This window comes from Bufo gargarizans, chromosome 5 (assembly GCF_014858855.1).
Source record: "Bufo gargarizans isolate SCDJY-AF-19 chromosome 5, ASM1485885v1, whole genome shotgun sequence".
Classification (NCBI taxonomy): Eukaryota; Metazoa; Chordata; class Amphibia; order Anura; family Bufonidae; genus Bufo; species Bufo gargarizans.
In genome coordinates this window covers 226,573,869-226,862,226 of record NC_058084.1, presented here as the reverse complement: position 1 = coordinate 226,862,226, position 288,358 = coordinate 226,573,869, and the positions used below count along the sequence as shown (strand labels likewise).

Genomic DNA, 288,358 nt, shown 5'->3' with positions numbered 1-288,358 from the left:
CAATTTCTGCTAACTTGTAGCAATTTTTTTAAATAAATTCTATGTACTCGCCATGCCCCTCATTGAATACCAGCATGGGTATATGTAAAAAGATACCCCAAAACACATTGCCCTACTTCTTCTGAGTACGGCGATACCACATGTGTGACACTTTTTTACAGCCTAAGTGGGCAAAGGGGCCCACATTCCAAAGAGCACCTTTCGGATTTCACAGGGCATTTTTTACACATTTTGATTTCAAACAACTTCTCACACATTAGGGCCCCTAAAATGCCAGGGCAGTATAACTACCCCACAAGTCACCCCATTTAGGAAAGAAGACCCCAAGGTATTTTGTGATGGGCATAGTGAGCTCATGGAAGTTTTTATTTTTTGTCACAAGTCAGTGGAATATGAGACTTTGTAAGGAAAAATAAAAAAATAAAAATCATATTCCGCTAACTTGTGACAAAAAATAAAAAGTTCTATGTACTCAATATGCCCATCAGCGAATACTTTAGGGTGTCTACTTTCCAAAATGGGGTTATTTGTGGGGGATTTCTACTGTCTGGGCATTGTAGAACCTCAGGAAACATGACAAGTGCTCAGAAAGTCAGAGCTGCTTCAAAAAGCAGAAATTCTCATTTTTGTACCATAGTTTGTAAACGCTATAACTTTTACCCAAACATTTTTTTTTTATCAAAGGCATGTAGAACAATAAATTTAGAGAAAATTTTATATATAGATGTCTTTTTTAGAAAAATGTTACAACTGAAAGTGAAAAATTTCCTTTTTTTGCAAAAATTTTGTTACATTTCAATTAATAACAAATAAGTAAAAATGTCAGCAGCAATGAAATACCGCCAAATGAAAGCTCTATTAGTGAGAAGAAAAAGAGGCAAAATTCATTTGGGTGGTAAGTTGCATGACCGAGCAATAAACGGTGTAAGTAGTGTAGTGCAGAATTGTAAAAAGTGGTCTGGTCATTAAGGGTGTTTAAGCTATGGGGGCTGAGGTGGTTAAAGGCCTTGTAAAACTCGGATGTTAAGCCATCAGGGCCTTACGACTTCTTCAAAGCTAACCCTTCCACCACCAGGATTACTTCCTCCTTCCTGCTCCCTTCCACCAAAACATCAAAAGAGAGGTGAGCTCCCGACTAAGGGGCGATGTCAGCCAGGAAAGCCGACATCTTGTCCCAATCCAGATCCCTCTTTCCCAAGAGGCACGAGTAGAAGGATCTGATGACTTCCAGGATCCCTGATCTGGACCTGTTCAGAGATTCGGTACTATCGACCAGTCCTGTCACCAACTTACTATTCACTGACATCCTGCAGTTTCTGTAAGGGTCGGGCGAGCGATACTTCCCGAAGTCCCTCTGAAAAAAGATGTGTGCCTATCGGACTGGCACCCCTTGAGCAAAGATTTCACCCTGGAGATATCCTCGCGGCTACCTCCAGTCAAGACCAGATGCTCGAGTTTCCTCCTCAGACCCTGATACAGGCGGTACCTGTCCAGGGACCTGAGGCTCGAGAGCTGGTGGGAGAACTTTCCCGCCCTATCTTTGAATATCTCCCACCACTCTGACTTAGTATCACAGAGATACAGCAAAGCTACCTGACTCTGAAGGAAGTCCTCAAAGGATTGTCTCACCTCCGCTTCCTCCAGGACTTCCGAATTCAGCTTCCAGTAACTTCTTCCCATTTGGGGGGACTCTGAAATATTCAAAGAAAGCATAATCAGACAGTGATATGAGAACTCTATCTCTACGACCCTTAAGGGCGAGAAAATAACCTCCTCCTTTAAATAAAACCTGTCTATTCTAGACCTAGTCTAAATTTCTCTATAATAAGTGAAACCCCCGTGGCCTGGGGTATGCCTGATGTGGACATCCACCAGGGTAGCCCCGCTAGCTACACTATTCAAAGAGATGCTATCATAAGCCAGCCGGTCTCTGGCGCCTCCCCTATCTTGGGACCTCGCGATCAGGTTGAAATACCCCCCAAAGACCACTTGCCGACTCGTAAAAAGAAAAGGCTTGATCCTTATAAAGAGACTTTTCTTGTCCCGTTTGGTCTGGGGCACATAGATGTTAATTAGGCGCAGTTCTTGTCCCTTCATGAGGACATTCAGGATCAAACACCTCCCCATTTCTAACTCGATCACTCGTCGGCATTCTATTGGTGCGGTAAAAAGGACCGCCACTCCGCTATACTGCTCAGCCGCAAGAGACCAGTAGGAGGGCCCTGATCTCCACTCCCTCTTGTCTTTGTGAATCGCTGGCAGCCTGGTCTCTTGCAAAAACAAAATGTCAGCCCCAATTCGGCTGAAAAAATCGAAGGCCGCAAAATGAGCCGATTCCGATTTAATGCAGAGCGGGTGCCGCCATACAGAGTGATTGAGTTAGACGGCCTTTTTCCCAACCCTCCCTCTCCAGGGGCTGTCTTCTAAGGCGGAACAACCCCTCTTGAGGGAGACAGTGGTGTCCATCTCATTTGTCACCACCGCCTTCCCCGTCGCCCCATCCCTGGCTTCCTCGGTCTCAGGGCCCGGTTTTGCCACCCCTCCTGAGGACCTTACATCCTCACCAGAGGGGGGCGCGGGGCCTTCTGAAGGCCCTTCCTCCTTCGCCTCCGGTCCCCCACCTTCAACCTCCTCCCCAGAAGAGGAGGCAGGTCTCATCCAAGGTGAGAAACCGGTTGGAGAGCTCCAGAGGGCAGCCGGTTAGGCCTTCCCTGCCTACTTTGGTCGAGCCAGGTCTTTCTTATTACAGTGTTTCCGTCTAATTTTTTGGGGACTCTGTCCCACTATCCTCTGCAGCGCTTTCATAGTCTCCTCGGTATGCTCCAGTATTTCGTTTTCCTCATTCAGCTCCCTGTCCCCTAGGGTCTCCGATGCAGGAGGGGCAGCTGCTTGGGAAGGGGCAGGCATCACCCCAGGATGGGGTTTCTCCAGCTCCCTCTCCGCCTGGCGCCTTTTCCTCTGGCTCTGCCGGGACGGACCATCTTTGCTCTTCACCGACCCCTGAACTCTGCTGTCTTTGCCAGTACCCGCCTCAGCCGAAGGGACCTTCCAGCCCGCTCCTGCGTGAGCTCGGGCCGCATTGACCTCAGAGAGAGGACAGCGACTAAAAGGGTGACTGAGCTCACCGCACAGGTTGCACCTAATCTCCCCACCAGATGCTGCTAGATGACCAATCCCCCCACACAGCGCACACTTCTGCACTTGGCAGCTGGCGCTTCCATTACGGAGGTCATTACAGCATACATTACAGTATCCATATTCATATCTTTGTTATCGCTGCCGGCGTCCCTCAATACTTGGGCGCTGGTCACAATTACCTCCCCCTCTCCAGCGCTTGACTCAGCGCCGGAGGAGGCAGATGCCTCAGCAATAAGCCCGGTCTTTATATATTCAGGCTACTGCACTGGGGGATATGAACCCTGCTTTTAGTCTCTTAGCCTTTTTGGCCCTCTTAACATTCTTAATCTTTTTTACTTTAATGGGGGACTGGTCCGCTGTAGAACCACTGCTCCCAGCCACACCAGTCCCCGCTTCTCCTGCTGCCGCCACTCCCACCGCCACTGTGCGCTGCCGCCTGGGTGCGTCTCCGGACACACACCCAGCTCAGCCCCCAGACAAGGGAGCATCGCCGGGAGCATCCACAGGCACGCCACCAGCTGCGCTCGCTACACCGCCTCCCTTCTCCATGTCCAGGACCTTTAGGCTCCGCCCATGTGTGGGAGGAGCAGCATCCCCGCTGTACCGCCTTAGCTCCACGCCACAAGCGCTCACTGAGACGGAGGACGGGGACACTTCTTCCATAGGAGCAGACCCCAGCGCCAAGCCACTCCCCCCTCCCACAGGGGAGCAGCCAACAGCGCCAGGGGCTCCCAACTGGCCAGCTCCGCAGCTAGCCCCACCTGCTCTATTGCCGGCAAGACCGGCGTCCTGCGCCATCTTTCTTGTACCTGACCCCGCCATGACAGCGGGACCCAGGGGACCAACCTGTGGCTCACCCTGCACAGACTTTTCAGCCCGCACAGAAGGAGCCACAGGAACATACACATAGCGTATTTCAATTTTGTGTCTTTGTTCTTTTTGGTTTTTTTGTTCCCTTCTCTGTATTTCAATAATTCATCGTCAAAGGCAAAATCCTTGAACTCTATGTGGGATTCTAGCAGCCGGATCTGTTCCATCAGACACCCACCGCTCCCGCTCTCTTCCTCGCTGATTTCGGTTGCATAGGAGGCGCTGTCGTCAGATGGAGGTAATCCAACATGTTCAGCTGGGATCCCACTTCTGCACTCCAGGCTCTGCAACGGATCCCGGAATTCAGGGGGTGCAGGGGCAGGCTCAGGCTGGGCTTTCACCCTGGACCCAGTTACTTCATCGGGTTTTGGGTTATCCACCTCACTATCACTGCCTTTACCACACTGCTCCCCTTTCCTCTCCATTTCCATAAAGCGGTCCTCATTTGCCAGCTTTTCTCTGAAAGGGCCGCTTTCATTCAGCAGCTTCTCCTTTTCCACCTCGGCAGCTTTAATCACTACCTTTAGGTCCCTGATCCTCTCCGCTATAGGGAGTCTCTTTCTGCTAGAAGTATTATTTGCTTTAATCCTTTCAAGCTTTAGCTCATTTCGCAGAGCTTTGAGGTGTCGCCCCAGCTCCTTATATTTCTGTAGGTGGGCTGCTACTTGGGAGCTGTAGGTGGTGGTGGACTTTCCCTCCCACCGGCACCCCCAACCTACCTGGGACGACACCTCTATAGCCTCCGCAGGGACTTCACTCTTCCTTCTTGGGTCTTCATGGGGGACCTGGCTGTTATCACCAGGTTTTTTGACCCAGGTTGCCTGGACCCCCTGCTCCTCCCCGACCCTGACCGGAGAGCAGGGGTCCTTGTCTTGGAAACCATGGTCCAAGACCCCACCAACTCTCTAGGGAGAGGCAGAGCCTGCACTGGGAGTAGCTGTTAAAACCTCCCTGGAAGACAGGTGGCTCTACAGGGGAAAAGTTGCTGAATCACCCTGGAGCACAAGCTGGGATGTAGGAGCTCCACCCAGACTGGTATGATGGAGCACTGCAGCTGCTAGCACCAGACTAAAATCTCTGCCTCTGTGTCTCCTACACACTGCTACTCTCTTTATTATAAAAGTACAAAACTTTACAAAATAAAACAATTTCAAATAAAACAATACTCATAAAACAATGTTATTACTGGCCCAGCCACAAACATCCACACTCACACTCACATTCATGCCCCAACAACATATCAAGCTTAACAACTAACCTTATAACCATAAAACTTACCTGGCCGCCCGGCTGTAAAACCCAAACAAAAATAGGACTAATCGTCATAAACAGAAAAGTATATAATGAACAGAAAATAACAAACATAAACATAAGTAAATAAATAAAGTAACTAAATAAATAAAGGCGACCTTTGCCAAAAAAAAACAACAAGGCGACTTAGCCAAATATATACATAATTATTAATCATATATATATATATATATATATATATATTTAAAACATATATATATATATATATATATATAAAAATATAAATATATATATATATATATATATATATATATATATATATATAGCAAAAAAAGGCGGCTCTCCACTGGTTTTCTGGAAACAGGTGCTCTTGCTCAATTATGACTCACCCTTGTCACTTTTAAATAGTTAAAATTATGGTATTAATGAGCAGGCACTCTAATTATGGGTACATGGAGGACAATTTATTATTTAAAAAAAAATATATAAAAAAATCTATAGACATAAAGTTCATACACACAATGTTCATATACAAATCACAATGTTCATAAAAATGATTAAATATCCATAGAAATAGTATTAGCAGCAATAGCAATGGTTAATATCAATAATGGCAGTAACAGTTTAAGGATATCAGCAATATTACAATGAATATACAAATAAAAATTAAAATAGAAAGCAGGAACAACTTGGATTAGTGGCAATTAGTTCCATGTATTAGTCCCCATAGAATATATATTGCACTGTTTGGAGTTCTTTGGATATCTCAGCAAAATAGCAACAATGTTTGTAGCAATTGTAGCAGCTTTGTTATTTACTTGTGGCAGTGTTTGTAGCAATTTTACTAACAGTTGATTGCTAGATATCCACACGCTCAGATGCAGTCTCACTTGTTTTAAGTATAGAGATAGGGAATGTTCCGTCTGTGCACATTCAGTGCTTATGTTTACTCACAGTTCAGCTGTTCTCTGGTGCGGCGTCCCGCTCCTGCTGTGAAAACAGCCTGACCTTAGTATTGCAGATCCTCCGGTCACAGCTTATTCAAAGAGGTCAGCGTGCCACGTGTTATGGCAGCGTCCCTGTTGAGTGTCAGTTTCAGCTGTCGGGGTTCCGTTTAGGTCAGTTATCGTGAGTTCAATGTGTTCAATTCCTCTTGGAGCGCTCCAGTAGTGTAGTTTTAGATCTTCATATGCTTGTTCACCCAAACATGTTTCGGAGCGCAGACTTGCTCCTTCCTCAGTGGTCAAGCATATTCACATCCTATTTCCCTTTTATCCTGTGTCGGTCTGTTGGAAAAGCCGGAGTCTAGTCCGGAATAGTGTATAATCCATTATAAGAGCATCTAAATCATTTCCTATTCCTTGATGTTTTAAAGTGCTATTGTATGGATATTATTCTATACTTTTAAAAAATACCTACAGATTATTATTCCTAGGTATAATACACTACGTGCAGAATTATTAGGCAAATGAGTATTTTGACCACATCATCCTCTTTATGCATGTTGTCTTACTCCAAGCTGTATAGGCTCGAAAGCCTACTACCAATTAAGCATATTAGGTGATGTGCATCTCTGTAATGAGAAGGGGTGTGGTCTAATGACATCAACACCCTATATCAGGTGAGCATAATTATTAGGCAACTTCCTTTCCTTTGGCAAAATGGGTTAAAAGAAGGACTTGACAGGCTCAGAAAAGTCAAAAATAGTGAGATATCTTGCAGAGGGATGCAGCACTCTTAAAATTGCAAAGCTTCTGAAGCGTGATCATTGAACAATCAAGCGTTTCATTCAAAATAGTCAACAGGGTCGCAAGAAGCGTGTGGAAAAACCAAGGCGCAAAATAACTGCCCATGAACTGAGAAAAGTCAAGCGTGCAGCTGCCAAGATGCCACTTGCCACCAGTTTGGCCATATTTCAGAGCTGCAACATCACTGGAGTGCCCAAAAGCACAAGGTGTGCAATACTCAGAGACATGGCCAAGGTAAGAAAGGCTGAAAAACGACCACCACTGAACAAGACACACAAGCTGAAACGTCAAGACTGGGCCAAGAAATATCTCAAGACTGATTTTTCTAAGGTTTTATGGACTGATGAAATGAGAGTGAGTCTTGATGGGCCAGATGGCTGGATTGGTAAAGGGCAGAGAGCTCCAGTCCGACTCAGACACCAGCAAGGTGGAGGTGGAGTACTGGTTTGGGCTGGTATCATCAAAGATGAGCTTGTGGGGCCTTTTTGGGTTGAGGATGGAGTCAAGCTCAACTCCCAGTCCTACTGCCAGTTTCTGGAAGACACCTTCTTCAAGCAGTGGTACAGGAAGAAGTCTGCAAGGTAAGAAAAACATGATTTTCATGCAGGACAATGCTCCATCACACGCGTCCAAGTACTCCACAGCGTGGCTGGCAAGAAAGGGTATAAAAGAAGAAAATCTAATGACATGGCCTCCTTGTTCACCTGATCTGAACCCCATTGAGAACCTGTGGTCCATCATCAAATGTGAGATTTACAAGGAGAGAAAACAGTACACCTCTCTGAACAGTGTCTGGGAGGCTGTGGTTGCTGCTGCACGCAATGTTGATGGTGAACAGATCAAAACACTGACAGAATCCATGGATGGCAGGCTTTTGAGTGTCCTTGCAAAGAAAGGTGGCTATATTGGTCACTGATTTGTTTTTGTTTTGTTTTTGAATGTCAGAAATGTATATTTGTGAATGTTGAGATGTTATATTGGTTTCACTGGTAAAAATAAATAATTGAAATGGGTATATATTTGTTTTTTGTTAAGTTGCCTAATAATTATGTACAGTAATAGTCACCTGAACACACAGATATCCCCCTAAAATAGCTAAAACTAAAAACAAACTAAAAACTACTTCCAAAAATATTCAGCTTTGATATCAATGAGTTTTTGGGGTTCATTGAGAACATGGTTGTTGTTCAATAATAAAATTAATCCTCAAAAATACAACTTGCCTATTAATTCTGCACTCCCTGTATATGAATAAAAATAATTAAAAACACACAATGAATTGAAATAAAATATCAAATATTGGAGGAATATATCATTTGTTAAAAAGATAATAAAACAGTTATAATTATATAATCCAAGTTTACACATGTTGAAATAAATTTTCAAAAATTCTGTTTTCATGAAATATCAGACGATGTGTGAATATATAGAGACCTCCAAAAATACGTTATTTTTTGGATATATAGAGACCTCCAAAAATACGTAATTTTGAATTTTGTAGTTTTTTGGGGGGCCCCTAGTCAAGGGAAGACAGGGGTGCTGATAATGAAGAATGGGACACATTATTATTAACACAATCACTATCCTTAACTAAACTAATAGTGAAAAGAAGGGGTCAACTATTGGAACATATAAGTGAGAGAATAAACCAAATGAAAACAAAGATAGACAAATTCCCTAAAAATGATGAATATAATAAATGGCAACAAAGATTATGCAGCAGCCTTGATAAAATAGAACAGGAAATTATTAATAAAAAATTGAAGAAATATAAATTCAATACAAGGACTGAATCCGCCAGGGAAGAACAAGAAAACCTGGAAAATAGAGATAACACTCAAAGAAGAGAAGAAAAAGAAAAAACACAAGAAAATACCCAAAAAACACAACAGACTAGATATAACATACCAGTCACAAACAAATATGAAGCCCTTTCTAATGAACATTTTTTAGATGGGACTCCCCCACATCACAGAACAAGAACACAACACAGATCACAAAGATCACAAGAACATCAATATTCACCTCCTATGAGGAGGCATTACTCACCTCCACCATTGAAACATCAATACAACTTACGACACAGACACCAACATTACAGGAATTACCAATCGAACAGAGTACAACATTCACAGGACACACAGTGGGTGACACCAACAAGAGACAATGGGGAGACACATTACCACAAAGAAAAAACACAAAACAAAAACAGAAGAAAACACGGAGAGGACGAAAGAAATTACCATCACAGGATATAAAAGGACACAGAAAAAAGACCGGCACTCGGATGTCGATGAAGATTGCTTTATTCAAGCATCAAAGGTCAAGCAGAGAACAAAAGCAACACGTGTTTCGGCTCTATGAGCCTTTGTCAAGCATAGTACATGTATATGAACTCAAGTTTTAAATAGTGCGCCGCACCTGACGCACACAACGTGGTGAGGTCATGTTACCATGACTACCATTGTCAACAAAAACACTATTATGCAGGAATTCTTATCATTCCTGCATTTAGATCAAATTAGCAATATTCGTTATAACATCATTCCCTCATTGTGAAGGATTACCTCATAAAGACATTTTTTATATATAACAGTACCTTCTTTATATGAGCATTGTATACTAATGAAAAAAAAATTTTGGGAAAATTTTTTTTTTTGGGGCAATCCAATGAAACAAAAGGAAAAAAAGGAAAAAAAAGGAAAAAAAGGAAAAAAAGGAGGATGTCAGCGTGGGACAGCTGCAGAAACTAAAAAATATACAAAATATACATGGAAATTCATCATCAATAAAATTGCATACATTAATGATGGCTGGCTGTAATCTTTATTTTCTTCTATTTCTTCTTCTCTCACTTTTTCTGAGACTGTAAAAGGAAAAATTATATAAATCTTTTCATATATATATATATATATATATATATATATGTGCATATACTCACACATATATATACAAATATGTACACATGTGTATTGTTTCAAAGAGAAAAAAAAAAATTATATTATAATTTCAGAGGAAAAAATATTATTCAAAGGAATGCATTTAAATCATACTCTCGGTTGAGACCTTTGGGTTCAACAGTCTGCAAGGTGTGTATCCAAAAGCTCTCACGCTTTTTGAGCATGAGAACTCTATTGCCCCCTCTGCGTACTGGCAACACTTGCTCAATGATTTGAAATCTCAATTGAGATACATTATGGGAACACCTGTCAAAGTGAAGGGGAACTGGTAATAGTAAGTTTTTTTTACCTATAGTGGATTTGTGATTGCTAAACCTATCCTTCATTCTGACAGATGTTTCACCAATGTATATCAAGCCACAAGGGCACTTTAATAAATATACAACGAAATTACTATCGCAAGTGAAAAAACCTTTTATGGGAAATTGCTTCCCAGTATGTGGGTGAGAAAAAGTTTCACCTCTAATAACAGCGGAGCAATGAACACAATGCAAACAAGGAAAAGTTCCCTTTTTAGGAGCGCTCAAAAAAAGTTGGCGTGACATTGTGGTTCCTCCTATGTCTGCTTTTACAATAGTATCACGGATGTTTTTCGTTCTTTTATAGCAGATCATAGGGACCTCACCAAATTCAACAATATCGGGATAGGCCGTACGCATAATCCCCCAATGCTTGTTAATCACATGACGAAATTTGTTAATAAAAGGGTGGTATTTCACAATGAAAGGTAAACGTTTGCCGGCCCTGCTGGATTTTAGAATTTTTGGGCTGCTACACTTCTGTAATTCAAACTCCAAAAGCGGCCTAGGGTAGCCTCTTAAAGAAAATTTCTCAGCCATCTCATTTAATCTAGTCTGTCTCACTGATTCGTCTGATACAATTCTCTTTACCCGCTGAAATTGTGAATATGGCAAAGATTTCTTGACAAAAGGTGAATGGTTGCTGGAAAAATGTAGCAAACTATTTTTATCAGTCTTCTTTATATATAAATCGGTGTGTATCCGATTGTCATGACCTTTAATCACCAATGTATCAAGAAAATTAATCTGTAACAGATCACTTTGAATGGTAAAGGACAGTTCTGGCCATATATTGTTCATTTCTTGGGCAAAATTTTGAAGGGACTCGATGCCGCCCCACCATATGCAAAAAATATCGTCTATAAAACGACGCCAAAATATGCAATGTTGTTTGTATAATGAGTTGGTATATATAAAATGCTCTTCAAACCAGATCATATAGCTATTTGCATATGGCGGTGCGGCATGCGAGCCCATCGCGGTACCCCGCCTCTGCTGGAAGAAGGTGTCCTGGAATAGAAAGTAGTTTTCTCGTAATACCAATTCCAGTAATTGTAGAAAAAATTCTCGTTCATGTACAGTATATTGAGATGATTCCAGGATACTCTCAACCGCAGTTAGTCCTTTAGTATGTTCTATGGATGTATACAAACTGCATACATCCATAGTGACCAGATAATCACCTGTCTCAAGATGTAATTCCTTAATGCTGGACAAAAAGTGATTAGTGTCCAGCAGAAAAGAACGAGAGTTTTTTATCAGGGGGGTTAGAACCTTCTCAATAAGCATGGCTGGTGCAGATAGTATAGATTCATTAGAGGCCACTATAGGTCGACCAGGGGGTGCCGTCATATTCTTGTGGATCTTTGGTAAAGTGTACAGGATAGGGGTGACTGGATATTGATTAATCAAAAACTGACACAGCTTCTCATCAAGATCACATATATCTTTATATTTCTGTATGATTAGCATTAATTTACGTTTGATATCGAAGACAGGATCACTATTTAAAGGATAATATGTGTCCCTATCAGAGAGCTGTGACAGTATTTCCGAAATATAGTAATCCTTATCAAGCAAGACAAGAGAACCCCCTTTATCAGCAGGCTTTTATATAATTTTTCCTTTTACAGTCTCAGAAAAAGTGAGAGAAGAAGAAATAGAAGAAAATAAAGATTACAGCCAGCCATCATTAATGTATGCAATTTTATTGATGATGAATTTCCATGTATATTTTGTATATTTTTTAGTTTCTGCAGCTGTCCCACGCTGACATCCTCCTTTTTTTCCTTTTTTTCCTTTTTTTTCCTTTTTTTCCTTTTGTTTCATTGGATTGCCCCAAAAAAAAAATTTTGCCCCCAAATTTTTTTTTCATTAGTATACAATGCTCATATAAAGAAGGTACTGTTATATATAAAAAATGTCTTTATGAGGTAATCCTTCACAATGAGGGAATGATGTTATAACGAATATTGCTAATTTGATCTAAATGCAGGAATGATAAGAATTCCTGCATAATAGTGTTTTTGTTGACAATGGTAGTCATGGTAACATGACCTCACCACGTTGTGTGCGTCAGGTGCGGCGCACTATTTAAAACTTGAGTTCATATACATGTACTATGCTTGACAAAGGCTCATAGAGCCGAAACACGTGTCGCTTTTGTTCTCTGCTTGACCTTTGATGCTTGAATAAAGCAATCTTCATCGACATCCGAGTGCCGGTCTTTTTTCTGTGAATTAAGTGGGCTGTTTTTCCCTGACTCGAGCACCGGGACCGCTGTGGAACAGAGGAGTGCCGTCCGTACTTCACTATATAGGATATAAAAGGAGATGCAATTATTATATTATTATGATATAAAATTGTCTGACGCACAAATTAGGGTGTTAAATAAAGGGTTAAAATTTGCACCCACACCAAAAATGAATAAATTTGAGGCTTACATTGGGGTAGAAAAATTTATAAGGAAAATTTGTTTGAAAAAGTATTTTCTGAAAAATCCGGTTTTAGAACAGGCGGAGAAAAATCATAAATACACACATACAGAACTAAAAGAAACATCAAAAAAAAATTCCTAGACAAGAGATAAGCCAGGAAATTGCAGCTTTTAGACAATGTGTTGGTTCAGATATAAGGAAATTAAAAAATGGAAATATTAAAAATAACATAACAAACCAAGAAATACAGGCAATTAAACAGCTCCAAAAACAAGAAAATGTGATAATAAGACCAGCAGATAAAGGAGGAGCTATAGTAATAATGGATGCAGAAAAATACAATAATGAATGTTTGAAACAACTGACAGACTCAAACACCTATGTTAAATTAAAAGGGGATCCAGGAGAACAATTTTTTCAAGAACTCCTACAATATTGTAAAAAGGGTCTAGACAGCAATATTTTATTACAGCAGGAATACGATTTTATTACGAAAACACAACGGAGACTGCCAGTATTTTATTGTCTCCCTAAGCTCCATAAGACCCACAAAATCCCCCTGGCCGCCCTATAATTTCAGGGATCGGATCTTTAACCTCCAACCTGTCGCAATATATAGATAGAATGTTGCAGCCAGCTGTTAAAAAAAAGCGCCTCGTATATAAAAGACACTACCCAGATCATTGAAATCCTGGAAAAATTGGAGTGTAATCCAGATTGGATTATGGGGACGCTAGATGTGAACTCCCTATATACAATAATAAATCATGAACAGGGAGTAACAGCAATGAAAAATCAGTTAGAGAAAAATAGTGGACTGCATACTGAACAGATTTTTTTAGAGGATGGGGTAAATTTTATCCTGTCACATAATTATTTTTATTTTATTTTGGATCCGATTTTTATCTTCAAACAAGGGGGACTGCCATGGGCACCAGATTTGCCCCCAGTTATGCAAATCTGTTTATGACAGATTGGGAGGACACTAACATCGGTCCAAGACTGGGGACAGATCTGGTGCTCTGGCAGCGTTTTATAGATGATGTTATTTTTATCTGGAAAAGTGGAAGAGAGGAACTTTTATATTTTTTAGAGGATATTAATGTAAACACGTTTAATTTAAAGTTTACCAGTAATGTGAACGAAATGGAGACTGAATATTTGGACATATTAATTAGGAAGGGAGAGGGAAAATATATATGTAGTACCTTCCAAAAGCCAATTTCGAGAAATAGCTATATACTATTCAGCAGCTGTCATCTTCCGAGATGGCTGCTGAATATTCCAACAGGACAATTTGGTAGGCTCAAACGGAATTGTACAAATGTGGAACAGTTTGAAAAGGAAGCTGAGAATATGAAAATCTGCTTCCTAGACAAAAAGTACCCACTAAATATAGTTGAAAAATTACTATGCAAAATAAGAGAAAAAGACAAAAAGTCCTTCTTTGAAAGGGGGGCGATAAAGAGAAAGATAAAAATAATACAAGTGAGAGCCTGAAAGATGGGACACCAAGAATTATCTTACCTTTCAACCCAGAGTATAAAAAAGTCGAACGTTTTATTAGACGTTATTGGCACCATATCCGGGAGGATAAGACTATAGGTGCTCTAATATCACAAAATCCACAGTTTGTGTATACAAAAGCACAAAATCTGGGAAGCAAAATAGCGCCAATAACTAAACAAACCCCAATAAAAAAGAAAGGAATCTCACAATATTGGGACCACCTAAAAGGGTTTTTCAGATGCGGTAAATGCTCAAACTGTAAACAAACAACTTTCCCAAGAAAAACAATGGAAGTACAATCTATAAAAAATAATTTTAAAATTGAAATTAGTGACCTACTTACATGCAACTCAGACAATGTATTATATCTAATTCAGTGCCCGTGTGGCAAACAATACATAGGCCGAACAAAAAGACCTCTGAAAATTAGGATAGCTGAACATATCGGAAACATAAAGAAAGGGTATGAAAAACATGTCCTGTCGAGACATTTTAAACAGTACCATAACCAGAACCCCTCAGGTCTAGTGTTTGCTGCATTTGAAAAAATAAATAAACACTGGAGGGGGGGTGATCACATTTCTAGGAGGTCTCGACAGGAATCAAGAAGAATCTTCGAGTTCGACTCCATTCAACCAAATGGTTTGAATGCGGAACTCGAGATCTTTGGCTTCCTATAAAATGGGACGCCCCTGGTTGACGGACGACAGTGGTCTCTGTTATTTATCAGCACCCCTGTCTTCCCTTGACTAGGGGCCCCCAAAAAAACTACAAAACTCAAAATTACGTATTTTTGGAGGTCTCCATATATCCAAAAAATAACGTATTTTTGGAGGTCCCTATATATTCACACATCGTCTGATATTTCATGAAAACTGAATTTTTGAAAATGTATTTCAACATGTGTAAGCTTATATTATATAATTATAACTGTTTTATTATCTTTTTAACAAATGATATATTCCTCCAATATTTGATATTTTATTTCAATTCATTGTGTGTTTTTAATTATTTTTATTCATATATTATACCTAGGAATAATAATCTGTAGGTATTTTTTTAAAAGTATAGAATAATATCCATACAATAGCACTTTAAAACATCAAGGAATAGGAAATGATTTAGATGCTCTTATAATGGATTATACACTATTCCGGACTAGACTCCGGCTTTTCCAACAGACCGACACAGGATAAAAGGGAAATAGGATGTGAATATGCTTGACCACTGAGGAAGGAGCAAGTCTGCGCTCCGAAACATGTTTGGGTGAACAAGCATATGAAGATCTAAAACTACACTACTGGAGCGCTCCAAGAGGAATTGAACACATTGAACGATAACTGACATTGTTGCTATTTTGCTGAGATATCCAAAGAACTCCAAACAGTGCAATATATATTCTATGGGGACTAATACATGGAACTAATTGCCACTAATCCAAGTTGTTCCTGCTTTCTATTTTAATTTTTATTTGTATATTCATTGTAATATTGCTGATATCCTTAAACTGTTACTGCCATTATTGATATTAACCATTGCTATTGCTGCTAATACTATTTCTATGGATATTTAATCATTTTTATGAACATTGTGATTTTTATATGAACATTGTGATTGCTTTATGTCTATATATTTTTATATATTTTTTTTAAAATAATAAATTGTCCTCCATGTACCCATAATTAGAGTGCCTGCTCATTAATACCATAATATATATATATATATATATATACACACATTATTATATATTTTTTTCATTTTTCTCCCGTCACCTGTTTATAGAAAAATCACCAACCTAACCTATTCTATCCCTACTCACACTATCCTTTTACCCATCACCCGACACCCAGGCCGGACCTTCGCCTCATGTCTCTATCATGTCCGCATAGTCCAAGGCCAGCCCTTCCTTCACCACCCACATCTAGCCCCTCACCCCATGTCCTCCCATGTCCGCATAGTCCAGGGCTAGATGCAGGTCTCCCCACTCAAGACACAAAAGGACACATAAAATTATCCCCCCCTTCCTCACCCACCCAACCTAACTAATCCCAACTTTCCCTCCTCTAGCAAAACGTAACTCACATAACTACATAACAATCTCCCGAAGGCCCAAGTTCGGTCTTTGCAAGCCTTTTTCAAAACCTCAACTCAACCTCAACTACAAAACAAAAATCTAGTGTGGAAGCGCCAGCCCACCACCAGGAAACAGTACGACTAGACTTTACGGTACATCAAAAGCAAAGCCTCTCCAGAGGAGAGAGGCCCTACTGGTACCCAGTCTCTCATACTCAAGAGAACGCACCTTCACCAGGCCACCCAAGATGTTCCTACAAACCTCGTCCACCGGGAGGACTTTTTGCTGCGTAGAAACTAAACACTGTGCGTTCCACGTGTAGAACCTAACCACTATGCTAACTAAAAAACTTGTGCACGGGTCCCTCCTTCCCAGGTCTCTGAACACTCTGGATAGGAGAGGCTGGCTAGGCCCACTCCGCATAGGAGAGGCTGGCTAACCTGGGCCAGCCAATGGAAGCTCCCACCCATTCATACACCTCTGTATTAAAAGGACAATGAAGCAGAAAATGCTCCATACTTTCCAGTATGGAGCCGCACTCCTCCCGGGGACAACCCATTTCCTCAGAGTTCCTGTACTTCAGGTTGTCCCTTACATACAGCCTCCTGTGAAAGCAGCTCCAAGCCAAGTCCCAAAACTTCAAGGGGATCCTTGCAGAATTTAGCAACTGTAACCCCTTGTCTAGATCCCGGCTTGGGCAATCCTTGAGGGCCAGGGGCTTCTGAAAGTGGGACAACAAGACTCTCTCATCAAGGGATCTCCTTGACAGAGTCCTGATTTCCCTCACCTCCAAACCCCACCGGCGGATCACCTTCAGAATCGGATTGACATAAGCCGGAAGATATCCGTGAGGCGTACGCAAGTCCTTCACTCGCCCTCCTGTCCCCCATTCCTGGAAGAAAGGCCAAAACCACCCCCTGTAGGAGACTATCCACGGAAGAGCCCTCTCCATCCAGAGGTTTGCCAAATTGATCTTAACAAAGGTGTTCACAAGAAACACCACAGGGTTGACCATAGATAATCCCCCTAGTCTCCTCGTGCGATAAGTCACCTCTCTCTTGATCAGGTTCAGCCTATTCCCCCATAAAAGCTTGAAGAACAGGCTATAAACCCAAGTCCAGAGAGGCTCTGGCAACATACACATGCTACCCAAATAGATAAGCAAAGGGAGAAGGTAAGTCTTGATCAGATTCATCCTTTCCCTGAGGGTCAAAGACCAACACTTCCACTGGCCGACCTTCTGAGCGGTGATCTTGAGCCTGTCGTCCCAATTTTGGGCGGGATAATGTCACGGCCACGGTTATGGCCGTGACTCCTTGGGAGCCGCATACAGTTGCCCGCGGTTTGGGTTGTTGTTTCAACCGCAGCTTGAGGCATGATGTTGTTTGCCTCAGGTGCGGTTGCCGCGGACAACAGCTATGTGTGCGGTTACCTTGGAGTTGTGTGCGTGTTTATATGCACTGTTGTTTGTCTGTGTGCACTCTGTGTTGTGGTGTGCACTGACACCTTTCCGTCACTGTGGTTGCCCGTGGCAACGTTTGGTTGTGTGTACATGTGGTGGCAGTGTTCCGGCCTTCGGGCTGACTCCCAGGACACGGTTGCCACCCATGTCGTTGCCAGCGGCAACAGCCACAGTGTGTTCTAGTGTTAAGTTGGTGTTTCCCTTCCCTGGTGCTGGAAGGGTTAACTCCCTTCCCAGTGTGTGTGTGTGTCACTGGGTGTGTCTGACCATTGGGTGTGGCCTCTTAGGCCTATAAAGCCTCTGTCTTTGGCTTGGCTCAGTAGGTTGCTTCAGCCAGGCATAGCTGGAGCAGCCTCCTGTGTATTTCCATCTACCAGTGGGAGCCTCCCTTCTGGTCATAAAACTTTGTTACACGGTGTTATCTAGGTGTGTGTGGGGTTTTGTATTATTGCAGCTTATGGTCCTGGGTTCCTGTGTGAGGTCTGGTGTGTGCTGTGTTCCTTGGTGTCTTGAACAAACAGCACCTGCACATGGGTTCCTGCTTGTGTTGTCTGTGGCAGGTGAGTGTTGTGTGGATTGTTTTTGCCTGTCACTGCCATAGCTGTTTCTGTTTCCCTTTGTAGCTTGGCCACATTAGACTCCTGCTTCTCCGTGTTCAGGAGGAACGGGCTGTCTACCCAGCTCCTAGCTCAGGGAACGACGGAGGGTCAGTAGGGATCCGAGGTTCCTGAGTATAGGCCCTCCTACCTTTAAGGACGGCCCATACAGCTAGGAGTCAGGGTCAGATTAGGGAAGCGCTAGGAGGTGACCTGCTCCCTATTCTGTGGTTCTGGCCAAGTGACAACCCTTCCATCTCCTGGTACCGCACGGCTGAGGGTTTTCCCCATCCTCAGCCATGACAGATAATCCCCGTGGCCGAAATGGATGCCTACAACTTTTGCTGACGACTGGGGCCCCGGAAGGGTGTCCGGGAGATCGAAAACTGGATCACCCCCTCCCAGCCAGAGACTCTCGCACTTATCCCGATTGATCGTGGACCCAGATGCCTCTGAGTAGCTGTCCACCTCAGACATCACGTACTCCGCCTCCCCTCTCGAGGACACGAAAACGGTGACATCGTCGGCGTACGCCACTGCCCTTAGAGTGGATTCCGGCGCTGCCGGATCCATCCTGACTCCCGCCAACGGACCACGATCGATCCTCTTTAGAAAGGGATCGATCGCGAACACGTATAAAAGCGGACTCAAAGGACAACCCTGACGAACGCCAGACCCAACCTCGAAAGAGCAGCCAGACCAACCGTTCACAAGCGGGAAACTCTCCGCCCCCGCTTACAAGATCTTTAACCAATCAACAAACCCCCCCGGCAGGCCGTACTTCAGAAGGACCGACCAGAGGTACTCGTGGTTCACCCGATCATACGCCTTTGCCTGATCTAAGGACAGCATGTACCCCTTTTAGAGAGCTGCTCTACTCCGCTCCACTGCCTCTCGGACACCGAGCACAGCACTAAAAGTACTGCAGCCTGGAACCGAGCAATGCTGGGTTGCCTAAAGGAGCTGGGGCGCAAATTTCACCAACCGATTGAACAGTATCTTGGCCAGAATCTTTCTGTCCATATTGAGAAGTGCTATGGGACGCCAGTTCTCAATACGGCTCGGATCTTTACCCTTTGACAGAAGGATCAGGGCTGACCTCCTCATTGACTTCGGCAGAGTGCCCGAGGATAGACACTCATTGAATACCTCAGTCAAGAGGGGACATAAAGAGTCCTTAAAGGCCTTATAAAACTTGGATGTTAAGCCATCCGGGCCTGGTGACTTCTTCAGAGCTAACCCTTCCACCGCTAGGATTACTTCCTCCTTTCTGATCTCTTCCACCAAAACGTCAAAAGAGAGGTGAGCTCTCGACTAAGGGGCGACGTCAGCCAGGAAAGCCGACATCTTGTCCCGATCCAGATCCTTCTTTCCCAAGAGACACGAGTAGAAGGATCTGATGACTTCCAGGATCCCTGATCTGGACCTGTTCAGAGATCCCGTACTATCGACCAGTCCTGTCACCAACTTACTACTCACTGACATCTTGCAGTTTCTGTAAGGGTCGGGCGAGCAATACTTCCCGAAGTCCCTCTCGAAAACCAAAGATGTGTGCCTATCGTACTGGCACCCCTTCAGCAAAGATTTCACCCTGGAGATATCCTCGGCTACCTCCAGTCGAAACCAGACGCTCGAGTTTCCTCCTCAGACTCTGATACAGGCGGTACCTGTCCATGGACCTGAGGCTCGAGAGCTGGCGGAAAAACTTTGCCGCCCTATCTTTGACTATCTCCCACCACTCTGACTTAGTATCACAGAGATCCAGCAAAGTTACCTGACTCTGAAGGAAGTCCTCAAAGGATTGTCTCACCTCCGCTTCCTCCAGGACTCCCGAATTCAGCTTCCAGTAACCTCTTCCCATTTGGGGGGACTCTGAAATATTCGAAGAAAACATAATCAGACAGTGATTGGAGAATTCTACCTCTACGACCCTTAAGGGCGAGAAAATAGCCTCCTCCTTTAAATAAAACCTGTCTATTCTAGACCTAGTCTGACTTCTGGCCTGGGGTAAGCCTGATGTGGACATCCACCAGGCGAGCCTCGCTAGCTACACTATTCAAAGAGATGCTATCGTAAGCCAGCCGGTCTCTGGCGCCTCCCCTATCCTGGGACCTCGTGACCGTGTTGAAATCCCCTCCAAAGACCATTTGCCGACTCGTAAAAAGAAAAGGCTTGATCCTCATAAAGAGACTTTTCCTGTCCCGTTTGGTCTGGGGCCCATAGATGTTAATTAGGCACAGTTCTTGTCCCTTCATGAGGACATCCAGGATCAAACACCTCCCCATTTCCAACTCGATCACTTGTCGGCTTTCTACCGGTGCGGTAAAAATGACCGCCACTCCGCTATACGGCTCGGCCGCAAGAGACCAGTAGTAGGGCCCTGATCTCCACTCCCTCCTGGCTTTGTGGATCGCTGCCAAATCTGACAGCCTGGTCTCTTGCAAAAACAAAATGTCAGCCCCAATCTGGCTGAGAAAATCAAAGGCCGCGAAACGAGCCGCATCCGACTTAATGCTGGCGACATTAATGGTCGCCAGTGTCAGCAGAGCCGGTGCCGCCATACAGAGTGATCGAGTTAGACGGCCTTCTTCCCAACCCTCCCTCTCCCGGGGCTGTCTTCTAAGGCGGCACGACCCCTCTTGAGGGAGACGGTGGTGTCCATCTCATTTGTCACCACCGCCTCCCCCTGCGCACCACCCCTGGCTTCCTCGGTCTCAGGGCCCGGTTTGCCACCCCTCCTGAGGACCTTACACCCCCACCAGAGGGGGGCGCGGGGCCTCCTGAAGGCCCTCCCTCTTTCACCCCCGGTCTCCCACCTTTAACCTCCCCCTCAGAAGAAGAGGAGGCAGAGGTCTCATCCAAGAGTCTCCTCGGCACGCTCCAGTCTTTAGTTTTCCTCATTCAGCTCCCTGTCCCCTAGGGTCTCCGATGCAGGAGGGGTAGCTGCTTGGGAAGGGGCAGGCATCACCCCAGGACGGGGTTCCTCCCACTCCCTCTCCGCCTGGCGCCTCTCCCTCTGCCGGGACGGACCATCTTTGTTCTTCACCGACCCCTGAACTCTGCTGTCTCCGCCGAGGGGGTGCTGTCTCTGGCGGAGACAGCACCCCCTCAGCCGCTCCTGCGTGAGCTCAGGCCGCATTGACCTCAGAGAGAGGACAACGACTGAAAGGGTGACCGAGTTAACCGCACAGGTTGCATCTAATCTCCCCACAAGATGCGGCTAGATGACCAGTCCCCCCACACAGCGCGCACTTCTGCACTTCTGCACAAGTGTGAGGGGCTGCCGCACTTGTGACAGAGCTTAGGCTGCCCCCTGTAGAAAACCAAAATCCTGTCACGGCCGATAAAGGCAGATGATGGAATGTGGGAAACCGTACTCCCCAGACGCTTGAGCTTGATGTTAAACGTCCAGGCGCCCGACCAAATGCCAAACTCATCCAGGTTCTTGGATGGAACCCCCTGGATCTCTCCATACCTGCCCAGCCAGGTCATTATGTCAACACAAGAGAGCGACTCGTTACGGGTCAAAACGGTCACTCTCTTGACCTCACTCTGACGGGTTATTGCTTTTGCAAGGAAACCGCGCCAGTCCGGTGTGTTCTTTGCCAGCTCATACCCGGACCAGAAGAGCTCCAGCCCCTCCAGACGGACAAAGCTAACGTCAAACTCCTTGGAGCCGTATGGATGGATCAAGGCAAAGATGTCGGTCGCCTTGAAACCCATCCCAAGCAGGAGCTCCGCCACCCTCTTTCTTGTAGGGCAAGCTTCATCGCTACTCCACTTGAGACAGACCACATTCTGTCTGACCCCAGGGCCGGTTGTAGGTGACGACCAGGCGGTCTCGCCCCCATTCTGCTCTCGGAAAGCCCTCACGCCATGTCTGTTGATCCATAATGACAGATCAACCTTCTTTCCCTCTACAGTGATGGAGCTCTCCCCCTTTTTGAGGGCCTCCAGATGTCGCCGCTGCAAGTCACCATCGCCGGACCGTGAGAGCGAGGAAGCCAACGAGGACAGCCCCTCCCCCCCCCACAGCCGCAGCCACACTGGCATAACTTCTGCCAGGCGCCACGGACGCGGGAGGGGCAGCCGAGCCTGCCCCCCCTCCCCCACCATGCCTAACGCAGATACTGCACCCCGTCCCCCCGGAGGGGCCACACGGGGGCCCGCAGCTGCTTTCTCAGCGGCCGATGCCCCCCCCCCCCCCCGCATTCACCCCACCACCAGAGACCGGGCTCGCAGCCCTAACACACTCCGCCACACTCGTTTGGCCACCGACCCCAGAAGCCCAAGAGGCCACGGAGGCACTGGCCGGTTTAACAGGCGCACCAGTAGCTACTCCAGCCACCGGTGTCCCACCGACCCCCACCTCCCTAGCCCCCCCAGCCCCAGAGACCAGAGACACATCACACGTTTGTCCGCTAGGAGCAACCCCTTTTCCAGGAGCCGTCTCCCGCGAACAAACCGCTGGGCCAGCAGACACTTCCATTACGGAATTTATTACAGCATTCATATCTTTGTTATCGCTGCCGGCCTCTCTCAATACTTGAGCGCTGGTCACAATTACCTCCCCCTCTCCATCGCTTGACTCAGCGCTGGAGGAGGAGGAGGCAGAGACCCCAGCAATAAGCCGGGTCTTTATATATTCTGCTACTGCACTGGTGGACACGAACCCCGCTTTTTATCTCTTAGCCTTTTTGGCCATCTTAACATTCTTTATCTTTTTTACTTTAATGGGGGACTGGTGTGCCGTAGAACCACTGCTCCCAGCCACACCAGTCCTCGCTTTTCCAGCTTTTCCTGCTGCCGCCACTCCCGCCGCCACTTGGGCGCATCCCCGAACACACACCCAGCTCCGCCCCCAGACAAGGGAGCATCGCCAGGAGCATCCCCAGGCACGCTCCCAGCCGCGCTCACTACACCGCCTCCTGTCTGCATGTCCAGGACCTTTAGGCTCCGCCCATGTGTGGGAGGAGCAGAGTCCCCGCCGTACCGCCTCAGCTCTGCGCCACAAGCGCCCACCGAGGCAGCGGACGGGGACACTTTTTCCATGGGAGCAGACCCCAGCGCAAAGCCTGTTTGGCTCCCCTGTTTTGGCCAGCCCCCTACAGTCAGAGGGACAACTGTTCTCTCTGTCTGAGTGTAAGGGGCTGTCTGATACAGTGGAGTTTTAGGCTTCCCTGTTTTGGCCAGCTCCCAACGCCAGCCCTCCTGTTCCTCATGCATCTGCACAGGACAATCTGGGTCCCCTACTGGATCCCTCCACTCATAAGAGGCTCTTAGGTTTACGGCCAATTTGAGAGCCCTGGTGAGCAGGCAGAGATCCGGTGGGCTAAATCGAAATGATTATGTGGACCTTGTAGAGGTCGTTTCCGACACTCTGGAAGGTTATGCTGAACATCATAGTTTAGTGCTGCCTTGATTCGCCGCTGGGAGGGGGCGGAGTCGGCGACTCAACGTAGCCCTAACTACCATTATGGGGTAAGCATAATCAATTTGATGGACTCAATGTGATTATTACAAGGGACATACTGCTGTTTAAGGGGTATTCCCACCTTAGACAATGGGGGCATATCGCTAGGAGATGCCCCTTTTTTCTGATAGGTGTGAGTCCATCCAATGGCACCCACACCTATATCGAGAACAGAGCGGGTAGCGCTGTGGCTGGAGGACACCAGATTTCAAGGGGTTTGTCCACCACCGAGTGCTAATCCCCGCCTCTCCCATAGAAATGAAGGGAGGGTGGCTGCACATGCGCAGTGCGCCCTCCTCCACTTTCGGTGCTCCATTGTCAATATAGGTGCTGGTCCCAGCGGTGAGACCATCACCTATAAGACAATGGGGGCATATCCTAGCGATATGCCCCCATTGTCTAAGATGAGAAAACCCCTTTAAGGCCTTTTGCACACGACTGTATATACGGTCTGTGAGCGGGCCATATTTCCCGTAGTGGCATTGATCGTGCCCACGGGAGTACACAGCATCATAGTTTACAATGATGCTGTGCAAGTCAAGCTGACCGTGGGACTATTGTCTAGCACTAATAGATCATATGAGTGCGGGATAATAGCCCAGTGTACGGCACAACAAGGTCAGCATCATGATATGATGTACTCCCGTACGCACGATCAATGTGGCTCGCTAACAAACACTATACATCTTTTAGTGCATATAGTCGTGTACAAGAGTCCAAATGGGGCCTGTGATCAGAGCTGAAACCAGACCGACTTGGAATTGCAACAAGACGGCCCCCAAGAGACTAGCAACGGAACATTTAAATGCTTCAAAGCTAAACGTTTCGTACGTGACAAACGGATCCGCATTACAGACGTGACATTACGGATCCGTCTGAATGGCTTCCATTCGTCTCCGTTTAGTCATTTCATTGACGGATCCGTTTCAAATGGATTCGTGAAACACCAGTGTGAAAGTAGCCTTATCTGGCTACCACAGTCTGGCTTTGCATGCAAGGATTTTCTGTTACACTTTTATTTTTTAAATTGAGATATAAAGAATAACTATGAAGAAATAAATTATATTGCAGACAACTTGACATGCAATTTGTGTCACTTTGTGTAAAAAAAAAAATAATAAAATAACAGCACTAGCTGTGTCCCAATCTATAACATCACTAAAATTCTATAGTGGATGTGATGTAATGGCCATATGAGATGAAGGATTTCAGAGTAGAAAAAAGAAACCTCAGTTTCTCTTGGTGAGCAGATTGTAGTGCCTTTTTGGCGTTCTAGATTTTTTGGGACTGTATATAAATATTAAAAGAGGGTAAAAACTACAGTGCCAGGAATATAAAACTGTATTTCAAACACTATAGTTTCCACTGCACCATTTTTATCAGTTACCTGATTGCTGGGTAAGGCTCTGCCAACATCAGGTCCCTCCTGCGCTCACATTTGGGCCTCCCATCGGAAAGCATTAACTCAATGCTTTTCTGTAAGGTTTTTAACCCCTTAGGGATCGGGCTTATTTTCACCTTAAAGGGGTATTATCATCCTTTTGATCAGCTTTAATTAGAATCTTTTGCCCCCACTGAAAACATTTTCATATACATTTCATTAAAAATAACAAACCTTTCTATTTAAAATTTCATTTTTTTATCAATGTTGTTTATTGGCGCTGTCCATGGATACGGCCACATCTCGCCTGACGCATCCATGGGCCGCGCCTGTGCACTTCATCGTCTGCGATCCTGCGGCCGGCCTGTTCATTTGGACGGGAGAATGCATGTCTTTATCCCTTCCAGGCGGCCGCGCATGCGCAGAATATCCATCGCGTCTGAGATAGATCCGCGCATGCGGGCGAGGCACCAGAGTGTGCGGACGGACGGACATCGGAGGACCTGAAGAGACTATTTCCTAATGGGTAAGTGTCATTTCTACTCGCCCCACTAAATCCACCAACGATTACTGATGATGGAGGCACTTGAGGGGGCAGATGGAGGCAATTGAGGGGGCAGATGGAGTCACTTTTTGGGAAGATGGAGGCTATATGGGGCAGATGGAGGCTACATGGGGCAGATGGAGTCACTTTTTGGGCAGATAGAGGCTACATGGGGGCAAATGGAGGCTACATGGGGCAGATGGAGTCACTTTTGGGGCAGATGGAGGCTATATGGGGCAGGTGGAGGCTATATGGGGCAGATGGATTCTATATGGGGCAGATGGAGGCTACATGGGGCAGATGGAGTCACTTTTGGGGCAGATGGAGTCACTTTTGGGGCAGATGGAGGCTATATGGGGCAAATGGAGGCTACATGGGGGCAGATGGAGTCACTTTTGGGGCAGATGGAGGCTATATGGGGGCAGATGGAGGCTACATGGGGCAGATGGAGTCACTTTGGGGGCAGATGGAGGCTATATGGGGGCAGATGGAGGCTACATGGGGCAGAAGTAGTCACTTTTGGGGCAGATGGAGGCTTCATGGGGGCAGATGGAGGCTACATGGGGCAGATGGAGTCACTTTTGGGGCAGATGGAGGCTATATGGGGGCAGATGGAGGCTTTATGGGGGCAGATGGAGGCTACATGGGGCAGATGGAGTCACTTTTGGGGCAGATGGAGGCTATATGGGGGCAGATGGAGGCTATATGAGGCAGATGGAGGCTATATGGGGCAAATGGAGTCATTTTTGGGGCAGATGGAGGCAAATGGAGGCTATATGGGGCAGATGGAGGCTATATGGAGCAGATGGAGGCTACATGGGGGCAGATGGAGTGACTTTTGGGGCAGTTGGAGGCTATATGGAGGCAGATGGAGGCTACATGGGGACAGATGGAGTCACTTTTGGGGCATATGGAGGCTATATGGGGCAAATGGAGGCTACATGGGGGCAGATGGAGTCACTTTTGGGGCAGATGGAGGCTATATGGGGCAGATGGAGGCTACATGGGGCAGATGAAGTCACTTTTGGGGCAGATGGAGGCAGATGGAGGCTATATGGGTGCAGATGGAGGCTACATGGGGCAGAAGGAGTCACTTTTGGGGCAGATGGAGGCTATATGGGGCAGATGGAGGCTATATTGGGCAGATGGAGGCTATATGGGGCAGATGGAGGCAAATTGAGGCTATATGGGGCAGACGGAGGCTACATGGGGGCATATGGAGTCACTTTTGGGGCAGATGGAGGCTATATGGGGGCAGATGGAGGCTACATGGGGACAGATGGACTCACTTTTGCGGCAGGTGGAGGCAGATGGAGGCTATATGGGGTAGATGGAGGCTACATGGGGCAGATCGAGTCACTTTTGGAGCAGATGGAGGCTATATGGGGCAGATGGAGGCTACATGGGGCAGATGGAGTCACTTTTGGGGCAGATGGACGCAGATGGAGGCTATATGGGGCAGATGGAGGCTACATGGGGGCAGATGGAATCACTTTTGGGGCAGATGGAGGCTATATGGGGGCAGATGGAGTCACTTTTGGGGTAGATGGAGGCTACATGGGGCAGATGGAGGCTACATGGGGGCAGATGGAGGCCACTTGGGGGCAGATGGAGGCACTTGGGGCAGATGGAGACACTTGGGGGCTGGTGAAAGAGAAACAGATGTAGCAGAGCTGAATATGCGGCTGTTCTGACACAGTGCTGGTTGAAGAGAAAAACAGATGTAGTAGAGCTATATATGTGGCAGGTCAGCATCAATGCTGGTGAAAGAGAAACAGATGTAGCAGAGCTGAATATGCGGGTGTGCTGACACAGTGCTTGGACGATCACCTATAAGACAATGGGGGCATATCCTAGCGATATGCCCCCATTGTCTAAGATGAGAAAACCCCTTTAAGGCCTTTTGCACACGACTGTATATACGGTCTGTGAGAGGGCCATATTTCCCGTAGTGGCATTGATCGTGCCCACGGGAGTACACAGCATCATAGTTTACAATGATGCTGTGCAAGTCAAGCTGACCGTGGGACTATTGTCTAGCACTAATAGATCATATGAGTGCGGGATAATAGCCCAGTGTACGGCACAACAAGGTCAGCATCATGATATGATGTACTCCCGTACGCACGATCAATGTGGCTCGCTAACAAACACTATACATCTTTTAGTGCATATAGTCGTGTACAAGAGTCCAAATGGGGCCTGTGATCAGAGCTGAAACCAGACCGACTTGGAATTGCAACAAGACGGCCCCCAAGAGACTAGCAACGGAACATTTAAATGCTTCAAAGCTAAACGTTTTGTACGTGACAAACGGATCCGCATTACAGACGTGACATTTCGGATCTGTCTGAATGGCTTCCATTTGTCTCTGTTTAGTCATTTCATTGACGGATCCGTTTCAAATGGATTCGTGAAACGCCAGTGTGAAAGTAGCCTTATCTGGCTACCACAGTCTGGTTTGCATGCCAGGATTTTCTGTTACACTTTTATCTTTTAAATTGAGATATAAAGAATAAATATGAAGTGCCTTTTTGGCGTTCTAGATTTTTTGGGACTGTATATAAATATTAAAAGAGGGTAAAAACTACAGTCCTAGGAATATAAAACTGTATTTCTAACACTATAGTTTCCACTGCACCATTTTTGTCAGTTACCCGATTGCTGGGTAAGGCTCTGCCAACATCAGGTCCCTCCTGCGCTCACATTTTGGCCTCCCATCGGAAAGCATTAACTCAATGCTTTTCTGTAAGGTTTTTAACCCCTTAGGGATCGGGCTTATTTTCACCTTAAAGGGGTATTATCATCTTATTGATCAGCTTTAATTAGAATCTTTTGCCCCCACTGAAAACTTTTTCATATACATTTCATTAAAAATAACGAACCTTTCTATTTAAAATTTCATTTTTTTATCAATGTTGTTTATTGGCGCTGCCCATGGATACAGCCACATCTCGCCTGCCGCATCCATGGGATGCGCCTGCGCACTTCATTGTCTGCGATCCTGCGGCCGGCCTGTTCACTTGGACGGGAGTGCGCACGTCTGGTATCCCTTTCGGGCGGCCGCGCATGCGCAGAATATCCATCGCGCCTGGGATAGAGCCGCGCATGCGTGGCCGTCCGAACCGTTCGGGCGAGGCAGCAGAGTGTGCGGATGGACATCGGAGGACCTGAAGAGACTATTTCCTAATGGGTAAGTGTCATTTCTACTCGCCCCACTAAATCCACCAGCGATTACTGAAGATGGAGGCACTTGAGGGGGCAGATGGAGGCACTTGAGGGGCAGATGGAGGCAGATGGAGGCTATATGGGGGCAGATGGAGGCTACATGGGGGCAGATGGAGTCACTTTTGGGGCAGATGGAGGCTATATGGGGGCAGATGGAGGCTACATGGGGCAGATGGAGTCACTTTTGGGGCAGATGGAGGCTATATGGGGGCAGATGGAGGCTACATGTGGGCAGATGGAGGCACTTTTGGGGCAGATGGGGCAGATGGAGGCTATATGGGGCAGATGGAGGCTAGATGGGAAAGATGGAGTCACTTTTGGGGCAGATGGAGGCTACATGGGGCAGATGGAGGCTACATGGGGCCAGATGGAGGCCGCTTGGGGGCAGATGGAGGCACTTGGGGGCTGGTGAAAGAGAAACAGATGTAGTAGAGCTTAATATGCGGCTGTTCTGATACAGTGCTGGTTGAATAGAAAAACAGATGTATCAGAGCTGTATATGTGGCAGGTCAGCATCAATGCTGGTAAAAGAGAAACAGGTGTAGCAGAGCTGAATATGCGGGTGTTCTGACACAGTGCTGGTTGAAGAGAGAAACAGATGTAGTAGAGCTGAATATGCAGCTGTTCTGATACAGTGCTGGTTGAAGAGAGAAACAGATGTAGGAGAGCTGTATATGCGGCTATTCTGACACAGTGTTGGTTGAATAGAAAAACAGATGTAGCAGAGCTGTCTATGTGGCAGGTCAGCATCAATGCAGGTGAAAGAGAAACAGATGTAGCAGGGCTGAATATGCGGGTGTTCTGACACAGTGCTGCTTGAAGAGAGAAACAGATGTAGTAGAGCTGAATATGTGGCTGTTCTGATACAGTGCTGGTTGAAGAGAGAAACAGATGTAGGAGAGCTGTATATGCGGCTATTCTGACACAGTGCTGGTTGAAGAGATAAATAGACAAATGTAGTAGAGCTATATATGAAGCTTTTCAGACACAGTGCTAGTGGGGGAGTAGAATAAAGATGTAGCAAGGCTGTATAGGAAGCCATTCAGCCAAAGTGATGTTAGGGGACTGGAGGAGACACATGTAGCTGAGCTGTATATGCATCTATAAAGATACATAGTGTGAGGTTTATACACAACTGGAGCACAGCTGTAATGGAAACAAATCTGCATCAGTGCTGGTGGGTGGGGGTTGGTCAAGCTTTTGGGCTAATGTATAATATGGAATTATAGTTTTTGATGCACAGAATGGGTTTGTAAAAGATTAGACAGAGATTTTGTATGTAAAACTGCAGAACAGCCACGTGTTATTGTACACTGAGTTCACTTCACATGGCTCTCTGAGTGACCATTCCCCTCACACACACTGCAGGCAGCCAGACTGATGAGTCATACTTTTCACATGAACTAGCACGCAGGACTCAGTTCTCAGTGTGATGTCATAAGGAGGCATGGCCGGCCTTCACTGTAGCTGCTAAGCCCGTCCAGCCTTAGCTGCAGAAAAACCAGGAAGTGAACAGCTAGCTGGCAGCAATTGAGACTGAAGTAGCAAGATGAGAAAACCCCTTTAAGGACCAGGCCATTTTTTGCAAATCTGACCAGTGTCACTTTATGTGGTGATAACTTTCAAACACTTTGACTTATCCAGGCCATTCTGAGATTGTTTTTTCGTCACATATTGAACTTCATGACATTGGTAAAATGGAGTAAAAAAAATCTTTTTTATTTATAAAAAATACCAAATTTACCAAATTTTTTAAAAAATCTGCAAATTTTTTATTTTCAATTTCTCTACTTCTATAATACATAGTGTAACGGATCTCCTGGCACCCCGACTGGGTACCTCCGTTGATGGATGCTCCTACTGCTTCCCGAGGACTCCAAGCACTCCACTCGACACTGTAACCACCACAGGAACCAGGAATAGGAACAGCTCTTACAAGAGCTAGTAGTTATAGCCAGGGGAGTATAGCAAATCCTCAGCGTATAGCAATCCCTAGTGTCGATCAGTTACCCAAGCACCATCCTCAACATGATGAGTAACAGGAACTCTTTATTCAACACACAAGCATTGACTTATATACACATTTTCCAACAAGGGTTACCACTCCCGTGGACCCGGTTGGGAACTGAGGACATAACATAGCAGCCAATCCTTTACAGTTTTACAGTTTAAACACAAAAACTATACATTCAACAAACACAATGGCATCGTCTGTGACACAATTAACAAACACAATGGCAATGCCTGTGACGCACTCAATAACAGAATAGGCATTGTCTTTGATGGAATCAACAAAATACAATTACCAAAACACAATGGGCTCTGCCTGTGATACAATTACCAACATAATGAGATAACTTATTTATTAATGATCTTGTAGAAGGCTTGCATAGTAAAGTATCAATTTTCGCAGATGACACTAAACTGTGTAAAGTAATTAACACTGAAGAGGACAGTATGCTACTACAGAGGGATCTGGATAGATTGCAGGCTTGGGCAGATAAGTGGCAGATGAGGTTTAACACTGACAAATGCAAAGTTATGCACATGGGAAGGAATAATGCAAGTCACCCGTACATACTAAATGGTAAAACACTTGGTAACACTGACATGGAAAAGGATCTAGGAATTTTAATAAACAGCAAACTAAGCTGCAAAAACCTGTGTCAGGCAGCTGCTGCCAAGGCCAATAAGATAATGGGTTGCATCAAAAGGGGTATAGATGCCCATGATGAGAACATAGTCCTACCACTTTACAAATCATTAGTCAGACCACACATGGAGTATTGTGTATAGTTCTGGGCTCCAGTGAACAAGGCAGACATAGCAGAGCTGGAGAGGGTCCAGAGAAGGGCAACTAAAGTAATAACTGGAATGGGGCAACTACAGTACCCTGAAAGATTATCAAAATTAGGGTTATTCACTTTAGAAAAAAGACGACTGAGGGGAGATCTAATTACTATGTATAAATATATCAGGGGTCAGTACAGAAATCTATCCCATCATCTGTTTATCCCCAGGACTGTGACTGTGACGCGGGGACATCCTCTGCGGCTAGAGGAAAGAAGGTTTGTACACAAACATAGAAGAGGATTCTTTACGGTAGGAGCAGTGAGACTATGGAACTCTCTGCCTGAGGAGGTGGTGATGGTGAGTACAATAAAGGAATTCAAGAAGGGCCTGGATGTATTTCTGGAGTGTAATAATATTATAGGATATAGCTACTAGAGAGGGATCGTTGATCCAGGGAGTTATTCTGATTGCCTGATTGGAGTCGGGAAGGAATTTTTTATTCCTCTAAAGTGAGGAAAATTGGCTTCTACCGCACAGGTTTTTTTTTGCCTTCCTCTGGATCAACTTGCAGGATGATAGGCCAAACTGGATGGACAAATGTCTTTTTTCGGCCTTATGTACTATGTTACTATGTTAACTTAATCACTCACAGGTAGAAAACACACATTTTTCCCCAACACACAGAAATCACCTAAAAACACCACATATCCCCATAATATTCATCCCCACATATCCCCATTATACATCCATGGATAGCTCTGATCTGGGTGAACAACATATTCAAAAATCACCCAGATGTGAGCAGGGGTTCCCGAATTCCATGGAAGTCACATTTGGCCGACCGCAAGCATGGCTTTCCTGCCCAAAACAGTTCCACAGATTTAGGCTGTGCAGCTGGACTGTCTTCTCCTTCAAAGTTTGTATATGGGCCATAATCCTGAGGCAAGGGGCTGGCAAACAGGCCCCTCCAACATCCAGTGGCAAGATTATTTTTGCCACACATAGTAATACCTCCAAAAATAGTTATTACTTTACATTCCCCATATGTCTACTTCATGTTTGGATCATTTTGGGAATGATATTTATTTTTGGGGGGATGTTACAAGGTTAAATTCACAGCCTGATGAACGTTAAAAAATAAACAAAACAACTTTTTATTGTAGTTCGTTTAAAAGGGGGCAAAAGACTATATGTCACAACTGTGACCATCAGGCACCAGTTTCACAGCGGTACAAAGGACGGTCATAAATAAATCCTCTGTACAGGTGAGAGACTGGGCTAAAACATTACTTGCTAGCTGGTAGTAGCTAATATGCAAGTCCAAATTTGGAGCACGGATTCACTGTAAATAGACGCTAGTGTACTAGTAGTACTAAGAGATGTGTTTGATTACTGGTGCGGTTGCGCCACTTGGGTCATCGGTCGCATGCCGTTACGCACACTTGATCGCACTGTCTCTACATAGAAGGGTGCCAAAGGACTGTTCACATTACCATGTAGTGCAGTGATCCGATCAGTTTTTTGTGTGCCGCTGCGGCCAGTATATCCGTTACAACCCTGCACCTGAAGCCAGTGGATCTAGGCTACACACAATCACTCATAGCCAGTATATTTTGGCTCCATTCATGCGTCACATACACACTCTCAGGCTTCAGGTTCTTTATTGCATCAGGTGCACCCTGCCTAGAGAGCCGTGCTCCAACAGATAGCAGCAGCTCTACGCGTTTCAACGCGACATGTAACTGTCACGTATCTTCAGGAGCTAGTATGCCTTTTCAGGACGAGATTGCCACACTGTAGCGTGTTATGGCTACGGCGTTGTAATGGCCGCGGCAGGGTGCACCTGATGCAATAAAGATCCTGAAGCCTGAGAGTGTGTATGTGACGCATGAATGGAGCCAAAATATACTGGCTATGAGTGATTGTGTGTAGCCTAGATCCACTGGCTTCAGGTGCAGGGTTGTAACGGATATACTGGCCGCAGCGGCACACAAAAAACTGATCGGATCACTGCACTACATGGTAATGTGAACAGTCCTTTGGGACCCTTCTATGTAGAGACAGTGCGATCAAGTGTGCGTAACGGCATGCGACCGATGACCCAAGTGGCGCAACCGCACCAGTAATCGAACACATCTCTTAGTACTACTAGTACACTAGCGTCTATTTACAGTGAATCCGTGCTCCAAATTTGGACTTGCATATTAGCTACTACCAGCTAGCAAGTAATGTTTAAGCCCAGTCTCTCACCTGTACAGAGGATTTATTTATGACCGTCCTTTGTACCGCTGTGAAACTGGTGCCTGATGGTCACAGTTGTGACATATAGTCTTTTGCCCCCTTTTAAACGAACTACAATAAAAAGTTGTTTTGTTTATTTTTTAACGTTCATCAGGCTGTGAATTTATTAGTAATAAGGAACGTCTACCTACTTATCTTCTAAGTGTGAAATAGATGTTACAAGGTTACATGTTTTCTGAAATTTTCAAAAACCCACTTTTTAAGGACCAGTTTAGGTCTGAAGTTACTTTGTGAGGCTTACATAATAGAAACCACCCAAAAATGACCCCATTCTAGAAACTACACCCCTCAAGGTATTCAAAACTGATTTTACAAACATTGTTAACTCTTTAGGTGTTCCACAAGAATTAATGGAAAATAGAGATACAATTTCAAAATTTCACTTTTTTTGGCAGATTTTCCATTTTAATATTTTTTTTCCAGTTACAAAGCAAAGGTTAACAGCCAAACAAAACTTAATATTTATGGCCCTAATTCTGTAGTTTACAAAAACACCCCATTTGTGGTCGTAAACTGTTGTAAGGGCACACGGCAGGGCACAGAAGGAAAGGAATGCCATACGGTTTTTGGAGGGAAGATTTTGATGGACTGTTTTTTTAACACCATGTCCCATTTGAAGCCACCCTGATGCACCCCTAGAGTAGAAACTCCAAAAAAGTGACCCAATTTTAGAAACTACACCCCTCAAGGTATTCCAAACTGATTTTAAAAACTTTTTTTTAACCCTTTAGGTGTTCCACAAGAATTAATGGAAAATAGAGATACAATTTCATAAAATAAAATCATGTTTTAGTGTTTCCATAGTCTGAGAGCCATAGTTTTTTCAGTTTTTGGGTGATTATCTTGGGTAGGGTATGATTTTTGCGGGATGAGAGGATGGTTTGATTGGCACTATTTTGGGGTGCGTATGACTTTTTGATCACTTGCTATTACACTTTTTATAATGTAATACAAATGTAAATTAGAATATGGCCAGTTTTCTAAGTAGAACTATCTTTAGGTAGCTATGATTAAGGAGGCGTTGGACATATTCTCTGATAGGGAGATCCCAGGCATGTCTTCCTTGGCAAATTGTAAGGCGGCATTCAATGACCTTTATACAGGGTTCAAAGATAATATAAAATCTTGGTGAGAGAATAGATCCCTGGAGAGCTATCTACAACATAATATAGTTCCCAGGGGCCTTCGTATCCCAATAGTCCCTGCAGATAGAATCTCTCTGGCCTCTCCAGGGCTGTTAGAAAAATGGGAAGTGGAACTGACTAAGAGTTCACTCAATTTGATGAGAATCCTCTTAGAGGAAGAAAAGGCCCTTTTTGAAAAAAACTCTGAAAAATTGTGCATTTTGAAAGAGGGAGCCCTTAGGTTTGAAAAAGATCCATATTTTAAAAGATGAGAGGCCTCACTGCAAACGTCAGTGGAGCGATTCCAAGGCCTTCTAAAAGAACAAAAACACTGGCAATTTGTGAAAGATCTAAGTGACTTCAGAGAAAAGAGGGCCTACCAAACGGGCAAAAAGGGCAGTAACCCCTCAACATCTGCGATCTCTTCGTCAGATATTGACTTCAAAGACTGCGAAGGAACATATAACCCAGGAAGGAACCAGATTAAAAAGGGACAGGGATCTTTTAAAAAACAGGGCAATAGAAGGAGAAGATGGGGAAATCAACAAGGTGGGAACTATCAGGGCGTACCCCAAACGACTCCACATTCCACCAACGTCTGTCAAACCCCAGGGATGGCATCCCAGCAAGCTATACCCCCCTCCTCATCGGCACCATTACCTACTGCCTCATCTTCCTCTTTTTTAGGCCAGGGTCAACCCCCTTACCAACTGAGAGGTAGGAACAAATAAGTGATGCTCTACAAATAATTAATTTATGTCACTAACTGAGGCAGAGATCTCAGTTCTGCGGAAGGGCCTATCCTTTGTCCACACGACAAATTTTAAGGCGTTTACCTGCAGAAAACTAAGATGGAGAAAATTATTTGAGAGCTCCAATAGGCAGCTATACGAGAAACTAGGAATACAGGCTAGTGACCGAGCCAACATGGAACTGCTCATGGAATTATGGGAAGAGGGCTCGAGGGGACCTGGAGAGGGTCACTTTACTAAGCTCAGCCCAAAAAGCACCAAGTCACCACCATCACTCTCAAATTACCAACTTATCTACATATTCCAACAACTTGTGACAAATGAATTAGAAAATCTCAATGTCCCCCACTGTGGACATGGAAATTTATCACAATTAGAAGCGGAGGCACTGAATACCTTGGAGTTGGATAGATCCATGATCATTAAGCAGTCCGACAAAAGTGGTAACTTGGTGATCATGACTCTTATTCTGGGATGTGTTTGGACCTCCTGAAAGATGTAGGGGGCTACCGGGTCCTGTCTGGAGACCCGACTGATGCGTTTAGGGAAAAGCTCAGGATAATTCTTCAATTCGGCCTGGGCAATAAGACCATTGGCAGGGCCGAATATGAATTTACCCAAAGCTCCACAAATAGCTACTTTCTATAGCCTCCCAAAGGTTCGTAAGGGGACAAATCCCTCTTAGGGGCCTCCCGATAGTCTCCGGTATCAATTCCCTCACCCAAAACAGTGGGGAATATATAGATCAAGTGATGAGAGAATTTATTCTCTCACTGGCATCGTACACAAGAGATACAATGGACTTTTTAAACAAAGTAGAGTCCCTAATTGTCGAACCATCTGTATTGCTTGCAAGCATGGACGTTGAGTCTTTATACAGCAGCATTCCCCACGAAAAGGAATTAATAGCAATCCAGTATTATCTCAGTACGAGAGGGACACATTTTAGAAATCACAACCAATTTATTCTCTGCTTGTTGGAATATGTCTTGAAGCACAAATATTTCTTGTTCAGGGGGCGATTTTATCACCAGCTCAAGGGGGGGGGGGGGGCGGCGATGGGGTGCGCATGTGCACCCACGTACGCCAACCTCTTCCTGGGCTGGTGGGAGGATAATACTGTCTTCCCTGGCCACACAACATGGTGGCAGGATAAAATCGCCTTCTGGACAGGATACATCGATTATGTTTTTGTGCTGTGGAATGGAACACGAGATGAGTTCACGAGATTTGTTAATGCCCTTAACATCAATGAGATCGGCCTTAGATTTACTTCTGAGATCCAGACTGAATGTATTAGTTCCTTGGATGTAAAAGTCTACAAGCAGGGGGAAAGGTTAACAAGTAATGTGTTTAGGAAATCCACAGCAACAAATGCTATCTTACAATGGGAGAGCCACCACCTGCCCCCACTAAAGAGGGGCATCCCGAGAAGACAGTATCTGCGCTTGCACAGAAATTGTTCATCTCTGGAGGATTTCCATCTAGAATCTAAAAATTTATGCTATCGACTATGAGATAGGGGTTACCCTAAGGCAACTCTTAGGAATGCTTTTCAGCCCGCTTTGGGCACAAATAAAGAGGCCTTGCTTACCCTAAAAAACAAGATAAAAAATGGAAAAGCACAAACCCGACTTATCTCTATCTATGACACTGCAAATAAAGAGGTAAAAGAAATATTAGAAAAGTACGGGCCAATCCTTAAAATGGATCCTGAAGTGAGTAATAACATCATGCCCTATCCAAGTATTACATATCGTAAAGGCAGAAGCTTGAGAGATAGGCTCGTGTGTAGCCACTATGTACCTTTGGAGCCGTTAGGAACTTGGCTGGACCATAGACCCATGGGTGTGTTTAGATGTGGAGCATGCAAGGCATGCACTTCCATTTCCACATGCAAGACAGTTACATGCTCGGCACTATAAGAGATTTCATCAATTGTAGGACAAAATGGGTAATTTATATCTGCCAATGCCCTAAAGATTATATAGGGAAGACATTTAGGGAACTCAGAAAAAGAATCTGTGAACACCTGAATGATGTAGTGAAAAAGAATGTCACGCCAGTCGCCGATCATGTGAATGAATTCCATGGAGGAAGTGCTTAAGCTCTAAAATTTTCTGCTTTGGAATGTGTACCCATGTCCCTTAGAAAGGGAGACTGGAATAAAAAAAATCCTCCAAAGTGAAGCAGAATGGATTATTAGATGCAAGTCCCAAGCACCCCTAGGCTTGAATGAGAGACTATCTGTGACGAGACCAATCTCGCCACATTCCATTGGGGAAGCCTGGTTGAGCGCCTGCTCCCTGTAGACTATGGCCCCATGTTGACATGCGTGATTTCCCCCTGCAAAGACTATGTGAAAGAATTTGGCTCCATGGCAATTAAACTGTATTCGTGTAGTCTGAGTGCCATTCACCTAATAATTGAATCCACTCAGATCTGAGCTATCTGGGGATATGTTACATGTCTATGTTTACTGTAATGGTTGTGACATTGTATATTTGAATAGGGATGTCTGTCCTGTTGTCCCCATGCGTGTATTGGCTATTTCCCTTTATCCTGAGAGATAATTGAATTACTCCTCGGTTGTCTCCAGGGCAGAGAGGAGGAAACCAAGGATGCATTGTGGGGACGTATTGTGTCTGTGTATCCTGAATTGCTGCATATTTGTCCTGTGTCACAGTCCTCCATCTGGTCCCCCTAGGGGAGTGTCTACCAGATGGAGACCTGCATAAATACGGGTGGGTAGCCCTCAGTAAAAAGAGATTCTGTCCACTGTTTTACCCACAAAACAGAGCTTGGTCTCTTTCTTGGGGGGATTCACTGTATGCTGTTAGAGACTGATTGCTAGGAGTATAAGCCTCTTGAGTGCGTTTCCTATTTGTCTGCTAGCAGCTATTCGTGAGGTTCTGTTCGGAGTTAGGAGCATTCCCTTGTATGCCGTTCGGGAATTTGGTGTTCTGTAAGTAGCTGTGCCTGTAGCTCTGGAAGGGGAAGATCGCCTAAACGGTTTTACCCCCTTTGATGCCCGGGGTGTCGTTACACTATCCTTCTCATGCTTTATTGAATAGTGTACATTTTTGTCTGTACACCAACCCCACAGCTAGAAAAGAGAAACTGGTCTGACTGTGGGATTGGATTACATTCTAGATGGATGTTATGGATCTTGATAGCATAAATAGACAAGAATAGGAATAGGTTAAAATTTTCCTGACAAAAAAAAGATCACCCTGTAAAGAGAAATAAGCGCCTAAAGCTTTTGTTTCATTTATTATTGACAGTTCAAAAAATGGTCATGAATGCGGGAAGCACTCAAATGAATACAAGGTGACGCTACCAGGGTCATGATTGTTATCTGTTATGAATCTGGATTTGTATCTGAAGATTCCAGAGTCCCTCGTGTCCTAATCATTGGAAGGACAAATAGAATTATAGCATCAGTAGTCACTGGGGGACCCCTCCCCCTGTGTAGGAGGTGTATCAGGGGTTAAACTGTTCGCCGCATAGCCTTTAAGGAGCGCCAGCGTCTCCACTTACTCCTAGCAATCGATAGAGGCCGGCGTCCTGGCGATTTGCAGAACCGGAAGTGACGTCTGCGTTCCACCAGACCGGAAGTAAGGTCGCTGGGAGCTTAACCGTAAGTGTACCTGAATGTCCTTGGATGTTGAAGCAAAGAGTATGACCTTGATTAAGGTTCTCTATGTATATATCTTTACTTGCAAGTAGTACTTGTTTTTTATTATATATGTTGGATTACAGGTAGCAGCCCCTATTATCAGAATAGCTAGCGTGATACCCAGCCCGCATCTGATAAGATCTGTTGTACCATTATTGATTATGATGTCTACAATATTCATTTTAGACGACAAATGGAATAATGTATATACGGTGATCGTATCATCTACCTAGACACTGCAATAAGTGTTATTGTATATATCACTGGATAGACACTGTAACAAATGTTACTATATTATCTGTATTACTGGAACTGAGACCCCCTGAGGAGCCCTTAAGTGGGTGAAACGCGTTGGAGTATTGCATTGTACAACAATCATCTCTGTTGTGGCAGCATTTGTTAATTGTTTACACTACACTATTACAGGGAAAGGAGAGAAGGTACGCGGACAGGGAACCCCACATTCAGGGTCGACCCCTGGGCAAAGGTTAGAAGTATGTACTAGGGAAAGAATTCCCATACTAACCATTGACCTTCTAATTCACATTGTATACTATGCAAGACTGTATTGTCTGTATGTCAGAAGTGTGGCGGATGCTATTGTACAATAAGAGTAGCTGACTGGAGGCCTGCACTCTCTGTATGACATCAAGCCACCAATAAGGGGCATTTATTTTAAATATAAATAATAAAAAGTATATTTTAAAAGGGTCTCAAAATTGACTTTAGAGAGAATAATATTTTCAAGATATAAGGTGACAGAAAAATTGAATTTTTTACACAGTTTTTATTTTTTTATTTTTTTACGTTATTCACCTGAGGGGTTAGGTCATGTAATATTATTATAGAGCATGTTATTATGGATGCAACAATACCAAATATGTATACTTTTTTTTAATTTCTGTATGTAAGTTTTACACATTGATTTCATTTTTGAAACAAAAAAAAATCATGTTTTAGTGTTTCCATAGTCTGAGAGCCATAGTTTTTTCAGTTTTTGGGCGATTATCTTAGGTAGTGTATGATTTTTGCAGGATGAGATGATGATTTGATTGGCACTATTTTGGGGTGCATATGACTTTTTGATCGCTTGCTATTACACTTTTTGTTATGTAAGGTTACAAAAATGTATTTCGTTTTTTTTATACGGTGTTTACCTGCCGGGTTAGGTCATGTAAATATTTTTATAAAGTTATTATGGACGCGACGTACCTAATATGTATACTTTTTTTTACTTATGTAAGTTTTACACAATAATATCATTTTTGAAACAAAAAAAAATGTTTTAGTGTCTCAATAGTCTGAGAGCCATAGTTTTTTCAGTCTTTGGGCGATTATCTTAGGTAGGGTCTAATTTTTTGCAGGTCGAGGTACTATTTTGGTGGGCATACGCCTTTTTGATCACGATACCAAATATGTCAACTTTTTTTTGTTATTTTATTTTTTTACTTTATTTGGGGGAAATTAAGTTGTTGTTTTTTTTACGTGAAACAAAATTTTTGGGCGGGAAATTTTTTTTTTTCACTTTATTTTTTGTCCCACTTTGGGACTTCAACTTTTAGGGGTCTGTTCCCCTTTACAATGCATTCCAATACTTCTGTATTGGAATGCATTGGCTGTATGAGTAATACAGTGTGTATTACTCATGCAGCTTCCAGCCTGTGAGATCCAGGAGGCTGGATCTCACAGGCTCATCACCGGAAGGCATCGCCCTGCCATCTATGCCATCAGGTCGCCCCTACAGCCGCACGGGGACCCGATGACACCGCCGCAACCTACAGTAAAAGCCGCAAACCGCAGGGACCCCCTCCGCGCATTGACCCAAGGGAGCCTGCTCAATAATTTGAGCAGGCACCTTGTTCCGATCACCGCCCACCGCGCAACGGTGATCGAAAATACACAGGACGTACAGGTACGTCCTGTGTCCTTAAGTACCAGGACATCAGGGCGTACCTGTAAGCCCTGTATCCCAAACAGGTTAAAGAGCCTGGTTGTCGTCATGCAAAGCTTAAGGATGTACAGTGTTATTTCACGTATTCCATTAAGGACCCTGAAGCAACTACCAGACAGCCACTAGAGGATGAGATGACCTTGCAAGATAGTATTAAACATTGCAGTATTTGTGGGACATGGGCACTGCACCCAAACCCATTAAACAAGATGAAGTGGTCTTGGTGCCTATAGTGTCCCTTTAACTACCTCCCGACCCCCTAACGCACGGATGCGTCCGGGAGGCGGTCAATTAATTCCTCCTGGACACATCCGTGCGTCATCTCGCGAGACGCGAGATTTCGGTCTGAGCCGGCCGGCCCGCGCATGCGCATCGCGGGCCGGCAAAAGTTCAAGCACAATTTCGTCACCAGCCTGCCAGCCAATGATCGTGGCTGGCAGGCTGGCGATTTTTTAAATCTCAAATCAGAAGCCATGTAAAAATATTATGTGTTAAATGGCTTCCCTGCTCCTCTGCTGGTCCTTTTGGTCGGTTGGTGTCAGCAGAGGAGCAGGCATCACAGTGAGTAGCACCAAACACCACACATAGCCCCAGATCACCCCCTGCACCCCTATTAACCCCTTGATCACCCTTTCTTGCCCCTGTCAATCACTAGTGAAAGGGAAAAAAGTGATCAGTGTAAACTGTCACTTTTTTTTTTCACTGGCATTGACTGTTAGGTTTTAGGGATAGTTTAGGCCCCTTGGTTAGGTAGTTTAGCGATCGTTTAGTGCCCAGCCCACCGCACAGCAGTCACTTATTCGCTGATTAGCGTATCGCTAATCAGCATTTGTACTTTTATAGTATCTGTAAGTGATCAAAACTGATCACAGTCAGATCTATAATAGTATTAGTGTCACCTTAGTTCGCCCTCCACCCAAAACGCAGTGTTTGCCCGATCAGGCCTGATCGGTCGCCCACACATGCGTTCACCCGCGCCCGCCCCGCCGCAGTGACGAAAAATTTAATTTTTTTGATCACTGCACAATCACTTTAAAAGCACTGCAGCGATAAAAAAATCAGTTTCGATATTTTTTTATCAACTGCAGCGGCCTCCGGTACTTCGCTAGCCTCCTATTTGTAAGACAGGCTTGCTTTTTTTCTTGGGTAGTCTCAGGGAATACCCCTAAATTTAGTAGCCCAAATGTCAAACTGGGGGTATTCTTCTGAAGAGGCCTACAGAATATGAACCTGTAGAAAGCAGTGGCAGTCTGACTTAAAGTTCGGACGAGGAGGTTGAGGTCCCTGATAGCACCAGGCGTACCCGGCCCCGTGTCGCTAGACCACAGGTTGCGCAGGATCCGCTTCAAGGGCAGCAGAGTGGGGCTGGCGCTGGCGGATTACGTGGTGAGGCATACACCAGCAGCGCAGCCCATCCTGGACCTAGTACCAGCACTGCCGAACAACATGGTGAAGTGGCGAGCACCAGAAGGGCAGTTGAAGCTGGTACGGTGGCACGTGCAGTAGTTACCCCGTCGCAGCCACCGCACAGACAGGCCCATAGAGCCCCTAGAATCCCTGAGGTGCTGGCAAACCCTAATTGGCAGTCCCCAACTTCAGCTGCACCTGTAGTTCCCCCTTTCACCCCCCAGTCTGGAGTTCGGGTTGAGACAGTTCAGATCGGTTTGGCCCTGGGATTTTTTGAGCTGTTCTTGACTGCGGAGCTCTTGGACTTAGTTGTGGCAGAAACAAATCGGTATGCCACTCAATTTATATCCTCCAATCTGGGAAGCTTTTATGCCCAGCCTTTCTGGTGGAAACCAGTCCAAGTTTCCGAAATTAAAATTTTTCTGGGCCTTCTCCTCAACATGGGTCTAACGAAAAAGCATGAATTGCGGTCATATTAGTCCACGAACCCAATTCATCACATGCCCATGTTCTCTGCTGCTATGTCCAGGACACGATTTGAGACCATCCTGCGTTTCCTGCACTTTAGCGACAACACCACCTCCCGTCCCAGAGGCCACCCAGCTTTTGACTGGCTCCACAAATTTCGGCCCCTCATAGACCACTTCAACCAGAAATTTGCAGATTTGTATACCCCTGAGCAAAACATGTGCGTAGACGAGTCCCTAATACATTTTACCAGGCGCCTTGGCTTCAAACAATACATCCCAAGCAAGCGAGCCCGGTATGGGGTCAAATTGTATAAGCTCTGTGAAAGGGCCACAGGCTATACCCACAAATTTCGGATCTATGAGGGAAAAGATCAGACCCTGGAGCCGGTCGGTTGCCCTGACTACCCGGGGAGCAGTGGGAAGACAGTCTGGGACTTAGTGTCACCCTTATCTGGCAAGGGGTACCATCTTTATGTGGACAATTTTTACACAAGTGTGGCCCTCTTCAGGCATTTGTTTCTAGAACAGATTGGCTGCTGTGGCACCGCGCGAACTAGTCGCGCGGGCTTCCCCCAACGGCTAGTTACCACCCGTCTTGCAAGTGGGGAGAGGGCTGCATTGTGTAACTGCTCGTGGTGAAATGGAGAGACAAGCGTGACGTTTACATGCTCTCCTCCATTCACGCAGACACGACAATCCAAATTGAGCGAGCAACCAGTGTCATTGAAAAGCCCCTCTCAGTCCACGACTATAACCTTCACATGGGAGGGGTGGACTTCAATGAACAGATGTTGGCTCCGTATTTAGTTTCCCGACGCACCAGACGCTGGTATAAGAAGGTGTCTGTATATTTAATTAAATTGGCTCTGTATAATAGTTTTGTTCTCTACAGTAAGGTTGGGAGAACAGGATCCTTCCTCAAATTTCAGGAAGAGATCATCGAGAACCTCCTGTATCCAGGAGATTCCGTGGCCCCATCCACCAGTGTAGTTAGCCGTCTACACGATCGACATTTCCCCAATGTCGTTGTTGGTAACTCAACCCAACTGTCACCCCGAAAAAGATGTTGTGTCTGTAGCAGGAGTGGAATAAGGCGTGACACCCGCTATTTCTGTCCTGACTGCCCTGACCACCCTGCCCTATGCTTAGGGGAGTGTTTCCGGAAGTACCACATACAGGTACACTTAGCATAGGGATCACATCTTTGGGCGATTTGCGCTTTGCACATTGTCCCATGGGGAAAGAGAGGTTTGTCCTATAAAGGTAAAAAAAAACACCAGTAAGCAAAAAAGTTAACGTTCAGTTCCAAAAGTTAAATAAAGTTTATATGTTCTGTTCAAAGGTTATTATAAAGTTAATAAAATTTATTGCGTTGCGGCCTGGTTTTTTCATTTTTTTTTTTTTTACCTTCCAGGTGGACCAACCGATCGACTAGCTGCAGCACTGATGTGCATTCTGACAGAAGCATTACGCTGCTGTCAGATTACACAAAAGTCGGTGTATGCGGCGCTGCAAGACGAGATTTCTCCTCTGCAGCAATAGATACGTTTGCCGAGGCATATGAGCTGAGGAGGCGGCGGTGTTCATATGCTTTGGCAAACACTTTGTATATAAAAAATCCCGGCAATGATTTATTCATCCACATCGATTGATGTGAATGGAGAAATCGGGTTTGCCAGGGCATACGAGCTAAGTGGGTATGGATGTTGGGCAGAGCTCCTATGTCCTGGCAGACTCCTTTCCCCTCCTTTTTTTTTGGGCAGAGATTTTTTCATCCACATTGATCGAATGAAGAATGCGAATGAAGAAAGCCCAGAGGCTGAACGGAAAAAAAAAAATCTCATTACCTGTATGCTCAATATAAGGAGAATAGCAGAAACTCCTAATGCTGGCCATACATGTAATGATTGCGGAGACCCTCAAATGCCAGGGCAGTACAAACACCCCACAAATGACCCCATTTTGGAAAGAAGACACCTCAAGGTATTCGCTGAGGGGCATATTGAGTCCATGAAATATTGAACTTTGTCCCAAGTTAGCGGAAAGTGAGACTTTGTGAGAAAAAACAAAAAAGAAAAACAATTTCCGCTAACTTATGCCCAAAAAAAAAAATTCTATGAACTCGCCAGGCCCCTCATTGAATACCTTGGGGTGTCTTCTTTCAAAAATGGGGTCACATGTGGGGTATTTTTAGGCTTTTTAGGGGCCCTAAAGCGTGAGAAGAAGTCTGGGATCCAAATGTCTAAAAATGCCCTCCTAAAAGGAATTTGGGCACCTTGCACATCTAGGCTGCAAAAAAGGGTCACACATGTGGTATCGCCGTACTCAGGAGAAGTTGGGGAATGTGTTTTGGGGTGTCATTTTACATATACCCATGCTGGGTGAGAGAAATATCTTGGTCAAATGCCAACTTTGTATAAAAAAAATGGAAAAAGTTGTCTTTTGCCGAGATATTTCGCTCACCCAGCATGGGTATATGCAAAATGACACCGCAAAACACATTCCCCAACTTCTCCTGAGTACGGCGATACCACATGTGTGACACTTTTTTGCAGCCTAAGTATCACGATCGGTGTAACTGTCACATACGTGACACGGAGGGAGGAAAAGAGGGAGGCCCTGCCCTAGTGAGAGGGAAGGTGGTGACCCCTGACTCACCTTGCGTCTGGCACCTGGCTGCCCTGTCGTCCCTAGACGGGTTCCTCACCCGTACGCCGATCACGTGCCTAAAACCCTGGCTTTCCCTAGGATGAGCCCTAGATAGTGAACAGGGCGGTGGGAACACTAGTCCGCACCACTAGCTCTAGAGGAAAACACCAAGGGGAGGACAGACAATACAAACTAAACATATAATCCCAGGTGGGCAACAACAGGAGACAACAAAAGCCCAACAGGGATCCGGAGGGTAGCACTCTGGAACAACAACCAGATTCTCAGCTCCAGTGGGTCAGCATAGATGTCCAGGCAGGAAGCTCTATAACTGGCAACAAGAGAATTGTGAGAGGAGAATATAAGGAGTTTGGGAGTGGCAGACAAGAAACAGCTGAGGAGGAGAAGCTACGGATCCCTGAGTGAGACAAAAAGGATAGCAAGGCAAACACAGAAAACAAACACTAAGAAACACCGTGATCTTTAGACATAGAGCGCGCAGCCACCCGCTGCGACTTCCTGACCCCGGGTATAACGGAGTCAGACGTGGCTCTTGACACCCTCGTGACAGTACCCCCCCTTTCACGAGGGGCCTCCGGACACTCAGGACCAGGTCTCTCCGGATGAGAGACATGGAAAGCCTGAATCAACCTGTTGGCGTTTACCTCTGACGCTGGAACCCACATTCTTTCCTCGGGACCGTAACCCCTCCAATGCACCAGATACTGAAGAGAGCGGCGGACCCGACGAGAATCAACAATTCTGGATATTTGAAACTCCAGATTACCATCCACAACAACAGGAGGAGGTGGCAGCGGTGATGGTTCTAGAGGTGGAACATACTTCTTGAGCAACGACTTATGGAAGACGTTATGGATCTTAAAAGTCTGAGGTAGCTCCAGGCGAAAAGCCACAGGGTTAATGACGGCTACAATTTTATAAGGACCAATGAACCTAGGACCCAGTTTCCAAGAGGGAACCTTCAACTTAATATTCCTAGTAGACAACCACACATAGTCATTCACTCCTAGGTCCGGACCTGGCGACCGTTTCTTATCGGCCATGCATTTGTATTTACCACTCATATTTTTCAAGTTAGCTTGCACCTTCTGCCATACCGATGAAAGAGATGAAGAAAACCGTTCCTCTTCGGGAACCCCAGAAGACCCCCCCTCTTTGAAAGTACAAAATTGGGGATGAAAACCGTATGCACCAAGAAATGGTGACTTGCCAGTGGATTCCTGACGGCGATTATTTATGGCAAACTCGGCTAACGGTAAATATGATGACCACACCTCTTGGTTTTCAGACGCAAAACACCTTAAATATGTTTCTAGGTTTTGGTTGGTACGCTCAGTCTGTCCATTCGACTGAGGATGGAAAGCTGAGGAAAAGGATAAGTGTACCCCTAAACGGGTACAAAAAGCTTTCCAAAACTTAGAAATAAACTGGGTTCCCCGATCCGAAACCACATCGGAAGGGACCCCGTGAAGCTTCACGATTTCACTGATAAACACCTGAGCAAGAGTCTTAGCATTAGGTAGTGCGGGTAACGCAATGAAGTGTACCATTTTGCTAAACCTGTCTACTACTACCAAGATAACTGTTTTACCCGCAGACAAAGGTAAGTCAGTGATGAAATCCATTGATAGATGTGTCCATGGTCTATTGGGGATGAAAAGTGGCAATAAAGACCCTGCTGGACGTGTATGAGAGACTTTCGCGCGTGCACAAGTAGAACAAGTAGACACGAAATCTATTACATCCTGACGCAACCTTGGCCACCAAAAACGACGAGACAATAGCTCCAAGGTTGCTTTACTACCTGGGTGCCCAGCAAGTGCCGAATTATGATGTTCCTTCAATAACTCAAGACGCAGGTTTAACGGTACAAACAATTTCTCTGAGGGGCAAGAGGCCGGGGCGTCCCCCTGGGCCTCTAACACCTTCCCCTCTAGAACAGAGTGTACAGCCGAGACAACCACTCCTCTTTGTAAAATAGGTACCGGATCACTAACATTACCCCCTCCAGGGAAACTACGAGACAATGCGTCTGCCTTGGTATTTTTTGCCCCAGGACGATAGGTGATTACAAAGTTAAATCTGGTAAAGAATAGCGACCACCTAGCTTGTCTAGGGGTGAGACGCTTAGCCGATTCTAGGTACAGAAGGTTTTTGTGATCCGTAATTACCGTGACGGGGTGGATTGCTCCCTCTAAGAAGTGACGCCACTCTTCAAACGCCAGTTTAATCGCCAACAGTTCCCTATTTCCAATATCATAGTTCTTTTCTGCTGCAGATAATTTTTTGGAAAAGAAAGCGCAAGGACGCCATTTGCCAGGAGACGGACCCTGAGACAATACAGCCCCCACTCCCACCTCCGACGCATCAACTTCAACAATAAAAGGCTGGGAGACATCAGGTTGAATTAGAACAGGTGCCGAGGTAAATCTCTCTTTTAGAGAGGAAAATGCAATTTTAGCGGCGTCAGACCATTTAGAAAAATCAGTCCCCTTCCTAGTCATGTCAGTAAGGGGTTTAACGATCACTGAATAATTTTTAATAAACTTTCTGTAGAAATTTGCGAAACCCAAAAAACGTTGTAGAGCTTTAAGGTTCTCAGGAAGATCCCAATCTAAAATTGCCTGGACCTTCCCAGGATCCATACGGAAACCTGAAGCAGATAATAGATATCCCAGGAATTGTATTTCCTGAACGGCGAAGACACATTTTTCAATTTTCGCATATAATTTATTCGTCCGTAGGACCTGCAGTACTTGCCTGACATGTACTTCATGTGTTTTCAGATCAGCCGAATAAATTAAGATATCATCTAGGTATATGACTACAAACCTGCCGATGAGATGACTAAAAATATCATTAACGAAATGTTGGAAGACAGCAGGGGCATTGGTCAGACCGAAAGGCATGACTACATTTTCGTAATGCCCCTCAGGGGTGTTAAAAGCTGTCTTCCACTCATCCCCTTCCTTGATACGAATCAGATTGTAGGCCCCCCTAAGATCAAGTTTGGAGAACCACCTAGCACCCGCAATCTGATTAAAAAGGTCAGGAATGAGAGGAAGAGGGTATGGGTCTCGGACGGTTATCCGGTTTAGCTCACGGAAATCTAGGCAAGGACGCAGGCCCCCATCTTTCTTTTTAACAAAGAAAAACCCTGCAGCCACGGGTGAAGAAGAGGGTCTGATGTGTCCCTTGGCCAGACTCTCGGAGATATAATCTTTCATGGCTTGTCTCTCGGGACCCGAAAGATTATACAACCTGGACTTGGGTAATTTTGCACCGGGAATCAGGTTAACCGGGCAATCATAAGGACGATGAGGTGGTAGCTTCTGACAACCCTTTTCAGAAAAAACGTCCTCAAAGTCCGAAATAAATGTAGGTAGGGAAGCTATGGAGGCGATTAAGCAATTGTTATTTAAGCAATTCTCTCTGCAATGCTCACTCCACTCCAATATCTCCCTGGCCTGCCAATCCACCACTGGATTGTGCGCTACCAACCAGGGAAGACCCAATACCACAGGAGAGGGAAGGCCCTCCAGAACATAACATGAAAGACGCTCCTTATGGTGGTCCCCTACCCGAAGATGTAAGTTATGGACAACGTGAGTGAGGTTTCTCTGAGACAGAGGAGCAGAGTCAATAGCGAATATGGGAATGGGTCTCTGCAGCGTACAGAGAGACAAACCCATAGTGCGGGCAAAATGGGCATCTATCAAATTTACCCCTGCACCACTGTCTAGAAAAAAAGAAATAGACTCCGTCTTAACACCAAAAACAATAACCGCTGGCAACACAAATTGAGATGTTCGTATGGAGGAAACGTATACCCCCCGGCTGACATCCTCCGCACAGCCTGGGGTTAGTAGTTTTCCGACGGTCTTTTGTTTTTGGGAAAGGAGGGACAGACATTAATGAAATGACCCTTCCCCCCACAGAAAAAACAAGCCCCCCACCTACGGCGAACCTCAGGAGGACGGACCTGACGAGAAGTTCCTCCTAGCTGCATAGGCTCATCTAAGTCAGTACAGACTAACTGCTGCTTGGGAGAGGTTACCGATTGCTCAGGAATTTTCGATCTCTCCCTAAGACGTCTATCTATCCTGATAGAGAGGGACATAACAGCATCAAGGGAGAGGGGGGTCTCATACAGCGCCAGCGCATCCTTAACCCTTTCAGATAACCCAGAGCAGAACTGACTCCTGAGAGCCGGGTCGTTCCACTGAGTATCCGTAGCCCACCTGCGGAACTCTGAGCAATATTCCTCTGCTGGCCGATCTCCCTGTAGGAGTCTCCGTAACTTCGACTCAGCCAGGGCGACACGGTCAGGGTCATCATATATGAGACCCAAAGCCCAAAAAAATCCCTCCACTGACCGGAGAGCCTGGGAACCAGGGGGTAACGAGAACGCCCAGGATTGCGGGTCCCCCTGAAGCAGGGAAATAACAATCCCCACCCGCTGTTCTTCATTACCTGAGGAGTAAGGGCGCAGCTTAAAATATAATTTGCAGGCCTCACGGAACAACACAAATTTGTCCCTTCCCCCAGAGAATCTGTCAGGAAGAACAACCTTGGGTTCTGTAACAACCTGGTTACCCATAGCAACCGCTGGGCTTACGGTCTGCTGCATTTGCTGCTGCTGTTGGAGGACAGACGCCTTCAATCCTGCCACCTCCAAAGACAGGCCTTGAAGCTGTTTTGCCAAAGCAGCAATAGGATCCATATTGGATTCTAAGTAGAGAAAAAAAAAAAAAAAATATATATATATATTTTTTTTTTTTTTCCAAAAAAAATAAGGGCCAGTTATAATATCACGATCGGCGTAACTGTCACATACGTGACACGGAGGGAGGAAAAGAGGGAGGCCCTGCCCTAGTGAGAGGGAAGGTGGTGACCCCTGACTCACCTTGCGTCTGGCACCTGGCTGCCCTGTCGTCCCTAGACGGGTTCCTCACCCGTACGCCGATCACGTGCCTAAAACCCTGGCTTTCCCTAGGATGAGCCCTAGATAGTGAACAGGGCGGTGGGAACACTAGTCCGCACCACTAGCTCTAGAGGAAAACACCAAGGGGAGGACAGACAATACAAACTAAACATATAATCCCAGGTGGGCAACAACAGGAGACAACAAAAGCCCAACAGGGATCCGGAGGGTAGCACTCTGGAACAACAACCAGATTCTCAGCTCCAGTGGGTCAGCATAGATGTCCAGGCAGGAAGCTCTATAACTGGCAACAAGAGAATTGTGAGAGGAGAATATAAGGAGTTTGGGAGTGGCAGACAAGAAACAGCTGAGGAGGAGAAGCTACGGATCCCTGAGTGAGACAAAAAGGATAGCAAGGCAAACACAGAAAACAAACACTAAGAAACACCGTGATCTTTAGACATAGAGCGCGCAGCCACCCGCTGCGACTTCCTGACCCCGGGTATAACGGAGTCAGACGTGGCTCTTGACACCCTCGTGACACTAAGTGGGCAGATGGGCCCACATTCCAAAGAGCACCTTTCGGATTTCACAGGGCATTTTTTACAGATTTTGATTTCAAACTACTTCTCACGCATATGGGCCCCTAAAATGCCAGGGCAGTATAACTACCCCACAAGTGACCCAATTTTGGAAAGAAGACACCCCAAGGTATTCCGTGAGGGGCATGGCGAGTTCCTAGAATTTTTTATTTTTTGTCACAAGTTAGCGGAAAATGATGATTTTTTATTTTTTTTTATTGCAAAGTCTCGTATTCCACTAACTCGTGACAAAAAAAAAAATTCTAGGAACTCACCATGCCGGGTAGTTATACTGCCCTGGCATCTTAGGGGTCCAAATGCGTGCAAAGTAGTTTGAAATCAAAATCTGTCAAAAATGACCGGTGAAATCCGAAAGGTGCTCTTTGGAATGTGGGCCCCTTTGCCCACCTAGGCTGCATAAAAGTGTCACACATGTGGTATCGCCGTACTCAGGAGAAGTTGGGGAATATGTTTTGGGGTGTCATTTTACATATACCCATGCTGGGTGAAAGAAATATCTCGGCAAAAGACAACTTTTCCCATTTTTCTATACAAAGTTGAGAGAAAGATATTTCTCTCACCCAGCATGGGTATATGTAAAATGACACCCCAAAACACATTCCCCAAGTTCTCCTGAGTACGGCGATACCACATGTGTGACACTTTTTTGCAGCCTAGGTGGGCAAAGGGGCCCACATTCCAAAGAGCACCTTTCGGATTTCACAGGCCATTTTTTACAGATTTTGATTTCAAACTACTTCGCACGCATTTGGGCCCCTGGGCAGTATAACTACCCCACAAGTGACCCCATTTTGGAAAGAAGACACCCCAAGGTATTCCATGATGGGCATAGTGAGTTCATGGAAGTTTTTATTTTTTGTCACAAGTTAGTGGAATATGAGACTTTGTAAGGAAAAAAAAAAATAATCATTTTCCGCTAACTTGTGACAAAAAATAAAAAGTTCTATGAACTCACTATGCCCATCAGCGAATACCTTAGGGTGTCTACTTTCCAAAATGGGGTCATTTGTGGGAGTTTTCTACTGTCTGGGCATTGTAGAACCTCAGGAAACATGACAGTTGCTCAGAAAGTCAGGGCTGCTTCAAAAAGCGGAAATTCACATTTTTGTACCATAGTTTGTAAATGCTATAACTTTTACCCAAACCATTTTTTTTTTTACCCAAACATTTTTTATTTTTTTTATCAAAGACATGTAGAACAAGAAATTTAGCGAAAAACTTATATATGGATGTCGTTTTTTTTGGAAAAATTTTACAACTGAAAGTGAAAAATGTCATTTTTTTGCAAAAATTTTGTTAAGTTTTGATTAATAACAAAAAAGTTAAAATGTCAGCAGCAATGAAATACCACCAAATGAAAGCTCTATTTGTGAGAAGAAAAGGAGGTAAAATTCATTAGGGTGGTAAGTTGCATGACCGAGCAATAAACGGTGAAAGTAGTGTAGTGCAGAAGTGTAAAAGTGTTTCAGCTAGGGGGGCTGAAGTGGTTAAAGAGCAACTTGTTACTCTGCTTATTGCTATCTTTTGAAAATCATCACAGTTATAAGCAAAACTAGTGCATTGGCGCAGTGACAAGAGGACTTATGTGCACCATAAATTATCACAGTTTGATACAAAGCCATATTTCCTAACAGTCCTGGATTGTTTGATAGAGTCCCAGTTTGGGGGTTGCTCTGAGTGCACTTGAGTAGAGCGCTTCCGTTGGCTCCTGGCAGATTAACGCTCCAGGAGCTGAAGAGGACCTTGAGAAAGAAGATGCATACAAAGGACATTTTAAGTCAAGTAAAAACTACCTTCACCTGCCATTCATGGCCACTGGAATACAAGTGAATCAGTGACCAACAGTGACAATATTCTAAATACATAAATAAAATATCATACAAATATTAAGTGATTTAGGGTTTAGTCATAATCTCAGATTTGGGTCTAATGCAACAGAGGGTTCCCTTTTATTAACCTGTTTAATTCCTGAAGCTGTGTTAAGGAGATACGGTCACAGTATAAGCAGTGTTTAGGAGAAACGGTCACAGTGTAAGGCTACTTTCACACTAGCGTTCGGCTGTCCGCTTGTGAGCTCCGTTTGAAGGGGCTCACAAGCGGACCCGAACGCTTCCGTCCAGCCCTAATGCATTCTGAGTGGATGCGGATCCGCTCAGAATGCATCAGTCTGGCGGCGTTCAGCCTCCGCTCAGCAGGCGGACACCTGAACGCTGCTTGCAGCGTTCGGGTGTCCGCTTGGCCGTGCGGAGGCGTGCGGATCCGTCCAGACTTACAATGTAAGTCAATGGGGACGGATCCGTTTGAAGATGACACAATATGGCTCAATCTTCAAACGGATCTGTCCCCCATTGACTTTCAATGTAAAAGTCTGGACGGATCCGTTCAGGCTAATTTCACACTTAGACATTTTTTGACAATATAATGCAGACGGATCCGTTCTGAACGGAGCCACCGTCTGCATTATATGAGCGGATCCATTCAGAACGGATCTGCTCTGAACGCTAGTGTGAAAGTAGCCTAAGCAGTGTGTAGGAGACACAGAGGCGGAGATTCCTGAGCTCAGTCTGGTGCTAGCAGCTGCAGTGATCAGACGTGCCTGGGTGGAGCTCCTGCATCCCAGCTTGTGCTCCAGGGTGATTCGCCAACTTTTCCCTTGTAGAGCCACCTGTCTTCCAGGGAGTTTTTCCAGCTACTCCCAGTCCAGACCCTGCCTCTCCCTAGGGAGCTGGTGGGGTCTTGGACCATGGTGTCTAAGACGAGGACCCCTGCTCTCCGGTCAGGGTCGGGGGGAAGCAGGGGGTCCAGGCAACCGTCCCTGAGCGGAAGTGGGGTTAAAAAACCTGGTGACAACAGCCAGGTCCCCCATGAAGACCCAAGAAGAAAAGGTGAAGTCCCTGCGGAGGCTATGGAGGTGTCGTCCCAGGTAGGTTGGGGGTCCCGGTGGGAGGGAGAGTCCACCGCTACCTACAGCTCCCGGGTAGCAGCCCACCTACAGAAATGTAAGGAGCTGGAGCAACACCTCAAAGCTCTGAGAAATGAGCTAAAGCTTGAAAGGATTAAAGCAAATAATACCTCTAGCAGAAAGAGACACCCTATAGCGGAGAGGATCAGGGACCTAAAGGTGCTGATTGAAACTGCCGAGGTGGAAAAGGAGAAGCTGCTGAATGAAAGCGGCCCTTTCAGAGAAAAGCTGGCAAATGAGGACCGCTTTGTGGAAATGGAGAGGAAAGGGGAGCAGTGTGGTGACGACATTGATAGTGAGGCGGATAACCCAAAACCCGGTGAGGTAACTGGGTCCAGGGTGAAAGCCCAGCCTGAGCCTGCCCCTGCACCCCCTGAATTCCGAGAGCCGTCGCAGAGCCCGAAGTGCAGAAGTGGGATCCCAGCTGAACAAGTTGATTTACCTCCATCTGACGACAGCGCCTCCTATGTAAGCGACTTCAGCGAGTAAGAGAGCGGAAGCGGTGGGGGTCTGATGGAACAGATCCGACTGCTAGAATCCCCCATAGAATTCAAGGATTTTGCCTTTGGCAACGAATTATTGAACGACAGAGAAGGGAAGAAAAAAAAAAAAACAAGCAAAAAGAACAAAGACCAAAAATTTGAAATATATTATGTATATGTTCCTGTGGCTCCCTCTGTGCGGGCTGAAAAGTCCATACAGGGTGAGCCACAGGTTGGTCCCCTGGGTCCCGCTGGCGGGGTCAGGTGCAGGAAAGATGGTGCAGGACGCCGGACTTGCCTGCAATAGAGGAGGCGGGGCTAGCTGTGGTGCTTGCCAGCTGGGAGCCCCTGGCGCTGTGGACTGCTCCCCTGTGGGAGGGGGGAGTGGATTGGCGCTGGGGTCCGCTCCCATGGAAAAAGTGTCCCCGTCCGCTGCCTCGGTGGGCCCTTGTGGCGTGGAGCTGAGGCGGTACGGCGGGGATGCTGCTCCTCCCACACATGGGCAGAGCTGGATGTGTGTCCAGGGACGCGCCCAAGCGGCAGCGCACAGTGGTGGTGGGAGTGGTGGCAGCAGGAAAAGCAGGAAAAGCGAGGACTGGTGTGGCTGGGAGCAGTGGTTCTACAGCACACCAGTCCCCCGTTAAAGTAAAAAATATAAAGAATTTTAAAAGGGCCAAAAAGGCTAAGAGATTAAAAGCGGGGTTCGTGTCCACCAGTGCAGTAGCAGAATATATAAAGACCAGGCTTATTGCTGGGGCCTCTGCCTCCTCCGGCGCTGAGTCAAGCGCTGGAGAGGGGGAGGTAATTGTGACCAGCGCCCAAGTATTGAGAGAGGCCGGCAGCGATAACAAAGATATGAATGCTGTAATGAATTCCGTAATGGAAGTGTCTGCTGGCCCAGCGGTTTGTTCGCGGGAGGCGGCTCCTGGAAAAGGGGTTGCTCCTAGTGGACAAACGTGTGATGTGTCTCTGGGGCTGGGGGGGCTATGGAGGTGGGGGTCGGTGGCCAAGGCCTCCGTGGCCTCTCGGGCTTCTGGGGTCGGTGGCCAAGCGAGTGTGGCGTAGTGTGTTAGGGCTGCGGGCCCGGTCTCTGGTGGTGGGGTGGATGCGGGGGGGGGGGCGATCGGCCGCTGAGAAATCGGCTGCAGGCCCCCGTTTGGCCCCTCCGGGGGGACGGGGTGCAGTATCTGCATTAGGCACGGTGGGGGAGGGGGGGCCGGCTCGGCTGCCCCTCCCGTGTCCGTGGCGCCTGGCAGAAGTTATGCCGGTGTGGCTGCGGCCGTGGGGGGGAGGGGCTGTCCTCGTTGGCTTCCTCGCTCTCACGGTCCGGCGATGGTGACTTGCAGCGGCGACATCTGGAGGCCCTCAAAAACAGGGAGAGCTCCATCACTGTAGAGGGAAAGAAGCTTGATATGTCATTCTGGTCCAACAGACATGGCGTGAGGGCTTTCCGAGAGCAGAATGGGGGCGAGACCGCCTGGTCGTCACCTACAACTGGCCCTGGGGTCAGACGGAATGTGGTCTGTCTCAAGTGGAGTAGCGATGAAGCTTGCCCTACAAGAAAGAGGGTGGCGGAGCTCCTGCTTGGGATGGGTTTCAAGGCGACTGACATCTTTGCCTTGATCCATCCGTACGGCTCCAAGGAGTTTGACGTCAGCTTTGTCCGTCCGGAGGGGCTGGAGCTCTTCTGGTCTGGGTATGAGCTGGCGGAGAACACGCCGGACTGGCGCGGTTTCCTTGCGTAATCAATAACCCGTCAGAGTGAGGTCAAGAGAGTGACTGTTTTGACCCGTAACGAGTCGCTCTCTTGTGTTGACATCATGACCTGGCTGGGCAGGTATGGAGAGATCCAGGGGGTTCCATCCAAGAACCTGGATGAGTTTGGCATTTGGTCGGGCGCCTGGACGTTTAACATCAAACACTGTAACAAGAAAAGACCTGACTCGACTAAAGTAGCCAGGGAAGGCCGGCTCCCCTCTGGAGCTCTCCAACCGGTTTCTCACCTTGGATGAGAGCTCTGCCTCCTCTTCTTCTGAGGGGGTGGTTAAAGGTGGGAGACCGGGGGCGAACGAGGGAGGGCCTTTAGGAGGCCCCGCACCCCCCTCTGGTGAGGGTGTAAGGTCCTCAGGAGGGGTGGCAAAACCGGGCCCTGAGACCGAGGAAGCCAGGGGTGGTGCGCAGGGGGAGGCGGTGGTGACAAATGAGATGGACACCACCGTCTCCCTCAAGAGGGGTCGTGCCGCCTTAGAAGACAGCCCCGGGAGAGGGAGGGTCGGGAAGAAGGTCGTTTAACTCGATCACTCTGTATGGCGGCACCCGCTCTGCTGACACTGGCGACCATTAATGTCACCAGCATTAAGTCGGATGCGGCTCGTTTTGCGGCCTTTGATTTTCTCAGCCGGATTGGGGCTGACATTATGTTTTTGCAAGAGACCAGGCTGTCAGATTTGGCAGCAATCCACAAAGCCATGAGGGAGTGGAGATCAGGGCCCTCCTACTGGTCTCTTGCGGCCGAGCCGTATAGCGGAGTGGCGGTCCTTTTTACCGCACCGGTAGAAAGCCGACGAGTGATCGAGTTGGAAATGGGGAGGTGTTTGATCCTGGATGTCCTCATGAAGGGACAAGAACTGCGCCTAATTAACATCTATGGGCCCCAGACCAAACGGGACAGGAAAAGTCTCTTTATGAGGATCAAGCCTTTTCTTTTTACGAGTTGGCAAGTGGTCTTTGGAGGGGATTTCAACACGGTCACGAGGTCCAGGGATAGGGGAGGCCAGTAATCCTGGCGGTGCAAGGGTTAGCTCTGAAGAAGTCGCCAGGCCCGGATAGCTTAACATCCGAGTTTTATAAGGCCTTTAAGGACTCTTTATGTCCCCTCTTGACTGAGGTATTCAATGAGTGTCTATCCTCGGGCACTCTTCCGAAGTCAATGAGGAGGTCAGCCCTGATCCTTCTGTCAAAGGGTAAAGATCCGAGCCGTATTGAGAACTGGCATCCCATAGCGCTTCTCAATATGGACAGAAAGATTCTGGCCAAGATACTGTTCAATCGGTTGGTGAAATTTGCACCCCAGCTCCTTTCGGCGGCCCAGCATTGCTCGGTTCCAGGCCGCAGTACTTTTAGTGCTGTGCTCGGTGTCCGAGAGGCAGTGAAGCGGAGTAGAGCGGGTCACTGGAAGGGGTACATGCTGTCCTTAGATCAGGCAAAGACGTTTGATCGGGTAAACCACGAGTACCTCTGGTCGGTCCTTCTGAAGTACGGCCTGCCGGGGAGGTTTGTTGATTGGTTAAAGATCTTGCATGCGGGGGCAGAGAGTTTCCTGCTTGTGAACGGTTGGTCTGGCTGCTCTTTCGAGGTTGGATCTGGCGTTCGTCAGGGTTGTCCTTTGAGACCGCTTTTATATGTGTTCGCAATTGATCCCTTTCTTAAGAGGATCGATCGTGGTCCGTTGGCGGGAGTCGGGATGGATCCGGCAGCGCTGGAAGCCACTCTGAGGGCAGTGGCGTACGCCGACGATGTCACTGTTTTCATGTTCTCGAGAGGGGAGGTGGAGTACGTGATGTCTGAGGTGGACCTCTACTCGGAGGCATCCGGGTCCACGATCAATCGGGATAAGTGTGAGAGTCTCTGGCTGAGAGGGGGTGATCTAGTTTTCGATCTCCCGGACACCCTTCCAGGGCCCCAGTCGTCAGCAAAGGTTTTAGGCATCAATTTCGGCCACAGAGATTATCCAACCCAAAATTTGGTCGACAGGCTCAAGATCGCTGCTCAGAAGGTCGGCCAATGGAAGGGTTGGTCTTTGACCCTCAGGGAAAGGGTGAATCTGATCAAAACTTACCTTCTCCTTTTGCTTATCTATTTGGGCGCAGAGTGTGTATCTTGCCAGAGCCTCTCTGGACTCGGGTTTATAGCCTGTTCTTCCAGCTTTCATGAGGGAATAGGCTGAACCTGATTAAAAGAGACTTGACTTTTCGCAGGAGGAGACTAGGGGGGTTATCTATGGTCAACCCCGTGGTGTTTCTCGTGAACACCTTTGTTAAGATCAATTTGGCAAACCTCTGGATGGAGAGGGCTCCTCCGTGGATAGTCTCCTGCAGGGGGTAGTTTTGGCCTTTCTTCCAGGAATGGGAGACAGGAGGGCGAGTGAAGGACTTGCGTACGCCTCACGGATATCTTCCGGCTTATGTCACCCCGATTCTGAAGGTGATCCGCTGATGGGGTTTGGAGGTGAGGGAAATCAGGACTCTGTCAATGAGATCCCTTGACGAGAGGGTCTTGTTGTCCAACTTTCAGAAGCCCCTGGCCCTCAAGGATTGCCCAAGCTGGGATCTAGACAATGGGTTACAGTTGCTAAATTCTGCAAGGATCCCCTTGAAGTTTTGGGACTTGGCTTGGCGCTGCTTTCACAGGAGGATGTATGTAAGGGACAACCTGAAGTACAGGAACTCTGAGGAAAGGGGTTGTCCCCGGGAGGAGTGCGGCTCCATATTGGAAAGTATGGAGCACTTCCTTCTTCATTGTCCTTTTAATACAGAGGTGTATAAACGGGTGGGAGCTTCCATTGGCTGGCCCAGGCTAGCCAGCCTCTCCTATGCGGAGTGGGCCTACGGAGTGTTCAGAGACCTGGGAAGGAGGGACCCGTGCACAAGTTTTTTAGTTAGCATAGTGGTTAGGTTCTACACATGGAATGCACGGTGTTTAGTTTCTACGCAGCAGAAAGTCCTCCCGGTGGACGAGGTTTGTAGGAATATCTTGGGTGGCCTGGTGAAGGTGCGTTCTCTTGAGTATGAGAGACTGAGTACCAGTAGGGCCTCTCTCCTCTGGAGAGGCTTTGCTTTTGATGTACGGTAAGTCTAGTCGTACTGTTCCTGGTGGTGGGCTGACGCTTCCAAACTAGATTTTTGTTTTGTAGTAAGTTGAGTTTTTTTTTAAAAGGCTTGCAAAGACCGAACTTGGGCCTTCGGGAGATTGTACAGTTATGTAGTTATGTGAGTTATCTTTGCCAGAGGAGGGAAAGTTGGGATTAGTTAGGTTGGGTGGGTGAGGAAGGGGGGGATATTTTTATGTGTCCTTTTGTCTTTTGAGTGGGGAGGCTGCATCTAGCCCTGGACTATATGGACATGGGAGGACATGGGGTGAGGGGCTAGATGTGGGTGGTGAAGGAAGGGCTGGCCTTGGACTATGCGGACATGATAGAGACATGAGGCGAAGGTCAGAAACAGCAGGTCTATTGACTGGACGATAGTACTTAATATATGCCTATATCCCCTTAATTTGGCGCAATATAGCCCCTGCCCCCAAATTATATTTAGGGAACAAATTATTCTGATCCCAGTGGTTAACTTCCTTCAGAGATCATTTTAATTATCTCGATTTTATACTAAAGAACAAAAAAGCCAGTTATTCTAATATTTACAAAAAAGATGTGAAGGTAAATCCTTCATTCAGCCCGTTGGGGGCCAGAGATTGGAGGCGGTATATCCACCGCGCCTCCTCTTGCTGTAATTTACGATCCACACTGCCCTGCCTAGGAGAGCTCCGTACCTTCTGTATCCCCCATACCTTCAAGCCTTGTGTCTTCCCACTATGACATTCCTGTAAATGTCTAGATAGTGGCGTCTCTTCACTGGTGTTTAATATGCTAAGATGTTTAGAGAGCCTCCTCCTCAATTCTTGAACAGTCTTACCAATATACAATTTTTCACACTCACACTGTATACAGTAAACTACTCCAGTGCTTTTGCAATTTATAAATTCCCGGACTTTAAAGGTTCGCCCGTTTTGTGGGTTCAGGAACTCTCTTCTGGGGATCATGTATTTACAAAAACTGCACGATCCACATGGATAGGATCCTACAGTCTTAAGCTATGTTCCCTTACTCTTAGATTTCCTCTGGAAGTGGCTTCGGACCAGCAATTCTTTTAAATTGGGGCCTCGTCTGTACGTTATGCTTGGCTTCTCAGGGAGTAGCTCCCTCAGATCCTTGTCCATTCTCAGGATATGCCAATGTTTTTGGAGAACCTCGCGGACCTTTTTGTTTTGCACATCAAAAGTGCCTATGCATCTCACAACCCTATCTCCTACTGTTTGCTTTTTATACAGCAATTCCTCTCTGTTGGTATTTACGGCTCTGTTGTACACTCGGTGCAGGACCTTCTTGGGATAGCCCCTCATGCGAAATCTACAGTAAAGGTCGTTGCTCTCTTTTTGAAAGGCCTCCTCGTTCGAGCAATTTCGCCGGGCCCTCAGATATTGGCCTACGGGAATGCCTCTTTTTAACGGCAGAGGATGATGGCTTTGCCAGTGTAGAAAGCTGTTTGACGCCGTAGGCTTCCTGTAGACTTCCGTTTTGATACCTCCTTCCCCATCCAGGATGATTTTAAGATCCAGGAAGCTGATACTCTCCATTTGGATATCCATGGTAAATAGTAAACCTAACTGGTTATCATTAAGTTTATCTATAAATTCAGTGAATTCTGTGACCGTACCCTCCCAAAAAATTTAAATATCAACTATATAACGACCCCAATATGAAATTAAATCCGTGTACTGTGTATTCTCTTCAGTGAAGACGTGTTGATCTTCCCACCACCCTAGGAACAGATTGGCGAAACTGGGTGCGCAAACCGTCCCCATCGCCGTACCATGTGTCTGCAAATAATAAGTGCTATCAAACATAAAATAATTGTGTGTGAGGAGAAAACGCAGAAGGTGAATAACAAAATCATTGTGATTATAGAAATGTGTCCCTTTTGTGTACAGAGAGTGCTTAACCGCACCTATCCCCTTTTCATGCTCTATGCTCGTGTATAGAGCCTCGATGTCGAGGCTCGCTATAAGTGTGGTGGGGCCTATTTGGATGTCTTTCAATTTTCTTACCAGGTCCAATGTATCCTTGATGTAGGACGGGAGGATTTCGACGAAAGGGCTAATGAACAGATCGACGTATGTGCTGATTCCTTCGCACATACTTTCATTCCCGGACACGATTGGTCTGCCCGGTATTGGGTCCCGTTTTTTGTGTACCTTCGGTAATGCGTAGAAGGTAGTGGTCGTGGGATTCGCATTAAATAAGATCTTAAATTCATCTTTGGATATTAGGTTTTCTCCATTTGCTGTTTTTAAGAGGGCCTCTAATTCTAATTTATATTTTATTGTGGGGTTGGAGTCTAATTTCTTGTACGTTTTTTGATCTTTCAATAGTCTCATAACCATATCTACATAGTCATTTTGTTTTAATATGACTATGTTCCCCCCTTTGTCCGAGGGCTTGATGACTATTCCATCTTTTTTAGTCAAGTCCTCCAGTACCCCCTGTTCGTCTGACGTTAGATTGTTGTTAACATCACTCTTTTTAGTCCTAATTCTCTCTAGGTCCCTAGTCATTAGGTCCACAAATGTCTCCACATTAGCACATCCTGAGAAAGGAGGGGTGTATCTCGATTTAGGACTCAAATCCGTTAGGGGGGCAGTGAGGGTGAAGACTTCACCTCTGCCCTCTCTATGTAGATCTTCTAAAACAGATAATGCCTCCCGTTCTTTCCTGCCTGGGTATTGTCTCTCCTTTTCCTTGAATTCTTTATGCAACGCTAGTTTCCTAGCAAATAAATTGACGTCTTTTATCCAAGTAAAGCAGTTAAATCCTGGAGTCGGGGTGAAGGAGAGTCCCTTACTGAGTAGAGATTCATATTGGGGTCCTAGATCTTCTCCAGACAAATTAATAATCTGCAATTTATTACTGTTCTCTATGTTCTCTGCTGGTTGTAGCCCCACTTGTCTCTGTCTCTTAATTGTATCCCTGGCTCTAAAAAAGACGGTGGCATAGCGTTGCTCCCTGATGCTGGCATTTGTGACCTGGTTCCCTGTGCCCCATGTAGTGAGGAAGAAGAGGATAAAGATGGCAAGGAGGAGGTCATCAATTGTGTATTTCCATCTTGTATATTGGGCGTCTGATTCATCAGAGGTGTATTGTGCCATTTCTGATTCGGATTGGATCCCGCAATGTCACCTGGATTCTGTGGGTGTTTTTTGGTTTGATTTCCTCCTCTATAGTACCTATTTCTCTTTTTTGTACCTGCTTGAAGATATCTCGTATTGCCCTCTGGCTCTGAGATGTCAGATTCTGAGATGTCGGTGTAATCTCTCTGTTCCGTCCTCCTAGGGTAGAAGGGCCTATTACTGTTCGTACTATTATAAATGTGTCCAGTCTCAAAGTCCCTTCTGTCTCTTAAGTACTTTTTGTGCTTCCTCTCTTTTATTTCAGTTTGTAGATTCTCTATGTTTTTTTGAAGTCTATTTTCAAGTATGAAAAACTCTTGCTGAGTCCGAAAGGTTTGTATATCTCCTATTTCTTTTTCTAATTGTGAAGCCAGTTTCGTTAAAAGCTTTTTTTCATAATCGCATATATAGGCCTGCATCCGTAGGGAGTTTTCTGTGAGCAGGTCCTCCCACCCTTTCACGAAGTCAGTGTCCCCCTGATGTGCATTGGGGGTAATGCGTATTCGCATACCTCTATATACGATTTTTTGTTGTAGGTATGTCTCCAGGTTGGTAATCTCCCATAGAAATCTGATGTATCTCTTATAGGTCTGATTGATCTCTTTAAACGCCTGGGAGATATCTCGGCAGTTTAATGGGAGACTGTCACTGGAGAACACTATATTGGCCTCAGATAGAAAGGTTTGACTGTTCAATTGGTTGGAGAGGAACCCTGCCATATCATTACATGTGTATCTCGGTCAGGCTTGTTGTGAGTGGATATAATGATACAGTATATGTCCAGAGGCTCAACGGCGGGGCAGTGTGACCGCAAGAACTGGCATGGATTGCGGATCCTATGTTGGATTGGGCGAATAAGCCCCTCTATATACCTTTATTAACAAACAAATCCCACAGGAGGTTGCCACGCTAGTACATCGGGCAAAAAAAGAAAAATCAAGTGGTCTCTAGGACCTTAGCGTGTTGTTGCAGCCTCCCGGCAGTGGTTAAAACTAATCTTTATTATTTTTCAACTAAAAAAGCATGTAAGTCTCGGGATCAAACAATTAAAACTATCAGGAATAGGTCATACACGAGATGACAATCTATATTGTTGAACTGTGATTCACTTCTGAACTAATGTGACCCTTAAGGGTTAAAGCCGCACACTCAGTGCCCACTTGCATCAATTTAAAATCACTGTGTGACCTTCCTGCCTAAAAACTGAAAGCCTGCTTCCCTACATGTTTCGCCGAGCGATTCGGCGTCTTCATGGGAAACTCGCAGGTTCAGATGTTGGGGGCGGGGTCTGGGCATTTAAACCCTCGGTTTCGGCTTACTATCGCTATCAGCCAATCCTTGTAGCTGTCTCATATGGGGAGCATATCCGCGTCATCTGTACCCTCCCACTTTGAGGTCGGGCCTCCCCGTAGTCATGGCTAATGCGTCTGTGATCTCACCTATGATGCGCAGCGCATGCGCCTTGCCGGCACTGATGTCAGTCTACGATCGCATCTTTTCGCGCATGCGCAATGCTTCATGTTGTCCCGGTCCTGTCTCCAGGTTATCGCGCATGCTCCGGGTGATGACTCCTCGCATCCTGGCATTATACTATGCTATGTCCGGACTTGCACTCTAGAGGGGGTCCATGCCCACCTCACTCCCGCATTCCAGGTCCACTCTGCAACATTCTGCACCCTGGGTGAGGGCACAATGGTTCTTTTATATCTCTAAACCTATTGTCCACTCTATCAAGGTTCTATTGTATTTATTAGGGTAAAGATTATATATGTTGTAGATTTCATTGCTTTACCGATCTACATTTGCTGTTTTGAACTTGGTATGAGAAGTTTACAATGGTGCACCATGTCTGGCGACTATATACATATGGGCTTGGGGCATGTCCCACTCTCGTTGGGTATCTACACTAGGGGTAGGTACTCATGACCCCCACTGTATCCTACATATGTCCAGTAACAGTGTTATTCACATGCCCCTATGCACCACTTTGGCATAGTTGTCCTAGATCTAACTTTTGTAATAGATGTATATTTAGTTATTTATTTATGCTCATTTTCTCTTACAGATGGACTCTTATCCTGCCAGGGAGCCAGCTACCCGGGCAATTTTTATCCGACAGACGGGAGACTACCCGCGAGATTGCATAGGCACTTTTGATGTGCAAAACAAAAAGGTCTGCGAGGTTCTCCAAAAACATTGGCATATCCTGAGAATGGACAAGGATCTGAGGGAGGTACTCCCTGAGAAGCCAAGCATAACGTACAGACGAGGCCCCAATTTAAAAGAATTGCTGGTCCGAAGCCACTTCCAGAGGAAATCTAAGAGTAAGGGAACATGGCTTAAGACTGTAGGATCCTATCCATGTGGATCGTGCAGTTTTTGTAAATACATGATCCCCAGAAGAGAGTTCCTGAACCCACAAAACGGGCGAACCTTTAAAATCCGGGAATTTATAAATTGCAAAAGCACTGGAGTAGTTTACTGTATACAGTGTGAGTGTGAAAAATTGTATATTGGTAAGACTGTTCAAGAATTGAGGAGGAGGCTCTCTAAACATCATAGCATATTAAACACCAGTGAAGAGACGCCACTATCTAGACATTTACAGGAATGTCATAGTGGGAAGACACAAGGCTTGAAGGTATGGGGGATACAGAAGGTACGGAGCTCTCCTAGGCAGGGCAGTGTGGATCGTAAATTACAGCAAGAGGAGGCGCGGTGGATATACCGCCTCCAATCTCTGGCCCCCAACGGGCTGAATGAAGGATTTACCTTCACATCTTTTTTGTAAATATTAGAATAACTGGCTTTTTTGTTCTTTAGTATAAAATCGAGATAATTAAAATGATCTCTGAAGGAAGTTAACCACTGGGATCAGAATAATTTGTTCCCTAAATATAATTTGGGGGCAGGGGCTATATTGCGCCAAATTAAGGGGATATAGGCATATATTAAGTACTATCGTCCAGTCAATAGACCTGCTGTTTCTTACCTGGGGAGGTGTCATCTGTCTCGCGGGTAGTCTCCCGTCTGTCGGATAAAAATTGCCCGGGTAGCTAGCTCCCTGGCAGGATAAGAGTCCATCTGTAAGAGAAAATGAGCATAAATAAATAACTAAATATACATCTATTACAAAAGTTAGATCTAGGACAACTATGCCAAAGTGGTGCACAGGGGCATGTGAATAACACTGTTACTGGACATATGTAGGATACAGTGGGGGTTATGAGTACCTACCCCTAGTGTAGATACCCAACGAGAGTGGGACATGCCCCAAGCCCATATGTATATAGTCGCCAGACATGGTGCACCATTGTAAACTTCTCATACCAAGTTCAAAATAGCAAATGTAGATCGGTAAAGCAATGAAATCTACAACATATATAATCTTTACCCTAATAAATACAATAGAACCTTGATAGAGTGGACAATAGGTTTAGAGATATAAAAGAACCATTGTGCCCTCACCCAGGGTGCAGAATGTTGCAGAGTGGACCTGGAATGTGGGAGTGAGGTGGGCATGGACCCCCTCTAGAGTGCAAGTCCGGACATAGCATAGTATAATGCCAGGATGCGAGGAGTCATCACCCGGAGCATGCGCGATAACCTGGAGACAGGACCGGGACAACATGAAGCATTGCGCATGCGCGAAAAGATGCGATCGTAGACTGACATCAGTGCCGGCAAGGCGCATGCGCTGCGCATCATAGGTGAGATCAAAGACGCATTAGCCATGACTACGGGGAGGCCCGGCCACAAAGTGGGAGGGTACAGATGACGCGGATATGCTCCCCATATGAGACAGCTACAAGGATTGGCTTATAGCGATAGTAAGCCGAAACCGAGGGTTTAAATGCCCAGACCCCGCCCCCAACATCTGAACCTGCGAGTTTCCCCTGAAGACGCCGAATCGATCGGCGAAACATGTAGGGAAGCAGGCTTTCAGTTTTTAGGCAGGAAGGTCACACAGTGATTTTAAATTGATGCAAGTGGGCACTGAGTGTGCGGCTTTAACCCTTAAGGGTCACATTAGTTCAGAAGTGAATCACAGTTCAACAATATAGATTGTCATCTCGTGTATGACCTATTCCTGATAGTTTTAATTGTTTGATCCCGAGACTTACATGCTTTTTTAGTTGAAAAATAATAAAGATTAGTTTTAACCACTGCCGGGAGGCTGCAACAACACGCTAAGGTCCTAGAGACCATTTGATTTTTCTTTTTTTGCCCGATGTACTAGCGTGGCAACCTCCTGTGGGATCTGTTTGTTTGTTAATAAAGGTATGAGGCGAAGGTCAGCCCTGGGTGTCGGGTTATGGGTAAAAGGATAGTGTGAGTAGGGATAGAATAGGTTAGGTTGGTGATTTTTTTATTTATTTTTTGGCAAAGGTCGACTATTTATTTAGTTTATTGATTTATTTATGTTTGTTATTTTCTGTTCATTATATACTTTTCTGTTTATGACGATTAGTCCTATTTTTGTTTGGGTTTTACAGCCGGGGCGGCCAGGTAAGTTTTTATGGTTATAAGGTTAGTTGTTAAGCTTGATATGTTGTTGGGACGTAAATGTGAGTGTGGATGTGGCTGGGCCAGTAATAACATTGTTTTATGAGTATTGTTTTATTTGAAATTGTTTTATTTTGTAAAGTTTTGTACTTTTATAATAAAAAGAGTAGCAGTGTTTAGGAGATATGGTCACAGTGTAAGCAGTGTTTAGGAGATACGGTCATTTAATTCTCCATTGTCACAGTATTTATGGTTACCTCATCAGTATTACAGTCACTCACATTGGTTGAATTGGCACATGGATACACATGTGAGCAGTAACGCCACATCAAGGCTTCAACCCTCGTTACTGACCAGTCACACACACCATGCTTTTCATTTATACGCATTTGGTATTCCAGATGTTTTGGACTAAACCTCTCATTATGCTTTGCCAGCATGATGGGAGATGTAATTCACAGCATCTGGATATCCTAAGGTGACCTACCTCTGAACTAACGGTGATCACAGTACTCAATGCTGAAGTAGCTGTGCAAACAGGAGCAGCTTGTCATGTGTCAGATGCCCCTGCAATGCTCCAGCTAGGGCGCGGGCCTCAAACATGGGCTTCTTCATTCCACTTCAGGTAAAAAAAAACAAAAAAAACAGGTTAGAGTAAATGGCAGAACAGGCGCAGTGCATGCAGACTGACGGTCCACATATATACAGCAGACAGACACACAGATTGTGGTAGACACAGAGACTGAGTTTACAGAATTCAGTGAGCAACGGATTTAGTGGCAGATGTGTCCCTCTGGCTGGGGGGCAGCTTCTCATCCTTCTCTGAGTGACTAGATGGCTGCAGTTTCATAGCAAAAAGCAAGCCATGGCATAGGAGATCTAGGAAAAAAATATTTTTTTGTGAAACTAGGGTTATACACATCTTACACACAGGGCACACGTACTGCACAGCTCCCCCAAATATAATACACTGCCCCCCCACATGTAACGTACAGCCCCGCCATTTCATACAGCGACCCCAATATACTTACAGACCCCCCAATTTACTGCAAAGACCACCACAATATATAGCACAGACCCCCCCCCAATATACTGCGTAGACCCCCAAAATATACTGTGCAGACACCCCCCAATATACTGTGTAGACCCCCACAAAATATACTGTGCAGACAGTACCCCATATACTATGCAGACACCCCCAATATACCGCGTAGACTTCACAATATATCATGCGCAGAAACCCCCTTAATATACTGCACAGACAGCCCCCCAATATACTGCACAGACAGCCCCCAATATACTTCGCAGACACCCCCCATATACTGTACAGACAGCCCCCCAATATATTGCGCAGACAGACCCCCATATACTGCTCAGACAGTACCCCATATACTATGCAGACACCCCCCAATATACTGCGTACACTCCCCAAAATATACTGCACAGACAGCTCCCCAATATACTGCACAGACAGCTCCCCAATATACTGCACAGACAGCCCCCAATATACTGCACAGACAGCCCCAATATACTGCACAGACAGCCCCCAATATACTGCACAGACAGCCCCCCAATATACTGCGCAGACAACCCCCAATATAATGCGCAGACAGCCCCCCAATATACTTCACAGACAGCCCCCCAATATACTGTGCAGACAACCCCCAATATATTGCGCAGACAGCCCCCCAATATATTGCGCAGACAGCCCCCATATAATGAACAGACCCCCCAATATAATGTGCGCAGGCAGCTCCTTATATACTGCGCAGAAACCCCCCAATATATTGTGCAGACAGCCCCCCAATATATTGCACAGACAGCCGCCCAATATACAGCGCAGATAGCCGCCCATATAATGAACAGACCCCCCCAATATACTGTGCTCAGGCAGCTCCCCATATACTGCACAGACACCCCCCATATACTGCACAGATAGCCCCCCCCCCCAATATATTGCGCAGACAGCCCCCCATATACTGCGCAGATCCCACATGTCTGAGAGTGTTGGGAGCAGGGAGAGACTGACCTGATAGAACGGGATACTCCAGAGGGAGATTGAATAGAACATTTTCGGTATGAGAGATCTCCCTGTCCGCCGCGCGTGGGCACTGGCCCATCATTTTTGCCTTCCCGTTAACGCTGCTGAGGCTCCTGGCGCATGCACGGTGGGCCATAAATCTAACCTACCGCCCCCTTCGGCGCGTTCACATGCATTGGCCGTGAAATTTTGCTACTTTAGTTGGTTCTGCGCAGGCGACAACACACCTTCTTTTCAGCCACTGAGGTGGCTAGGTCAGCGACACACCTCCTTCGAAGCCTTCCTATGCTGCTACATCACTACCAGAAGTGAGGAGGGCAGCAGATTTTCACAGAACACCGGTGTTCTGCCGAAAGTCTATAGCGGAAGTCACGTGGTGCGCTGCGCAAGCGCACTTCCACAAATCATCGGAATCGTCTTAAAGTGACAGTCATCTCCAGTAAAATACAGCATCTACATTAATTTGTACGCTCGCCACGCATCAGGCTCGGCATTTAGTAAAGTTTACTCTATGCCACCATTAATAGTAAAGAAGGAAATGGATGGTAAAGAAAGAGAATCTCTTCCTTTACGATCCATTTCCTTCTTTACTATAAATGGCGGCATAGAGTCAGTTTTACTAAATGCCGAGCGCAGCAAGGCCGAGCCCGATGCGTGGCGAGCGTACAAATTAATGAGCGCTGGGGGGTATAGAGACTGTCACTTTAAGAAGTGCGAACTACTGCAGTGGAGGCTGCAGGAATGATTAGCGGAAGTGCGTTTGTGCTATAGACTTTCAGCAAACTATAGACTTTCGGCAGAACACCGGTGTTCTGTGAAAATGTGCTGCCCATAAAAATCTGCTGCCCGCGTCACTTCCTGTCTCGACGTCCGGCTTCTGAGGTAGGTGTGTTCCAAATCCTGCAATGTTATAGGCTGTAAAGAAGGCTTGGCTCGGGCAGCAGATTTTAACAGCTGCTTTAGGTGAACGTGCGGGCAGCAGATTTTCACAGCGCTGGGCTGTGAACGCGCAGAGGCAGCAGATAATCACCGCAGGCGCTGGCCATGTTATCTTTGATAGAAGCCTTATGGGGGACAGTGGGCACACTTGCAGGGGGCATCGGACACATTTGCAGGAGGCATCTGATCCAGGGGGCATCGGACACACTAGCAGGAGGCATCGGATCCATCATATGTTCACAGCGCTGGCTGTGAACGTGCAGGGGCATCAGATAATCACCGCAGGCGCTGGGCATGTTATCTTTGATAGAACCTTTATGGGGGACAGTGGGCACACTGGCAGGGGGCATCGGACACACTTGCAGGAGGCATCAGATCCAGGGGGAATCGGCACATTTGCAGGAGGCATCCGATCCATCATATGTTCACAGCGCTGGGCTGTAAACGCGCAGGGGCAGCAGATTTTCACCGCAGGCGCTGAGCATGTTATCTTTGATAGAACCTTTATGGGGGACAGTGGGCACCCTGGCAGGGGGCATCGGACACACTTGCAGGAGGCATCGGATCCAGGGGCATCAGACACAGTAGCAGGAGGCATTGGATCCATCATATGTTCACAGCGCTTGGCTGTGAATGCGCAGGGGCAGCAGATTTTCACCGCAGGAGTGGTGACCAGCTTATGTTCTCAGGGTCACTACGCCCAGCATCACTCGATTGACACAATCGCTATTAATTTGGACATAGTGGGATCGCAAAGCGGTGGGTTCACATTCACAGGCTACTGCCTGTGCCTGCTTGGCTGACCGCAACCAGGAAGATTGCTTAAATAAAAATAGGAGTCATCTTATTCCACAACTGTATTTTATTAATAGATATTGTAATGATTACTGTTTTCAACAGAACACGTACAATACATCACAATGTCATAAGTATTAACTAAATATACACCCTTTCACCATCTGTTGTTGTGCTATGGGGGGGAGGGGTGTAAAAAATTTCTGTTCCATTTATTCTTTTGCCGTAAAATAGTGTTTGCAATCAGGTGATTTATATAATGTTAATACGTCAAGATATTAACAGTTCTGTGGTATTCAGATGCCACCAAATAATGACAGCTTGGCTGGCACAATTTGATATGTCCATATTTGTGGAAGAATTAGATTAGTAGATTAGATTAAATTAGATAAATAAAAAAAATTGGTACGATACGTTTTTTTTTTTTTTACAGTTTTTAACTATAACCCATATAGAACAAAAAAAGAAAAAAAAGGTTTCTCTGCAACTATTCAACACACTGGAAGAGTCCTGTTTTCCAACTGTTCCAAAAAGCAGCTTCTCAAAGTCAATGGACTGTGTTAACAATTGTACAACAGGTGTCAAACACTTCTCGGTTGCATCCAACAACAGTCAGTGTGGCATTATCCTACAAGTGGATGTTTAAATTATGCTTCATTCACCCCGTTCACGGACCATGTTTGGACATCCAAGGATACTTTGTCCCCCAATGCAACGCACACTCAAATGTGTGTCTTTTGGACTTACCTTGAAATCCTTTTTCTTAATGGGTCATTGACCACTTTCTGGACCCTGTTCTGACAGGTTTAGGATACTAGGTTCCTGAATGCATTGCGTGAGGTATCCTTTGGCTGAGATTGTATTTGAACAATACATCATAAACAAAAAGGATTTTAACTTAATGAACAAAAAAAAAACACTTTATGTGTTTGTTTGTTGGACTTACCTCTAAATTATTTTTGTTTATCATGTATTTTGCGAATAAAATCTCAATAAAAAGATCTCTCGCACTTCTGCTCGCGTCCTAATTGGGTTTAGACTTCATGGTTTCTCTTTTGTTGTCTGTGTTTCTACTTCTCCTGCTTCATTCATTTCCAGAGTTAATAAAAGGGCTGCAGCAGAGGTAATTTTCCAAATTGGAGGAGGTAATCAAATTTTTCATAGGTTCTCCTATTTGTTAATACGCCCATCCACAAGTTGCTTTGTCTCTCAATGCATCCTATGGAAACATATATTTAGTTTACCGGTAAATGGCTTTCTAGGAGTTCAGAATGACAGCACCCATGGAGGATGTCCTTATTGGCTTCTGCAGGGACAGGAAGAGAGACAGTTTAAAAGGCCCCTCCCCACCCCCTCTCTCCAGTGTTCTTTATAACTTACTACACCGGATAGGCTGCGACATCTTTATTTTGAGAACAATGTTAATTCACACTGTATACAGTAGCAGTATAAGTCATACAAACCAAATAGTGTACCAGAAGTAACAAAAAATGGGGGGGGGGGGGGGGGTAGTATTGGGTGCTGTCATTCTGGACTCCTGGAAAGCCATTTACCGGTAAACTAAATATATGGTTCCAGGACGTCCTCCATGACAGCACCCATGGAAAACTAACAACTTAGAACGTAATCTTAGGGGGGGACCACTGCCTGTAGGACCTTACGGCCAAAAGCTAAGTCCTGATTGGCCATTGAATCCAGTCTGTAATGTCTGACAAAGGTAGTGGAGGAAGACCAGGTTGCTGCCTTGCAGATTTGATCGATGGAAGTTCCTGCTTTCTCTGCCCAGGTTGTAGCCATGGCTCTGGTAGAATGAGCCCCAAAGCTATGGGGCAAGACAAATTCTGCAGTCTAACATTCCCTGATGGTCTCCTTGATCCAGCGGGCTAAAGAGGTCTTAGAGGCTTTGCATCCCTTGTTTCTACCACCGAATTGGATGAAGAGGTTTGGTGATTTTCTCCAAGGTTTCGTCCACTTGATGTAGACGAGGACTGCTCTTCTCACATCCAGACAGTGGAACCGTTTCTCCTGTATGTTTTTGGGAGCGGTACAAAATGAAGGGAGTATGATCTCCTGTTCTCTGTGAAACACTGAGACAACCTTGGGAAAAAAGGAATGATCCAACTTAAGAACTATCCTATCATCTAGGACCTTTAAAAAGGGTTCCCTAACTGACAGGGCCTGAATCTCGCCTATCCTACGGGCAGTAGTGATAGCTAATAGAAACACCGTCTTGAAGGATAGAAGTTTGTCGGATATATCCTCAATGGGTTCGAAGGGAGAATCACATAAGCTGTTCAGTACTACATTTAAGTCCCACGTGGGAACCGTTTGTCTTAAGGTGGGTTGCATTCTGGAAACTGCCCTGATAAACCTCTTGACCCACCTGTGTTCTGCTAATGGAAAGTCTAAGCAGCTACTCAAGGCCGAGATCTGCACCTTAAGAGTGCTAGGTTTTAAACCCATATCAAACCCTCTCTGGAGGAAATCTAGTATGTGGCCTATGGACGGATTTCTAGTCCCTGGATGATTTTAGGCTAGCCAAGATGAGAATCTCTTCCATATTTTAAGATATATGGCCAAAGTTACTGGTTTACGGCCTTGTTGCAGAGTTGATATTACCTGATCGGAGATACCTTTCTTCCTCAGGGTTTGCCTCTCAGGATCCAGGCAGTCAGTCTCAGCTTGTTGAGATTGGGATGTTGTTGAGATTGGGATGTTCCAGAGGCCCTTGCGTTAACAGGTCTTTCCTGTATGGAATCTGACTGACGGATCTCTGACTGACATTTCTTTCAGGATAGGGTACCAGGCTCTTTTGTGCCAGTTTGGCGCAATTAGGATCAGAGTGGTAGAGCTGGTCCTCATCTTCTTTAAGACTGCCGGGATTAGGGGCAAAGGAGGAAAGGCATATGCCAGTTTCATGTTCCAACTCTGGGCTAGGGCGTCTACTGCCACCGGGCTTCCACTGGGGTTTAGAGAGTAGAAACAGTCCAGCTGTGAATTTTCCCTGGACGCGAAGAGATCTCTGGTTGGCCCCATACTTGGCAGATCTGTTTGAAAACCTGTTTGTTCAGACTCCATTCTCCCGCGTCGATCCTGTGATGGCTTAGGAAGTTGGCTCTCGAGTTCTGAGACCCTTTTAAATGGGTCGCTGAAATGGACAGAACTTCCCTCTCTGCCCATGTAAAAATCTGATCTGCTAGATCCTGAAGAAGCGGGCATCTGGTTCCGCCCTGTCTCTTCAGATAACATACTGTCGCTATATTGTCCGATAATATCCTGACGTGTTGACCTTGGAGAAGATGCTTGGCTGCTCTCAGAGTCTTCAGCACGGCTTTCAGTTCCCGGTAATTTGTGGACCTTATTCTGTCCTGAAGCACCCAGGAAACTTGGACAGGGATTCCAAAACTGTCTGGCAATTTTATCTTGGAGTTCAGAGAGCGGTGGTCTCTGTCCCAGGCTGTCAATACTGCCTCCTGGAGTGGAATTGGGCCCAAGGTATAATTGAAATACAGGAAGTCATCAGTTTCAGGATCTGCATGGCTTCTCCGATTGAGTGGGTTCTCTTCCTTCTGAACGACTCCATCTTTCCTCTCCGGCAGAAAGGAGTGTTGTGTCCTCGTGTCCAGGAGAGTGCCCAGGAATTCCTCGTGTCTGGTACCATGTCTGATTTTTGATAGTTCACAATCCACCCCAGATCTTTGAATAGGGCTAAAGTCTGATGGATGTCCCCCTCCAGCTTTTGTACAGAATCTGCTATCAGCAGAAAATCGTCCAAGTAGGGCACGATTGTAATCGAACTCTGGTGAAGGTAGGCCATCATTTCTGATACTATCTTTGTGAAGAGACGGGGGGCAGATGAAATCCCAAACGGCAGGCACTGAAATTAGTAGTGAAGAATCTCCTCCTTGTACTTGACCGCAAACCTTAGATACTGTTGAAGTTGAAGATGTGGTAGTACGCACCCTTGAGGTCCAATGTGCAAAGGTGAGCACCTGGTGGGATCAGAGGAGGAGTGGATCTTATTGATTCCATCTTGAACCTGTAGTAGGTCACCCACCTGTTTAGAAATTTTAAATTGATGATAATCCTTACTCACCCGTCTGGCTTCTTCACAAAGAATAGTCTTGAATAGTGTCCTGTGAAATGCTGGGGAGGAGGGACCTGGGTGATGGCTCCCAGAACCAGAAGCTTTTGTATATCTGACAGCAGCTTTTGCTGAAGGAGAGGTGATTCGAAGTAAGTCACCTGGAAGATTTGTGGAGGAGGCGTTCTGAAATCTATCCTGAAGCCGTCCCTGATGGAGTCCAGGTTCCACCGATTGTGAGTAACTCTCTTCCATCTTTCCCAAAAGTGATGAAGTCTCCCTCCTACTGGTCTGGCGCCATGGTTTCCCTGTGTTGGTATTAGGGTTGAAGAGGAAACCCCTTCCCCTGCCCCTCTATAAGACTTGGCCTGACTCTGGCCAGAGGGTCTACGAAAGGGCTGCGGCTTTTTAGGTTTCTCCTCGGGAAACCCTTTTTTGTTATCCGCTGCGTTCTTGAGAATAGAGTCCAAGACTGGGCCGAACATGAAGGAACCAGAGAATGGTATGGAGCAGAGTCTGTTTTTAGATGCTACATCACTGGACCAGAACTTGAGCCAGAGGGCACGTCTAGCAGCGTTAATCTGAGACTGGGATTTGGCTGCAAATCTAATAGATTCCGCTGAGGTGTCCGCCAGGAAACTTGAGGCCATCTTTAGCATAGGGAGTGACTCTAGGATCTCTTCCCTGGATGTCTTAGCCCTGAGGTAACTCTCCAGTTGATGTATCCACAAGACTAAAGCTCTGGAAGCTGAAGTGGCTGCAATGTTAAAGGGACACTGACAGGCAAATTCAGCATATTGTGTTATATATCTGACATTACAGGTCTTATACAGTCTATTAAAAGCATGTAAGTATCCCCCCTGTCCACCTTCTAAATACCGAAATATAAAGTTTTATAACTTGCCTGTCTCCTCACCAATCTGCCCAAGGGGCGGCGTTTCATCTGAAAATGCGCTCAGCCAGCTGCTCCCAACTGCCGTTCTGTAGCCCCGCCCAGCTCATCAATATTCACTTCGCTGGGCGGGGCTACAACTCTCCGCACTATCATTAACCCCTTTGGAGATGTGAGTGAGCAGCGCTCTGAAGCGCTGCTTTGAACAGTGCCTGGGGCATGCGCATGAGGCAGAGGCTGCAGCTGCCTCTGGGAACGCAGGCAGGGTGTGCACAGCAGGCGCGATCTAACCACGGCGGGGCGCAGGCGCAGAGGATTAGACGGACGCTGCCAAGAGGATTCTATCAATCATATGCAGGATCATGACTGGGGAGAGTTGTAGCCCCGCCCAGCGAAGTGAATATTGATGAGCTGGGCGGGGCTACAGAACGGCAGTTGGGAGCAGCTGGCTGAGCGCATTTTCAGATGAAACGCCGCCCCTTGGGCAGATTGGTGAGGAGACAGGCAAGTTATAAAACTTTATATTTCGGTATTTAGAAGGTGGACAGGGGGGATACTTACATGCTTTTAATAGACTGTATAAGACCTGTAATGTCAGATATATAACACAATATGCTGAATTTGCCTGTCAGTGTCCCTTTAAGGTTAATTGTAGGTGCCCCTGGCTCCCAGGATTTTTTCAGCAGACCATCCAATTTTCTATCCATGGGATCCCTCAGCTGCGAAGAATCCTCAAACGGTATTGAGGTCTTTTTCACTACCTTGGCCACCTGGACATCTACTTTTGGGACCTCGTCTCAGAGATTAGTGTCCTTTGGATCAAAGCGCAGTCGATTTTTAAAATCTCTTGGAATCAAGAGCTTCTTTTCTCCATCTGCCCATTCTTCTGTAATGAGGTCTTTTAGATTTTTATTTACTGGGAAGACCTTCCTTTTCCTGACTAATGGCAGTGAGTAGGGGATCTAGATCCTCGGATGAAAATAAATATCTTCTTTGTTCATCCTGAGGAAAGGCCACTGAGTCATCGTCTATTTCGTCTGAAGCACATAACCCCTCTTCCTCTGATGGTTCTGGCTCAAGGTTGCCGCCTGCACCTCATCTCTTACGATAGCCCTCAAATCTGAAAGTAGGGATGACCGTTCGTCCTTAAGAATTTTGGAAAGGCATTCTGGGTATAACAGTTTTTTATATGACTCCAGAAGCCTTGTTTGGCAGGTCGCACACTTCTTTTTTAGGGTCTCCATGTGATTTGTGCCCTGACTCCTTAGTAGCCTAAGGGAAAAAGGGAATAGAAACTAATTTAGAATCAAAAGATTCACCCCAAAAAAATAACACCCCTGTCAAAGCACATAAAGCAGCTACTTACAGGGGCCTGGACGGGGGAGTCTGAACAAGTCTCCTGCTTGTTGGACGCCTGGACCTCCATGATGCAACCTCACCAGGTTGACATCAGACATTTAAATAGGGTTTCATCTACTTACCGGTCCGCCTGGCTCCGCCTCCTCCTGCTCTTCATGGGGAAGACTCATTCCAAGGAAGAGTCAACCCCCTAGACATGCGAGACCTCCTGATTCGGAAGGCCTCCAGCATGCCGATGAGCGCCGCCATTAGACTTCCGGTGACGCGTGTTGGCTTCCGGTCACGTGAGAATAATCCAGCGCAGGAGCCGCTGCCAAGCCCAGAGCTCCGGAAGGCAGAAGCGACTACAGCGACCCCGATCCCTGCGGCCACTCAGAAAGGGAATCTGGGACCGAACCAGGGGACCACTTCCCAGAGGGGTGCTGGTTAAGGGGCTACAGGAGTCTAAAGAGGAGAGGTAAGGACCCCCCCAACCAGACTCGTCCCATTCCCTACCTAACTTGCTAGGAGGGAGCTGTCTCACTCCCCCTATCCCAGTAGGGACAGGAAGAACACTGGAGAGAGGGGGTGGGGAGGGGCCTTTTAAACTGTCTCTCTTCCTGTCCCTGCAGAAGCCAATAAGGACATCCTCCATGGGTACTGTCATTGAGGACGTCCTGGAAAAATTGGATTTTTTGTACTCACCGTAAAATCCTTTTCTCGTAGTAGGCATTGGGGGACACAGCAGCATATATGCCCAGCTGACACTAGAAACAAAAAAAAGTGTTGGCTCCACCCAGGTGGGCTATACCCCTCTGCCAAAGCTGAGAGAGATCAGTCGGTACAAAAGCAGTAGGAACGTCACACCTGAACCAAAAAATAAAAACTGAAAGCCAACAAGTCTTCAACTGGGTAAACCCAACAACCAACTTAGGCAAACGCTGGGTCCTCAAACAAGAAGAAACTGAAGGGTGGGATCTGTGTCCCCCCAATGCCTAGTATGAGAAAAAGGATTTTACGGTGAGTACAAAAAATCAAATTTTCTCGTGCATGGCATTGGGGGACACAGCACCATGGGACGTCCAAAAGCAGTCCTCGAGGGAGGGAATAAAAAGCACCATGCCACCAATCTAAAGCATAGCTGCTTGTAGAACCTTGCACCCCAGACTGGCATCAACAAAAGCCAAGGAATGAATATGGTAGAACTTAGAAAAAGTGTGAACCGACGCCCAGGTGGCAACCCGGCAGACTTGGGAAGCTGATGCCTGATGACACTGCCCAGGAAGCCCCAACCGCCCTAGTCGAATGTGCGGTCAACCTGGAAGTCTGAACGACAGAAGGGTTCCATGAGGCGAAGATACAGGCGAAGAGCCCGAACCACATCCAGGCAATGGAGGGATTTCTCTCTAGAGTCAGAAGGATTAGAGCAGAAGGAAGGAAGGACAATTTCCTCTTTAATATTGTCATGGAACCATGAACCAGACGTACAACAAGAGATAAGTGGAAAATAAGAAGGTTTTATTGAAGAGCAAGCCGTAGCAAAGTCCGAACGGATGGCTAAACCGAAGCAGGGTCTTGCGGAGACAGAGGTCAGGAACCAGAAGGGTAGTCAGACGAAGCCAGGAACAGGAACCAACGGGGTAGTCAGACGAAGCCGGAATCAGGAACCAACGGGGTAGTCAGACGAAGCCGGAATCAGGAACCAACGGGGTAGTCAGACGAGGCCAGGATCAGGAACCAGAAGCAGCAGCAGTCTTGGAAGCATGTGAACACAGGAGGACCAAGCAAGGAACTGAAGCCACAGACCTCCTATATATATGAGCTAGGCATCCAGCTCCTCCCAGTGGGAAGGAGGAGCCGCAGGGTGGGAGGCTACAAGAAAACCCAGAAACCAAGATGGCCGCCAGCACATGTCAAACGAAGGGAACAGCAAGGAGGTAAGACCATGACAAATATGAAACAAGGAGACCACCTTTGGGAGAAAGGAGGGAACAGGGCACAAAACCTGATGGAACACAAGGAAAGGCGAACGCCAAGAAAGTGCCGCAAGTTCGGAAACCCGGCAGATGGAGGTATCGGCCACGAGGAAAGCCAACTTAAACGAGACAACGACAGAGGGATCTCTGCCAAGGGCGATGACTGAAGGGCGTCAAGGACGAGATTAAGGTCCCATGGCTCCACAAGAAAGAAAGGCAGGGGCTCGGCAAGCAACAACCTGGAGAAAAGTCCTAACCAAGGCCAAAGGACGCTGGAAGAGGACATAGAGGGCCAAAATCTGCCCCCCTGAGAGAAGCCAGGCGAAGACCCTTCTCAAAAATGGCCTGAAGGAAGGCCAGAAATATGCGGTCAACCTGGAAGTCTGAACGACGGAAGAGTTCCATGAGGCGAAGATACAGGCGAAGAGCCCGAACCACATCCAGGCAATGGAGGGATTTCTCTCTAGAGTCAGAAGGATTAGAGCAGAAGGAAGGAAGGACAATTTCCTCTTTAATATGAAACAAGGAGACCACCTTTGGGAGAAAGGAGGGAACAGGGCACAAAACCTGATGGAACACAAGGAAAGGCGAACGCCCAAAAAGTGCCGCAAGTTCGGAAACCCGGCAGATGGAGGTGACGGCCACGAGGAAAGCCACCTTAAACGAGACAACGACAGAGGGATCTCTGCCAAGGGCGATGACTGAAGGGCGTCAAGGACGAGATTAAGGTCCCATGGCTCCACAAGAAAGAAAGGCAGGGGCTCGGCAAGCAACAACCTGGAGAAAAGTCCTAACCAAGGCCACAGGACGCTGGAAGAGGACATAGAGGGCCAAAATCTGCCCCCCTGAGAGAAGCCAGGCGAAGATCCTTCTCAAAAATGGCCTGAAGAAAGGCCAGAAATATGCTCTCCAGGTCCGATAGTAAATGCCGGCCGACTGGGGCTTTCGAGCGTGAAGCATCGTCTGGATGACCGAGTCCGAGAGACCGCGGGACTTCAGGACCACGGTCACAGCCACGCCGTCAAACGAAGCTGAGGTAAATTCGGGTGGAACAGAGAGCCCTGGGAAAGGAGACCGTGGTTGCAGAGGATGTCGCCACGGAACGTCGGCGAGCAGAAACACCAGATTTGCGTACCATGCCCTGCGGGGCCAATCCAGAGCCACCAGGATCGCCGGAACATGGGCTCCCTTGAGACACTTGGGGAAGGAGAGGAATGGGGGGGGGGAAAGATACAGAAGGTCTAACTGAGACCAAGGCAAAACTAGGGTGAGAGCCTGAGGGTCCCTGGACCACGCAACATAGCACGGGAGCTTTAGAGACCTTATCCCTAAGAACCTCCGGTAGCTCCCGGGCAGATTTCAAGTTATCAGAAAAAAACGGGAAGCAGTTAAGAACAAAAGGGATAAAAAACCCATAGGAAAAGCCAAACCAGAGCTGAGCAGCAGCCCGTTTATTGGGATACCTGTCTAACCAGGGGCCCATCTCTGCCACGCTCACCGGGGTCCTTAACTCCCCCTTGTTCAAACTGCCAACAAGACCCGGGGCGGCGGACGGCCACCGGTCCATGGGAAGGTGATCCCCCTGAACCAGCGGCCGCCGCTGGAAAGGGAGAGGGCCTCTACGCCACCATTAACCTCAACCACACATCCGTCGCCTTCACCCCCCACCCCATCTCCGGATGTAACGCCAACCGACGACGAAACTCCTCATCGTACCGCCACCAGGCGCTGCCCCCGTGCGATTTATAGGCACTATAAATAATATCCTGATAGACGAACAGCTCAGAACAATGCTCAGGATGACGCTGTCCCATAACACAACCCAAAACAGAAAAGGCCTGCAACCAATTGTTCATGGTCTTGGCCACCCGGGGTCTACGCTCAGAAGGTCTATCCGAGAAACGCCGTTCCTTGTCAACCGTGTGTTGGTCAACCGATATGAGGGACCAAACATCCACATACTGTGTGGGGTATGGTGGTCCTGGAACGGGCAGAAAAAAGTCCAATCTTGAGAGGCCCAAGAGACAGCTAGGGAGTAAAGGCTGGTTATGAGCAATACTTACGGTTGGGGAAGCATCCGACTGGAGGAATCCTAGGCACCTATGGATAGAAACAGATACCAATAAGGGATAAATGGTTATAGCAACCTGGATGGTCAATGAAAATCGTTAATAATAAATTTAACTAGGATTTGATCCTTGATATAATCCTATACTGGCAAATAGCACTTAATGTGTGTATACTAACCGGCTCGGGTATACACAGAACCTGATCCATAGACGATATAGGAAATAAAAAGGTACATCCCCTCCAGGATTGAGAAATGACATGAATAGGATATAAGATATTAGATCCGTCTAGATCGCCACTAGGGAGGCAATATTTGTTCAAATTGGAATAACTGCAGATGGGGGATTTTCTAGTGCATATATGGAATTGGAATTATTCGGAAAAAACTGTAGTCAGGATGACCATAGTAGAGATATAAAATGTACCAATAGTAGATAAAAAGTTCAATAAAAAGGATCTGCTCTGATTAGATACACATAGATGTTATTGGACGGTGCTATAGATATAAATTGGAGATAGACATATATGTATATATATATATATATATATATATATATATATATATATGTAAATGAAACAAATGGCGGCACCGGAAAAAAACACATGGGCCATCCACATGGTTGAATAAACACCACTACTTTTACTTGGAGTGCTGTCCGTCTTTCATCATATATATTTATTTTCAACATTGGTAATAGAAATAGGGCTATGTTTAATGAACTGGTCCAGAACTAGAGACAATGCCGATCCCATGAATAAATACACAATTCCATTAAGCAATGGAACATCCCCACATATAGCATTTTTAAGATGGTAAAATGAATAGAAATCCTTTCCTGGTGGAATATTTACTTTGGATAGGGAGATGCTCTCCAGCCATGTGTGACAAGGAAGTGCCCCTATAGATTTAAAATAAAAAAAGAAGTCAGTAAAGGAGAAAAATCCAAACAAAATATCATAGAATTATAAAGAATAGGAAAGAATACTGGCACTGAATCTATATTTAGGGTCTGATCAACATCAAAAAGTAAGAGCACACACACACACATAATGGTACCCTAAGTATAGTATCATACAGTAGCTGGTGGGTGGCCAGCACTAGAATATAATTATTATTATTATTTATTATTTAAGCGCCATTCATTCCATAGCGCTGTACATAGATAAGCGGTGCACATACATAACAGACAATTGTACTAATCATAAACAAGATGAGTTACAAACTGGTACAGAAGGAAAGAGGGCCCTGCCCGTGAGTACTGACAAACACATACAAGGCCGTCCATAACCTGTCCCCTCCCTACATCTCTGAGCTACTTTCCCGATACATCCCCACACGCACTCTCCGATCCTCACAAGACCTCCTTCTCTCCTCTCCTCTTATCGCCTCTTCCCACAATCGACTCCAAGATTTCTCCCGTGCATCCCCCATACTCTGGAACTCGCTACCCCAACATATCAGACTCTCACCTACAGTGGAATCCTACAAAAGAAACCTGAAAACCCACCTCTTCAGACAAGCCTACAACCAATGACCCTGCTGCCTCTATACCGCCATGACCAACTCAACCCGCACCTACTGTGTCCTTCTCCCATACCATGTAGATTGTAAGCCCTCACGGGCAGGGCCCTCTTTCCTTCTGTACCAGTTTGTAACTCATCTTGTTTATGATTAGTACAATTGTCTGTTATGTATGTGCACCGCTTATCTATGTACAGCGCTATGGAATGAATGGCGCTTAAATAATAAATAATAATAATAAATAATAAATAATAATACTGGTTAGCCCACACCTTTTCCCTAACCACCTCATCCAGGTGGGCCCCAAGGAAGCTAACCCCACAATAGCACGAATCCTTGTGCACCCAAGCCAGAACAGACGCCTACTTAACACTGGGAGGAGGGGGATCCTGAACCTGGGCAGGTGGTTGTAAACGGTCCAACAACATCTGCAATAACTCGGCCGTGTTCGCATCCCCTGCCCTCTTCAATAAATCGGCCGTGTTCACATCCCCCGCTCCCGCCCCCAACACACCCACAGAATGGTACTCACCGGACGAAGAAACAGGAACCACCGGAGGAACAGGCATCGGAACCTCAGGCTGAACAGCCGCCGCAGGAGCCAGACAACAGTCCCCGGGATGAGTGACGCCGCGACCGTCCACTGCAAAGCAAACGTGCTGCTCGACCAGACTCCCCCGACGCAGCCAGCGACCCCTCAGAGGAGGACGGCGAGCGCCATCTGGAGGATCTGGAGCGCCTGCTCCACGCTGAGCCACCAGACCTGCGGCGGGAGTGACGCCTGCGGGAACCGCGCCGACCGCGTCTCCTGCTCTCCGGAGAGGAGGACGACGAGCTGGACCGAACCCTGCGCCAGCGTGACCTCTGGGGGAGGGGAGGGGGGGCGGCAGGGAGAAAGAATTAACAGCAGGGGCAGAAAGAGGGTCCACCCGCACCCCATCATCAGTGTGAGCAGGGGGAGGGACCACCTCCACAACTGCCGCAGATGGCAGAGCCCCATCCGCCTGCAGCTGCCCATGGGGGACAGAAGGGGCCAAGGGCTGAGAAGCTGGAGGGGTGAGAGGGAGACTATGGGAGGAGGAGCTGCTGGCCTGAGCACCCATCGCTAAACCGCCGCTCCACGCCACAGTCACACAAGCGGCAGCAGGACGGGACACGAGGTGAGAGGGAACAGGAAGGGGCGGAGCCACCGCAGACTCGGCAGCACAGGGGACCTGCCGGCTAGCCTGAGAAGCAGCAGCGCCGGCAGCAGCAGTCAAGGTAAGGGGAACTGGAGTGGGGGCTGCGCCTGAACCTAGCAGGGGGGCGGATGAGCCGAGCAGACCGCCTGCCCCCACCACAGTACCAGGATCCGCAGACATTACCTCCCCAGGGTCACACGCCAAGCCAGGGGAGGAGCAAGGCTGAGGAGAACCGAGGCTGCTCAAAAATGAGTGCAGCCATCCCTCACCCCCCTCCGCCATTCTCGCCCTCAAAGCCTCCATCAGGGAGACATCAGAGGCGGACATCTTCATGCAGACAGAGCGCTCCCACCTACAAATCGCTTCCGCTCAAAGAGGAGAGGCGGGACAGTGGCATATAAACCCTCCTAGACGCCCGCCTCCTCTCCCAACCGGATCAGTAAATTAACCCCTAACTGCCCACACAAAACGGGTGCCAGTGGGAGAACAAGACCAAAGGGGGGATAAGAAAAAGGAGGGGGGGACCACTGAAGGGTTCTATTACAGTCCAAAGCCTATTTTTTATATAAGCTTATATTTCATCATGATCTATACATTAATACACGAACACATGAACACGTAGCGGTCAAAGTTCTTGAAAAGCTGCCACTAAGAGGTTTTGCTCACATGTCACATATAGCCTTGGACTCTAATAAACAATAAGATAACTTAAAGGTGTAGCCGGCTAAGACGCCTGTTACTGGTTAACTTAAACATCATGTCATGTTCTACTATATATGTCTCAGGAGATCAATAATAAAACTCTGAGTGATTTTGAACCACACAGAAGTGTCTTGTCATTCTCACTCTCTCTGACGTCAGATTTAGGAAACAAAACAAGCTGAATACTGAAGTCTTGTACCAGGGGTACACATAAGGGGGAACATAAAGAATATTTCCTAACAACTAACAACTTGGGGGCTTGTCCGGGATTGGGAAGGTCATCCTCCAGGTTTTGGTAAGAAGAGACACCAATTTTTTGTCCTCTGGCCATTCCGGGGGCACTGGCCACATCTCAATTCAAGTAAATACATAAGGGACCCTTAGATAGACTTCGATGTACTGTGTCAGGGATACAGTAAGCATAACTCAGGGAGTTTTTGCTTTAGGACTCAGAGAAGTCCAGTAATAAGAAAAGTGCACTTTAGAGGGTTCAGGGAGCCCCGTAAAAGATCTGTTCCGGGAACAGAAAGGACTCAGGGAGTCCAGTAACAAGAAAAGTGCACTTCAGAGGGCTCAGGGAGCCCCGTAAAAGATCTGTTCAGGGAACAGAAGGTTTTTCAGCTTAATTTGATTCTTAAAAATATAATTGTAGAAGTTTTGCATGATAAGTTGTTTGATAATTGTAGAAGTTTTGCATGATAAGTTGTTTTGTCTAACACAGTTATATAAGGGGAAGTGACAGGCTGGGTCGTAAGTGTACAGCTGTCGTCCCAAGACTAACATTCTGTTTTGTTTTTTGCTATTACTGTTTTGAATTCTTTTTGTAAGAAAATAAGTTTTGATAATGGGTAGTCAAACATCTAAGACAGAGTACCCTAAACCAGAACCAGGAGAAACATGTAAACAATATGTTGCCCGAGTCAGTCCTACAAAATATTACCTTGTTAACTCATGGGTAGATAATTTGGCAGGGTGGACGGAGGCAATGGAAGCGGTAGACCCCTTTCGCAGGGAAGGAGACAATAGCATATATCACATGGACATGGTCAAGGGTCTATGCTTAGGCGACACTGTCGCCTGGCCATATTTTGAACCTGATCCTTCATGGGATATGGATTATATGCAGAAAGGAGGAGAACAATTGCTAGAAATAGATCCCCACTGGTATGACCCCAACATGTGCAAGACACTAAGTTTAAAAAGATCAAAAGACGATAGAAAATTACATGAGATACAGACTAAGAAGGAAAATGATAAAAAAGCATCAGATATATCCCCCACCATCGTATGTACATAAAATGAACTGTTCAGCGCCCCTATCACCCCCCCACACACACACACCGCTCCCTGCCTACCTGTCCGTACAGCAATATAAAAATGATGAAGAAGAGGATTTAATAGCAGCTAGTCACATAATAGCAGGTAAACAACCCACACCCCCATTTGTATCGAGATATAATTTAAGGAAGAAAGAAAAGGAGGAAAAAGATAGTGAGACCAGGGAACCTGAGACATCCATGCCTTTTTTGACGGTTGGTAATCAACTAATGAAAAAGGCTTTGGACATAGATGACCTTAATAAAATTATTAAACACTGCCCCAAGCCTACTGTGGCTCCGTCTGGCACAGTGGCTTATTTAAAAAAAGCCTGTAAGGGGAGGAATTTCACCCAAGAAGACCTTAGACTCATAATTGATTGAATAGTGGGTTCCCACAGTTCATGGGATTGGAAAAAGGTAATAACAGTATCAGAAATAGACCCTATATTTGAAAGGACTATATTTGTAACACTGAGCACGAACAACAGTTAATATGGAAAGAGATAGAAGAACACATGATAGAGGTATTTAAACAAAAGTCTTCACTCCCAGTAGCCATAGCATGTAACAAAAAACCCTCAGAAAGCGTTACTGATTTCTGGAGGAGATTTATGGATTGCTGGAAATTGGAGACATGGCTACCGGTTCTCCAGAATGACAGTCTAATTATTTCGACATTTATTAACAATCTGATAGACTAATGCTTACAGTAAAACAGAACGTCTCCACGTGGACTTCAGACAGCATCAGTTAATGGATAAGTATTGTATGTATCTAGTGTGAGCTATAGAGATCCACTTCCCCCACCTTCACACAAACACATTCCTGAGATAAGGGAAGTGGGCAGGACATCAGGCAGAGTAAGTGATGTGTAATACATTATACAAGACGAAGAATTGTTCGGTCATTTTCTTTCCCAAGCAGTGTAATGTGGGAATCCAGCTTTTAACAAAATGTCTGTATGATTATAACATTATATATTGTCTTCTTATAAGAGTTGATTAATCACAGAGTGAAAACCAGAAGACATTGGAAAACGCAGCAACAAACAGTGACATACTCCATTAGCAATTCTGGGTGTGGTGTGGATATCTGTTTCCAGGAAAGCTGTGTTTGTCTGTGCTGCAAGTTTTGGAATGAAACAAAGAAATTGTTTGACTGTGTTGGAAGATACATGATTCAGTGGAATGTGAATGGGTGTGGCTTTGAGTTGTAGTGGAGTTAAAAATATAAGAGCAGAGCTGTGTGTGCAATTCAGTTTTTATGTGTGAGGGCAAGGTTATGAGTGGTTTGTGAAATGAGTACATTAAAAATATGTATGGAATACGGTATTTGTTTTCATATAATATGCGCATTGAGAATTTTATTTTATTTTTTATTTTTCTTGGAAGTTTTTGGTTTTTATTGGTGCCAACAGCATTGATCAAGCTGTACATTTTTTTTATTGAAGTCAATGAAAAGTTTTTATGGGCCCTTTGTGTTTCAATGTTTGCAGTTACGTGTTACATGTTAAATGTTGTGCTTAACATCTGAGCTCTGTTCTTATGGGCAGCTGGCACACTACTGACAGACAGAAAGATGACCGCAGCGTCCGACTAAAAGGGGTGACTAAAGAGTGGGAGGAAAGAGAATCTGAGCCTTCTATGTGAATTAATGGGGTTTTGATAAAACTTTTCAAAACTGACTCACTACCACTCAAGACCATGGACAGGGAATATATCACAGATCATGTATTTAGCATTATACTAGATTGCCCAGTCAGCCTGCTAGGGAGAGATTTGTTAATTAAGCTTGACTTGCAGGTATTAGCAAAAAATCAGGGCATAAGAGTACACTCAGGTCTCATTCCAATCTCTACACCGGGGCTACTGATTCTTGCAAACATACGGGGCCACCCAGAACTTAACAACATTAATCCTGCATTCATAGATTGCACACTTTACACAGCTACTGTGAAACCAGGTGTTATCTCAGTATATCAGAAACAATACCCGTTGTCAAAAGAGAAACTTGATGGACTTAGGCCAATGATAAAATAATTCCTACAAAAGGGAATCCTGGAAGAGGTGATTTCACCCTACAACACGCCTGTGAATCCAGTGACAAAGGCAGATGGTACCGCCCGCTTTGTACAGGATTTAAGGGCCATCAACAACATCATTGTGCCTATAGCCCCTGTTGTACCTGGTGTCACTTAATTATTATCTGCCATTCCAGCAGACGCTGTTTGGTTCAGTGTGATAGATCTGAAAAATGCATTCTTTTCTTTCCCAGTTGATAAGATAACCAGACTACTTTTTGCTTTTTCCTTTGACTGACGTCAACTGACCTGGTGTAGACCCCAGGGATATGCTGATTCACCTGTAGTGTACAGCATGGTCCTCCAAGCCATGTTAAAACCATGGTACCCCCCCAAGGTTCTGTGCTGTTGCAATATGTCGATGATTTGTTACTGTGTAGCATGTCAGCGGAGGCCAGCATTCAGGATGGTTTATCACTGTTATAATGATTGTCAGGATGTGGTCACAAAGTGACACTTGAGAAAATGCAATGGTGTAAAATGCAGGTTGAATACTTGGGCTTTGACCTCACAAAAGGTGTAAGGAGAATCAGCGCAGAAAGAGTCCAGTCTAATGCGGGTTTGGTCGCCCCGCACACCAAGAAAGAAATGTTATCTTTCCTTGGTATGATAAACTGCTGTAGACAATGGATTCCTGATTGCTCCTATTATGACAATGTTTTGAGGCAAGCCACTCTGGACGAAAATCCAGATTTGATTAAATGGTCTTCTGAAATGTACAATGCATTTGATTATTTGAAATGTTTAGTCATGTCGAGTCCAGGGCTGGGCCTCCCTGACTATAATATGCCCTTCCACATGTTTGCACGCCAAAATTGTAAAACCATGGCGGGTGTACTGACACAAGAAAACGGAGGCAAGTTGCGTCCTTGTGTATTTTTCTTAAAGGTAATGCCCACCCCTGTTCAAGGGATGCCGGCATGTCTGTGTTCTTTTGCAGCCTGTGCTATGATGGTAGAGTTGGCAACTCCTTTCACAATGTGACATTACACCATTTTGCACACTACTCATGATGTTGTAGGCCTACTCAAGGACATCCACACTCAACACAGCAGGCAGCTGAGCTCATTGCACTCACTAGAGCATGTATTCTACATACTGATAGACCTGTAACCATCTATACTGAGAGTAGGTGCACACATGGGATAGTGTGGGACCGTGGTATGATTTGGCAGAGGAGAGGATTCACGGCAGCAGATGGTAAGGATCATGTCTCACAGGGCAATGCGCTGGCAGATAGGGTGGCGAAATGAGTGGCCAAATGCAACCCCACAGGTTTGTGTAACCATTGGGAGAGGCCATGTCTGGCAACTCCAACCCCTGAGATGTTGCAAATACTTGCTGATCTTCAGTGGTATGCCAGTGAACAGGAACAGCAAGACTGGTGTTATCCAGTATTGCAGAAAAATCCTAAGATAGAATTAGAATTAGTCTGCAAAGAGGGGGAGTTATGCATTCCCCCAACACAGTGCTTGCATCTTAATAGCACATTTCCACGGAGTAGGACATAACAGCATTGAAATCCTAATGGGTAGGCCCTTTCCAACTCCTTGGGCAAGTCACCCCCTAGTGGTACAGGAAGGCGACATAGACCAGATTTGGGAAGACTATGTCACCAAATTGATACAGGTACTTAACAACACTGAGGAAAGAAGTTGCTTGTAAGTCTCCCTCTTTTCCACAGGAACCCACCCACCCATACAGGGTGGGGGATGAGGTGGTGGTCGAAACACTGAAGAAAGGAAGAGCTCAAGGTGATTTCGCATATGGCCCACCTACTACCGTGGTTGCAGTAACCAGAACAGCTGTGCTGACTGAACAATCTCCAATTTGGATCCACGCCACCCAAGTGAAGCTTGTGAGAGAAAGAGAGGAGGCAGGAAATGGAGGCAGACAGCCCTGGCCTTGAAGAAGGACGAGAGGTACTAACGGGGGCAGACAGCCCTGATCTCCAATGAGGCCCAGAGGTACTAACGGAGGCAGACAGCCTTGACCTCGAAGAAGATACAGAAGGGGTACTAACGAAGGCAGACAGCCTTGACCCCCAACGAGATGACACAGTCGGGAAATTCCTCGAGATGGCTGAAATGTAGTGCCTTGATAATTGCAGTCCCCACCCCAGTAGATGTATGAACGGGGTTCCAACGTTCCCAAGCGAATGACACAGATTTACAGGATCATGATGTTAAATATGGATATGTAAATCCTTATCATGCTCGTTATGACTGTCCTAAATATAAGACTCTACAAAGTAATATGATAGAAATAATCACAGGTTTTGTTACAGCGGCAGAAATATGTTATAATGTGATGAGACACTATTGCCTCCCTGCATACAAGCAAAAATGCAGAACAAGAGTAACCAAATATTTGTGATAGAGATCTAGGTAACTGTAAAAAGATAGTATCAGAAAAGAATATGCAATATAATATCACAAAAATAGTACCATCCCTAGACAAACATGTACCTCTACCAACAGGATGGGTATTGGCCTGTGGAAATACTAGTCACACATACATACCGGCCAATATTACAGAGGGACCCTGTACAATAGCTAGGCTGACATTAGCAATGATACCACTAGTCCCAGCAATGCAGACACGACACACGAGAGACACTACCCTACAGTTACCAGAAAATTGTGACTACAATGTGAATCTCCTCTCTAGAGCAGAATACATGAGTTAAGGGGTATCTTTGATAGGGGTACCAGGGTTGGCCATATATAACCACAGGACAATATCAAAACTTGCCTGTTTTATGGTAAAACAGATAGATGTCACTAGTGCAGTTCTGAAAGATATGCTGCTGGATATACAATCATATGAAAAATCTATCTTGCAGAATAGGGCAACTATTGACTATTCATTGCTCCAACATGGTGTAGGATGCTCAGCGTTCACAGGGATGTGTTGTTTTAATTTATCTGACCATTCCAGATCAATCCAATCCCATATTCAATCGTTACATGACATAGCCAATAATATTAAGACGGATGTTGATTCATCCTCCTGGTGGGACTGGTTATTGAGCTGGATGCCGGATTTGAGTTGGTTAAGAAAATTATTTGTTAGTATTATAATCATAATTGCCTCCTTGATCATGATATGTTGCTGTATCCAATGTATACCGTCATTAATTAATACATTTACGAGATTTAGGCGAGTCCCAGATACACCACAAGTTGCATATATTCAGATACCTCACGAAAACCCTGGGTCTCCAGAGGATTACCAGCAATATTTACAGAAATATTTTGAAAGGAAAAACAAGAAAAGAACAAAATGAAAAACCCACATTATATATGTAAATGGGTTTTAAAGAGAGGATTGAAGGGTTCTATTACAGTCCAAAGCCTATTTTTTATACAAGCTTATATTTCATCATGATCTATACATTAATACATTACGCACACAGGAACACGTAGCGGTCAAAGTTCTTGAAAAGCTGCCACATGTCAGAGGTTTTGCTCACATGTCACATATAGCCTTGGACTCTAATAAACGATAAGATAACTTAAAGGTGTAGCTGACTAAGACGCCTGTTACTGGTTAACTTAAACATCATGTCATGTTCTACTATATATGTCTCAGGAGATCAATAATAAAACTCTGAGTGATTTTGAACCACACAGAAGTGTCTTGTCATTCTCACTCTCTCTGACGTCAGATTTAGGAAACAAAACAAGCTGAATACTGAAGTCTTGTACCAGGGGTACACATAAGGGGGAACATAAAGAATATTTCCTAACAACCACCAGTCCCTGCCCACCCTCCCTAAGCCGTCGGGTGGCCACCAATACACACACACCACACCGTTACGCAAACAAGAACCCTTTAACACTCAGTGTACAATACAATCCTTTGTTTAGGAGGATAAACAAACTTTAGCGCTAAAGGACGAGTGTTCTCGTCCTCTAGTCGTTCCTCCCCCCGCGTGTGCGATCCCCCAATCTGCGGCAGAGATCCAGCTGTTACTGACAGCCGGATCCCTGCTGCATCGGCGATGATGCCAGTGGATTAACCCCTCATATGCCGCGGTCAGCGCTGACCGCGGCATATGGAAGATTTGCCCTCACTCACCTCATACATCAGGTCCCCATGCTGCTATGGCGGGGACTCTGTGGTTGCCATGGCAGCCCCAAACTATTCCAAGGCTTAAGGCCTGGCATGTACGGAGCCTTAAGCACTAACAGTTCAATACAGATATCGTGCTGCATTGAAACAGGGATCGGAACCAGTAATGTTGAAGTACCAGAGTGGGACAAATAATAAAGTGGAAAAAAAAAGCCCAGCTCAGCGCTGTGAACATATGATGGATCCGATGCCTTCTGCTACTGTGTCCGATGCCCCCTGGATCTGATGCCTCCTGCAAATGTGTCTGATGCCCCCTGCCAGTGTGCCCACTGTCCCCCATAAAGGTTCTATCAAAGATAACATGCCCAGCGCCTGCTGTGATGTGAAAATCTGCTGCCCCTGCGCGTTGACAGCCAGCGCTGTGTACATATGATGGATCTGATGCCTCCTGCTACTGTGTCCAATGCCCCCTAGATCTGATGCCTCCTGAAAGTGTGTCCGATGCCCCCTGCCAGTGTGCCCACTGTTCCCCATAAAGGTTCTATCAAAGATAACATGCCCAGCGCCTGCGGTGATTATCTGCTGCCCCTGCGCGTTCACAGCCAGCGCTGTGAACATATGATGGATCCGATGCCTCCTGCTACTGTGTCCGATGCCCCCTGGATCTGATGCCTCCTGCAAATGTGTCCGATGCCCCCTGCCAGTGTGCCCACTGTCCCCCATAAAGGTTCTATCAAAGATAACATGCCCAGCGCCTGCTGTGATGTGAAAATCTGCTGCCCCTGCACGTTGACAGCCAGCGCTGTGTACATATGATGGATCCGATGCCTCCTGCTACTGTGTCCAATGCCCCCTAGATCTGATGCCTCCTGCAAGTGTGTCCGATGCCCCCTGCCAGTGTGCCCACTGTCCCCCATCAAGGTTCTATCAAAGATAACATGCCCAGCGCCTGCTGTGAAAATCTGCTGCCCCGGCGCGTTCACAGCCCAGCGCTGTGAACATATGATGGATCCGATGTCTCCTGCAAATGTGTCCGATGCCCCCTGGATCCGATGCCTCCTGCAAATGTGTCCGATGCCCCCTGCCAGTGTGCCCACTGTCCCCCATAAAGGTTCTATCAAAGATAACATGCCCAGCGCCTGCTGTGAAAATCTGCTGCCCCTGTGCATTCACAGCCCAGCGTTGTGAACATATGATGGATCCAATGCCTCCTGTTACTGTGTCCGATGCCCCTGGATCCGATGCCTCCTGCAAGTGTGTCCGATGCCCCCTGCCAGTGTGCTCACTGTCCCCCATAAAGGTTCTATCAAAGAAAACATGCCCAGCGCCTGCTGTGAAAATTTGCTGCCCCTGCGCGTTCACTGCCAGCGCTGTGAACATATGATGGATCCCATGCCTCCTGCTACTGTGTCCGATGCCTCCCCTGGATCTGATGCCTCCTGCAAATGTGTCTGATGCCCCCTGCCAGTGTGCCCACTGTCCCCCATAAAGGTTCTATCAAAGATAACATGCCCAGCGCCTGCTGTGAAAATCTGCTGCCCCTGCGCGTTCACAGCCCAGCGCTGTGAACATATGATGGATCCGATGCCTCCTGCAAATGTGCCCGATGCCTCCTGCAAATGTGTCCGATGCCCCCTGCTAGTGTGCCCACTGTCCCCCATAAAGGTTCTATCAAAGATAACATGCCCAGCGTCTGCTGTGAAAATCTGCTGCCCCTGCGCGTTGACAGCCAGCGCTGTGAACATATGATGGATCCGATGCCTCCTGCTACTGTGTCCGATGCCCCCTGGATCTGATGCCTCCTGCAAGTGTGTCCGATGCCCCCTGCCAGTGTGCCCACTGTCCCCCATCAAGGTTCTATCAAAGATAACATGCCCAGCGCCTGCTGTGAAAATCTGCTGCCCCTGCGCGTTCACAGCCCAGCGCTGTGAACATATGATGGATCCGATGCCTCCTGCAAATGTGCCCGATGCCCCCTGGATCCGATACCTCCTGCAAATGTGTCCGATGCACCCTGCCAGTGTGCCCACTGTCCCCCATAAAGGTTCTATCAAAGATTACATGCCCAGCGCCTGCTGTGAAAATCTGCTGCCCAGCGCGTGAACATATGATGGATCCGATGCCTCCTGCAAATGTGTCCGATGCCCACTGGATCCGATGCCTCCTGCAAATGTGTCCGATGCCCCCTGCCAGTGTGCCCACTGTCCCCCATAAAGGTTCTATCAAAGATAACATGCCCAGCGCCTGGTGTGAAAATCTGCTGCCCCTGTGCGTTCACAGCCCAGCGTTGTGAACATATGATGGATCCAATGCCTCCTGTTACTGTGTCCGATGCCCCTGGATCCGATGCCTCCTGCAAGTGTGTCCGATGCCCCCTGCCAGTGTGCTCACTGTCCCCCATAAAGGTTCTATCAAAGAAAACATGCCCAGCATGTTAAGATAACATTCTGAGTTTACACATTTTATAGCCTTAGCTGAATGACAGCAGTCTTTCTGATGGTTTACAGCTTCAGTCTTGAGCTATTGACCATCCATTCCCATCACTGATACAAGTGTCTCTAGTCCTGCAGAAAACACATTTACTTAATCAGTTATCGTGAGAGGCGAGGTTAACCATGGGCAGCGGAACACAACACAATGGAAAGTATAAGTATTGCCGCTCCTTAACTGTGCGTTGCTAGCCTGCTTCTTCATGGTCACTTAACGTATTCGTTTTGCGGTAACGTGATGCACTGCATGCATTGGCCTTTATTCTTACAGTAGAGAAGTACCGTATTTTTCGCAAAAGTGGGGGGTGCAGATCTCAGCTACCGCTCATAGAGGTTAGGAGCCGGCTATGAGATTCTGCAGCCAGCTCCCGCCTCCTGTATATGAATAAATTAGAGATTTACCTTCATTGGCGGCGGCAGCAGCACAGGGGGAGGGAGACAATGCTTCCTTCTCCCCCTGAGCTGCTGAGGGAACACGGAGAGCAGCGCGATCTGTGTTCCCCATACGTTATCGGCAAAATAGATGCCGTTATAACAGTCAAAATCCTGAATATTGGCCGATATGGGTAAAACCGATAATCGGTCGATTCCTACTAAAGACTAGACAAAAAAGCCTTGTATGCAGCACTTTTTTGGTCTGGTAAAAAGACGGATCCATCATAGTAAGCAGGGTCTGTTCAGCTTCTTCCCTGTCAGTTAGCCCTGGTTCACATAAAATTTTCGCCATATATTTAACGTACACACAAAAACTGTATATACATTAACAGATGCCTCACACAGACTCCATACTGTGGCATCTGTCACCATTTTTTTTGTAAAAAAATTCAATAAGTTAGCCTACATGTTTTTTGTTGGACTTTGCAGGATGGAAAAAACTATACTACACTTTCCCATCCTGCAGAGTCCTGATCATATGACAAAAACCCTTACATGCCCGATCTAGCGCTTCCATTATTTTCGTTGTTCTGCTCCATTAGATGATCAGAACAATAGAAATAAATAGTGGTGATGTGAACGGGGCCTAAGAGCTGGGGATTTATGCAGGGGACTAGAGCTGAGCGAATTTCATATTTTGAAATTTGTTTGGTGGTAAAAGCAGAATTGCCTTATGGATTCTGTTACCACGGACCATAACGCAATTGTTTTAGAGGCATTCCGTTATTCATTCTGTAAGAATAGAAGTCTATGGGCTGCATAACGGATCCGTCCTGTCTCAGTTATGCAGGAGAGGACTCCCCTGCATAACGGAACGGATCCGTTATGCAGCCCATAGACTTCTATTATGATGGAATGAATAACGGAATGTCTCTAGAGACATTCAGTCATAGAATTGCGTTATGGTCCGTGGTAACAGAATCCATAAGGCAATTCTGCTTTTACCACCAAACGAAGCGCAAATTAATTTCATAACATGAAATTCGCTCATCCCTACACGGATCATTATTGGTCTAAATAACATCAAGCTATTATAGCAAAGTTATAAAGTCCAGTCCAATATGGCAGATCTTCCCTGTACTTTACCACTCGGCTATAATAGCCCGCCTGCATTTACTACATACATGTGTGAGATGTATGTAGTACAGCGTGTGATGTATGTAGTACAGCGTGTGATGTGTATGTGATGATCACACACTGCACTACATACATCACACACATCATTACATTACACACTGCTGTCACCTTGTTCTGTGTCCTTCATGTCCGGGCCCAGTCTTTAGCTCCACAGCCGCCAGGGTCATTGTGCAGCGCGCCCGGCACTCAGGCCCGTCGCTACCCAACAGGCAAAACAAGCAATTGCTTGGGGCCCCAAGCTGGTTGGGGCCCCGAGCTGGCCCGGGGCCAAGCAGAGCTGAGTAACTCTGAAGATCCGATGGTATAGTCTAACCCCCAGGCGTTCCCATGGTGACGGGGACGCTTGCCTGCGGATTAGACTATACCATCGGATCAGAGTTTTACAAGCTCAGTGAGATCGTAAAAACTCAAATCCGATGGTATATTCTAACCCCCAGGCGTTCCTATGGTGACGGGGACGCTTGCCTGGGGGTTAGAATATACAGGGCCACGCCGCTCACAGCAGTATATTTATAAACTAATCAGTAACTACTTTAACTTTAATCATTGCTGAGCTCTTTACTTGGATTATTTGGATATCTTACTTTGTCTTAGCTCCGGTAATAGCAGGCAGTGCGGGGGGCGGCGCTCACTCACTGACCGACGTCACGCGCCTGCTCCTCCCACTAGGCGGCGCAGGCACGTGACGTCAGTGAGTGAGCGCCGCCTGCACTGCCTGCTGTTACCGGAGCTAAGACAAAGTAAGATATCCAAATAATCCAAGTAAAGAGCTCAGCAATGAGCAATGATTAAAGTTAAAGTAGTTACTGATTAGTGTATAAATATACTGCTTTGAGCGTCGGGGAGGGGGATCTGTGGATGGCACTGTAGGGGGATCTGTGGATGGCAGTGCCATCCACAGATCCCCCTACAGTGCCATCCACAGATCCCCCCTCCCCTAAACAGTGCCATCCACAGATCCCCCCACAGTGCCATCCACAGATCCCCCCTCCCCTAAACAGTGCCATCCACAGATCCCCCCACAGTGCCATCCACAGATTCCCCCTCCCCTAAACAGTGCCATCCACAGATCTCCCCCCTAAACAGTGCCATCCACAGATCCCCCCTAAACAGTGCCTTCCACAGATCCCCCCTCCCCTAAAAACAGTGCCATCCACAGATCCCCCCACAGTGCCATCCACAGACCCCCCCTCCCCTAAACAGTGCCATCCACAGATCCCCCCACAGTGCCATCCACAGATCCCCCCTAAACAGTGCCATCCACAGATCCCCCCTCCCCTGAACAGTACCATCCACAGATCCCCCCTAAACAGTGCCATCCACAGATCCCCCCTAAGCAGTGCCATCCACAGATCCCCCCTAAGCAGTGCCATCCACAGATCCCCCCTAAACAGTGCCATCCACAGATCCCCCCTCCCCTAAACAGTGCCATCATGGCACTGTTTAGGGGAGGGGGGATCTGTGGAAGGCACTGTTTAGGGGGGGATCTGTGGATGGCATTGTTTAGGGGGGATCTGTGGATGGCACTGTTTAGGGGGGATCTGTGGATGGCACTGTTTAGGGGGGGATCTGTGGATGGCACTGTTTAGGGGGGATCTGTGGATGGCACTGTTTAGGGGAGGGGGGATCTGTGGATGGCACTGTTTAGGGGGGATCTGTGGATGGCACTGTTTAGGGGGGATCTGTGGATGGCACTGTTTAGGGGAGGGGGGATCTGTGGATGGCACTGTTTAGGGGGGAGATCTGTGGATGGCACTGTTTAGGGGAGGGGGATCTGCGGATGGCACTGTTCAAATTTCATGCACATTAAATGCAACAGCAGTATTTGCACTGTAAACCTCCTTTTTTATTTATATAAAGTGTGGGTGAACTTAAACTGTATGGCTATACTGTGGTTCCTGTAGGCTTTGCGTGCGTAAGGTGTGGAGGGGGGGGCCTCCATGTCTATTTTGCTTGGGGCCCCCAAATTCCTTCAAACGGCCCTGCCGGCACTTCATATTCAAACATCCCCCGGGAGCCAGCCCCTCCTCCTTCCAGCGTCCGCCGGCTTCCCCTGATGCAGGACCTGTATCGCTCCTGCGCCTGCCCATACTAACCAATAGCAAAGCTTTTTGCTGTCTTGAGCTTTGCTATTGGTTACTGCAGGCAGTATCGATGCGCTGTCTGTGCCGTTCATAGCGCCCCATGCTGATGAAAAGCAGGGAAAAGTCTAAGGTGTATTGGTACGTCAGACTTTTTCCAGGTAGTAAAATGGCCTGAATAAGCGACGCTTGTACAGGTGTTATTGCGACCTCTGGTTATTGTAAACTAAATCTAAAAGTCCCTATGTGCTATTTTTTTTAAAATAAATTTAAATTTTTTTTAATCAATAAAAATACACCTTTTTTTAAATAAATAATTTAATTACATAAAATATATCTAACATGTAATAACATTTGGTAACCCTCTGCGCAGACAGGCTCTTCATCCGTCTCTCCCGTCACGGTGACATCTGCTTCGGAGCATGGCTGTTGCCTGTTAAAAATAAAACAAGTGGTTTTGAGTAAAAGATCAGGTCACCAGAGTCCATTACCAGAAACTGCATTCTGCCCTGTCTCAGACTGAAGACCATCATTGTGGATCAGGGACAAGAAGATAAGGAGTGGTCAGAATAGTGCATTTACACCATCAGATTATGTCACCAATTTCTGTCCAATTAGACCAATAATTCCTGTGTAACATAAGATGTGCGATAACAGCCATTTGAACAATAATTGGTTATAAAATCCGCCAGATAATCTGTTAGTGTCAATGTACCCTCAGGGCTGAATTAAAAGGAGGGATTATTGGGCAACAAGTGTTTATATGAATGCTGGTCACCGCTAATCGGGCCGTGTCAGAGGCCCTTCAATCAATTGACGAACCGTTGCTGGCTGTGCATGTACTGTAGGCACTGACCGTGCGCTGTAACATCTGGACCCTGCAGACTTCTCTATAGTGTCGGCAGTGGGTTGTACCGTGTAACCAGGACGGCACGCTGCCAACAGTATACAGAAGTATGCAGGGGCAGGATCGCTCAGTAGACGGTGATCGTTTGCATCCACCTGTGTAAAAGGCCAATGCAAACGAGCACTGATCAAAGGGCAGAATCGTTGGTCAGTATTTAAAGGGGTTCTGCACTTTGTTTAAACTGATGATCTATCCTCTGGAGGTCCAATATGGGGGGGGGGGGGGGGGGGGGGGGTCCGTCCTAGAAGTCTTACAGTGGTCTGATATGGGTCTCATGAGGTCTGGTTTGTGGGGGGCTAATAAGAGTGTGGTCTGAGGTCTGGCGGTCTAATGGGGTCTAGTCTGAAATCTGATATGGGGGTCTGTAGATCTAATGGGGGCCCAGAGGTGTAATGAGGTTGATATGGAGGTCTAATGGGGGTTGTCTGATATAAGGGGGTCTTGAGATTGGGGCTGAGAGGTCTGGTCTGAGGTCTAATACATGGAGGGCTTTCTGACATGCAGGCCTAAAGGGGGTCTCATCTGAGGTCTGATATATGGGGGGGGGGGGTCTGATCTTAAAGTTAAGGGGGTATTTTTTGTACTTGCGCACTCTGTGTGGTACCAGTATTTTCAGGATGATGGAAAAGTAGGAAACTAAGATGTCTGTTTGACAAACTCTGCAGAGAGAAGTCACCATGGTGGTCTAGGGTTGGGCAATATCAAAAATTCACACGATAACGACATTAAAGGGGTTTTCCCATCACAGACAATGGGAGCATATCGCTAGGATATGCCCCCATTGTCTGATAGGTGCGGGTCCCACCTCTGGAGAACGAAGAGGGGAGCGCTGTGGATTTCCAGGGGTCTGTCCACCACCAAGCGCTGCTCAGCGCAGATGTGAATGAAACGCATGAACGGCCAATGCTCCATTTCATAGCTCTCAGCTATTCTCAATGAATGGAAGGCGCCGTTCTCGATATAGGTGCAGGTCCCAGCGGTGGAACCCGCACCTATTAGATAATGTGGGCATAGCCTAGCGATATGCACCCATTATCTGAGATGGGAAAACCCCTTAAAGAAATTCATTGCAATACCCATTTAGAATTAAAAAAAAAAATACATTTGGGGCCACAAGGTGTTCCACTGTATGGGGGCGGCCACAAGGAGCCATTCTACTGTATGGGACACCCACAAGACTCTCCCCCCCCTTCCTGTCCAGCGAGTGGGAAGGGGTGGCACCATTTCATTCCCCCCCCCCACACTTCACATGTTCGCCCCCCCACCACACACACTTCGCATGTTCGCCCCCCCACACACTTCACATGTTCGCCCCCCCCACAGAGAGCATGTTTACCCCCCCCACACACTTCACGTTCGCCCCCCCCACACACAGAGAGCATGTTCGCCCCCCCCACCCCCCACAGAGAGCATGTTCGCCCCCCCCGCAGAGAGCATGTTCGCCCCCCCACAGAGAGCATGTTCGCCCCCCCACAGAGAGCATGTTCGCCCCCCCCCACAGAGAGCATGTTCGCCCCCCCCCCACAGAGAGCATGTTCGCCCCCCCCCACAGAGAGCATGTTCGCCCCCCCCACAGAGAGCATGTTCGCCCCCCCCACAGAGAGCATGTTCGCCCCCCCCCCACAGAGAGCATGTTCGCCCCCCCCCGCAGAGAGCATGTTCGCCCCCCCCCAGAGAGCATGTTCGCCCCCCCCACCCCCCCACAGAGAGCATGTTCGCCCCCCCCCACCCCCCACAGAGAGCATGTTCGCCCCCCCCCACCCCCCACAGAGAGCATGTTCGCCCCCCACCCCCCACAGAGAGCATGTTCGCCCCCCCCGCAGAGAGCATGTTCGCCCCCCCCCGCAGAGAGCATGTTCGCCCCCACCCCCGCAGAGAGCATGTTCGCCCCCCCCCACCCCCCACAGAGAGCATGTTCGCCCCCCCCCACAGAGAGCATGTTCGCCCCCCCCACAGAGAGCATGTTCGCCCCCCCCACAGAGAGCATGTTCGCCAGCCCCCCACAGAGAGCATGTTCGCCAGCCCCCCACAGAGAGCATGTTCGCCAGCCCCCCGCAGAGAGCATGTTCGCCCCCCCCCCCCACCCCCCACAGAGAGCATGTTCGCCCCCCCCACAGAGAGCATGTTCGCCCCCCCCGCAGAGAGCATGTTCGCCCCCCCGCAGAGAGCATGTTCGCCCCCCCCACCCCCCGCAGAGAGCATGTTCGCCCCCCACCCCCCGCAGAGAGCATGTTCGCCCCCCCCCACAGAGAGCATGTTCGCCAGCCCCCCACAGAGAGCATGTTCGCCCCCCCCCAGAGAGCATGTTCGCCCCCCCCCCCAGAGAGCATGTTCGCCCCCCCCGCAGAGAGCATGTTCGCCCCCCCCAGAGAGCATGTTCGCCCCCCCCCCAGAGAGCATGTTCGCCCCCCCCCCAGAGAGCATGTTTCGCCCCCCCCCCCCCGAGAGCATGTTCGCCCCCCCCCCAGAGAGCATGTTCCCACCCCCAGAGAGCATGTTCGCCCCCCCCCCCACAGAGAGCATGTTCGCCCCCCCCCACCCCCCACAGAGAGCATGTTCGCCCCCCCCACAGAGAGCATGTTCGCCCCCCCCGCAGAGAGCATGTTCGCCCCCCCGCAGAGAGCATGTTCGCCCCCCCCACAGAGAGCATGTTCGCCAGCCCCCCACAGAGAGCATGTTCGCCCCCCCCCCAGAGAGCATGTTCGCCCCCCCCCCCCAGAGAGCATGTTCGCCCCCCCCCCCAGAGAGCATGTTCGCGCCCCCCCCCCCAGAGAGCATGTTCGCCCCCCCCCCCAGAGAGCATGTTCGCCCCCCCCCCAGAGAGCATGTTCGCCCCCCCCCCAGAGAGCATGTTCGCCCCCCCAGAGAGCATGTTCGCCCCCCCCCCCAGAGAGCATGTTCGCCCCCCCCCCAGAGAGCATGTTCGCCCCCCCCCCCAGAGAGCATGTTCGCCCCCCCCCAGAGAGCAGTTCGCCCCCCCCAGAGGAGCATGTTCGCCAGCCCCACAGAGAGCATTTTCGCCCCCCCCCCCAGAGAGCATGTTGGCCCCCCCCCCCAGAGAGCATGTTCGCCCCCCCCCCCCAGAGAGCATGTTCGCCCCCCCCCCCCCAGAGAGCATGTTTCGCCCCCCCCCAGAGGAGCATGTTCGCCCCCCCCCAGAGAGCATGTTCGCCCCCCCCCCCCAGAGAGCATGTTCGCCCCCCCCCCCCAGAGAGCATGTTCGCCCCCCCCCCCCAGAGAGCATGTTCGCCCCCCCCCCAGAGAGCATGTTCGCCAGCCCCCCACAGAGAGCATGTTCGCCCCCCCCCCCAGAGAGCATGTTCGCCCCCCCCCCCCAGAGAGCATGTTCGCCCCCCCCCCCCCCAGAGAGCATGTTCGCCCCCCCCCCCAGAGAGCATGTTCGCCCCCCCCCCCAGAGAGCATGTTCGCCCCCCCCCAGAGAGCATGTTCCCCCCCCAGAGAGCATGTTCGCCCCCCCCCAGAGAGCATGTTCGCCCCCCCCCCCCAGAGAGCATGTTCGCCCCCCCCCAGAGAGCATGTTCGCCAGCCCCCACAGAGAGCATGTTCGCCCCCCCCCCAGAGAGCATGTTCGCCCCCCCCCCCCCAGAGAGCATGTTCGCCCCCCCCCCCCCAGAGAGCATGTTCGCCCCCCCAGAGAGCATGTTCGCCCCCCCCCCCAGAGAGCATGTTCGCCCCCCCCCCCAGAGAGCATGTTCGCCCCCCCCCCCAGAGAGCATGTTCGCCCCCCCCAGAGAGCATGTTCGCCCCCCCCCCCAGAGAGCATGTTCGCCCCCCCCCAGAGAGCATGTTCGCCCCCCCCCAGAGAGCATGTTGGCCCCCCCCCCCAGAGAGCATGTTCGCCCCCCCCCCAGAGAGCATGTTCGCCCCCCCCCCAGAGAGCATGTTCGCCCCCCCCCCCCAGAGAGCATGTTCGCCCCCCCCCCCCCAGAGAGCATGTTCGCCCCCCCCCAGAGAGCATGTTCGCCCCCCCCCCAGAGAGCATGTTCGCCCCCCCCCAGAGAGCATGTTCGCCCCCCCCCCCCCCCAGAGAGCATGTTCGCCCCCCCCCCCCCCAGAGAGCATGTTCGCCCCCCCCCCCCCCCCCCCAGAGAGCATGTTCGCCCCCCCCCCCAGAGAGCGGTTCGCCCCCCCCAGAGAGCATGTTCGCCCCCCCCCCCCCCCCCCAGAGAGCATGTTCGCCCCCCCCCCCCCCGAGAGCATGTTCGCCCCCCCCCCCCCCGAGAGCATGTTCGCCCCCCCCCCCCCCCCCCGAGAGCATGTTCGCCCCCCGAGAGCATGTTCGCCCCCCCCCCCCCCCGAGAGCATGTTCGCCCCCCCCCCCCACACACACGTATCCGCAAAGTTCTTCCCTCCTCCCGCCGCCAGCACTATGTCTCGTGACTCCTTGACGTCACAAGGTCCCTCCGAGTCATGGGATTTAGCCTTTACCGAGTATGAAGTGACGAGGGTAGGGAAATAGAACACCGATCTACGTGACCTTGCAATGTCACGTGATATATTGTGAAGTCAGCAGGTTCATGGAGGTTGCAAGGAAAAGCGTATCTACTGTGCTGTTTTCAGTCCTGACCAGCCTTTTTTTTTTTTTTTATAGAAAGGACTCTACGAAAGGATGTGCACACTTTAAATTGCAACAGTACTTTGAATACAAATGAGGATTACCTGACACTATAGTACTGTGCAATAATTATAACGTAGGCGAACCTACTTCATAAGGAATTTGCAGCATGGAGTCTCAGCGTCCACCCCTAGGTGCGCCTGCAAATGGTTCAGTCTTCGTTTCCGTGATGAGTAACTAAGGAGTCGCACGTTGTTGTCAGCTGACTGGTATCTGGTGGGCGCTTTCTGTTGGTGAGTTGCTGGACTGTGAACAAGTGAGGACGTCAAGTACAGTTTGTTAATCTGCTTACCGAGTATGTTACACGGCAAACAGAATTGTTTGGACTTTTGTTTAGGCAAGATGTCTAGCAAATTCCTGTAACCATTTTCTAATTTTGTATTAATTTCTGGCAATAGCGAAAGTTCTCCTTTATCTACTGGATAAGGGATAGCTGCTAGATCACTGAGGATCTGCTGGGACCCCAACTGATCACAAGAACAACTCTACTCTGGCAGACACCCAATATTCCAGTGGATAGAGTGTAACACGTGATTACCAAAATAATGCTTTAAAACTTGCAGTTTTCATGCATTTTCTCTCTAAGAAAGCTAATAATGAGCTTTCCTGACCACTAATAATATAATAATACAAAAATCACAGCAAGAAGGTGTTTTCTTTTTCCGTGAGTTAATTTATTAGGAAAAAGACGGCAATATATGCAAACGTTTTCGGCCTTATTGGGCCTTCATCAGGCACTAGAAAAATTAATTTTTACAACAGTCAGTCTATGCATACATGATTTACAGTTTACATGTTACATTTGTGATACATTAATTGCAGCAAAACTAGCCGTCTTATTTCTATACAAAATAATAAAAACAGTGCATATCGGTAAATAAATCATGACATTTATGTCTGTTGATTCGAAATTAAGGAAAATATCCACATACATTAATGGGAATTTCATCAAAATATCTGGAGACAGCTAGATCTTTGAAATGATTGTATTCTCTGATGACACGTTATTTAAACTATTTTCATGTGGCATTAAATCTCTAAAAGTTAAGACCAGAAGGGGTAAAGCATCGCTAAAGCTAATGCGTTTTTTCTTACCTATGCCGCCAAAAGGTGAAGGGTTTAGGAAAGATGGATGCTCCGGCCGCCACACAGTACATCTGTAGCTGTGTCTCTGGTGTCGCGGTGCCGCTTTTGGTCTGTTCGCGGCACAGGAAGGACAGCCGTCTCTGAAACAGGTAGTGCGGCCGGCGTGCGTTCCAGGAGAGCGGAAGCGGGCGGTGGAACGCAAGATGCGTTCCATCTGACAGGAAGTGCGTTCCAAAGACCGGAAGTGACGCCGGAGGAGCGTACTGGATAGGAGCTGGTGTGGGAAAAAACTAATAACTATAAGAGAAGTATTACATTTGTGAAAAAGGATACCTCCTGCGGCAGGATCCTAATGGATCTACTAGGATACCTGTAGGGATGGTGAAAATATAAAAAATAAGTGTTAGAGGAGAAATGACAGATGGATAGACTGTGATCATATGTAATACTGACAGTGTGATAATTATATGGAAATGCCTGCTTCACATAGACATTAACTACTTTGCATAAACATAGAATGATTCTTAGTAGTAACCGTCGGGTAATTGATCTCGGCTGGAGACATCATGGAATCACATAAATGCATAGAGTTCATATTCCCTGTTTAATCCTTTGGGAGACAGGGTTTGTAGAGTATGGATCCAGAATGCCTCCCTGTATTTTAGCATCCTGGATCTGTCTCCTCCTCTTCTCGGGGGTAATACCTGTTCAATTATTTGAAATTTCAATTGTGAGATGTTATGGTGGGCGGGTGTTCTGTAAACTGCAGAATTAGGGTAGTGGATATTATTTTCCTTTAATTCAATAACTTGAGGGGTGTAGTTTCTAAAATGAGGTCATTTATGGGTGGTTTCTACTAGGGTTGCACCGGGTATCAAACTATTGATAACCAATCAATACTTTTAGACCCGGATTGATACGATACCGGGATTTTCTATCTACTGATACTAGGCTGTGCTACTGCGCACCTGAGGGGTTAATTGCTCTGGTTTGACTGATCGCTGAGCCCTGTCATTGAGGCTGGGTATGTGATATGGCCGGCACTCGTAGCCTATATTTGTATTTATTATTATTTTTTTATATATATTCTTTATTTTCAAAAAAGTATATATATCAATACAAAGTCATTTGCAAATACAATTCTTGCCAATCGTGCAAAAGACAGTACAGTACATATATCTGACAGAAAATATTCATATTCAAAGGTCGAAGTGGTAAAGTAAAAGCAAGGATACACCATTATCCCTTTGGTCTTATATCGACTGTAGCTTAATCAGCATCCTCTGACCCAAATGACTGACTTCACCATTAGTACTCGTGGCCAACAGGACCACAATAACAAAACAAAAACCAGATATGGGGGAAAGTGAGAGAGAGGGGAAAGGGGTCGGAGGGGAAGGAGTGGGCGGGGAAGAGGGGGGGGGGGGAGGTAAAGTATTCTAACTCTCCTAGGGTTTCCAAAGAGATAGTCTCAAGCCATGAGCATTAAATTGGTTAGGACATCTCGATTAACATATATTGTGCAAGTAGTCTTGATATCCTATTCTCCCAAACTCCCTATCCATCAGCTTTCACCAGATCCCAAAGTTTCCATGTCTTGAGGAACCTATCATGACTCCTGTTTATCCAGCTAGTCATCTCCTCGAAATTGTAGATTTGATCTACCTTAGCTTTCCATTCTTGAATTGTGGGAGGTTTTGTGTCCAGCCAATGTAGCGGTATGAGGGATTTAGCTATTGCTAATAAATGAGTTATTAGGTTTTTCTTTGAAGGGGTGTAAAGTGAGGAAGATTTCGAGAGAACTATCATCTCAACAGTTATCTCAAAATCAGGTAGCGCTATTTTTTTAATTGCCTTATTTACATCTTCCCAGTATTTTCTAATCTGGGGGCATGACCACCAAATATGAGATAAGGATCCCACCCCTCCTTCACATCTCCAGCACCGCCGGGACTCAGAAAGACCTCTCTCGAACAAGAACTCAGGCGTTCTATACCACCTTACAAGTAGTTTAAAATGATTCTCTTGCATACGTAAGCATTGTGTAAATCCGTGTGACGTTGCTAATATTTGTTTGGTTTCTTGCTCTGAAAGCTCCATATCTAGTTCTTTCTCCCATGCCAATAAGTATGGCGGTTTTTCAATCACACCCCGACCTATATTTGTATTTAGGCGTAAATTATCTCCATTGGTGGCCCAATGGCCTCAGGGTCCCCTCCCCCTCCACGTTCCTCCTATTCATGGGTGGCAGCTTCAGATCGGAGCCCCAGCAGTGTAATCATGGGGCTCGGATCAGTTACTATGGCAGCCAGGATCCTACTGAAGCCTTGGATGCCATGGTAAGCTCCCTGCTGCTGTGTGCACAAAGCACTGAGCATCAGGGACAGTGTAAAGTCCTATTCACCCTGATATTGCTCTGTCAGGGTGAATAGGACAATGGATTAAAAGACCCCAGGTTCTAGCCCCTTAAGGGGGCTAATAGTGATAAGTTATAAAATAAATAACTGCTAGCCTGAAAAGGGATTTTTCAGAGCATCCCCTACTAGTGGTCAGTTTAAACCACATGGGTGCTATCCGTGTTCTGCTATTCACATGCCCATTGGACTTTATTTATGAAAACTGTCCTAGGCTGAAAAAAACTGTCTCGGGGCTCATGAATTGAATGTGTGCGGACTGCAAACAGCGCGTCCACAATCCACAAAATACGGAGTGGAAGCCAACGGAAGCACTACGGATTGCTTCTGTGGGATTTCGCCCCCTGTGTCTCCGCACCTTAAAAAAAAAAAAAATAGAACGTCCTATTTAAAAAAAAAATTGTGGTGTGGACTGAATGTTGCGGATCGCGTAAGCATTCAAGTTAACAGATCGGCAAGCAGCAGGCACACAGCCGGTGACCGTGCATTGCAGACCGCTATTTGTGGTCTGGGGCACAGGTAAGGGCCACACACGCTCATGTGCATGAGCCGTTATGCCTCATTCACACGTCAGTGTTTCAGTCAGTGTTTTCCATCGGTGATTGACAGCCAAAACTAAGATCAGAGCCTCCACAGATATAATGTATAAGGCAGAATGCACACGGCCGTGAGCGGTCCGTGGTATGCCGGCCTGGATTGCTGCTGACAGCAGGAGCGCACAGCGTAATTGGTTGCTATGACACCGTGCGCTTCATGCCGCCGCTGCAATACAGTAATACACTCGTATGATCTATACATTACTGTAGTGCAGCGGTGGCATGAAGCGCACGGCATCATAGCAACCAATGACGCCGTGCGCTCCTGCTGTCAGCAGGAATCCAGGCCGGCATACCACGGACCGCTCACGGCCGCGGAACACGGCCGTGTGCATTCGGCATAAGGAAAGATCTGCACCTGTTCTGTGTTTAGAGCCACATCTGGTTTTGGCTCACAATCACTGATGGAAATCACTTATCAAAACTCTGAAATGTGATTGAGGCATAAGGCTTCATGCACACGGCCGTTTTTAAGGTCCGCATCCGAGCCAGCGTTTTGGCGGCTCGGATGCGGACCCATTCACTTTAATGGGGTCACAAAAGATGCTGTCCGCATCTGTTGCTCCGTTCCGTGGCCCCGCAAAAAAAATATAACCTGTCCTATTCTTGTCCGCCCTTTGCGGACAAGAATAGGCATTTATATTAACCACCTCCTGACCACCTAACGCAGGGATGCGTCCTGCGGGCCGCCGGGTTATTCCTCGTTAGAGCGTCATCTCTAGAGAGACGCGTTCACAGGGTCGCAAGGTAAACTAGTTGATCTACAGCCTGCCAGCGGCGATCATTTGCTGGCAGGCTGTAGATGCGATTTTATTTATTTAATTTTCTCCTAAATAGGTATATTAGACGCTGTTTTGTTAACAGCATCTAATATACCTGCTACCTGGTCCTCTGGTGGTCCTTTTTGCTTGGATCGACCACCAGAGGACACAGGCAGCTCTGTAAGTAGCACCAATCACTACACTACACCCCCCTGTCACTTATTAATTCCTGATCACCCCCTATAGACTCCCTGATCACCCCGTCATTGATCACCCCTCTGTAAGGCTCTATTCAGACGTCTGTATGTGTTTTGCGGATCCGCAAAACACGGACACCTAAAGGTGCTCATTGGAATTTGGGCCCCTTTGTGCATCTTGGCTGCAAAAAAGTGTCACACGTGGTATCGCCGTACTCAGGAGAAGTAGGGCAATGTGTTTTGGGGTGTATTTTTACATATACCCATGCTGGGTGAGAGAAAAATATCTCTGTAAGGCTAGGTCTACATGACGACATTTTGTTGCATTCGAGATGGATTTTTCTGCGACTGTCGCGTCGCAGCATGTCGCATGTTGCAGTGCAACACCATAGACTGCCATTATAAAAATTCTTGCGCGACATTAGTGCAACAAAATGTTGTGCCCTATCTATCACGCAACAAATGTCGTTGTGTAGACCTAGCCTTAATTGACAACTTTGTATAAAAAAAATGTAAAATTGTCATTTACAGAGATATTTCTCACACACAGTATGGGTATATGTAAAAATACACCCCAAAACACTTTGCCCTACTTCTCCTGAGTACAGCGATACCACACGTGTGACACTTTTTTGCAGCCAAGATGCACAAAGGGGCCCAAATTCCAATGAGTACCTTTTAGGAGGGCATTTTTAGACATTTGGATTCCAGACTTCTTCTCTCTCTTTAGGGCCCCTAAAATGCAAGGGCAGTATAAATACCCCACATGTGACCCCATTTTGGAAAGAAGACACCCCAAGGTATTCCGTGAGGTTCATGCAAAATTTTATTTTATGTCACAAGTTAGTGGAATATGAGACTTTGTAAGGGAAAAAATAAATAAATCATTTTCCGCTAACTTGTGCCCCAACAAAAAAAAAAAACTTGGGCTCACTTGTGGGGTATTTATACTGCATTTTAGGGACCCTAAAGCGTGAGAAGTAGTTTGGAATCCAAATGCGGAAAAATGCCCTGTGAAATCCTAAAGATACTCATTGGAATTTGGGTCCCTTTGCGCACCTAGGCTGCAAAAAAGTGTCACACATGTGGTATCGCCGTACTCAGAAGAAGTAGGGCAATGTGTTTTGGGGTGTATTTTTACATATACCCATACTGTGTGTGAGAAATATCTCAGTAAATTGACGTTTTAAAAATTTTATATGCAAAGTTGTCAATTTACAGAGATATTTCTCTCACCCAGATATTGTAATAGACGTTCCTTGCATGTTATAACATAAACGGAATTCTGTATTGCAGTTAATAAGCTGTTTTATTTTGTGTGATTTTTATTTTATTTTTTTTCCCCATTAGCTGTTGAAATAACACTCTTGCTGGTCTCCATATATCTACAGCAAATGTACCTATTGCTGCCACATCTGTAGTTACCATTATAGGATAACCAAGTCTGCTGTGGTTTTGTGTGTTCAGACTCCAGAGAATAGGCTCGGGCTGATTTTCTGCCCCAATGTGGGTGCTCTGCATGCCACTCACCTAACACCAGAGGACACTATACCATCCCATCCCTGATCTCCATTAAGTACAGAAAAATGACCTGTGTGAAGTTGGCATCCCATGTTCTTAAATTTCAAAATAAATACACCTTTCGTTTGTGCCGCAAAAATGAACGTTTGTGCCGGTTCGGTTCCTGAGATATTGCGCGTTAGATTTTTAAGAAGCCCCGCCCACTTTCCACCTCATGTTCTTAAATGTCAAAAAGAAATACACCATTTGTTTGTGCTGCAAAAATGTGAACATTTGCGCCGCTTTGGTTTCCGAGATATTGCGCGCTTGATTTGCTAAAACCCCGCCCATTTTCCACCCCATGTTTTTAACCCTGACCCTAGACCCCCACAGGTGGGGGCACAAGCATATATTTTTTTTTTTTTCTGCGTACGCTGACTGTGGCCGGGACCTCGGCCACTGTTAGCGCATCGCACACACCACCGCTGATCAACTTCGGACGGTTGATCAGCGAGTTAGAATTTTTTTATTTTTTTATTTTTACATTTTTGGGCCTTATTTATTTATTTTTGTCTGTTAGGTTTAGGGTAAGTTCGCAAACACCTGTACCCCACGCACACCAAATAAAGTTTATCACGCACATACCCACTCCCCCGGCCCGCCGGATGTTCTCGGCTGAGGAGCCCCAGGGAGGACGAGGATGACCCCACTTTCCTTTTGTCATCTGCGTCCTCATCATCTAGCAATGATGATGAGACCCCAAGGCGGTGGAGACGCCGCCAGGCGGAGCAAAAGGACCGCCATGCTAGGGACCCTGTGGCCCACACTAGTACGAGAAGCTCTGGGACTCGTACTAGTTTTCCAGCCCACCATTTAAGTCTACCGGAGCCCCCTACCGGTGAACTTGTCTGGTATACCCCACAGCGTTTTGAGCTCGTGATTCCTGGTTTTGTAGGCCAACCAGGAATCCAGATTTCCACAGTGGGCTTCCCTGAATACAACTACTTTAGTCTTTTTTTTCAGTGACCACTTTGTGAATCTTATGTGGGAGCAGACGAACCTGTACGCCCCACAGTTCGTTGCTTAACACCCGGGCTCCTTTTTGGCTAGGCCTGGTGGCTGGACTCCGGTCTGTGCAGCCAAGATGAGGACGTTTTGGAAATCTGGATTCCCGGTTGCCCTACAAAATCAGGAATCACGGGCTCAAAACGCTGTTGGGTATACCAGACAAGTTCACCGGTAGGGGGCTCCGGTGGACTTAACTGGTGGGCCGGAAAACTAGTACGAGCCCCAGAGCTTCTCGTACTAGTGTGGGCCACAGGGTCCCTAGCATGGAGGTCCCCTTGCTCCGCCTGGCAGCGTCTTCGCCGCCTTGGGGTCTCATCATCATTGCTAGATGATGAGGAGGACTCGGATGACAAAAGGAAAGTGGGGTCATCCTCGTCCTCACTGGGGCTCTCAGATTCGGAGGCAAGCTGGGCTTATGCCTCATCAGCCGAGAACATCCGGTGGGCCATAGAGGAGTGTGTGTGTGCGTGATAAACTTTATTTGGTGTGCGTATGTGTGTGGGAATGGGTGTTCGCAAGCTTACCCTAAACCTAACAGACAAAAAAATTAAAATTAAAGAAAGCCACAAAAATGTGAATTAAAAAATAAAAAAAATAAATTCAAACTCGCTGATCAACCGTCCGAAGTTGATCAGCGGTGGGGTGTGCGATACGCTAACAGTGGCTGGACGCAGTCAGCATACGCAGAAAAAAATAATATGCTTGTGCCCCAAAAAAAGTGGTGGGGGGGAGGGGGGCAAGCTGCAGCACACCTGGGGGGTCTAGGGTCTGGGTTAAAAACATGGGGTGGAAAGTGGGCGGGGTTTCATCAAATCAAACGCGCAATATCTCAGAAATGAAAGCGGCACAAACATTCATTTTTGCGGCACAAACGCATGGTGTATTTCTTTTTGAAATTTAAGAACATGGGGTGCCAACTTCACACAGGTAGGAAAATGACCTCTAATAATTTTGCAGTCCTCAAAATATTCTTCACTATAATTTGTGACAAAGGTGATTGATTTATCCTGTTTACCAGCTGCTTCTAAAGTCTTTCTAGATTTATTTATTTTTCTTTTTACTTTTTTTTTGCTTTTTGATTGATATGAGGTGTCAGCTGGGTATTGGAAAATACAAGATTCTGTCTGTCAAGAGACAGTACTGTTTCAGTAGCCCTCTTTTGTCATTAATATTATAATGTTTGGTCTGTAGTCTAATTTTTATTTGTTGTGCCGCCCTCGTAAATCCAGAATCGTCCGAGCAATTGCGTCTCGCCCTAATCATCTCCCCCCTAGGCACATTTTTTACCACATGGGGAGGATGACAAGACGTTGCCAAAAGAGTGGCATTCCCCGCAGTGTCCTTCCTAAAGGTTGCAGTGGAAACAACCTGTAGGTCAGAATCACCCCGGAGGCAAAGATCTAAAAAGGAAATAGACTGTGTATTATATGACAGACTAAACTTGAGAGTCCACTCCCTGATTAAGGAAATCTCCAAAAAGTGGTATGTCCGCCACATCGCCCCTCCACACCAGCAACATATCGTCGATATAACGGCCATAGCACTTAATGGAGGTAAAAAAATAAAATAAAATATCTGCAAACAAAAAATGTTTTCTCCCACCACGCCATAAATATCTGAAGATTTTTTTTTTTCATTAAACATACAAAAATTGTGTTTTAAAAGAAAATCCAGGGCCATGCAGAGAAAATCCTGTAGCTGCAATGTGTAGTTGCTGTATGAAATCAGAAACCAGCGCAGAGATTCAACAGCCAAATGGTGAGGAATGTTGGAGTACAGGGAGACAACATCTGCCGTTAACCAGACATAACTCTTCTGCAATACAGAACGTGGACTGCAATACAGAACGTGTGTCCTTTAAAAAAAACTGGTATGTGGGGTACTAAGGGCTGAAGGTGGGAATTCACCCACTCCGACAGCCGTTCACTGTTAGCAGAATGGGAAGGGATGTAAACATCGGGAATTTCTGCAGCTGAGTCTGAATACTCCGCCTCCGTAGAACTGAAGGAAACCCAGGATAGTCTGTTCCTTCTGTTGCGGCCCATCCTTTTTAATATGCATTGGGGAGTGTTCGCCCGTGCCTCGGACCACGTATATACTTAATTTGATTTGTAGTCCATTAGGTCCCTATTACATTTGTTCTGTTTAAACTGGATCAGACTTTCTTCCAGTTTGAGATTGATCTTAAGTTTGTTGTCTAGATCTTCAAACAGTGGTTTGCTGACATGACAGAGGAGATTATCTTGTATTTTTATTTCGCTGCTTATTTCTTTCAAAGTGGACTCCTCATATTTTACAATAAGTTTTAAGGAGCAAGTTAACAAAGTCTCTTTCCACTGTGTCAGAAACAGATCTGAGTATATCAAGGTGGTTTTCTTTTTCAGTCTCGATCCTCTTGGTATCATTGTTTTATCCAAATATTTCTTGAGAGACGTAAAATCCCACCATGTGCGCATTTCTTTGGTAAGTAGTTTTTCCAGTGCTGTCATTTGGATTGTCAAATCCAAGGTTTCTTGTGTCGACGGGTCGGGAACATTGAAAATACCATTGATTTCTTATTTTTTATTTTATTTTATGCGATTCTCACATTCTTCCATGGACCTTAGAGCCGTATGAGCCATGTTCACCGACTCAGTATGTCACAGAAATCCGCTTAAATGTGAACAGGGAGTGCACGCTGTCCGTAGAAACAATGGATAGAAGAGAAACAACTGCAGCGCTCACCTGTGTACGTATTGGGAGGCACGGATAAAAGCCCGGACCAGGCTTGAAAATTTGAAAAAAGGAGGATGGATCCAGCTTCCCATAAGAAAAACTTTCTTTATTCTTGTTGCGGTAAAATGACATACATGGACACCACAGTCTACGCGTTTCCTTATTCATGACAGAGCAAAGTGTAAATTAACTTTGTCCGAAACGCGTAGCCTGTGGTGTCAATGTATGCAATTTTACCGCAACAAGAATAAAGAAAACGTTTTTTTATGGGAAGCTGGATCCATCCTTCTTTTTTTCACATTTTCAAGCCGGGTCCGGGCTTTTCAGTGCCTCCCAATACAGTTGAGCACTGCAGTTGTTTCTCTTCTCTAGAGAGAGAGTGTGTGTGTGTGTATATGTATATGTGTATATATATATATATAGTCCGCAGCACTCCTTAAAGTAAAAAATGTGCAGTTTATTCACACATGTCAAAAAATAGACAACGTTTCGGTTCTCTCACAGAACCTTTCTCAAGTCAGGACCTGACTTGAGAAAGGTTCTGTGAGAGAACCGAAACGTTGTCTATTTTTTGACATGTGTGAATAAACTGCACATTTTTTACTTTAAGGAGTGCTTGTCATGGAACCATGAACCAGACGTACAACAAGAGATAAGTGGAAAATAAGAAGGTTTTATTGAAGAGCAAGCCGTAAGCAAAGTCCGAACGGATGGCTAAACCGAAGCAGGGTCTTGTGGAGACAGAGGTCAGGAACCAGAAGGGTAGTCAGACGAAGCCAGGAACAGGAACCAACGGGGTAGTCAGACGAAGCCGGAATCAGGAACCAACGGGGTAGTCAGACGAGGCCAGGATCAGGAACCAGAAGCAGCAGCAGTCTTGGAAGCATGTGAACACAGGAGGACCAAGCAAGGAACTGAAGCCACAGACCTCCTATATATATATGAGCTGGGCATCCAGCTCCTCCCAGTGGGAAGGAGGAGCCGCAGGGTGGGAGGCTACAAGAAAACCCAGAAACCAAGATGGCCGCCAGCACATGTCAAACGAAGGGAACAGCAAGGAGGTAAGACCATGACAGTACCTCCCCCTCAAGGGCCCCTCCTCCGCGGAGTAAGGAACGGTTTCTGAGGGAAGCGTGCGTGGAAGGCTCGGAGCAAGACAGGAGCATGGACATCTGCGGAGGGAACCCAGGAACGCTCCTCTGGACCATAACCACGCCAATGGACCAAAAACTGCACCCGGCCGCGGACCAGGCGTGAGTCCAGGATATTGCTCACCTCATACTCCTCACGATTGCCCACTTGGACCGGACGAGGCCGAGGAATCGAGGAAGTGAAACGATTACACACCAGTGGCTTCAACAGGGAGACATGAAACACGTTGGAGATCCGCATGCCAGGAGGAAGCGCAAGGGCATAGGCTACCGGGTTTACCCTGCGAAGCACTCGGAAGGGACCAACAAAGCGAGGCGCCAGCTTGGGAGTGGGCACTCGAAGGTTGAGGTTGCGGGTGGACAACCATACGCGGTCTCCGACCTGGTAGGAAGGAGCGGGCGCTCGTCTGCGATCAGCCTGGAGTTTCTGGCGCTGCGCAGAGACCTCAAGGGACCTCTGGATCTGTACCCAAGAAGCACGTAGGACGGAAAGGTGATCCTCCACAGCCGGAATATCCTGGGGAGAGAATACCTCCGGTAACACGGCAGGTTGGAACCCATAATTGGCCATGAAGGGAGACGTCCCAGAGGAAGAGTTCACCGCCGTGTTCCTGGCAAACTCAGCCCAAGGCAGGAGGTCAACCCAATTGTCTTGGTGATCGGAGACATAGCAACGAAGGAATTGCTCCAAGGCCTGATTGGATCGTTCTGCGGCCCCATTGGACTGAGGGTGGTAGGCCGAGGAGAAAGAGAGATGAATCCCCAACTGGGAGCAAAAGGCGCGCCAGAACCTGGACACAAACTGACTCCCCCGATCCAACACAATCTCCTTGGGCAAACCGTGCAACCGGAAGACCTCCCTGGCAAAAATCGAGGCCAACTCTTGTGCAGAGGGTAACTTCTTGAGAGGAACACAGTGGCACATTTTGGAAAACCGATCCACAATCATGAGAATGACCGTATGGCCTTGGGATGCAGGGAGGTCCACAATGAAATCCATCCCCAGGTGTGACCATGGACGCTCCCCGGTGGCTATGGGTTGCAAAAGGCCCAACGGAAGGTGCCGAGGGGACTTACTCTGGGCACAAACGGAGCATGCCGCTACATATGCGGCGATGTCGGAACGTAGAGAAGGCCACCAGAACAGACGTGAAACCGCCCAGGACAGCTGATTCTTTCCAGGGTGCCCCGCGGCCTTGGAGTTATGGTAGGTTCGCAACAACCGAGTGCGCAACTCCTCAGGCACAAAACATCTGCCGTTGGGTCTCCCAGAGGGAGCACCAGATTGAGCCGCCAAAATCTGCTCACCCAGAGGAGAAGTCAGGCTGGTGCGAATAGCGGCCAGGATCTGATTCGGGGGTATGACCGTAGTCTGAATCGACTCCTCCCCGGACAGCTCGGAGTACTGCCGTGATAAGGCATCCGCTCTGATGTTCTTGGAGCCGGGTAGGTAGGAGACCACGTAATTAAAACGTGACAAGAACAGAGCCCATCTGGCCTGACGTGGTGTCAATCTCTTGGCCTCATAGAGGTAGGTCAGATTCTTGTGGTCCGTCAGGATGAGAACCGGAACCACCGAGCCCTCGAGCAAGTGCCTCCATTCTTTAAGGGCCTGCACGATGGCCAATAACTCCCTGTCACCAATCTGATAGTTGCACTCCGCGGAAGACAGTTTCCGGGAGTAAAACCCACAAGGAAGCAGAGGACCCTCTGGTGTTCTACGCTGAGACAGGAGGGCGCCTACTCCCGTCTCAGACGCGTCCACCTCGAGGACAAAAGGCAACCCAGGGTTGGGATGCGACAGAATCGGAGCCGACACAAAGGCGGACTTTAGAGCCTCAAAAGCTCGGATGGCCTCGAGCGGCCAGACCTGAGGATTACTGCCCTTCCTGGTCAGATCCGTGAGAGGCTTGGCTAGCATGGAAAAGTCCCTGATGAACTTCCGATAATAATTGGCGAAGCCCAAAAAGCGCTGCAGGGCACGAAGCCCACTGGGCTGGGGCCACTGTAAGACAGCCGAAACCTTCTCAGGATCCATGGAGAACCCCTCAGCGGAAATGATGTAACCTAAGAAGGTTACCTGGGATCGGTGAAATTCGCATTTCTCAAGCTTACCGAACAGCTTGTTCTCTCGTAAGCGTTGCAACACTCGTCTGACATCCAGAATGTGGGCCTCCATGGATGCAGAATATACCAAGATGTCATCCAAATAGACCACCACACACTGCTGCAACAGGTCACGGAAAACATCGTTGATGAATTCCTGGAAGACTGCGGGCGCATTGCACAACCCAAAGGGCATAACCAAGGATTCATAATGACCGGTCCTGGTGTTAAACGCGGTCTTCCACTCATCGCCCGCCTTGATCCTTACCAGGTTATATGCCGCCCTCAGGTCGAGTTTGGTAAAGACCGTGGCCCCTTTGAGGCGATCGAACAGCTCGGAAATCAAGGGTATCGGGTAAGCGTTCTTGATCGTGATGCGATTGAGACCCCTGTAATCGATGCAAGGCCTCAACTCGCCGCCCTTCTTTTTCACAAAGAAAAATCCAGCCCCTGCCGGGGACGAGGATTTGCGAATGTGTCCGCGTGAAAGCGCCTCCCTCACGTACTCCTCCATGGCCTCATTCTCCGCTACCGACAGTGGATAGACTTTGCCACGAGGAGGAACGGCACCGGATTGTAACTCTATGGCACAATCGTATGGGCGGTGCGGAGGTAGGGCAACCGCGCGCACCTTATCGAATACATCCCGGTACTCTTCGTATTCAGGAGGCAACAGAGAGTCCGAGGAAGTACACAGCAACTTGACAGGCCCATGGATGCAACTAGCCCCACACTGCGGTGACCACGAGAGGATCTCGACCGATCTCCAATCGAAAGTCGGATTATGCTTCTGGAGCCAGGGGTACCCCAAGACCACCGAGTAGTGTGGAGACGAAATAACCTGGAGACAGACCGACTCTCTGTGAACGGCACCAATGGCTATCCCCACTGGAAGGGTCTCATGAGTCACGTGTGGCGGCAGAAGGGGTCTGCCGTCTATCGCCTCAAGAGCCAGTGGGGAACCTCGAGGCTGCAGAGGAATGGAATTGGCGGCAACGAACACTCTATCAATGAACAAACCACCAGCACCAGAGTCCACCAACGCCTGGGTCGTCACCGAGCCCCCGACCCAGGAGAGGACAACCGTGATCAGTGGTTTGTCAACACGGGAAACCGGGGACGAGGAGACTCCACCCAAGATCTGCCCCCGACAGGACCTCAGGTGCGAGCGTTCTCCCGGACGGTTCGGACATGCCAACCGAAAATGCCCACCGAGACCACAGTACATGCATCGGCCCTCGCGTCTCCGGAGTACCCTCTCCCCCTCAGACAGGCGAGCAAACCCCCGCTGCATGGGTTCACCCCCAGACAAGTCATCCCCAGGAGGCGTGGGAGGAGAGGGAGGCACGGGTGGGACAGCAAACGTAGGCGCCAATCTGTTAGGAGACCTCCGCAGGCTCTCCTTAAAGGAAGGTCTCTCCCTGAGTCTGGTGTCAATCAAAATCAGGAAAGAAATAAGAGACTCGAGCTCCACTGGTAGGTCCTTAGCTGCAACCTCATCCTTCAAGACATCCGAGAGACCATGAGAGAAAGCAGCGACCAGAGCCTCATTATTCCAGCCCACCTCTGCTGCCAGGGTACGAAACTCAATGGCGTATTCAGCTACGGATCGTGAACCCTGTCTGATGGACATAAGGAGCTTCGCAGCAGAGGCAGCACGAGCCGGCACATCGAATACCTTCCGAAGAGAAGCAACAAAACCGGAAAACTCGGCAACCACCGGATTGTTGTTCTCCCATAAAGGGCTGGCCCAGGCCAAGGCCTTGTCCGAGAGCAGCGAGATCAAGAAGCCCACCCTTGATCTCTCAGTAGGAAAGGCATGTGGCAGCAACTCGAAGTAAATGCCCACCTGGTTAAGGAAACCTTGGCACTGAGTTGGCTCTCCCCCAAAGCGCTGTGGAAGGGGGGCAGAACCGGTCATACCCTGAAACACCACAGGCGCAGCAACAGGTGTCAGGGTAGACTCTGGCGCAACAACCGGAGCGGCAGTAGGAGCGGGCCCAGGAGCGACAACCGACCCATCGGCAACGGAAGCTAAATGAGCCGTGCGTTCAAGCAGGGTTTGCAACGCCACAGCGAACCGACCCAACAGGTGATCCTGCTGATCAAGTCTGGCAACCAGCGTAGGTAGCGAGGGTGGCCCTGTACCGTCAGAATTCATGGCTTGGTCCTAATGTCATGGAACCATGAACCAGACGTACAACAAGAGATAAGTGGAAAATAAGAAGGTTTTATTGAAGAGCAAGCCGTAAGCAAAGTCCGAACGGATGGCTAAACCGAAGCAGGGTCTTGTGGAGACAGAGGTCAGGAACCAGAAGGGTAGTCAGACGAAGCCAGGAACAGGAACCAACGGGGTAGTCAGACGAAGCCGGAATCAGGAACCAACGGGGTAGTCAGACGAAGCCGGAATCAGGAACCAACGGAGTAGTCAGACGAAGCCGGAATCAGGAACCAACGGGGTAGTCAGACGAAGCCGGAATCAGGAACCAACGGGGTAGTCAGACGAAGCCGGAATCAGGAACCAACGGGGTAGTCAGACGAGGCCAGGATCAGGAACCAGAAGCAGCAGCAGTCTTGGAAGCATGTGAACACAGGAGGACCAAGCAAGGAACTGAAGCCACAGACCTCCTATATATATGAGCTGGGCATCCAGCTCCTCCCAGTGGGAAGGAGGAGCCGCAGGGTGGGAGGCTACAAGAAAACCCAGAAACCAAGATGGCCGCCAGCACATGTCAAACGAAGGGAACAGCAAGGAGGTAAGACCATGACAGTGCTGCGGACTTTCTTTATTATTTATCCGTCCTGGATCGAGGGACCACCGCGGGCACCATATAATCAGCTGTGCACGTGAGGAGTGCTGCCTAACCTTTTTTATGGATATATATACACACACACACACACCAGACCAAAAGTTTGGACACAAAGAGTTTTCTTTATTTTCATGACTATAAAAATTTTAGATTCACATTGAAGGCATCAAAACTATGAATTAACACATGTGCAATTATATACATAACAAAAAAGTGTGAAACAACTGAAAATATGTAATATTCTAGGTTCTTCAAAGTAGCCACCTTTTGCTTTGATTACTGCTTTGCACACTCTTGCCATTCTCTTGATGATCTTCAAGAGGTAGTCACCTGAAATGGTCTTCCAACAGTCTTGAAGGAGTTCCCAGAGATGCTTGGCACTTGTTGGCCCTTTTGCCTTCACTCTGCGGTCCAGCTCATTCTAAACCATCTCGATTGGGTTCAGGTCCGGTGACAGCACCCCATCACTCTCCTTCATAGTCAAATAGCCCTTACACAGCCTGGAGGTGTGTTTGGGATCATTGTCCTGTTGAAAAATAAATTATGGTCCAACTAAACGCAAACCAGATGGAATAGCATGCCGCTGAAAGATGCTGTGGTAGCCATGCTGGTTCAGTATGCCTTCAATTTTTAATCAATCCCCACCATCACACCTCCACCTCCATGCTTCACGGTGGGAACCAGGCATGTAGATTCCATCCGTTCACCTTTTCTGCGTCGCACAAAGACACGGTGCTTGCAACCAAAGATCTCAAATTTGGACTCGTCAGACCAAAGCACATATTTCCACTGGTCTAATGTCCATTCCTTGTGTTCTTTAGCCCAAACAAGTCTCTTCTGCTTGTTGCCTGTCCTTAGCAGTGGTTTCCTAGCAGATATTCTACCATGAAGGCCTGATTCACACAGTCTCCTCTTAACAGTTGTTCTAGAGATGTGTCTGCTGCTAGAACTCTGTGTGGCATTGACCTGATGTCTAATCTGAGCTGCTGTTAACCTGCAATTTCTGAGGCTGGTGACTCAGATGAACTTATCCTCCCACAGCAGAGGTGACTCTTGTTCTTCCTTTCCTGGGACGGTCCGCATGTGAGCCAGTTTCTTTGTAGTGCTTGATGGTTTTTGTGACTGCACTTGGGGACACTTTCAAAGTTTTCCCAATTTTTCGGACTGACTGACCTTCATTTCTTAAATTAATGATGGCCACACGTTTTTCTTTACTTAGCTGCTTTTTTCTTGCCATAATACAAATTCTAACAGTCTATTCAGTAGGACTATCAGCCGTGTATCCACCTGACTTCTCCACAACGCAACTGATGGTCCCAACCCCATTTATAAGGCAAGAAATCCCACTTATTAAACCTGACAGGGCACACCTGTGAAGTGAAAACCATTTCAGGTGACTACCTCTTGAAGCTCATCAAGAGTGTGCAAAGCAGTAATCAAAGCAAAAGGTGGCTACTTTGAAGAACCTAGAATATGACATATTTTCTGTTGTTTCATTCTTTTTTATGATGCCTTCAGTGTGAATCTACAATTTTCAGTCATGCAAATAAAGAAAACTCTTTGAATGAGAAGGGGTGTCCAAACCTTCGGTCTGTACTGTGTGTGTGTGTGTGTGTGTGTGTGTGTGTAATAAATATATATATATATATATATATATATATATATATATATATATATATATAATCTATATCTCTCTATTTCCCCAGTCGTCTCCATGACACCACATCCTGAGATTGACTCCCTCCTGATTGGACAGGAAAAACACAGAGAGGTTAAAACCCCCACCTTACATCACCAGTGTTTTTTCCTGTCCCATCAGGATAGGAAGCAGGAGAGGTGCACGGAGCTCGTTTGGGCTCACCTGGAGTTATTTTTCATCTGCAGGCCGAGGTCGGATCTGCAGTGCAGCTCTCCCTCCTCTGTTCGGTTAGGCCTGGGCTCGGGCGCATACGTAGTGCCCCTGCGAAGATTCCCTCTGCGGCGGTCCCGGAGGGCTTGATGCAGAGGGAAGGAGGAACACGGCGGATCGGCACTGAGATGTGTCCCGGCCGGCAGGCAAATGACGTCAGACGCCAGAGGCGGAGCTAAGCGCGCTGACATCATCCACATGCGCCACAGGTCCTGAAGCAAGGAGGACGCTATAAAAATGCACAGGACCTGTGTAATGGCGCCCTGCATAGCGTGGCTCTCATACTTGGAGCATCTGTGGAGCGGTCGGGAGTCAGGATGAGCACCCCCCTCACGCCGGGCTCTGGAACCGAGCCTGTGGTATTTGCTGCAAAAGAAAATGTGGTATTTGCTGCAAAAGGTTATCTAACACGGGACCCAAAGCCCTGTGTAAAGAATGTACCGCCAGTGTCATCAAGGCTGAGTCTTCTAGTTTAATTGAAGACATTAGAAAAGTGGTAAAAGAAGAGGTTCAGCTAGCCTTAACTGCCAGAGAAGCTACTCCCCCCCAAAGTTCCCCCCACTCAGGACTCCCGTAGTGTTGAATCACTTATCCTGGATTCCGACTCCGAGGGGCTGGCGGTCTCAGACTCCGAATCTGTGCAAAAGCACCCAGGATCTTCAGACGAAGAGGGCGAATATAAGCGCTTCCTGTTCAATCCTGAAGATATTGATGAACTTATCAGGGCCACCATTCAGATGGAGATGCCTAAAGCTCCTAAGTCTACCCAACAAGAAATTTTTGGGGGTCTAGGTGAAAGGAAGAAGGCGGTTTTTCCAGTCCCTGATAACGTACAAAAATTAATTCGGTCAGAATGGGAAAAACCGGATAGAGGATCCTTTATCCCAAGGGGAATTAAGAGGCGCTACCCCTTTAGCCAAGAGGACTGTACGGATTGGGAGACTATTCCAAAAGTAGACGCGCCAGTGGCCAAGGTAGCAAAACATACGGCCCTGCCGTTTGAGGACTCAGCACAGTTGAAAGATCCTCTAGACAGGAAAGCGGAGAGTCTCTTGCGAAAAGACCTGGGAGACTACGGCGGCCCTTCTCAAACCAGGCGTCGCCTCTACATGTGTGGCCAGAACACTGAACCTTTAGCTAGACCAGCTGGAGATACATCTGGTCAATAAGACACCACGGGATCAAATTCTAGAGAGCTTGCCTCTATTAAAGATGGCAACCTCCTTCCTAGCAGACGCAGCAGCCGAATCAGTAAAACTATCTGCCCGTACAGCTGTTCTCTCAAATACAGCGAGAAGGGCACTATGGCTTAAAGCGTGGTCAGGAGATATCACATCTAAAAATAAATTAATCGCACTCCCCTTCCACGGTCAGTGCGTTTTCGGAGAAGATTTGGACAAAATCCTAGACAATGCGACAAATAAAAAAAGGGGTTTTCCAGAGAAAAGATATAAACAAAAAAGGCAGCCCTTTTGTGACCGATTTTTTTTTTTTTTTTTTTTTTTTTTTTTTTTTTCCCCCAGTCCGAAAATAAAAAAGATAAAGGGAAGACTGGGAGGTGGAGCTATGCGAAGGGAGGCAGGGGGAGAAGTTTCCTCTTCAACCCAAATCGGGCTGAAGCCTCCTCATCCAACAGCAAACAATGACTTCATACCAGTGGGGGGAAGACTCAGCTCCTTTCTAAGATCTTGGGAGCACGTAACAAACAGCCGGTGGATCTTAAGTATTATACAGGAGGGTTATCTGATAGATCTTCTCTCTTCCCCTCCACAGAAATACGTGATCACTACCCTTCCCCCATCTCAAACTGCGACCTTAAAAAACGACATAAAAAACCTATTAACCTTGGCCGCCATAGAGCCCGTTCCAAAAAAATCAGACAGGGCTGGGATTCTATTCCCGCCTCTTCATTATAAAGAAGCCAAACGGGAAATCCAGGGTAATTATAAATCTGAAACATCTAAACAAATATGTAAGATATCAAAAATTCAAAATGGAGACCCTGAAGTCAGCAGTGAAGCTCTTAAAGAAGGATGCAGTGATGGCCACAATAGATTTAAGCGACGCCTATTATCATGTTCCAATTCACAGGTCGTCAAGGGAGTTCCTAAGGTTCGCTATAATATTGGAGGGAAACATTCAGCATTTCCAGTTCAGGTGTCTCCCCTTCGGGATCTCTTCTGCCCCAAGGGTTTTCACCAAAATAAAGGCAATTTGTGTGATCCCCTATCTGGACGACCTACTGGTAGTGGCAGACAACATAGAGACCATGGAAATCCATCTCGGGTTAGTCCTGGATCATCTACAAAACCTAGGTTGGCTCATCAATTGGGAAAAATCGGATTTAAGCCCATCCAAATGGAAGGGTTTTCTGGGCATAACTTTAGACACAGTCTCCCACAGATCCTTTCTGCCACCTCAAAAGATAGTAAAACTTCAAACAGCTTTGAGGAAGTTCAAGAAGGAGAAATTGTGTTCGATAAGACAGGCCATGAAGGTGTTGGGGAGTCTGTCTGCTTGCAATCCAGCAGTAGCCTGGGCACAGTTCCATCTAAGACCACTCCAGAAGTACATCTTATACAAATGGCACAGATCGCAATTAACCCTAGAGAGGAAAATATTCTTAGATGCAGAGACCAAAAAATCACTAACTTGGTGGCTCAGCAAATCCAACCTAGAAAACGGGATTTTCTGGGCACAAGATCTCCCTCTAGTCATCACAACAGATGCCAGCCTCCACGGTTGGGGAGCGGTCGTCCAGGGGAACTCCTACCAGGGAACATGGGGGAATTACGTAAGTCAGCAATCCTCAAATTTCAAGGAGCTGAGGGCAGTGTGGGAAGCACTGAAACACACGAGTCAGCTGACAGAAGGACGTCACGTCCTAGTCTACTCGGACAACACTACAGCCGTGGCCTTCATCTAACACCAGGGAGGCACAAGGCATCGCCTGTTACAGAACCTGGCAAACAAAATCTTTTCCTGGGCAGAAGGCAACATTCAATCTCTTTCAGCGGTTCATCTGAAGGGAGTTTTAAACATTCAGGCTGATTACCTAAGCCGGCACAGACTAGACCCAGGGGAATGGATGTTAGTCCCAGAAGCCTTCCACTTGATCACAAAGAAATGGGGCAGGCCGACGATAGACCTGTTTGCATCCAGGAGAAATCATCAGCTAAACCAGTTCTTCTCCCTCAACCCCAGGGATCATCCTCGGGCAGTAGACGCCTTCAACCAGAGTTGGACAACAAACTTAGTCTACGCATTCCCCCCATTTCCGCTTATCCCCAGAGTGTTACAAAAGTTCCTAAAAGAAAATTGTACACTAATCCTGATAACCCCCTTCTGGCCCAAGAGAAGTTGGTTCTCCCTCTTGAAAGCCCTCAGCGTGGAAGCTCCTCTCCTTCTACCTCGGAGGCCGGACCTTCTAAGTCAGGGGCCCATCACTCACCCAGACCTGAAAATACTAAAGTTAACAGCCTGGATTCTGAAGAATCCAACTTATTAAACTTTGGTTTATCAAAAAAAGTAGTGAACACCTTACTCCTTAGCAGGAAGCAGAGTACCAATGACAAGTACCAAAAAATATGAAAGAAATTCGCTGATTGGTCCGGAACCTCCTTCAACCAGTTCAGAGCCAACATCTCACTAATCCTGGATTTTCTTCAAGAAGGGCTAGATTTAGGTCTATCCCCCAATACCCTTAGGGTCCAGGTATCAGCCTTAGGAGCACTGTATAATACCAAGCTAACGGAACATCCCTGGATATCCAGATTCCTTAAGGCAGCAGATAGGATCAGACCTACAATTAGAAACATGGTCCCACCATGGAACCTTAATACGGTACTAGGGGGTCTAACCTCCGATCCATTCGAACCTCTGGACTCTATTCACATCAGATGGCTTACCGTTAAAACTATTTTTTTTGGTGGCAATAACCTCAGCCAGAAGGGTCCATCCAAGAACCATTCCTTACAATATTTGAGGACAAATTAATTTTCAAACTAGATCCAACTTTCCTCCCCAAGGTAGTCTCGACCTTCCATAGGTCTCAGGACATTGTTCTCCCTTCGTTCTGTGACGATCCGAAAAATGATCAGGAAACCACTTACCACACATTAGATGTCCGAAGAGCGGTCTTAAAATACCTGGAAGCTACCAGTCTTTGGAGAATAGACAAAAATCTGTTTGTCCAATTTTCAGGTCCTAACAAGGGGAGGAAAGCGGCGAAAAGTTCCATCTCCAGATGGATTAAGATGGCCATCTCCGAAGCATACAAAGCTCAGGGAAAAGATGTCCCTGCTTCCCTAAAGGCACATTCTATGAGAGGCATGGCCGCCTCCTGGGCGGAAAAAGCTTCAGCCTCCTTACAACAAATTTGCAGGGCAGCAACCTGGAAAAGAGCTCATACTTTCACTAAGCACTACAGGCTAGACTTAGCCGCTAATGATGACCTAAGATTCGGACGTAAGGTCCTGTCGGCAGTCGTCCTCCCCCCTAACTGTATCTTTGATATTATCTCAGGATGTGGTGTCATGGAGACGACTGGGGAAATGAGTATTACACTCACCGGTAATCCGGTTTCCTGGAAGTCTCCATGACACCACATACACCCCACCCTTTTTTTCTGCTATTGGCTATTATCCTTTCACCCTGGGGTTCTTCTTTAAAATACACTGGTGATGTGAGGAGGGGGTGGGGGTTTTAACCTCTGTGTTTTTCCTGTCCAATCAGGAGGGAGTCAATCTCAGGATGTGGTGTCATGGAGACTTCCGGGAAACCGGATTACCGGTGAGTGTAATACTCATATCCATAGAAAAAGTCAGGCAGCACTCCTTTACTTGTACAGCTGTAGCTGCTTGGTGCCAGCGGTGGTCCCTCGATCCAGGACTTTAAACAGTAAAGAAAATCCGCAGCACTCCTTGAAGTATAAAAAATGTGTAGTTTTATTCACACATGTCAAAAATAAGACAACGTTTCGGTTCTCTCACAGAACCTTTCTCAAGTCAGGTGAACATAAAGTGTATATGTGCTAGTATAAATACATCATCACATTGTGACCAATTAATTCATCAATCAATACAAAATCAGTGCACTCCCATATTTAAGGCCTGTTACAATTCATTCCTTATCTCTATATGCATAGATATAGACGACTCACAGTGCTTCTTCATTACTTCCATATCAATCATGATTCTTCATCACCATACTTAATACATAAAAGTGCATAAAATAAAGTGCAAAGTGCAATATAAGTCCTATATACTAAACTACCTTGCTGTGGTTGCATGCGGTGGAGCAGAAGGAGATGGCGTCTGAACTTGTGTGGAGGCACGCCACTACTCCGCGTCTCTCCCTCCTCAGTGCGCATGTGTCAATTCCTTCCCCACTGACAACGCAGTACATAACCTCTATGCGTCGTCCGAAGGCGGAGACCTAACGTCATGACGTAAAATTCACTCCGTCAGCGACTACCCCGCACGCATGCGTGCCAGTACGCCGCGGCAGTGATCCGAACCCAGTTATAGGTCTTTTCCGCCATTTTTCTTTAGGGCAATCATTTGGGCATTGTCTTGTGCCTTTCACTCCTTCTGTTCCCTCTTTCCACTTACCCACCAGCAAAGGTAAACGCCTGAACCATACTTTCAAAAGAGTACAATTTATGGCATTCCGACGTGGGTCAATCATGTAACATCCATTGGGTCCACCCCATACAGCATGTACAATACACACAGAAATTGGATCGGCAGAAAGGCATTAACTAACCATCCCTCCTGTCACCCTGAATTCGACATTTAACCCTTTGGGTTTCAGAGTATCTAACCGAAAAATCCATCTGAGCTCAGTTTTCTTTAAAATGGTTAAATGATCCCCTCCTCTCTCAAGTGGTTTTACATGGTCCAAGACCATAAATCTCAGGTCACTCTCTTTGTGATTTTTTTCAACAAAATGTTTCGACACAGGCAGGTCACGTCTTTTGTTCCTAATAGATTGTCTATGATTGTTCAACCTGGTTTTTACATCACACGTGGTTTCATCCACGTAGAGCTTTTTACAAGGACACCATAAAACATATATCACCCATGATGAATCACATGTGAGATAATGCCTTATACTGAAGACTTCTCCCGTGTCTGGATGCGCGAACACCGACCCTTTATGCATCAGTTTGCAATTCGCGCATCCCAGACACGGGAAAGATCCTGTACATTTTGTTTTAAAAAAAGTCTGTCTCAACTGGCCCTTCTCAGGTAGTCTGGATTGCACCACTTTATCCCTAATGTTGGCTGCTCTTTTATATGCCATCATAGGCTGTTGTTTAAAGGCCTCTATATTGGGATGCCCACTACTAAGCAGCCCCCAGTGGCGCCTCACTATCTTTTCAATGTTGGGACTCAACTCGCTGTATGTTGACACAAACGGTAATCTCTCACTAACCTGTCTTTGTTTCAACATTAACAGTTCCCCTCTCGGAATGTCTCTTGCTCTATCAGCATGTTTTTTCACTAGCCCGCTAGGGTACCCCCTACTTATAAAGGATTGTTGCATCTTAGTCAATGCTGAAGTCACATTTTCGTCCTTGTCCACTATTCTCCGTACTCTCAACATTTGGCTATACGGCAAGGAGTTCACCATTCTCCTGGGATGTCCACTAGTGAAATGTAGTAATGTGTTCTTATCAGTAGGTTTAACATTCAAATCCATGTGTAATTGTTCATCTTCAATATACACCTGCGTGTCTAGAAACTGTACCCGGTCAGCCGATGCCGTTAACGTAAATTGGATCTCCCGATCAAGGGAGTTCAAAAATGCGTGAAAGTCCATCAGCTGCTCCATGGTGCCGGTCCAGATGAGGAAAATATCATCTATGTATCTCCACCACGTCAAAACCCGATTGAAGTGGGGAGATACATAGACGAGACGCTCCTCAAATGACCGTACAAATATATTTGCGTAATGTCAACACAAACTGCCGAACTGCAGCGGGATGCTCTGAACATTGCAACATCTCCGCTACGGCCGCCAGGCCCTTTTCGTGATTGATCGAGGTATATAATGACACAATGTCAAAAGATGCCACAATCGCCCCTTGCGGGATCCGCATCCCACTAATCTTGCTGATGAAATCTCAAGTGTCCCTAATATATGATTTAGCACCCAACGCATATTCCCTCAACATTTTGTCAAGAAAGACATTCATATTTGAGAGAATCGAATTCCTGCCGGAAATTATTGGCCGACCCGGGGGGTCAATCAACCTCTTATGTATTTTGGGTAATACATATATAGTCGGTGTAACCGGAGACTTCACCACCAAGAACTCTTTAAGTTGTTTGTCAATGACACCATTCTGTTCCGCAATGGTCAACTGTATATCAATTTTCCTAGCAATATCAAATCTGGGGTCCCTGGCCAAAGGCTCATAGACACCAGGTTCTCTTAATTGCCTATGTATTTCTTTTATGTATTGAGAGGTGTCCATAACCATGATCCCACCACCCTTGTCCGCAGGCTTGATGGTGAGATCGTGGTTACTGGACAAACTCTCCAAAGCGGACATTTCTTGTGCCGTAATGTTAGGTTTAACCAGTACATCAGATTTAGTTTGTTGTCTTAACAGGGCGACATCTCTCCTGACCGCCTCGATGAAACACTCCAGAGCATGTGAATTTACAATAGGAAAAAAATCACTTATGAGATGTAACCCAAATTGTTTCAATGTTAACCCAACTTCTGATATATTAACATAATTAGTGCTCATGGCTGCAGAGGAGCCAGAGTCGAACCACACCCTCAGTTTAAGATTCCTGAAGAGGCGGTTCAAGTCCAGTTCCAACTGGAACCAATCAGGCTTAGCCTGTGGACAAAAGGACAATCCCTTGTTCAATACCTTCAATTCATATTCATTCAATATATAGGACGAAATATTGACAACCACGTTAGACTCTATTTCTTTTTTATCACATTCATCTGTCTGGAACTGTTGGTCCTCATGGATCTTTGTACTCTGATTTTTCCCAGCTCTTCTGTGCCTACGGCCTCCCCTTCTTGTGGGGCATCTCTCGTGGCACCACTTTTTCCTAAAAAAGTTCCAGGCTGACTAGAGTTGACATCATCATTTGTATCTTTTATTTCTCACCCATTTATTTGTTTCCTTATTCCGTTTTGATGTTTTCTTTGGCATCAGACTCCTGTCCGTATGCCACGGTTGTTCCCAAATGTAGATATGTCCAGACTCATAATCATTTTGATCTCTATGCCACTTTGACCTTTTAATATCTTCAAGATCTTTCCGCATTTTTCCCCAAAAGGTTTGTTGTTTCATTAAAAAGGCATCCACCTCATTAACAGACAGAGTTCTTGACAAAATGTTGAGGGAATATGCGTTGGGTGCTAAATCATATATTAGGGACACCGGAGATTTCATCTGCAAGATTAGTGGGATGCGGATCCCGCAAGTGGCGATTGTGGCATCTTTTGACATTGTGTCATTATATACCTCGATCAATCACGAAAAGGGCCTGGCGGCCGTAGCGGAGATGTTGCAATGTTCAGAGCATCCCGCTGCAGTTCGGCAGTTTGTGTTGACATTATTGGAGTTGTCCCTGAGGAACAACTATTTTGTGTTCCAGGGGCAGTTCTACTTGCAGGTAATGGGCTCGGCAATGGGGTCCAATGCCGCGCCCACTTACGCAAATATATTTGTACGGTCATTTGAGGAGCGTCTCGTCTATGTATCTCCCCACTTCAATCGGGTTTTGACGTGGTGGAGATACATAGATGATATTTTCCTCATCTGGACCGGCACCATGGAGCAGCTGATGGACTTTCACGCATTTTTGAACTTCCTTGATCGGGAGATCCAATTTACGTTAACGGCATCGACTGACTGGGTACAGTTTCTAGACACGCAGGTGTATATTGAAGATGAACAATTACACATGGATTTGAATGTTAAACCTACTGATAAGAACACATTACTACATTTCACTAGTGGACATCCCAGGAGAATGGTGAACTCCTTGCCGTATAGCCAAATGTTGAGAGTACGGAGAATAGTGGACAAGGACGAAAATATGACTTCAGCATTGACTAAGATGCAACAATCCTTTATAAGTAGGGGGTACCCTAGCGGGCTGGTGAAAAAACATGTTGATAGAGCAAGAGACATTCCGAGAGGGGAACTGTTAATGTTGAAACAAAGACAGGTTAGTGAGAGATTACCGTTTGTGTCAACATACAGTGAGTTGAGTCCCAACATTGAAAAGATAGTGAGGCGCCACTGGGGGCTGCTTAGTAGTGGGCATCCCAATATAGAGGCCTTTAAACAACAGCCCATGATGGCATATAAAAGAGCAGGCAACATTAGGGATAAAGTGGTGCACTCCAGACTACCTGAGAAGGGCCAGTTGCGACAGACTTTTTTTTTTAAAACAAAATGTACGGGATCTTTCCCGTGTCTGGGATGCGTGAATTGCAAACTGATGCATAAAGGGTCGGTGTTCGCGCATCCAGATACGGGAGAAGTCTTCAGTATAAGGCATTATCTCACTTGTGATTCATCATGGGTGATATATGTTTTATGGTGTCCTTGTAAAAAGCTCTACGTGGGCGAAACCACGTGTGATGTAAAAACCAGGTTGAACAATCTATTAGGAACAAAAGACGTGACCTGCCTGTGTCGAAACATTTTGTTGAAAAAAATCACAAAGAGAGTGACCTGAGATTTATGGTTTTGGACCACTTGAGAGAGGAGGAGATCATTTAACCATTTTAAAGAAAACTGAGCTCAGATGGATTTTTCGGTTAGATACTCTGAAACACAAAGGGTTAAATGTCGAATTCAGGGTGACAGGAGGGATGGTTAGTTAATCCCTTTCTGCCGATCCAATTTCTGTGTGTATTGTACATGCTGTATGGGGTGGACCCAATGGATGTTACATGATTGACCCATGTCGGAATGCCATAAATTGTACTCTTTTTTTGAAAGTATGGTTCAGGCGTTTAACTTTGCTGGTGGGTAAGTGGAAAGAGTGAACAGAAGGAGTGAAAGGCGCAAGACAATGCCCAAATGATTGCCCTAAAGAAAAATGGCGGAAAAGACCTATGACTGGGTTCGGATCACTGCCGCGGCGTACTGGCACGCATGCGTGCGGGGTAGTCGCTGACGGAGTGAATTTGATGTCATGACGTTAGGTCTCCGCCCTCGGACGACGCATAGAGGTTATGTACTGCGTTGTCAGTGGGGAAGGAATTGACACATGCGCACTGAGGAGGGAGAGACGCGGAGTAGTGGCGTGCCTCCACACAAGTTCAGACGCCATCTCCTTCTGCTCCACCGCATTCAACCACAGCAAGGTAGTTTAGTATATAGGACTTATATTGCACTTTGCACTTTATTTTATGCACTTTTATGTATTAAGTATGGTGATGAAGAATCATGATTGATATGGAAGTAATGAAGAAGCACTGTGAGTCGTCTATATCTATGCATATAGAGATAAGGAATGAATTGTAACAGGCCTTAAATATGGGAGTGCACTGATTTTGTATCGGTTGATGAATTAATTGGTCACAATGTGATGATGTATTTATACTAGCACATATGCACTTTATGTACACCTGACTTGAGAAAGGTTCTGTGAGAGAACCGAAACGTTGTCTTATTTTTGACATGTGTGAATAAAACTACACATTTTTTATACTTCAAGGAGTGCTGTGGATTTTCTTTACTATCCTGTTTCCTGTCCTGGATAGAGGTGGTCTCTCAAGGGTGCTGTCATGGGCTCATGGAAAAGTGATTACCGGTGAGTGTAATCTTATATTTCCATTTCCTCACCATGACGGCCACACAGGAGGTTGACCCATGATCTCTGTAGGGGCAGGAACAGAGAAGAAGTTAAATTGCTCCCTCCCACCTCCATTCCCGAGTGTTCCTGTCCCTACTGAGGCCACGGGCAGAGAAGAGTCTCCCTGCGTGTTAGGGAGACTAAGAGGAAACTATCCCTTTGCTTTTTTATTTTTACCTTATCCCCAGGATGTCCGAGGACTGTCTCCTGGTCTCTCCTACCTTAGCTCCAGTGGGAGCTCCCCAGCCCGCCGGTTGCCGAGTGCTTATGCTGGGCGTATCGAGAGGACTCGTTCCGGTTCATCCGGAGCCTGCTCCTGGGCCGCAAGATTCCGATCAGTAATGACGTCACTTCCGGGTCCCGGTCATGTGAGCAACCCGGAAGTCTTCATGGACGGGAGGGAGCAGTATAAGAAGCGGGCAAGCCACGGCAGATGCTGATCTGAGGTCTGAGTAAGTACCAGATATCCACTGGCACCCCCAGCATGTCGGGTCCTGAGCCGCAGGTTTCTTTGGAGCCTGATGCCCCCATATTGCCTCCCATAAGTTCCCCTGGTGGGACCCCTATTTCTTAAATTGTTTATCTTGCTTGGTAAATCCCCATGTCTTCCCTGACGGCTCTCCTCCATCTTTATTTTTTTGTATCCCCAGGTTAAGGAGGCACAGAAAAAGATTAAAAAGCCTTGCCGCTGTTTAACTTGCTCAAAAAAATTACCTGAGGGATATGCAAAAAAGTTGTGCAAACACTGTATTTCGGATGTAATCTGCCAAGAACAGCCTTCTCTTATGGAAAGTATTCGTTCGATGGTTCAAGAGGAGCTGAGAGCCGCCGGGTCCGGGGTACCTGGTCCCCCAACCTCAACCACCTAAACGGCCGGGGATAAGAGATTTTTCTTCTTCGGATTCGGGCATGGAGGATGAGGCCTCCTCCTCCAGACCGTGGGAGGAGGACGCCTCCCTTTCCGAAGGAGAAATTTCGGAAAGTGATAGGAAATTCTATTTTTATGCTATGGAGATGCACAACCTATTAAAAGCAGTTCGTGCCACCATGGGGACTGAGGAGGCCCCTAAGACTCATTCCATCCAGGACAAAATGTTTGGGGGGCTGAGGGTAAAAAGGGCAATGGTATTTCCCATAAATGAGAACAAAAGATATAATTCAAAAACCATTTAGTCTTTGATCCATCTTAGTCTAAACTGTTTGATGAAACTCCAAAAATAGACATCCAGGTGGCTAAAGTGAATAAAAAGACTGCTTTGCCATTTGAAGACGCGCTTCAGCTTAAAGACACCACGGAACGCAAATCATGGGAGGCATCCATGTACGGGCTCAAAATGAATATAGCACTCCCGCGGATCCTTGCCGGAATCCATGCATGACGCCTCCATTGTCGTGATTTTGAAGCCTGGCAAGGATCCGCTGGACTGCGGATCTTATCGTCCAATTTCGCTTTTGAACCTGGACTATAAAATCCTGACTAGGATATTGGCCAATAGACTGAATAAGGTGATAACGTCTGTGATACATGCTGATCAATCTGGCTTCATGCTTGGAAGATCCACTTCGGACAATATCAGGAGGGCGCAGGTGATTGCCCAGGTTGGAGCGGCTCGGAAGGATAAGTGGGCTATGGCCTCTCTGGACACGGCTAAGGCTTTTAATTCCTTAGAATGGCCCTTTTTATCAGCTGTGTTGAGGGAATTCGGCTTTGGTCCCAATTTCGTTAGATGGGTTGGAGTTTTGTATAAGAGCCCCTCTGCCCGTATTCAACTCAATGGAGCATTCTCAGAAAAAATCTCTTTACTCAGAGGTACGAGGCAGGGGTGCCCACTTTCACCTCTTCTGTTCGCCATAGCGATAGAACATTTGGCCTTAAGGATCAGGCAGGATCCTGTCTTTTTGGGGGTGGAGGTGGATGGCAGGGAAGATAGAATTGGGCTGTACGCTGATGATTTGATTCTGTTTATGTCCAGCCCAGACACATCTCTCCCTAGAGCGATTGAGATCTTTGTGTCCTTTGGGCGTTTTTCTGGGCTGCATATAAACTGGGGCAAATCGGCGATCATGCCGCTATGGGACCACGACTGGCCGGATAATCACTGTAATCTGCCAGTGGTGGATAGATTCAAATATTTGGGGATCATGATCACCAGATCGCCACAGCTCTCGTGTACGCTGAACATTGATCCCATAGTCACTGTTCCAAGAGAAGTTCAGAACGTGTCCCTCCCGTTATCAGTCATGGGGAGACTGAACCTGGTGAAAATGATACTATTGCCCAAGGGGTTATACTTGCTGTCCCATGCCTGCACTCCGATCCCCAGGGGATTTTTTAGGCGCATCCACGCCTTGACTACGGCATTTGTCTGGGGTAAAGCCAGGAGAAAGCTCTCGCTCCCAGTTCTTCAGAGACCAAAGCTGCAAGGAGGCGCTGCCCTCCCTGATTTTTTTTCTTGTACTTCATAGCCAGCCAGCTGCGGTTCCTGAGGTGCTGGGTTACTGAGACCCCTCGGCCTAACGCTGAGGCTCATCTACATGGGTATCTTGGTCTTCGTACTCTATGGCCAGTTTTGGAAGGCTCCAGTTCGCTGTCACAGAGTGTCCTACCGATTCATAAACTGGCCCATCAGGTTTGGCAGGCGTCAAAATTAATTCTATACAAGGATTTACCCAGCGAGATCCCCATATGGGACAATTGCATGTTCCCCCATCTGCAGCGGTTGGAGGGAGTGTCAGAATGGAGGAGGCATGGAATAAGCGCATTGGGGGATGTGTTTGAGGGAAGGCAGCTGATTTCATTTTCCCAGGTGCAGGAGAGGTTTAGAGTACCGCGTACCCTCTTTTATAGATACCTCCAGCTACGGCACGCAGTACAGGCCCAATTTCGAGGAGATGACAGAAGTATATCTAAGTACCCCATCATTGGTGTTCTCAGATCTCAGGGACCCAGAGGGATGATATCGGCGCTTTACACTCATCTGCTGGATTGTCATATGCGGGTAACCCCACTGGCGGTGGAGACCAAATGGGAGGAGGCATTGCTGGCACCAACAAGGGTATCCCCCTCAATCAATAACAGGATGACACAGCTCTTTATCCTACATTATAGCTACCTGTCCCCCACCAGACTCTACAAGATGGGTAGGTTGGATCACTCTCGGTGTCATAGGTGCGGCTCGGAGGGCGCCAACTTCTGGCATATGATATGGGAGTGCCCGGGCATACATCGGTTCTGGATGTCGATCTTGGAGGTTCTCCAGACCTTGGTCCCTCCGACGCTGCGGTTGTGCCCCAAGATGTGTATTCTGAGTATAGTAGACGAGGAAGCTTGGTCCCATTACCACAAGATTTTCCTGGAAAGGACTCTGTTCTTGGCTAGGAAAGCGATAGCGTTTCGCTGGATGGGGGAGTTTCTTCCCTCAAAGGGTCAATGGCTATCGATGGTAAACAGTGCGATCTCTATGGAGAAAGTGGTCTATAAACACAGGGGGTGCCCCCAGAAGTTTGACAGGGTCTGGTCGGGGTGGTGCTCTTCGCCGCTCACTATGCACGCATCACGTGCGTAGAGGTTGGTTAGGGTTCACTTGATCTATGAGGATCTTTTCCTTGGTGTCTGTCGTGATTTCTATCATATGCTGTTGGTGGGGAAGTCCACTGGGGCTCTCTCACTTCTCATGCTTATCTGTTAATGTTGTGCATATCTCTTATCGGTAATCCCTGCTTGTGTATTTGCACCATTTGTGATACTTTGCCTATGTATCTCTGATGGACCCTTGCATGGGCCTTTTGTGATGTCATGTGTATGCCATACTTGTTTTACTATCCTTGAATAAAACGAGTTAAAAAAAAAAAATATGAATATAGCATCCATGTCCGTGGCCAGATCCATGTTCCTGTAGTTGAACGAATTGGAGAATCACTTAAGGAACAGAACTTCTAGGGAAGAAATCCTTCAGTCTTTACCACTACTGAAATCTGCTACAGGGTTTTTAGCTGACACCTCGGCTGAATCCATTAGATTCAGCGCCAGGGATGCGAGTTTATCTAATGCTGCTCGTAGAGCGCTATGGATGAAGTCCTGGTCAGGGGACAAAGCCTCCAAGATGAAGCTCTGCTCTATCCCCTTCTCAGGGGAATGCGTGTTTGGCCCCGTCTTAAACAAAATCCTAGAGAAAGCTGCGGATAAGAAGGGCTTCCCAGAAGATAGACACTATAGAAGGAACTTTTCGTCCTTATGCCAGCCAGAACAGATCCTATAAGGGCAAGGGCAAATCAGGCCGCTGGGCCTACCCTAAAGGGGGAAAAAGCCTGGCGTTTGAAAAGGAACCCCCTACCAAGTCTAACGATAAGCAATGACGCCATTGTTGGGTAGAGGCTGAGAGATTTCCTCGGCCCCTGGGAGAAGATAACAGAAAATCCCTGGGCTCTGGAAATCATTTGTTCAGGATACAAAATAGAGTTCACTTCCATCCCCCCCAACAAAATTCGTCATCACAAACGTAGGCTCCAGAAATTCCAGACAAAACATTCTTTCAGGCGTCCAAGAACTAGTGGAAAAAGGAGTGGTTGTTGCAGTCCCAGTTTCCCAATTAAAACAGGGATACTATTCGACTCTATTTCTAGTAAGAAAGAAAGAAGGATCATTTCGCACAATAATAAATCTGAAGCACTTAAACAAATTTGTCCTATACAGGAGATTCAAGATGGAATCCCTGAAGTCGATAATCCCCCTGATAAATATGGGAGCAGTTATGTGCTCTTTCGATTTAAGGGATGCATATTATCATATCCCAATCCATCCCAACCATCAAAAATTCCTGCGATTCGCAGTTCAGGACTTACACAACCGGGTCCTTCACTTCCAGTTCACAGCCCTCCCATTCGGCATGTCATCCGCTCCGAGACTCTTTACAAAACTGATAATAGAAATGGTGGCACCTATGAGACAAGAGGGGCTCAACATAGTACCCTACCTGGACGACTTTTTAATTATAGGCGATTCAAGGACTCTCCTAGAAACATTTTTGTCACGTCTGGCAGAGCTGGGCTGGATAGTGAACAGGTCAAAGTCCGCCCTGCATCCCTCCACGAGTGTAACCCTGGACTCACAAAAACAAAAAACCTTTCTCCCTCAGGTCAAAATCCAGGCTCTCAAACAGAAGGTAAAAAGATTACAACTGAAAAGAGTATGTTCTATAAGAGAGGCGATGAGCCTTTGGGCCTTCTAACTTCCTGTATACCCTCAGTAGAATGGGCTCAGGTGCATTACCGTGTCACGCAGAGCTGTATTCTGAATCGGTGGAACAAAAAAAAAATTGGGGTATTTAGACCACAGGTTTGCGGATCCCAGGCTCCGTAAAAATATCCCTATCCTGGTGGACAGTGGAGAAAAACTTCACAATCCTCACGAACGCCAGCAATTCAGGCTGGGGGGCAAAGGTCGAGGACAGATACTACCAGGGCTTCTGGGGAAAGAAATGTCCAATCAATCTTCCAATTTCAGGGAACTGTACGCTGTCTGGAAGAGCCTAAAGGCAGCCATGGAGCTTCTAGAGAACCACCATGTAAAGATCCTATTGGACAACATGACAACTGTCTCATACCTCAGACACCAGGGAGGTACACACTCAAAAAGACTCCAGAGCATTGCAGAAGAAATATTCTCCTGGGCAGAGAAAGAAGTGAGATCTATATCGGCAGTCCACTTGAAAGGCTCTCTTAACCAGGAAGCAGACTTCCTTAGCAGACGGAAAATAGACCACTCAGAGTGGTCATTGAAACTAGAAGTGTTCGAGATGATAACCAGGAGATGGGGCCTCCCCATGATAGACCTGTTTGCCTCAAAAGAAAATGCAAAACTAAGAACATTCTGTTTGCTGAACCCAAGAGACCACCCGTGGAGAATCGATGCTCTATCACTGACTTGGAATTGGGGCTTGGCATACGCCTTTCCCCCTCTCCCTCTGATTCCGAGAATAATTCAGAAAATCATGGAAGGGAGAACAACCGTTATACTGATTGCACCTTTTTGGCCAAGTAAGCGCTGGTTTCCCCTACTCTGGAAATTAGCAATAGAGCAACCCTGGAAGTTACCACCTATCCGGGACCTTCTTCGCCATCCTTCACCCTCACCCAGAGTTCCTCAAGCTCACAGCCTGGATCCTGAGGTCGCCATACTGAAACAACCAGGTCTTTCTGACAGTCAATTCTACAATGAAATACTGTCAGGAAAAAGTGACATCAGCAATATACCTTTTTAAAATATGGAAAAGCTTTTGCTCATAGTCTGGAGATACAGAACCAAACCTCAGGGAACCTAACATCCAGAAAATCCTTGACTTCATACAGAACGGCCTGGAGATGGGGCTTACTTCCTCTACATTGAAGGTGCAAATCTCTGCATTAGTACCTTCTTCGACACCAGTCTCGCTGATCATAGGTGGATTAAGCGGTTTATCAGAGCAGCAATCAGGCTAAGGCCCTCCTTAAGGTCTCGTACTCCTACCTGGGACCTAAACCTAGTCCTTAACGCACTAATGCATTCTCCCTTTGAACCCCTGGAAGACTGCACAATAAAAACACTCTCTTTAAAGACTGCATTTCTCATAGCCATTACGTCAGCCAGGCGGCTAGGAGAGATACAAGCACTCTCCATAAGAGAACCTTTTATCTCACCATCTCTGACGACAAAATCATCTTAAAACTAGATCCGGGATTTATGCCCAAGGTAGTCTCCAACTATCACAGAAGTCAGGAAATCATCCTCCCTTCCTTTTGCAACAAACCAAGAAACCAGAGGGAGAGTGACTTCCATACTCTTGACGTCAGACGCACTGTACCTGGAAGCCACAAAAGACTTTAGAAAATCTGACAGTCTTCTCATCCAGTTTGCAGGAAAGAATAGGGGCTCGAAGGGTCATCCATTGCCCGATGGATTAAAGATGCCATCTTTTCCCCTCCCCCACGACAGCACGACTGAGAGATGGCTCCGCCTCCACGGACAGGAAACCTGTAGCATAAAAAGGTGGAGCCACTCCCTGTCCCTGGAGCAGGAGACGTGTAGCAGTTTTTCTCTTGTAGGGATCCATGGCTTGGAAAGCCTAGAGGGCCCTATGTCATGCCAGCCTTACCAGGTGCCGTTTTACCTGAGGGATGGTGGTTGGTCCGGGCCGACCGCTTGTCCTAGGGCTGAAGACACCGGTCCCTCAAAGGAGTGTGACCGTGTTGCTGCGATGCAAGGCGGCAGATGGGGACACGCCAGAGGGCGGCTGTCCCAGGCGCGCACCCTGTGTGGACCGCGGGCAGAAGCCGGAGCAGTGGAGCGCGCCGGAGCGCCAAACCGGGAGTCGCAGGAATGACGTCAGGTAAGACGTGCGTTCCACTGACTACTTCCGGTCGAGTGACCCGAAATAAAGGTCTCTCTCTCTCTCTCTCTCTCTCTCTCTCTCTCTCTCTCTCTCTCTCTCTCTCTCTCTCTCTCTCTCTCTCTCTCTCTCTCTCTCTCTCTCTCTCTCTCTCTCTCTCTCTCTCTCTCTCTCCGTTTGGAGTACACAGCTGGAGAGGAATCGTTGAGGTGGGCTGTGAATCCCCATCTAGGACTCTGAGCGCCAGTTTTTTTTCTCTTCATCATACATTTTTCCCAGGTGGATCAAATAGGGTGAGAAAAAGACCGCTTCGTTGCAGGCACAGCGCTCCCAGGGAACATGTGGAACTCTCAGAGGAGAGGTGCTGTTCCCTGCGGCATTTTGACCATTATCCTCTATGCCTCCAGGAATATTATGGAGGAAGAAAAAAGACCAGAAGAAGCGGAATCTGAAAAGCAGCCGCCGGTATAGAAGATGCTTCTAAGGGGTAAGACACAAAGTTTTAATGAAGATACTAATGTATATCCTTCGTATCTATCATTGTTTTTTTAGATGGCAGCTAAAAAAGCCGAGTCAAAAAAGAATAAGGAATGTGCATTGTGTAGATGCCCTTTGTCCACTTCCTATACCAAAAAGTTATGTCAGGATTGTATTGAGAAGACCCTGGCGGAGGAATCTCCTAATTTCATGAAGGATATTGGAGAACTAATTAAGTCAGAAGTTAAGGAATCCCTTAAAACTTCAAAAAAAAAAATCAGTAAACAAAACGGATTCAGAAGCAGAGTCTATTATCGAGGAGGATAGGGATGATAGGTCAGAAGATTCATCCTTCGCGGAAGAGGAACAGGAGAAAAAATTACTGTTCCCTATATCCGATACGGAAAAATTGCTAAAAACAATTAGAGCTACGCTAGAGCTAGAGGATGTTAGGGAAGATAGGTCTATGGCGGACACAGTCTTTGAGGGACTGCGTGAAAAGAAAAGGAGATGTTTTCCCTTACATAAGAGCATATCGGCTTTGATAGAGAAGGAATGGAAGAAGCCTGACAAAAAAGCTTTTGTTAGTAAAAATTTTAAAAGAAAGTACCCCTTTGAGAAAGAGGCTACTACTTCATGGGATAAAGCACCTAAATTGGATGTGGCCATTTCTAAAGTTTCCAGGAGATCTTCCTTACCATTCGATGATATGGGATTTTTGAAGGACCCACTAGACAAAAAAGATAGACTCCTGCCTCAAGAATACTTGGGAAGCATCTACTGCCTCCTTTGGACCAAATATAGCAGCAACCGTTACGGCTAGATCCTTATCCTTGTGGCTGGAGAGATTAGAAGGGCAGTTAAGAGATAAGTGCCCTAGGGATCAGATCCTGAATTCTTTACCAACCCTGCAGAAGGCCGCGGATTTCTTATCAGATGCTTCGGTTGAGGCAGTTCGATTATCAGCCAGATCTGCTTCCACTTCAAACTCCGCCCGTAGAGCTCTTTGGCTTAAGAACTGGAGGGGAGGCGACGTGGTCTCTAAACAACGGTTGTGTAGTATCCCCTGTCAGGGACAATTTTCGTTTGGCCCAGAGCTGGATGCCCTGTTAGAAAAGGCAGCAGATAGGAAAAAGAGAATGCCTCAGGAATCCTCCTTCTCACAATTTAGACCTTACAGACGTCCCTTTCAGAATGTTCCCAGGTCTCAGGGAAGGAGACAGCCGGGAGATAGAGATCAGTTTCCCAGACCAAGGGGGTCAAGTGGTAGAGGCTTCATGTTTGGAAATTCCTCCTCCTCCCAAAAAGACAAGCTGTCGAAAAAATGACGCCAGACTACAGGTAGGAGGGAGACTAAGATTCTTCCCCTCTGCCTGGAGAGGAATCGCAGGGAAATGGGTAACCAATATTGTAACAGAGGGTTTAAGGCTGCAGTTCAGATGACATTGTCCTCAGAGATTTGTGGTTACAAAAGAATCCAAAAAATTGTCAAGAGGGGTAGATCAGCTGATGCAGAAAAAAGTGTTTAGTACCAGTACCAAGGGCAGAACAGGGGAAGGGCTTCTACTCTACTCTGTTCTTGGTCAAAAAACCAGACGGATCCTACCGAACAATTATAAATTTAAGACAGTTAAACAAATCTCTGGTAATAAAAAAAAATCAAGATGGAAACCATAAAATCAGAGATTTATTTAGTTTTTCAGGGATGTTTCATGGCGGTGTTAGATTTGAAAGATGCATATCTACATATCCCAGTGCATCCCCTCTTCCAGAAATTTCTGAGGGTAGCGGTTGCAGAGAACAATGGAACCAGACACCTACAGTTTCAGGCCTTGCCCTTTGGCCTATCAACGGCTCCGAGAACCTTTACCAAGGTGATGGCGGAGGTAGCATCCTTTATTCGAAAGGAAGATATTCTGTTTCTACCCTATATGGACGACTCCTTGATTATTGCAAAGACGCAAGAAACATGCCAAAATTCGGTCCAAACGGTGATTCGGATCCTGGAGCATCTAGGCTGGATAATCAATTTAAATAAATCCAAGTTGGAACCCAGCACAAGCCAGATATTCTTGGGACTTCAGTTGGACTCTGTGCGACAGGGGACATTTCTTCCATCAGAAAAGATAGTCAAAATCCAGAACGGAGCCCAGAGAGCTCAGGAAAATCCGAGTATGTCAGTCCGAAAGGCAATGTCCCTTTTAGGATTAATGACTGCCTGCATTCCAGCGGTACGTTGGGCACAGTTTCATTCGAGAATATTACAGGGGGAAATATTGAATATGACAAAATTAAGGGAAATAACCTTGGACTCCCAGATGAATCTTAGCTGGAAAACTCTTATCTCCCTCAACTGGTGGTTGGAGGTAGAAAACTTAGACCAGGGTATCCCGTGGAATTACCCCGATCCAGTAGTGATTACGACAGACGCCAGCCCATGGGGGTGGGGTGCACACTTCCGGGGTCAATTGAGGCAGGGAGTCTGGTCCCCGTTACAGAGGCGATTCTCTTCCAACAGAAAGGAATTGAGAGCGGTATTGTTAGCCTTAAGGACAGCCCTTCCAGAACTCCAGCACCAGCATGTCAGGATCATGTCGGACAACAGAACGGTGGTGTCATACCTAAACCATCAGGGAGGTACCAAATCCCCATCTTTAATGAGGGAGGCAGAGATGATATTCTCTGAGATAGAAGTTCATTTATCTCACATATCTGCTCTGCATATAAGGGGGAAGGAAAATGTCCAGGCCGACTTCCTAAGCCGTCATCGTTTGAAACAGGGAGAGTGGTCCCTAGACCCATCTATATTTGCGAAAATTGTGGATCTATGGGTTGTACAGGAAATAGATCTTTTTGCCACCAGGGAGAACAGGCAGGTAGGAAAGTTTTGCTCCCTCAGTCCCTACGAATCCCCATTTGGGGTGGATGCCTTCCTCCTAGAATGGAAATTTCATCTGGGGTATGCCTTTCCTCCTCTTCAGCTCCTTCCCAGAGTTCTCAGAAAGATAAGGGAAGAAAAGTCGGACATGATAGTAATCGCCCCCTTTTGGCCAAGGAGAGCATGGTTCTCTCTTCTCAGGTCCATGTCGGTAGCAGAACCGTGGGTTCTTCCCGAGATTCCGAATCTCCTGAGGCAGGGCCCAGTAATGCACCCAGAGGTAGAATCCTTGCATCTTACAGCATGGAGATTGAGAGGGCGCACTTAAGGGATTCTCAGAAGCACTGACTTCCACTATTCTTAGTAGCAGGAAAAAGGTGACCAATACTATTTACGCCAGAATACGGAAGAGATTCCTTTCCTTTTCAGGTCTTGACACCGGTGTTTGGCCAGAGAAAATTTCCACCAGACAGAGAGGATTGTCTTTAGGTTTAGCAAAAAGCACTCTGAAGGTTCAGGTTTCGGCCCTCTCTGGTTTAAGCGGTAGAAGCCTGGCCATGGATCCCTGGATAGTCAGGTTCTTCAGGGCAGTTGATAGGGTTGCACCTGTCAGGGGACCCAGATTTCCCCCTGGGACTTGAACCTAGTTTTAAAAGCTTTGACCAGTCTCCCATTCGAGCCCATTTAAAAATCTCACGTTAAAGTTGGTTATATTGATAGCTCTAACTTCAGCACGTAGAGTTAGCGAGCTTCAGGCCCCATCTATTAACTCCCCGTTTATGACCATACGCGAGGATAGGGTGATACTAAGACCAGATCCTAAATTCATTCCTAAGGTACCTTCTAAAACGAACAGGTTGCAGGAGATAGTTCTCTCAGTCTTTTTTCCAGAACCAAAATCTGAGGATGAAGAAAGATGGCACTTATTGGACGTAAGAAGGTGCCTGATTCAGTACCTAGAGAGATCAAAGGACTGGAGAAAATCCTCGTCCTTGTTGGTGTTGTACGCCGGGGCTAGAAAAGGTAATGCTGCCTCCAAAAGTACCATCACTAGCTGGATTCGAGAGCTAATTTCCTTAGCCTTCTCTTATTCTGGTCTTTCTCCTCCACTATCTTTGAAGGCTCACTCTACTAGGGCGATGTCTACCTCCTGGGCAGAGAGGTCTAACGTCTCTATTGACCAAATCTGCAGGGCGGCCACGTGGGCTTCTCCCTCGACCTTCTATAGGCACTATAGACTTCAGCTTGACTCAGTTTCTGACCTTCTTTTTGGTACTAAGGTGTTAGAGGTTGTCACCCACCCTTGAATTCTAAATAATCTCTCTCAGTGGTGCTGTCGTGGGGGAGGGGAAAAATTATGATTACACTTACCGGTAATCGGATTTTCCTGACCACACGACAGCACCTGTCTAATTCCCTCCCTAAGGTGGTGGTTGGTGTTAATTTTCATGTGGTGTGATGCAAAAAAAAATAAAAAATGGATATATTGTGTTAACCAAAGGGGGAGTCCCTCTCATGCTCTGTAAACCCACTGAGGTGGGAGAGTGGCTCCATGTATAATTTTATAATTCTCCTGTGTGGCCGTCATGGTGATGAAATGGAAAACCGGAATTGGACTTACCGGTAATTTTGTTTCCATGAAATCACCATGACGGCCCATATCCCCCCCCCCCTTTTTTTTATTTTATTTTTTTGATATGAAGTAATACCTTGTGTCTCCCCTTCAGGGTATGATGTAATACCTTGAATATTTCTGCTTATGATTCTGGCACTCAGTAATCTTTGAAACACTGGGGAATGGAGGTGGGAGGGGGCAATTTAACCTCTTATCTGTTCCTGCCCCTACAGAGGTCATGGAGGTCATGGGTCAACCTCCTGTGTGGCCCTCATGGTGATTTCATGGAAACAAAATTACCGGTAAGTCTAATTCCGGTTTCTCAGAGTTCCTTTTAAAAATGAAAGGTGGAATCTGATTGGTTACTATGGGTCTCTTAGCCAGTTTTTCTACTCAATAGTTTTCTTAAATCTCCCCCATTGTTCAGTCAAAACCCACCAAAAGCACACCTTTTGGTCTAAAATATTTTTTTATTTTCCTCCTCAAAAACGTAGGTGCGTCTTATAGGGCGAAAAATACGGTAAATCTAGTCCTTTCCGTTTTCTTGGATTCTCCCTTTGAACCCATTCAAGATTTATCTATGAGACTGTTGACCTTTTTAAAACTGTATTTTTACTAGCATCTTGGGGAGATTCAGGCTTTTTCGATACAGCCTCCATACCTTACAATACTAGATGATAGAGTTGTTTTAAGACATTCTCCCAAATTTCTTCCCAAAGTAGTATCTAAATTTCATTGCAGTCAAGAAATGTATCTTCCTTTATTCTGTCCTCAGGCTTCTTCTTTGGCAGATTGAAAAGAACTGATGCAAAGTGACCTCAATTCCTTTTCTGAGCCTATTAGAAGACCTGGGTTGGATTATAAATCTAAATAAAACCTGTGTTCATCACCAAAGATAAAAATCATAGGTATCCTCCTAGACTCCTAGGCAATCCTCATTCCTCCCAGAAGAGAAGATATTGGGCCTGAGACAGAAAATAAAAAAATTCCCAAAACTAAATTTTTGCCCGTTCAAAGACGTAATGAGGCTGTTGGGCGTTCTGAAGTCATGCATATCCTCGGTCCCTTGGGCACAGTTCCTCTTGAGAGCCTTCCAGAACTGGCTATTGAAGGTTTGAAACAAAAGACAGGTTTCGTTAGACAGGAAGGTCCGGATCCCGGTGTGGATAAAATCATCCATCACATGGTGGACAAGGTCCTCAAATCTCGACAAAGGTTTGGTCTGGCAGAAAATACCATGTCTCCAAATCCAACCAGATGCAAGCAAATTGGGTTGGGGAGCATACATAGAAGGAAACTTCTTTCAAGGTTTTTGGCCAAAGAGTTTTTTGCAGAAAAATCATCAAACTACAGGGAGCTAAAAGCAGTATGGAAAATGCTAAAAGCTGTGTCAGGATGCTTTGAGGGTCATCATATAAAGATTCTGTCCGACAACATTACTGTATCTTATTTCAGAAAAGGTGGAATGAAATCACAGGATCTGATGAGGCTGTCGGAAAAAATATTCTCTTGGGGAGAAAGAAACGTAAAATCAATTTCCGCAGATCACCTAAAGGGTTCCCAAAACCAAATGGGGGACTTCCTGAGCAGGAAAAGTCTAGACCAGGGAGAACGGTCTCTGGGTCTCTGAATCGGGAAACATTCAACCTCATACGAAAAAGATGGGGTCTCCATGCATAGATCTATTCACCTCAAAAACAAATGCAAAAACTTGCAAATTCTGCTCCCTAAATCCCAGGGACAGCCCTTGGGCAATAGATGCGTTCTCCCAGACTTGGGATTGGAACTTGGCTTATGCGTTCCCTCCATTTCAGCTGATCCCAAAAGTGGTTCAGAAAATCATTCAGGACAGACCAAATTTCATTTTGATAACACTATGGTGGCCAAAGAGAAGCTGGTTCTCGAAACGTTGTCGATCCAGGTCCCTTGGAACCTTCCCTACAGAAAGGACATTCTAACACGAGGCCCATTGATTCATCCACATCTGGAATTCTTCAGGCTATCAGCCTGGACCCCGAGTCAGAAATCCTAAAGGATTGTCAGACAAAGTGATCTCCACACTCAAAGAATGTGGAAAAAGGGTCACTTTGGCAATTTACTTAAAGATCTGGAGAAAATTCTGCACCTGGTTGGGAGAGACAGATCCAAATGTGCAAGAAATCCTAGAATTCCTTCAATGGGAGTTGGACATGGGTTTTCGTCCATCGACCCTAAAAGTACAGATTGCGGCCCTAAGCATATTTAGCAAATCAAATTTTTCGAATCATGGATGGATAAAAAGATTTGGGGTTTTTGCAGAAGACAATTTCCGAATTCCATAGGTATCAGGAAATGGTTCTTCCCTCACTCTGTAATAACCCAAAACATCAAAAAGAGGAAAGTTTCCATTCCCTAGATGTTAGACGTACTGTTATGAAGTATATAGAAGTCTCTAGGGAGTTCAGAAGAGCTTACAATCTTCTAGTGCAGTTTGCAGGCAAAAATAAAGGGAAAGCAGCCTCAAGCCTCCATTGCCAGGTGGCTAGAGCAAAAGATCTGTCATTGTTATAGTGTTCAAAATCTTTCTTGCCCGGTAATAAAAATAATTAAGGCTGATTCCACCAGGGCAGTCTCTTCATTCTATGGCAAAAAAGCGGGTGCATCTTTGGGCCAGATATGCAAAGCTGCGACCTGGTCAAATGTTTATACATTCATTAAGCATTATAGGCTCGACTTGTTGGGATATTCCGAATTATCCTTTGGTAGGAAGGTCCTCCAAGCCATAGCGCACCCCCTCATCACCCTAAAATTGATGATCTGTTAGGTCTCATATACAAACCGGATTCCAAAAAAGTTGGGACACTATACAAATCGTGAATAAAAACTGAATGCAATGATGTGGAGATGGCAGATGTCAATATTTTATTTGTAATAGAACGTAGATGACAGATCAAACGTTTAATCCGAGTAAATGTATCATTTTAAAGGAAAAATACGTTGATTCAAAATTTCACGGTGTCAACAAATTCCCAAAAAAGTTGGGACAAAGTAGCACCAAGAGGCTGGAAAAAGTAAATTTGAGCATAATGAAGAGCTGGAAGACCAATTAACACTAATTAGGTCAATTGGCAACATGATTGGGTATAAAAAGAGCTTCTCAGAGTGGCAGTGTCTCTCAGAAGCCAAGATGGGTAGAGGATCACCAATTCCCACAATGTTGCGCAGAAAGATAGTGGAGCAATATCAGAAAGGTGTTACCCAGCGAAAAATTGCAAAGACTTTGCATCTATCATCATCAACTGTGCATAACATCATCCGAAGATTCAGAGAATCTGGAACAATCTCTGTGCGTAAGGGTCAAGTCCGTAAAACCATACTGGATGCCCGTGATATCCGGGCCCTTAAACGACACTGCACCACAAACAGGAATGCTACTGTAAAGGAAATCACAGAATGGGCTCAGGAATACTTCCAGAAACCATGGTCAGTGAACACAATCCACCGTGCCATCCGCCGTTGCCAGCTGAAACTCTACAGTGCAAAGAAGAAGCCATTTCTAAGCAAGATCCACAAGCTCAGGCGTTTTAACTGGGCCAGGGATCATTTAAAATGGAGTGTGGCAAAATGGAAGACTGTTCTGTGGTCAGACGAATCATGATTCAAAGTTCTTTTTGGAAATCTGGGACGCCATGTCATCCGGACCAAAGAGGACAAGGACAACCCAAGTTGTTATCAACGCTCAGTTCAGAAGCCTGCATCTCTGATGGTATGGGGTTGCATGAGCGCGTGTGGCATGGGCAGCTTGCATGTCTGGAAAGGCACCATCAATGCAGAAAAATATATTCAGGTTCTAGAACAACATATGCTCCCATCCAGACGTCATCTCTTTCAGGGAAGACCCTGCATTTTTCAACAAGATAATGCCAGACCACATTCTGCATCAATCACAACATCATGGCTGCGTAGAAAAAGGATCCAGGTACTGAAATGGCCAGTCTGCAGTCCAGATCTTTCACCTATAGAGAACATTTGGCGCATCATAAAGAGGAAGGTGCAACAAAGAAGGCCCAAGACTATTAAACAGTTAGAGGCCTGTATTAGACAAGAATGGGAGAGCATTCCTATTTCTAAACTTGAGAAACTGGTCTCCTCGGTCCCCAGACGTCTGTCGAGTGTTGTAAGAAGAAGGGGAGATGCCACACAGTGGTGAAAATGGCCTTGTCCCAACTTTTTGGGGATTTGTTGACACCATGAAATTCTGATTCAACATATTTTTCCCTTAAAATGGTACATTTTCTCAGTTTAAACTTTTTGTTCCGTTATTTATGTTCTATTCTGAATAAAATATTAGAAGTTGGCACCTCCACATCATTGCATTCAGTATTTATTCACGATTTGTATAGTGTCCCAACTTTTTTGGAATCCGGATTGTACTATGCCGTCATGGTGGTGAAATGGGAAAAACTGAATTAGACTTACCGGTAATTCCTTTTTCCATGAATCCACCACGACGGCACGGCATTCCCGCACAATACATTTTATATTACCTTTTTAGTATGAAGAAATACTATATTTACTTAGTTAAAAAAATAATAATAAACTATGTGTGTATGTGTATATATAGATAGATAGATAGATGAAATAACGAGGCAGCACTTCCAGCTTTTGGTGTACGGGTGAAGACCCCAAACTTTAATCCAAGCGACGTTTCGGCCTGCTCAATGAGGCCTTTATCAAGCTACATAACAGTGCAAATAACTGGGTATATATACCCACACTCCAATACAAATGAATGACAATCAGTGATTACACCTGTTTTCAATCTAGTCACATGACCCAGGACTACATCGTCACATGGTATTCTTACATAATAAACATTATAATTTTACTCATACTAGAGCACATCAATGTGTTCATATTACTATCACAACAAAAGCAATGTGCACAGCTATTCAAGTGCATATATAATATATAGAGGATCCATGCCCCTTATGTGCAGTGAAAAGTTATACAGTGCTGAGTGCATAAAGGGTTAAAAATCATCTGCTGCCCTTGCAGCTGTACCTTATTAAAAATCGGACGGAGCTCACCACACAGACATTACATATCGACATCCCCATGCTGCCAGAGTTGGCGTCCCCCCGCCGGCGGTGCGCATGCGCCGGACCAGATGCCTCTGGCCACGCCCCCGACAGTGCCGCGCACCCACGTCACGCTCCAATGGACGTCTTCCACCGGAACGCACGCAGGAGCCGCAGCTGCGAGGGGAGGGAGGCCAGACCATGTGGTTCAGCGCACGTCACACCACAGGCGGGACCAAGCTGTAACCATAGGGATGTAAACATGTTTGGACAAGCGGACGAGCCCAACGCGGCCAGAGCGTATACATGCGCACAAATCCAAAAGGAAGACCGTGTTTGGAAATAGCCAGGGGGGAGGAAAATCAAGCCTAGCCTATAGCCCAAGCGATTATATCATCCCCCCTGGCCATCACCATCCACCTCATGAAGTGTGGCTATAATGGGACACACTCCTCCCATCAACCTACACGTATTAAGATATTGTGTAAGTCAAGTCACTGACCCTCAAGTGTGTGGTCAGTAATACGCATACACCATCAATACATTTGTACACTATAAGACAATATTGGACATAATGTGCAATCATGTAACAGTCCCAGGCCGTCTGACGTCGTCCCGCATGTCTCCACACGTCGTTCATTGTCATGTTTATATCCAAAATACTAGGGCGGCTCCATCCAATACATAGACAAAAGTTCATCAAGCTAATCAAAACATCCTGAAAAAGAGGAAATACAGTGTCAATATACAATGGTAGTAATTTCAAGAAAGCGTGCACTGTTATGTCTCTCCTACACCAGACCCAATGGTCGAGAACCCCCCACGTTGATGAGCACTACACATATCCCTTATCCATATAGTTCCCACCTACACTCAGCATTGAGGCCATCCGGCTTCAGTGTGTGTAATCTGTGTATCCACATGATCTCACGTTGTTTCAACAATCTTTCCCTATTACCTCCCCTTTTGAGTGGGGGGATATGGTCAATCACCCTAAATTTAGGTGGGAACTACCGTATATACTCGAGTATAAGCCGACCCGAATATAAGCCGAGGCCCCTAATTTTACCCCCAAAAAATGGGAAAAATGATTGACTCGAGTATAAGACTAGGGTGGGAAACGCAGCAGCTACTGGTAAATTTCAAAAATAAAAATAGATACCAATAAAATTACATTAATTGAGGCATCAGTAGGTTAAAGGTTTTTGAATATTTATTTCAAAGAAAAACAATATGGTATCAACAATAACTTTAACAGTACAAAAACCAACTAAAGCTAAAAGAGTTAAAATCCTTCAAAACTGGATTCCTCATCGTCTGTATGTCCAAACAGAGCTTCAACTGTAGCTGGTGTGAGGTTATCAGCGTAGACATTGTCATCATCACTAAGTTCGCAGTCATCACCATCACTGCTGTCCTCATACAAAGTGCTGTCTTCTCTGCCATCCATAGCATTACTAATGCCGCATTTCTTGAAGGCGCGTTGCACCATGTCCTCTGGAATCTCTTCCCATGCATCACGAACCCATGTTGCTATCAATTCTATGTCGGGCTTCATCAGATTTCCAACTTTTGTCAGTCGGGGTTGACCAGATGACATCCATTCATGCCACCTCTTTCGCACGCGGTCTTTGAAAGGTTTATTTAAACACACATCTAGGGGCTGCAATACAGATGTAAGCCCACCTGGAATAACGGCCAAAGTAACTTGAGAAGACTTTGCCAATTTTTTTATGTCATCAGATGTGTGGGCTCTGAACATATCCCAAACTAGCAATGATGGTTTTTTCTTTAAGGCTGCTCCTGGTCGTCCGTTCCAAATTTCTTCCAGCCATTTTTTTGTTCCGTCTTCATCCATCCAGCCTTTAACATGTGCGCGCACTGTAATTCGTGGTGGGAATTTGACCTTTTTAGGCAAGGTCTTTCTTTTAAAAATAATGACAGGCCGTAGCTTTGTTCCATTAGCCAAACATGACAGAACAACTGTGAAATGTTTTTTTTCATTTCCTGTGGTTCTGAGTAAAATAGTTTTTTCTCCCAAACTTGCCACAGTTCTGTTGCTTGGAAGATCAAAGGTCATAGGTGTTTCATCCATATTCCCAATATCTCCCAGGTCATAGTTATGGATCCTTCTTTGTTTTATAATGAATGAATGAAATGACATCAATTTTTCATCAAGGTCTTTTGGCAACTTCTGTGAAATCTTTGTTCTTTGCCGCAAACAAAGGCCAAACCTATTCATGAAGCGGGTACACCATCCTGCTGATGCAACAAAATTTTCAATGCCTGGTGCTTTTAATTTGTCATCTTTAGCCATTTGAAGGGCACGTAAGCGAATTCCCATGCGTGTTACGCAGTAACCATTTTGACGACACTCCATAATCCATTTATGCAATTCAGTCTCTAGAGCCCCATATGAAGTCGTTAAACCACGTCGAGCTTTTTTTGCCTTTGGAATCTTTTCCAAGTCAGCTTTCATTTTCCGCCACTCCCTCACTTGTTTTTCGCCAACACAAAATTCCCTACTTGCAATACTGTTATTGCTTTCTTCTGCTCTTGACACAACCTTGAGCTTGAAACCAGCTTCATATGACCTGCGTTTTTGTTTTGGTTCAGGATTAGAAGTACTGGGTTCCATTCCTAACAGGATAAAACATTTTTATATTTATCAGGTTGTTTTTTTTTTTTTTTTTGCTCCCCCCCCCTCCCTACTTCACACTTGGCCAGGGAGGGGGGGCTGTCCAGGGGGAGGGGGGGGGATGTCCAGGGGGAGGGGAGACTGTGCAGGGGCCGGTACTTACTGCCGGTGTAAATCTCGCGGGTTATGGGGTGGATCTGTGGAGGACGCTGTTATGGGGTGGATCTGTGGAAGACGCTGTTATGTGGGGATCTGTGGAGGATGCTGTTATGGGGGATCTGTGGAGGACGCGCTGTTATGGGGTGGATCTGTGGAGGACGCGCTGTTATGGGGTGGATCTGTGGAGGACGCTGTTATGGGGTGGATCTGTGGAAGACGCTGTTATGTGGGGATCTGTGGAGGATGCTGTTATGGGGGATCTGTGGAGGACGCGCTGTTATGGGGTGGATCTGTGGAGGACGCGCTGTTATGGGGTGGATCTGTGGAGGACGCTGTTATGGGGTGGATCTGTGGAAGACGCTGTTATGTGGGGATCTGTGGAGGATGCTGTTATGGGGGATCTGTGGAGGACGCGCTGTTATGGGGTGGATCTGTGGAGGACGCGCTGTTATGGGGTGGATCTGTGGAGGACGCGCTGTTATGGGGTGGATCTGTGGAGGACGCGCTGTTATGGGGTGGCTCTGTGGAGGACGCTGTTATGGGGTGGATCTGTGGAGGACGCTGTTATGGGGTGGATCTGTGGAGGACGCTGTTATGGGGTGGATCTGTGGAGGACGCTGTTATGTGGGGGATCTGTGGAAGACGCTGTTATGGTGGATCTGTGGAGGACGCGCTGTTATGGTGGATCTGTGGAGGACGCGCTGTTATGGGCTGGATCTGTGGAGGACGCGCTGTTATGGGCTGGATCTGTGGAGGACGCGCTGTTATGGGCTGGATCTGTGGAGGACGCGCTGTTATGGGCTGGATCTGTGGAGGACGTGCTGTTATGGGGAATCTGTGGAGGACACTTATGGGGGACCTGTGGATGGCACTGTTATGGGGTGGATCTGTGGATGGCACTGTTATAGGGGATGTTTGCTATGACACATGGGGCCATGAGGGGGGGGGCAGCATAAGACATATAGCATCTTATGCTGGTCCCCCTCATGGCCCTATGTGTCCTAGACTGCACACATAACTGGCTTTGTGTGTAACTTATTTTTATTAAAACAAGCTCTCTCCTAAAGCTTTACAAGCTCTCTCCTATTGATAACATGGTTGCCCCTGTACTCACTGTCACTATATACTGTCGAATAATGCACTACAGAAAGCGGCAGCGAGCTGGCCGGCGCGTGACTGACGTCACTTAGTAACGCTCCTCCCACTTAAGGAAGCAGGAGCGTTACTAAGTGACGTCAGTCACGCGCCGGCCGGGCCGCTCGCAGCAGTGCCATCGTGACAGTGAGTACCTGTTATCAATAGGAGGCAGTAGAATAAGCACAGGCACTCCTCGTCCAGAGCTCCTGGTGCACGCGTCAGGGTAAAAGGCAGCCCGTAGTAATATAAGAAAAAGACCGGCATCAGAGGAACAGAGCAGGACACGTGTCAATGTTATCAATTGGAGAGTTGTAGCCGCCGCCCAGCGAAGTGAATATTGATGAGCTGGGCGGGGCTTCAGAACTGCAGTTAGGAGCGGCCGGCATTTTGAGATGAAACAGACTTGCTGGGAGCTGACCGGAGCAGCTGTAAAGGTAAGTAACAGCTTCTCCGGCCCCTAACATGTCATGGTCTGTATTATGGCGATGTAAGTTGCCATAATACAGACCTAGACTCGAGTATAAGACGAGGGCGCTTTTTGAGCACAAAAATATGTGCCAGAAAACTCGTCTTATACTCGAGTATATACGGTATATGGATAAGGGATATGTGTAGTGCTCATCAACGTGGGGGGTTCTCGACCGTTGGGTCTGGTGTAGGAGAGACCTAACAGTGCACGCTTTCTTGAAATTACTACCATTGTATATTGACACTGTATTTCCTCTTTTTCAGGATGTTTTGATTAGCTTGATGAACTTTTGTCTATGTATTGGATGGAGCCGCCCTAGTATTTTGGATATGAACATGACAATGAACGACGTGTGGAGACATGCGGGACGACGTCAGACGGCCTGGGACTGTTACATGATTGCACATTATGTCCAATATTGTCTTATAGTGTACAAATGTATTGATGGTGTATGCGTATTACTGACCACACACTTGAGGGTCAGTGACTTGACATACACAATATCTTAATACGTGTAGGTTGATGGGAGGAGTGTGTCCCATTATAGCCACACTTCATGAGGTGGATGGTGATGGCCAGGGGGGATGATATAATCGCTTGGGCTATAGGTTAGGCTTGATTTTCCTCCCCCCTGGCTATTTCCAAACACGGTCTTCCTTTTGGATTTGTGCGCATGTATACGCTCTGGCCGTGTTGGGCTCGTCCGCTTGTCCAAACATGTTTACATCCCTATGGTTACAGCTTGGTCCCGCCTGTGGTGTGACGTGCGCTGAACCACATGGTCTGGCCTCCCTCCCCTCGCAGCTGCGGCTCCTGCGTGCGTTCCGGTGGAAGACGCTGCGGTCCATTGGAGCGTGACGTGGGTGCGCGGCACTGTCGGGGGCGTGGCCAGAGGCGTCTGGTCCGGCGCATGCGCACCGCCGGCGGGGGGACGCCAACTCTGGCAGCATGGGGATGTCGATATGTAATGTCTGTGTGGTGAGCTCCGTCCGATTTTTAATAAGGTACAGCTGCAAGGGCAGCAGATGATTTTTAACCCTTTATGCACTCAGCACTGTATAACTTTTCACTGCACATAAGGGGCATGGATCCTCTATATATTATATATGCACTTGAATAGCTGTGCACATTGCTTTTGTTGTGATAGTAATATGAACACATTGATGTGCTCTAGTATGAGTAAAATTATAATGTTTATTATGTAAGAATACCATGTGACGATGTAGTCCTGGGTCATGTGACTAGATTGAAAACAGGTGTAATCACTGATTGTCATTCATTTGTATTGGAGTGTGGGTATATATACCCAGTTATTTGCACTGTTATGTAGCTTGATAAAGGCCTCATTGAGCAGGCCGAAACGTCGCTTGGATTAAAGTTTGGGGTCTTCACCCGTACACCAAAAGCTGGAAGTGCTGCCTCGTTATTTCATCTTTGTATATCGTGGAGGAGGGGCCTACCTCTGTGGGGATTTGCACCCAGTTCCGCAAAATGCGGAATGAAATTGCGGACGTGTGAATGGACCCTTAGTCTATTTCAGTTTTTTTGTTTATTTTTCTTAATTCTCATATTGTACTGGATTTGTTTGTCAGATCCATTGGCCTGCACCTCCATTTTTATATTTGATCAATGGCAGTACATCCGGCAGATATAGATAGAGAGATATAGATATATATATATATATATATATATACAGGTCCTTCTAAAAAAAAATAGCATATTGTGATAAAGTTCATTATTTTCTATAATGTACTGATAAACATTAGACTTTCATATATTTTAGATTCATTACACACCAACTGAAGCAGTTCAAGCCTTTTATTGTTTTAATATTGATGATTTTGGCATACAGCTCATGAAAACCCAAAATTCCTATCTAAAAAAATTAGCATATCATGAACAAGCTATTAACAAGCTATTAACCTAATCATCTGAATCAACTTAGGCTACTTTCACACTAGCGTTTTTCTTTTCCGGCGCTGAGTTCCGTCCTAGGGGCTCAAATCCGGAAAAGAACTGATCAGTTTTATCCTAATGCATTCTGAATGGAGAGTCAGTCCTTCAGGATGCATCAGGATGTCTTCTGTTCAGTCTTTTTGACTGATCAGGCTTTTGAGAAAAACGTAGCATGCAGTATTTTTACCTCCGGCCAAAAAGCCTGAACACTTTGACTGAACGCCTGATCAGGCTTTTTTCCCATTGACTTGCATTAACGCCGGATCCGGCCCCGTGTGTTCAGTCAAAACGGATCCGGCTTTTGCATGTTAAACCCGAAAAATGTGAAAAAAAAGTTAAAGTCCATAAATGGCGGATCCGTTTTTTCCAATGCATTTTTCCATTGTGATCGAAAGCCTGATCAGGATTCAAATGTAATCCGTTTTCACACGTTTTTCCGGATCCGGCGGGCAGTTCCAGTGTCGGAATTGAACGCCGGATTAAAACAACGCTAGTGTGAAAGTAGCCTAATTAACTCTAAACACCTGCAAAATTTTCATGAGGCTTTTAAAAACTCCCAGCCTGGTTCATTACTCAAAACCACAATCATGGGTAAAACTGCCGACCTGACTGCTGTCCAGAAGGCCATCATTGACACCCTCAAGCAAGAGGGTAAGACACAGAAAGAAATTTCTGAACGAATAGGCTGTTCCCAGAGTGCTGTATCAAGGCACCTCAGTGGGAAGTCTGTGGGAAGGAAAAAGTGTGGCAGAAAACGCTGCACAACGAGAAGAGGTGACCGGACCCTGAGGAAGATTGTGGAGAAGGACCGATTCCAGACCTTGGGGGACCTGCGGAAGCAGTGGACCGAGTCTGGAGTAGAAATATCCAGAGCCACCGTGTACAGGCGTGTGCAGGAAATGGGCTACAGGTCCCGCATTCCCCAGGTCAAGCCACTTTTGAACCAGAAACAGCGGCAGAAGCGCCTGACCTGGGCTACAGAGAAGCAGCACTGGACTGTTGCTCAGAGGTCCAAAGTACTTTTTTCGGATGAAAGCAAATTTTGCATGTCATTCGGAAATCAAGGTGCCAGAGTCTGGAGGAAGACTGGGGAGAGGAAAATGCCAAAATGCCTGAAGTCCAGTGTCAAGTACCCACAGTCAGTGATGGTCTGGGGTGCCATGTCAGCTGCTGGTGTTGGTCCACTGTGTTTTATCAAGGGCAGGGTCAATGCAGCTAGCTATCAGGAGATTTTGGAGCACTTCATGCTTCCATCTGCTGAAAAGCTTTATGGAGATGAAGATTTCATTTTTCAGCACGACCTGGCACCTGCTCACAGTGCGAAAACCACTGGTAAATGGTTTACTGACCATGGTATTACTGTGCTCAATTGGCCTGCCAACTCTCCTGACCTGAACCCCATAGAGAATCTGTGGGATATTGAGAAGAGAAAGTTGAGAGACGCAAGACCCAACACTCTGGATGAGCTTAAGGCCGCTATCGAAGCATCCTGGGCCTCCATAACACCTCAGCAGTGCCACAGGCTGATTGCCTCCATGCCACGCCGCATTGAAGCAGTCATTTCTGCAAAAGGATTCCTGACCAAGTATTGAGTGCATAACTGAACATAATTATTTGAAGGTTGACTTTTTTTGTATTAAAAACACTTTTCTTTTATTGGTCGGATGAAATGTGCTAATTTTTTTAGATAGGAAATTTGGGTTTTCATGAGCTGTATGCCAAAATCATCAATATTAAAACAATAAAAGGCTTGAACTACTTCAGTTGTGTGTAATGAATCTAAAATATATGAAAGTCTAATGTTTATCAGTACATTACAGAAAATAATAAACTTTGTCACAATATGCTAATTTTTTTAGAAGGACCTGTATATCTCTATTACATACACAGTGGAAAAGTCTACACACCCCTGTATAAAAATATCACATTATCTACTCTGTCAGGTGAACATTGTGAACAACAAAAAATAAAAACTGTTCCAGAACAGCCATTTTTTTTTGGTCACCTTGCCTCACAAAAAGAGTAAATATATAATCACCGCGGTCTTGTGGTACAAAATTGGTGATGTTTGTTTACACCCAAATGCAATGCAGCATTTCACCACTCTCAATGGAGCCTTTGTCAAGCTAGTGAACACAGTGCTCTCAACATATTATATAGGTGAATCTCATTACAATAACATGATTGCTCATTAGAAACATATTCAGTAAACAGGAATAAAAAACATGATTCTTTTAAAAATATTACAGTGTATCTATGTATGTGAACCACCATAGTGTCTACATAGTGTATATATGCAAATAAACTGTAAATTGTACATACACATCGGTGTTGCATACACAATTAGTGCTGCTTATCACATAAAGTGCTGCTGTGCAAAAAATACTGGTCAATTATATAAATTAAAAGAGGGACAAACCCACACTATGAAATCCCATGGTGTGATCCAATATTGGCGTCCTCTGGCGCGTACTGCGCAAGCACCAGTATAAATCAGCGGAACGCGAGAGTCCGCAACATCCCTTCGCATGCGCACAAAATACTACGGCAATGCTGGGATGCTTCCAGAATTTGCGACTTCTCCCCAAATCACGCGCACGCGCACCGTTTCTACATGTGACCATGGTAACCGTGCTAGTATGTGCTGTTCCCTTGCACCACGTATTAGCATGGTTACTGTAGAGGGGATTTTTGCTTCTTGGAAAATGGAGATGTATGTATATCTCCGTTTTCCATCCCTTCTATTCTATTCCTAGCAAGTTGCACTTGTTTCCCATACAACCCGAATATCCTGTGTATAATTACACCTCTTCCAGTCCTTCATATACCCCAAGAGCAACACACAACCCTCGCAGATACTTATATATAAAAATAGTTTACTGATAACATAAAGATGACAAAGCAATGGACATTATACATAGAGATACAGATAGCACAATACATAGAGGACACCCCCACACACAGCCACCTCCGTTCCTGCGCAACCTGGATGCTAAGCAAATGTGGCTAATAATGTGTATGTATATGAAGTATATCCAGAGTCCACCAATATACAGTCTACTGGATCTACCAACTCACATCCAGTAGCTGACCATTAGTACATGTACATATAGAGACTCCTGCATAAACAGACTACAAATATCTACATGTACACATATAAAGTCTACTGGGATATTGTACTTATATACATACCCACATACGCACACATATAACTTAGCTTGCTCCTGAAGTGCTGTTGTTCCAGTGGCTGGCAGGAAGAGAGAGCCCTGCCTCACTCCCAACTTTCACCTATATCTTGCTGTGTCCCAGCCCCCCACCATCGACTCCACCCTGTGACCACCCAAATATCTCCCCCCATCTCTTGGTCAAGAGGATGTTGTTCAACTGCCTTAGATATGCTAACAAGGGACACAATGCTACTGGCCATACTGAATGGGTGAATAGCACTGGGTCCAATTATTAGGCATATTTGTGTGGTCATCAGGATGAGGTTCTGGCTGAAAGCCATATTTCCCTTAACATATCCCACTGTTGTCGGTATACCGACACACTGTGTTGGAAGCCTGGTCTGTGTGTGGAAGTGTTTACAATAAGAACAAACACAATACATTATAAGCTCATTTATTTTGCATTTTTGGCCAATCGGTTGATTCATCTTCTTGTGTTTGGATGGTTCTGATGTTCATCTGGGATTTCTTCTGGTGGCTTTCTGATGGGTACAGATGTCTGGTCATCTTCTTAGATCAAGGGCAATCATTGTGTCTCTGGGCATTTCTCCACCTGGAATCATATTAAACAGTCTGCTCCTCAGGGGAGCACACATCAACAGCTGCAGTTCTGAAAATCCATCAGGAGATATCATGGCCTCCCCCTGTTGACAGTATCTGTAGATAACAGTTGGCACTCTTAGTAGGTACATTACAAACTGAGGCTATATATCACAACCCAGTGGAAGCTCCCACTTGCAACGGCTGCGCCCAAGTTCCGCGTCCGACTGGACAGTCGTAATTTATACAAAGCGCCTCTGCGGATCACTGTGGGATCAACCCACTCCCTCGCAGAATCCCCAGTAGGGAGAGCTATGCCCCACAACCTACTGGCTGCGCCGCGGACTTTGTGGGCTAGCACCCAAATTACACGCAATGTATCCATGGTAGTTATTTACTACCGTTAATGGGCCCAGTCAGTTTTGGCCTGACTGAACGCCTACTTATAAGTGCCAGTGACAGACAGGGAGATAGACTGCCATTTCTCCATACTCTTTAGTGACCCCATTCAGAAGCTGACAGCACAGGGTTTACCTGAGTAAGACACACTGTAGATATGCAACGACATGCCCTTATGATGACACTCTGTGCCAAGTTTAGGCAGCAACAGACCTTGGCACCAAAAATTAGAACCATATATTATATGTCATCCTAGTGATATAGGGCCGCCTCACAACCAGACTTTGTTATTTTTTTTAATTTTTTTAAGGTACCTGCCCAACATGAAAAGAGCACTCCCAGACTGAACTGTCCTATTGTACAAGAAGTTATTCTTTATGAACCAACAGTATTGCCTATTGATGCAAGCAAGAGAGCTCATCTAAAATCCATTGTCTCCTCATGGTTGAGGGACAATACCATCTGTTTGTGAGCTGTATGGCCTTAAATTCCTAACAGCTCCCCCAAAAGACACCTGGGTGTAGAGATTAAAGACAAGAACTCTATCACATTTGCATTACACACTGAGGACAAACAAACAAAAGGTTCTGCAACAGTAAACCTAATCCCTCCCCCTGTGTTGGTGACCATGTCCCCATGCACTGGGGCTATTATAGGTTTACATTGATAGCATGCTCTGACAAGTATATGGGGGACCCCTGAGTTACTTATTATGGCCAGATCTTTGGGGATCCCCCCACAAATCTATTATAACAGATTCCCAGTAGGGATATCTGTAGTAATGGTGTCTTTTTGCAGCCCTGTTTCATGTGTAGCCTGTTGGCTCACAAATGAAACAGGTCTCTGTCTCTGCAATTGTATGTGTGGTTGAAAGCCACCCCGCCTTACATCTCTGTGCGGACAGAGTCGTTTTATGTGTCCAGATTGCAGACAATGGAAACACTGTATATTCTCCCACTTTCTTCTTTGAAGAGCACTAGAATACACAGATATTTTGTTAGCTGCTACCCCCTTTAACATGCAGCCATCTTGCATTTTTTTTATTAAATGCTACCTTCTTCCTGATTTTCATAGATTTGTGACTCTTTAGCAAATCCTGCCTGACCTGCTCTATTACCATTGCTGCTTCTATCAGTGATGTCTCCTTAGCTGCAGTTAAACGAATTGTGGTATCAAGATATGGAAACTTATCCACAAACATACGTATCATGCCTTGTGGGGCTCCTACACCATGATCCTTTGTCACCTTCCTATACATAGCTTCAAACCTTCCACAAAGCGACAAGGGATCCTCATGGATGGTAGGCCTGAAGTTACTTAGGACCTCTGGGCTGATGTCCGTATGCCCTGTTACCAATTTCATGAGGATGGAAAGCCTGTCTTCCTCATCATGAAATAGGCCATTGCTGGAGGCAATTTTTTCTATGACCTCATATCTTTGGAAAAGATGTGTAGGCAACCATAACTTGAACAGTTCCATGCGATATTCTGGAGGGACAGAAAATTTCTGGCAATGTCCCTCAAAAGTATCACAGGAAGTGAAAGGATCTGTGTCTGGATCATATGTAGGGATTAGTTTACATATCTTTAGCAGAAATTGCATCTTCTCCATGTTATGGAAAGAATGCAATTCTGCTGCATTGCTGTGACACGTTTGTGAGTTGGAAGTGGTCTGTAAATGTCCCATACCACCTCCTAATCCACGAATGGTGTCACAAGCAGTAATTTGCACAGCTATTGGAGTTGTATCAGTCTGATTGGAGGCAGCCATAGGAGCGCTCTCACTCTCATCTGTCCCCCTGTTTGCACTCAAAACACAAATTTGCTTTGAGTGCAAATCTTTGTGATGTGAGAGCTCAGTTATGGTCTTCTGCATGTTGCTAACTGTCTCATCCCTCTCAGTTAACTCGGTCCTCAGGTCAGCCATTATCACCTCTGTAGAGGCTGCCTTTTCCTTATAGCCCGTTATCTCCATATACAGCTGTATAAAAACTTTATCAACATCTGCATAGTATTTTTCTTTCTCAGCTAACTGAGACTGCAGCAGGCTGATCTGACTGTCTTTATCTTGTGTTTCTAGACTAGAAACCTGTTTAACCGCTTCTGCACAACAATTACAATGCAAATTTAACGGGGCCTTTGACTCTTCAAATGATTCCACCTTCTCCAGCTTGCTAAAGGCATCATCAAATGTGCACATCAGCTTAGCAAGCATGTGAAGGCGCTTGGACGTTTGTTTGAGCACACCACGCTTAGCAATGTGCAATTTGTCATAGGAATCAGCTTGATCTACCAGAGATTCCCATAACATTTGCACAGATTCATTTGATCTAGGCAATACAGGGTTAAACGTACTGTATCTACTTAACTTTTCAAAAGTCCCATGTCCTGCTTTGTCACTCATGGTTATCTCTGCAATCTGTGTGTTACTCCTGAAAGAATCTTTTACCAACCAGCAGATTCTACTGAAGGACTGGAAAAAAAAATGAACAAAACAAACCACACAGGTTATAATGGGAAACAATCAGCAACCCAGGAATGTCACTTAAATAGGTTCTCTGTAATTAATTGAACTCTAGGACTCAATGAAACTGTGTTACCTGTCCGAAATTCACAGTATAACAGCAATTTCAACAGTATATCCCAACAGAGATCAATTAAAACATTTGGGCCTAGCTCGCCATTGTAGAGGGGATTTTTGCTTCTTGGAAAATGGAGATGTATGTATATCTCCGTTTTCCATCCCTTCTATTCTATTCCTAGCAAGTTGCACTTGTTTCCCATACAACCCGAATATCCTGTGTATAATTACACCTCTTCCAGTCCTTCATATACCCCAAGAGCAACACACAACCCTCGCAGATACTTATATATAAAAATAGTTTACTGATAACATAAAGATGACAAAGCAATGGACATTATACATAGAGATACAGATAGCACAATACATAGAGGACACTCCCACACACAGCCACCTCCGTTCCTGCGCAACCTGGATGCTAAGCAAATGTGGCTAATAATGTGTATGTATATGAAGTATATCCAGAGTCCACCAATATACAGTCTACTGGATCTACCAACTCACATCCAGTAGCTGACCATTAGTACATGTACATATAGAGACTCCTGCATAAACAGACTACAAATATCTACATGTACACATATAAAGTCTACTGGGATATTGTACTTATATACATACCCACATACGCACACATATAACTTAGCTTGCTCCTGAAGTGCTGTTGTTCCAGTGGCTGGCAGGAAGAGAGAGCCCTGCCTCACTCCCAACTTTCACCTATATCTTGCTGTGTCCCAGCCCCCCACCATCGACTCCACCCTGTGACCACCCAAATATCTCCCCCCATCTCTTGGTCAAGAGGATGTTGTTCAACTGCCTTAGATATGCTAACAAGGGACACAATGCTACTGGCCATACTGAATGGGTGAATAGCACTGGGTCCAATTATTAGGCATATTTGTGTGGTCATCAGGATGAGGTTCTGGCTGAAAGCCATATTTCCCTTAACAGTTACCATGGTCACATAGTGACAACATTGGTCCCCGATCTCCCGGTCATGCGCAGTGGCTCACTGCGATTGGAATGGATGTAGAAACCATCGGCGCACGGTGCGTGGGATTTGAGGAGAAGTCGCGAATTTTGGAAGCATCCAAGCATCGATGTAGTATTTTGTGCGCATGTGCGGGATGTTGCGGACTCTCGCGGTCCGCTGATGTATACTGGCGCTTGCGCAGTACGCGCCAGAGGACGCCAATATTGGATCGCACCATGGGATTTCATAGTGTGGGTTTGTCCCTCTTTTAATTTATATAATTGACCAGTATTTTTTGCACAGCAGCTCTTTATGTGATAATCGGCACTAATTATGTATGCAACACCGATGTGTATGTACGATTTACAGTTTATTTGCATAGATGTACACTATGGTGGTTCACATACATAGATACACTGTAATATTTTTTAAAAGAATCATGTTTTTTATTCCTGTTTACTGAATATGTTTCTAATGAGCACTCATGTTATTGTAATGAGATTCACCTATATAATATGTTGAGAGCACTGTGTTCACTAGCTTGACAAAGGCTCCATTGAGAGAGCTGAAATGCTGCATTGCATTTGGGTGTGAATAAACATCGCCAATTTCTTACCACAAGACCGGAGTGCTGCCCATTTTTCATCTTTTATCTACACTGCTCCTTGTCCAGGAATACTTGGGACTTGCACCTTGCACATCTACAGAGTGCTGCTGATAATCTTTTTTTTGTTTTTACATTTCTACATACATTTTTCTCAAAATTTATTGTTCTACATGTCTTTGATTAAAAAAAATTCAATAAGTGTATATTTATTGGTTTGGGTAAAAGTTATAACGTTTACAAGCTATGGTGCAAAAATGTAAATTTCCGCATTTTGAACCAGCTCTGACTTTCTGAGCACCTGTCATGTTTCCTGAGGTTCTACAATGCCCAGAGAGTAGAAAAAACCCATTTCGGAAAGTAGACACCCTAAGGTATTTGCTGATGGGCATAGTGAGTTCATGGAATTTTTATTTTTTTTTGTCACAAGTTAGCGGAAAATGATATTTTTTTTTTCCTTATATTTTTTTTTTTTTTTTTTACAAAGTCTCATATTCCACTAACTTGTGACAAAAAATAAAATTTTAAAAAACCCTCACGAAATACCTTGGGGTGTCTTCTTTCCAAAATGGGGTCACATGTGGGGTATTTATACTGCCCTGACATTTTAGGGGAACCAAATTTGTAAAAATGCCCTGTGATATCCTGAAAGTACTCATTGGAAACTGGGCCCCTTTGCACATCTTGGCTGCAAAAAAGTGTCACATGTGGTATCACTGAAGAAGTAGTAGGCAATGTGTTTTGTGGAGTATTTTTACATATTTCTCTCACCCAGCATGGTTATATTTCTCTAAAAGACAAATTTTCCCTTTTTTTTTTTTTTTTTTATACAAAGTTGTCATTTGACAGATATTTCTCTCACCTATATGTAAAAATACACCCCAAAACGCATTGCCCTACTTCTCCCGAGTATGCCGATAGCAGGTGTGTGACACTTTTTTGCAGCCAAGATGCGCAAAGGGGCCCAAATTCCAATGAGTACCTTTTAGGAGGGCATTTTTAGGCATTTGGATTCCAGACTTCTCACGCTTTAGGGCCCCTAAAATGCCAGGGCAGTATAAATACCCCACAAGTGACCATTATTTTGGAAAGAAGACACCCCAAGGTATTCCGTGAGGGGCATGGCGAGTTCCTAGAATATTTTTATTTTTTTTGGCACAAGTTAGCGGAAAATGATTTTGTAAGAGAAAAAAAATAATCATTTTTCCCCTAACTTGTGCAAAAAAAATAAAAAATATTCTAGGAACTCGCCATGCCCCTCACGGAATGGTTCTACATGAACCATTTTTTGTCACCTTACATCACAAAAAGTGTAATAGCAAGAGATCAAAAAGTCATATGCACCCCAAAATAGTGCCAAACAGTCAGCTCATCCCGCAAAAATCATACCCTACCCAAGATAATCGCCCAAAAACTGAAAAAAAAACTATGGCTCTCAGAGTATGGAAACACTAAAACATGATTTTTTATTTTTGTTTAAAAAAATGAAATCATTGTGTAAAACTTACATAAATAAAAATAAGTATACATATTATGTATCGCCGCATCCGCGACCACCTGGTCTATAAAAATACCACATTATCTAACCTGTCAGATGAATGTTGTAAATAACAAAACATAAAAACTGTGCCAAAACAGCTATTTCTTGTTACCTTGCCTCAGAAAAAGGGTGATTATAGAGCAACCAAAAATCATATGTACCCTAAAATAGTCCCAACAAAACTGCCACCCTATCCCGTAGTTTCTAAAATGGGGTAACTTTTTTGGAGTTTCTACTCGAGGGGTGCATAAAAAAAAAACGTATGGCATTCCTTTCCTTCTGCGCCTTGCCGTGTGCCTGTACAGCAGATTACGACCACATATGGGGTGTTTCTGTAAACTACAGAATCGGAGCCATAAATGTTGAGTTTTGTTTGGCTATTAACCCTTTGCAACTTTAAGCTTTGTAACTGGAAAAAAAATATTAAAAAAATTGAAAATCTGCCAAAAATGTGAAATTTTGAAATTGAATCTCTATTTTCCATTAATTCTTGTGAAACACCTAAAGGGTTAACAAAGTTTGTAAAATCAGTTTTGAATACCTTGAGGGGTGTAGTTTCTAGATGGGGTAATTTTTGGGTGGTTTCTATTATGTAAGCCTCACAAAGTGACTTCAGACCTGAACTGGTCCTTGAAAAGTGGGGTTTTTGAAAATTTCTGAAAAATTTCAAGGTTTGCTTCTAAACTTCTAAGCCTTGTAACATCCCCCAAAAATAAAATGTCATTCCCAAAATGATCCAAACATGAAGTAGATATATGAGGAATGTAAAGTAATAACTATTTTTGTAGGTATTACTATGTGTTAGGTCTGCAATGATTAATCAACGTTATCGATAATATTCAATAACGGGATTCATTGTTATCGAATAATCGGCCGATTCGTTGCTATGCGCACGGTCAGGCACTATGCCTGCGGGTCCTTGAACTTTAGATCACTGCATCTTTATTACCTTATAATGAAGCTCCAGTAACAGGCAGAGCGGGCGGCGGCATAACGTCACTTACTCATGTGACGCGCATGCTCCGCCTGCTTCATTCATAAAGTAGGTGGAGCAGGCGCGTCACATGAGTAAGTGACGTTACGCTGCCTCCTGCTCTGCCTGTTACTGGAGCTTCATTGTAAGGTAAAAGAAGATAATGATTTAAAGTAAAAGTTACTGCTGGTTAAGGAATACTGCTGTGAGCGGCAGGGCCAGGGCTGTTATGGTGAGGGGTATCTGTGGATGACACTGCTATGGGGGAGATCTGTGGATGACACATTGCAAGATGCTATATAGTGTCATCCATAGATTCTCCCCCCCCCCCCTATAGCATAGTCATCCACAGGTCCCCCTCCCCATAACATTGCCATCCACAGGTCCCCCTCCCCATAACATTGCCATCCACAGGTCCCCCTCCCTATAACATTGCCATCCACAGGTCCCCCTCCCCATAACATTGCCATCCACAGATCCCTCTCCCCATAATAGTGCCATCCACAGATCCCTCTCCCCATAATAGTGCCATCCACAGATCCCTCTCCCCATAATAGTGCCATGCACAGATTCCTCTCCCCATAATAGTGCCATCCACAGATCCCTCTCCCCATAATAGTAACATAGTATATAAGGCCGAAAAAAGACATTTGTCCATCCAGTTCGGCCTGTCATCCTGCAAGTTGATCCAGAAGAAGGCAAAAAAAACATGTGAGGTAGAAGCCAATTTCCCTCACTTTAGGGGAATAAAAATTCCTTCCCGACTCCAATCAGGCAATCAGAATAAATCCCTGGATCAACGACCCCTCTCTAGTAGCTATAGCCTGTAATATTATTACACTCCAGAAATACATCCAGGCCCCTCTTGAATTCCTTTATTGTACTCACCATCACCACCTCCTCAGGCAGAGAGTTCCATAGTCTCACTGCTCTTACCGTAAAGAATCCTCTTCTATGTTTGTGTACAAACCTTCTTTCCTCCAGACGCAGAGGATGTCCCCTCGTCACAGTCACCGTCCTGGGAATGAATAGATGATGGGATAGCTCTCTGTACTGACCCCTGATATATTTATACATATTAATTAGATCTCCTCTCAGTCGTCTTTTTTCTAAAGTCAATAACCCTAATTTTGATAATCTTTCAGGGTACTGTAGTTGCCCCATTCCAGTTATTACTTTAGTTGCCCTCCTCTGGACCCTCTCCAGCTCTGCTATGTCTGCCTTGTTTACAGGAGCCCAGAACTGTACACAGTACTCCATGTGTGTTCTGACTAATGATTTGTAAAGTGGTAGGACTATGTTCTCATCACGGGCATCTATGCCCCTTTTGATGCAATCCATTATCTTATTGGCCTTGGAGAAGTCCAGATACACGACATCCATTGATTCGCTGCTGTCAAGTCTAGAACTTACCTCCTCATGGAAACTGATTAAATTTGTTTGACATGATCGATCCCTCACGAAGCCATGCTGATATGGCGTTATTTGCTTATTTCCGTTAAGATGCTCTAACATAGCATCTCTCAGAAAACCTTCAAACAGTTTACCTACAACAGATGTTAAACTTACCGGCCTATAGTTTCCAGGCTCTGTTTTTGTACCCTTTTTGAATATTGGCACCACATTTGCCATGCGCCAATCCTGTGGGACATTCCCTGTCAACATAGAATCTGCAAATATCAGAAATAAGGGTCTGGCTATGACATTACTTAATTCCCATAGGATACGGGGGTGTATGCCATCCGGTCCTGGCGATTTGTCTATTTTAATCTTTTTAAGTCGCTGTTGCACTTCTTCCTGGGTCAGACAGGACACTTTTAGATCAAGTAATTTTTATTGGTATTTTCATCATTGATAAAGAAACATATCTTGCATAAATGTATACTAGAACAATAAGAACAAATATGTTGCATTGCCTATAATGTCTATAAGAAGTATTTATACACGTAATCATATTTAGTTCTGTATACAATACATTTCAGTTATGTTGATATTCATCAAGTTTTATAGTTTGATCTAGGATATATGGCAAAACTAGATCATTAAAGAAGAAATATAAGAGAGAAAAAAAAGGAAATAAAATAAAAAGTAAAGAAAAAGAACAGAATTATAAGAAATATAACATTTAGAAACCTTTATTTTAACGTTCCTCGGTTAAAAGTCTATATTTACGTCATATGATGTTGCGTCGTATGCTGTATTCTTATATGTTGTCTTGTTGTTTTCGGCCAGTCCTCAACATCCTATATATTTAGGATCTTCCTTTTGGGAAGTGATTTAGCCATGCCTTCCATTTCTTTTCCATAATGCCTTTTTTGCCTCTAATCGTTGCGTATATGTGTTCGTTTATGTGTTTTTATTTTTTTTATACCATTTCTATAATGTCTCTAATCTTAGGAATTATGTTCGTTTTCCAATGTTTCGCTAATAGTGTACGATAGGTAATGAAAATATGCATAGTGGGTATTTGGATAGATGTATCTATCGTTTCCGTACCTATGTTCAGTAAGGCTATTTCGGGGGTGAGTAAGATGTTTTTACCTGCTATCATGTTAATTAGTTCATGTATGTCCTTTTTTAATTTTCCTAACTTTGGACACGTCCAAAAGATATGTAAGAGAGTACCACATTGGTTACAGTTCCTCCAACACATATTTGAACATGTGTTGTAGAATTTGTGCAGTTTAACTGGTGTATAATACCATCTAGATATTATCTTAAAATATTGTTCTCTGTGGTTGGTGCAGGTAGTAGCATTCTTGAACATGAGCATTGCTTTACTCCATTGGTACATGCTCAATGACTTATTTAAGTCTGTTTCCCATTTTTGATGGTATGATATTTCATCTTGTAATGTGTCGTTATTAGAAAGATCATATATCATTTTGTAATATTTAGTTGTTTGTCGACTCGAGGGTATATTTAATAAGCTTGTTAGGTTGTGAGGTAAATACATTTCTGTATTGGGGTATTTTTCCCATAGATTTTTTAAAGCAGTGTAGGTGTGTTTGTCTCTATTAATTAATTTAAATCTTTTTTGGAGTTCTACAAAATCTATCATCTTACTGTCTTTGATTATTTCTTTGAAGGATGTGATGCCTCTGTCCGTCCACGTATGGATATTTTTTAATGCTGCGAAATGTTTGAGGGATATTAGTTTTATGTCATGTTTAACCATATTAGGCAGATCTCTGCTAGCTTTAAGGTGTATGTTCCATGCTTCTAGTGTTGCTCTAGTTGTGGGTAAACACATTTTTGGTAATTCAGTGAATTTGTTGGCGTTTACTATAATTTGTGACCAATCAGTGGTCTGGAGGTTATCTGCTTCTATTTGTGTCCACGCTTTGGGTTCATCTTTGTTGTTAATCCAATCTATAGATTGTGCTATAAGAGTGGTGTTGTGATATGCGATTAGGTTTGGAAAAGCAATGCCTCCGTTTAGTATCTTTTTACTAAGAATGTGTGTTGTAATTCTTGGTTTTGAGTTCTTCCATATAAAGGTTGAGGCTTGGGATTGTAGTTTTTTAAGAAGAGAGCAGGGTAGTGATATTGGAATTGTCCTGAATTTATAGAGGATCTTTGGTAAAACTAGCATTTTATAGAGTACTAGTCTTCCAAACCAGCTCCACTCTCGGTTTGAAAGTGTGTTCATTTCTTTCTGTAATTCGGCCAGTAACTTAGGGAAGTTTTCTCTTATCAAGGTTTGTTTATCTGGAGCTATTTCTACTCCCAGGAAGGTTATAGATTTAGGATTCCATATATAGTTATAATTTTGTTGTATTGAGGCTATTATGTTTTTATCTAGTCTTATCCCCAGTATGTGTGACTTGTTATGATTGACTTTGTGATATGATATTGATCCAAATTTACTTAATTCATTTGAACTTCCTTAAAGATTGTTTTGGGTTTGTCAGAGTTAAAATCATGTCGTCTGCGAACATACTAATTTTATATGTCCTGTCAGAGACTTTGATACCTTCAATCTTTTCATTATTCCTAATACTTGAGGCCAAAGGTTCTATAGCTAATATGAATAATACTGGCGATAGGGGACATCCCTGCCGGGTTCCGTTACCACTGGAAAATGTGTCAGAAAAGATTCCATTACACTGAACCCTGGCTGATGGACTGGAGTATAATGAGAATATGGTTTTGATGAAGTTTTCCGGAAAGTCAAATTCTCTGAGGACCGATTTTAGATATCCCCAGTGTACTCTATCAAACGCCTTCTCTGCGTCTAGGGAAAGGAGCAGAGAAGGCGTTTTCCTCATTTTAGCCCAACAAGCTAAATCTATGACTCTTCTAGATCCATCATAAGGTTGTCTGTGTTTGGTGAAACCTACTTGATCCATGTGTATTAATGATGGTATTATGTCTTGCATTCTATGAGCTATTAATTTTGCATATAACTTAATATCTGTGTTTAACAGTGAGATAGGCCTAAGGTTCCCAGGGCATGTGGGCTCCTTTCCTGGTTTGGGGAGAGTGATAATATTTGCGGTCAACATTTCTGAGGGAAATTCCCCATCTTCACTGGCTTTGTTGAAAGTTTTTGTTAAGTACGGAGTTAAAATATTGCTATATATTTTGTAGTACTCCGATGAGAACCCATCTGGTCCCGGAGATTTACCCAACTTTGATGTCTTAATTGCCGCTGCTATTTCTAGATCAGTGAAGGGCTTGCTGAGAGATTCTTTAATATCTCCATTTACCTTTTTTAATTTACAATTGTTTAAGTATTGTTTGTGTTGAGTTTGAGTAGGGTGAGACAATGAGGTATCTTCTTTTAAGTTATATAGCTTATTATAATATTGTGCGATGTGATTAGCAATTTCTATCGGATTGGTCATCTTTTCATTCGTGATTCGTTGATTAAATGGTTTATCCTAAATTGGGTTCTAGTTGTCTTTGTGTGGTTGGCCATTAACTTAGAAGGTTTATTGAAGTCTCTGTAATATTTTGCTTCAGTATTTTTTGTCATTTTTATATGCTTTTTGATCAACAGTTCATGTAACTTGAGTCTGGTAGATGTGAGGGCTTGCAAGGTGACGTATGACTTATTGGATTTATGTAGTTTTTCTAGAGAATCAAGCTTTTGGAGAGTGTCAGTAATATCTTTTTGATGTGATTTATTAAATCTGGCTGTCTGCTGTATAATAATTCCTCTAGAGAAGGCTTTATGTGTTCTCCACAATAGAATTGGGTCATCTGTTGATTCTTGATTTATTCTAAAAAATTCTGTTAGGTTGTGCCTAATTATTTCCTGCGTTTCTGGGTTAGAGAGAATGTAGGTGTTGTTCCTCCATGATGGGGCGTTTTTTTTGATGAAGTGAAGATTTTATTTCTAAGGTGATAGGTGCGTGGTCTGACCACGTTATGTTGTTTATTTTACTTGATGTTATCTCATTAAGTACTCTGGATTTTACAAGGAAACATATCAATCCTTGCGTAGGTATTGTGACATTGTGAATAATGTGTATAGTCTCTCTCTGATGCATTGAAGCATCTCCACACGTCGTATAAATCATTATCTGATAGCCATTTGTTTATAGTAGTTCTATTTTTATTTCTTTTACCATTTGTGTCTAACTGGGAATCGTTGATAGAGTTTAGATCGCCTCCCATCACCAGTGTGCCTTTCTGTATTTTGTTTACCTTTCTCATCAACTTATTTAAAAAGCTAATTTGATTATTGTTTGGGGCGTATGCAGTTTACTAGTGTGTAAGTGATGTTGTTAATGATACATGTGAGAATGATGTATCTACCTGCTGGGCTATGAGAGTGTTCAATGAGCTGGAAGGTTACTGTGTCTTTGATTAGTATAGCTACTCCTGCTTTTTTTGCAGTTGTGTTTGAGTAGTAAATTTTAGAGTATCCTAGTATTTTGATTTGGGGGTGAGTATCCTTTTTAAAATGTGTTTCCTGAAGGAAAACAATATCAGGCTTAAATTTTTGTATATCGTGTTTTAAGAATGAGCGTTTATGTGGACTGTTTAAGCCTCTTACGTTGTAGCTTAGGAAACGTAGTGACATCTTAAGTTCTCGGTTTCCTTACTCAGGCAGCCGAGAGATCCAGTCGTGTGATAAGTGTGTGTCGTCTGGTCTTACCCTGTCGAAGTCGGAATTTCCCCCGTCTCTAGTACTGTTATAGTTGCTTGTGCCTTGCTCAAGTTCTATATCTTCAATTACTGAGTGTTAGTAGTTCTTTATTATTGTACCTATGGAAGTCAAGTCAATAGCTAGATATATATGTGAAGACAAGAGAGAGAGAACATATAATAGTTAAAAGTTTAGTGTCAAGGACTGGCCAAGAAACAAAACAAAAAAAAGACTTGAGGATAAAAAACAATAACAGTTATAACAACACTGTAAATTAGTACTGTAATTTATCACCGGATCTTCATCGGGGTTTCAAAGTATTTCTATTAGTACGAATAGAATAAAGACTTAGAGTAGCTATTCGCTACACAATTTGGGGTTAATTGTATAACACAAAGAAAGTGAAAGAAAGAACTTTTCAGCAATGTATGCTTGGTAAATGTATGCTCTTTGGCTATTCTGCCCTTATTGGCATTTAGAGATCTATTGATCCATGTATTATGAGAGTTCTTATTCTTTTGGGATTGTTTCTTCAGCGTGGATTTTCTTGACGCGGTCTGTCTCTCTTTTGTGGTCCTCTGGAGGAATTCCCTGTGTCCTCTATTGCTATATCCCATCTTTGTAGTAGATCGAGGCCTTGCTCTACTGTAGATACTACTTTTGTGGTTCCTCCATCTTGTATTAGCAATTTGACCGGAAAGCCCCATCTGTAGGGTATATTGTGGAAGCGAAGTGTGTTGGTGATAGCTTGAAATTTCTTCCTGCTTTGTATGGTAAATTGGGAGAGGTCGGTGTATACTTGAATGTTTTTAAACTCTTCTGGCAAAGTTTTGGTTTTCCTGAATTCTTGGGTAAACTGTTCTTTAATTCTAAAGAAGTGAATTCTAGCGATGGTGTCTCTTGGTATTGAGGGATCCATCCCTCTTGGTTTGGGTAAACGATGAGCTCTATCTATTTCCAAGTCATGTTTGGAACAATCTGTGAGTACTGTTGCGATCAGTCTCTGCAAGTAAGTTGTAAGTTCTGCTGGTTGAATACTTTCTGGAATCCCTCTGAACTTTAAGTTATTCCTCCTATTTCGGTCTTCTAAGTCTGCTAATTTCATTTGTAACCTTTCAATGTCGTCAGAATTATCGTTTGTGACGTCAGCGATATCATTATGCGACTTGCAAATTTGATCCATCTTGGACTCGATGTGGGAGACTCTTGATTCTACTTTTCCTAATTTAACATTTGTTGTTGAGATAGCGTTGTTAATTTCTTTAGTGAAAGATTTGTGGAGTAGTAGTATTGTTTCTTTTATAAAGGACTCGGAGGCGGTTTTGTCTGTGGCTGTGATAGAGTTTAAGTCTGTATCAGACTTTGCTTCTGATGTGACATCCTCCAAAGTGGTGGAGGGTTCTTTTTTACCCGTTGTGTCATTTTTTATATCTGTTCTTGCTTTTTGTTTGAGTGGACTTGAGATGTCAGATGAGTTATCTGAGTGATTTCCTTCATCTATAATATCTTCCGGGTTGTCTATTATTGATAGTCTGTTGTTGATAGATTTATTTGTCTTTCTTTCCTTTTGGTCCACTTGTTTTGTTTTTTTGTGAGCTGTACATTTTGTCGGCTGGCGTATGCTCATAAAAGGGGGTATATGTCGGTGTTCTGGAAAGGAAGTTTTGTTGGTCAAAATTACTTAGTCTTCTCGTTTGGTATGGATGACTATGTTTATATTGGTGCATAGTACGGTTCAAGTTGATAATATATCAGAGGTTTTGCGACCCTTCTTAGTTAATGTTATGCCGTCTTGAGTTTTATTATATCTTTATTATTATTTTTATTTTATTTTATGGCTTTACAGCTTTGTCCTTTTTCTTGTCTGCGTTGTCAACCTTCTGTATCTCCAGAGTATGGTAAAATGTCTATTAGCCTCTTTGAAAAAGGAGGGGGGGAGGTATAGAGGTGAGCAAGGGATTTAGCTGGTGGAACTGGTGTCTCGGCTGTAGAAGGTTTTAATCTTTTGGCATGTAATTTCTTTCTGGTCTGCTGCGACTGTGGCGATTCCTTTAAGGGCTGGGCAGGATTTCTGCAGTCTATGAGTGTTACTTCTAGCTTTTACACTGGCCGCTCCTTTCTCACTACACTACCACCAGCAGACTTTTTATGAAAGCTTTGGCTGTCAGATAAAGGTAGGTCTCTGGTGTAGTGGGCTTATCTGCCTGGTTGAACCTCGCAGCTCTCGGTCACCTCCCTTCTATTCTAGCAAGTGGATCGGGCCCAGCGATCGCAATGCATCGGATCAAGCACTGTTTTCTCCCCTTTATTTTTTACCTCCTTAGATGTTTCTGGAGGCTGTTGTGTCGCCGCTCCGTCCGTTTGGCTCCTCTGTGACACTGGAGTTGTATGTCTTTTGGTTTCATCCACCTCCGATTAGATGTGAGTGTGCCGCGTATAAGTCTGCGTGTCTCTCACTGCAGCGGCTGTTCGCGCCTTTTCCTCCTTCTTCCCGCTTGTGACTAGTTGGGTCTTTGTTTATATGATTGTGAGCGTCTCTAGCTTTTCACAAAAGGACCCCAGTCTTCTTCTCTGTCCTCGGATTTATTCCTGCGTCTGATTTTTCTCTCTAAATAGCTTTAATTAGTTGTTTGGGCAGCTATATAGCCGGAGCTCTGGTTTTCAGCTTCTGTGCTGCATGAAAGCCAAGCCACGCCCCCGACAGGACACTTTTAATGGGGAATTTATTTCAACATTCAGCATGTCATCTGACAGTTTATTTTCCTCAGTCAATACATTGGAGAAAGAAATATTTAACAGCTTTGCTTTCTCCTCGTCGCTCTCTGCGACTCCCCCCTCATTACTCTTTAACGGGCCAACACCTTCAGATTTATACTTTTTAACATTTATATAATTGAAGAACATTTTAGGGTTAGTTTTACTCTCTTTGGCAATTAATCTCTCGGTCTCTAGTTTGGCCGCTTTTATTTGTTTTTTATTTGTTTTTTCTATTTTTTTCCTTATAGTTTTTCAGTGCTTCCGTGCTACCTTCCTGTTTTAGTGTTTTATAGGCTTTCTTTTTGTCCTTTATTGCTTTCTTTACAGTTCTGTTTATCCACATTGGTTTCTTTTTGTTCCTTAACCTTTTATTCCCATACGGTATGTACCTCTCACAATGAGATTTTAGGATGCTTTTAAAGATATCCCATTTTGTGGCTGTATTTTTTTATTTGTGAGGACTTTATCCCATTTAGTTAGGCCTATGGCCTCTCTTAGTTGGCTAAATTTAGCTTTTTTGAAGTTTGGCATTTTTGTTCCTCCCTGTAGAAACACTCTTTTGAATGATAATTGGAAGGTTATTACTTTGTGGTCACTATTTCCCAGACAATATGTTCTGTCAGGCCTATTGGTTAATACTAAGTCCAGTATGGCCGTCCCTCTAGTCGGGTCCTGAACCAGTTGGGAGAGGTAATTGTCTTTGGTTATTGCCAAGAACCTGTTTCCTTTGAGATATACAAGTTTCAGTTTCCCAGTCTATATCTGGGTAGTTGAAGTCCCCCATAATAACCACCTCATTATGATTTGCCGCCTCGTCTATCTCGTTTAGTAGTATATTTTCTGTGGACTCTGGTATATTAGGTGGTTTATAGTAAACTCCTATTAGTAATTTATTATTGCTTTTAGCGCCATGTATCTCTACCCACAGTGACTCCACATGTTCATGTCCCTCACTTATATCTTCCCGGAGTGTGGGCTTTAGACAGGACTTTACATAAAGGCAGACCCCTCCCCCTCTCCGGTTTTGACGATCCTTTCTAAACAGGCTGTAACCCTGTACATTAACTGCCCAGTCATAGCTATCATCCAGCCATGTCTCAGTTATTCCCACTATGTCATAGTCCTCCTCACACATCACTAATTCCAGTTCACCAGTTTTATTAGTCAGGCTTCTGGCATTAGTATACATACATTTGAGAGGTTTATGTATATTTTTTACTCTACACCTTTCCTTCTGAACTGTTCTAGTCCCTCCTTCCATTCCTCCCCCAGTCTCACTACCTTGCCCCCGGTCTCTATCTGCACTATCTTCCCATTCTATAACATAATACCCTCCACCCCTAGTCCCTAGTTTAAACACTCCTCCAACCTTCTAGCCATCTTCTTCCCCAACACAGCTGCCCCTTCCCCATTGAAGTGCAGCCCGTCTCTACGATAGAGCCTGTAGCCGATAGAGAAGTCGGCCCAGTTCTCCAGGAACCCAAACCCCTCCTTCCTTCACCAGTTCTTGAGCCACTTGTTAATTTCCCTAATCTCCCACTGCCTCGCTTGTGTGGCCCGTGGTACAGGTAGTATTTCGGAAAATACTACCTTTTGAGGTCCTTGCCCTCAGCTTTTGACCTAAATCCCTGAAATCATTTTTAAGGACTCTCCACCTACCCCTAACTTTGTCATTGGTTCCGATATGGACCATGACCGCTGGATCTTCTCCAGCCCCTCCCAGAAATCTGTCAACCCGATCCGCGATGTGTCGAACTCTAGCGCCAGGAAGACAGCACACTGTTCGGCAATCACGGTCTTTGTGACAGATTTCCCTATCTGTTCCCCTAATAATTGAGTCTCCCACTACCAGCACCTGTCTGGCCTGCCCTGCTCTCCTGGTCCCCTGCTTACCGGAGCTGGCATTCCCCTGACTGGCAGAGGAAGTGTCTGGCTGCGGCAGTGCCGTCCCTGGACTGACATCCCCCTCATCTGCCAAACATGCAAACTTGTTGGGGTGTGTCAGATCAGGGCTAGCCTCCCTGGCACTCTCTTCCCTCTACTCCGCTTTCTAACTGTTACCCAGCTAGCTACCTCACTTTCCTCAGCCTCCTCTCTGTCACCCTCCCCCTCATCTACCCCAAAGAGTGCTTGCTCGTTGAGAAGCAAACTCTTTTGCAAATTGTCAATGCCTCTCAGTGTTGCAACTTGCCCATTTAGAGACTCGATTAGCAATTCCAAACGGGTAATTTGCTCACATCTTGAACAAAGATATGTACCCTTGAACTCCTGTTCCAGGACTGCATACATCATGCAAGATGTCGCACTGGACTGCATTGTCAATTGTGCAACACATACTAAATGGGGATTACACCAGCAAAGCAAAAAATACAATATAATGTAGTACTAAGAAACTGGCTAATTACAGTCCCCCACTGAAGTCCCTGAATCTAAAGTCACTTAATCTTAAGTCACACACTTACGCAACCACACTTAATCAACCACACATCGCGGTCAAACTCGCGTTATATATCTCCTTATATAAATAAATATAGATGCAGCTCACTACACCAGCCTGGTTTGTTTCCCCTCTGGGTTCAAAGAGGTGCCATCCACAGATCCCCCCCCCCCATTATAGTGCCATCCACAGATCCCCCCCCCCCATTATAGTGCCATCCACAGATCCCCCCCCATAATAGTGCCATCCACAGATCCCCCCCCCATAATAGTTCCATCCACAGATCCCCCCCCATAATAGTGCCATCCACAGATCCCCCCCCCATAATAGTGCCATCCACAGATCCCCCCCATAATGGTGCCATCCACAGATCCCCCCATAATAGTGCCATCCACAGATCCCTCCCCCCATAATAGTGCCATCCACAGATCCCCCCCCATAATAGTGCCATCCACAGATCCCTCCCCCCATAATAGTGCCATCCACAGATCCCTCTCCCCATAAGTGCCTGCCATCCACAGATCCCTCTCCCCATAATAGTGCCATCCACAGATCCCTCTCCCCATAATAGTGCCATCCACAGATCCCTCTCCCCATAATAGTACCATCCACAGATCCCTCTCCCCATAATAGTACCATCCACAGATCCCTCTCCCCATAACTGTCATCCACAGACCCCCCCCCCCCCATAACGGTGCCATCCACAGAACCCCCTTCATAACGGTGCCATCCACAATTTGTTTTAATATGGCCTTTGAACATAATTTTTCAAGTAAAATCATTTAAACCCCATTTTTTTGTCATTTTGGTATTATAGCAGTAAAGAAATTGAAATGTGGAAATTTGCAATTTTGTACAAGTTTTTGCTAAATTTGGTGTTTTTTTTTTTTTAAATAAATAAAAATTCATTTTATAGACTTCATTTTACCAGTGTCATGAAATTACAATATGTGATGAAAAAACAATCTCAGAATGGCCTGGATAAAGCGTTTTAAAGTTATCACCACTTAAAGTGACACTGGTCAGATTTGCAAAAATGGCCTGGTCCTTAAGGTGAAATAAGGCTGTGCCCTAAAGGGGTTAATACTGGGGGGGAGGGGGGGGGGGTGTGCGCACTGAGTCACCATTGATAATTAAACTTTAATACAGGAGACGGGTACTGGCAGCAAATCTGTGGCACCTGAGTGATTAACTGCCGCTGATCGCAGCTCCCTGTCATAGGCAGGGTGTCAGCTATGCGATTCTGCTGCCAGCTCCTGCCTCCTGTATTATGTGTTAAAGACGACCTTTCATGGGACCAGACTTGGTTAACCGCCTCCGGACCGCCTAATGCAGGATCGCGGTCCAGAGGCGGCTGTCTCAGGCAGAGTCCCGCATCTATGCATCATCTCGCAAGACTTCCTGTAAACGCACGCACACAGGCGCACGCGTTCACAGGATCGGAAGGTGAGAGAGTGGATCTACAGCCTGCCAGCGGCGATCGTTTGCTTGCAGGCTGTAGATGCGATTATTATTATTTTTTTCTTCTAACAGGTATATTAGACGCTGTTTTGATAACAGCGTCTAATATACCTGCTACCTGCTCCTCTAGTGGTCCCTTTTGCTTGGGTCGACCACCAGAGGACACAGGCAGCTCAGTAATAAGTAGCACCAATCACCACACTACACTACACGCCCCCCCTTGTCACTTATTAACCCCTGATCACCCCCCCTGTCATTGATCACCCCCCTGTAAGGCTCCACTCAGACATCCGTATGTGTTTTACAGATCCATGGATCGGATCCGCAAAACACATACGGGCGTCTGAATGGAGCCTTACAGGGGGGTGATCGGGGAGTCTATATGGGGTGATCACCCCCCTGTAAGGCTCCATTCAGACGTCCGTATGTGTTTTCCGTGGATCCGCAAAACACATACGGACGTCTGAATGGTGCCTGACAGGGTGGTGATCACCACATATAGACTCCCCTGATAACCCCCCTGTCATTGATCACCCCCCTATAAGGCTCCATTTAGACATTTTGTTTGGGCACAAGTTAGCGGAAATTGTTATTTTTTTCTTACAAAAAAAAAAAAGTCTCGTATTTCACTAACTTGTGTCAAAAAATGAAATCTCACATGAACTCGCCATACCCCTCACGGAACCCAAATGCGTAAAATTTTTAAGGCATTTATATTCCAGGCTTCTTCTCACACTTTAGGGCCCCTAAAATGCCAGGGCAGTATAAATACCCCACATGTGACCCTATTTCGGAAAGAAGACACCCCAAGGTATTCGCTGAGGGGCATATTGAGTCCATGAAAGATTGAACTTTTTGTCCCAAGTTAGCGGAAAGGGAGACTTTGTGAGAAAAAAAAAAGAAAAAAAAAAACAATTTCCGCTAACGTGTGCCCCCCCCCAAAAGAACTTCAATGAACTCGCCATGCCCCTCATTGAATACCTTGGGGTGTCTTCTTTCCAAAATGGGGTCACATGTGGGGTATTTATACTGGCCTGGCATTTTAGCGGCCCTAAAGCGTGAGAAGAAGCCTGGGATCCAAATGTCAAAAAATGCCCTCCTAAAAAAAAAATTGGGCCCCTTTGCGCATCTAGGTTGCAAAAACAATGTCACACATGTGGTATCGCCGTACTCAGGAGAAGTTGGGCAATGTGTTTTGGGGTGTCATTTTACATATACCCATGCTGGGTGAGAGAAATATCTCGGCAAAAGACAACTTTTTCCTTTTTTTTTTTTTTTTTTTTTTTACAAAGTTGGCATTTGACCGAGATATTTATCTCACCCAGCATGGGTATATGTAAAATGACACCCCAAAACAAGTGACCCCATTTTGGGAAGAAGAAACCCCAAGGTATTCCGTGAGGGGCATGGCGAGTTTATAGAATTTAAAAAAAAAAAATTGTCACAAGTTAGCGGAAAATGATGATATATTTTTTTTTCTTACAAAGTCTCATATTCCACTAACTTGTGACAAAAAATAACAAATTCTAGGAACTCGCCATGCCTCTCACAAAATACCTTGGGGTGTCTCTTTTCCCAAATGGGGTCACTTGTGGGGTAGTTATACTGCCCTGGCATTTTAGGGGCCCTAATGCGTGAGAAGTAGTTTGAAATCAAAATGTGTAAAAAATGCCCTGTGAAATCCTAAATGTGCTCTTTGGAATGTGGGCCACTTTGCCCACCTAGGCTGCAAAAAAGTGGCACACATGTGGTATTGCCGTACTCAGGAGAAGTTGGGCAATGTGTTTTGGGGTGTCATTTTACATATACCCATGCTGGATGAGATAAATATATTGGCAAAAGACAACTTTTCCCATTTTTTTTATACAAAGTTGGCATTTGACCGAGATATTTATCTCACCCAGCATAGGCATATGTAAAATGACACCCAAAAACACATTGCCCAACTACTCCTGAGAACGGCGATACCACATGTGACACTTTTTTTGCCTAGGTGGGCAAAGGGGCCCACATTCCAAAGAGCACCTTTAGGATTTCACAGGGCATTTTTTACACATTTTGATTTCAAACTACTTCTCACACATTAGGGCCCCTAAAATGCCAGGGCAGTCTAACTACCCCACAAGTGACCCCATTTTGGAAAGAAGACATCCCAAGGTATTTCGTGATTTGCATAGTGAGTTCATGTAATTTTTTATTTTTTGTCACAAGTTAGTGGAATGTAAGACTTTGTAAGGAGGAGGAGAAAAAAAAAAATCATTTTCCGCTAACTTGTGACAAAAAATAAAAACTTCCATGAACTCACTATACCCATCAGCCTTAGGGTGTCTACTTTCCAAAATGGGAATCATTTGTGGGGTTCTTCTACTGTCTGGGCATTGTAGAACCTCAGGAAACATGACAGGTGCTCAGAAAGTCAGAGCTGCTTCAAAAAGCGGAAATTCACATTTTTGTACCATAGTTTGTAAACGCTATAACTTTTTCCCAAACCATTTTTTTTTTACCTAAACATTTTTTTTTATCAGACATGTAGAACAATAAATTTAGTGAAAAATTTATCTATAGATGTCGTCTTTTTTTTTTTTTCATATTTTACAACTGAAAGTGAAAAATGTCAGTAAATTTCGATTAATAACAAAAAAAGTAAAAATGTCAGCAGCAATGAAATACCACCAAATGAAAGCTCTATTAGTGAGAAGAAAAGGAGGTAAAAAATTGTAAAAAGTAGTCTGGTCATTAAGGGTGTTTAAGCTAGGGGGGCTGAGGTGGTTAAGTAGCAGGCTACACAGAGCGGCGCCCAGGGATCTCGCCTACTATTATTCCTGGGCGCCGCTCCGTTCACCCGCTGTGCCCCAGTTACAGTCTCCTGCTCCGTATGCTGATTACCACTATCGGAGTGATGGGGAGGAGACATCAGCTTCTTAAGTGGGTGTTCCTTCTCCCTGAGCTGGGCTACAGCTAGGCAGAAGGAACACCCAGTAGAGAAACTGATGTCTCCTCCCCATCGCTCCAGTAGTAGTAATTGGCATACGGAGCAGGAGACTGTAAACACGCACAAAATGCCCAACTACCTCTAGCAAAAGATCGATATACTGCAGGAATAGGAATAGGGAAAAAAAATAATATATATTATATATAGATATAGATATAGATATAGATGTTATATAGTGTGCACACTAATGCAATTACAATATTTTAGGATTTTTTTTGTTTGTTTTCTTCCCTCCACTAAAAAGATTTCCGTTTTGTTTTTCAATTGAGTGGTACAGTTTATGGGTCACATTAAAGGTGGAAAAATTCTGAAATGTGTCTTTATCTTTTTACAGCACAGAAACCTGACATTTTAACAGGGGTGTGTAGACTTTTTATATTGTGTGTGTGTGTGTATATATGTGTGTATATATAATTTATTATACAGTACAGACCCTAAGTTTGGATACACTTTCTCATTCAAAGAGTTTTCTCTATTTTCATGACTATGAAAATTGTAGATTCACACTGAAGGCATCAAAACTATGAATTAACACATGTGGAATTATATGCAGCACAAAAAAGTGTGAAACAACTGAAAATATGTCATATTCTAGGTTCTTCAAAGTAGCCACCTTTTTGCTTTGATTACTGCTTTGCACACTCTTGGCATTCTCTTGATGAGCTTCAAGAGGTAGTCACCTGAAATGGTTTTTACTTCACAGGTGTGCCCCGTCAGGTTTAATAAGTGGGATTTCTTGCCTTATAAATGGGGTTGGGACCATCAGTTGCGTTGTGGAGAAGTCAGGTGGATACACAGCTGATAGTCCTACTGAATAGACTGTTAGCTGCTTTTTTTCTTAAATAATACAAATTCTAAGTAAAGAAAAACAAGTGGCCATCATTACTTTAAGAAATAAAGGTCAGTCAGTCCGAAAAATTGGGAAAACTTTGAAAGTGTCCCCAAGTGCAGTCACAAAAACCATCAAGCGCTACAAAAAAAAATGGCTCGCATGCGGACCACCCCAGGAAAGGAAGACCAAGAGTCACCTCTGCTGTGGAGGATAAGTTCATCCGAGTCACCAGCCTCAGAAATCGCAGCTCAGATTAGAGACCAGGTCAATGCCACACAGAGTTCTAGCAGCAGACACATATCTAGAACAACTGTTAAGAGGAGACTGTATGAATCAGGCCTTCATGGTAGAATGAGGCCTTCATGGTAGAATATCTGCTAGGAAACCACTGCTAAGGATAGGCAACAAGCATAAGAGACTTGTTTGGGTTAAAGACCACAAGGAATGGACATTAGACCAGTGGAAATCTGTGCTTTGGTCTGATGAGTCCAAATTTGAGATCTCTGGTTGCAACCACCATGTCTTTGTGCGATGCAGAAAAGGTGAATGGATGGACTCTACATGCCTGGTTCCCACCGCAAAGCATGGAGGAGGAGGTGTGATGGTGTGGGGGTGCTTTGCTGGTGACACTGTTGGGGATTTATTCAAAATTGAAGGCATACTGAACCAGCATGGCTTCCACAGCATCTTGCAGCGGCATGCTATTCTATCCGGTTTGCGTTTAGTTGGACCCTCATTTATTTTTCAACAGGACAATGATCCCTCCAGGCTGTGTAAGGGCTATTTGACCACGAAGGAGAGTGATGGTGTGCTGTGCTAGATGACCTGGCCTCCACAGTTACTGGACCTGAACCCAATCGAGATGGTTTGGGGTGAGCTGGTCCGCAGAATGAAGGCAAAAGGGCCAACAAGTGCTAAGCATCTCTGGGAACTCCAAGACCATTTCAGGTGACTACCTCTTGAAGCTCATCAAGAGAATGCCAAGAGTGTGCAAAGCAGTAATCAAAGCAAAAGGTGGCTACTTCGAAGAACCTAGAATATGACATATTTTCAGTTGTTTCACACTTTTTTGTTATGTATATAATTCCACATGTGTTAATTCATAGTTTTGATGCCTTCAGTTTGAATCTACAATTTTCATAGTCATGAAAATAAAGAAAACTCTTTGAATGAGAAGGTGTGTCCAAACTTTTTGTCTGTACTGGTGTGTGTGTGTGTATATTGTGGGGGATGTGCTCGTGGTAGGCTACGGTAGCGGCGGCAGTATTGAGGCAATCATAGACAGTCTTTGTGATACACTGTGACTTTATTCACACCAAAGGCATAAAAGGCAATGTGCAGACCACACAGGTGCATATCCACATAGTGCATAGAACAAAACTCCTTCCATAGAAAATAAACAGCAGGTTTGAGTCACCTTGTTTTGGACAGACCACAGCAGTTCTGCAGGCTTCTAGGCTACCTGCCTTTGTCTCCCTCAGGCCAGAGCCCCTTCGGCTCATAGCACCACAGGTCGCAGGGCTATCCTTCAATGTGTACTGCGCCAAGACTCTCCTTCACCAGCACTGACTCTGTCTGTGAAAATCTCCAGCACAGCAAGACACACCCCACCCCCATCATCAGCAGGCTGGGTTCTATAAAGGCCCAGCTCCACCAAAAACCTGGACTGGCTGTGGGGAACAGGCACCCCCCCAGCTCTTTACCTGTTCCCAGTAAGAACCGGCCCAGACACGCTGCGCCAGCAGCATTCGCCGCTGTAACCGCAATGATCCGGTTCTTACTCCACCGAGGCCAGGACCTCTGGTGGCACGTATCGTCCGTCCATTATTATTCCGGGGACTCTCCTACATATCCCACCCTTTGTTCACCCCTGAGGGCTTGAACATACTGAGCCTGAGGGGGTGAACACATGCACAGCAGTGTACCCGGGACAGGGCATCTGCATTCCCCTGTAAGCGGCCGGCCCTGTGCTCAACAGTGAACTTAAAGTTCTAGAGGGACAAGAACCACCTGGTAACCCGAGTGCTCCCCTTCTTAGCCCGACTCATCCACTGGAGAGGGGAGTGGTCGGTCACCGGACGGAACCTTATCCCCAGACGGAACCTTATCCCCAGACGGAACCTTCTCCCCAGAAGGTAATATCTGAGAGACTCGAGTGCCCACTTGATGGCGAGGCACTCTCTCTCCACAATGCTATACCGGGTTTCTGCTGGGGTAAGCTTGCGGCTTAGAAAAACCACAGGGTGCTCTTCCCCGTTGAGCTCCTGGGAAAGCACTGCCCCTAGTCCTACTCCCGAGGCATCTGTTTGAACTACAAACTCCCGCTTGAAGTCGGGCGTCACCAGAACCGGGGACTCACATAGGGCCGACTTCAAACGGGAGAACGCCTCCTCCTCCTGCTCCCCCCAGCGAACCATCACCGACTTTCTACCCTTCAAGAGGCCAGTTAACGGGGCTGCCAAGGTGGCAAAATGGGGAATGAAGTACCCAATGTAGTACCCAATCAGGCCCAAAAATGACCGTACTTGCTTGGACGTACGAGGCCTGGGCCAATTCCGGATTGCTTCAACTTTATTCACTTGGGGCCTAATGACTCCGCGTCCAATCACATACCCCAAATAGCGAGCTTCCTCTAGTCCCACCGAGCATTTTTTTGGGTTGGCAGTCAACCCCGCCTTCCTTAGAGAATCTATCACTGCCTGAAGTTTTGACAAATGACCCTCCCAGTCCGGGCTAAACACGACTATATCATCCAGATACGCGGAGGTATACTGGTGATGGGGCTTGAGGACGACATCCATCAGACGCTGGAACGTAGCCGGAGCGCCATGCAACCCAAAAGGCAACACCCTATACTGAAAAAGCCCCTCCGGGGTGATAAAGGCCGTCTTCTCCTTTCCTGCCTCCGTCAGAGGTACCTGCCAGTACCCCTTCGTGAGAGCTAGGATCGAAAAATACCGGGCTTTTCCCAGCCGCTCTATCAACTCGTCTACCCGAGGCATGGGATAGGCGTCAAATTTTGATACCTCATTTAATTTCCTAAAATCATTACAGAACCGTAATGAACCATCCGGTTTGGGAATAAGGACAATCGGGCTAGCCCACTCGCTCTTTGACTCTTCTATGACCCCTAAATGGCCTGTCGCGAGCCTCCGGTACTCGGTATGGTCTTAGGCAGACTTTCACCTGGGGCTCGGTGACAATGTCATGCTCGATCAAGGTGGTACGTCCAGGAAGGTCAGAGAATACGTCCCTATTCCGACTAACAAATTTTCTCACCTCTTGTGCTTGTTTGGTCAACAGTCCGTCCCCTATCGTCACCCCAGCGGCGTTCTCCGGAACACCTGGTGACCCCGGGTCACTCCCTGCTGTCCCAACAGAGGGCGGGCTGTCTCCAAACAAATTCTCTCTGTGTCTCCAAGGTTTTAGTAGATTCACATGATATACCTGTTCGGGCTTCCGCCGCCCTGGCTGGTATATCCTGTAATCAACTGGGCCCACTTTCTCCTTAACTTCATAGGGCCCTTGCCACCGGGCCAAGAATTTTCTCTCGAGCGTGGGCACGAGTACAAGAACTCGGTCACCCGGGTGAAATGTCCTTACCTGGGCGGATCGGTTATATACCCGACTCTGGGCCAGTTGTGCCGCTTCCATGTTCTCACGGACGATCGACAACACGACCCCTATTCGGTCCTGCATTTTTCCTATGTGCTCTATCACACTTTTATGAGGCGTAGGCTGTTGCTTCCATGCCTCCTTAGCGATATCCAGTAGCCCACGGGGATGTCGCCCATATAACAACTCAAAGGGCAAGAACACTGTGGACGCCTGGGGCACTTCCCGTAGTGCAAACAAAACATAGGGCAACAGTAAGTCCAAATCTCTCCCGTCCTTAGCCACGACTCTTTTTAGCATGGACTTCAGGGTCTTATTAAACCGTTCTACTAACCCATCGGTTTTGGGATGGTACACGGACGTGTGCAGGTGTTTAATATTTAATAGCTTACACAATTCCTTTGTTATTTTGGACATAAAGGGTGTCCCCTGGTCCGTCAGAATCTCCTTTGGTATCCCCACCCGGGCAAACATACTCATGAGCTCTTGGCCAACGTATGGCGCAATGGGACCGCCTCCGGATAGCGAGTGGCATAGTCTAACACTACCAGGATGTGTTGGTGACCTCAGGCTGACTTAATAATGGGGCCTACCAGATCCATGGCGATCCTTTCGAAGGGCACCTCTATAATGGGCATAGGTACCAGTGGACTGCGATACCGAGGTTGGGGGCTACTCACCTGACACACTGGACAGGACTGACAGAACCTCCGGACTTCCTCATATATCCCAGGCCAATAGAACCGTTGTAGAATTCGCTCCAGCGTTTTCTTAACCCCCAGATGACCACCCAACACATGCGCATGTGCTAAATCCAAGACCATTCGCCGGTAAGGCTGGGGCACCACCAGTTGTTCCACCACCTCCTGCCTCACCTTGTCTACCCTATATAATAACAGGTCCCGGTTATAGGCCAGGTGAGGAAATACGGTATCGGCGCCGGGACGCTTGGCAACACCATTAATCACCGACACACCTTCTCTAGCCCGCAATAACGTTGAATCCTGGAGCTGTGCGGTCCCGAAGGTTTCTCGGGGTACCTCCAGATCCAGGTTGGACGAACTTACTACTGTCTCACCAGCCAATACTTCTAGAGGAAACCGGTCAGGGTTACACTCTACCTCCCCTACGGTAACGCCTACAGCTGGGGCCCCTGCCTCGGGGTCCTCGGGCTCGGGACCCGGACATTTTTCTTCCCCACAGGTAGGCAACCCGTTCCTCCACAAAGTCCAGAACAGGGGAAAGTACCTCCCCAATATTGCGGCATAAGGGAGCCGTCTCCCCACCCCGACGACATGTGGTACCTCCTTTCCACACACCGCCAGGGTAACCTTAGTGGTGGGATACTCCCGGCGATCCCCATGTATACAGACAATGGTAAGGGTTCGCCTTTCTGGGAGTTTTTCCGTTACCAGCGACTCATGGACCAGAGTTACCAGGCTCCCAGAGTCCAGTAGGGCCTGCACGGAGTGTCCATTAACAATGACATCACACACCGGAGGGGTGTCCGCCGCCAGCAGGGGGTCAGGTATATACACCGGTTGGGCAGTCCATGGGTTCAGATGCCCTAGGGCAGTTGGATGCCACATGTCCCCAGTCTTGACAATGCCAACATCTGATCCTTGCAGCCTCCCTCCTCCCCAGGGTATTCCTCCCACGGACTGGAGATCCACTCCCCTCCTTATTAGGTGGGATCCCTTTTTCAGGATCCCGGGTCGGCAACGGGGGCTGACGTGACTTCGGTAGTACCGCTGAGTCCCGCACCAAATCCTGAGTGGCCATATACCTCTCCACCAGGCTAACCAGGTTGCCTGGATCGCCTTGTCCTACCCAGCGCTGTATGGCTCTCGGGAGGGTACGCACGAACCTGTCGACCACGACCCCTTTCAACCATCTGAGAAGTGCTCAATATTTCAGGCTGAAGCTATTTTTTTACTAGGTGAAGTAAGTCATAGGCTTGTGACCGGGCGGGTCGGGACTCGGCAAACACCCACTGATACACCCTGTGTGCTCGCACATAGGTGTTTACCCCCAACCTGGCCAACACCTCACCTTTTAGCCTCTCATAGTCCTTGGCCTCATCGCGGCTGAGGTCAAAATAGGCCTTTTGTGTGTTTCCCCCCAGAAAAGGCGCCACCACCTCGGCCCACTGCTCCAATGGCAGCCTCTTTTGCTCCGCGGTTCTTTCGAACACAATCAGGAATGCCTCTGAATCATCTCCCGGACCCATTTTCCTCAGGGCGGATCAGGCTTTGTCCCTGACGGTAGACACAGTCGGGGTTGTCGCGGTTGAAACTCCTTGCAGGGATGTTCGCACCGACTCTTGCATGGCTACCAGCTGCTGTATTAGGAGATTGTTTGTTTGCTGCTGTGCACACACAGCCTTCTCATGTCTTTTTTGCTGTAGCTCATTACTTTCCCTCTGAGCCTGCAATGCCTGTTGCTGCTGTACATTACTCTGAATCAGGTGCTTAATGGCCGCCTCCATCTTGTCAGGCCTGATATATGCAGGCCTGATATATGACATGCAGTCCAACACAACTTTTGCCTCAGGCCTGCTTCACTGCAGGAATGCCCGCATCCTCCACCAATTGTGGGGATGTGCTCGTGGTAGGCTACGGTAGCGGCGGCAGTATTGAGGCAATCATAGACAGTCTTTGTGATGCACTGTGACTTTATTCACACCAAAGGCATAACAGGCAATGTGCAGACCACACAGGTGCATAGCCACATAGTGCATATAACAAAAGTCCTTCCATAGAAAATAAACAGCAGGTTTGAGTCACCTTGTTTTGGACAGACCACAGCAGTTCTGCAGGCTTCTAGGCTACCTGCCTTTTGTCTCCCTCAGGCCAGAGCCCCTTCGGCTCGTAGCACCACAGGTCCCAGGGCTATCCTTCAATGTGTGCTGCGCCCAGACTCTCCTTCACCAGCACTGACTCTGTCTGTGGAAATCTCCAGCACAGCAAGACACAACCCACCCCCATCATCAGCAGGCTGGGTTCTTTAAAGGCCCAGCTCCACCAAAAACCTGGACTGGCCGTGGGGAACAGGCACCCCCCCCCCCCCCAGCTCTTTACCTGTTCCCAGTAAGAACCGGCCCAGATATGCTGCGCCAGCAGCATTCGCCGCTGTAACCGCAATGATCCGGTTCTTACTCCACCGAGGCCAGGACCTCTGGTGGCACGTATCGTCCGTCCATTATTATTCCGGGGACTCTCCTACAATATATTTTATAGGGGTGCACCGAAATGAAAATTCTGGTCCGAAACCGAAAATTCAGGATGCCCTTGACCGAAAACCGAAACCGAAACTGCCTTTTTGCCCAAATACTTTTAAAATACTTTTTTTAAGTAAAAAAAAAGGAAAGTGAATTAAAATATAAAGTTAAACAGAAACATAGATATTATACACACAATGCCACCCAAAGTGGTTATTTAAAAAAAAATGTCACTCTCCCCCCCCCTCCCTTGTCACTCTCCCCCTCCCTCCTTTGTCACTCTCTTCCCCCCCCCTCCCTCCCTTGTCACTCTCATTTCCCCCCTCCCTTGTCACTCTTATTCTACCCCCCTCCCTTGTCACTCTCATTCTACCCCCCTCCCTTGTCACTCTCATTCTACCCCCTCCCTTGTCACTCTCATTCTACCCCCTCCCTTGTCACTCTCATTCTACCCCCTCCCTTGTCACTCTCATTCTACCCCCTCCCTTGTCACTCTCATTCTACCCCCTCCCTTGTCACTCTCATTCTACCCCCTCCCTTGTCACTCTCATTCTACCCCCTCCCTTGTCACTCTCATTCTACCCCCCCCTTGTCACTCTCATTCTACTCCCCCCTCCCTTGTCACTCTCATTTTACACCCCCCCTTGTCACTCTCATTTTACACACCCCCTTGTCACTCTCATTTTACACACCCCCTTGTCACTCTCATTTTACACCTCCCCTCCCCCTCCCTTGTCACCTCTAGTGTAGCCTGGCCGAGCTCTGTTCGGTCCGCGGTACAGGAGCATTTGTTTCTTGTACCCGGCCGGACTGAAAGGAAGTGCACACTAAGTGAGCACTTCCTGTCAGTCCGGCCGGGTACAGGAAACAAAAGTTCCTGTACCGCGGAACGAACAGAGCTCGGCCACGCTACACTAACAACAGCAGTAGCACAGAGCAGACACAGCAGGCTGCGCAGCACTGAGCCGGAGATTCTTTAGAGCGGCAAGCGTTTAGGAGGCACAGCATGAGGGGCGCCGCCGGCCGGCCGCCCGAACGTATATAACCAACCATATTTTCTGCCGATATGTACCAATATCGATAAAAAAGTAGAAGTGGGGCACTCACTTAAAAGTATAGGGATCTTGTGTTTATTAGGGTAATAATAGTAGTAACAATAATGCAATAAAATATCACAATAACGCAATAAAATATCATATAGTAAAATTACATCAAGGTATCAGAATGTTCATAAGAGTGGAGCAGAGTAAAATTATGGTACTATCGACAATAAACAATAAATGTAGCTATAATAAGTACAGTGAAAAAAGCGTTAAAATTGCTAAAAATGCTAGGATGTGTAATTAAATATGGATCCCGATAAATATGACTAAAATTGTGAGTTCATGTATCAGCCATAGGAACATTCACTGATTGAATCCTGAGGGATAGTTCCATATAGGGCGATTCGTTCCGACAACCAGTCTTTCAAGGGTGTTCTCAAAGAAGTATGTCAAAGTCCCCAGCGTATGCAGCTAATGAGTTTTTACTGTGTGTCAGTTTGGCTGCTACTACGCACAGCGGCGTCCCGCTGTAATTGCGATCGCTTGTGAGTGGGGTATACAAGTGCTTACCCGAGGCTCCTGGATAACGATTCCTCGACACGGTGCGTTGGTGTACTGCTCCGGTCTCAAGGATAGATGTCCTGTTTCGAAATTGGCGCCAGTTGAAATGTTTGTTGCACGCGGTATGAGTGACCTGCGTGATGCAACACCGGTAGTTCCGGTGATAACTCTGGCGCACAGGTGATAACTTCCAGGTTTCTCGGACTTGTGGACCCACTCGTCCTGGAGGGGGGGTGATACCAGACGCGTTTCGGGGATTTACAAGACAGACCCCTTCTTCAGTGGTTGACAACCCCCTGTTCATGTTTCGTTTTTATAGGGCATGAGAGACAAGAAAGATCTGGTTCCGAGTCCGGAATTTTAAGGATTAGAGTCATTTGGAAATGGTTGTTTCTTTATGTTCGACTTATCTATATGTTCGGCTGTTACTCTATTTTCGGCTTATCGTCAGATATATCATTCCCATAATCAGGTGAATAATGTTAGTGCCTCATATGAATAAAGAATATCGAAATAGAGTAAAAATGTCAGTATAGATCCATATAAACATATATACAATTACAGGATCTTTATCTATAAAAACGTACATAGCTTATTAAAATGCATACTATGACAGTTTCTTTAAATCACAACAAATAAAATCAAATCAGAACAGTGTCATTCTTGCAAATAAATCCGTGCGGTTCTGTTGCGTTTTAATGTGTTACGGGTGTTCTATAGGGAAATAAAATAGTCCTTTCAGTATGTGTTGATTATTTGGATACATTCAATACTGATCTAGTTGAAGAGGAAAGCAATACCTAAATATGACAGTCTCAAATTTCAAAGGTTACCTTGTATTTAAATCTACTCTTTATAATAGTAAGATTCTCATTGGGGACACATATAATCATCCGGGGGCCATGTGGAATGTCTATACAAAGACAGCAGAATGATTATAAGTAATCTCCATATATATGCAGAGCTGTCATGTATGGTTCCAATATTGATTTTGCAAAAAAGCGCACCAATAGTTGCAGATGTTTTTATGTGTCTATGGTGCGTTTTTTAATATGGCCTTTTTTGTTTTTATTTTTATTTTTAGTTTATTATGAGAAAAATTTTTTTATATAAGGAGATTTTTTATATCAGGTTTCTCAGAGTCGGTCCCTTATTTCTCACTAATATGCCATTGTATTCAAGGCTGTCTTCAAAGCGGTTTATGATGATGTGATGGATGGGGACCAACTGTAGAGGAAGAACAGCACGACTACAAATATCGTGCTGTTATTCATCGACAGATGGCACCCATCCTATAAGAAACCAAACAATTCGAAATCAGCATTTAGGCCTGACGGTTGTAGTGTGTTTAGCTCAAAAATTCGTTTGGTTTCTAGACGTGACATTTTTTCCACGTGATTGCCTCCTCTCCAATCTCTATGTACCTTGTCAATCGCTGAAAAGGTCATGCAAGAGGGATCTTGATTATGTGTGGTTTTAAAATGATATGACAGGGAGTGGGTTTCAAAACCCTTCTTTATATTACCAATATGTTCCGCGATACGTTTTTTTAAGGTTCTTTTGGTTCTTCCTACGTATTGGAGCTTACAGGGACATTCTATTACGTAAATTACATCCTCTTACGTTCTATTACGTACCAATATCGGCCGAAATGGATTAGGCCCATTTTCGGCTGATATTTTCGGCCGCCGGAATTTCGGTGCACCCCTAATATATATCTGAATTAAATATTCTTCTGAAATTCTTTGTTCTTTACATAGTTGAATGTGCTGACAACAAAATCACACAAATTAAAAAATGGAAATTACATTTTTCAACCCATGGAGGTCTGGTTTGGAGTCATACTCAAAATTAAAGTGGAAAACACACTACAGGCTGATCCAACTTTGATGTAATGTCGTTAAAGCAAGTCAAAATGAGGCTCAGTAGTGTGTGTGGCCTCCACGTGCCTGTATGACCTCCCTACAACGCCTGTGCATGCTCCTGATGAGGTGGCGGACGGTTTCCTGAGGGATCTCCTCCCAGACCTGGACTAAAGCATCTGGCAACTCCTGGACAGTCTGTGGTGCAACGTGACGTTGGTGGATAGAGCGAGACATGATGTCCCAGATGTGCTCAATTGGATTCAGGTCTGGGGAACGGGCGGGCCAGTCCATAGCATCAATGCCTTCGTCTTGCATGAACTGCTGACACACTCAAGCCAGATGAGTTCTAGCATTGTCTTGCATTAGGAGGAACCCAGGGCCAACCGCACCAGCATATGGTCTCACAAGGGGTCTGAGGATCTCATCTCGGTACCTAATGGCAGTCAGACTACCTCTGGCGAGCACATGGAGGGCTGTGCGGCCCTCCAAAGAAATGCCACCTCACACCATTACTGACCCAATGCCAAACCAGTCATGCTGGAGGATGTTGCAGGCAGCAGAACGTTCTCCACGGCGCCTCCAGACTGTCACGTCTGTCATGTGCTCAGTGTGAACCTGCTTTCATCTGTGAAGAGCACAGGCGCCAGTGGCGAATTTGCCAATCTTGGTGTTCTCTGGCAAATGCCATACGTCCTGCACGGTGTTGGGCTGTAAGCACAACCCCCACCTGTGGACGTCGGGCCCTCATATCACCCTCATGGAGTCTGTTTCTGACCGTTTGAGCAGACACATGCACATTTGTGGCCTGCTGGAGGTCATTTTGCAGGGCTATGGCAGTGCTCCTCCTGTTCCTCCTTGCACAAAGGCGGAGGTAGTGGTCCTGATGCTGGGTTGTTGCCCTCCTCCACGTCTCCTGATGTACTGGCCTGTCTCCTGGTAGCGCCTCCATGCTCTGGACACTACGCTGACAGACACAGCAAACCTTCTTGCCACAGCTCGCATTAATGTGCCATCCTGGATTACCTGCACTACCTGAGCCACTTGTGTGGGTTCTAGACTCCGTCTCATGCTACCACTAGAGTGAAAGCACCACCAGCATTCAAAAGTGACCAAAACATCAGCCAGGATGCGTAGGAACTGAGAAGTGGTCTATGTTCACCACTTGCAGAACCACTCCTTTATTGGGGGTGTCTTGCTAATTGCCACCTGTTGTCTATTCCATTTGCATAACAGCATGTGAAATTGATTTTTAATCAGTGTTGCTTCCTAAGTGGACAGTTTGATTTCACAGAAGTGTGATTGACTTGTTGGAGTTACATTGTGTTGTTTAAGTGTTTCCTTTATTTTTTTCAGCAGTATGATAATAAATAAATAAATATATATATATATAAATAAATATATATATATATATATATATATATATATATATATATAAATTTATTTTTTATATATTTTAATAATTTTATATTCCTGTTCTGGAACAGTTTTTTATTTTTTGTTTTTTTATACTGTTCACCTGACAGAGTAGATAATGTGATATTTTTATACAGCAGGTCGTAATGACGTGGCAATACCTAATAACTAAAAAAAAATTATTTTGGATTTACACAATAAAACATTTTTAGAAAAAAAATTGTCTTTGTGTTTCCATTTTCTAAAACACATATTTTATTTTATTTTATTTATATATTTTTTGGGCGATTGGGGCTCATTTGCGTGATGAGATGACGGTTTGATTGGTACCATATGACTTTTGATCGCTTGGTATTGCCCTTTTTCTGTTGTAAGGTGATTAAAAAAAATAGAAAATAGCTTTTGGGCACGTTTTTTGCCTTTTTTTTTTTTAAACGGCGTTCACTAGAAGGGTTAGCTCATGTAATATTTTTATAGAGTAGGTTGTTATGGATGCGGCGATACCCAATATGTATTTATTTATTTATTTTTTATATATTTTGGTTTTACACAAAAGCATTTTTGAAACAAAAAAAATCATGTTTCAGTGTCTCCTTTTTCTGAAAGCCATATCTTTTTATTTTTTGGGCAATTATCTTAGGGCTCTTTTTTTGCAGGATTAGATGACTGATACTATTTGGGGGTACATATGACTCTTTTGATCAGTTTTTATCAGGGCTGTGGGGTCGGAGTCGAGGAGTCGGAGGCAATTTTGGGTACTCGGAGTCGGCAAAAAATGAACAGACTCCGACTCCTACTAGATTTAAATTGGAATAAAAATTAAAAAAAAGTTTAAATGTCCCAATTCACAAAAAGTTATAATTACTGATAACTGATTAAGTAAATATGTTTTTTGCAGGACTAGACACTTGTATAAGTGAAGGGAATGGATAGTCAATAGTTCAAGACTGAAGCTGTAAATCATTTGAAAAACTGCTGCCATTTAGCTAAGGCTATAAAAACTTGTAAACTCGATTTGTTAGCTTAAACTTTAAACATGACTATGGGATTCTACTAGGGAAATCATGTTTTACAATAAATGCCTTCTTGGATCTTCCCACTGCCCTATCTTCAGCAGAAGATCAGCACACAAAGGAGAAGGCAGCAGCGTTCACCGTTCAGTAAAAGTATGTGATCCTTTTATAGGTCAGGCCGTTACGGACGTGATGTCACCAAACATGTTTAGTGTTTTTTTAAATATTTTTTAACCAATTATATGTGGGGATATAGGAAGAAGTTAGATATCTTTTTTTTTTTTTTCCCCGATGAGGGAGGTAGCTCCCTCTCTCAGTTTACCCTTCAAGCATGAAAGGGGTTAAATGGCTGACATCGGTGCCAACTTACACTCTGCCCTGCTGCCGCTCTGCAAACGCTGACTTGGGGGAGGGGGTGGGGCACGAGGGGGGCATGTTGCATCACTGCCCATCCTGAAAGGAAGGGGGCGGGGGGAGCTAGTTGCCTCGCCAGCCATCCTGAAAGAAGGGGGGGCAAGGTGGCTTTTTGCAGCGCTGGCCATCCTGAAATGGGGGGGGGGGCTTGTTGCCATCCTGAAGGGGGATAACTGCTTGTATGGAGGTGAGGACGGCCATCTTACATGGCAGGGGAAGGGGGGAGGGAGGGCATCGGGCTGCTGCCACAGCAGAGCAACAGCCCGATGGTTAGTCCCTTCCATACAGCGGTCCCTAAGGATCATGGCATGGAAGGGGTTATGTCTGCAGTTTGAAGCAGACTGTCAGCTGTAAGTTACAGCTGACAGCAGAGATCACACTAATTTTTTTTCCAGAAGAGTAAAAATACTCCTTAACAATTTTGAGGTTTTTTTTTAGCAGAGGAGGAGTACAAATTTTGCAGTATATCACATATATAATATACACGGTGCCCCCCACCTGACACTGTCCTACACGGAGCCTGTGTTCCCATAGCTCCTCCCACACGGCTGATCACATGACTGTGATGTCACCACAGGTCCTGTAACCACAATTTAGTCTGGAGCTGCCCTGGTGAGAGATGTCCGTGAGGGCTTCTCGGGAGAGGAGCAGGGCTTCATGTGTGCCGGACCTGGCAGGTTCTGATACAGCCCTCATGCATGACTGGGGGGTCGGAGAGACAGTGCACTCTCCCGTATGCACATAGGAGGAGTTACAGAAAATTCATCAGATAACAGATTCTCTGTAAAATCATAGGAAGCACAGCAGACTGTGAAACCAAAATGAAAATGGAAAGATAAATGGAACCAATTGGATAAATGATTTTCTCCACAAAATAAATTAATTAGTGCACTTATTTTTTCTTTTTTTTTTCTTTTACAAAGGTGTCCATATCCTTTTAACAGTGAGCAATTGTTTTAACTAGTTCAAGACTGGGCTGTTTACACCCTTAGGCCCCATGCACACGGCCGTTGTTCACGGCCGTGTGCGGGCCGTGGAACCGCGGCCTGGATCCCTTCCTGTGAGCTGGAGCGCACGGCGTCACTGGTTGCTATGACGCCGTGCGCTCCCTGCTGCCGCCGCAATACAGTACTACACTGGTATGATCTATACCAGTGTATTACTGTACTGTGCCGGCAGCAGGGGGCGCACGGCGTCATAGCAACCAGTGACGCCGTGCGCTCCAGCTCACAGGAAGGGATCCAGGCTGCGGTTCCACGGCCTGCACACGGCCGTGAACAACGGCCGTGTGCATGGGGCCTTACCCCCCTTCTCCGTCTGTCCTACCTGACCAGGTGTATTTGCCATTTTGTTTTTAAGTAAATGCGTCTTTGAAAGCTATAGCTTTTTTCAATTATTTTCCTTTATTTTTATTTATCTTTTAATTTTACGCTTTGTACATCCCATAATGTAATTCAAGACCTTTTGGGGCCGTTTACAATTGCTTTATTTTATGCTAATTACTCATGGAACATATTAGCCCCAGTTATGCCTTATTCACACAGTCAGCCAAACCCAGGTGCGGGCCTAAACACAGAACAGGTGCAGATCTTTCCCTTAGGGCTTATTCACGCGATCATATGTGCCCGTGTTGTGGACCGTAAATAGTAGCCCGCAAAACACTGGCACCAGCAAAGCAAACTCCGTATGGCGGTGCGGACCCTTGACATGAATGATCCTGCGATCTGCAAGATACGGAAAAAGATAGGACATGTCCTATCTTTTGCAGTGTGGAGGCTCAAACACAAAGGCCAAAGACTCTGTACTGCAAAACAATAGGACATGTCCGATCTTTTGCTGTCTGTTGCGGATCGCGGACCCATTCAAGTCAATAGGTCCATTTCCGCTATGCGGTCCACAACACCACTATGATGACCATACAGCCATGTGAATGGGCTCTTATCTCTGTATATCCTTATCCTGGTTTTAGCTCACAATCACTGATGAGAAAACATTGACTAAAAGGGCCCATTCACATGACTATTTTATTTTATTTTTTCCCGTATCGGTTTCGCAATTTTGCAGATCAGATGCGGACCCATTTATTTCAATGGAGCTACAAAAGATGCGGACAGCATACCATGTCTGTTCCATGGCCCCACAAAATTATAGAACATGTCCTATTCTTGTCAGTGTTTGCGGACAAGAAAAGGCATTTCTGTAATTGAGAAGTATGTTCCGTTCCGCAAAATGCTGATCAGTATTAGTGTTTTGCAGATCTGCAATTTGCGGTCCACAAATACAGACGTGTGAATGAGCCCAAACACTGCTGTGTGAATTAGGACCCATTCACACAACCGTATGATGCTGTGCCTGTGTTACAGACTGGAAATAGCGGGTCTGCAAAACATAGGCACCGTCTGCATTGCTCCATTGGGTCTTTTTTACGATGTGGAGGCATGGATCTGAATTTTTTTATTATGTTTTAACCATTATGGGACTTTTTAATTAGCATTCTTTAATAAAGAATGCTATTATTTTAAATTATAACCATGTTATAATGGACCTAAAATAAGAAAAAGAAATAGTCTCTCAAAACGTTGTAGGGTACATAGACATGAACAGTTGTCATCATGCCCCCTGGAAAAATAATATCCCGAAAGGGCAATTTATCTGAATTCGAAGAAACTGCACTGATCTTGGTGACCATAGAGAGCAGAGCCAAATAATCCAGAGTAGATTCGAGGAGAAGGGATACGACCGTAACTAATTAGAAAAAATAAAGAAGTGGAAATGTGGGATAAAAATAATAAGAAAAGTGCTACAAAAGAGTCGTTGCATTTATTACCCAATTTAATACACTTGTGGGCATTCTAAAGAATTCCCTGTACAAGAATTGGTATACATATAAAAAATGACCCTGTATTAGGGCAGGTTCTTCCCGGTTGACCTCTGTTATTTATCGCAGAGCTTCGAATATACGAGACATGTTGGTCCACAGCTTTATTTCTATCAAACCAGTGAAAAAAGAAAAAAAAAACAGTTCACATGATGCGGTTTCTGTATTGCTTGCAGGAACCACACCAGAGAGGACAAGAAAAACTCACTATCTCTAAAGCAGGTGTGGTACATAAGGTAAAAGGTGAGATGTAATGTGAAAAAATTGGAGTAGTCTATTTACTGGAGTTCTCGTGTGGGCTCCAGTATGTATGTAGGACTCTCCACAAAACTTAAAACATGAATACAAGAGCACATTAGTAATATCAAAAAAAGGTTTGGAAAATCATAGTGTCCTGCTCCACTTCAATCTACATCATAACAAAAACCCGAATGGTTTGAAATTTATGGGATTAGAAAAAGTTAATTCGAACTGGAGGGGGGATCTAGTTTTTGATATAAATCGCAAAGACGTGGAGTGGATATTTTAAATGGACACCAGGCGGGCTGGATATCGATTTTGATCTTAAGCCCTGCTTGGTTGAGTAGGCAAAGCTAGTGGACCATCTCTTGTATATTCGTTCTGTCAAAGAGGGATTAGATAGATATTCGATTTAACATGTATTAATTAAACAAGAATCGATGGGAAACTTTGACTAGTTGGACGGGTGTGGGATTTAATTGGATGAAAAATGGACATGTGATCGGACTGTGTGGACAGGTGACTTTCATATCAATGAAAAGAGGTGTTAACCTAGGTTTCATGTTACTAGAGCAAAAGGGGATGTAGAATTTCATTGGAGGAAAATGACCGTGATCGGAGGAAGAGTCATATGGCCATTTTATCAATGGAAAGGGTGGTTACTTGGAATTGAAAGAAGAATGATTAAACTTTTGTGATTTTACGAGAAAAGGGATGTGGTAGATTATCCCATTTTATTTTCGGGAGATTGTATATGCTGATTTTTATCGATTTATGTGTTGTATGTTATTGCTGGAAAAGATTCTTATTGTTTTAAAGAATATGTTGTAACCTCGAAAAAAGGGTGTTTGCTTTATGCACTACCCTTAAAAGCCACACCTGAAAGGGGTGGTATTGTCTCCCCTGATAAAGCTGACTGGCCAAACCTAGGTCGGGTGCTACACGAGGAACCACTATATGGTTTTATGGTTTTTCCAATTCACTCTCTTGTGACTATATTAAAAATCCTTGGGAAATATTTACTTGTTGAACTTCACTATTGTGCACCACATTTTCATTACATTGGTTTAGATGTCCTCCGGTGCATCGACCCCTGAACTTATTGTGTGGCTAAGCTTGGAAATACGATATATACCTTTGACCTGACGGACTTCTATGTATTGGGCAGTGCGACCACCATTACCTATTCGCTTGAACTCTGTTATAATGGAAGATAATTAAAATCTACAGAACACCGAACCCGAACTTCAGTGAAGAAGTCCGGGTTCGGATCTAGGTACCAATATTCTTTTTTTTTTTTTTATCACGCTCTTGCAAAACTCATTAAAACGCTTTGCAATCACGCGTAAAAAACTGAACAACCCAATCGCAGACAAAACTGACTGAAATTACGTGTGCACTCACGCGAGTTTCCCACAACGCATCCGGACCTCTTCCGCGATGCCTGTGTAAAAGGAGCCAAAGTGATGTAATTTGTGAAACATAAACGCCCAGTCTAAGCGATCAAAAGCTTTTTCTGCATCGCTGGGACCCCCACTTATCACGACAAAGGGTGTCCCATATGCTCTGCAGCCCCCTGAAATGAGATAAACTTCCCAGGGCCCTTAACTAAGATGGCTGCCCGTCACAGATCCTGTACTTGGCTATGTTCAGGAGTCCCATGGAAATAAATGGAGCGGCCACGCGTATGCCTGACTGGCCGCTCTGTTCTTTTCAGTGGTCTGCATGGGTACTGGGCCCCTGTCCGTGGTCAATTTGCGATCCCGTCCCAGTGGTAGGACCCCCACCGATCTAATAGTTATGTTCTATCCTTTGGATAGGGGATAACTTAATGTAACCAGAATACGTGTTTAACACCTTCATGACATATGCCGTAGTACATCATAGCGGGAGGTGAAGTCGCTCAATTTGACGTACTATTACGTCATGCCCCCGCCCGATCAAAAAACATGGTATAGGGAGGCCCTCAGTTGTGAACATCTCCAACAGGTATCTGGTAGGTTCGGCTTCAGAGGTTATGGTACCAATGTGTCAGAATTTTAAATTGATTCTGCTTATGTGGAGTGCAGGAAGAGCTTGCATGTGCCCTAGTCCATATGGTTCGCCAGAGCTCTGAAGGGAGCTCTCTCTGCAGCCAATCCTCCCATTTCTCCATGTAAAGGTATTTATAACAATCTGGGTAAACAGAGGCTAGCAATATCTGATGTATATCTGAAATAAGCCCCTGGGAGGAGGGGCCTCAAAAGCACACCCGTTCAAAATGTGATGGGGGTGGGAGCCCAGTTGAACCCGGCAAACTCCTACATTAGTGATACATTTTCTGGTATTGAAATGTTAATTGTGGTGGGAGAGAATTTAATCTGAAGGTCCTCAAAAGACAGTATTCAGTCAGAAAGGGGATCCCTCAAGTCCACAAAGCGATAAAGCCCTGCACCTGTCAATGGCCGACCCATCTCCCCCCTGACCCATCTCCCCCCTGAGGCTGTCAGGGAGGTGAGGAGTGTAGAGAATTTTCTTTTTTTTTTTTTTTTTTTTTAGAGAAGAGCGGAGGGTAGATGGAGAATATTTAACCAGGATCCTAAACAATGTGTCCCTAGAGAATTTCATGGGATTCAGAGGGGAAAAAGTGGGCAAAGAGGGGTAGAGGGGACCATATCAAAGTCCCTGGGGGAATCTGAGCTAGCCATAGTCGTTCGATCTCAGTAACATAGTAACATGGTATATGCTGATGTAGTAGAGTTAACACTCTGATTTCTGAGATGTGTTATCTAAACTAAGCAAACACCTGCAATCGCTTTTCAATGGCTTTTGTTTCAAGATAACACGATGATTTAAGAAATTTGAGTTAAGAGTTTGCGTGGTAACCCTGCTACATCTGGTAAGGCCCCAAAAATATATTTGTCCATCCAGTTCGGCCTGTTTATCCTGCAAGTTGATCCAGAGGAAGACAAAACAACCCCTGTGAGGTACAAGCCAATTTTCCCCACTTAAGGGGGAAAGAATTCCTTCCCGACTCCATTCAGTCAATAAGAAAACTCCCTGGATCAACAACCCCTCTCTAGTAGCTATATCCTGTAATATATTACACTCCTGAAATTCATCCAAACCCCTCTTGAATTCTTTTATTGTACTCGCCATCACCACCTCCTCAGGCAGAGAGTTCCATAGTCTCACTGCTCTTACCGTAAAGAATCCTTTTTTATGTTTGTGTACAAACCTTCTTTCCTCCAGACGCAGAGGATGTCCCCTCGTCACAGTCACAGTCACAGTCCTGGGGATAAATAGATGGTGGGAGAGATCTCTATACTGTCCCCTGATATATTTATACATAGTAATTAGATCACCCCTCAGTCGTCTTTTTTCTAAAGTGAATAACCCTAATGTTGATAATCTGTCAGGGTACTGTAGTTGCCCCATTCCAGTTATTACTTTAGTTGCCATCCTCTGAACCCTCTCCCGCTCTCCTATGTCTGCCTTGTTCACAGGAGTCCAGAATGGTACACAGTACTACATGTGTGGTCTGACCAGTGATTTGTAAAGTGGTAGGACTATGTTCTCATCACGGGCATCTATGCCCCTTTTGATGCAACCCATTATCTTATTGGCCTTGGCAGCAGCTGCCTGACACTGGTTTTTACTGCTTAGTTTGCTATTTATTAGAATTCCTAGGTCGTTTTCCATGTCAGTGTTACTGAGTGTTTTACCATTTAGTATGTATGGGTGATTTGCATTATTCCTTCCCATGTGCATAACCTTACATTTGTCAGTGTTTAAACCGCATCTGCCACTTCTCTGCCCAAGCCTCTAATCTATCGAGATCCATCTGTAGCAGTATATTGTCCTCTTAATTACTTTACACAGTTTAGTGTCATCTGCAAAAAATATTTTACAGTGGAAGCCTTCTACCAGAACATTAATAAATATATTGAAGAGAATAGGGCCCAATACTAAGCCCTGAGGTACTCCGCTAGTGACAGTGACCCAATCTGAGTGTGTACCATTAATAATCGCCCTCTGTTTTCTATCATTGAGCCAGTTACTTACCCACCTACAGACATTTTTTTCCCAGTCCGAGCATTCTCATTTTATATACTAACCTTTTATGTGGTACAGTGTCAAATGCTTTGGAGAAATCCAGATATGACATCCATTGATTCACCACTGTCAAGTCTAGAACTTGCCTCCTCATAGAAACTGATTACATTAGTTTGACATGAACAATCCCTCATGAAGCCATGCTGATATGATGTTATTTGCTTGTTTACTAGAGATCCTCCCAGATAGCATCTCTTAGAAAACCTTTAAACAGTTTACCCACAACAGATGTTAAACTTACCGGCGTATAGTTTCTGGGGTCTGTTTTTGCATTTTTTCTGAATATTGGCACCACATTTGCTATGCTCCAATCCTGTGGAACACTCCCTGTTAGTATAGAGTCTGTAAATATCAGAAATAAGGGTCTGGGTATGACCTTAATTAATTCTCTTAGGATATGTGGGTGTATGCCATCAGGTCCTGGTGATTTGTCTATTTTAATCTTTTTAAGTCGCTGTTGTACTTCTTCCTGGGTCAGACAGGGCACTTTTAATGGGGAATTTACTTTTACATTCTGCATTTCATCTGACAGTTTATTTTCCTCAGTCAATACAGTGGAGAAAAAAATATTTTATAGCTTTGCTTTCTCCTCATCGCTCTCCGCAACTTCCCCCTCATTGCCCTGTAGAGGGCCGACACCTTCAGATTTATAATTTTTACCATTTATATAATTGAAGAACATTTTATGGTTAGTTTTGCTCTCTTTGGCAATTAATCTCTCAGTCTCTAGTTTGGAGGCTTTTTTGTTCTTTACATATTCTATTTTTTTCCTTTTATAGTTTTTCAGTGCTTTCTCTCTACCCTCCTGTTTTAGTGATTTTAAATGCTTTCTTTTTGTCATTTATTGCTTTCTTTACAGTTCTATTTATCCACATTGGTTTCTTCGTGTTCCTTAACCCTTTATTCCTATAAGGTATGTCCCTCTCACAATTAGATTTTAGGATGCTTTTAAAAAATATCCCATTTTGTGGTGGTATTTATATTTTGGAGGACTTTGTCCCAGTTAGTTACGCCTATGGTCTCTTAGTTGGCTAAATTTAGCTTTTTTGAAAGTTGGTATTTTTGTTCCTCCCTGTAGAAACGCTTCTTTGAAGGATAATTGGAAGGTTATTACTTTATGGTCACTATTTCCCAGGTATCCCCCAACCTGCGCATCTGTTGTTCTGTCAGGTCTATTGGTTAATACTAAGTCCAGTATGGCCATCCCTCTAGTCGGGTTCTGAACCAGTTGGGAAAGGTAAATGTCTTTGGTTATTGCCAAGAACCTGTTTTCTTTTATGGAGATGTGCAGCTTTCAATTTCCCAGTCTATATCTGGGTAGTTGAAGTTCCCCATAATAACCACCTTATTATGATTTGCCGCCTCGTCTATCTTGTTTAGTAGTAGATTTTCTGTGGACTCTGGTATATTAAGTGGTTTATAATAAACTCCTATTAGTAATTCATTATTATTTTTGCCTCCATGTATTTCTACCCACAGTGACTCCACATGTTCCTCACTTTTATCTTATATTAGTCCATCGGGTGTGTGGCCAAATAGTAAAGAGATATGCTGGGGGGGGGGGGGGGGGGGTTGTAAGCATCCACGGGAGGTTGGAGCGACCAAAACCTGTTTAGAAAACCGATGTTTATTCCGCACAAAGTTGATAAATGCGGACTGTATAGATTGAAGAACTACCGCAGGACCCTAACCGGTAAAGTTTCAAACAAGTAAAGAAATTTGGCAAGGATAGACATCTTGATGTCTGTTATCCGCCCATAAAGCGAGATAGGAAGGGATTTCCATTTAGTAAGTAGGTTTTTTATTAAGGAGGGGTAAGAGGGTGTAAGGTTAATCCCTAAATATTTAGTGGAGTGGGTGCGCCATGTATACCGAATGTTAGCTTGTAGGGCGGCCAATCTATCTGGAGGGATATTGATCAGTAATGCGTCGGTTTTAATTGTGTTATGTTTGTATCCCGATAGTTTACTATAACGGTCTAGGACCGCATGTAGATTAGGAAGAGAGAGAATGGGGTTACTCAGTGTAAGTAGGACGTTGTCGGCGAATAGGGAGATTGACAAAGATTTATCCCAAACTGGAATACCTTAAATGTTGGGGTTATCATGGATAAGAGCTGCTAGAGGTTCAATACTAAGGATGTATAGTAGAGGAGAAAGGGTGCATCCCTGCTTGGTCCCATTGCATTTGCTCAGTAGAGAAGAATGGGCGTGTAGGAGACTAACTATAGCGCCAGGGGAGGAGTAAAAGCCCTTCAGAGCATTCATAAAGGGACCTTGAAAGCCAAAGGCCCCTTTCACACGAGCAAGCTTTCATTCGTTTTAATGGAGATGTGTTTCGGGGTCTGAACTTTCCCCTTCCTCAGGAAGGGGCAAGTTCAGACCCTGAAACGCGTATGGTTCTAGCAGCCATATTTATCTAATGGATTCTACACTACCATAGCTGTGGAGATGAACACAGCTGTACTTCGTTTTCAAGTTTAAGAGGCGTGCGCCAAAGCGGTGAAATCATCTTAGCCAACCCATACCTTTCCCTTCGATCACATGGACATTCTCCGATCACATGACCTGGATCACGTGGGACAAGGCGGAAGGTCCTAATAATACACTTGGCGTCTGATCGAAGCATCCATGTGAACTAGCATCAGTATAAGCTTCTCCTGGAGGGGTTAAAGTACTTATGGTTCAAGTATCTATTACATACATTGATGTTAATGCCACCCTGCTATATTGCCCTATAGCATATAGGAAGTAGGCTACACCTTCCGTCATATAGGTGTACATCTCGTATAAGAGATCTCTGCTCCACCTGGATACCCTGATTGTCGGAAGGATTTGTAGCTCACGGCATCGTGGACTCAAACAGACCAATATTCTGAACTAGAGCATTGAGCTCCAACGATCAGGCCTACTACTGCATAACCTCAAACATTTGGTGTATCCAGTGACTTTTTTTTATACATTTTTTAAATTTTTTATGAAATCTGAAAGGGAGGAGGAGAGATCTTGAAATGGAGACACCTGGGTACCTTGGTAGTCCAGTCCACGGAAAGAACAAGCTTTTGCCATTATTTCTTTATTTAAGCTTAAGTCATTAACAAAGCAAATAATGTCTCTCGGGGCTCCTTCCAGTGATTTAGGGCACAATGCTCTATGTGCCCGATCAATCAGGATAGGTTAAGTGACAGGGCGATTTAAAATAGTATTAAAGATGGTGAGAAGGATTGTGCATTCATCTTCCTCCGAGGCTTCAGGGACCCCACAGTTTTTAATGTGGTGTCGACCTCTGTTATCCAGATCTGCCACATGAGATTGCAGGTCACGGAGCAAAAGTTTGTGTCTGCAGACTATGGATCACTTTAAGCGATGCATTGTGGTCTTCTTCCAGCTGGTTTAAGCAGACCCCTCTATGGCTTGAACCTCCTAATGAACAGTGGCTGTTTCTTCCTCTCACAGTTAAAGTGTACCTACGATAAAAATTACAGACCTCTCCATTCTTTGTAGGTGGGAAAACTTGCAAAATCGCCAGTTTATCAAAAGTTCCTGAACATGTGATCGACAGATTGCTTTTCCTATAGACTGCAATAAATTGCCCTTGCGGCCTATGGGAGATTTCTTATGTTTCTACAGCCCTGTCTCAGGGAGGTCTCCATAGGAACTTATTGCTGTCGTAGCCTTAAACCTTCCTTAGGCTTGAGGCTATAACAAGGAACAAACTACTTCTCCGATTGTCGTGCAGGGTAGCTGTTCGGGCCCCAGGTGCACAGCGCTACTGGGAAAAGCCACTTCAAATGTCATGGTCATGATAGACCATGACATAGGGGTGTTAAATGTCTGTGACTGGCGCCTGCTCAGCTCCAGAATGGGTGCCATGTTTTAATACCGAACATTTGCCTAAGATGTATGGCGGAGGACAGGAAGTGGTTAAGATTTACTTTGCAACCAAAAGGTCTCTGAGGTCTATTTCTGCATTGTTGTGGATACTTGCCTAAATAACTGTATGGTATTATACCCAAACCTGAAAAGGACCACTCGTTATGTGCCAGTTATAGGCCAATCTCTTTACTCAACAATTATTTAAAATTGTACGCCAAACTACTAGCTAATAGGCTGAAAAAGTTTTTACCAGAACTTATATCCCCCGAACAGGTAGGATTCATACCCACTAGGGAAGGAAGGAGCAATGTTATTCGGATTGTTCACCTTATGCAATGGGCGAAAACGCAAAACATCCCCTTAGCGATTCTTAGTATGGATGCGGAAAAGGCATTCGATAGGGTGGACTGGTTGTTTATGACCAAAGCCTTATAGCAGCTGTCATGGCAATGTATAACCCGCCCACTGCGAGGATCCTGGTTAATGGTACGCTATCTCCTGTGTTTAGAATATCCAATGGTACGAGACAAGGTTGCCCTCTCTCTCCATTGTTGTTTGTGCTGGTCATTGAGACTCTTCTGCAATCTTTTCGACAACATGAGGAGATAGCTGGACTATCAGTGGGATCATCGGTCCATCAGACGCGGCCTTTGCTGATGACGTACTGCTGTTGGTATCCAACCCTATAATTGCCTTTCCAGCCATCATGTCGACACTTAAAACTTTTTCTGACTTGTCAAATTTTTCAGTAAACCTGGCCAAGTCAGTGGTACTATATATGTCGGTAGTGCCCGGAGATTTGGAGGTTCTTAAGTCGACCACACCATTTGTATGGATAACAACTCATATTACTTTTTTAGGGATAAAACTCACGCCGGATTTCTCCAGGTTATATCACGAAAACTTTGTACCCCTCCCGAAACGTTTAGAGGACATTATTAGATCATGGGATATCCCATATGTTTCCTGGTTCGGGCGCAGGACTCTAATCAAAACTATTCTTTTGCCTACTATCTTGTATTATATTCAGACTCTCCCGATACCTATCCCCAAATCATTTTTCAAAAAAATACAAGATATTATGTTGAGATTCCTTTGGGGTGGAGGAAGGGCACGCTTACCTTTTAAACAGATCACACGACACCCTATCCACGGTGGTTTGGGTATTCCAGATGTGTATCACTATCACAAGGCGATGTTGTGCCTTAGGTGTTTAGAATGGCTAAGGCCTCTTTCAGATCGGTTGGATCTGATGGTGGAACAAGCCATGTCGTCTGTCCCATTGAGAGCATTCTTATTTATGGATGGTCCCCAAGCTTCCAAAAATATTAGAACCCAAAGTTCAATTACTAAATACGTACTGAACGTGTGGGTGAAGTCTCACTGGAGATCTGTTTTGATGCCTAATTTCCTGATACTAATGCAAATTAGAGACGTCTTTTTTCAAGCATCCGCAGATTTTCTGCACACTCTTCCAGACAGTGTGAAGCACGGGGTATCTCCGTTGTTGGCTATTTGCCTGGATAATGATATCCCTTCAGCATTCGATCTTTATAAACACCCGCTGATGAAAGATTGTTCCCCGTTCCATATCAACTATTGTATCAGATATTTAAAACAGTATCTAACGCGTCTACCTACGGTAAGGCCTCATGCACACGACCGTTGTGTGCATCCGTGGCCGTTGTGCCGTTTTCCGTTTTTTTTCACGGACCCATTGACTTTCAATGGGTCCGTGGAAAAATCGGAAAATGCACCGTTTGGCAGCCGCATCCGTGATCCGTGTTTCCTGGCCGTGAAAAAAATATGACCTGTCCTATTTTTTTCACGGCCAAAGGTTCACGGACCCATTCAAGTCAATGGGTCCGTGAAAAATCACGGATGCACACAAGATTGTCATCCGTGTCCGTGATCCGTGTCCGTTTTTTCCTATCATTTCAATGGCAAACTTGACTTAGATTTTTCTTTCATTTTTCATGTCCGTGGATCCTCCAAAAAACAAGGAAGACACACGGACGAAAAAACGGTCACGGATCACGGACCTACGGACCCAGTTTTTGCGGACCTTAAAAAAAAACGTTCGTGTGCATGAGGCCTAACAGTCCACTCCTCATTCGAGAAGTTAGTCACGCAGATTAAAGATCCCACAGGGAAATTATCTAAACTATATGAGATTTTAATGTCCGCGTCTAAAATAGATAGCCCAACCTTTCTTCAACAATGGGAGGTAGACTTACAAATCAAATTTTCAACTGCTGAGAGGAAACTCTCTTTGCTCTCCCCGACTAGGGTGTCCAGGTGTGTTAAGGTACAAGAAAACAGTTATAAAGTCCTAACTAGGTGGTATTTTACACCCCAAAGACTCCATCGTATGTTTCCTACTACTACAAGCCCGTTGTGTTGGAGGTGTAATTGGGAGGTGGGTACTCATGCACACATTTGGTGGTCTTGTGACCAAATAGCGCCCTTTTGGGAAGCAGTATGTGGAGTATTATCAAAAATGAGTGGGACACTTGTCCCTGTGACTCCAAAACTTTGCCTGTTCGGTTTGTATAATGATATAAAGGGTCCAAAGAATATAAGAATTTTGTGTACGGCTCTGCTGGCCTCTGCTAGACTTCTTATTGCGACATGCTGGAAACAACAGGAAATACCTCCAATCCAGAAATGGTTTGTCAAATGTGATCAGATATGTAGACTTGAGCAGATAGTACACTGGGACCTTGGATCCCCACTCAAATTTGAGGCTATTTGGAACCCCTGGAGAGCATATAGGCGCTTTACTCTACAGTGAGTGCCTTGGATAGGACATCACTAGATATACTTGAATGTCTAGCCCTTGCATGAAGATGAGCAGTCCAGAGTTCATATGGATGAGACTTACGAGGTACGAGTTTATACCATCTGACTGTCCTTAATATGACAAGGTCCCAAAGTTATTGGGAATCTCTCAGGTATCAACTACTGGTTTTACCTTTCACCCCCCCCCCCGCTACTTTTTCCCTTATTCTACCCCACCCTGCTTACCTGTGTTTGTCCACTACTGCTTGTTTTGTATGTGGATGTTATCCGAATGTTCGGTATTTCCGTGCTTATACTTGGATATGTTACTGGAATGTGGAGTATGTCCATTATGTTTATTATCTCTGATACGCATTACGACATATGGTATCCGTGTCTCAGTTTTATGTCATGTACATCCGAGTGTCAATGAGTGTGTTCTTATTGATGATAAAACAATAAAAAAAGTTTTAAAACAAACATAAATAACTGTATGGAACTGTTTGTTTTTATTTTTCCATTGCTCCACAGTTCTAGGGTGAACGCCGATGAATAATTTAAACAATCCGCCCCAGTGGAACATTCGTCCAAATGGAGAAGGCGAAAATGGGAATAAATGGAACTATGCTTTGCTGGTACCAGTATTGGGGCTTGCTGCTTTTCGTAAGTTTAAATTATTATTTGTATTTTATGTATGGTAAATTTAAAATTTACATTTATATGGAACCTGTCAACATGAAAATGCAGCGTAGTCTGCAAAGCAGCATGTAACAGAGCAAGTAGTGCTTAACAGATTGATAAATAGTTTTATGCAAAAAGATGCAGTACAGTAGATGTACAATGTCTACACACCCCTGTTAAAGCGGCTCTGTCACCAATCCTATTAAACCGGCTGATCATGCTGATTAAAACCATGTCAAACAAGGTATCTGTGGATCACTACAGCTGAATAATTTGGATCAGGTGCTCTTGGTCTTAGTGACCCACCTAGCCATAAAGAAATAATCAATATGTAAAAGGTAGACCAGGCACTCAAAATATGCAGTCAAAAATAGAGATTAATTTCGGCTACTTTCACACTAGCGTTCAGAGCGGATCCGTTCTGAACGGATCCGCTCTTATAATGCAGACGGTGGCTCCATTCAGAACAGATCCGTCTGCATTATATTGTATAAAATTTTCTAAGTGTGAAAGTAGCCTGAGCGGATCCATCCAGACTTTTACATTGAAAGTTAATGGTGGACGGATCCGTTTGAATATTGAGCCATATTGTGTCATCTTCAAACGGATCCGTTCAGGTTCAGGTGCGTTCAGGTGTCCGCCTGCTGAGCGGAGCGGAGGCTGAACGCCGCCAGACTGATGCATTCTGAGCGGATCCACGTCCACTCAGAATGCATTAGGACTGGACGGAAGCGTTCGGGTCCGCTTGTGAGCCCCTTCAAACGGAGCTCACAAGCGGACAGCCGAACGCTAGTGTGAAAGTAGCCTAAATGTCATTTATTTCAACTTCCTAAAATATTGATAAAGATAGCAGTGTTAAAAATGGCAGCAATAATTCATAAAAATAACAGCATATTCATCTAAATGAAAACTGTAGATATTAGAACAAGTGGTACAATTTACAGCAGCAATGGTCACACTCCAAATTGATAAGCAGCCGCAATGTGGTAAAGTGCAATACTGATGTAGCTCTCGTTCCAAAATCCAACCTATGGATAACCACAATCCATGCGCTAGGCAAAGAAAGGTGCGACAATGCGATTTAGATGGCAAATCATCAAAGTCCAATCCATATACAACCGCAATCTGAATGTTGGAATTATATCAGTACTTAATCCGATTGTTATTTTTCAGTAATTATACTGTCGATTGTTCTTATACTATTCTGATTATTACTTTTCAGTAGTTGTACTGTCGATTATTCTTAGTTCCAAATAAGCGCATACACAAATGTTGCAAGTCCTTCAAGACAGGGGAAACTAAGTAACACAGTATGATGACATATCGTAGTGGCGTCCCACCTCTTGTTGTTACTATGTCGGCAATTACCTTAGTCTCGTTGATGTTCCCCCTGTTTCTGTCTGGGCTTGGTGGTTCGCAATGAACCCAGGATCAGCTGACTGCGCGCTAGACTCAGCTGGTCATGCGCTTGTTTGAATCGTCTGTTATCGGAGCTTCTTTTCTAAAGGTTGTCGGTTCTCCGGTGTGACAGTCCTTTACTTCGGATCCAGAGGGACTTCTTTAACCAGCATGCCGGTGCTACCCATACGCATTTTGGGGATATTACAAATGACCCCTTCCTCAGTGGTAACCTTGCAATGTTTCCCCTCCTCCTTTTATGGCCTGATTAAGGTGATTATCAAAACCTGGCATAGCCTTTCATTATTCCAAAGCGATCTCTAAAACCCGGATTTTCCATGGTGCGATTTCTCTGCGTTTATCATGCGTTTTTTCATTTAGATGCGTTTTTTGCACAATCGCTGCTTAAATATGACATAAAACATAATGTATGTAAAATAAATATAAAATACATTGAGTTTCTATAAAATTTTATATAAAACACATTAATAGACCACAATTCAGCCATAACATTTTAAATCGACGGGTATATCTATAGAACTCATTGGTTCGAGGGGGGGACATAAATGAATGTGCCCCCCTTGTGCCAAGGAATGTTCTACAAAAATCCAAATAACTCCCAATCCACATTTAACCCATTGGGTACCAATGAGCCAAAGTCAAATATAAATTTCGACTCCAATCTTGACATCTTTTTTTACCAGATCGCCCCCTCTCCAGTCTGGGTAAACTTTGGCTAGTGCCGTGTAAACCAGACCAGTAGGGTCTTTATTATGACACAATTTAAAATGTTTTGAGACAGTGTGGTTCTCATAGCCTCTGCGTATGTTGGCCACATGTTCAGATATCCTTTTTTTTAAAAAGTCTCTTAGTGCGGCCAACATATTGTTTTTTGCAGGGGCATGTAAATAAATAGATGACGCTTTTACTATTACATGTCAAAAAGGACCTTGTCTCATGTGTATAGCCATTACTATTTGAAATGGACTTATAGGCCCTATAACCATATCTTTTTGTAAAAAGGGCCAATGTTTTACAATAATATTCTCGACCTTCTTGTGTTGGGTATTAAAAGGTAAAATAATTTGTAATCCCTCACATGACATCGAATCATTTTGAGGTTCTACTTTTTTATCCCGAAAAAATTCCTTACGGTCCAAACTTTTGACCTTATTTAGGGCCCCTTCAATGCAATCATACGGGTAATCCTTCTCAATAAACTGCTGTTTCAAGGTTTCGGCCTCTTTAAAAAAGGCTCATCCATTGTACAATTTCTTTTCAGGCGTCTGAACTGGCTCATTGGTACATTTACCAACCACCTTGGGAGGTGGCAGCTAGAGTGTAATATAAAATTATTTTTGGCTGTTTGCTTATGGTAAGTGCTACAGACCAGCCTATCCACATTAATGTCAATCTTTTAATCTAAAAACTCAATGTTAGTCTTACTAATATTTGATGTAAAATGGAGGTTCAGATTATTGCAATTTATGTCGGATAAAAAAGAACTCAATGCTAAATCCGATCCCCTCCAAATAAAAACAACATCGTCTATGTATCGTTTCCAGAGCACCAGATCCGCCCCCAATCTAGGCGAGATGATCTCATCCTCCCAGTTTGACATAAATAAATTTGCATAACTGGGGGCGAATCTGGTGCCCATTGCGGTACCAGACTTCTGCAAAAAAAAACTCTGAATTAAATATAAAATAGTTGTGTTTTAGAATAAAATTTACTGCCTCCGCCATAAAATCTATCTGTATGGATTTAAATGTACCACTTTTAAGTAGTTGGGATGTTAGTGCCTCCAATCCTCGCTCGTGTCTAATAGACGTGTATAACGATTGGACATCCAACGTGCCTCATGTCCAATTTTGATCTACTGTGAGGTTTTCTAAAATTTTAATTATTTGTGTAGTATCCTTCAGATAAAATTGAGTATTCTTCACTACAGGCTGCAGCTGATGATCAACATATTGAGAGAGGTTGGCCGTCAAAGAGTTTATCCCCGAAATGATCGGATGGCCTGGGGGGTTTATAGAGCACTTGTGCACTTTTGGTAGATAATAAAAGGCTGGAAGTCTGCATTGTGTGCTCAATATAAACTTCACCTCATTTTCCAATAAAATATTCTCCTCTGCACCTTTCTCACATAGTTTTACCAATTCTGGGTAGAATTGGTTAATTGGATCCCTAGTCAGTTTGGTATATATCTCCATATCAGACAGTTGTCTGTGGCACTCTTTATTATAATCCTCAGTATTCAGGATCACTATTGCTCCGCCTTTATCGGCGGGGCGAATCGTGATCCCGTCATTCTTCTGAAGTTGTTTAATGGCTGCGATCTCTTGATTCGAAAGATTAGATCTGTCTCTGCTGACATTCCTCATAGATCTAATATCTCGTTCCACGTTCTTTCTAAAAGCCTCTATCTCAGAACTAATTTCATTTCTTGGATATTTAGTTGATTTGGCCCTTAATTCAGTATGGATAAATTTAGGTATCTCCTGAGTGTGTGTTAAGGCAAATTTTCCTTATGAACTTCTCAATTCCCACATAGGTGTCAAATCTACTCAGGTGTGAACTCGGAGCAAACTTGAGACCCTTCTCTAATAGTGAGATTTGAGATGACGTCAAATTTACACTACTTAAGTTCATTATTGAACTTTGTGACACTGTGTCTGTATCTAATATCTGTGTTTGTGCCTTCTTTCTCTTTGCCCTTCGTGTTTTTCTCTTTTTCCTTGATAGTCTTGTGTCCAATTGTGTGACCTCTCTAGTGTCCTGTTGTGCCTCCAGTGAGGATTGTGATTCGGTATCGGGCTGTGTAATGTTTCCCCGTAATCCCAGTCCTGTGTTACTAATTTGTTCCTCAAATTGTATGTGTGTTGGACTGGGGGATTTAAATGATCCACACGGGGTATCCTCTTTGGGGAGTGTTGGGCTCTGTGTCGTATGTTCTGTGTCCGATGATGTGGCGGGATATAATCTAAAAAAGGCTCCCTACTCAGAACTTAATACTTATTTGAGATTTGAATATTTGTGTCTAAATTAGTGTCATTTTTATCTCTCACCTCTTTGTGAATTTCTTTATGTGTGTCTCTCTATTTTTAGTTTTTCCTTTTGCTTTCACATGTTGTGTGGGGATTTCATCTTTCTCTACTGGTGTAGTGACTTCTATGTGTTCTCTATAACTTGCTGGTTGACGTCTGTTGTATTTTTTCATTTTGTTATCTATAATTTCCTGTTCTAGTCTATCCATACTTCTACAGATTTTTTGTTGCCAGGTGTTATACTCCTCATTCTTAGGTAGTATATCAGCTTTCTCCTTATTTTTTATAATCCTACCAGATAGATCTTCCAATATCTGTGTCCTTCTTTTGATAATTAATTCTATCAATATAATAGATTGGCTTTTCAATAGTTGATTCCACTCCATGTTGAATTTGTCATCACATAGATCCTGTGCGGGAGTCTTGGAGAGCTGCAACCCCTTGGGAATATTTCCGTTTTTAATATATTGTGTGAGAGACTTAATCTCCCACCGTTGTTTAAGTTGTTTCTGTAATAGGGTCTCCAGCTCTCCAAAAATCCCAGACACAGAATCCACGTGATTTTGTGTTGAATCAAAATCAAACGTTTCTACTGTCTGTTTTTTTATCTCAATATGACTCCATATATCCATATTATCAGCCGAGGAGCTGATCAGAATAGGTGGAAAGGAAAAAATGTCAAACAAGGTATCTGTGGATCACTACAGCTGAATCATTTGGATCAGGTGCTCTTGGTCTTAGTGACCCACCTAGCCACAAAGAAATAATCAATATGTAAAAGACCAGGCACTCAAAATATGCAGTCAAAAATAGAGATTAATTAAATGTCATTTATTTCAACTTCCTAAAATATCATTGATAAAGATAAGCAGTGTTAAAAATGGCAGCAATAATTCATAAAAATAACAGCATATTCATCTAAATGAAAACGGTAGATATTAGAACAAGTGGTACAATTTACAGCAGCAATGGTCACACTCCAAATTGATAAGCAGCCGCAATATGGTAAAGTGCAATAGTGAAGTAGCACTCGTTCCAAAATCCAACCTATGGATAACCACAATCCATGCGCTAGGCAAAGTAAGGTGCGACAATGCGATTTAGATGGCAAATCATTAAAGTCTAATCCATATACAACCGCAATCTGAATGTTGGAATTATATCAGTACTTAATCCGATTGTTTGTTAGTTTTCAGTAATTATACTGTCGCAGGACTGTCACACCGGAGAACCGACAACCTTTGGAAAAGAAGCTCCGATAAAAGACGATTCAAACAAGCGCATGACCAGCTGAGACTAGCGCGCAGTCAGCTGATCCTGGGTTCATTGCGAACCACCAAGCCCGGACAGAAACACGGGGAACATCAACGAGACTAAGGTTATTTGCCGACATAGTAACAACAAGAGGTGGGACGCCACCACGATATGTCATCATACTGTGTTACTTAGTTTCCCCTGTCTTGAAGGACTTGCAACATTTGTGTATGCGCTTATTTGGAACTAAGAATAATCGACAGTGCAACTACTGAAAAGTAATAATCGGAATAGTATAAGAACAATCGACAGTATAATTACTGAAAACTAACAATCGGATTAAGTACTGATATAATTCCAACATTCAGATTGCGGTTGTATATGGATTGGACTTTAATGATTTGCCATCTAAATCGCATTGTCGCACCTTTCTTTGCCTAGGGGCCCCAAACGGTATCAAATTTTGACATGCTTCATGTATACTCCTCTTTCCAATCTTATGACTGTATTCATTCTGGTAATGAATTCCGATATGCTTGGGGGAAGCGGCTGCATCCATTTAGCAGCTGATTGTAACATTTGGTGGCAAGTTATCCGAATCTAACATACCAAGCAAGCAAAACCGAATATCCAGTTTATAATTGACGCTTTTAATTTTGTTTAACCGCCTGCGGACCGCGTAACGCAGGATCGTGGTCCGGAGGCAGCAGCTCTGCGCACAGTGACGCATATACGCGTCATCCCGCGATAGCCGAGACTTCCTGTGAACGCACGCACACAGGCGCGCGCGTTCATAGGATCGGAAGGAAGGAGACAGGATCTCTAGCCTGCCAGCGGCGATCATTCACTGGCAGGCTGGAGATGCGATTTTTTTTAACCCCTAACAGGTATATTAGACTCTGTTTTGATAACAGCATCTAATATACCTACTGCCTGGTCCTCTGGTGGTCCCTTTTGTTTGGATCGACCACCAGAGGACACAGGTAGCTCAGTAAAGTACCACCAAACACCACTACACTACACCCCCCCTGTCACTTCTTAACCCCTAGATTCCCTGATCACCCCATATAGACTCCCTGATCACCCCCCCTGTAAGGCTCCATTCAGACGTCCGTATGATTTTTACGGATCCACGGATACATGGATCGGATCCGCAAAACACATACGGACGTCTGAATGGAGCCTTGCAGGGGGGTGATCAATGAAAAGGGGGGGTGATCACCCATATAGACTCCCTGATCACCCCCCTGTCATTGATCACCCCCCTGTCATTGATCACCCCCCTGTAAGGCTCCATTCAGACGTCCGTATGATTTTTACAGATCCACGGATACATGGATCGGATCCGCAAAACACATACGGACGTCTGAATGGAGCCTTACAGGGGGGTGATCAATGACAGGGGGGTGATCACCCCATACAGACTCCCTGATCACCCCCCTGTAAGGCTCCATTCAGACGTCCGTATGTTTTTTACGGATCCACTGATACATGGATCGGATCCGCAAAACACATACAGACGTCTGAATGGAGCCTTACAGGGGGGTGATCAATGAAAAGGGGGGGGTGATCACCCATATAGACGCCCTGATCACCCCCCTGTCATTGATCACCCCCTGTAAGGCTCCATTTAGACATTTTTTTGGCACAAGTTAGCGGAAATAGATATTTTATTTTTCTTACAGTCTCATACTCTATTAAGTCTCATATTCCACTAACTTGTGTCAAAAAATCAAATCTCACATGAACTCACCATACCCCTCACGGAATCCAAATGCGTAAAATTTTTTAGACTTTTATATCTTGGGGTGTCTTCTTTCCAAAATGGGGTCACATGTGGGGTATTTATATTGCCCTGGCATTTTAGGGGCCCGAAAGCGTGAGAAGAAGTCTGGGATCCAAATGTCTAAAAATGCCCTCCTAAAAGGCATTTGGGCCGCTTTGCGCATCTAGGCTGCAAAAAAGTGTCACACATGTGGTATCGCCGTACTCGGGAGAAGTTGGGGAATGTGTTTTGGGGTGTCATTTTACATATATCCATGCTGGGTGAGATAAATATCTTGGTCAAATGCCAACTTTGTATAAAAAAAATTGGGAAAAGTTGTCTTTTGCCAAGATATTTCTCTCACCCAGCATGGGTATATGTAAAATGACACCCCAAAACACATTCCCCAACTTCTCCTGAGTACGGCGATACCACATGTGTGACACTTTTTTGCAGCCTAGGTGGGCAAAGGAGCACACATTCCAAAGAGCACCTTTCGTATTTCACTGGTCATTTTTTACTGATTTTGATTTCAAACTACTTCTTACGCATCTGGGCCCCTAAAATGCCAGGGCGGTATAACTACCCCACAAGTGACCCCATTTTGGAAAGAAGACACCCCAATGTATTTTGTGATGGGCATAGTGAGTTCATGGAAGTCACAAGTTAGTGGAATATGAGACTTTGTAAGAAAAAAAAAGAAAAAATCATCATTTTCCGCTAACTTGTGACAACTAAATAAAAAGTTCTATGAACTCACTATGCCCATCAGTGAATAACTTAGGGTGTCTACTTTCCGAAATGGGGTCATTTGTGGGGTGTTTGTACTGTCTGGGCATTGTAGAACCTCAGGAAACATGACAGGTGCTCAGAAAGTCAGAGCTGCTTCAAAAAGAGGAAATTCACATTTTTGCACCATAGTTTGTAAACGCTATAACTTTTACCCAAACCATTTTTTTTTTATATCAAAGACATGTAGAACAATACATTTAGCGAAAAATGTATACATGGATGTCTTTTTTTTTTTTTTGCAAAATTTTACAACTGTAAGTGAAAAATTTCATTTCTTTTGCAAAAAAATCATTAAATTTTGATTAATAACAAAAAAAGTTAAAATGTCAGCAGCAATGAAATACCACCAAATGAAAGCTCTATTAGTGATAAGAAAAGAAGATACAATTCATTTGGGTGGTAAGTTGCATGACCGAGCAATTAACGGTGAAAATAGTGTAGTGCAGAAGTGTAAAAAGTGGCCTGGTCATTAAGGGTGTTTCAGCTAGGGGGGTTGAAGCGGTTAATAAATCGATTATATCTGTCCAATAGCCCTGTAGCGCACTGCAATTCCATAGCATTCCCATCTCTCTCAGGGACCCCCAGCCCTTAAGGTGTTGACACTGAGCTGCTAAGAAATGTATAAAGGGGTTAGGTAACACCAGTCCCCCCCACTTTATCACGCTGTAATGTTTCATATCAGATTCTACTATTTTTCTTTTTCCATAACAAAGATCTAAATATTCTCTGTAACTTATGATAATAATGCATGGGAATCCATACTGGCGAGTTATGCAATATGTAGAGCAATTGCGGCATCCATATCCTCTTAAGAAGATTACCTCTACCTATCATTGACAATGGAAGCTTATGCCAGGTGACCGCTTTCTGTTTAAGTCTATCCATAAGGGCTCTTTCACACCTGCGTTATGGTCTTCCGGCATAGAGTTCCGTCGTCGGGGCTCTATGCCGGAAGAATCCTGATCAGGATTATCCTAATGCATTCTGAATGGAGTGAAATCCGTTCAGGATGCATCAGGATGTCTTCAGTTCCGGAACGGAACGTTTTTTGGTCGGAGAAAATAGCGCAGCATGCTGCGCTTTTTGCTCCGGCCAAAAAAACTGAAGACTTGCCGCGAGGCCGGATCCGGAATGAATGCCCGTTGTAAGGCATTGATCCGGATCCGGCCTTAAGCTAAACGTCGTTTCAGCGCATTGCCGGATACGACGTTTAGCTTTTTTAGAGTGGTTACCATGGCTGCCGGGACGCTAAAGTCCCGGCAGCCATGGTAAAGTGTAGCGGGGAGCGGGGGAGCAGCATACTTACCATCCGTGCGGCTCCCGGGACGCTCCAGAGTGACGTCAGGGCGCCCCAGGCGCATGGATGACGTGATCGCATGGCACGTCATCCGTGCGCATGGGGCGCTCTGACGTCATTCTGGAGCGCCCCGGGAGCCGCACGGATGGTAAGTATACCGCTCCCCCGCTCCCCGCTCCTACTATGGCAACCAGTCCTGGCTGCTATAGTAACACTGAAAGCATTTTGAAGACGGATCCGTCTTCAAATGCTTTCAGTACACTTGCGTTTTTCCGGATCCGGCGTGTAATTCCGGCAAGTGGAGTACACGCCGGATCCGGACAACGCAAGTGTGAAAGAGGCCTAAAGTGGTACTAGGTTATTCGCTACATAAGATCAGGGCTGTACTGAAATAGAGACTCCAAGATATTTAAAGTAGGAGACCACTTTCAGGTTAACATGATCTAAGTAAAGAAATTCCGGAAGAGGGGACAGCGGAAGAATAACTGACTTATTCCAATTAATAAACCAGACTGTTTTCCAAAGTCTGAGATTAACGATATAATGGGATCTATTGATGTCAGATCACCCACATATAATCACGTATCGTCTTCATATAGCGAGACTCTTTCCTCCACCGTCTCCCCCTCTCTAGACCTCGAATCAGTGGCGTAGAACGCAAAATACAAGCCAGGGGCTCTATGGCAATGGCAGACAGGAGGGGTGACAAAGGGCACCCCTGCCTGGTGCCTCTCTCCAGTGTCATCATTGGGGATAGCTTACCATTTATTCGCAGCTTAGCTCTCGGTTGACTTTAGAGCAATTTTACCCAATTAATGTATCCAGGGCCGAATCCTAGTTTTGCCATAACCGCCCATAAGTATTCCCATTCAACACTATCAAAGGCCTTTGCAGCGTCTAAGGAGATCACTGCAGGGCATCCCACATCCCATTCTGTTCCCCCCATCTGAATATTGAGGAACAGACGCCTAAGGTTTAATGACGTGGATTTTCCTGGCATAAACCCGCACTGATCTTCATGTATAATGTGGGAGATAACATTCAGGAGCCTATTAGCAAGTACCTTGGCCAACACTTTTATATCTACTGTTAAGAGTGAGATGGGTCTATATGAATCTACTATATTGGGATCCTTATCTGGTTTAGGTATCACCACCACCAATGCTTCTCTCATAGAGCTAGGTAAAATATCTGTCCTTTAAGATTCATTAAATACCTGTAGGAGTTGCGGGAGCAAAGCCTCTTGATGTTTTTTGTAGAATTCGCAAGGCAGACCATCTCCTCCAGGTGCTTTTCCGTTAGGAAGCGACTGCACCGCCAATACCATCTCTTCCAATTGAATGTCCACATCTAGTAATAACCTCTGATCATCAGACAGGCTGGGCATCTAGATATTATGCAGGTATTGCTCTCTGTCACTACAGTTAATCCCTAGTCTGGACTTATAGACATCTGCATAGTGCTCATGGAATATGTTCATTATGTTATCATCTCCCGATACTTGAACGCCCATTTTATTAGTGATTCCCAATACACAAGAGGGGCCCGATTGAGTCTTAATAATAGTAGCTAGTAGGTGGCCCGTACATTTCCCTTCCATAAAATAATGTTGAGTCTTAAAAAATTGTTTGTCCCCAGCTCTACTAATCAAATGTTCCTTCAGTAGATCTTGCGCCTCCGTCCAGTGCGAGGAATTTTCTAGGGAGGGGTCAGAGATGTATTTAGCTTCCGTAGTCTGAACTCTATCCAGCAGTTCTGTCGTAAGTGCCCTGCTTTTAGTGTTATGGGAACTAATCCGTTTAATATATAACCCTCTAACATAAGCTTTCATTGTATCCCAGATAATGGAGTGACTAGCTGAACCTTCATTATTGGTAAAAAAAAAAAAAAAAAAGTCAGTCATAGCAGCAGATATCACAGTACCAGTATCAACTAACTGGATCCATAAAGGGTTTAGTCGCCATGGTTGTCCCTGACCCAATAGCTCTCTCCCTATATCCAGTACTACTAATAACGGGGAGTGGTCAGAAATACTACGGGGTAAGTACCTAACATCCTGGACCTTATCTTACACTCCCTTAGATCCCACAGCGAGATCTATCCTAGAAAGAGAACTATTTGATGACGAGTAGCAGGAGTATTGCTTCACACCTGGATTTCTGGACCTCCACAAATCATACAAGTCTATTTCAGCGAGCGTCTTGGCTAATGAGCATAGAGAAGGGCCAGAGGCCCCACTATCAGATTGGAATTTATCTAGGGATTTGTCCAAGAACATATTAAAATCACCAATTATGAGAACTGGCAGATTGGAAATTTGGAAGTGAAGGATGATACTTTTTTGAGAACTTCACAGGAATATAGGGGAGGTATATAAACGGCCACTAGTATAATTTGTTATTGAAACAGAGAACAGTTAATACATATAAAGGGACCCTCATCATCCACATGTACCTCCCTCGATATAAAGGGAACATTTCTATGCACCAACACGCTCACCCCTCTCGATTGCATAGAGTAGGAGGAATGAAACTTCTGTGCCACCCAAGCCTTATGAATAAGATGTGTTCTCTCAAACGTGAGATGAGTTTCTGAGAGGCACAGAATTGCCAGTTGATACGTTTACAAGGCATAAAAGACTGCATTGCGTTTAGCAGGTTGGTTCAGCCCCCTTACATTCCAGGCAATTATTCTAAGGGTACCCATTTATGTTTTTAAACCATAGCATTACAGGACCGTAAGCAGCCTCGCCCCAGTCATACACACCATTGGTGTCCAGTCAATAAGGTCTCACAGCCCCTCCCACCCCCCTTCCCAACCCCCTTCCCAACCCATACATAACCAAGAAATTTCACATACACGTGAAACCCTGGGGAAAATAATTTCCTGGATTTGGGGAATACAAACAAATATGCAATAGCAAACAAGGGGAACGTTAAATAAAAACTAGCAAGTGGCATACATTCCCGGCTATGCTAGCATATAGCAGATCTCCCCCCCTTATAGTATAACACTCCTAACTGATAAAAAGGACATGGTGCAAACATTAATAAATGCTGTCTCCGATACTGGGCAAATCATTGACTCAAGCACTCAGTCCGCCCAGCACACTATTATTTGCAGACATCCAACCAACATGACCCCACATTTATCAACTGTCCATATAGATAAAAGGTAGGTGATGGCATAATAACTTGTGGCAATCAGCAGATTAAGTGCCCTCTCTTAAATCCTTTTCAGTGGAGTCCAACCACTAACATGGCGCACCTGGATCCTCAAATAAATACGTTTTATCTTTCGCCACGACTCGCAGTTTCGCAGGATATAGCATAAAATATGGAAGCTGTAATAGTCGCAGTCTGCGTTTAACATCAATAAAACGTGCACGCTTCTTTTGGACGTCAGGTGAGAAGTTAGGAAACAAAGAGATCCGGTTCCCATCAATAGACAAATCAGTGCAGTCTTTTGCACCTCTCAAAATGGCATCCTGGTCACGAAAATAGAGGACTCTAAGCAATAAAAGGTGCAGTGGTGCAACTGGCACACCAATCATGCGCACATTATTTCACCGCAGCCTGTTTTCCAGGTTGTCAGTTTTGGAGATAAGCATGGTGACATTGTGAATCATCCGCTGCATTTCCCTTTTAACTGGCGGCATTTGGTCTACCAAATCACTTAAGCGGCCCTCAATTTCACTCATATGCTCTTTGACTTGCCTCATGTCTTGCCCTAGTAGCCCTATATCCTCTTTCAGGCCACCCACATTGGTAGTAAGCGCAGTGATAGCATTATTGTATTATAGCATTATTGTATTGTAGCACTGCTGAAAATACATCCTTGATAGTAGGCTCCACCGCTGAGACGGCCATCCGCCATTAAGATCACTGACCTCAGAGTCCTCTGGAATGTTGTCATCTTGCGATGGAGGCACTGGAGGATTCCTCTTAACAGCGGAAGCGTATGCATTCAGGGCCGGCGCAGGATGAACAGATTCGGTGGTGTGAGCAAACATTTCCAGTCATGTTGCCACATCCAGCAGCTTCATTGACTGTCCGGCGTCATCTTGCCTTGCTGGGGTGGCTCTTTCACTGTCCTTTCCCTCCTTCTATTTGGCCTTTTGATGGCGCATGGCGGACCGGTACGGTAGCAGGACCCCTGGGGAAGCACTTTGTTGTATCGGCGAGCCGTTACAGCCCCAGATGGACGGGGAGAAGAATGGTTTAGAGGATGTTCAGCCGGGAGCTCAGCTCTGCACATCCTCTCACATCCCCAGTCAGGCCACGCCCTGGCACTAATATAGTTATGTTCAGCTGACATTAGCACATCGCTGGGGTTGAGCTGACAACTGGATGTTTGGGTTTAGCCGAACTTCGCAAATAGGTTTGCGTTCGGGACCCAGACTTGACCCCGAACCCCATTGAAGTCAATGAGGACCCAAACTTTTCAGCACTAAAATGGCTCTAAAAAAAGTAATGGAAAGGGCTAGAGGGCTGCAATGGCATCAGAATGAGGTTAAGCGCATGGCAAGTGCTCTGCAAACAAATGTGGATAGGGAAATTACTTAAAATAACATAAAATACATAAAAATAAAAAATAATCTTGATCTAGGAGGACAAGGACCATATGGAGTGGGAGGTTGAGGAGGCGGTGGATGTGGCGGTGTAGGTGGAATCGGTGGTGAAGGAGAAGGGAGGTAACCTGTGACTAAACCAACCTCGCCACTGGGTGGTGGAGAAGCCTGGCTGCCAGCCTCTTGCCCCAGGACTAAGTGTAGGCGTGTGCACACATACTGCTCCACCATGTCGCATTATGGGACATTTAACATATCCCAAAATGGCACAAGAGATAATTGAATTACCCTCGGTTGTCTCCAGGAAAGAAGATGTATTCTCCTGCCTGTGATACGATTGCATCAACCCATTGTGTGGGGTAATTGTATCACAGGCAGAGGGGAGGATTTTGTGTGGGGGTGCCTGAGTGTATTGTACGTGTTTATTGGTTGTTTTTACAAGTCAATTCTTGTGTGTTCAATAGAGTTCCTGTTTTACCCTTCATCATGTTGCTGGTGTTTGGGTAACTGATCGACACTGGGGATTGCTATACGCTGAAGATTTGCTATCCCCCCCCCCCCCCCGGATATACTATTTGCTCTTGTAAGAGCTGTTCCTGCTCTCTGGATTTATGAGAAGTTCACCCACTCGAGCCTGGAGCCTTGTCGTAGGTCCAGGGTGGATAGGAGACGGTAAGACCTCGACCAAGCTTCGGCGGTTCGTGGCGTCTGCAGCGCTTACGGTGTCAAATGGAGTGCTTGGAGTCCTCGGGAAGCACTAGGAGCATCATTCGACGGAGGTACCCGGTCGGGTGCCAGGAGATCAGTTACCTAGCCAACACTGGTTTTTGGTTTTAATATTTTTTTTATTTTTTTGTTTGTTTAAATTAGGGTACACACCACAATATTGGGAAATATAACCTGTAATAACCCCCTCCAGCCGTGCTAAACAAACGTTCAGACAATACACTGGCTGCAGGGCAGGCCAGCACCTCTAGGGTGCAAAGGGCAAGCTCAGGCCATGTGCCCAATTTGGAGACCCAGAAGTTGAAGGGGGCAGACCCATCAGTCAGTACGTGTAGGCATGTGCACACATACTGCTCCACCATGTTGCACGTCCCTGTGATGTCCATGAGCCAATTGGATATCTGCTCTATCAACTTTCGATGTTCTTCTCTGCGCCTACCATGTTCATCACGGTTAGCGGCGAATCAGAGTTCCAGGCCGGAGAGGGATACCACATCCAAAGGAGGTCAATGGCTGCAATGTGATCGAGCTGAAATGTGGGACAAGTTATTAAAGCGGAAGGATCGAATGAAAGGGCCAACTAAAGACGAATTTTAGAAATTTAAGTCCCTGTCACCTATGCAGAGCAGGGGTTTTTAGTCGTCAAAAACGGGTTAATGTCACTCACCAATGGAACAGACTATTTTTAAAAATTTTGGGCCCTGTCAACTATGTAGAGCAGGGGTTTATTCACGGCAAAACTGTGTTCATGTCACCCACCAATTGAACAGACAATTTTACAAAAATTAGGTCCCTGTCACCTATGCAGAGCAGGGGTTTGTATACTGCAAAATTGGTAAAATGTCACCTGACAATGTAACAGACTATTTTTTTTTTAATTTAGGTCCCTGTCACCTATGCAGAGCAGGGAATTTATTCATGGCAAAAATTGTAAAATGTCACCCAAGAATGTAACAGACAAATTAGTGAAATGTATTTCCTTGTCCACTAGGTAGAGCAGGTGTATATCGCAGCCAAAAATTGGTGATTGTCACCCAACTATGTAACAAAGAAATTAGTGAAATGACTTAAAATATGTAAAAATAAATAATAATAATCTTGATGTATGAGGTGGAGGTCCATATGGTTGAGGAGGCAGTGGATGTAGCGGTGTAGGTGGAAGCAGCGGTGGAGGAGGACGAGATAACAAACACTGTTTTCTTGGTTTTATTTTTATTTTTATTTACTTTTTGTTTAAATTAGGGAACAACCCAAAAGAGGGGGAAAAACAAAAATACAACAATGAACAATTGCGCTGTAGTATAACAATGGCTGGGTAAGGCCGGTATACATGTCTATTCTGCACAAGGTACGGACAAGTCCTGTGGGATCCATGTCTGGTTCATTTTAATGAACGTGAGCTTGTCCACATTGGCTGTAGACAGACGGCTGCGCTTGTCTGTGATAATGCCCCCTGCCGTGCTAAACACACGTTCAGACAATACATTGGCTGCAGGGCAGGCAGCACCTCCAAGGCATAAAGGGCAAGCTTAGGCCATGTGCCCAATTTGGAGACCCAGAAGTTGAAGGGAGCAGACCCATCATTCAGTACGTGTAGGCTTGTGCACACCTACTGCTCCACCATGTTGCTGAAATGCTGCCTTCTGCTAAGACGTTCCATATCAGCTGGTGGTGCTGGTTGTTGTGGCGTGCTGACAAAGCTTTTCCACATTTCAGCCATGCTAATCCTGCCGACCTCTTCCTCCTCCTCCTCCTCCTCCTCCTCCGTTTTTTGCCTTGTGCTTCCACTGTGCCCCCGCTGTCAGGTGGGAATGCCACCAGCAGTGCATCTACCAGCGTGCGCTTGTACTCGCACATCTTAAAATCACGCTCCAGTGAGGGAATTAAGGATGGCACGTTGTCCTTGTAATGGGGAACCAACAGCGTGGCCATCCAGTAATCAGAACAAGTTAGAATGTGGGCAACTCGGCGGTCATTGCAGAGACACTGCAGCATGTAATCCCTCATGTGTGCCAGGCTGCCCAGAGGCAACAAAAAGCTGTCCTCTATGGGAGGTGTATCGTCTGTGTCCTCTGTATCCCTCCAACCATGCACCAGTGATGGCCATGAGCTGGTTTGGGTGCCACCCTGCTTTGAACACTATTCCTCCTCCACATCCACCACCTCGTCTTCCTCCCAGAAATTATTCCCTGACAATGGTGAAACTTGGGTTTGTGGGTGCAGGAACCCACCCTCTGAGCCACTTGTGAATGACTGACCGGAAACCCTTTAAAACGATCCCTCTTCCTGTTTGCGGGGTGGCAGGTGCCACTGTCACTCCAGAGGTGGATGAAGAGGCTGAGACTGCAGCAGAAGAGGAAGCAGGAGGAGCCAGAGACCTTTCTTTGTTTTTGAGGTGTCTACTCCACGGCAGCTCTTGCTTTTCACTTAGATGCCTGGTCATGCAGGTTGTGCTCAGATTGAGAACGTTTATGCCTCGCTTCAGGCTCTGATTGCACAGAGTGCAAACCACTCATGTCTTGTCGTCAGCGCATTGTCTGAAGAACTGCCGTGCCAGGAAACTCCTTGGAGCTGGCTTTGGTGTGCTCGGTCCCTTGGTGTGGTAGGCAGTCTAGGGGACGGCCGCTCTGCTCTTGCACCCTGCTCCCTCTTCTGCTGTGCTGGTGGCTCTGTGCGACCACTGCCTCTTCCTCCGAACTACACAGGTCACTCGCATGACCTTGATTCCATGTGGGGTCGAGGACCTTCCCTCCTTTTTGGTCTGCACACTGCAGAAAGCCACAGCAGTTGGCAGTTTCGTCATCATCCGAGACGTGCTGCGGTAGTCCTCACATGTCCTCATCCTGAAACATAAGTGGTTGGGCATCGGTGCACTCAATCTCTTCCACTTCTGGGGCAGGGCTATGTGGATGGCCCTGGGAAACCCTGCTAGCAGAGTCGTCAGAAAGCAGAAGAGACTGCTCCATGACTTGTGGCTCAGACTGCTTGGCTGATTTTCAAGGGGGTTAGGTGAAGGACTGATGGACATGGGCTGCAGGTGCCAACTCTGATCTTTCAGCAGGAGACTGGGTGGGAGACAATGTGAAGAAACTGAAGGGACTGTCAGCCACCCAATCTACTATGGCCTGTACTTGTTCTGGCCTCACCATTCGTAGAGCCGCATTCGGCCCTACCAAATAACTCTGAAGGTTCTGTCGCCTACTCGCACCTGAGGAAGGTGTTTCACTTGTGCAGGGCTGGCCAACCTGCGGCTCTCCAGCTGTTGTAAAACTACAACTCCCACCATTCCCTGCTGTAGGCTGATAGCTGTAGGCAGAGTGGGCATGCTGGGAGTTGTAGTTTTGCAACAGCTGGAGAGCCGCTGGTTGGCCAGCCCTGCACTTGTGCGTGTACCTGGCACAGATTGACCACATCCTCTCCCTGCAACAGGAGCTCCACCAGCAGCACCACGACTGGGGCCATTTCCCTTATTCGACACTCTCCTCACATTCTTTGCGTTCACCCACCAAACTAACAGATGGTTTTTGTCAGGCGACAATGTAACTGCCAAAAGTCAGCAATTAAGTTCACTGGCAGTAAGGCAGGTCAAATTTTATAGAATTACTTCACGGTCACAATTTTTTTTTATTTGTCAACTAACAATGTAACTGCAGTATTGACTGGTTGTATTTGACTGTGACAAATGCAGCAAAGGCCCCAGATGTAGGGTCTTGCAAATAATTGGTGTTTTTTTTAAGCCCAGAATATACCAGCAGTATTTAAAGTTGGCATTTGATTGTCACAAATGCAACAAATGCCGCAAATGCATTATCTTGCCCAAAATGGGTGTTTTCTTTTTAAACAAGAATTTTTAACAGCAGTATCAAACATTTGTAGTGGACTGTCAGAAATGCAGCAAAGGCCGCAAATTTATTATCTTTCCCAAAATGGGTGTTTTTTTTTTTTTTTTATATCAGAATATAACAGCGGTATTGTACGGTCAGAAAAGCAGCAAAGGCCGCAAATTTATTATCTTGCCCAGAATTTAACGGCACTATCTAAAGCTTGTATTTCACGGTGACAAATTCAGCAAAGGCCCCAGATGTAGGGCATTGCAAAAAATGGGTGTTTTTTTTTTTTTTTAAACCCAGAATATAACTGCAGTATTTCAAGCTTGTATTTCACTGTCACAAATGCAAATATGCTTTGCTGGTGCACTGAACTTGCATAAAATGGCTGCCGACGCCCACCTAACTAACAGACGGATAAAAGTGTTTTTTCTGTTTCATTGGGCTCAGAGTAGGGTAATAAAAATTGTGCACTGCGCCCACAAAACAAAATCACTAGATTGCGGCGTTAACAAGCACTTCTGATAACCGATTCTCTCCTATTCTCTCCCTCACAGCAGCAGCATCCTATCCCTACACTAATAAAAGCAGAGTGGCGTGCAGCGCTACGTGACTCCAGCATATATAGAGGCTGGGTCACATGTTGCACTGGCCAATCACAGTCATGCTTTAGTAGGCATGGCTGTGATGGCTTCTAAGGGCACACGAGTTAAACGCTTGTTGATTGGCTTCTCTGCAGCCATTAACTCATCGAACACCAAACCCTAACTATTACTGAAAAGTTCTGGTCCGGGGTCCAAAACTCCTAACGTTTTAAATGAACCCAAACTTTACAGTTCGGGTACGCTCAACCCTATAAGCCAGCTTAATACCCATTTTTCAGGTGACAGAAACTCTTTAAAATGCCAGGCGAAGACTAAGAAGAATCATAACAAAGTAAAGAACAAGTAAAGGTGGTGGTAGATAGGATGGCTGAGAGTGCCTCCAGTACCTTCACATTGTCTTCCACCTAGTCCACTGCTGAAAGCGCAGAGTTGACACTGGCAGCCCACGAACATCTGTCTTCCAACTCAACTCCTTGCACATCAGCCAAGCATTCTGAGCCCCAAGTCATGCAGCAGTTGCTTATGCTTTTTGATTACTCTGCTGGTGGGGTTTTCATGGGCTATCCTCCTAGCCCTGCACCGCAGCACATCTGATGACGAAACACTGTTTTCAACTGCTGGGGCTTTCTGAAGTGTGCAGACCGGCCAGGAGGGCAGGGGTGAGTAGTGGGTGGAAGATGATGTGGAGGATGATGAGGTCCTAGACCTCACATGGCATCCAGGTGATGCCAGTGACATGTGCAGTTCTGAGGAGGGGGTCACGCAGTGCCAGCTGCACAGCAAGAGAGGGACCAGGGTGCAAAAGCAGGGTGGCCGTCCGCCAGCCAGTACGCCTGCTACTGCCCAACTCGTCAAAAGAAATAGCACACCAATGCCAGCACAATGGAGTTCCCTGGCATGGCAGTTCTGCAGGCAGTGTTCTGATGACAGGACATGGGTGGTTTGCACGCTGTGCCGTCAGAGTCTGAAGCAAGGCATAAATGTTCTCAACCTGGGCACCATCTGCATGATCCGGCATCTAACCGCAAAACACGAGCTGCAGTGGAGTAGACACACCAAGAACCACGAAAGTTCAGAGGCTCCTCCTGCTCCCTCTTCTGCTGCGGTCTTGGCCTTTTCCTCCCCCCTCTGGAGCGACAGGGGCACCTTGCACCCAGCAAACAGAGAAAGTGGCAGCCACACCACTGTCACCGAGCATCTCCACACTGTCCCATGTAAGCCTTTTGCTGTCCATCCACCAAAATGTCTGGCCTTTGAAATGCTGCCGTTATATCTGCTGGAGACTGAAAGTTTTAAAAAACGTTCCCAGGAGGTCTATCGTTGCCCTGCACGAACAAGAGTTGCCCTGCACGAACTTTTACTTCTCCAGTTGAAGGCAGTACCCCTTGTCTTTTGAGGGCATTTTAGTTGACACAGTTTTTCACAGTATTTTTTGTATGGCCCATTTATATATTTGTATAGGTTAATCCTCCCCCCCCCCCCCTTATATATCTCTTCTCAAGACTAAATAAATGTAATTATTTTAATCTTTCTTCATAACGAAGATCCTCCAGGCCCCTTATCAGTTTAGTTGCTCTCCTCTGTACTTTTTCCTGCTGGAGAGAGTACTTTCTATGGACTGGTGCCCAGAACTGAACTGCATATTCCCATTGAGGCCGTACCAACACTTTGTAAGGTGGTAGTATTACATCCTTGCCTTGTGAGTCCATGCCTAGTTGCATGACAATATCCTGGTGGCCTTAGAAGCAGCTGATTGACATTGCATGCTGTTATTTAATCTACCAACTACAAGGACATCCAAATCCTTCTCTATAAGTGACTCAGGATGATGATGAGGATCCTTATTCACAGCAGGGTGGCACCCAAATCAGCTCCTGGGATCACTGGAGCGTGTCTGGGGGGATACAGACGATAAACTTCCCACAGAGAACAGCATGTTGCTTCTGGGCAGCCTGGCACACATGAACGACTACATGCTGTCTTGTCTTCACAACGACCGCCGAGTTGCCCACATTATAACCGGTGCTAATTACCCTGATGGATCCCCACTATTAGGACAACGTGCCGTCCTTACTTTCGTCACTGCAATGTAAACGGAAGATGCACAAGTGAACTCTGGTAGAGGCACTACTGATGGCGTTTCCACCTGACAGAGGGGGTTCAGTGGAAGCACAAGGCAGAGACTGATGAGGAAGTCGCCAACGCAGCAGAGGCACCATCGGCACCTTAGAAGGGAGGGTTAGCATTGCCAAAATGTGGAACAGCTTTGTCTGCACGCCACAATATACAGCACTATCATCTGATATGGACCGTCTAAGCAGGAGGTAGCGTTTCAGCAACATGGTGGAACAGTATGTGTCTACACGTCTGCATGTAGTGACTTATTGGTCTGCCCCATCTAACTTCTGGATCTCCAAGTTGGGCACATGGCCTAAGTTTCCCTTTATGCCTTGGTGGTGCTGGCCTGCCCTGCGACAGGTGTATTGTCCAAACGTTTGTTTAGCATGGCAGAGGGGGTAATCACGGACAGGCGCATCCGTCTGTCCACAGCCAACGTGGACAAGATCACATTCATTAAAATAAACCAGGCATGGATCCCACAGGACTTGTTTGTACCTTGGCCAGAGTAGAGAGGTATACCAGCTGCACCCAGCCATTGTTATCTTCCAGCGTAGTTTGTGCGTTCTCTTTGCTATTTCCCAATGTTTTGGGGCCTCTACAAACCAAAAAAATAAAACATTGGTGACATCTTCCGTCTGCACTGCCATGTCCGCCGACTCCTCCGCTTAAGACCTACGCCTCCAGGCTCAAGATTATTATGTCTTTAATTGCAGAGCATAAAAGTATATCTGGCGCACCTAGCCATTGTTGTACTCCAGTGCAGTTTGTGCGTTCTCAATTCCATCTCTTCCCCCCCCCCCCCACTCAAAAAAATAATAATAATTAAGGATTGTAATAAGATGACCCATTTTGAATCCATCTAACTAATGTGGGAGAGGACATTTTAATTTAAAACCTAGAACACCCCTTTGGCATCCTTCTTACTGTAGTAGGAGAAAGATTATTTTAATATATAGTCAATATTTTTTTACCCAGTTTTAACCCAGGACATAAAAGCACCAAACTGTCACACTGTGGCCCTTAGCATCCTGACATAGAATTGACAGACACATTTAAAAAAAGCTTCTTCCTCCGCCACCTACACCGCCATGTCCGCAGCCTCCTCAACCTCCTACTCCACTTGGACCTTCGCCTTCTGGTTCAAGATTATTTTTTATTTTTGTGTATTTTATGTTTAGTAATTTCCCTATCCACATTTGTTTACAGGGCAGTTGTACTGCTCTTACGCCCACTTTGGAGCCTTTTGCAGCCCTCTAGCCGTTTCTATGAGGTTTTTATTTTTTTTTACAGCCATTTTAGTGCCCCATTGACTTTCGTGGTCAAGTTTGGAACCCGAATTCAATTTTGAAACTAAGTTTGGCCGAACCCCTCATTTTTGTAATATAGTGAATTAAGTAATGTCATAGGCAGACCCTGATATTTAAGGACTCTATATATTGACATTTGGTAACAATATTCTAAAAGGGGTTGAAAACTAAACCCGGAAACTATAGGCCGGTAAGTTTAACATCTGTCGTGGGTAAACTGTTTGAAGCATTTCTTAGAAAACCTATCTTGGAGTACCTCAATGAAGATAAGCGAATAACGCCATTTCTGCATGGCTTCATGAGGGTCATGTCAAACTAAATTAATCAGTTTCTATGACTATGTTCTAGACTTGATCGGGATCAATCAATGGATGTTGTATATCTTGACTTCTCCAAAGCATTTGATACTGTGCCACATAAAAGCTTAGACTTGGACAAAATGTGTGTGTATGTGGATAAGTAACTGACTCAGTGATGGAAAACAGAGGTTATTAACTGTATACACTCAGATTGGGTCACTAGTGTAAAGTGTTCATTTAGGACATGGTAAGATAGTCAAGTATCGGAATAATGTTAGTGTAAGGCAAAAAACTTACCCTGATACCTGACTCTGACACCTGACCCTGACTTTGATATTTGACCCTGACATCTGATTTTGACTTGCGTTCTTCATAGGTCAGGGTCAAAGTCAGAATACCTGATTCTGACACCTGATTTAAGTCCTTAAAGGGAACCTGTCACCTGGATTTGGGGTATAGAGCTGAGGACATGGGCTGCTAGATCGCCCCTAGCACATCTGCAATACCCAGTCCCCATAGCTCTGTGTGCTTTTATTGTGTAAAAAAAAACAATTTAATACATATGCAAATTAACCTGAGATGAGTCCTGTCCCTGACTCATCTCATGTACAGGACTCATCTCAGGTTAATTAGCATATGCATCAAATCGGTTTGTTTACACAATAAAAGCACACAGCGCTATGGGGACTGGGTATTGCGGATGTGCTAGCGGCCATCTAGGAACCCATGTCCTCAGCTCTATACACAAAATCCCAGTGACCGGTTCCCTTTAAGGACACAGCCTTATTTCACCAGGCCATTTTTTGCAACTCTGACCAGTGTCACTTTAAGTGGTGATAACTTTAAAAAGCTTTGACTTATCCAGGCCATTCTGAGATATTTTTTCGTCACATATTGTACTTCATGACACTGGCAAAATGAAGTTAAGAAGAATCATTTCTATTTATTAAAAAAATACCAAATTTGCCAAAAGTTTGGAAAAATTTGCAAATTTCCAAGTTTCAATTTCTCTACTTCTATAATACATATTAATATCTACAAAAATAGTTATTACTTTACATTTCCCATATGTCTACTTCATTTTAGGATCATTTTGGGAATGACATTTTATTTTGGGGGGAGTTACAAGGCTTAGAAGTAAATCTTGAAATTTCTCAGAAATTTTCAAAAACCAACTTTTTAAGGACGGGTTCAGGTCTGTAGTCACTTTGTGAGGCTTACATAATAGAAACCACCCAAAAATGACCCCATTCTAGAAACTATACCGCTCAAGGTATTCAAAACTGATTTTACAAGCTTTGTTAACCCTTTAGGTGTTCCACAAGAATTTATGGAAAATAGATACAATTTCAAAATTTCACTTTTTTGGCAGATTTTCCATTTTAATATTTTTTTCCCAGTTACAAAGCAAGGGTTAACAGCCAAACAAAACTCAATATTTATGGCCCTGATTCTGTAGTTTACAGAAACACCCCATATGTGGTTGTAAACTGCTGTACGGGCACACGGCAGGGCGCAGAAGGAAAGGAATGCCATACGGTTTTTGGAAGACAGATTTTGCTGGACTGGTTTTTTGACACCATGTCCCATTTGAAGCCCCCCGATGCACCCCTAGAGTAGAAACTCCAAAAAAGTAACCCCATTTTAGAAACTACGGGATAGGGTGGAAGTTTTGTTGGTACTAGTTTAGGGTACATATGATTTTTGGTTGCTCTATATTACAATTTTTGTGAGCAAAGGTAACGAGAAAGGTTAGATCATATGGTATTTTTTAGAGCAGGTTGTCACAGATGCGGCAATGCCTAATATGTATACAATACTTTTATTTATGTAAGTTTTACACAATGATTTCATTTTTTAAACACAAAAAATCATGTTTTAGTGTCTCCATAGTCTGAGAGCCATAGTTTTTTCAGTTTTTCGGCGATTATCTTAGGTAGGGTCTCATTTTTTGCGGGATGAGATGCCTGTTTGATTAGCACCATTTTGGGGTGCATATGACTTTTTGATCGCTTGCTATTACACTTTTTGTGATGTAAGGTGACAAAAAATAGCTTTTTTTTTACACTTTTTATTTATTTTTTCATCTGAGGGGTTAGGTCATGTGATATTTTTATAGAGCCGATCGATATGGACACCGTGATACCTAAGTTTTACACAATAACAGCTTTTTTAAAACCAAAAAAATGATGTTTTATTGTCTCCATATTCTGAGCCATGCGAGATGAGGTGACTGTTAGGTACTTTTTTGGTGGGCATACGCCTTTTTTGATCGCTTACTGTTGTACTTTTTGTGATGTAAAGTGACAAAAAATTGTTTATTTAGCACAGTTTTTATTTTTAATTTTCCCCTCCCCTCCATGACGGCACCTTACTTGGAGATTATCCTCCTCCTCCAGCCAGGCAAGGACAGGAAGGTACAAAAGGGCCCGCCTCCTCACTTATCTTCAGTGTCTTCCTGTCCCTGCCAGGTGGAGGATAGGAGCTATCGTATGTTGGCAGGTGCATTGCACCAGCTACGGGCTTACCTTGGGCAAGTAAGTCCGTTCCATGGAGTGCCTGCCGCGGTCTTTTTTTGTTAATACGTGCGTGTGCCAGCGCGTAGTGGAAGGCTGCGGCACCCGGACACTCAAGGGAGCACTTCCGGGTTCTAGGTCGTCCGCTGCCCGAGATTCTCGGCTCCGGCGGGTGATGTCATCCGGGAACCTAATAGGGGTGGCTTAAGGATGCCTGCCTGAATGACGTTGGAGGTCCTAGGGAGACTTCTGGCCATACTTTTCAGAAACTGGCGCCCTGGTTAAGTCGAATGTCGCCCTCTGACCAGAGAACTGGCAAGCATTACTGCAGCCTCGGCCATCCAAACACATGGCTCCGGAGGAAGCTATGAATCAACCTGTAGCAGTGAGTGACATCCAGGTTGTGAGTATGGAATGCTGCTTGCACATGCTGTTAATAGGCCTTTCTCATCCTTTCCCTTTGTATGGAAGAGTGACAGACATTTCTGTTAAACCTAAAATTGCGCAGAAATCTAAAATTCTTATATGTCGCGTATGTTCTGTTAAACTCACCGAAAATCATGCTAAAAAACGTAGTGAAAAGTGCATTGATAACATTGTCAGGGAGGAAGTCCCGTCTTTAAGACAGGAACTGCAGGGTCTGATTAAGCAAGAAATAAAGTCCGCTTTTTCAGATTTTTCAGCAGCCACTAGCATACCATCAACATCAAAACAGGGGTCCAGGAAAAAAATCGCCCTTAAAAACCTCTACATCTTCTTCTTCCGATGTTTCTTCGGATAGCGATGAGAGTAGTAGTAATTCTGACTTAGAATTCTGAGGCGATTAAAAAAATTACTTATTTTCATCTGACGATATAAACAAAATAGCGGTTAGGGATACCATGGAAATTAAAGAAGAAAAAATACATGGATCCACCCAAGATAGAATGTTTTCAGTATTAGAAACCAAGAAAAAGAGAGTATTTCCGGTATACAAAAATCTGCAGTCTCTCTTATTTTGAGGGAGTGGAAAAATCCAGAAAAGTTTTCCTACCCAGAACAATTAGGAAAAGGCTACCCTTCGACGAAGAAGAATTATCCCCGTTCTTAAATTGTCCAAAAATAAATATCACTCTCCAAACTGGCTAAGGCTACTTCTTTACCGTTTGAAGATACAGGGTCATTACGTGACCCTATTGATAAAAAGGTGGATGCTAACTTTAGGAGAACCTGGGACGCGTCCGTGGCTTTATTTAAACCTAATATTGCAGCCACATCCGTAGCTAGATCCCTAAAAAATTGGCTGGTACAACTGGAAGCATTACTAAAATCCAATACCCCATACGAAAACTTTGCAGACTCCTTCCCTCTCTTACTAAAAGCCGTAGATTTTTAGACAAAACAGCGGATTCCGTTAGGCTGACCGCAAGAGCTACGGCCCTAGCTAACAACTCTATAAGGGCACTTTGGTTAAAATCTTGGTCTGGAGACACAGGCTCCAAGGCAAAATTATGCAACATCCCGTTTTATGGTAACTTTCTCTTTGGTCAGGACTTTGATAAAATTCTAGAGAAAGCCTCTGATTCCAAAAAGAGATTCCCGGAGACTAAAAAGAAAAGGAAAACGCCTTTTTTTTGGTCCCCAAAAGAAGGGTAGTTTTCAAAACAAAAGGAGTAAAACAGAAAACTGGAGATCAGGAAAACAAAGGGAAGGGTTTTATGTTCTCTCCCCGTTCTGAAGAGTCTTCCAAAAAATTACTCCAGAGCCCCAGTAGGGGGAAGACTGGGAAAATTCGTGGAGCGCTGGGAAAAATACTCATGCAGCCAGAGTTAATAAATACCCTCCACGAAGGGTACAGTATTCCCTTTGTCAAAAGTCCCCCCGCTCTATTTGTTCAGACTCCAGTTCAGAGCTCGGAACATCTTCAGCTTTGTCTGGAGCAAGAAATCAAACTGTTAGCTCAGATGAACGTTCTTGTTCCGGTACTGACGAATCAAGTCGGTCTGGGCTGTTATTCCAGGATTTTTATGGTAAGAAAGCCAAACGGGAAAGTGCATCTTATCATAAATATGAAAATGCTGAACAAGTCCATAAAGTACGAAAAATTCAAGATGGAATCTATAAAAACCACGGTCAAAGTTTTACAAGAGGGGGCGTTTCTAGCATCCATAGACTTAAAAGATGTGTATTTTCATATAACCATTCATCCAGAGTCACAATTTTTTTTGAGAATAGCAGTGTGGGTCCAAGGGCATCTCAAACATTTTTAGTTTCAAGCACTGCTGTTTGGGATAACTGCCCCCAGGCTTTTTACGAAAATTATGCTAGAGATGATAACCCCACTGAGAAAGGAGAAAGTAATGATGGTTCCATACCTGGATGACCTTTTTTATAGTGGGGGACTCCCAGAAAGACCTAGAAACCAATCTATCCAAAACGATAGACAGACTGGAGGAACTGGGTTGGATTTTAAATTGGAAGAAGTCTCGCTTAGTTCCCACGCAAAAAAGTTTTTGGGGGAGTTCTCATAGACTCAGTGAGTCAAAAATGTTTTCTACCAGTTGAGAAGGTAGCAAAAATCCAATCCCCAGGTAAAACAATTCAGAAAACAAAATTCCCACACCATAAGGCATACAGTGGCCCTGATAGGGTCTTTTACAGCTTGCATCCCGGCAGTGAAGTGGGCGCAAATACATTCCCGTCCTCTTCAGAGATTTATGTTAAAAAAAATGGAACCGGAAGCAGGATTCCCTAGACAGACTAATAGCGATTCCGGATCACATTCTGTCCTCACTAAAATCGTGGGAATTAAATTCAAACCTGCAGAAGGGAATACCGTGGATAGTGAGAAATCAGTTGATCCTCACCACGGATGCCAGTCTCTGGGGCTGGGGAGCGCATCTCCAAGCATTGTCGACCCAAGGGGAGTGGTCCCAGTCAAAGAAAAAAATACTCATCAAATCACCAGGAACTTCTGGCGGTTTGGGGGGCTCTAAGTTACTTCTCAGAGGAGCTAAAAGGTTCCAATGTACAAATAAGATCCGACAACAAGACGGTTGTAGCGTAGGAACGAAAAGCGAGCGACTACAAGCCTTAACCAACAAAATTTTCTTGTGGGCAGAGGAAAATCTCCTCTCTCTATCAGCGTTTTTTTTTTTAAAGGAGACACAAAACATCCAAGCTAATTTCCTCAGCTGCAGTAAATTAGATCCGGGGGAGTGGAGTTTAAAAGAAGAAATATTTCAAGCCTTAACACAAAAATGGGGTCTTCCCCAGATAGACTTATTTGCAAACAAGGCGAATGAGAAATTACCAGCTTATTTTTTTTCCAAGGGATCCGAGGAGTGCAGGGACGGATGCACTGGCACTTCCTTGGAAATCCCAACTGGCATATTGCTTCCCACCTCTGCCTCTGATTCCAAGGGTACTCAGAAAAATAAAAGAAGAGAGGACCAATGTAAATCTAATCATACCCAATTGGCCGAGGAGATCTTGGTTTCCTCTCCTGGCAAAAATGTCCACGGAGGAACCATGGATTCTACCCCGGTTAGAAGACCTCCTAAGTCAAGTAATCAATACCATGCTAGCCAGTAAAAAATAAGTCACAAATAAAATTTACCGTAAAATATGGAACAGATATGTTTACTGGTGTTCAGAAAATCCTTCTAACTCAGCTGGAAGTATTTTGTCTATTCTAGACTTTCTCCAAGAAGGCTTTAACCACCTCCGGACCGCCTAACGCAGGATCGTGGTCTGGAGGCCGTCGATTCATTCCTCCTAGACGCATCCGCGCGTCATCTCGCGAGACGCATGCGCATTGCGGGCGGCAAAAGTCGCAGCAGAAGTTCGTCACCAGCCTGCCAGCTAATGATCATCACTGGCAGGCTGGTGATTTTTTTTAAAAATGAATCACAAGCCTCTTAATACATTATATTTATAAATATAATGTGTTAAATGGCTTCTGTAATCCTCTGCTGGTCCTTTTTGTCGGTTGGTCCCAGCAGAGGAGCACAGATCACTGTACCTGCACAAACACCACACACTTAGCCCCGGATCACCCTCCCATCACCCCAATTAACCCCTTGATCACCCCTGTCAATCACTAGTGAAAGGGAAAAAAGTGATCCGTGTAAACTGTCACTTTTTTTTCACTAGTATTGACAGTTAGGTTTTAGGATAGTTTAGGCCCCTTTGTTAGGTAGTTAGCGTCGGTTAGCGCCTGGCCCGCCGCACCGCAGTCACTGATTCGCTGATTAGCGTATCGCTAACCAGCATTGGTACTTTTATAGTATCTGTAAGTGATCAGAACTGATCACAGTCAGGTCTATAATAGTATTAGTGTCACCTTAGTTCGCCCTCCACCCAAAACGCAGACCTGATCGGTCGCCCACACGTGCGTTCACCCAAGCCTGCCCCGCCGCAGTGACCACATTTTTTTATCTTTTTTTTTTATCACTGCACAATCCCTTTACAAGCGCTTCGGCGATAAAAAAAAAATCTGTTTTGATATTTTTTATCAATCGCAGCGGCTTCTGGTACTTCGCTAGCCTCCCATTTGTAAGACAGGCTTGCTTTTTTTGTTGGGTAGTCTCAGGGAATACCCCTTAAATTTAGTTGACCAAATGGCAAGTAAAGGGTATTCTTCTGAAGAGGCCTACAGGCTTCTGACCCAGTCGGATGAGGAATAGGAACCCTCATCTGACGAATCCAGCGGGTCAGAATACGAACCTGTAGAAAGCAGTGGCAGTCTGATCCAAAGTTCGGACGATGAGGTTGAGGTCCCCGATACCACCAGGAGTACCTGGCCCCGTGTTACTAGACCGCAGGATCCGCTTCAAGGGCAGCAGAGTGGGGCTGGCGCTGGCGGATTACGTGGTGAGGCATACACCAGCAGCGCAGCCCATCCTGGACCTAGTACCAGCACTGCCGTACAACATGGTGAATCTTTTACAACAAAATTGGCCACAGCACTCTATTCATAGAATGGCGGGGGTGGGTGCACGTCCGGGTAGTGTTCTAAGGCTCCACCTCCAGAACTTGAAAGTGTCAAAAATATTTAGACAGCACTCCTTTGTTAGTGATAATTAAATGATTTTATTTCATGTTATTTCAGCTGGAATAGGTGGTTTTTGTCAGTTGCAACGTTTCAGGCGTGATAATCGCCCTTCATCAGGCTGACAAGACATAATGTACAGAAAGAGAAGTTCATACGGTGATCATAGAAATCAAAAAATACATGATAGTATAAATAGATGCACAAAAAAATTCATATGGTAATCATAGAAATCAAACAATACATGATAGTATAAATAGATGTACAAATACATGATTATACAGCTAACAATATCACATGCGAAGGAGAGAAGGGGGGCCCACTAAGCATTTTATATGGTAATGTTAACATCACATATGCCATACATATTCCCGGGCGCTCCATTTAATACAGTAGCACTGGGTGTGAGAGTGCTAGAAACAGGATTGCTGGTTACGTACAAGGCGTGCACTGTGGCCAATCGGAAAAAGACGATTGCCCCAGAGCACAACAGCACATCCGTGGAGGCATCTATTGTTGGATAGAAAAATATTTATACTTCCTGTTATGGCAGCAAGCCATATAGCTACATATAAAGGCTAGATTTGGGTGGCGGGGCAGTCGGGGCGCACCTGCGGCAGAGGGGCTGCCACCGGTTAGTCCCAAGTGTCACACCACTCAAATAGGGCTGAGGCAACATGAAACAGTGCATAGTAGAGATAAAAGGGGGAACGAACTCCTAGGAGTGCATAATAAACCTTTGAAGGGTGAAATATCAAGAGGCATAGGAGGCTTACGGGATACGAGGACCAGTACAGGATAACAAGTTACGCTGCAAAATATTGAGGTATAAAGGCAAAGGTAAAAGACTCACCACTCTGAGGACCACACTAGGTATACAGCCGGCGCTTGTTTGCACATGGGGTGCGCCATCTTTAAGTGTTCCCTGGTGTGTTGTGGTAGGTGGGTGGGAGTCATGTGGTGCAAGTAATGGGCGGACCTAGTTACCGGAGCAAGGCCTGGGATGCAAAGCGCATTCCGACGTGTGAGCATGCCGATGCGTCACTTCCGGTAGTCCGACTAGTACCCGGAAATGCCGTGCCTGTCACGGTGGTTGTAGTATCATGTGACCTAGTCGCATGATCGCACTGTCCCTGATGAGACTACAGGGAACAGGAGTGATAATATAGCCTTGCGCTAATTCGGGGGCGGTATTGGGACAAATTAACTAAGTAATGTCCCTACACAGTAGCCTGCGCTGGTAAGGGGGCGGTACTGGGATAAAAGGCAATATGGTACAACATGGTGAAGTGGCGAGCACCAGAAGGGCAGTTGAAGCTGGTACGGTGGCACGGGCACCCCGTTGCTGCCACCGCACAGACAGGCCCATAGAGCCCCTAGAGTCCCTGAGGTGCTGGCAAACCCTGATTGGCAGCCCCCAACTTCAGCCGCACCATTAGTTTCCCCTTTCACCGCCCAGTCTGGAGTTCGGGTTGAGGCAGCTCAGATCGGATCGGCACAGTTTTTTTTTTAGCTGTTCTTGACTGCGGAGCTCTTGAACTTAGTCGTAGCAGAAACAAATCGGTATGCCACTCAATTTATAGCCGCCAACCCGGGAAGGTTTTATGCCCAGTCTTTCCGGTGGAAACCCGTCCAAGTTTACGAATTTAAAACTTTTCTGGGCCTTCTCCTCAACATGGCCCTGACAAAAAAGCATGAATTGCGGTCATATTGGTCCACGAACCCAATTCATCACATGCCCATGTTCTCTGCTGCCATGTCCAGGACACGATTTGAGGCCATCCTGCGTTTCCTGCACTTTAGCGACTACAGCACCTCTTGTCCCAGAGGTCACCCTTGACCGGCTCCACAAAATTCAGCCCCTCATAGATCACCTTAACACCAAATTTGGAGATTTGTATACCCCTGAGCAAAACATCTGCATAGACGAGTCCCTTATACATTTTACCGGGCGCCTTGGCTTCAAACAATACATCCCAAGCAAGCGAGCCCGGTATGGGGTCAAATTGTTTAAGCTCTGTGAAAGGGCCACAGGCTATATGCACAAATTTCGTGTCTGAGGGTAAAGATCAGACCCTGGAGCCGGTCGGTTGCCCTGACTACCTGGGGAGCAGTGCGAAGACGGTCTGGGACTTGGTGTCACCCTTATTTGGCAAGGGGTACCATCTTTATGTGGACAATTTTTACGCAAGTTTGCCCTTCTTCAGGCATTTGTTTTTAGAACAGATTGGCTGCTGTGGCACTGCGCGACCTAGTCGCCGGGGGTTCCCCCAACGGCTCGTTACCACCCGTCTTGCAAGGGGGGAAAGGGCTGCCTCGTGTAACGAAGAACTGCTTGCAGTGAAATGGAGAGACAAGCGTGACGTTTACATGCTCTCCTCCATTCACGCAGACACAACAATACATATTGAACGAGCAACCAGTGTCATTGAAAAGCCCCTCTCGGTCCACGACCATAATTTGCTCATGGGAGGGGTGGACTTCAATGACCAGATGTTGGCTCCTTATTTAGTGTCCCGCCACACCAGACGCTGGTATAAGAAGGTGTCTGTATATTTTATTCAATTGGCTATGTACAATTGTTTTGTTCTCTACAGTAAGGCTGGGAGAACAGGATCCTTCCTCAAATTTCAGGAAGAGATCATCGAGAACCTCCTGTATCCAGGAGGTTCCGTGGCCCCATCCTCAAATGCAGTGAGCAGTCTACACGAGCGACATTTCCTGAATGTCGTTGCTGGTACCTCAACCCAAGCGCCACCCCGAAAAAGATGTTGTGTCTGTAGCAGGAGTGGAATAAGGCGTGACACCCACTAATTCTGTCCTGACTGCCCTGACCACCCTGCCCTATGCGTAGGGGAGTGTTTCCGGAAGTACCACACACAGGTACACTATTACATATGGATTGCGTCACACAGGACACCCCAAGGTATTTCATGATGGGCATAGTGAGTTCATGGAAGTTTTTATTTTTTGTCACAAGTTAGGGATGGGGTCACTTGTGGGGTATTTATACTGCCCTGGCATTTTAGGGGCCCTAATGCATAAGAAGTAGTTTGAAATCCAAATGTGTAAAAAAATGCCCTGTGAAATCCTAAAAGGTGCTCTTTAGAATTTGGGCCCCTTTGCCCACCTAGGCTGCAAAAAAGTGTCACACTTGTGGTATAGCCTTACTCAGGAGAAGTTGGGCAATGTGTTTTGTGGTGTCGTTTTACATATACCCATGCTGGGTGAGAGAAATATATGTAAAAGGTTGAATTAGTCTTACCGGTAATTCCTTTTTTGTGAATCCTCCATGACGGCACCGCTTATATTCCCTTCTCTCCCCCCCCCCCAAAAGAAAAAAAGGAAGTAGTTATGAAATTTAATTATTGGTCAAGAGTTATACATGTGCGATTTAATATGTATAACAAAGAATAGTCATGAATGACAGTGTAAGTTTAGGGCCTGTCAAGTCCAGAAGACACTGAAGATAAGTGAGGAGGCGGGCCCTTTTGAACCTTCCTGTCCCTGCCTGGCTGGAGGAGGAGGATAATCTCCAAGTAAGGTGACGTCATGGAGGATTTGCGAAAAAGGAATTACCGGTAAGACTAATTCAACTTTGTTACAGTGTTCATCTGAGGGGTTAGGTCATGTGATATGTTTATAGAGCCGTTTATAGAGCCGTATCGGCTCTATAAACGCCCGGTGATACCTAATATGTCTACTTTTCTTTTTTTCTCCCTATTTTTTACCAATTTTATTTTTTACTTTAATTGGGGAAAATGACATTTTTGTTTATTTTTACTTGAAACTTTAAATTTTTGGGGGGGAAAACTTTATTTTTTCAACTTTTTTTTAACTTTAATTATTTGTCCCACTTTGGGACTTCAACTTTTCGGGGTCTGATTCCTTTTACAATGCATTCCAATACTTCTGTATCTCACAGGCTCGACCCCGGAAGGCAGCGCTGATGCCTAAGGAAGGCATCGCTCTGCCTTCCATGCCGTCGGGTCCCCCCTACATGGCACCGCCACCGCTGCATAAGATAAAAGCCGCAAACCGCAGGTCTGAATTGACCTGCGGTTTGCAGTGATCACCAACACGGCATTTAGCCTGCTGAATGACGCGGCGGTGATCGGAAATACACAGGGCGTACAGGTCTTTAAGTACCGTGACATCAGGGCGTACCTGTACGCCCTGTGTCCATAACAGGTTAAGGACTCTATATTAACAGGGAGTGTTCCACTGGATTGGCACTTACATGAAGCAGTGAAAAGTGTAAGTGAAGCAGAGTCCGTTTTTTTATTTTTACCATAGTCTTCACTTGCATTCTGAAGCTGTGCTTCTACAAACCTGGATTAAAATACATTGAGAGGACACGCAAGCTCATTTCCATAATGGAGAGGACTCAAAAAGGAGTCCTCTCAATGCATTTTACAGCTGGTTTGTGGGAGCACAGTGTTGCAACGCAGGTGAGTATTAAGATAAAAATTACACAATTGGACTCCAGACCACTTACACTTTACACCACTTACTTGGGGTGTGTTTTGAAGCTGACCGATTCCCTTTAACTCTGTACCTAAGAACCTCAATGACCTGAGGGCTGCGCTTCAAGACGAGTTGGATGCCATGCCTCAGCAGAGAATAAGTCGACTAGTGAACAGCATGAGACATTGTTGTCAAACTATAATTAATGTTCAAGGCCACATAGCAAGTTATTGAAACATAAATAGTTTGAGATGAGGAAATCACCATTGCGTGCTTCTACTTAAATGCCATACTTTCATGATATAATATCAATGTAGCGTGAACTTCTTACATTTTCCATAAATTTCTCCCGAAAGCCAAATATCCCTAACTTTTTAGTGTTTTTTTTTTACTGTGTGTGTATATCTAATATATAAAGCCGAGGGTATGTGTGTATGTCCGCTAAAGGAATTTGTGATTAATGATCATGAAATTTGGCACACAGGTACATCGGGTGTCCAGGAAGGTTTTAGACAGCTTCTCAGCTCTCTAGGATGTACCGTTCGAGATATCACCCAAAAAATGCATTAGCCAATAGAAGCCTGTAGGTCTTTCTCTTTATATCCCAACTGCCATACACACGGTCACATGCCCCTCACTAGCCAATAGAAGCTTGCAGGCTCTTAATCTTCAAATACACACAGTTTTACACCAGGTTTTCATAACAACCCAGCCATTTTTCTTCACTTCTGTAGGTCAGCTTTAAAGGGGCAGGGCGCTGTGGATGACACTGTTAAGGGAGCGGAGTGCTGTGGAGGTCACAGTTAAGGGGGGCAGGTAGGGTGGCCATTCAGGCCAGCCTCAAAAGATGGACTTTAAAACACTGACCCTAGGTCCTGCTAAGCCACGCCCAATCCGGTTAGGCCATCGGACGGAGGACAGGGAGTCTGAAAGCCGGACTGTCAGGCCTAAAACTGGACCTCTGGCCACCCTAGGGGCAGGTTACTATGGAGGTCACAGTTAAGGGGACTGTCCGTGGAGGTCAGTGTTAAGGGGCAGATTGCTGTGGAGGCCACTGTTAAGGGGGTGGGGTGTTGTGGAAATCAATGTTAAGGAGATGGGGTACTGTAGAGGTCACTAATAAAGGGGCAGCCGCTGTGGAGGTTACTGTTAGTGGGGGAAGGATGCTGTGGAGGTCTCTGTTAAGGGGGCAAGGAACGGTGGAGGTCACAGTTAAGGGGAAGGTCCGCTATGGAGGTCAGTGTTAAGGGGGCGGGGTGTTGTGGAGGTCACATTTTAAGGAAACGATTAAAGGGGTTGTCCAGGTTCAGATCTGAACCCGGACATACCCATATTTTCATCCAGGCAGCCCCCCTGATTTTAGCATCGGAGCATGTCATGCTCCGATGCGCTCCCTTGCCCTGCACTGCATCGCGCAGGAAAAGGCTTTTTTATTTACAATAATTCACTGCTGGGCGGAGGGTTCCGCCTAACAGTGTGTTTGGTGACGTCACTGGCTCTGATGGGCCAGCTTTAGCACTTCCCTAGCCGTTTTACAGGCTAGGGCAGCGCTAAAGCCTGCCCATCAGTTCCGGTGATGTCACTGGGCTCGCTACTGGGCGGAAGCCTTCACCTAGCAGTCCTAAGGAGAGCCCTGAATATACCTGCACGTTTCAGCGCAGGGCAAAGGAGAGCATCGGAGCATGAAATTCTCAGATGCTCTTGTCAGGGGGTTGCCTCTAAGGAGGCAGGTTATTGTGGAAATCACTGTTAAGGAGACTGGGTACTGTGGAGGTCACTAATAAAGGGGTGGCCGCTGTGGGGGTTACTGTTAAAATCCTTCTGATCGGCGGGGTCCGACACCCGGGACCCATGCCGATCAGCTGTTTGAGAAGGCAGTGGCGCTCCAGCAGCGCCGCGGCCTTCTCGCTGTTTACCGCCAGCCCACTCTGTTCACTTAAATGGCTGCCTTCTCAAACAACTGATCGCCGGGGTCCCAGGTGTCGGACCCCCGCCGATCTGAAGCTGAATATCTATCCAGAGGATAGATCATCAGTCAAATGAAAGTGCAGAACCCCTTTAAGGGAGCGGGGTTCTGTGGCAGTCACTGTTGACCACCTCAGCCCCCCTAGCTTAAACACCCTTAATAACCAGACCACTTTTTACAATTCTGCACTACACTACTTTCACCGTTTATTGCTCGGTCATGCAACTTACCACCCAAATGAATTTTACCTCCTTTTCTTCTCACTAATAGAGCTTTCATTTGGTGGTATTTCATTGCTGCTGACATTTTTTATTTTTTTGTTAGTAATCGAAATTTAACAAAATTTTTGCAAAAAAATGACATTTTTCACTTTCAGTTGTAAAATAAAAAAAAATAAAAACGACATCCATATAGAAATTTTCGCTAAATTTATTGTTCTACATGTCTTTGATAAAAAAAAAAAAATGTTTGGGTAAAAAAAAAAAATGGTTTGGGTAAAAGTTATAGCGTTTACAAACTATGGTACAAAAATGTGAATTTCCGCTTTTTGAAGCAGCTCTGACTTTCTGAGCACCTGTCATGTTTCCTGAGGTTCTACAATGCCCAGACAGTAGAAAAACCCAACAAATTACCCCATTTCAGAAAGTAGACACCCTAAGGTATTCGCTGATGGGCATAGTGAGTTCATAGAACTTTTTATTTTTTGTCACAAGTTAGCGGAATTATGAATTTTTTTTATCTTTTTTTTTTACCATTACAAAGTCTCATATTCCACTAACTTGTGACAAAAAATAAAAACTTCCATGAACTCACTATGCCCATCATGAAATACCTTGGGGTGTCTTCTTTCCAAAATGGGGTCACTTGTGGGGTAGTTATACTGCCCTGGCATTTTAGGGGCCCAAATGCGTGCAAAGTAGTTTGACATCAAAATCTGTAAAAAATGGCCTGTGAAATCCAAAAGGTGCTCTTTGGAATGTGGGCCCCTTTGCCCACCTAGGCTGCAAAAAAGTGTCACACATGTGGTATCGCCGTACTCAGGAGAAGTTGGGGAATGTGTTTTCTCACCCAGCATGGGTATATGTAAAATGACACCCCAAAACACATTCCCCAACTTCTCCTGAGTACGGCGATACCACATGTGTGACACTTTTTTGCAGCCTAGGTGGGCAAAGGGGCCCACATTCCAAAGAGCACCTTTTGGATTTCACATTTTTTTCTACAGATTTTGATTTCAAACTACTTCTCGCGCATCTGGGCCCCTAAAATGCCAGGGCAGTATAACTACCCCATTTTGGAAAGAAGACACCCCAAGGTATTTCGTGATGGGCATAGTGAGTTCATTGAAGTTTTTATTCTTTGTCACAAGTTAGTGGAATATGAGACTTTGTAAAAAAAAAAAAAGAAAAACAATCATCATTTTCCGCTAACTTGTGATAAAAAATAAAAAATTCTAGGAACTCTCCATGCCCCTCACGGAATACCTCGGGGTGTCTTCTTTCCAAAATGGGGTCACTTGTGGGGTAGTTATACTGCCCTGGCATTTTAGGGGCCCAGATGTGTGAGAAGTAGTTTGAAATCAAAATCTGTAAAAAATGCCCTGTGAAATCCAAAAGGTGCTCTTTGGAATGTGGGCCCATTTGCCCACCTAGGCTGCAAAAAATTGCGTCACATGTGGTATCGCCGTACTCAGGAGAATTTGAGCAATGTGTTTTGGGGTGTCATTTTACATATACCCATGCTGGGTGAGAGAAATATCTCGGCAAAAGACAACTTTTCCCATTTTGTTATACAAAGTTGGCATTTGACTAAGATATTTATCTCACCCAGTATGGGTATATGTAAAATGACACCCCAAAACACATTACCCAACTTCTTCTGAGTTCGGCGATACCACATGTGTGACACTTTTTTGCAGCCTAGATGCGCAATGGTGCCCAAATTTCTTTTAGGAGGGCATTTTTAGACATTTGGATCCCAGACTACTTCTCACGCTTTAGGGCCCTTAAAAAGCCAGGGCAGTATAAATACCCCACATGTGACCCCATTTTGGAAAGAAGACACCCCAAGGTATTCAATGAGGGGCATGGCGAGTTCATAAAAATATTTTTTTTTTGGCACAGGTTAGCGGAAATGTTGAGAAAAAAAATAAAAATAAAAATAAAAGTCTCACTTTCCGCTAACTTCGGACAAAAATTTCAATCTTTCATGGACTCAATATGCCCCTCAGCGAATACCTTGGGGTGTCTTCTTTCCAAAATTGTGTCATTTGTGGGGTGTTTGTACTGCCCTGGCATTTGAAGGTCTCTGCAATCATTACATGTATGGCCAGCATTAGGAGTTTCTGCTATTCTCCTTATATTGAGCATACAGGTACACAGAGATTTAGAGATTTTTTTTTTCCGTTCAGCCTCTGGGCTGAAAGAAAAAATGAACGGCACAGATTTCTTCATTCACATCGATCAATGTGGATGAAAAAATCATTGTCGGGATTTTTTATTATTTTTTTATATATACAAAGTGTTTGCCAAAGCATATGAACATCGCCGCCTCCTCAGCTCATATGCCTTGGCAAACGTATCTTTTACTGCAGAGGAGATATCTAGTCTTGCAGCGCCGCATACACCGACTTTTGTGTAATCTGACAGCAGCACAATGCTTCTGTCAGAATGCACATCAGTGCTGCAGCTAGTCGATCGGTTGGTCCACCTGGAAAAAACCAGGCCGCAACGCAATAAATTTTATTAACTTTATAATAACATTTGAACAGGACATATAAACTTTATTTAACTTTTTAAACTGAACGTTAACTTTTTTGCTTACTGGTGATTTTTTATTTTATTTTTTTACCTTTATAGGACAAGCCTCTCTTTCCCCATGGGACAATGTGCAAAGCGCATATCGCCCAAAGATGTGGTGAAGTACATTATGCACTTTGTCCCAGGTGAAAGGAGAGGTTTGCAGCAGCTGTGTGTGAATGGGCCCTAATAGCCCTGTGTGCCTGTCCTGTGACATGCAATCCCTATGCTAAGTGTACCTGTGTGTGGTACTTCCGGAAACACTCCCCTAAGCATAGGGCAGGGTGGTCAGGGCAGTCAGGACAGAAATAGCGGATGTCTCGCCTTATTCCACTCCTGCTACAGACACAACATTTTTTTTGGGGTGGCGGTCAGTTTGAGGTACCAGCAACGACACTGGGGAAATGTCGCTCGTGTAGACGGCTCACTGCACTGGTGGATGGGGCAACGGAGGTTCTCAATGATCTCTTCCTGAAATTTGAGGAAGGATCCTGTTTTCCCAGCCTTATTGTAGAGAACAAACCTATTATATACAGCCAATTGATTTTAATATGCAGACACCTTCTTATACCAGCGTCTGGTCCTGCTGGAAAGGAGATAAGGAGCCAACATCTGGTCATTGAAGTCCACCCTTCCCATGAACGAATTATAGTCGTGGACACAGAGGGGCTTTTCAATGACACTGGTTGCTCGTTCAATTTGGATTGTCGTGTCTGCGTGAATGGAGGAGAGCATGTAAACGTCACGCTTGTTTCTCCATTTCACTGCGAGCAGTTCTTCATTGCACGAGGCAGCCCTCTCCCCCCTTGCAAGATGGGTGGTAACAAGCCGTTGGGTGAAGCCCCTGCGACTAGGTCGCGCGGTGCCACAGCAGCCAATCTTTTCTAGGAACAAATGCCTGAAGAGGGGCACACTTGTGTAGAAATTGTCCACATAAAGATGGTACCCCTTGCCAAATAAGGGTGACACCAAGTCCCAGACTGTCTTCCCACTGCTCCCCAGGTAGTCAGGGCAACCGACCGGCTCCAGGGTCTGATCTTTGCCCTCATAGTTCCGAAATTTGTGGGTATAGCCTGTGGCCCTTTCACAGAGCTTATACAATTTGACCCCATACCAGGCGCGCTTGCTTGGGATGTATTGTTTTAAGCCAAGGCGCCCGGTAAAATGTATAAGGGACTCGTCTACGCAGATGTTTTGCTCAGGGGTATACAAATCTGCAAATTTCTGGTTGAAGTGGTCTATGAGGGGCCGAATTTTGTGGAGCCGATCAAAAGCTGGGTGGCCTCTGGGACAGGAGGTGCTGTTATCACTAAAGTGCAGGAAACGCAGGATGGTCTCAAATCGTGTCCTGGACAGGGCAGCAGAGAACATGGGCATGTGATGAATTGGGTTTGTGGGCCAATATGACCGCAATTCATCCTTTTCGGCAGGGCCGGACTGGCCATAGGGCAGACCGGGCATTTGCCCGGTGGGCCGGGCCGCCTGGTGGGCTGGGCCGAACACAATTAGCCGTTTTATGTTTTTTTTATTAATGTGGCAGGCAGCAGCCGGGCAGGAGTGGAGATGAGCGCTTCCCAGTGGCGGCCGCGTACCTATCAGGGAAGCAGCTGCTTCGGGGCCCGAGAGCAGTCGCTGTAGTTCGTCACCCCGGGCCCGTTAGAGCAGCTGACTTCTCCTGCACTTGCACTCTGTCACTGACCTGACATCGGTTTGCTCCGCCTCTCCAACCCCTCAGTTCGGCCCGATGTGGGCGGAGCTATCATAGCCCCGCCCCTTTTCTACCCGCGAATTCCTGCAGCCTGAACCTTTCCTGCCCAGCAGCAAGCTGAACATCAGTTGGATTGTCACCAGTTAACTGCACCAGTGATGTGAGTGGCAGGGGAACTGGGGTTATATTCAGCTTTCCCAGACTGTGCACATGTGACATGCAGTACAGTAGGAAAGCTGGGTGAATTATATCATGAAATGTCATCCAGCTTCCCTGCTATCCTGCATGGCACAAGTGCAGAGGCATTAGAGTATGGGGGAGAGGCACAGCAGGAAAGCTGGGTGTCTATATATGTGTATGGTATATGTGTGCGTCCATGTATGTGGAGAGTGTGTGCGTCCATGTATGTGGAGAGTGCGTGTATGACTGCGTCCATGTATGTGGAGAGTGCGTGTATGACTGCGTCCATGTATGTGGAGAGTGCGTGTATGACTGCGTCCATGTATGTGGAGAGTGCGTGTATGACTGCGTTCATGTATGTGAAGAGTGCGTGTATGACTGCGTTCATGTATGTGGTGAGTGTGTGTATGACTGCGTCCATGTATGTGGAGAGTGCGTGTATGACTGCGTCCATGTATGTGGAGAGTGCGTGTATGACTGCGTTCATGTATGTGAAGAGTGCGTGTATGACTGCGTCCATGTATGTGGAGAGTGCGTGTATGACTGCGTTCATGTATGTGGAGAGTGCGTGTATGACTGCGTCCATGTATGTGGAGAGTGCGTGTATGACTGCGTCCATGTATGTGGAGAGTGCGTGTATGACTGCGTTCATGTATGTGAAGAGTGCGTGTATGACTGCGTTCATGTATGTGGAGAGTGCGTGTATGAGTGCGTTCATGTATGTGGAGAGTGTGTGTATGACTGTGTCCATGTATGTGGAGAGTGTGTGTATGACTGCGTCCATGTATGTGGAGAGTGTGTGTATGACTGCGTCCATGTATGTGGAGAGTGTGTGTATGACTGTGTCCATGTATGTGGAGAGTGTGTGTATGACTGCGTCCATGTATGTGGAGAGTGCGTGTATGACTGCACTATGGGGGCATCTACTGGGGGCACTATATACTGGCACGCATTATAGGTGGGCACTATGGAGAAGTGGGGGACAAGAGCACTATGAGGGCATTATATAGAGGCATTTAATACTGGCACCCATTTTGATGCCACTATGGGGAAGGGAGGAAAGGAGCATTATGGGGGTATCTATGTGGGGCATTTTATAGTGCCACATTATGGAGGGCACTATGGAGACGGGGAAGGAGCACTATGGGGGCATCTTCTGGGGGTACTATATAGGAGTATTTTATACAGGCACAAATTATAAGGTCACTGTGGGCACCTAAGCTCAACTGGGCACTAAGTGTTTTTTGTAGTGGCACACAGTGCAGGTCATTGGAACACATGAGGGCCCTCTGGGGACATTGGCTCTACTGGGGGCACTAAGAGGAGGTGTTTCTTTTTTTACTGCCACACGACTGAGCATTTTTTGTACTTGTCCACATTTTAGGGGGGGGGGGAGTTCTACTGTCACAGATTATAAAGAGAATTATTACTATCGGGGCATTATGGTGGGCTTTATTACAACTGGGGGACTATGGGAGCATTATTACTTGTATTACTTGTGGGACACATTACTGACTTTGGGAGCACCATTACTTTGGGGGCACCCTGGCACAGCATCAGCTTATCACAGTTCTTTTTGCAGTATAGTTTTGGGGAGCACAGCTTCTCAGTATTGGGGGTGCATGATGGGATGTTAATTGGAGGATGATGGAAAAGTAGGAAACTAAGATGTCTGTCAAACTCTGCAGAGACGTGAGATGGCTGAAAGAAATGATCATGGCTGTCTGGTCTGAATGGAGAAAGAGAACATCTACATCAGAGGAGACGTCACTGGATATAAGAGGTATGGGGCGCTTTATGAGGCTACTGTCACATCTGCGTTAGTGATCCTGGCAGTCTGTTCCAGCTGAGAATTCACTGGATCCGGCACTGCTGGATGCTGACGGAATGCCCTCCAGCCCCATTAACTACATTGGGGTACGGCAGAAATCAGGCCACAATCTGGGAAAAATGCAGAGAATCAGCGGGACATAAACCGCTGCATGCTGTGCTTTGTGTCCAGTCGATTCCTTGCATTTTCTGCCGGATTAGGTGGCCGGATCCTACTAAGACCCATAATGTCACCTGGGGACCCCCAAAGAACCTTGTGTGTTGGCTGAAGCCTTCCTATCTTACTGGTGGCTGGCCCTGCTTCTCAATTGTGCTTCCGGTTTTGGCCCCGCCCCTAGACTGCAAGGGGGTGGGGCCTGTTGTGGGTCATGTGATTGGGCTGCTCAGTCAAAAATGCCCGGGCCTATTTTTTGTCCCAGTCCGGCCCTGCTTTTCGGTTTGACCCATGTTGAGGAGAAGGCCCAGAAAAATTTAAAATTCGGAAACTTGGACGGGTTTCCACTGGAAAGACTGGGCATAAAAGCTTCCCGGGTTGGCGGCTATAAATTCAGTGGCATATCGGTTTGTTTCTGCCACAACTAAGTCCAAGAGCTCCGCAGTCAAGAACAGCTCAAAAAATCCCAGGGCCGAACCGATCTGAGCTGTCTCAACCCGAACTCCAGACTGGGCGGTAAAAGGGGGAACTAATGGTGCGGCTGAAGCTGGGGATTGCCAATCAGGGTTTGCCAGCACCTCAGGGACTCTAGGGGGTCTACAGGCCTGTCTGTAGGGTGGCTGCGACTGGGTAAATATTGCACGTGCCACTGTACCAGCTTCAACTGCCCTTCTGGTGCTCGCCACTTCACCATGTTGTACGGCAGTGCTGGTTCTAGGTCCAGGATGGGCTGCACTGCTGGTGTATGCCTCACCACGTAATCCAACAGAGCCAGCCCCACTCTGCTGCCCTTGAAGCGGATCCTGCGCAACCTGTGGTCTAGCAACACGTGGCCGGGTACGCCTGGTGCTATCAGGGACCTCAACCTCCTCGTCCGAACTTTGGGTCAGACTGCCACTGCTTTCTACAGGTTCATATTCTGACCCGCTAGATTCGTCAGATGAGAGTTCCCATTCCTCATCCGACTGGGTCGAAAGCCTGTAGGCCTCTTCAGAAGAATACCCCTTGTTTGCCATTTGGTCAACTAAATTTAGGGTATATTCCCTGAGACTACCCAAGAAAAAAAGCAAGCCTGTCTTACAAATGGGAGACTAGCAAAGTACCGGAGGCCGCTGCGATTGATAAAAATATCAAAACTGATTTTTTTTTTTTATCGCCGCAGCGCTTGTAAAGTGATTGTGCAGTGATAAAAAAATATATAATTTTTTGTCACTGCGGCGAGGCGGGCGTGGGTGAACACACGGGTGGGCAACCGATCAGGCCTGATCGGGCAAACACTGCGTTTTGGGTGGAGGGTGAGCTAAGGCGACACTAATACTATTATAGATCTTACTGTGATCAGTTCTGATCACTTACAGATACTATAAAAGTTCAAATGCTGATTAGCGATACGCTAATGAGCGAATCAGTGACTGCGGTGCGGTGGGCTGGGCACTAAACGATCGCTAAACTACCTAACCAAGGGGCCTAAACTCTCCTAAAACTATCAGTTAATACCAGTGAAAAAAAAAAGTCACAGTTTGCACTGATCACTTTTTTCCCTTTCACTAGGTGATTGACAGGGGTGATCAAGGGCTTAATTGGGGTGCTGGGGGGTGATCTGGGGCTAAGTCAGGGGCGTACATAGAAATCACTGGGCCCCATAGCAAGAATATGAATTGGGCCCCCTAACCCCACCCACTACCCATGCCTAGCCCATCCCACCTCCTGTCCTGGCTCCTCCCCCGCCACACCCCCATTTGCCAATAAAGAAATGTATACATACGTTAGTACGTATTCGTACTGACCCAGAGAATGAAGGGCACAGGTCAGTTTTGCGGTAAAGGGAATGCCGTAGGAACAAAACCCTGAGGTATCTGAATCTATGGCACTCCTGTGGATATTCCATAAAAGTTTTATCTGCAGTCCTATGTAACACTACAAATAACACAGTGATAACTATCTAAGTACTGATAATGTAGTAGATGTCACCTGCAGTCCTATGTAACAGCACAAATAACACAGTGATAACTCTCTGAATACAGATAACACAGTGATGGCTCTCTGATTACCTAAAATGTAGTAGTATTACCTGCAGTCCTATGTAACACTACAGATAATACTAGTGTAGATAATGTGGTAGTGTTACCTGCAGTCCTATGTAAGGCTACTTTCACACTAGCGTTCGATCGGATCCGTTCTGAACGGATCCGATCATAATAATGCAGACGGAGGCTCCGTTCAGAACGGATCCGTCTGCATTATTTTAGCATATAAAAGCTAAGTGTGAAAATAGCCTCGTACAGATCCGTCCAGACTTTCAATGTAAAGTCAATGGGGGACGGATCCGCTTGAAGATTGAGCCACATTGTGGCATCTTCAAACGGATCCGTCCCCATTGACTTACATTGTAAGTCTGGACGGATCCGCACGCCTCCGCACGGCCAGGCGGACACCCGAACGCTGCAAGCAGCGTTCAGCTGTCCGCCTGTCCGTGCGGAGGCGAGCGGAGCGGAGGCTGAACGCCGCCAGACTGATGCAGTCTGAGCGGATCCGCATCCATTCAGACTGCATCAGGGCTGGACGGCTGCGTTCGGGTCCGCTCGTGAGCCCCTTCAAACGGAGCTCACGAGCGGACCGACGAACGCTAGTGTGAAAGTAGCCTAAAACCACAGATAACACTAGTGTAGATCATGTGCTAGTGTTACTTACCTCCTTAGTGTGCCTCCCTGTGTCTCTCCCACGGGACTCCATGCTGGCGGTGCTGCCTCCTCTTCCATCTTCTTCTTCTTCTTGCCCCGCACAGAATGTCCTGATGCAGCTGTGTCAAGACATAGGAACACTGTGGGCATGGTGATGGTGACACACAGGGACAGAAACACACATACAGGGACAGACAGACACACAGACACAGACACACACACACACACACACACACAGGGACAGACACACATACATGAAATAAATATGATCACATCACACATCGCTGCTCCTGCCTGTCTGCTTTGGTGAAGCCGGGCATAGATGGGCTATGTTAGGATTTAGCAGAGTGGGCACAGGACAGTGGATACAGGGCACGATATGTATGTGAGCACAGCTGAACGAGTGCAGGGCAGGAGCCCGCATACATATCGCTCCTCCTGTCTGTGTCATAACCCTCCCCCGGGCATTTTGGGGGGCATTAGGGGTTGGATAACCCCTTCAACTCCTTGCTGCTGATGCTAAGTGTGGACATAGCCACCAATCATATCCCCCTTCCCTCCTAAAGGTGACTTATGTGCTGGTGGGGGGGATATGATTGGTGGCTATGTGCACACCCAGCATCAGCTTCAAGGACTTAAAACCCCTATAATGCCCCCCATAATGCCCGGGGGTGAGGAGTAGGAGGAAAGCACACTGGAGCACATTGTCCTCCTGAATCCTCTATTAGCCTACAGACACACCCCCCCCCTTAAAAAAACACACACAAAAACACTGCTTGCTGCTGCTGCCCTCCCCCATCAAGGATACCCTTATGATCTGAGTACATTGTCCTCCTAAGTCATCTCTACGAGCCTACAGGGCCCCCCTCCCCCTCTTACTGTGGCAGTGTGTTTATGTGCACTGTTCACTGTCCGGACGGAGCGATCCTTCAGTCTAGCAGCAGGAGGGGAGGGGGGGGTCGGGGGTGCTGCAGTTGAACTCACTGTAATGATGAATTGAGGCAGACATGAGCGCAGCAGAAGGATACTACTCTGGGCGCACGCCTCTGTCTGTACTTCAGCGGTGCCTGCTCCTGCTGATCTTTGCTCTGCTAAACGGCCAGTGTAAAATGCAGGGAACGAGCGAGCCCGCAGCCTGGATCATGGAGCGGTCGGGGGAGGGGGGAGCAGGACGGCCGGACCCGAGGGAAAACAACTTTGTGAATAAACTGTGCAGAGTAGACAAAGGGGGCGGAGCCTTCCATGCGCTCCGGGCCCCCCTGTGCCGCGGGCCCCATAGCAATGGCGTGGTCTGCCTATATTGGCGGTACGCCACTGGGCTAAGTGTAGTGTTTGGTGGCTGCTCACTGTGATGCCTGCTCCTCTGCTGAGACCAACCGACTAAAAGGACCAGCAGAGGAGCAGAGAAGCCATCTAACACCTTATATTTATAAATATAAAGTGTTAACTGGCTTCTGATTTGATTTTTTGAAAATCGCCATCCTGCCAGCCACGATCATTGGCTGGCAGGCTGGTGACGAAATACAACTCTAACTTTTGCCGGCCCGCGATGCGCATGCCGGTTTTGCCTGAAATCTCGCGTCTCCTGAGATGACGCACCGGCGCGTCCACCCGGAATAACAGGGCCGCCTCCCGGACGCAATCGTGCGTACGGCGGTCCTGAGGAGGTTAAAGGGGCAGTCGCTGTAGTGGTCTCTGGTAAGGGGGCCAGGAATGGTGGAGGTCAGTTATGGGTACTGTATCCTATGGTCAGAGTTAAGGGGCGGGTGCTGTAGAGTTCACTGTCAAGGGGGTGGGGTGCTGTAGAACTCAATTTTAAAGGGGCAGGCTGCTGTAAAGGTCCCATTTTAAGGAGACTGAGCACTGTGGGGGGGGGGGGTTTCTACCACTTCGGTGTCACATATTTAGCTGTCAGACACTAGCGATCCGCTAGTGTCTGCTCTGCCCAACCATCCTAATATAATTGCTTTTGGGGCAGCCGTTTTGCTAAAAAAAAGAACTTTTATTAATATGCTAATGAGCCTCTAGGTGCTATGGGGGCGTCATTAGCACCTAGAGGCGCCGTCTACCTTCAGAAACTGCCGCCGCCCAGCGCGTCCCTCCAGCCCGCCCATCTCCTCCTGAATGCAATCCTCCTTGTGAGCGTATGTATTCTGCGCATGCGCAGTGAATGTCTGACGGCTTCCTTGCTCAGACATCTCCACTGCGCCTGCGCGATGACGCCATAGTGCTCCGAGGAACAGGCGCAGTGGAGATGTCTGAGCAGGGAAGCTGTCAGACATTCACTGCGCATGCGCCGAATACAGGCGCTCACAAGGAGGATCGCATTCAGGAGGAGATGGGCGGGCTGGAGGGACGCGCTGGGCGGCGGCAGTTTCTGAAGGTAGACGGAGCCTCTAGGTGCTAATGACGCCCCCATAGCACCTAGAGGCTCATTAGCATATTAATAAAAGTTCTTTTTTTAGCAAAACGGCTGCCCCAAAAGCAATTATATTAGGATGGTTGGGCAGAGCAGACACTAGCGGATCGCTAGTGTCTGACAGCTAAATATGTGAAACCGAAGTGGTAGAAACCCTTTAAGGGGTGAGGGGCTGTGGAAGTCACTGTTAAAGGGGTTGTTTCATCATGGACAATGGGGTCATATCGATTGGATATGCCCCCATTGTTTTCTATTGAGAAAGGAGCCCCACAAGTGAAGGGCCGCCCTCCATTTTTTTCTACGGGGCTGGAGAAAATAGCAGAGCGCTGGCTCGGCTATTTACTTCGGCCCCATAGAAATGAATGGGAGCGGGGGCCGAACATGCACGGTACGCTCCCATTCACTTCTATGGGGAGCCGGCTTGGTGGTGGCCCGACTGGAGTTCTCCTGCCACCACCTTGCGGGGCTCCTGTGACTCGGGGAATGTCTTAGACTATGTTTTGAGTGAAAATTTTCACCCCGTGGTTTCCAATTATTTGGCAAAAATATGCTTAGTAACCTAACCGACAGACTACGACAAAGAAACATTTGTAAAGTGCTTTTCTCCCGTAGGACTCAAAGCGCATAGGCTACAGGAGCCATTGTCTGTTGGCTGTTGTGGCAGTTAGCATGGATATTCATCAGGTTGCATATAGCAACCAATCTTAACCACCTCAGCTCCCCTAGCTTAAAGAGGACCTTTCACCTAAAAAAAAAATGTAAACTAAGAACATAGCTTTACTTACATGCCCCCATTAAGTGTTGATCGTTTTTTCTTTTTTCAAATAGTGCCCCCGTTTGTCCGCTATGCCCCCCCGGAATAATTCCCGCCGTCTATGGTAATGAGCCAGCCTCAAATGGGCTGGCTTTAAAAGTTCTCCTCGGCGTGCCTTCTCTCTTCTCCCTGGCACGGAGCGCATCCAATCAGCGCGCTCCGCTCTTAGCCGGATAGACGAAATCGCTCCAGTTCTCTGAAGTCTCGCGAGAACTGGAGCGTCTTCTCCCTGGCTAAGAGCGGAGCGCGCTGATGGAGAACTTTTAAAGCCAGCCCATTTGAGGCTGGCTCATTACCATAGACGGCGGGAATTATTCCGGGGGGGCATAGCGGACAAACGGGGGCACTATTTGAAAAAAGAAAAAACGATCAACACTTAATGGGGGCATGTAAGTAAAGCTATGTTCTTAGTTTACATTTTTTTTTTAGGTGAAAGGTCCTCTTTAACCACCTCCCGACCGCTGTACGCACCGATGCGTCCGGGAGGTGGTTGTTTAGTTCCTCCTGGACGCATCGGCGCGTCCTCTCGCGAGACGCGAGATTTCCTGTGAACGCGCGCACGCAGGCGCGCGCGCTCACAGGAACAGAAGGTAAGCGAGTGGATCTCCAGCCTGCCAGCGGCGATCGCTCGCTGGCAGGCTGGAGATCCGAATTTTTTAACCCCTAACAGGTATATTAGACGCTGTTTTCATAACAGCGTCTAATATACCTCCTACCTGGTCCTCTGGTGGTCCCCTTTGTTAGGATCGACCACCAGAGGACTCAGGTAGGTCAGTACAGTCCCACCAAACACCACACTACACTACACTACACCCCCCACCCCCCCCCCCCGTCACTTATTAACCCCTTATAAACCCCTGATCACCCCATATAAACTCCCTGATCACCCCCCTGTCATTGATCACCGCCCTGTCATTGATCACCCCCCTGTCAGGCTCCATTCAGACGTCCGCATGATTTTTACGGATCCGATCCATGTATCCATGGATCCGTAAAAATCATGCGGACGTCTGAATGGAGCCTTACAGGGGGGTGATCAATGACAGGCGGGTGATCACCCATATACACTCCCTGATCACCCCCTGTCATTGATCACCCCCCTGTCATTGATCACCCCCCTGTAAGGCTCCATTCAGACGTCCGCATGATTTTTACGGATCCGATCCATGTATCCATGGATCTGTAAAAATCATGCGGACGTCTGAATGGAGCCTTACAGGGGGGTGATCAATGACAGGCGGGTGATCACCCATATACACTCCCTGATCACCCCCTGTCATTGATCACCCCCCTGTAAGGCTCCATTCAGACGTCCGCATGATTTTTACGGATCCGATCCATGTATCCATGGATCCGTAAAAATCATGCGAACGTCTGAATGGAGCCTTACAGGGGGGGTGATCAGTGACAGGGGGGTGATCACCCTGATTACCCTGATCACCCCCTGTCATTGATAACCCCCCTGTAAGGCTCCATTCAGACGTCCGCATGCGTTCTGTGGATCCGATCCATGTATCCATGGATCCGTAAAAAATCATGCGGATGTCTGAATGGAGCCTTACAGGGGGGGTGATCAGTGACAGGGGGGTGATCACCCTGATTACCCTGATCACCCCCTGTCATTGATAACCCCCCTGTAAGGCTCCATTCAGACGTCCGCATGCGTTCTGTGGATCCGATCCATGTATCCATGGATCCGTAAAAAGTCATGCGGATGTCTGAATGGAGCCTTACAGGGGGGGTGATCAGTGACAGGGGGGTGATCACCCTGATTACCCTGATCACCCCCTGTCATTGATAACCCCCCTGTAAGGCTCCATTCAGACGTCCGCATGCGTTTTGTGGATCCGATCCATGGATCCATGGATCCGTAAAAAATCATGCGGATGTCTGAATGGAGCCTTACAGGGGGGGTGATCAGTGACAGGGGGGTGATTACCCTGATCACCCCCTGTCATTGATAACCCCCCTGTAAGACTCCATTCAGACGTCCGCATGCGTTTTGTGGATCCGATCCATGGATCCGTAAAAAATCATGCGGATGTCTGAATGGAGCCTTACAGGGGGGGTGATCAGTGACAGGGGGGTGATTACCCTGATCACCCCCTGTCATTGATAACCCCCCTGTAAGGCTCCATTCAGACGTCCGCATGCGTTTTGTGGATCCGATCCATGGATCCGTAAAAAATCATGCGGATGTCTGAATGGAGCCTTACAGGGGGGGTGATCAGTGACAGGGGGGTGATTACCCTGATCACCCCCTGTCATTGATAACCCCCCTGTAAGGCTCCATTCAGACGTCCGCATGCGTTTTGTGGATCCGATCCATGGATCCATGGATCCGTAAAAAATCATGCGGATGTCTGAATGGAGCCTTACAGGGGGGGTGATCAGTGACAGGGGGGTGATCACCCTGATTACCCTGATCACCCCCTGTCATTGATAACCCCCCTGTAAGGCTCCATTCAGACGTCCGCATGCGTTCTGTGGATCCGATCCATGTATCCATGGATCCGTAAAAATCATGCGGACGTCTGAATGGAGCCTTACAGGGGGGGTGATCAATGACAGGGGGGTGATCAGGGAGTCTATATGGGTGATCACCCCCCTGTCATTGATCACCCCCCTGTCATTGATCACTCCCCCCCTGGTAAGGCTCCATTCAGCCATTTTTTTTGGCACAAGTTAGCGGACATTTTTTGTTTGTTTTTGTTTTTTCTTACAAAGTCTCATATTCCACTAACTTGTGTCAAAAAATAAAATCTCACATGGACGCACCGTACCCCTCACGGAATCCAAATGCGTAAACATTTTTAGACATTTATATTCCAGACTTCTCACGCTTTAGGGCCCCTAAAAAGCCAGGGCAGTATAAATACCCCACATGTGACCCCATTTCGGAAAGAAGACACCCCAAGGTATTCCGTGAGGGGCATATTGAGTCCATGAAAGATTGAAATTTTTGTCCTAAGTTAGCGGAAAGTGAGACTTTGTGAGAAAAAAAACAAAAAAAATCAATATCCGCTAACTTATGCAAAAAAAAAAAAATTTGAGGTACTCGCCATGCCCCTCATTGAATACCTTGGGGTGTCTTCTTTCCAAAGTGGGGTCACATGTGGGGTATTTATACTGCCCTGGCTTTTTAGGGGCCCGAAAGTGTGAGAAGAAGTCTGGGATCCAAATGTCTAAAAATGCCCTCCTAAAAGGAATGTGGGCACCTTTGCGCATCTAGGCTGCAAAAAAGTGTCACACATGTGGTATCGCCGTACTCGGGAGAAGTTGGGGAATGTGTTTTGGGGTGTCTTTTTACATATACCCATGCTGGGTGAGAGAAATATCTTGGTCAAATGCCAACTTTGTATAAAAAAATGGGAAAAGTTGTCTTTTGCCAAGATATTTCTCTCACCCAGCATGGGTATATGTAAAATGACACCCCAAAACACATTGCCCAACTTCTCCTGAGTACGGCGATACCAGATGTGTCACACTTTTTTGCAGCCAAGGTGGGCAAAGGGGCACCTTTCGGATTTCGCAGGCCATTTTTTACACATTTTGATTTCAAGGTACTTCTTACACATTTGGGCCCCTAAATTGCCAGGGCAGTATAACTACGCCACAAGTGACCCCATTTTGGAAAGAAGACACCCCAAGGTATTCCGTGGGGGGCACGGCGAGTTCCTAGAATTTTTTATTTTTTGTCACAATTTAGCGGAAAATGATGATTTTTCTTTTTTTTTCTTTTTTCCTTACAAAGTCTCATATTCCACTAACTTGCGACAAAAAATAAAAAATTCTAGGAACTCGCCATGCCCCTCACGGAATACCTTGGGGTGTCTTCTTTCCAAAATGGGGTCACTTGTGGCGTAGTTATACAGCCCTGGCAATTTAGGGGCCCAAATGTGTGAGAAGAACTTTGCAATCAAAATGTGTAAAAAATGCCCTGCAAAATCCGAAAGGTGCACTTTGGAATATGTGCCCCTTTGCCCACCTTGGCAGCAAAAAAGTGTGACACATCTGGTATCGCCGTACTCAGGAGAAGTTGGGCAATGTGTTTTGGGGTGTCATTTTACATATACCCATGCGATGTGAGAAAAATATCTTGGTCAAATGCCAACTTTGTATAAAAAAATTTGAAAAGTTGTCTTTTGCCAAGATATTTCTCTCACCCAGCATGGGTATATGTAAAATGACAGCCCAAAACACATTCCCCAACTTCTCCTGAGTACGGCGATACCAGATGTGTGACACTTTTTTGATGCCAAGGTGGGCAAAGGGGCACATATTCCAAAGTGCACCTTTCGGATTTCACCGGTCATTTTTTACAGATTTTGATTGCAAAGTACTTCTCACACATATGGGCCCCTAAATTGCCAGGGCAGTATAACTACGCCACAAGTGACCCCATTTTGGAAAGAAGACACCCCAAGGTATTCCGTGAGGGGCATGGCGAGTTCCTAGAATTTTTTATTTTTTGTCACAATTTAGCGGAAATGATGATTTTTCTTTTTTTTTCTTTTTTCCTTACAAAGTCTCATATTCCACTAACTTGCGACAAAAAATAAAAAATTCTAGGAACTCGCCATGCCCCTCACGGAATACCTTGGGGTGTCTTCTTTCCAAAATGGGGTCACTTGTGGCGTAGTTATACATGCCCTGGCAATTTAGGGGCCCAAATGTGTGAGAAGAACTTTGCAATCAAAATGTGTAAAAATGCCCTGCAAAATCCGAAAGGTGCACTTTGGAATATGTGCCCCTTTGCTCACCTTGGCAGCAAAAAAGTGTGACACATCTGGTATCGCCGTACTCAGGAGAAGTTGGGCAATGTGTTTTGGGGTGTCATTTTACATATACCCATGCTGGGTGAGAAAAATATCTTGGTCAAATGCCAACTTTGTATAAAAAAATTGAAAAGTTGTCTTTTGCCAAGATATTTCTCTCACCCAGCATGGGTATATGTAAAATGACACCCCAAAACACATTCCCCAACTTCTCCTGAGTACGGCGATACCAGATGTGTGACACTTTTTTGCTGCCAAGGTGGGCAAAGGGGCACATATTCCAAAGTGCACCTTTCGGATTTCACCGGTCATTTCTTACACATTTTGATTGCAAAGTTACTTCTCACACATTTGGGCCCCTAAATTGCCAGGGCAGTATAACTACGCCACAAGTGACCCCATTTTGGAAAGAAGACACCCCAAGGTATTCTGTGAGGGGCATGGTGAGTTCCTAGAATTTTTTATTTTTTGTCGCAAGTTAGTGGAATATGAGACTTTGTAAGAAAAAAAAAAAAAAAAAAATCATCATCATTTTCCGCTAACTTGTGACAAAAAATAAAAAGTTCTATGAACTCACTATGCCCATCAGCGAATACCTTAGGGTGTCTACTTTCCGAAATGGGGTCATTTGTGGGGGTTTTCTACTGTTTGGGCATTGTAGAACCTCAGGAAACATGACAGGTGCTCAGAAAGTCAGAGCCGTTTCAAAAAGCGGAAATTCACATTTTTGTACCATAGTTTGTAAACGCTATAACTTTTACCCAAACCATTTTTTTTTGCCCAAACATTTTTTTTTTTATCAAAGACATGTAGAACTATAAATTTAGCGAAAAATTTATATATGGATGTCGTTTTTTTTGCAAAATTTCACAGCTGAAAGTGAAAAATGTCATTTTTTTGCAAAAAAATCGTTACATTTTGATTAATAACAAAAAATGTAAAAATGTCAGCAGCAATAAAATACCACCAAATGAAAGCTCCATTAGTGAGAAGAAAAGGAGGTAAAATTCATTTGGGTGGTAAGTTGCATGACCGAGCGATAAACGGTGAAAGTAGTGTAGTGCCGAAGTGTAAAAAGTGGCCTGGTCATGAAGGGGGTTTCACCTAGCGGGGCTGAAGTGGTTAAACCCCCTTAATGACCAGACCACTTTTTACATTTCTGCACTACACTACTTTTACGGTTTATTGCTCGGTCATACAACTTGCCACCCAAATGAATTTAACCTCCTTTTCTTCTCACTAATAGAGCTTTCATTTGGTGGTATTTCATTGATACTGACACTTTTTACTTTTTTTTGTTATTAATCAAAATTTTTGCAAACTTTAAAAAAAAAAAAAAATTCTATATAAATTTTTCTCTAAATTTATTGTTCTACATGTCTTTGATAAAAAAAATGCAATAAGTGTATATTTATTGGTTTGCGCAAAAGTTATAGCGTTTACAAACTATGGTATAAAAATTTGAATTTCCGCATTTTGAAGCATCTCTGACTTTCTGAGCACCTGTCATGTTTCCTGAGGTTCTACATTGGCCAGACAGTGCAAACACCCCACAAATGACCCCATTTCGGAAAGTAAACACCCTAAGGTATTCACTGATGGGCATAGTGAGTTCATATAACTTTTTATTTTTTGTCACAAGTTAGTGGAAAATGATGATTTTTTTTTTTTTTCCTTACAAAGTCTCGTATTCCACTAACTTGTGACAAAAAATAAAAACTTCCATGAACTCACTATGCCAATCACAAAATAGCTTGGGGTGTCTTCTTTCCAAAATGGGGTCACTTGTGGAGTAGTTATACTGCCCTGGTATTTTAGGGGCCCTAATGCGTGAGAAGAAGTCTGGAATCCAAATGTGTAAAAAATGCCCTGTGAAATCCTAAAGGTGCTCTTTAGAATTTTTTTTCCTTACAAAGTCTCGTATTCCACTAACTTGTGACAAAAAATAAAAACTTCCATGAACTCACTATGCCAATCACAAAATAGCTTGGGGTGTCTTCTTTCCAAAATGGGGTCACTTGTGGGGTAGTTATACTGCCCTGGTATTTTAGGGGCCCTAATGCGTGAGAAGAAGTCTGGAATCCAAATGTGTAAAAAATGCCCTGTGAAATCCTAAAGGTGCTCTTTAGAATTTGGGCCCCTTTGCCCACCTAGGCTGCAAAAAAGTGTCACACATCTGGTATCGTCTTTTTACATATACCCATGCTGGGTGAGAGAAATATCTTTCTAAATGACAACTTTTCCCATTTCTTTATACCATTTTGTCATTTGACAGAGATATTTATCTCACCAAGCATGGGTATATGTAAAAAGACACCCCAAAACACATTGCCCTACTTCTTCTAAGTACGGCCATACCACATGTGTGACACTTTTTTGCAGCCTAGGTGGGCAAAGGGGCCCAAATTCTAAAGAGCACTTTTAGGATTTCACAGGGCATTTTTAACACATTTGGATTTCAAACTACTTCTCACACATTAGGGCCCCTAGAATGCCAGGGCAGTATAACTACCCCACAAGTGACCCCATTTTGGAAAGGAGACACCCCAAGCTATTCCGTGAGGGGCATGGCGAGTTCCTAGAATTTTTTATTTTTTGTCACAAGTTAGCGGAAAATGTTTTTTTTTTTTTTTTTGTCTTACAAAGTCTCATATTCCACTAACGTGACAAAAATTAAAAACTTCCATGAACTCACTATGCCCATGACGAAATACCTTGGGGTATCTTCTTTCCAAAATGGGGTCACTTGTGGGGTAGTTATACTTCCCTGGCATTTTAGGGGCCCTAATGCGTGAGAAGTGGTTTGAAATCCGCGGTGTCCGTGTTTTGCGGATACGCGAAACACATACGGACATCGGAATGGAGCCTTTCAGGGGGTGATCACCCCATATAGACTCCCTGATCACCCCCCTGTCATTTATCACCCCCCTGTAAGGCTCCATTCAGACGTCCTTATGTGTTTTGCGGATCCGTAAAACACATATGGATGTCTGAATGGAGCCTTACAGGGGGGTGATCAATGACAGGGGGGTGATCAGGGGGTTAATAAGTGACAAGGGGGGCGGGGGTGTAGTGTAGTGGTGTTTGGTGCTACTTTATAGAGCTGCCTGTGCTCTGGTGGTCGATCCAAGCAAAAGGGATCACCAGAGGACCAGGTAGCAGGTATATTAGACGCTGTTATCAAACAGCATCTAATATACCTTTTAGGGGTTAAAAAAAAGAATCGCATCTACAGCCTGCCAACGATCGCCGCTGGCAGGCTGTAGATCAGCTCGTTTACCTGCAGTTTCTGTGAACGCGCGCGCCGGTGTGTCCAGGAGGAATTACAAGGCCGCTGCCAGGACGCAATCCTGCGTGCGGCGGTCCTGTAGTGGTTAACTTAGCTTCTATTTTGCTACAGGTCATTAATATGAGCTCTGATTGGTTGCTATAGGCAACGAAGGACATTCTTAGTATAAGACAGCTTATGTGTGAGTTAATAGGATTTCGATTGGGACGCTTAGCCAACGTTGTTGTAGATGCTGATGTAACTCACATGACTAAGTGTATACTAATTCTGTGGGGTTTTATATACTGTCAATTAAAGACAATAAATAATGCCCCATAAGACTGTGGAGGCCATTATTAAAAGGGCAGCTGCTGTGGAAGTCACTGTTAAGGCGGCAGGGTACTGTGAAGTCACTGTTAAGAGAACGGGGTACTGTGGCAGTCACTGTTAAAGGGGCAGGCGCTGTGGAGGTCTCTGTTACAGGGGCAGGAAATGGTAGAGGTAAAGTTAAGGGGACTGTCCATATGGAGGTCACTGTTAAGGGGTGGGATGCTGTGGAGCTCACTGTTAAAGTGGCAGGCTGCTGTGGAGGTCCCATTTTCTAAGGAGGTGGGGCACTGTGGGGGGGGGGGGGGGGTCAGTGTTAAGGGGTGGGGTGCTGTGCAGGTCACTGTTAAGCGGGCGGGTTGCTGTAGAGGTCCCGTTAAGGGGGGGGGGGGATACTGTCGAGATATATATTTATATAATTTGTGTGTTATATCGCACACACATACTCTTTTGAAAAAGCAGTATAAACCACTTTTGCTATTGGAAAAAGTTAATTATAGAAAATAGTTGGTGTGATGCTTTTCCTTTTTTCTTAGCATTAAGTACATCATGGTGTAGTATAGTCCAAAAGTGAAGGCTGAATCACAACTGAGCACTCAACAATAACCAAAATGAACCCCTTCTCAACACATGACGTACTAGTACGTCAAGAAAGTCGGTGACTTACCGCATCGTGATGTAATAGTACGTCATGGATAACTCCGGTGACCGGAGTAAGCTGACTGCACTAATCGTCAGTCAGCCATCTTAGATGAAGGTGAGTAGGAGTTTTTCCGCCTTCCCCCCTGCAGCCCCAATCGCTGCGATTGGCTGGCTAGTGAAGACAAGCCCATCGCAGCAGCGGCAATGAATGGAGCTGCAGGGGGGCTCTGATAGAGGTGGGAGAGGGCTGATGACATCAGCCCATGTCTCCTCCTAGGTCAGTGAGGGGACACACAGGTGTCCCTTCCCAGCGCTGCGATTGGCTGGAGCAACGCTCCAGCCTATGGCAGCGCTATACAAGTATCATCCAATCTGTGGTGCTGCTGGTGGCTGGGACAGAGTTGATTGGGGCTGATTACATCAGCCCATGTCACTTCCGAGGTCAGGGAGGGGACAACGCTCCAGCCAATGGCAGCGCTATGCAGCAGCAAGAACCATTGGTGTGTCTCTTCAGGCAGCCATTCTAGCTTGGTGACTGCTTGCAGAGAGGACATGTGCCCTCCTGTGCTGCGTGTTGTTGGCTGGGACTTGTGGTACTACCACATCAGTGCTTACCATTCAGTGCTTTGAAGAAGAAAAAGAACAACATCTGGAACAGCTGTAGTGATCTTTGGATCATCTGCAGCTGTTTCAGATCCCCATTCCCTATACCCCCCTACCCCCCCCCCCCCCTTTCCCCCTTCACCGCCTCTCCAGCCTTTTTTTGGGGGGAAGGGGGGGTTTGACCTTTTTTTTTTTTTTCTTTTTTTTGGGCTCAGCACCACTTTTTCAGTGTGTGAGCTGATCAGCACTTGTGTTTTTTTGGGTGCTAGAGATATGTATATTTATAGATAAGTCAATTTTAGTTAGTACTAGATTTTTTAACCCACACACGTGCCCCCTGCATGCGTGTGTCCTGCTGAGCGCCGGTCAGTACTGACTGCGTCTGCTCAGGTTTAGTGCCTTTTTTTTTAGCCTTTAAAAAAAATATATGTATCTAATTCTTTCACTTATCTTTTCCTCCTTTCTTTCTCTTTTTTTCTTTATCGTCAATTTTATTTAAATTACATTAAAATTCATTACAAGTCCCCTCATGTGTTAAATCACTACATACACCCCCCTGACACTTTTCACTTTACATACACCAATACAAATAAAAATGTCTAATTCATCCCAGAGAATGTACTCTGCTGAAGAGGCATGCGCCAGCCTTGCCTCTGAAACGGAGTCTGCAAGTGAGGGAGAAGAGGATGCCACATTCCTCTACTCCTCAACTCCATCCTCATCATTATCCGGTGATGAAGGGACCCTCAAGTCGACGCCCCAGGAGAGATTAAGTAGCCCCCCCTACCCCCAGTGATCCCCTATGGTCCACACCGTCTGAGGATTATGAGCCCCAAATTCCAGAGTTTGTGGGAAAACTCTGGAATCCAGGTTGACTGCACGGGCTTCACAGAAATAGATTTTTTCAAAATCTATTTCTCTGACGATCTCATAAATTTGATCGTGACCCAAACACATTTGTACGCCCAGCAGTTTATTTCTCAAAACCCAACATCCTCATATGCTAGACCCCTAGCTTGGACCCCTGTAAATGCAGCAGACATGAAGTTTTGGGGGCTGTTGCTGTATATGGGCCTTGTAAAAAAGAAAAAAAAAAAGAAATGAGACAATATTGGAGTTCAGATGTCTTGTACCACACTCCAATTTACAATATGGCCATGTCCCGCTCAAGATTTGAATACATTTTGAAATTCCTACATTACAATGATAATGCACAGTACCTCCCCCCCGACCACCCCCCCCCCCCCCCCCCAAATAAAAAAAAAAAATTGCCCAAATTCTGACCGTCTATTCAAAATAAGACCCCTTCTGGAGCACCTCAACTCGGGCACGGTACGGAATAAAAATGTACAAGCTGTGCGAGGGTACCTCTGTGTACACCTAGAGGTTCTGGGTTTGAGGGGAAAGATTCCCGGATACAACCCCCTGAATGCCCCCCCCCCCCCCCCATCCTAGGAGTTACTGGCAATATTGTGTGGGATTTATTGCACCCACTGCTGGATAATGGTTATCACCTCTATGTAGATAACTATTGCACCATCCGTGTCCATAAAAGCCCAAGGTACTGTGGCTTGCTGCACAGTGCAAAAAAATCTTAAAGGGCTCCCTAGATCCATTGTAGGGCAACCACTTCGAAAAGGTGACAGTAAGGCTCTCCTCCATGAGAACATGCTAGCGGTAAAGTACAAGGACAAGAGGGATGTCCTTGTACTAACCACCATTCACACAAACACCAGATCTCCTGCCCAAGTGCGAGGTACCACTACCCCTGTTACCAAGCCTGACTGCATCCTTGATTACAACAGGCAGATGGGAGGGGTGATCTGTCCGATCAAGATCTGAAGCCCTACAGTGCCATGCGTAAAAATAAGGTGTGGTACAAAAAGCTTGCCGTATACATTGTTCAGATGGCAATAGAACTGCAGGCCACACAGGAACTTTCCTTCAGTTCCAAGAGGCGGTAATCAAGGCCCTAATTTTCCAAAGTCAGGAAGGGCAGGGTCCGAGTACTTCAGGAGGTCATGGTGCCCGTGTTGTACCAGGACAACATTTCCCTGGTGAAGTCCCACAAACGGCAAAGAAGGGAAAGACCCCAAAAAAAGATGTCGGGTTTGTTGCAAAAGGGGAATGCAAAAGGACACCATTTATCAGTGCGACACCTGCCCTGATAAACCTGGCCTCTGCATGAAAGAATGCTTCCGAACCTACCACTCATCCATGGATTTTTAATTTCATCCTTTATGCTCCCTGTAATATTTCCATATCTCTGATTTAGTCCACCTCACTTGCATACCCACTTTCCAACAACCACGACATAATCTTTTCTGTGAGACACCTGTTTGGTAAAAAGTACCCTTTCTACCACTTAAAATGTCGTACGGGGGTGCTCTTTCCAAAATGGGGTCACTTCTTGGGGTTTTTAATTTATGGGGACCTCTGGAAAAATGTTTAATGCGACATGGCAGCTAAAATCCATGTCTGCCAATTCAGGCCTGCAAATTGTATGGGGTGTTTGCAAAATGGGGAGAAAATGGGGACACATACTGGGTTGCATTTTCTCCTTTAACCCCCTTATGAAAGTGAAAAATTGAGGTCTGCTAGTATTTTTTCATTTTTACAAATGTGTGCTTTGAAATCCTCTCTAGTATTTCGGCCTTCTGTGAGACACCTATTTGGTAAAAAGTACCCTTTCTACCACTTAAATGTCCGTACGGGGGTGTTCTTTCCAAAATGGGGTCACTTCTTGGGGTTTTTCATTTCTGGGGACCTCTGGAATTTTTTTTTATGCGACCTGTCAGCTAAAATCCATGTCTGCCAATTCAGGCCTGCAAATTGTAATTTGCCTGTAGCGGCCAGCTGTGCGCCAATACAGCAGGCTACGAGCACATATTGGGTGTTGGCGTATTCAGGGGGAAATGGGGAGCAAAATGTGGGGTGCATTTGTCCTGTTATCCCTTGTGAAATTGAAAAATGTGGGTGTAAAACAACTTTTTTAGGAACAACATTTTTCATTTTCACAGCCAAGCATTTCCTAATTCCATAAAACGCTTGATGGGTCAAAGTGCTCACTACACACCTTGGAATATTCCTTGAGGGGTATTGTTTCCAGAATGGGGTCAATTTTTGGAGGTTTCCACTCTAGGGTTACCTCAGGGTGTGTTCAATTGCAAGATGGCGCCTGTGAATTATTCCAGTGAAATCTGCCTTCCAGAAGCCATTTGGTGCTCCTTTCCTTCTGACCCCTGTGGTACACCCATATAGCAGTATACAAGTATATATGGGGTATTGCTGTAATCAGGAGAAAATAAAGGCAATAAATTAGGGGGTACATTTTCTCCAGTTCCCCCATTTGAAAGTGAAAAATTTGGGGCTAAAGTCAATTTTTCTTGAAAAATTTTTAATTTTTCATTTTCACATCCAATTCCATGTTTTACCTTTTGAGGACAAAGTTCTCACTACACATCTTGAAATATTCCTTGAAGGGTGTAGTTTCCAGAATGGGGTCACTTTTTGGGGGATTTCCACTGTAGGGGTACCTCAGGGTGTCTTTATATGCGACATAGCTCCCAAAAGTCAATCCTGCAAAATCTGTCCACCAAAAGCCCTATGGCGCTTGTTCCTTTTTGGACCCTGCCATGCACCCATACATCATTTTATGAGCACCTATTGCGTGTTGGTGTATTCGGAGGGAAATGAGGAACAAAATGTGGGGTGCATTTTGTCCTGTTACCCCTTGTAAAAAGTGAAAAATTTGGGTATAAAGCAACTTTTTATGGAAAAAAATTTAATTTTTCATTTTCATAGCCAAGCTTTTTCTAATTCAGTGAAATGCCCAATGGGTCAAAGTGCTCAATACACACCTTGAAATATTCCTTGAGGGGTGTAGTTTCCAGAATGGGGTGACTTTTTGGGGGTTTCCACTGTAGGGCCACTTCAGACTGTCTTCACATGCGACATAGCTCCCAATTACCATTCCAGCTAAATCCGCTCTCCAAAAGCCATATGATGCTCCTTCCACTATGAAGCCTGCTGTTTTTGAGCACACATGGGGTGTTTCTGTAAATCCCAGATTCAGGGTAATAGATTTTGAGGGTTTTTTGGCTGTTAACCCTTGCTTTGCTACTGGAACAAATGGATTAAAATGAAAAATCTGCCCAAAAAGTGAAATTCTGAAATTTCATCTCTATTTGCCCTTTACTGTTGTGGAACACCTAAAGGGTTAACAAAGTTTGTAAAATCAGTTTTGAATACCTTGAGGGGTGTAGTTTCTAAAATGGGGTGATTTATGGGATAATATGTAAGCCCCAGAAAGTGATTTCATAACTGAACTGATCCTGAAAAATTCGGGTTTTGGAAATATTGTTAAAAATGTTAAGATTTGCTTCTAAACTTCTAAGCCTTCTAACGTACCAAAAATATAAAATTTAATTTTCAAAATGATCCAAACATGAAGTAGACATATGGGGAATGTAAAGTAATTACAATTTTTTGAGGTATTACTATCTATTATAAAAGTAGAGACATTTTTGGTAAATTTGGTATTTTTTTATAAATAAAAAATATTTTTTTTTTACTCCATTTCACCAGTGTCATGAAGTACGATATTTGACAAGAAAACTATCTCAGAATGGCCTGTATAAGTAAAAGCGTTTTAAAGTTATTACCACATAAAGTCACACATGTCAGATTTTCTAAAAATGGCCTGGGCAGGAAGGTGAAAACAGGCCCGGGTTGAAGGGTTTAAGCACAGACATGGAGGGGAAGAGGGGGGGTGATTGGTATACACAGAAAAAAACAATCTAACTTAGGGCTCTTTCACATCTGCGTTCTTTTCTTCCGGCATAGAGTTCCGTCGTCGGGGCTCTATGCCGGAAGAATCCTGATCAGTTTTATCCTAATGCATTCTGAATGGAGTGAAATCCGTTTAGGATGCATCAGGATGTCTTCAGTTCCGGACCGGAACGTATTTTGGCCGGAGAAAATACCGCAGCATGCTGCGCTTTTTGCTCCGGCCAAAAATCCTGAAGACTTGCCGCAAGGCCGGATCCGGAATTAATGCCCATTGAAACTTCGTTTTGGCGCATTGCCGGATCCGACGTTTAGCTTTTTTAGAGTGGTTTACCTTGGCTGCCGGGACGCTAAAGTCCCGGCAGCCATGGTAAAGTGTAGTGGGGAGCGGGGGAGCAGCATACTTACCGTCCGTGCAGCTCCCGGGCGCTCCAGAGTGACGTCAGGGCGCCCCAAGCGCATGGATCACGTGATCGCATGGCACATCATCCATGCGCATGGGGCGTTCTGACGTCATTCTGGAGCGCCCCGGGAGCCGCGCGGACTGTAAGTATGCCGCTCCCCCGCTCCTAATATGGCAACCAGGACTTTAATAGCGTCCTGGCTGCCATAGTAACACTGAAAGCATTTTGAAGACGGATCCGTCTTCAAATGCTTTCAGTACACTTGCGTTTTTCCGGATCCGGCGTGTAATTCCGGCAAGTGGAGTACACGCCGGATCCGGACAACGCAAGTGTGAAAGAGGCCTTAAAAGGGTTTTCATAGATTTTACTATTATTTGTCCTGAGGATAGGTCATCAGTATGTGATTGGTGGGGGTCTGACACCCGGGACCCACTCCAATCAGCTGTTTGAGAAAGCATCGGCACTATTGTGAGTGGCCTTCTCCATGCTTACCAAGCACAGCATAGCTTACCAAGCATAGCAGCTGTGCTTGGTATAGCAGCTCATCTCAAGTCACTTTAATTTGGATGAGCTGCGCCTTGGTCACAAGACCAATGAACTGGCTTAAAGTGTAACCATTTTTGTAATATAATTTAATTAGGCTAGTTTCACAATAGCAGCAAGGGACTCCGGCAGGTGAACATCCTGTTGGATCCATGCTGCTGCTAGTGCACGTGGGCCCGGACTACCGCTCCGGCCCTATTGAGTATAATGGATGCGGGGCGGAGTTCCGATGGCAGCACATGCCAAGAGGCGGCCAGAATAAAAGTACATAGTGGCGCTGCCGTCAGCCCCCATTATAGTCGAGAGGCGGAACGGTAGTCCGGGGGCACGCGTGCACTAGCGGCAGCACGTAGTCCCTTGCCGCTAGTGTAAAACTAGCCTTACTGAAATCGTACATTTACATAAAAAAATGGCTCTAAGGCCTCCTGCACACGAACGTGTGCAGCCCGCAAAATGCGGGCCGCAATGCATGAACACAGTCCGTGGGGCAGCCGCAGCAGATCGCGGGCCCATTCACTTTAATGGGTCTGCGATCCGGCCGTTCTGCAAAAAGATAGGACATGTTCTATCTTTTTGCGGAATGGAAGTACGGGACGAGACCCCACGGAAGCACTCCGTAGTGCTTCCGTATGGTTCCGTACCGTGCTTCTGTTCCGCATTTCCAGATTTGCGGACCCATTCACTCGGTCCGCGCCGCATCTGTGATGCGGAAAGCCCACAGAACGGCAGCAATGTATGATTTTGGTAATGAAAGTATATTACAAAAATGGATAACATCACTGCCCCTACACATTGCACAAATAAAAATGGAATGGCAGTTACACTTTAAGAAAAATTGTTAGAAGACCATGGTGCTCACAGGAGCGCTGGTGCCTTCTCAAACAACTGATCGTTGGGGTCTCGGGTGTCTGTCCTCTATATAGGCCATCAGTAGAAAAATCTCAGAAAACCCCTTTAACCTCTAGTAAGAGATTTTCTCAGTTAAAAAAAGACTCATATTATGCATAAAATAGTTAAAATATGCCAACAAGGTCAGAAAAATATACAGCACGGTCAATCAAACCATTTGCCGATGTTAACTGGATCACATTTACTGTACATTAAACATGTATTAATCCTTAACACAGTATATGCCAGCCTTGTGATTAAAATACATACAGTAGAATGGTCTTACCGGTTCCTGATGATTGTTGGTGGCCTTCCCACGATGTTTGAAATTTAAGGCTAAGGAAGAAGACCAGCCCTGTTAACTTTGCCGGGCTTTGTTGCCTTACAAGCCCTACCACAGAGCAGGGGCGTAGCGTGGGGGGGCCGTGGCAGGGGGCGCCAGGCAGCTGAAATTTCAATGAGGGCCATAGGAGCCTATGGCTCTTGTCCCCTCAGTTCTTCCTCATGCTAGGCTAGTTGCCTGAAGCCTATGAGGCAGTAGAGCGACCCTAGTGTCTAGAATGGAGTTGATCCTAGGAGTTATGATGTCAGGGGAAGAGGTGGAGTCTTGTCATCCAGGGGGCGTGGCCTAAAGATGAGCTGGAGATTCTACAGAGCAGGATGTTGGAGAGAGGAGCAGAGTCTGCAGCAGGTCAGTATGTGGAGAAGAATAATGACTGTTATTTTTACTTGGGGGCTGAAGGGAGAAGGAATAATCTTTGTACTGGAGACTGTTAGGGGTCTGAAGTGAGGGTAGTGGGGGTGATATTATTTACATGGGACTGTATGCTGGAGAGGCTGAAGGCGGGGGGGGTGATATTACTTTACATAGGATTGTATGCTGGAGGAGCTGAAGGCAGGAAGAGTGCTGAATTTTACTTGGGACTGTATGCTGAAGACAGGGGGAGTTTTGTATTTTACATGGGAGTGTATGCATGAGGGGCTAAGGCAGGGAAGTGATGTGTCTTACATGGGACTGTATGCTGGAGGGGCTGAAGGCAGGACGAGTGATGCATTTTACATGGGACTGTTTGCAAGAAGGGCTGGAAGGCAGGGGTTTGATGTATCTTACATGGGACTGTATGCTGGAGAAACTGAAGGCAGGACGAGTGATGTACTTTACATAGGACTGTACGCTGGAGGGGCTGAAGGCAGGACGAGTGATGCATTTTACATGGGACTGTTTGCAAGAAGGGCTGGAAGGCAGGGGTATGATGTATCTTACGTGGGACTGTATGCTGGAGGGGCTGAAGGCAGGAGAGTGATGTATCTTTACATGGGGCAGTATGCTGGAGGGGCTGAAGGCAGGGGGAAGGTTGTATCTTACATGGGACTGTATGCTGGAGGGGCTGAAGGCAGGGGGAAGGTTGTATCTTACATGGGACTGTATGCTGGAGGGGCTGAAGGGGGGCATAATTATTACTATAATACTACAGAGGGGGCCATTATAATAATAATAATACAGAGGAGGAAATAATAATAATACAGAGGGGCCAGTGTATATTATAATTATACAGAGGGCATTATAGGCATGGGCACTATGGGGGTGAGGGGAGATCTGTTATCTGAGGATGATAGTAAAGTGAGAAATCCAAAACATTTTCTGTGAAACTATACAGAGACGAGACGCGGCTGAAAGAAGTTATCATGGCGGTCCCATCTCTGAATGAAGACGCTGCGGAAAGTCTACATCACAGGAGATGTCACTGGATGTAACAGGTATGGTGCTGTATTCTCCTGTATATTTCATAGCAATGTATGTTATGTCCATCCAAATATATGTTTTGAAGGGTTGGGGATATAGAATTTTGGCCACACTGCCGAAGCCTGGCCCCAGACTTCAGGTCACACTGTGTGTGTTCTGAATTCTGGGGCCTCACACCCATCTACTACATTATCTGTACTCAGAGAGTTATCCCTGTGTTATCTGTAGTGTTACATAGGACTGCAGGTGACATCTACTGCATTATTTGTAAAAAGGGGTGTGGTCACAGGTTGGGGGGGGGGGGGGGCGCAATACTTGGCTTGCCCCGGGTGCTGGCAACCCACACTACGCCACTGCCACAGAGTAGCCACTCCATAAAGTTCACCCCACCCCACCGTGAGGAATGTCTATCCCTGTTCTCGATGGGCCCTAAAAAAGAAGGTGTAATCATTTCCACCTTGGAAGGGTCCCTAAACGTTGCTTACAGAGCTAGAGAGTCAGAGCTAACTGCACTAGATAAGGAGCATCAGGTGTGGCATTGTTTATATATCCTGAGGAAAGATCCCAGTGCCGTACTGCCAATGGAGGCAGACCACACAGCTGCTATGAGACCCATGGGGAAGGGGGGCCCAAAGTGGATGAAAAGCCCCACCCCTTAATTACATTCAATACAGGCTCCAGAGTCCCTGTCATGAGTGCTTTAAGCTAAGGCCCCATTCACACGTCCACTATTTTGTTCCGCATTTTGTGGAACGGAATTGCGGACCCATTCATTTTTATGGGGCAGCACGATGTGGTACGGAATTGCGGACAAGAATAGGCATATTCTATTAGTGCCGGCGATGTGCGGTCCGCAATATGCGGAAAGCACATTGCCAGTATCTGTGTTTTGTGGATCCGCAAAACACTTTATGGACGTGTGAATGGAGCCTTAAGGTCTTGTTCCGTCTAGTAAAGGAACTGCACAGAAAATAGTGTAGTTCCCAGGTTAGAAAGATGCATCTGAGCCAACCCAAAAACAAAACCAATAACCCCAAAGAAAAGTGGGAGACACACACATAAAATATATGTAATTTATTAAGACATGATCGCATAACAAACAATATATGAAACATAAGGCACAAGTGTACAGGGGGGGGGGGAATACAAGGAGGAGGTCAGATACAACCTCTCTCCCAAACACCCAACTGGCAAGGAAAAAGATGTCACAGCCCTAGGTATACATCAGCATGAAAATTGTGAGAACTGTAGGTTCACTCAAAGTAACATGTACTGGTATGTATGTTGCATGCACAGAAAGATAAATGAAAAAATGTACAATAGCACAAGGCAAACTAGCCCACCCAAAAACTCGGGATGGCCGCATAAGGTATGCACATAGCCATTGAACTGTACAATACAGACAGAGGCAAGTGTGCCAAGTGCAGGTGGTAATAGAGATATAAAAAGAAATGTAACAACTAACTGAGCAAAACAACAAAACCTGTATTACCCATGATATGCTGGACCCAGAGTGTGTGACCAAAAGCTGCACCTCGATGTACGTTTCACCTGGAGAGGCTTCGTCAGGAGGCAAAGTAACAAACTGAGTTCGTCCTTAAATGGTGTGGTCCACAGCTAGCAGCTGATTAGCGCATCAGCCCAGTGTTGCAGGGATGACATCATAAAGACGTGCCACCCAGCTTACAGAGCAAGGCGAGGCACGCCCACCGCATCACATGACCAGACCAGGAGGAGGGAGGCAGCCGCATCTGACATCACACAGCCACACCTCCTTGCCCCGGATCCGATTACATGACACGCACGTCGGCCGGCCCTGAGACAGCCAGGTATAGGAGCGTCACTACAATGCCAGCCAGACAGCGCACCAGAGCAATGCGCATATGCCAGGTGGAGACAATGTATAGAGGAAAGTGGAAAGATAACCACATATGAAGGACAATATATGGGGGGCACAAAGATCAAAATTGCTAATAGTCAGCTCAATCGTACAGCATATCAGGGAAATATATACAGGCAGAGCAGCATAGTATAGAGCCCCCATATAGCCTTCACCATTAGCAATATATGCACAACCCCATAAACAAACCCCTTCTATATTGCTATAACACAAAAATAAACAACTGTATTGTGTAATATTGTAACTTTATAAAAATAGATCCATAAGTCAAAAATGGTAATGGAAACCTATGCCATCAGTGAGAACATGACCCTAGACCAAAAAAGTGATGAATACAAAAACTATATATATATATATATATATATATATATATATATATATATATACAGTACAGACCAAAAGTTTGGACACACCTTCTCGTTCAAAGAGTTTTCTTTCTTTTCATGACTATGAAAATGGTAGATTCACACTGAAGGCATCAAAACTATGAATTAACACATGTATCCCACGTATATATACATAACAAAAAAGTGTGAAACAACTGAAAATATGTAATATTCTAGGTTCTTCAAAGTAGCCACCTTTTGCTTTCATTACTGCTTTGCACACTCTTGGCATTCTCTTGATGAGCTTCAAGAGGTACCGTATTACGGGCCCCGCTCACTGTATAATCGTATCTGTATTCTGTAATGGTTAATTATGTATATACCAGTAATTGCATAATCAGCGCTACTTACAACTACAAGGGCTCGGTAGGGAGCAGAGAGGAGGCAGGCCGGGAGGCAGTCCGAAAAATTGGGAAAACTTTGAAAGTGTCCCTAAGTGCAGTCACAAAAACCATCAAGCGCTACAAAGAAACTGGCTCGCATGCGGACCGCCCCAGGAAAGGAAGACCAAGAGTCACCTCTGCTGCGGAGGATAAGTTCATCCGAGTCACCAGCCTCAGAAATCGCAGGTTAACAGCAGCTCAGATTAGAGACCAGGTCAATGCCACACAGAGTTCTAGCAGCAGACACATCTCTAAAACAACTGTTAAGAGGAGACTGTGTGAATCAGGCCTTCATGGTAGAAAATCTGCTAGGAAACCACTGCTAAGGACAGGCAACAAGCAGAAGAGACTTGTTTGGGCTAAAGACCACAAGGAATGGACATTAGACCAGTGGAAATCTGTGCTTTGGTCTGATGAGTCCAAATTTGAGATCTTTGGTTCCAACCACCGTGTCTTTGTGCAACGCAGAAAAGGTGAACGGATGGACACTACATGCCTGGTTCCCACCGTGAAGCATGGAGGAGGAGGTGTGATGGTGTGGGTGTGCTTTGCTGGTGACACTGTTGTGCATTTATTCAAAATTGAAGGCATACTGAACCAGCATGGCTACCACAGCATCTTGAAGAAGCATGCTATACTATCCGATTTGCGTTTAGTTGGACCATCATTTATTTTTCAACAGGACAATGACCCCAAACACACCTCCAGGCTGTATAAGGGCTATTTGACCATGAAGGAGAGTGATGGGGTGCTGCGCCAGATGACCTGGCCTCCACAGTCACCGGACCTGAACCCAATCGAGTTGGTTTGGGGTGAGTTGGACCGCAGAGTGAAGGCAAAAGGGCCAACAAGTGCTAAGCATCTCTGGGAACTCCTTCAAGACTGTTGGAAGACCATTTCAGGTGACTACCTCTTGAAGCTCATCAAGAGAATGCCAAGAGTGTGCAAAGCAGTAATGAAAGCAAAAGGTGGCTACTTTGAAGAACCTAGAATATGACATATTTTCAGTTGTTTCACACTTTTTTGTTATGTATATAATTCCACATGTGTTAATTCATAGATTTGATGCCTTCAGTGTGAATCTACATTTTTCATAGTCATGAAAATAAAGAAAACTCTTTGAATGAGAAGGTGTGTCCAAACTTTTGGTCTGTACTGTATATATATATTTTTTTTACTCTGAATTAGTACTTCATGTCTCATTGATTCTCATACTTCAAATGTATAACTGAATGCATATCTGTACCTCATAACTCGCATATCAGTACACTGCTATGTGTACTATATACCTGTAGCCACTGCATCTTTTTATACCTCGTACCCCTGACATCAGTACAATGCTGTATATACTACACACACACACACACACACACACACACACACACACATACTGCATAACACAGTCACTACAGATATATAGTATATACAGCAGTGTACTGATATTTGATATGAGGTGTAATTTATACCTTGTAACACATATCAGTACACTCCTGGATATACTATACTATCTGTACACACTGCATCTATTACACCTCTTAACATCTGACCGTTTGCATCATGTGACCTGTGACATCACACCTCCTTTTACTCCCTCCATTCTACATGAAGACTCTCTCCCTTTAACTCCAGTCTCACTGCTCCTCACTGCAATGTTGTATTTATATGGTGAAGTTGAGGTAATTTGGCAATGCAATGCACGCAGATGCCGCTGGGTAGGTATTTCAGGAGGCACGCTGGTATCAAATGCTACTGGGCAGGTATTTTGAGCTTTATCATGGTATGTGTTGCTGTTGGGGAGGGTAATGACCACATGAATAAGCACTTTTTGGTTCCACTTTTATTTCCTTTTTTGTGTTGGTTTATGTAGGGGCATTGAAAAGTTAAACAAAATGCTCCTCCATGTACATTGCACACCTTAATTTTTTTCATCATATGTGGCTGGTACAGTTTGTGTGCCTATTTTGTAACCCCAGTACGACTCTGAGGGCACACTTTGTAAAACACTGCAGTAAGCACGGTTCATGGAGCAAGGGGAGGGACCAGGAATAGGTAGTGGGAGGGGCTATGTGTGCGACCTGGGGACCCAATTTGTATTCCTGCTATGATTTCTGTTTATGCCCCTGGAAGGTACCCTCCCTAAATTTGCCCAGAGTATCTAGATGTGTGTTCTTGAATTTGAAATAGTGATGGTAGGGACACCATTTGTTGCCAGTAAACGGTAAGACCATTCTATGTACTTTCAGTGCACGGTTGGCATATACAGGATAGATGAAAAATGTCAGGTTTTGGGGATGACAACCTCTGGGATCTTCTGCAATACTGAGAGAGAGGGGTCTCTAAGTCTCCTCTCCTAAAAAAAAAATTTTTAAAAGGAAGAGTGTGCCTGTAGGTCCATCACTCCATTCACTTCTGTGTGATTTCAATATAGACCTATCAGGACTATAGAAGTGAATGAAGCAGTGGACTGCCTTACCCTCTAAAGCTCCATTCAGAAAGAGCACTGAGGGACCCAACTGATTGTTTTGGGATCCCTATCCTATGGATAGGTGATTAACATTTTTCATTGGATTATCCGTTTAATCAAACACAAATGAACATTAACAAGAATTGTGTGTATTATGCACTCAAAGGGAAATCGCTGAAAATAATGCACTAACACAATAGATGCAAATATTATACATAGACTAAGCCCTCACTCTGATATGATAAAATATGAGACTCTCAGCCAATCTTTTTTGATCAAAAGACATCTTTGCCCTGCTACCAGCTCAAGGTGGTCTCAGTCATGCCCTCCTCTAAACCTACCTATGCCGTTGGGCATCTACATTTAGGAAAGCAGACTCTGCACATATAGTGTGCTGCTCCTTGTTTCCTCTGTGTGCACCAAGCAACCAATGAGAGGAAGGCCATGCACAGCTACATGTACCACCTTTTTGTGCAAAATTAAAAGGGAACCTGACTGACTGGTAGTGTCTTGGTCCTGTGTCTGCTGTGGCCAATCGCCAACCTCAGAACTCTGTCACTTGCACTAGCTCTGACCTGTGCCATTAGAGTGTGGTTGCAGTTGTATATTACAGCCCTTGGCCTGCTTTATGCAAGTGTGCCAAAGTAATCAGGAGAGGGCAGGGTATGTTCATCATTATGTGGCAGCTGAGCACTTGGCTTATAGTCGTCCAGCATCTTCAGCCAGTTAAAATGTTGATGATTTTATGTCCCATTTTCTGGCAGTGGTTGCATGTAAATAATGCAGTTGTGGCTCAGCTTGTACATTGCCTCCCTGTACCATTTGTCCATATATATTTTGTATTCTGTATACATAAGCATCATTTCATACAAAGGCCATATAACAACTGACATAGCTGTCTTACTCAATAGAGGAGATCACATGGCTGCTGTACTGATCTATGTTGTGGGTGCAAACAGTTACTTTTGGAGGTTATATGGCAGTATTCTTGATATTTAACCAATGAGTGTTTCTAAAATAGGGAAACCCACAAATTAAGGGAGTTCATATAGTTTTGCCCATGCACGCTTTTGCACTTAAAATGTCACCTGCATATAGTGGTGCAGCTACTTTGTGGTATCAAATGCCCATTTCCAGTCAATGCACTAGCAGACTGGATTATAAATCACTAGACATTCCCCTAATTATGTTACAAATTAATTATTTCAGCTGCTTTTTATGTTATCTCAGAATTCAGAATATTGTGTCAGTGAAATGTTATGTTCTAATCTCCAGGGTGGATTTGGTCAAAAGAATCTGAGAAAGAAATTAGAAAAGCCACATCTGAATATCTTGAAAAAGTGACCGTTGTGGAGAAGGAACTTGAAACAAAATATCGAGATGTTATTGTGGAACACAGACGTGCAGTGGCTCACTTGGAAATCGAGCTTGAGAAAGAACAAAACAGAACACTTAGTTATCGCCATGCCCTCATTGTTCAAAGCAAGAAGCTTGTTGAAGAGAGAAGGCAGATGGAACTTGAGAGAGACCAGCTAAAACAGGAAATAAAGGATATCCAGAAGAGTAACAAAGAACAAGGATTGTATACAAGTAACTGTGAGAGGGAAGAAGAATGGCAGACGAAAGCCAAAAGCTTGTTAAAAGATTTTGAAGATGCGCTGAAAGAGAGACAGAACATTTATTGCAGTTGGACAGCAAGTAAAAAAAATAGATTAGAAATAGAAAAAAAAATGCTTGTCAAAGCTGCCAGCAATCCAGTAGCTGCAGAGGTGGGGATGACAGATGGCTTAATTGACATCTTTAAACATGACAACTATTGTGCTGAACTGACAAACACTAATAAGCGTGAAAATGGCAGGCTAATGTGGATCTACTTAAAGTACTGGCAATTAAGTGTAGACGTCAAGAAATTTAAAAGATTGCAAGAAGCCATGACAGAAAAGTAGAAAGCGCTTTCTGAGTTACAGCACTGTGAAAAAAAAAAGTTCAAATAGATATAGATAAATAGATATCTGTTTTTTGTGCATAGCTTTCTGTCTACATTTTATCTTTAAAGGAAAATGAAAAACTAATGTGGCAAGCTATCCACTTTGCTAGAAAGTTGTGGTGTTGGACAATGCTTGCTTCAGCTCTTCATGTGAAAAGAGTCATTATTTTTATTATTATTGCCACAAAATGGTTAAACTCCATAAGCAAAGTTTGCATTAGAGTATCTGTTACAGTTTTCTTGAACAGCGCTTAGTGTACTTAACCTTTCAACAAACAATCGGTCATACAATGTGTGTACATGAGGAATAACACTTTTTCTGGCCATTATATGACTGGTTTCTGGCATTTTTTTTAAGTTTTCCCTGTGCATGCTGAATGTCTAGTTTTGAAGTTCTCCCAGAGATGATGGGTGGTCTTCCAGAGATGATCCACTATACACAGAAAGTACAGGAGAATCTGCTCAATAACTTACTAAGAACCAGAACCACTATCATGGAGTACATTACAGAGAGTTGCTGATCTGTTTGGTTGTGAATAAAGCACTTAGGAAAATATCAGCTCATGTAGCTGGAGCAGTCTCTTCGTCTTTGTGTCTCATTAAGCTCCTGCTCACTCTTTCCCCTGCCCCCTCTCCATAGACTTGCATTGACATGTGTACTGTGACCCTCAATCCTTTTTTTCTCTGGGAGAAAAGCTGCTGCCAGAACTGTCCCCATGGCATACACAGATACGTTTGGCCAGTTAACAGCTTGTTAAAACGTAATAAATCGTAATTAATGCTAGTCAAAACTGTTGTATTTATAAGAAATAAATATCCCCCAACTATTCCACATATTTGTTTGTAGATTTGTGCGAAAAAAGCTATGTTCTGTAATAAATTAATACCGATATAAGACCAACATTCGCCCCCACACCAAAACTACAATGAGTCAATACAACACACGTTGCGGCACAATAATGGGGGTCAACTATCAGAAAGTGCAAAAGAGTACCAGCTCCTCCATCAAAATAACGACCTACAATAAGCGAAGCCAAAAGGTACAGATGCAAAAAAACATTATATACTTTATTAAATGACATGATTACATACATAAAAGACGTTATATTACAAAGAAGTAGCAGCAGGAAAAACACACCATCCCAGTGGTACACTACACTGAAAATAATAACCTGATTGTCACAAATGGAACTCTAACATATGGCAGTCTCCTATATTGAAAACAGTCAATATCTCTCTATGGAGCATAGGAGTCACTACCAAAGATAGTGACAGCAGTCAGACCTGCAGACGTAACCAAAGCATGTGAGGTCCAAGTAGAACCATGACATCTAGCAGGGTACTAACCATAGAAAGCAAGT

General features: G+C 45.4%; 1 protein-coding gene across 2 annotated transcripts; it reads left to right on the top strand.

The window, feature by feature from the left end:
- The first annotated feature begins 104,061 nt into the window (after window positions 1-104,061).
- Window positions 104,062-287,829, top strand: CCDC127 (coiled-coil domain containing 127). 2 transcript variants are annotated; one of them, XM_044294249.1, is made up of 4 exons: window positions 104,062-104,125; window positions 104,270-104,526; window positions 212,167-212,298; window positions 286,286-287,829. In XM_044294249.1, exons 3-4 carry the CDS (start codon window positions 212,184-212,186, stop codon window positions 286,954-286,956), a joined length of 786 nt encoding a protein of 261 aa, XP_044150184.1. In that variant the 5' UTR covers window positions 104,062-104,125; window positions 104,270-104,526; window positions 212,167-212,183; the 3' UTR covers window positions 286,957-287,829. The 2 variants fall into 2 exon arrangements, with proteins under 2 accessions (XP_044150184.1, XP_044150183.1); XM_044294248.1 differs by having other exon boundaries at window positions 104,077-104,526.
- The last annotated feature ends 529 nt before the right edge of the window (window positions 287,830-288,358 follow it).

Coding starts and splice junctions, on each gene's coding strand:
- CCDC127 (XM_044294249.1), top strand. CDS start 212,184: ATGAATAATTTAAACAATCCGCCCCAGTGGAACATTCGTCCAAATGGA. Junction 212,299..286,285: donor ATTGGGGCTTGCTGCTTTTC/GTAAGTTTAAAT, acceptor TCTAATCTCCAG/GGTGGATTTGGTCAAAAGAA.